Below are 288,358 nucleotides of genomic sequence, written 5' to 3' on the forward strand. Positions count from 1 at the left end.
AACAGGTTACGATTGATCGGATATTGAACAAGGAACCCTAGGACTCAAGTCTAGGAGCTAGGGTTGCCAAATTTCTTAAAGTAACCAATTCAGCCTGTGGTAATTGATTAAGGGATAATCTTAATCGATTAAGAGTTGTTCTTCGCGAAAGCATAGAATGGTACTGAATCGATCTGGCAAATCGATTCAGTATGACTTAAACGATTAGAGTAATTGCTTAAGGCCTTTTCTGTTCGAAACAGAAGTTGTGGTAAGCAATTAAGCAAAGAAGCTTAATTGCTTATGGTGTTTCTCGCGATCAAGCATAATGGAGTGGAATCGATCCGGCTAATCGATTCCGCCTCTCTTAAGAGATTGGGTTAATCGCTTAAGGATAAAAAATATAATCATTCTAAACAAGTTATTGACGTGGTAATTGCTTAAGAATGTCTTAAGCGATTAAGGTGCCCGAAGAGGCCTAAAAAGGGTTGACACGAGCACTGTTTCAAGTCTCTCTCGCTTACAGTTTCTCAACTACACACGACAAGTTCTTGGAGACTTAGAGTGAAGTGTTGATGTATTTCCAAGTTAATCAAGAGGTGGTTTCAAACAAGAAGAGAGCAAGCTAGGATTTTATTATTGTAATATTGTAAATTTTCATTTGTATTAGGTTCTCATCCTCTTCTTCTTGTATTTCTTCGTGTGTGAGATTGTACGAGGCTTCTATGCCTCCAGATTATTTCCGAGAATGAGCTCTTTCTTAATATATGTGTGAGAGAAAGTTGATACTTAGATTAGTCATCTCAAGGAGGTGGATACCAAATAAATCAAAACGTTAGCATTGAAGAGTTCTTCCCTTTGAGTATTCCGATGTAAATCATTCTCATCGAAATGAGTAAACTATTCACCCCTTCCCCCTCTTCTTTAGCTCCCCTTGGTCCCAACATGTGTGACAACGGTGACATGATGATGTGATGATGATAGCACTGGAAATCACAATGTTGGAATTGGGATGGTGGCTCTCGTGGATGATATTGACATGGCAGAAGAATTTGATGAGGACTAAAATTGGATTATGAAAGATTAGGATTTAGAGAGAGATAGAAATAAAAAAAAATATGGAAGAAGATAAGGTAAGATAAGGTACGCTTTGTGCCTGTTTTTCTCTTTTGGACTTTTATTTAAAAAAATCCATAATGTTAATTTATAATTAATTACTTTTTTTAATTTAATTTAATTTTATTTTTACTAAATGTTAGCTTTACATTTAAAAAACCATAAAACAATTATTTAAAAAAAAAACACTTAGGCCCGCCATAGGCGGGCCCTAGTACGTCAATCCCATCTTGACCCCTATAGGCTGACTCTGATCCCACGGTATAAATCATGAAGGGCATTCTGTTTAGCACAATATTCCTTTATATGAGGCAAGTCAAAAATGAAATATTTTATATCCCTTAAATATTAACCCTAACCTATATTGAAATTTGAAATAAATACCAATTCTTGATCATTCATTGTTCACTATTGCATTGCTATATTCCGATTAAATAAATTTACAAATAATAGGAAATTACAAGAATATGAAATAAAATTAATCTAATATAATAAAGGAACATTTACCAATTCTTGATCTTCGTTTGGAGTAAGTAAGCAAATTACATATCAGCCCTTCAGATTGATTTTTTTTTACTTCCGTTTGAAAGTTTCGATTTCGCTCCCCTTGTGCTCTATATGTCATTTTAAATTGGTTGATAGGAGTTCGTCCACTCGGTGATTAGTTATTATTGTTGCTATTTCGATTTTCCTTGTCACAATTTCATTCTTTTGTTTCATTTTAGATTCATTTGCTTGTATTATTTTTCTGGTTCAGAGGACATAGACGAAGCTGAGTTGACGATAGTCGACATAGGAAAAATTAAAAACTCTCCCTTTATGTAACCTAAAAAACCTTAAATAAGAGATGATTTGGAATTAAGATTATCTGGCCTCAGGATGTAGTATAGATGGTGGACGAATGACATCTCTAGTATAATGATTATGGGTAAATTTTAGAAACTGGCGAATTGATATTTACTCCACCATACGCCTAATAACTGCATACTTATATTTACCTCCTCCATATCTATGCAATGGATACTACTAACTATTAAGAACTTAAGATAGCATATCAATCTTTTTAAATTAAGATATATATATATATATATATGTGTGTGTGTGTGACTGTGCAGCATATAAGATTTATTATTATTATTTTTTTATAGATTTTGAATTAAAAAAAATCAACATTTCTTTATATAAATCCATAATACATAAATATATATCCTAAACATATTATAATACTCCATAAATACTTAAATTTATTTCATTTTAAATTTTTTTTTACTAAAAATTATAATCCAATTGGAAAGTCTGAATAAAATCTTTTTTAAAAAAAAACTTGAAAATTATAACCCAGGAAGCATCAACCCTAAAATAAAATCTTAAAAAAATATTTAAATAATTTTTTAATTCAAAATTTAAAAAAATAATAATAACAATAAAAAATATTTTAGATTTTGAATTTTAAAAATCAATATTTTCATATATAAATCCTTAATCCATGAATATATCCCTAAATACATTATAATACTCCGCAAATATTTAAATTTATTTTATTTTAAATTTTTTTTTTACTAAATACTATAATCTAATTGGGAAACCTACACCTAGAAATAAAACCTTTAAAAGAAAATAACTTACAAATTATAGCTAGGGAAGCATAAACTCTAAAAATAAAATCTTTAAAAAATATTTTAATTATTTTTTAATTTAAAATTTTAAAAAATAATTAAAAAGAAAAAAAATGCTTTTTCTTAGCACTAAAAATTGAAATGCCTATATTGCGTCAAGATCCTAGCTTTGCCCAGGCAAAGGAAATGATCAGCATAGCTCAATTGATACAGCAGAGGACTAAAAATCCTTTGGTCGCCCATTTAAATCTGGTTCCTGCATGTAAATAATTAGGGGTGTAATCGAGCTGAGCCGAGCCGAACTCTTGGATGTTTGAGTTTGGCTCGTTTATAATCGAGCCGAGCTCGAGCTTTATTTAACGAATATATTCATGGCTCACGAGCTTATTCGAGCTTTTATCGAGCCTAAACGAGCTTAATAAATATAAATTATAAATTATAAATTAAATATTCATTAAAAACTAAATTATATATTTTTAAAAAATTATAATATTCTTTTTAAAATTTATAATCTTATTCTAATAAATAAATTTAATATATTTGTCTATATTTTTCATAAGTATAGTGTAAAATCTATAAATTCAATATCAAAACTATTATTATTATTATTTAAAAGTTGATTCATGAGCTTAACGAACATGTTCACGAGCTAACGAGCCGAATATTGTGAAGCTTGAGCTTAGTTTGTTTATCTTAACGAGCCTCATTAAACGAGCTCAAACGAGCTTTTATCGAATCGAGCTTCGAATAGCTCACGAGCGGCTTGACTCATTTACACCTCTATAAATAATGTATTAGATAACGGATCCGGATACATTTTCATTAATAGCATAAAACAAACCGTTACTAATTTAGATCTATAGGCATATATTTTAAAGTATAAAGTGAGATTATAGTGCCATCTTTTTTCCTCTTTTTATCAAATTTTTTCGGAGAAAAGATTTTGAGGTTTAGATTTTTGTTTTTTTTTATTAAAAAAAACAGTGCAAATTCATCAATTATGATTTAACACTGTCTGAAATCAATATCCTATATCATGTCTCCTATCTTCTGGATAAGCTCGCAAAGAATTCAAAGGCACAGTCATACATGGATCTGGTCGTTCAACGACTCTGCCCATTCATTCCCCGGCAGAAGCGGCAGGCAACATAATTTCACGTTCCATTGCCAACATCACCCACTAATTAACAGACAAATTCAGCCACTAATTGGACTGCATGCTGTGGTTTGTGATCAAATAGCTAGCCCTAACTTCTCAAAATCTTATGCGACCTATGCGATCTGTGCGGGATCCACCGAATCCACCGCAAGCAAAATCTCGTTTTGCTTCTCCAAATCCAATCCCCAGCTAATTGCAAAAGACCAGAGCATGCAGACAAGGGGGGGCCGCCGTGACAGATGGCTCGATTGCTCACGTCAAACTGTGTGAATATATCGACCATGGGAGAAGACTGACGTGCAGGCAAAGGATATGGATGAATGGGATCGACAAAGGGGACAATAATGGCGAAAGGGAACACCATCTCACTTTTCCAGATTCCATTTCTATTTCCAATTCCACATAGTCATCCCCTCTCTATATATTCGCCAAATTAGCGAATTTAGGACTTAAGTGGCGATTAGGAGAGATCGAAGAGGAATTAAGTATGGGTGAAGATCTCAAGCAAAGAGTACAGCAGCATGATGATGATGAAGATGACGAAGAGCTCTTTGATTCTGACTCTCTTTTAAGCAACTCCGACGACGACGGAGATCATACGGAGATGAATCGAAATGAGCCATTGTATGGGTTATCAAGTACTCTCGTGGAGCAACTGCCCATCAAGTAAGTACGACGCATGCTTCTTAATTAGCAGGCTGATCAGAAATTAAGAACGAAAGCTGAACATGGATCGATTTGTGCTGCAGGAGAGGACTTTCGAAATACTATCAGGGGAAATCACAATCCTACACGTCCCTCTCTGTGGTCAGGACCTTGGAGGACCTGCCGAAGAAGGAGAGCCCTTTTAAGAGAAAGATGATGATGAAGACGTGCAAGAGCTATGGAGCCAGCCAGGCTTGTGGCTGCAGGGTGATGTCGAGGAAGGCTCCCAGGGCTGCTTCTTGTGCTGCTCTGGCGGCGCAAGGCGGCGGCGGCGAGAAGCCGCCTCTTGTTCATCCTCTGCGGAAAAATTCATGCAATTCGCATTGATTAAATATATATATGTAGTTTCTAATCGAGTTCAGAAAAATTTTGGTAGAGAAACACTTGGTATTAATTAGAGAGAGGTTGATCAGGTCTTTTCCGAGTTCTCTTACAGCAAATCGTCTTCTTCGCCATTAGAATGCACACTGTCTGGAGGAAGCTGCAGCTCGTATATATCGATGGCAATTTACCAAAATAAGTGTTTTTTTTTTGTAAATATGAAAAATGAGGAACTATCTTGTATCAATGGCAATTTACCAAAAATTTTAGATATATCAAAAGTCTAAAGAGTACAATAATCAAATACTAGAAATTATTCATATCTGACAAAGTGACAGATGAGAATATATTTGTAATGCCCTGTACATATGAATTTGTGTACATCTATAAATTTTCTTACCATCCGTCCCTAATCAAAAAGCTACTATTTCTAGCTTTCGATATAAAATGTATCAGAGAAACAAATTAAGCTATGTGATCAAATATGAGAAAGTGGATAATAATCATGTCAGGAATATGAGAAAGTGGAATTATCGGTGATGATATAATTGAAATGTTGATTAAATCACTGTGATGCCGATGGGGTATGTTGAGATGATTTTTATGTTAATTAAGTTGTCAGAAGTTTCCTAGTCAACATTACTTATAGCCAGTGATCGGATTGTTCCGGTCCCTAGTACCCCAATATTCGAGGCAGATCTAACGAATATATAATCACCTGAATAATAGTAGAATAATAAAATGAATGTAGAGTGAGTACGATAACATACCCTGCCCCAGGAGACGTCCTTTGGTGGATCGGTAAGATGGTCGGGACGCTGCTTGAGTTATCGTGACCCGGAAGAGTAGATGACTCTGAGCCGGATGAAGAGCTGGATCCGACGGCACCTAGTCGGGCATGACCTGGATCCGACTAGAAGACGACACGTAGGTCGGGATATGACAACGGCACACAAGCCGGGATACGACATACAAACTGAATCGACACATGGGTTAGAACACAATAGTGACACAGAGTCAGAACCGGGGCGAAGTCAGCGCGTGGACTGCCGACACATGGATTGTCGGCACGTGGAGGCTACCGGCAAGGGAGGTTGCGGCGCGTGGAGGTGCCGACGAACGAGGATGCGACGCGTGGTGGCGGTAGGCCCATTCGGCAGCGCTGAAAAGGGGGAGGAAGGCGATGCCAGGAGCAGCAGCGTGCATGAGGGAGAACCAGCGTGCGTCGTGGGGCGACGGAGGTAGCGTCAATGCCCTACTGTGGCATCAGAAAGCCTGTCCGGTAGTGGAGGCGGCTGCTAGTGTGAGGTGAGGCAACGAAGACAATGTCGGTGTCAGGAGGCAACATCGCATACTTGGCGGCATTCATCGGAGGGGCGTGAGGTCCTTGCGACGGCGACGTCATCTTGCAAGAGAGCGAAGCCAAGAGAGAGAAGAGGAGGGGGACAGAGGTGGCGTTGATTGGTGGGCTCAGGCGGAGGTGGCGTCCCCCAACATGAAGCGGCGGTGGCGGCGCGAGTCTGGTAGCATTGCCGTCTAAGCTAGTGGCAACGCCCCTGGCGGTGGAACCCAAGCACGAAGAAGAAGTCTCCCCCCTTTTGCCCCCATGCCTCCTCTCCCCTCTTAAGCCCTAAACAGTGTAATGATAAAATTACCCCTCCTTCCCCTCCTAATTCCTCCTCTGCCCTTAAGACATATTCACATCACAAGCCTCCCCTTCAAGTCTAGTCGAAGAAGGTGCAAGTCTGACTGACTAGACCAAGCCTAACGTAAAGAGAAATAGAGTAGAGTCAGATCACTAGGTTTATCGTATAACATCAAGCTCGTAGCTGTGACGATGTTGATCATGCAACGGGAGCGATCTCAAGCAAGCGCCACCGATGCAACGAGCGAGGCAAATACTGACCTAATGGCGAGCGCCTGGCAGAACAGTGAGAAAAACAAGCGTTGAGCAAATACCAAGCAGACGATCAAACGGACGCGGAGACGATGCAGAGCAAATGCATGGCTTGCTGCCAAGCGCATGCGGATCACACAAATCAAACGAGCACAGAGCCCGTGAGATCAAAGGAGAACAAAAGCGAAAGTCGTGAGCCAAGCGGGCGTAGTGTTGGTTGCTACTCAGAATATCATACTGGTTCTCCTGTACAAAAATTTTGTACAAGTCTCGAACCTTTCCTAACAACCTATTGTGTTCTTTAGAAATTAAATTTGGAATCGCAAACAGAACTTAACATTATTGATTCCAAATTCAACTTATCTGTTCTTAGAGGTTTAGACTTGGATCGCAAACGATGCTTAACATTATTGATCCAAATCCACCCATGTTACAAAGTTGATTAAATATTTATTTCAAAGATCAGTTTCTAGGTTAAACATGGTGAGGCACTAGGCCTTCTTGGGTATGAGATCATCCACCACTTCCTAGACAAAGCCTTTCAACGAAATTCAATATTTAATCTCCTTACAGTAACCCTAGGTTTAACCACCAAGAACAATCGAATCACAAAAGAAACATAAAATCGAAACATAAAAACTGATTGCCTAGAATTGTTAGGCTCTTGTGTTTGGTAATTCAAAATTCGTACAAAGAAAACTAGTATGATGCAGAATAAGACAACTAGTTATACCTTTCTTTGTTAACAAAAACCTCTTGATCTTCTATTGTATTCCTCTCCTTCTCTTGGACGTCGTGTGGGTGACGATCTACCAAGAAGAAATCCACCAAAGTCTTCTTCTCCTCCTCCAAGCTCCGGCCACCAAAGGGATCTAGACAAGAGGACCTCCTTTCTCTTCTTCTTCTCCACCTAGTAACCGGCCACCAAAGCTCCTAGTAGACTTGATGTCGCCGACCACAATGTGGAAAGCAAAAGGAGAAGAGAGAAAGGAAGAGGGTTGGCCACCAAAGGAAAAGAGAGAGGAACAATAAAATAGAAGTTGTTCCATGAAGACACCCTTTACCTCTCTTTTATAATCCTTGGTAAATCCAAAAAAGGAAAGTTTTATAACAAAAAATAAAACTTCCTTTTCTATTCATGACATGGCCAGCCACCTCTTACAAATAAACAAGGAAAGATTTAAAACAAAAATTAAAATTTCTCTTTTAAAATATCTCTTTTGTGGTTAGCTATAAAAGGAATGTTTTATAAATTAAAATATCTCTCTTTTAAATCTTTTTATGGATATCTATAAAAGATAAGATTAAAAATAAAACTCCTTTTATATCATGGTTACAGAAAGGAAAGTTTTCTTAAAAATTAAAATCTTTCTTTTAATAGTATAGATATCTACAAATAAGGAAAGATATCTAATATCTCTTTTAATCCTTTGTAGAAAATCTATAAAAGGAAATATTTTAAAATTAAAAACTCTCTTTTAAAACCATGTAGATAAAAACATAAAAGGAAAGATTTTATCAAAATTTTATTTCTAATAAAATTCCCTTTCCTTTCCTTACTTGGTCGGCCACTTGCTTGGGCACCAAGCAAGGCTTGGCTGACCCTAGCTTGAGCTCCAAGCTTGGCTTGGCCGACCCTTTGCTTAGGCTCCAAGCAAGCATAGACGTCGGCCCCTAGCATAGGCTAAGAGGCTAGGCTTTGGGTGGATATAAGACTATATATAAGAGGCTACAATAGGGACCGAGAGGAGGAATTGGTTTTGGTCTCCTGATGATTTTGAATTTCCCGTGTTCACCCCGAACACCCAACTGAAATTCATCAATAATAACTGATACCACTAAAGAGCTACTATTGAACTACCGCGCCAATCCCAAATTACATTATGGGCTCCTTATTATGAGTGTGTTAATCTCCCTGTGTTTAAGATATCGAATGCCCACTAATTAAATGAGTTACTGATAACTCACTTAACTACTAGCTCCAAGAGTAGTACCACTCAACCTTATTGTCATGTCGGAACTAAGTCCACCTACAGAGTTTACATGACAATCCTTATGAGCTCCTCAAGGGGACATTATCAACTTAGATTACTAGGACACAGTTTCATTTATAATCAACAACACACCATATAAATAATATCATTTTCTAACTTATCGGGTCTATTGATTTATCGAATTAAATCACACCCTTTGATAAATTAAAGAAATAAATATTAAGTATACGTGTTTGTTATTATATCATGATTAAGAGTACGTACTTCCATAATAACAGAGGTCTTGTTCTTTTTAAAGAGTCAGTATAAAAAGAAACTACCTCAATTGGTCCTGCTCAATACACTCATAGTGTACTAGTGTAATTTATTAGTCAAGATAAATTAATACCTAATTACACTACAACCACTCTAATGGTTTGTCTCATTCCATCTTGGTTGTGAGCAACTGTTTATAATTTATAAGAAACTAATAACATGAACTTATGTGTGTCTCCTCACACCATGTTATCTACAATATAAATTAAACGAACAACTACACTTAGCATAAATATAGACATTTGACCAATGTGATTCTTTTTTCAAAATAATTGTTTACAAAAAGCTAGTCTTTTAGTATACACTCTAACACGTAGACCCCGTGAGATACTTTGGTACGAGACCCATGGAGATACTCTTCTCCGAGACCCGTGGAGACAGCTCGACCCTGAACAGGGGAGATAGATAACTCAATAAACTGGTCCGAGACCAGTGGCGACTGCTCTACCCTGAACGGGGGAGATTAGAGATCTGATAAGCTGGTCCAAGACCAGTGAAGACCGCTCGACCCCAAACGGGAGAGATAATGAATCCGATAAACTGGTCCAAGACCAATGAAGACCGCTTGACCCTGAACGGGGAAAATAAGAGATCCTATAAGCTGGGCTGAGACCAGTGAAGACCGATTAACCCTAAACGAAGGATATAAGAGATCCGATAAGCTGGTTCAAGACCAGTGAAGACCGCTCGACTCCGAACGGGGGAGATAAGGAATCTGATAAGCTGGTCCAAGACCAATGAAGATCGCTTGACCTCGAACAGGGGAGATAAGGAATTTGATAAGTTGGTCCAAAGACCAGTGAAGACCGTTCGACCCGAACAGGGGAGATAAGAGATTCTATAAGCTGGGCCGAGACCAGTAAAGATCGATCGACCCCGAACGGAGGAGATAAGAGATCCGATAAACTAGTCCAAGACCAGTGAAGACCACTCGACCCCAAATAGGCGGCACGGGAGTCTCTAATGTTGAGCTCGTGGTTCAAATATAACTCAAACCCGGTCGAGCGGCTCAGGAGACTCTGATGCTGAGCTCGTGACTCAAATATATCTCAAACCTGGCCGAACGGCTCAGGAGTCTCTAACGCTAAGCCCGTGGCTCAAATATAACCTCAAACCTGGTCAAGCAGCTCGAGTCTCTAATGCTGAGCCCATGGCTCAAATATAACTCAACCCTGGTCGAGCGGCTCAGGAGTCTCTGACACTGAGTCTGTGGCTCAAATATAACTCAAACATGGCCGAGCAGCTCAGGAGTCTCTAACGCTGAGCCCGTGGCTCAAATATAACTCAAACCTGACCGAGCGGCTTAGAAGTCTCTGACGCTGAGCCCGTGACTCAAGTATAACTTAAACCTGGTCAAATGGCTCAGGAGTCTCTTACGCTAAGCCCGTGGCTCAAATATAACTCAAACCTAGCCGAGCGACTCAGGAGTCTCTGACTCAAGGATTTATAGTCATCGCTCGACTATTGATTGGCATAAACAAGCGTTTATAGTCATCGCTCTACTATTGATTGGCGTAGACAAAGGTTTATAGTCACCGCTCGATTGCTGATTAGCGTAGATAAGGATTTATAGTTGTCGCTCGACTGTTGTATAACTCAATCCCTCGACTCCCAAATGCCCGTGGAGTCGGAGAGATAAATAACATTGATCCCTTGACTCCCAAATGTCCGCGAAGTCAATGAAAAAATAAACTAAACCCCAACCGTCAAAGGGAGTGAAGCCCCTAGCAATACGAGGGATCAGAGCCCATAGCAATAGGAGGAAGCAAAACTCCCTGGGTGGAGGCCCTAGTCTCGGATCGGAGACTAAGGCCCCTAGCCCGTAATCAAAGATCGAGGCCCCTTAATCTAGATCAGGAAGCTGTACCATGAGTATCCGGTCGAGAAGATGTGTCCCTAGTATCTTATCAGGGAGTTGTACCCCTGGTGTTTAATTAGGGAGTTGTTGTAACGACCCACCTTCTACTACTAGGCTGTAAGGCGAATCGCTACAGTTATTGCTAAACTATGCTGTGCGGAAAGCTAGGCTAATTAAAAATTTTTTCTACTAAACTGATCAAAACTTAATGCTCTGGGTGTACCTAGGAGTTGTACACTTGCTAGGGGAGACAACCTATGCCTCCCGGATGACCTGCTAGCTGTAATCAGGCATTCAAATCGATCCACAGATCGATTGGGCTGTCGGATCGATCACGGGATCGATCCAGCTTGATACTGGCACGATAGGAGTCTCTGGATCGGTCGGCGGACCGATCCAAAAGCTTTCTCTTCTTCTTTCGCTTCTGTACGCACCTGGATCGGTCTGCCGACCGATCCAGGACCTCACTGATCGGTCGGACTAACCGATCAGTGAGCCTCCGTGCGTCTGCTGCGTTGGGCGTAGCTGGACCGGTCTACCGACCGATCCAGGAGCACCCTGATCGGTCGGTAGACCGATCAGTTCACCTCCCATGTCTCTGTTCGCCTCTGGATCGGTCGGCTGACCGATCCATGAGGATACAATAGCATATTGTATCTGTCTGGATCGGTCGGCTGACCGATCCAGTGACACAGCCAGGTCCTGATCGGTCTGGAGACCGATCAGAGTTCTGATTTCGAATCTGAACTCTGATTTCAGCCCCTGGGTTGTGCCAAAACTCCACCTATCAACTATCACATGCATAATAACTATTCTAACATCATGCAATAACAATTTTAGACTTAAGCTAGAGTAAGGTTCACTGTTCATGGCATTTTAAGTCACTAAACACATTTAACCATTGGAAGTGTATGAAAGTAAAAATTGCTAGAGTTCTAATTGGTTAAACTTGCTAAGTCCCCTAAGGACCTTTGATTCCGGTTCCTGCCACACACACCATCCTTGCATTGCCCTCCAGCTTCCTCTGTTAGTCCATCTTTCCTTTACCTTTATCTGCAGTATAAGGAAAAGTAGAATCTGTAAGCTTAAAGCTTAGTAAGAAACCATCTACCTCACAAAATCATGCATTCGATGCAATATGCTTTTAAATCATGCTATTTGAAAATGTGCACTGAACTAGCTAAGACATGGTATACTGAAATCGTAAGACATAACATATAAGCATGGCATAAGCACTGAATCATGGCAAAGCAACCAAATAAACACTGAACTGAATATAAGCTAAACTAACTAAAACTAAATCTGTAACTGGAAACAAACTCAACTAGCATAATTGATTTTGAGTTTTGAAAACTAATACATAATAGGTGAAAATACTAAACATGCTGTTGGGCCCGGCAACTGTACTTGCTGTACGCGCATCCCTACTAGACCCGGGGTTGCAAGTCCCGAATTTAGCAGGGTTGTCTAGGCTATCTGAACCTAGGGACGACTGTGGGAGTCCAACCCAATGGATATCTAATCCAGTACAGTGCCACTGAAAATAAAATACTGATATCTATAGCTAACTGATATAACATGCTGTTTCTAGGTTATCTGAACCTAGAGCTAGGTTATCTGAACCTAGAGGCGACTGTGGGAGCCCACCCATTGGACCGTAGTCCCATAAAACTGAACTAAACTAATGTGCTGGTTTAAATGCCTCTAGTGCATCTAACTGAGCTATTAAACATAACTGAGGTGGTATTTAGCTACACTAACATTTTACCGAACACTTGGTGTGCTCCAACTCTCTCCTCTAATAGGGAGATCACCTCTAGGCACCCGACAACGTCTAGAATCTCCAACTAAAGGGGAACAACGTGTCCGGCCTGTCTAGAGGTGCTCAACTAGATCCCTAAATCCTCGAGGAGGGTTAAAACACACCCTATGTGCCGAAAAACCTGCATATAGCTAAATCTAACAGTATGCAATCAAACGAAAGCTATTATACTGCAGGTGAGGGGTTTCTTACCTCTTGATCGTAATTTCTTACGATTCTATTCGCTAGAGTTCCGGTGGAGATGATCCTCTCGACGATCCGATCACGTCTTCGCGTTCCTCTCGCGGAGAAGAACCTCTTTCGTGTTGGAGTCGTCGCCGGAAGGTGAACCGATGGACCTTGGGCTTGGTGTGCCGTGCGTGAGGAAGAGGAGAAGAAGAGGGGCGCCGGCGTGAGGGTTTGAGAGGAGAAGGTGCCGAACCAAAATAATAATAACCCAACTCCAACTTAAGTTTATTATTTATATTAAGTGGTTTACTGAACCCAACTCTAATATAAATATATTTGGTTCTCCTTTCTTTCAGCACGGCCCTGCTGGGTTCACCGGTTACTAATCTTATCTGTAAACCATAGGTCTCGGGTTCGATTCCCGCCTAAGCTATTTTACGGTTCTAATTATTTTTGCTACTTCCGATACTCGGAAAATTCCGGAAAAATATCTAAAAATTTCAGAAAAACTTAGAATAACTCTAAAATAGTTTTGAGAATTTTCGGGCGTTACAATCCCCCATACCTTATAAAAAGTTCGTCCTCGAACTTAGAACAATTCTGGGTACTTCTGTCTCATGCTGGCCTCTGTCTCCCAAGTCGCCTCTGCTGCTGTGTGATTTTGCCAGCTGACTTTGACTAATGGTACTTCCTTGTTCCGTAATTTCCTTACTGCTCGGTCTATTATCTGAATAGGCCGACTGTCATAGCTGAGATCATCACGGACCTGTACCAACTGGGGCTCAATCACCTGGGTGGCGTCTGGGATATGCTTCTTCAGCATGGAGACATGAAATACGTTGTGGACGGCTGACATCTCCTGAGGTAGCTCTAACTCATATGCTACCTTGCCCACTCTTCGTGATAAGGTATGGTCCCACATATCCGGGAGCTAGCTTGCCCTTCTTCCCAAAACGCATGACTCCTTCATGGGAGCTACTCGAGGAAAAGTATCCCCAATCGAAAACTCTAGGGTGCGTGTGTATCAAGGCATAGCTTTTCGGCGGGTCGTCTCTATCCTCTGGCGGATCTGGTGGATGCTGTGGTATCTACCACTAGATCTGCTCAAGCTCTAGTTCCTTCATTCACCACTCTCTACCAACAGTTGGTGATCCGCACCTCCAAGAGTGCCTCATAAGGTGCCATGCCGATAGTGGCACGATAACTGTTGTTGTATGCAAATTCTGCTAAACTCGGATATTTGCACCAACTTCCTTGAAGTCTAGGGCACACGCCGAGCATATCTTGAGTACACGATTTACTCGCTCCGTCGACCATCCGTCTGCGAGGATGGAAGGCATCTTTGAATTTCAATTTGGTGCCCAATGTTGATGTACACTCCCGTAAGTGTGATGTGAATCTCTGTCTCTGTATGAAATGATGGTTCGTGGGACTCCATGTAGTCGGACGATCTCCGAGGTACAACTGAGCTAGCTTCTCCATGGAGTAGGATATCTTGATAGCTAAAAGTGGGCTGATTTGTCAACTGTCGACTATTACCCGGATGGCATCAAACCATTCGTGGTTCTGGGTAGCCCACTATGAAGTCCATCGAGATATCCTCCCACTTCCATTCTGGAATCAGTATAGGCTGCAGAACCTCGTCGCTGATGTTCTGCCTTGACCCTCTGACAGGTGAGGCAGATGCTAACATATCTGGCGATGTCTCGCTTCATCCCGCCACCAAAACGTTTCTTGGTCTTGATACATTTTGGTGGAGCCGGATGCATCGCATAGGGAGTCCTGTGAGCCTCATCTAAAATCTGTCTCCTAGCTCCTCCCGATCTGGAACACATAGTCTATCACCAAAATACAACCCCGCTATCGGACACTCGAATTCTCTACTTTCGATTCTCATAGCCCTTGCTTGATTTTCTGAATTTCAGGGTCCCGATCCCGAGCTGACAATATCACCAAGCAAGGTAGACTCTAAGGTCATAGTAGAGAGCTGTCCGACGATGAGTTCGAGGCCAAAATCCGCGATCTCCTTCTGTAGGGGTGGTGACATGGCTGCTAGAGAATAATAGCACTGGATTTTCTGCTAAGTGCATCCGCTACCCTATTGGCTTTCCCTGAGTGGTAGAGGATGTCTATGTCATAATCTTTGACTAGCTCTAGCCACTGTTGTCGCGTATTCAGATCCTTCCGAGGTGAAGAAGTACTTGACTACGATGATCCGATACACTCTGACCGAGCTCCATACAAGTAATGCCTCCAAATTTTGAGAGCACACTGCTGCAAGCTCAAGATCATGAGTAGGGTAGTTCTTCTCATAATCCTTGAGTTGTCCGGAGGCATAGGCGATCACCTTGCCATCTTGCATCAAGACCGCTCCTAATCCCAATTTAGAGGCGTCACTATATATATCGAAGCTGTTTTTTGGCAGTGTCGAATAGGTGCACTAGTCAATCTCCTCTTGAGTTCACTGAAGCTGTTATCCATTCGTACTTCTTATTCTTCCCGGTGAGAGCTGTCAGTGGGAGGCTATCCTAAGAAGTCCTCTACAAACTTTCTGTAATATCCTGCTAAAAGCTCCCGATCTCGCTAGCGTTCTTAGGTCTCTTCCACTTACTTACCTTCTATCTTGCTGGGATCTACCATAATACCATCCTTTGAGATGACGTGACCCGAAGGACATTTAGCCAAAACTCACATTTCGTGAACTTGGCGTATAGTTGATTCTGCGCCTGCAATACTAGTTTCAGGTGCTCACAGTGTTCTTCCTGAGTTCTGAGTAGATAAGAATGTCATCGATAAACACAATAACAAACTTATCTAAATACTCCCAGATACCGTTCATGAGATCCATGAATGTAGTGGAGCATTTGTCACGCCAAAGGCATGACTACGAACTCGTAATGTCCGTGTCTGGTCCTGAATGTTGTCTTGGTATATCACCCTCCTTGACTCGGACTTGGTGATATCCCGATCGAGGTCAATTTTGAGAACACTGCTCCCTTTAACCGGTCGAGCAGGTCATCTATTCGGGAAGAGGATACTGTTCTTGATCGTGACTCGATTGGCTCGTAGTCTATACATAGCCGCATGCTTCCATCCTTCTTCTTCACGAATAGCACGGAGCTCCCATGGTGAGTGACTAGGGCGTATGAAGCCCTTGTCAAGTAGCTCCTTCTTGCTCATGAAGTTCCTTCATTCTGCTGGAGCCATGCGGTAGGCGCTTTGGAAATAGGATTGGTGGGAAGAGTTCTATCTCAAATTCAATCTCCCTGTCTGGTGCTAGGCCGTAACTCTTCAGGGAAGACTGCTGGTAGTCACATACAACTCGGACCTCTGCTAGTTGTTGGTCCTTCCTGGCTGGTAGTGACTACATGTGCTAGGTACCCGTACATCCCGAATCCATCAACTTCGTGCCTTCATATGAGAGAAATTTTCGGTTTTCTCTTTGGTTCTCGATGTACTCGAGCCGCCTTGGGTTGAATACGACTTTACATTTGACTCTATGGAAGCACCGTATTTGATCGAAAGTCCATTTCAAGGATGACGTCAGAGTCGGTCATTTCAGCAGGATCGGATCACAAAGAGTTCCGATGCGCTATAATGACCTGCACCGCGATGCGTTGATGCCATGACCTCTCCTGAAGGTAGTGCCGCCGCTGAGTACTCGGGGTATTTCTAATTTCTCGGAGAACACCGGATATATATGAATGAGTTGCCCCAGTATCAAATAGAGCAGTATACTAATCTGACCTGTGACGACTGCCGAGGCATTTGCTACGTCCTCTCGGTGAGTGAGTAGATCCTCGCGTTCGCCATAGCCGGAGGGGCTTCTAATCGGCTGGCTGATGAGTGGACCTTCTAGAGCGGCCTGCATCGATGTAGCTGGCCTGCATACTGGATCTGCTGTGGCCGAGGAAGACCGGTCTTGTTCGGCACTGCTTGTCCATGTGCCCTTCTTGTCCACATTCAAGCATCCTCGTGTGCCCTTCGACAAACCCCAGGTGGAATCTCCAAGTGGCACACTTTGGATAATGGGTCGCTTGCTAGATGGTCCTCCTTTTGAGTCACTATCTGATTTGCGCTTGCTGTTGGAGTCCCCTTTAGAGCTGTGGCCTTGCTGTTTTGAGTGTGAGAGTTTCCTTGGCCTTGGACTCGAGGAGACTTGCTTCTGCTGCCTCATGCTTTGTGGTCAAGGCACTGCTCACCAATTCCTCTGTGGTTTGTGGCCTATGTATGCCACCAGCCACGTTTACTGCTATCTCTGGCCTCAGCATCTTGAGCATCAACCGGATCCGTTCCTTTTCTGTGCTGACTAGCTCTGGGCATAGACGAGCCAACCTGTTGAACTTCTTCATGGCTTCCTCAACTGAGAGGTTGCCCTGACGAAACTCAGTGAACTCGTCATAGTGGCGATTTGTAACCCGCATATGAAAGAACTCCTCAAAGAATTCTTTCTCAAAGTCAGCCCATGTCATCTGGTTCACTGGGCGCTTCGTTCTGATTCTTTCCCACCACATGCGTGCGTCTCCTGTCAGGCAGACACTTCACCTTCTCGTGTTCTGGCCAGTCCAGAAGCTCCATCGTGCTCTCCAGGGTTTTGAACCAGGCTTGTGCATCCCATGGTTCACTAGCGCCTGAGAAGTTCTCTGGCTTGACTCGCTGCCACTGGATCATATAGGCTTCCTTTCTTGGCTCAGCTGCTGGGGCTACTGGTGCTGGTGCTGGTGTTGTAGGCTGAGCTGGTGGAACCTCTAAGACTACCGGAGTCGTCAAATTCGGTTCCGGGGTGACTGTGGGGGTATTCTGCTGATTAGCCTTTAAGGTGGCTATTTCCTGCTGTAACTGAGCCACTAATGCTGTAAGGTCTGGAGGAGGCACTGAACTGCCTGCCTCTTGTTGGGGCTCAGTAGCTAGTGTCCTTCTAGCTGGGCGTCCTCGTGCCATTTCTAAAGACATAGAGAACATATGTATAACTAATACTATCACAGTTATATAATTACTGATATCATGTTCGAAGACTATCTCATGCTAACAGGAAGTAGACATATAAACATGAACTGTAATAATAAACAAGAAGCATAAATAAAGTAGAGGTGTTCTTACTTGGAAGCTGTAGGCACAATGCTGATGTGTGTGTAGGAAGTATGGAACACTGCTCTGATACCACTCTGTAACGACCCACCTTCTACTACTAGGCTGTAAGGCGAATCGCTACAGTTATTGCTAAACTATGCTGTGCGGAAAGCTAGGCTAATTAAAAAAATTTTCTACTAAACTGATCAAAACTTAATGCTCTGGGTGTACCTAGGAGTTGTACACTTGCTAGGGGAGACAACCTATGCCTCCCGGATGACCTGCTAGCTGTAATCAGGCATTCAAATCGATCCACAGATCGATTGGGCTATCGGATCGATCACGGGATCGATCCAGCTTGATACTGGCACGGTAGGAGTCTCTGGATCGGTCGGCGGACCGATCCAAAAGCTTTCTCTTCTTCTTTCGCTTCTGTACGCACCTGGATCGGTCTGCCGACCGATCCAGGACCTCACTGATCGGTCGGACTAACCGATCAGTGAGCCTCCGTGCGTCTGCTGCGTTGGGCGTAGCTGGACCGGTCTACCGACCGATCCAGGAGCACCCTGATCGGTCGGTAGACCGATCAGTTCACCTCCCATGTCTCTGTTCGCCTCTGGATCGGTCGGCTGACCGATCCATGAGGATACAGTAGCATACTGTATCTGTCTGGATCGGTCGGCGCCAGGTCCTGATCGGTCTGGAGACCGATCGGAGTTCTGATTTCGAATCTGAACTCTGATTTCAGCCCCTGGGTTGTGCCAAAACTCCACCTATCAACTATCACATGCATAATAACTATTCTAACATCATGCAATAACAATTTTAGACTTAAGCTAGAGTAAGGTTCACTGGTTCATGGCATTTTAAGTCACTAAACACATTTAACCATTGGAAGTGTATGAAAGTAAAATTGCTAGAGTTCTAATTGGTTAAACTTGCTAAGTCCCTAAGGACCTTTGATTCGGTTCCCACACACCATCCTTGCATTGCCCTCCGACTTCTCTGTTAGTCCATCTTTCCTTTACCTTTATCTGCAGATAAGGAAAAGTAGAATCTGTGCTTAAAGCTTAGTAAGAAACCATCTACCTCACAAAATCATGCATTTGATGCAATATGCTTTTAAATCATGCTATTTGAAAATGTGCAATGAACTAGCTAAGACATGGTATAAAATCGTAAGACATAACATATAAGCATGGCATAAGAATCATGAAAGCAACCAAATAAACACGAATAATATAAGCTAAACTAATCGAAACTAAATCATCGGAAACAAACTCAACTAGCATAATTGATTTTGAGTTTGAAAACTAATACATAATAGGTGAAAATACTAAACATGCTTTTTTGGGCGTGCTATGCGCAAATCCCTACTAGACCCGGGTTTGCAAGTCCGAATTTAGCAGGGTTGTCTAGGCTATCTGAACCTAGGGACGACTGTGGGAGTCCAACCCAATGGATATCTAATCCAGTACAGTGCCACTGAAAATAAAATACTGATATCTATAGCTAACTGATATAACATGCTGTTTCTAGGTTATCTGAACCTAGAGCTAGGTTATCTGAACCTAGAGGCGACTGTGGGAGCCCACCCATTGGACCGTAGTCCCATAAAACTGAACTAAACTAATGTGCTGGTTTAAATGCCTCTAGTGCATCTAACTGAGCTATTAAACATAACTGAGGTGGTATTTAGCTACACTAACATTTTACCGAACACTTGGTGTGCTCCAACTCTCTCCTCTAATAGGGAGATCACCTCTAGGCACCCGACAACGTCTAGAATCTCCAACTAAAGGGGAACAACGTGTCCGGCCCGTCTAGAGGTGCTCAACTAGATCCCTAAATCCTCGAGGAGGGTTAAAACACACCCTATGTGCCGAAAAACCTGCATATAGCTAAATCTAACAGTATGCAATCAAACGAAAGCTATTATACTGCAGGTGAGGGGTTTCTTACCTCTTGATCGTAATTTCTTACGATTCTATTCGCTAGAGTTCCGGTGGAGATGATCCTCTCGACGATCCGATCACGTCTTCGCGTTCCTCTCGCGGAGAAGAACCTCTTTCGTGTTGGAGTCGTCGCCGGAAGGTGAACCGATGGACCTTGGGCTTGGTGTGCCGTGCGTGAGGAAGAGGAGAAGAAGAGGGGCGCCGGCGTGAGGGTTTGAGAGGAGAAGGTGCCGAACCAAAATAATAATAACCCAACTCCAACTTAAGTTTATTATTTATATTAAGTGGTTTACTGAACCCAACTCTAATATAAATATATTTGGTTCTCCTTTCTTTCAGCACGGCCCTGCTGGGTTCACCGGTTACTAATCTTATCTGTAAACCATAGGTCTCGGGTTCGATTCCCGCCTAAGCTATTTTACGGTTCTAATTATTTTTGCTACTTCCGATACTCGAAAAATTCCGGGAAAATATCTAAAAATTCCAGAAAAACTTAGAATAACTCTAAAATAGTTTTGAGAATTTTCGGGCGTTACAGTTGTGCCCCTGATGCCTAATCAGGGGGATATGCCCCTGGTCTTTGATCATGGGGCTAGACTCTTACTCTCTGATCGAGGAGTTGTAGCGGATCCTACAGTTGAAAGTAGGGATGTAATCAAGCCGAGTCGAGTCGAACTCTTGAATGTTTGAGCTTGGCTCGTTTATAGTCAAATTGAGCTCGAGCTTTATTTAACGAATACATTCATGGTTCACGAGCTTATTCAAGCTTTTATCGAGGCTAAACGAGCTTAATAAATATAAATTATAGATTTGAATATTCATAAAAACTAAATTATATATTTAGATAAAAAATTATAATATTCTTATTAAAATTTATTATCTTAATTCTAATAAATAAATTTAATATATTTATCTATATTTTTCATGAGTAAAGTGTAAAAATCTATAAATTAAATATCAAAACAATTATTTTTTTATTTAAAAATTGATTCATGAGCTTAACAAACGTGTTCACGAGCTAACGAGCTGAGTATTGTGAAGCTTGAGCTTGGTTTGTTTATCTTAACGAGCCTCATTAAATGAGCTCAAACAAGCTTTTATCGAATTGAGCTTCGAATAGCTCACGAGTGGTTTGGTTCATTTACACACCTAGCCAAAAGAAAAGTATAATAATAAAAAAAACTGACCTGCTGACCGGCTGAGAATCTGACTCGGTTCCTCGACTCCCGAATATCCATGGAGTGAGAGAAGAATATAATATGCTCGTCGAAATCCACCATGATCATGATGATGGTAGAGTTTTCCGGCGTCGTCCCTCTTCACATTCCAGATCAGGCAGAGTTTCCACAGACGGTGCCAATATAATCATGTCGAGAATTTGAGAAGACAGAACTGTCGGTGATGATGTGGCTGAAATGCTAACCAAATTGCTATGGCCCGGATGGGGGTATGCTGAGATGACTTCTATGTTGAACAAGTCATCAAAATTCCCCTGGTCAACATTATCTATAGCCAGCTACTGGGTCATCCTGGTCTCTGGTACCCCGATGCTCTAGGCAGATCCAACAAATATATAAGCAGCTGAATAATAGTAGAATAATGAAATGAATGTAGAGTGGGTACGATAACGTACCCTGGCCTAAGGGGCGCCCTCTGGTGAATTGGTGAGCTGTTCGGGACGCTGCTCAAGTTGTTATGACCCGGAAGAGTAGATGACTCTGAGCCGGATGAAGAGCTGGATCTGATGGTACTTAATCGGGTGCGACCTAGATTCAGTTGGAAGATGACATGCAGATAGAGACCTAACAGTGACATGCAGGACGAGATATGACATCGGCACACAGGCTGGAATATGAAAATGACACGCAAGTCGGGATATGACAACGACACGCAGGATGGGATACGACACACAAACTGGATCGGTACAGGGGTCAAAACACAATACTGATATAGAGTTATTACCAGGGTGAAGTCGGCGCGTGGATTACTGACACATGGATTGTCGACACGTGGAGAATGTCGGCAAGGGAGGCTACAGCGCGTGGAGGTTGCCGGCAAAGGAGGTTGCGGCACATGGTGGTGGCAGGCCCCTGCGGCGGCGTTGAAAAGGGGGAGGAAGGCAATGTCGGGAGTAGCGACGTGCATGAGGGAGAACTGGCATGCGTCGTGGGGCGACGGAGGTAGGTCGGCGCCCTACGTCAGCCTCCGAAAGCCTGTCCAGCAGTGGAGGTGGTTGCTAGCGTGAGGTGAGGCGACGAAGGCGATGTCGACGTCAGGAGGAAGCATCACATGTTTGGCAACATTCATCGGAGGTGTGTGAGGTCCCTGCAACAGCAACGTCATCTTGCGAGAGAGCGAAGCCGAGAGAGAAAAGAGGAGGGGGACAGAGGTGGCGTCGGCTAGTGGGCTCAGGCGGAGGCGGCGTCCCCCAACGTGAAGCGGCGGTGGCGCCGCGAGTCTAGCATCATCCCGCCTCCCCCAAAAAAAAAGCACGAAGAAGAAGCCTCCCCCCTTTTGGCCCTGTGTCTCCTCTCCCCTCTTAAGACCTAAACAGTGTAATGATAAAATTACCCCTCCTCTCCATTCTAATTCTTCCTCTACCCTTAAGATATATCCACGTCACTATAGATACCTTACCTTGCGTCGGTAGGTAGATTTCTCCTATCTTTATATATAGTTAGTCTTTGATTCACCTACAATATGTGACCATTAAAAAATAAGTATTCTTACGTCTCTGGCTTCTGTTGACAAAAGATACGGTATTGATTTCTTCTATCTTCTGTGTAGTTAATCTTTGATTCACCTCTATAACAATATGTGGGCATTAAAAAAAAATATCCTTGTGTCTCCAGCTTCTGTCGACAAAAGATACAGTGTTAATTTTATAAATAGTCCAATCTATCTCTAACGTAGCTGAATATAGGATTTCACACGCTTCACACCCATAGCTTCTTAGGATTCAGATGTCTAAAGAAATTATAGATCCTAACCACTTCATCCGGCTCAAACTAACCCCTCATCTTATGCATAGCATTCGTCGGCATCCCCGTAACTGATACGATGAGATCTCGGATCTATAATAGCTACTTGATTAACATAGAATCCGCGTACACTTGATTTTAATCTTTTCTAACTATCGATTTGAAATTTATTTATTGGTTATCTTAGCTACGTATTGAACAAATTATATAATTTTAAAATTATTACATATATAATAATATACTAAAAAATTTGTTATTTATTGATAAAAATTATTGGAACTTGATAAAACTATTCGAAGTTAAATAATTAATTTGATATTATTATAATAATTTTATTTTAAAATTAATATGATATGTAACATTTTTATTTAAAAGTGCTATGTGGTAAAAAAATTATAAATAATTTTAATTAAATTGTTTTATATTGTATTTTTTAAAATAAAATTACTATGGATTAAAATTAATATAATAATATTTAAATAAAGATATATTTAGAAGAAAAATGAGATAATATACTATTTTAATTTTTTTTGGCGAAATATATAATAATGCCTCTTTTTGAATTATTTTTTTCCCCAAAATTAAAATTTAATTAATTTTACCTCTTCAATAATTTTCGTTTTGGGTCGGTGCCACTTGCAAGTGTTTGCTAGCATCTGTCGCTCTCCGAGAGCTGAGATCGTCGTCGTCGAGATCTGAGCGATCTGGAGAAGGGAGGTTTGGGAGGAATAGCACTCGCATAACGTGGATCGAAGATGAGCGTCATCGACATCCTCACGCGCGTCGACGCTATCTGCAAGAAGTACGAAAAGTACGACGTCGAGAGGCTCAACGGGGACAACGTCGCCGGTGATGACGCCTTTGCTCGCCTCTACGCCTCAGTCGACTTAGACGTAGAGTCCGCCCTCCAGGTCTGCTTTCCCTTTCTTTCTCTCTTTGATCGGGGTTCGATTGGTTGATTGATTCTCTGTCGTCGATCGGAGCGTAGAAAGCGGAGACGGCGTCCCAGGAGAAAAATCGGGCAGCGGTAGTGGCTCTGAATGCGGAGATTCGGCGGACCAAGGCTCGTTTGTTGGAGGAGGTCCCGAAGCTGCAGAGGTTGGCCCTCAAGAAGGTTTGGTCCTTTTGTTGTTAATGTTAGTATGTTGTGATAATCAAATTGAAGAATAGAAGAAAAATACTTTTTCTTTTTTCTTTTTTACATTCGCTCGAGAAGGGAACAAACAGTTTTGCTATCTTTTTCCCCGATTGATTGTATTTTGCTTCTTTCTGAAATGATAATGTTTCTGTCACATTTCAATTCGTGGCATTGCGATAATCAAATTGAAGTAAAGCACCTTTCTTTCCCATTCCTTCGAGAAGAGAAGGAATTTGTTTTGCTATTGATTAAATTTTACTCCTTTCGAAGACAATGTTATTAGTATAACATCGCATTTTGTGAAATATTTTTGTACCAGGTAAAAGGCCTCTCCAAAGAAGAACTTTCCACACGTAATGATTTGGTACTTGCACTGCCAGACAGAATTCAGTCTATTCCAGATGGCAGTACAAATGGAGCAAAAGCAACTGGTAGCTGGACAGCATCAGCTTCTCGCACAGAAATTAGATTTGATTCTACATCAGGTTATTGACTCTTTACTCATTTTGGTTGCACTGCTATTAGTTGTTTGTTGGCAATTCTTGTAGTTATCTTTGGGGCCTTATTCCTAGTTTGGTAAAGATCTTGGTTATTTCTAGTTTTCTCCCTAGGCGGATGCAGCATAGAAATCCAAACAACAGAAGGTAGTCTAGTTTAGGTTTTTTGGTTAAAAGTTCAAACCAGTATGCCATGGTCTATATACCACATTATTTTCAGTCATATTTTTTCTTATTGAATGTTTTTTTCTTGTATGATTCCTATTCACATAGCAAGATTTCTTCTAAAAGAATTTGATTTATTCCAGATGGAAGATTTGAGAGTGAGTATTTTCAGCAGACTGAAGAATCAAACCAATTTAGGCAAGAGTATGAGATGCGCAAAATGAAACAGGTACTTTCTAGTTCTTGTTTTTTCCCATAAGTTTCACCAATATCAGATATTGTCCCTTGTGTATAAGTTGCGCAAGAGTATGAAATGCACAAAATGCAGGTGGAGTTCATGGATAGGGACTATTGTTTCTTTCTATTTAAGTTGCCAATTATTCCATTATATTCTGTTTGGCTTGCAATTATCTTGTTCATGGCCTGAGTGTTTGTAACTCCAAGCAATTCTTATATGGACAAAGAATATCAATGTTAACATCATAATGGTCGTATGTGGAATATTTTTGCAGGATCAAGGCTTAGACATTATATCTGAAGGTCTGGATACACTGCAAAATATGGCTCATGATATGAATGAGGTTGGATATTGTTTTGCACTGGGAACTGTGGAAATGTAAATATGATAGAATAAAAGGTAATTTTCTTGCATCACGCAGGAACTTGACAGGCAAGTCCCTTTAATGGATGAAATTGACAGTAAGGTTGGATACGCTATTTCCTATATATTTTGTTCTATTATAAGAAGTGAAGAATAGAATTATATGAATTTACAATTAAAATGTGCGCAACAGGTGGACAAGGCTACTTCAGACCTGAAAAACACTAATGTTAGACTCAAGGAAACTGTTAATCAGGTATATTTTTAACTTTATATAAGATGTAGCATTGTTGATATTGGAGGAACATGTCACCATTCAGCTCTAATAAGTTATCTCGATATCTTTCTCAGCTACGATCCAGTCGCAACTTTTGCATTGACATCATTTTGTTATACATTATTCTTGGTATTGCAGCTTACCTGTACAAGTAAGTTTCACTCCCTGAATTAACTTTCACAATAACAAAATTTTCACATTGAAATTTCTTGATTGAAGAATGTTTTTTTTTTATGCTTAATTGTATAATTTGTCTTGGGAGTAGAAAGTAGTGAACCACAAAGTGTTGCAAATCACCTGCACTTGAAACTACTAAACAATCCTAGAAGTTAGTCGCACGATTATCTGTTGCTTATTGATTTTCTTTTAAACTTTTCCAGTGTGTTGAAGAAATGAAAGTGGCGCACCATCCATTTTCCAGTTTATATTGATGCAATATATCGTAAGTGCGCACGCTGTCTCTGCTTTATTCAGTTTTTATCGGTCTCATTGTACATGCAATATGGATAGAAACCTTGGTCGTTTATGTTCATATAAGATATCCTAGTCTGTACAGGCACTGCTTTATTGTGTTTCTTGTGATCTTATTGTACATGTGATATGAACAATGCGGTATGTGCTATGTTACTACACGGCCTGGAATCTTGTGTTCTACTGCATTTGTCAAAACAGAATTACCGATGTAAGTGTTTCTGAGTGAAAGGGGTGTTTGCTAGCATCATGCAAAGAACGATCTTACCAAAAGTTTTCGCCATAATTCTTATTGATCATGTATAAGATAGTCATTTGTCCTGATGACAATTGGTATACCTATAAAATAAAAGTAAAGATGCCATCACTTATTCAAGGATCATTGTAAAAGAGCCATACTGGTTGGACCTATCCACATCTATATGACGTTTTAGTTAGTAAGCTGTCAAGGTTTCCGAGGTTTCGGGTATTGTATCAGGAAGCTGTGCTTTTTTGTTTTTCTTTTTCAGTTTGGAGGTTCGGGCAACCCGTATCCCCAGGGATTCTTAATCGCCCAGTTCCATTGATCGCGGCACATCTCTTCGATGCCATACTTTGCCCTGCAAAAACCATAGTCTTATTAGAAGTAAAGAAAAAGGGAATTCATCGATGAGACAAAAAGAAGAGACTCTAATCTTGTGCATACTTCCACTTGAGTTCCTTCTCTGCTTTGGCAGTGCCGGCATAAAGTGTTTCAGCATCGCCGGGCCGTCTCGCGGTCAGGATCAGAGGAATTTTCTGAAATAATATTGTGTCAGAGACTAACAAGAAACCCAAATGAACAACTATTGTATTCGCAAGAAGTTTGTGAATTTCTCTCTCATCAAAATTCGCAGTATTGAATTTCGCTCTGTCAGCGATCGCAATGCAAACGAGTTGTCAAAAAACTGATCGACGTGTGAGATATTGTAGGACCTTGCCAGATGCCTTCTCGAAAGCCGTCACCATTTCGAACACTGATGTCCCCTTTCCAGTTCCTAAATTATAAGCTTCACAACCTGCAATTAGAACAACTTTGTCAGACCCAACAAAGCCAGATCTTTCCTGTATCAGATCTTCACAAGGAATGTCCCAATCTAAAATCGAACAACTACACACTAATAAAAATTTTGAACACACAGTCACATCCAATACATCGATGTGTGACGAGTAGTTCAGCACACTTGCTAACCAATTCTATCGTTAAGGACTGTTCCAGCCACGAGGTCATTATAAAATGACTAAGAAACTACATGTAAGAAAAATGCTACACTCAGACATTATAATGACTTTGTAACAGATTGTATTTATCAGAAGAATTCCTATTTCAGTAGTTATTCAAATCGATTCTTGAACTAGAATAACCATGCTTTACCAATTGACAATGTTAATCTGATAGCTCGAATCTGAATGTGAAAGTAAAAGTCAGTGCCAATTTGCAAACTATTCTTTCTAATATTGCTGGAACCTTTTTCTTTTCTCAATGAATAACAAAAAGAGAGCTCAAGTTCATGGATTGCATGTTGCATACATACAGATAAACAACAGCCTAGCTATCCATGAAGGTAAATCGATAATCAGTGATTAAGGATTCGATGAAACCAAATTGGCCAACAAATACGAGAAATCAAGCTATGGATTCCAATTGCAGAGCATTCTCACCGGTGGTAGGATCGTCAAAGAACTTTTTTAAGGCAGCAATATGGCCATCTGCTAGATCAACCACATGAATGTAATCCCTCACCTACAGTCGTGAAGGTAAACTTTTAGCCCTTTATACACCACGACATGCAAGCTGTGTAATTAAGGTGCTTAGCCTCTGATATGAGAGGCAAAGGAATAAGTTGTAAAAAATAATAGAAAGTAAAAGGTTAAACAATTGCGAAAAAATTGAAACAGCATGCGGGACAAACACATAGAAGCGTTAAAGAACTAAAAGATCTAAGCGTCGCTATCAGTTGACGATCATTACTCAAAGATCTAAATTGTTAGCAGAATTTAATAAATCCTATCGTAACCTGCACTATAAGTCACTAATCTGTTTTCATACTTTAATCTCATAGTGAAAGCACTTTCCCAAGAAAGCTTATAACCTAGTATATAAATGTCAAACACAATTAACATAACAGTTAGTGCTAAGTCAGCAGTGGTTTTACTTCTATCGGGGATGATTATGCTTACCTCAGACGCCCCTCACTACCCATCTCCAGGTTATGTGAAGGGAGATAAATCATGAGGTCAGCTTATGCCAACCGCCAAGTTGGCTAGGGGATGAGAGGGATTTTTTTCTCCAAGGGCATGTGCCCGTCGGGAATTGATTCCTTGCCCCATTGTAGCAAGTCTGTCACCCTCTAGCCAACTATGCATCCCGTGGGGACAAGTGGTTTTACTTCTATCAAGCTGATGACAAGAGGATCAAATGATAAATGTAGTTGCAAATACTTAAACAATATTAACCATATAGCAAGACTAATATATTATTTGAGATACAATACCCCTGTTCCATCTTTGGTTGAATAGTCCGTTCCAAATATTGTTAGTGAAGGTCTCCTACCAACAGCAACTTGCTGGATAAATGGCATGAGATTATTGGGAATTCCACGAGGATCTTCGCCAATATGTCCACTCGGGTGAGCTCCAACAGGATTGAAGTATCTTAGAAGCATTATCTTCCAATCATTGTCTGCATGATGGACATCACGACATATTTCTTCAATCATAAGCTGCAAGTTTATATAAAGACTATCAAATTAAACTGAATGAATGTAGTGAAACTGAGAAATCAGGACCAAGAAGAAAGAAGAAACCTTAGTTCGACCATAGGGGTTCATTGCATGCAAAGGGGATTCTTCAGTACATGGCAAATGCTTTGGCCATCCATATACAGTAGCTGATGATGAAAATACCAGCTGAAAAGTTTCAAAAAGCAATCACCCAAATGTGTTAAATGACGAAACAAATATACAAGATCACAAAACCACGAGGCAAGAGAAGATTTCATCAAGTGAGAAGATGAATACATATTTTTCAAAAAAGAAAAGAACCTAGTCTGTTGTATTTCTATGTGATAATGTAGCACAAGGTCTAAGTACACCAAGTTTTCAAGATCAATGGTCGTTGTGGCACTGAACGATTCTGCAGCAGTAAATAATCAGTAACCTAACTAATTCTGGGCTTTTCAAAAGAAGACATCTTTGAGTTAATATAGTTTTCCCACATTTCACATTCCACAAGCAATTACTGAAAAACACATTCTAAAATGCAGATAGTTTTGTTGGAGAAAGAGAATTACTGTGGATCATATGCAAATATTAATTTAGAATATAATAAATCAATTTCAACTTTGTATATTTGTTGTTAGTATTGTGTTGCTTTGTCCACAGTTTACAAAAGTTGTACAACTAAAAGACACTTGAAGTTCTAAAAGGTATGTACTCTAGTTACTCACTGGATAAAGCATATAATTATGTGAATGCATATATGAGTGAATATTTAGTTTATATATAATAAATACTCTGTATTAATCATAATCACAATAATGCATAGGTTGTGTATAACATGTATAAATGTACATTTACTCAATATTAAATCAACAACCTAAGCAACCCATGCAACGAAGTTGCATTACTTACTGTATTAAACTAATCAACCTAATCAATTTAGAATTCATACAAAAAAATTTATGAACCTAAGCGAATCACATAACATAAATAATCACAAATAGCAATGTATGTTTTTAAATATCAACCTATGCATACAATTTTATAAAATGGTTTGATTAATTTAGTAATGATTTGGGCTTGACTTGGACCTCAACCAGCCAATGATTTGGTTTATGTTGTATAATCCTAAGCAGCCCTTATAGTAGGTTGAGGCCTTTTGTGTCACCTAACTGCCTGATGAGCCAAAATGCGTACTCATTGCAATCCCTTGCATAAATTAATGTGGTTGCATGATGCACGAGTATCCTTAAAATGGTCTTTTCTTCAGCTATATGGAGTAAAATAAGAAAAGAGAAGAAAGACAATGTAACAACTGGAATATCCATATCAAAAACAAGGCTATAATCGCAAATGTCGACAAGAAATAAAAGAGAAATTTGATTGGTTTGTGAAGATCTCTAGAAGATACAAATTTGCCACAGATATATAATAAACATATCATCCTTTAAATCTGCAGTCTCTTATTAAAATCACATAGCAAAATTTAGTTACTTTGAGATACCAATGTGAAGTATTTGACCTATCAGTTATATATCTGAAACTGGAAAGGAATCCCATAATTGGACAGATAAATATGAACATACAGCCACCATCACCAAGGAGACAAGATTCAACATTACATAACACTGAAACTTTTTCATGTCTCAATTATATGAATTTCTTAGTCTTCTAAGCAAAATCTAGTAAAGAAATCTCATTGAAAAGCTACCTTCTTGCAGCCATGTGCAGCCATTACTTCCAAAAGAGTAATTGTGCCAATGATATTATTTTTGTAATAAAGCAAAGGTTTCTGAACACTTTCTCCCACAGCCTTTAGACCAGCAAAATGTATGACAGCGTCAAACCTGCAGATAGACACTAGAGCATCATTTTATGAAGTTGGTGTCCCTAATAGGAAATTCAAAAATCAGTAAGATATCTACTGGCATGTTAGATTCCATGATTATGACTCAAGGCATGGAAGAATACAGAGGTATAAAATGTTAGATCAGACTATAAATATTCACAAGACATGCAAAAACATTTAATGGCCATATTGGTAACTGGCTTACATGTGGTAGGGGTCTCCACTAGAGCAACTCATTATCACCCTTTATATTCGTACTGCTTACAAATTTTACTCCACTGCATCTTGGCTCATGGGCATTTGGCAGGGTGGACAAGTGGAATTGTCCAAAACTGTTATAAGTCTATTTTCCAGAATCTTACACCTAATCCTTTTTCAAAAGCAAATCTGACTTCCGTTCAGAATCTCCATATCCTTATTCTAGCATTTTCTGTATCCAGTGGATTAAGGATCAAGATGTAGACATCTTCCACCTCAAGCATTGGTCCTTCAACTAATATTAGGGAATCACTTGCCAGCATCTCTTACTGCCCCTACAAACCCTTATCTATAAATTATTTGGGCTTTCAGTTTGGATTGCATTGCTCAACCAAGAAATATTTGGATTAATTGCTCTCTGGGGTCTCCAGACGATTTGGTCCCTAGTATAAAACATTCTTATCAATGATGAAGCTCACCCTAGTATTAACAGTGTTCGTACCATGTTTTTCTACCCACTCCAGATATACCTCATTCCAAGCTGGGCAACCTACCAAATTGTTAGAAATCAAGGGACTTTCCTTTGGTTCGCCTGTGATCAGAACTATAGTAGATCAAAATATCTTGCTTCATGATGAATTGTTTCTATTCCCACTAAGTATGGAGGACTAGGCATTCTGGATATCAGGAAATCAATTGGCCATTCTTGGAGACTTGAGTTATTATCTTGAGAAACGGCGTTCATATTGCTAGTATAATTTGTGAGCATTACTGGGAGGAGAATGAGGTTGAATCCAGCCATCATCTATTTTTTAACTGCTAAATGGACAAAGTAGGATGGCAAGTTTCTGGGGCATGTTTTCTGCATCCATGGAGAGGAATTGCCATCTATTGATGGCTGGATGCAGTGGCTAGACAGTGTTCATCCTTATGTATTTGAGGTCATGAATACCTTTATTCATGCCTGGTTTTTTTTCTATCAGGACATCGAGGTGTGCCAGCATCTTTGATGGGCAGGTTACAAAATCACATGGTCTATTTGATAAGTGGTTAGATTTATCGGATACCTGCAAGCTCATATGAAATGGGAGGCATATGCTAGATTACATCCAACCTCTGCAAAAACTGAGGGAGCTAGTAATCTAGACAGCAAGTTGAACTCCAGAACTATCTGCAGTACGGGCTGTGAGTTGATCAGCTGAAGTCTGGTGTCTTGTGGTGAAAAATGCATCGATTTTTTGTGACTTTGCTGATCTTAGTTCGCACATGCTATGCATCAGATTTCTGAATCTGTTTACAGATATGCACTCTATTTACAAGGTTACTAATATTATCTGTGAGTTTCGTTCTGATCATTCAAAATCTTTTTTCAACAAAAGAAAGACTTTTGAAATTTTATTTACTTGACAGCAAGTCAAACTGCTGACAATCACAAAAAGCACATTCCCATTTTTACCCAGAAATTTAAGTATTTAAACAGTAAGATTAATTATACCAAGTCCACCACAAAAATTCTAATATCTTCTAGAGTGTGCAACATAAATCAGAGGAAGAAAATAAAATTAAGAGCAAGAATTCAGAAACTCAAAGGAGGAGAAAAAAGATCACAAAATTCAAAGAAAAACAGAAACTAGTAAACAAGGAGAGAAAAAAAAACAAAAAAACAAAAAACAAAAAAAAAACTGAGAATGTAGTAAACAAAAAAAAAAAATCAGAAAACACAGATAAAAAAACTGAAGCACCAGAGAAGGGGGGCAGTCCGTGAAGACTGAAGATTGAAGAGTGAAAAACAACTCTGAGGAACTAATCTGAAATTTGCAGAGAGGGATTTTTGAAGTTATTAGTGAAGAGATGCTCACCTTTGTAAGAGCCTGTATGCCCTTTTAGCAACATTGCTCTTTAAAAATTGGCATATTATTATGTCACTCCGAGAACAAGTAAACAAACAGCTATATGAAGGAAAAACAGATGGAAAATGAACATGCATATTCATCAGAAGGGAAAAGAACTTACTTTGTTGTGTGAAAAACTTTTTCCAATGCTTCTTTATCTTGAATATCAATCTGCATATCATCATATTTTATCAATCAACAATATGCAAACAGATCAAAACAATTTGCAGTCACTCTGAAACTTGATCAAGCAACCGCAAAAATAGGAATTTAAATAAACATTAGTTGACTACAGCAAACATACAGGAACAAGTAGAATGAATCAACAATTAAATCGGAGATAGTACTAGTTTTTCCATGGATAATTCCATCAATGATTATAAGCTCAATTGACGTTTGGATTCACTATTTGTTTTTCCCAAATAGTCTAGTTCTACTTAAGTTAGTCAGGAAATTCAACATCGAATTAACCAATTTGATTTGTTTATCAAAAAAGAGGCATGAGCAAGTTAAAAATGATGCTCCACTGCCTAATTTGCAAAGGGGCCAATAACCCTAGCTATACAATTTCTTAGTTGTGAATCTGCAATGCAAAAAATCCAAAATTTTAGACGAGAAACCCTTTCATATTAGAAAAGGCTAAAAGTAAATGCGAATCCCCTCACCAAAGTTCAATTTTCCGAAGACTTTTAGTAGCAAAAAAAGCGAAAACCCAATCCCCACCTCCAAAACTCACCTAAAAATCGAGTCTTTTCACCACATAATTGTCACTTCCTTTCTCAAAGCTCTAATCACATAGAAAAAAAAATAACAAAAAAGGAAAAAATCGAATATCCAATCAACCAACAATAAAGCAAGAGCTAATCACGCTTACGCGGTGAAACGCAAGGTTCTTGCCGAAACCTCCGGCAAGTTCCGCGACTCGCTGGACGGCAACCTCGGAGGAGTTGTCGAGGTTATCCACGACGACGACGTAGAACCCTTCGCGGAGGAGTTGCAGCACGGTGTGGCTCCCGATGTAGCCGGCACCTCCGGTGACCAACACGCGCCTCGCCATGGCCGAGCAAGGTCTCAAAGGGGAGGAAGAAACGTTGTGGGAGAGAGACCCGAGGTGGGGAGGAGAGCGGAGTCGACACGCTGGGTTTTATCGAAGAATTTGGCCGCCAACACGAGTAATTTATTATTCAGGGAAAAAAACAAAATAACCTGCCAGACGGAGGTGGACCCTTTACTCCTAGTCAATGAAAATCAGGGTAAACACACGAGTAGAAATGGACGGTCACGCGAAGCTATAGTTCTCAGGAAATGTGCCCGTTAATTAGGTTGACTCGTAATGCTTCTGTTAAGAGATTTAATGTTCCTGGTGAAACTTAAGATGAGACCCATTCTCATTACACCGTTTTTCTATTGGATACTGACAATGACGGCGAGCAAATCGCCTGTGGCAATTGGTGGCCATGGTAGGAAGCGTGAAGACTGGTAAGTTGACTTCATGGCAGGTGGGCCACCCCTGTGTTGACGAGCGGTAAGGAATGATATGATATGGATCAAATTTGTTTTTTTTTAATATAAAAAACTAAATATGATATTATATTTATTTTAAAAATAAGCGTGTTGGATTTGAAGATGCTCAAGCAAACGATGAGGACATGACTCAATCCTTATCCTTTTTTTTTAAAAAAAAAATCTTTTATTCATTTGATTATTTTTTTAAAACACTTTAATACAAAATAGTGTCGTGCAATTAAATGATCTGGATAAAAATGATATCTCTTGCAAAAAAAATTAACATTTAATTCCATTGAAGTCACATCACCTTTAAAACTCCTCTTTCCCTCCCTTAATGTTTCAGTCAATCCTCCCTAAGAAGCATCGTTTCACATCGCTGTCTCAGTGCTTGAGTTGAACCAATGCTTGCTTAAGTTCTCATAAATAAGACTCTCTGTTTCTTAAGCTCAAAAAAAAAATTGTATTTGGACTTAAGTACTGAGAAATTATTTAATATTTTATAAATCTTGATTTAAAGGTGTAAATTAAAATTTAAAATTAAATTTATATATTTTTTTTCTTCCTTTCTCTTATCTTTTTAACAATTGAATTGGCATAATTCTACTATCGCTGTAACTAAGCCCATTAATGGCCCATTGGCATGGCAACAAGAATTAGGGTTTTTTCTTTTTTTTTTTGTTTGTGTATAAAGCGCAGCGGCGGCAGGCGGCGGCGAGCTCGTATTTTTCGTTAGGGTTTTTGTAAGATCAACCCTCTCGCCTCTGCAAAAAATGGTAAGCCTTTTGATCTCTTCTACCTTCTTACAGTTCCTGGTTCCTCGATCCTTTCGGATTCTTCATGCATCTGCCTATCGTTTGTTTGTTATTTTGTCTGTCTCCGAGGTGCTTGTGAATTTAGTTTGTGTATGTAAGATTGGCAATCTCATTTGAAGTTTGTTTCTTGAGGGGTTTAAGACTTTTGATTTGTTATCATGAGATAACTGCGTTGGGTAAAATTTGATTTTGGAGTAGGATGGAGGTGATTGATTGAAAATGTAGTTTTGATGGTATTTGTTTGATAGTATTTGAGAAGTTTTCTTTGCTGCGGATCTCTTGATCTGTCTGCCTCGGCAGTGGTGGTGTTAAAATGCTCATGACAGTAGCAGTTCAAATTATATTGGTTGTTTTAACATGGATTAGAGAAAGCTGGTGTGGAGAAATGTATACAGTAAGAGAAAAGTTTTTTTATTGTTTATTCCGATTAAAATAAAATGAAAACTTGATCCAAATTTCACAAACCTCTGGTGAATGAAGATTCAGCAAAAAACTGAAATTGTCGCTAAGGTGGAAGATAGATACCTCCAATTGCTAGATGATCTCTAACATAAATTAAGCCTGAATAATGTGATATTAGATCGAATGCAATAAAATGAGTGGTGTTTTACCACATTTTTTGTTAGCTATCATCCATCCTTATGTGTTTTTCTACCTTACTCCTCCAGTGACTGTTTTCAACATTTCTAGTATGAATTTCTCCATTGTTTGAACGGGCTATATGTTGAGAGTTGGTTTAGCTCTTTCTCCTTGTAGTCATTTGGTAACTTCTTTTTTCAAATTGAATGTAGACTAAGCGAACGAAGAAGGCTGGAATTGTTGGCAAATATGGTACATTACACTTTGAATATCATCTTGTTTTTTTTCCTCTGCTAAAGCGACTGGTCATCTGTGCATGTCATCCTAATTCTCATTACGCTCTTTTTCAGGTACCAGATATGGTGCTAGTTTGCGTAAACAAATCAAGAAGATGGAGGTTTCACAGCATGCAAAGTATTTCTGTGAGTTCTGTGGAAAGGTACTATACATTGGTAAACATGTAGTCTGATACACAAATTAAATTGGAAATGATTGTATAGGTTATGATCTACTATTGTTTACACTTAATTATTTGTATACTTACTCTTATTTATATGCTTATTAAGAGCTTAGGTGGAAAGTCTCCAAAACAAACTACAATCAATATTTTTATTTAAAATATTTATTTATTATAATATTTAGTTTATTATTTTTTTTTCTTCTCAAAATATTATTAAAATAACTTTCCTCATTCCTTCTCTCCAAAAAAACAGTGGGAAAGAAAGTCTTACGTATTTCTTTCCCTGCAACATTACATGTTGGAATTGCTTGATCATTATTATTTTTTATAATAATTCATTGCTTTCCAGATTCTTTCAATCTCAGGAAACACGAGGTAAGTTATTGGACATTAGGTGGATCTCTTCTGTTATTTTGAGATGTTTGACACACTTTTTGGTTCCAAGATAGCTTGTTATTGCCCATTTGTTTCGTGTAATATATTGGGTACCTCATGTTTCTGTGATGGATAATTAAGGCAAAACTTCATTTCTCCCTCTGGAGTTTACCCTACTTCTCAAAATGCTATCCACAATTTTAAAATAGTCAAATACCCTTCAATATTTACCCTACTTCTGTGATGTGGATGGCAGAAACATGCCCCAACCACTACTAACAGTATTGATGATTAGAGGGTGAAGTACAGAGTTTGAAAAAAAAAAAAATCACTTATTGACAAAGTGAGTTAGAGACAACTCGATTAGCTTTTTGCATAATGTGGCTGGAGGCTCTATATATTGCGCATTTCATTGTATTGCATATCGGGCATTTCATTTTCTCTCTTCTATGCTTGATGCGCCGCCGCCTCGCACAGTTTGCTGTGAAAAGAAAAGCGGTTGGAATTTGGGGTTGCAAAGATTGTGGGAAGGTCAAGGCTGGTGGCGCTTATACTTTGAAGTAAGTATTAGCGAGGCTTTCCATGTTAAGCTTGTCGACTCATCCTCTTTTGCCTTTATGTAATTTTGAACTCCTGGTTATGTTTACAGCACGGCCAGTGCTGTGACTGTGAGGAGCACCATCCGCCGACTGAGGGAGCAAACTGAATCGTAATGCACGACATGTAGCTTCGACTTGTAAAAGCTATTGAGGCAGGTTTGCCTGTTGCTTAGCTATGAAATTTGAGTGTTAGATTTGAGAATGGATGCTTGAAATCTAAGGGTTTGTTTTTGTTTGATTATTGTAGGCTTATCTTTTATGGGAAAATTTAAATCTTTTCTGTTTATTGTCGCTTTTATCTGAACATATGAGAGTTTGTTATCCGTTGAGTCATTATATTTGCATGATCTAGAACAGGCAAATGAGCCCTCAGTTTAGTTTGAGCGTGGTTAGAGTTGCCTGAGCTTGGAATGAAAAACATCCTTCAAATTGAAGGAAATTTATATAATTGTACATGTGTGTGCCTGCCAAAGAATCAAAAATTAAATTGATTCATAAAAAAAGACTAGAAGAAGATGAGTTTTTGTTATTAGATTCAAAAAATAAATAAATATTTATCATTGAATATGTTTTTTTCTTTGAAAAATATAAAGCATTTGGAATTTAATTGATCTCTTTTAGGTGAAAATTTTAAAATATAAATATTTAACAAATGGATCAGATGGCAAATACATTTTATTGATATATATAGTATATATTTATGACCCAGTTGTTCAGGATTCATTTTAATAATTTTGGAGGTGGGCAGTACTTCTCTTATGCTATTATTTACTCTGGAGTGTTGATGAGGAAAGGAAAGGAATCAATGAGGAAAAGAATCATGATAGAAAGTTATCTTTGGAAGAAGAGAAAAGAAAGGATTAAAAAATTTTTTCCTTTATACATTAGTAATTTTATAAATAAAAAAGGATGCATGTAGTATTTTTTTTAATACATAGTATAATTTTGTGAATTAAAAAGACTACATATGTTATTTTTTTTTTTCATATATGATATGATTTTATGAATATAAAAAGAATATATACGTCATTTATTTTCTACATATATAGAGCATTAGCCTGTCTGTCGGATGCATCTGGAAATGTGAATGTTATTTTGCTGGCAATTAACCTCTGCAGTCTTTGTTGTCGATGTTCAACCGAGTACTCTGCTCGGTCCATCAAATTCGATGTCGGCTCATGCCCCTTCCTGTAATAACTTACCGCTGTGTCAGGTCGGAGGGAATATATATTGCTTATTATTATCTTATATTATATTTTTTTTAATTGAGGTATCCCGTCATTATTAATTAAAAAAATTGTCTAATTAAATTTAGAGGTGTTAATTGGGCATAAGAAGCACCGTTTGTTAGTCTTTGTTTGATGATCTAAAATGTGCACATCTATTCGGAAAAAAAATTCCTCTCATTTTCTAGTCAATTTGACAATCAATTATAACGCTTAGGATGAACAATTATTCGATAATCTAAACCTATTAATAATTATGTCTATCTTCTAATTCTTAATTAAAAAAAGATTGTCTTATTATATATTAGAGAGATTAATTAGACATGAGAAGAACGGCCTTTTGTTTGATGATCTAAACTTATTAATAATTATGTCTATCTTCTTAATTATTAATTAAAAAGAAGAGCAATCGGGTCTCATTCTCCGACTAACTCAGTAAATTGCCATTGGTTTAAATACAACAGTTAGGGGTTATATTTTTAAAGACTAAACTGATTTAAATTTTTAATGCATATTATGATTCGTCTATTATATTATTGATCCTGTCTGAATTATGAGTTGATGAAAGCTAGGGACGTGGTGCTCTTTGCTGGCTTCGTGTAGATGTCGGGATGAGGTTGACCTCCGGCGAACTTGCAACAAAGTGGGACCGGTAAGGGGTTTCTGGCGACGACCCTTCGACGCTCAAGTCAGGCGAGAAGAAAACTGGAGCGAGATAATGAGAAATGTAGCTATAGTGTGGATGATTTCATACCTCCGTCAAAATCTGGGGGTCCTTATATAGGCCCCCGGGGAGGCGCATGCACGCTCCTCGACGCGTGAGCGCTTCCCCAAACATACCTCAAAATGGATGTGTCAGAAAAGGACGTCTGACTCCATACCGCAACCGTCCGAGCATATCTCTGACATGACAGTGGAAACTTCCACCGTACGATTTTCTGTCTGGTCCAACCGCTGACCATGCTGCTATCAGTGGCACATATCTCGAGAAGGATATCTCTAGTCGTCCCCTTTGTACTCTTCTGCACCTTCTGTCTTTTATCGGGCCAAGCGGGAGAGACGCTCGGCCATACTGGTCGGGCGAGCGGGACCGCTCCTCGGCCATACTGGTCGTCCGGGGGGGACGCAGGTGGGGCCGAGCGAGTGGGCCGCTCGGTCATATGCTCGGATGAATAGCGCCTATGTTGGCCTACGGCCCAGCTGAGCGGCTGCTCGGCCCAATCAACTGTCGTATGTGGATTCCTGAGTGTCAGAAACTCGAACCTTAGCCAAATTATCTCCTTACCGACCTGGCCTTCTGCCGCGGTCGATCGGCAAGGTGGCCTCCCCCTCGGCTCACCTTTTACGTCGATCGTCTCGACCGTGACCTCCACGTGTCATTAACCTCTGTCCGTACGGGACCCCCTCCTCTGCTACCGGATCACGTGCCTCTCCCTCAAGTCTAGTCGAAGGAGGCTGCAAGTCCGACTGACTGGACTATCGGCCTAGCGACATGACGGTCGTTCTGTATCTGATGAGAATGCCGCTCGGCATGGAACCCACTGGCACTTGGAGAGTTCGACTTGCCGGTGGTTGTCATGCCGACCCAACGTCGGCCAACGCTGATGTCCTCCGAATTTCCTCGGGATTCGTGCAAATCCCCGCCATTAAGGCCGAGCACGCGCCCTCGCCTGCGTAATGGGGGTCATTAAATGCACCCAATGGGGTGATGCCACGTGGCCAAGCGACCGTCATCGCATGCTCGAGCTGTCAGGCTCGATGTGACCCCTAGCGCTTTGAATTCAACGGGCGGATGCGCTCCTCGGATCCCGTGCCCTGGATCGAGCGGTCCTTGCAGCTCGAGCCCAACCTTTATAAGGTCGCTTCTTCTCCTTCCGCCGCTTCTGCTATATCGCGCCCGTGCACTTGAAGGTTCTTGCTTCGTTCTCCAGCGAACCCATTCTCGACATTCCGGCCATTCGCTCTCTTCTCCAACCATCCTTTTTTCTATAAGAACTCTTTGCTCATTCATTTTTTGTTTTCTCCGCACTTTTTCTTCGCATTCCGGTGGTGTCTGTGCATCGCAGGCGCTGTTCCGTTCATCTCCTCCGTTGCCTTTTCTGTTTTCCCTTTGCTTCGCATCCCGACGGCAATGGCTAGTTCTTCTGCCCCCTCTCCCGGTCTTTGGTATCAAACCATGGCGAGTAGGTTTGATTCGGGAACTGCCTTCAAACTACTCAATACCTATGAAATCCCTGATGGCCATAAACTGATTATGGTCGAGTCATCCGACCGGCCCTGATCCTGTCGGGAAGATGAGAAGACGGACCTGCCGGTGTGACGTGTCTGGAAGGTTGACCGCATCCCCATGACCCGGATGGTGCTCTGTCAGCTATGTTGACTGAGTCGTCAGATGTCCTCCGGTCAACAGTGCCTGTATCCAGTGACCGGGTTGCCCCGATCTCTAGTACCTCGGTGCTCGAGGCGAATCCCACAAATACATGAGCAGCCAAATACAAATAACAAAATAGTGCAATAAATACAGGAAAGGTACGATGACATACCCTGGCCCAGGGGGGCGCCCTCGAATGGATGGATGAACTAGTCGGGCTACTGATCGAGTCGTCATGGCCCTGCCGGACGGAGGGACATGAGTCGGCAGAGGAGCCAGATCTAGGAGCAGCGACGTGGAATCCGATGTGCCATGTATCCGCAAGGCGGTATGTAAGTCACAATATATCCTCGGCTCGCAGGCCGGGCTACGACACACACTGACGGCTCATAGGCTGGCTGGTAAAATGTCTCACCATCATAGCAGTTATACAAATAGCAGAACATCACGGCTCGATGGACGGAAAACACAACGGATGTCCAGAAACACCGCGGAGGGCCGGATCTGCGCCAAAAGCAGTGGAAACAACAAATGTACAGCTGTCAAAGCGGACTGTCAGGACGCCGGAGCTAGCTGTAGGGCCGTCGGAAGGGGCGGCGGTGGCAGCTGGTGGCGACACCCGCTGGAGATGGTAGCTATCCTCCTCAGTGGCGTCAGCGCCGGCGAGCAACGAGCGCAGCCGGCGGCGGAGGCGACGCAAGCAGCGTCCTCTATTGGACGTGCTCAAGGCGGAGAGAATAATGAGGGGAGGAGATGGTGTCGAGGACAAATAAAGAAGAAGGACGACCATCGACATCGGTGAGGAGCAGTGTGCGAAGGAGCTTCCTTCGTCGAGTATTCTGGGGGTGGACCAAGATCATCGAAACCCCCTTTCCCCCACTGTTCCTAGTGGCGACTCCCGACCAAGCACCCTCCTCCCAGTGGTGGCGCTAAGAGGAAGTATAAGAGAGGAGGAGGAAAGGAATGGCCAGCCTGATTTTTGCGCTGGCCTGTAGCGTGAGAGGAAGAAATCCCCTTCCTGACGGCGGGCTCAAGCCCGAAACCCTCAACCCCCCCCCCCCCCCTATTCTCAAAGGTGAACCGTGCCACCTTTAAAGTCAAAACCTATTGATGTAAAATGTCCAAAATGCCCTATTCTCTTTACTGCATCAAACCCCATGACCCGTCGACCGACACTGTTACCTTCTTCCGCGACCAGTTCGTAGGCGGCCTTAGGTTTTCGATCCACCCATTTATCTTAGAAGTTTGCAACTATTTTCATATTCCGCTCGGCCAGCTCGTTCCAAATTCCTTTAGGCTGCTGTGCGGCGTAGTTGTGCCATTCCGAGTGCATAATATTCCCCTTAAGCCCCAAATCTTCCATTATTTTTACTACTCCAAGCAGTCCGAGCTGGGCACCTTCTTGTTTCAAGCTCGGATCAGTCTAGTTTTCTTTGATAAAATGCCTACCTCCAATAAGCATTGGAAAGAGCATTTTTTCTTCCTGCGTTTTCCCGAGCCACCATCCTTCCGGACTAGATGGCAAACTTCGTTGCCGACTCCTCCTGACCTGAAAAGGTACCGGACTGAGCCCGCTTTTCTACATGCGACGAACTTGCTGGCCGGGCTGAAGCTAGACATACACAAGCTGCTGCCCGAAGGGATGATGTACCTATTCGGATTAAGCCCGATCCGAATGCGGCTTCCGAACGGCCTGAGTAAGGAATAACCTTCTCTCCTTTTCTTGGCGTCTAACTGATTTCTTTTCTTTTTCTTGCAGCCGAGACTATGATGAAATCGGTGGTGTTCGGCATGCTGAAGCGCAAGGCCACCGAGATAGAGGTGGCTGCCGCGCAGGAGGCGGAGAAATTGGGCCTCGCCTCGATCGACTCTCACGAAGGTGAGAGTGAAGAGGTACGGACGGGGGGCGAGGCGTCTGCCGCGCGGACGGTCACCACCGATGCGGCTGGGGAGAACGCTCCACCGAGTGCGCCACCGACCACTCGGCCCGAGGAAGCCGGCTCTGATGATGATGAAGTTCCGTTGGTTAGGCGTAAATGCCGCCGAACGGGCACCCCCACCCGCTCAGCAACCACTGCCATTCACGTGTCCGAACAGACGGACGATCCCCCAGCTCCTTCATCTGTGGAAGCGCTGTCGTCCGACCGGACCCTATCTTAAGGAGACTGGCCTTCCGACCCAATGGCGGCTCAGCCCCTTACCTCGCTTCCCCCAGCCCATCGTATAATCAAGCGGTCTCTTATTCGCTCTGAGCCGACCGGACAATCTTCTGCCCCATCCGCGTCAGCTCAGTCTACTCCGGGTCGGCACAGGACGATCAAGGCTTTGATCCACCTACCAACAGAATAAAACTTACAGAAGGCTGACTAGCCGTCGAGCCTCGAACACTTGATAACAATCCGGGGGCCTCTCGCGAAGGTCTGGGAAGACGCCCGAGCGCGAGTGGGCGTGATGTCACCCGGGCTGCTCGGCAACAGTTATCTGCAACAAACTACCGGGGTAACTCTTAGAAGCCTTTTCTTCTTATCCCTCGCTCGGTATTGATTATCCTTTACATTTTTAACCGAATCGCAACATTTTTAACCGATCTGTCACCGATTAGCTTTCCTCGAGGAGGAATTCAAGAAGCTCAAGGTCTCTGCCATCCAAGGCCCTTCTTACACCGAGCTGAAGGCCGATCTGGAGAAGGCCAACAAATTGCTAGAGGCCGAGCGGCACAAATCCTCGGGCTTGCAGACCATGGTGGATCAGCTTGAGACCCAAGTCAAAACATATGATAAGAAGATCACATTGGCCACCAACAGGAAGAATCAGGTCATCACCGACCTGGAGGCAAAGAATGCTGAAGCCCGGGCGCTGGAGGTGAAAGTCAACGAGTTGTCCAACCTGCTGACCACTGAGAAGGACAGACTCTCGACGGAGGTGGCCACTCTTCAGAGTGATCTGAAGGTCCTTCAGGACGCACTGGAGGCCTCCTGAGCTGCCTTTAAAGAATATCAGGATGTCGAGTCGAGTCGAGTTGCTATCATGCAGCAGAATTACATCCGCTCGGAGAAGTTTGTAGAGAAGGCCCGCGCTCGGCTCGTCCACGCGTTCAAGCTAGCTATCATCGCAACAGCTGACTATCTGAAGAAAAAGGGTGGCTACCTGAATTACTATTCCGGTCCGCGACCATGCCGACCTTCTGACCACGATTTCGGATGAGATTTTTAATTATTTAGAGTGAAATCTTGGATGTATGTTGACCGTCCGACCTATATAACCCTTTTGTAATCGTTGTTCGGCTAGATTTGTTGAATGAATCTTTCTATGCCCCTGTTGGCTTGTCTAATCATTGTGCGCATTTGGACCGCGCGGCTCGTGAGCCCGTGCCTCTCGATATTCACGTTACCGTTCAGCAGCCAACTATCATATCACCTCCGTAAGTTTCCTTGGGTTTTTGTGTTGCCAAGGCTGGATCCTCCTATTGCCGTTTGGCAATTTATAAGTTATGTTTTCAATCGCCGCTCCACGGATTTTGGACCGTGGGCTTGCAGTCGCCGGCCCAACTTTGGGACTTAACGTCGCCGCTCGACGATCTTTCGAGCGGGATATTTATGGTCGCCACTTCGATCCTAGAGTTTAACGTCGCCGCTCGATGGTCTTCAGGCTGGGAGGTTTATAGTCGCCGGTCCGACTCTAGAATTTAACTTCGCCGCTCGATGGTCTTCAGGCTAGGAGGTTTATAGTCGCCGGTCCGACTGTAGAATTTAACTTCGCCGCTCGATGGTCTTCAGGCCGGGGGGTTTATAGTCGCCGGTCCGACTCTAGAGTTTAACGTCGTCGCTCGACGGTTTTCAGGTCGGGGGGTTTATAGTCGCAGATAACCGTGGGCTTGCAATCGCCGGTCCAACTTTGGGACTTAACGTCGCCGCTCGACGATCTTCCGTGCGAGATATTTATGGTCGCCGCTTCGACCCTAGAGTTTAACGTCGCCGTTCGACGGTCTTCAGGCCGGGGGGTTTATAGTCACCGATGCGACTCTAGAGTTTAATGTCGCCGCTTGACGGTCTTCAGGCCGGGGTTTATAGTCGCCGGTCCGACTCTAGAGTTTAACGTCGCCGCTCGACGGTCTTCGTAGTCATCGTTCGGTGCACATGGCTCATACCCTTTGCCTTTTTTCTAATCTTTACTCCAGCAGCTAAAGGATACAGACGAACGGAACATACATGAAATGCATTACACTGACGTACCTTTCACCCAACTCAGTACGGCTGAAATGATTTGCGCTCCATGGTCGCTCTAGCCGCCGTCCGTCCCCATCTTTCAGGTAGTAGGCGCCCGATCGGAGCTTCCCGATGACTTTGAAAGGCCCTGCCCAGGGAGCCTCCAGCTTGCTTACATCGCCGACCGGTTTCACCTTTTTCCACACCAGGTCGTCGACCTGGAATGCTCTGGGAATTACTCGCATGTTGTAGTTCTGCTTCATCCTCTGTCGATACGTCATTAGCCGGATGACTGCTTTGGCTCGCGCCTCATCCACCAGATCTAATTCGAGTAATCTCCCTCGGCATTATCTCCATCGTAGTTCTGGACCCGATCGGACTCTACTCCCACCACGACCAGGACGACCGCCTCTCCTCCGTATACCAAGTGGAACGGAGTAACACCCGTTCCTTCCTTTGGGGTCGTTTGTATCGCCCAGAGTACGCCCGGCAGCTCGTCTACCCAACTTCCCCCGATGTGATCGAGCCGAACACGAAAAATTTGAAGGATTTCCCGGTTGGCCATTTCGGCTTGTCCGTTGCTCTGGGGATATGCCACGGAAGTGAAATGCTGCTCGATGTCATACCCCGCACACCACTCTCTGAGCTGCTGACCGACGAACTGTCGCCCGTTATCAGACACGAGCCTACGAGGGACGCCGAACTGACATATTATATGTTGTCAGATGAACTTCTTGACCATCTGCTCAGTTATCTTTGCCAGCGGCTCGACCTAGACCCACTTGGAGAAATAGTCGACCGCCACTAGTAGGAACATCCGCTGCCCGGTCGCCATGGGGAAAGGTTCCACGATGTCCATGCCCCACTGATCGAACGGGCAGGACACTGTAGATGTCTTCATTTCCTGCGCTGGCCGATGGGAGAAGTTGTGGTACTTTTGACAGGACAAACAAGCAGCGATGGTCCGCCCGGCATCCTTGTGTAGGGTAGGCCAAAAGTACCCGGCTAGCAGAATATTCCTCGCCAATGATCGACCGCCCAGGTGTCCTCCACAAGTCCCCTGGTGTACCTCATTCAGTATATATTCTGCGTCTTCCGAGCTGACGCACTTCAGCAACGGTCGAGAAAAAGCTTTTTTGTAGAGCTGATCCCCGATAATGGTGAACCGACCGGCTCTTCTTCTTAATAACTGGGCCTCACCCCGATCGGCTGGAGTGGTTCCCGATCGCAGGAATTCGACTATGGCCATTCTCCAGTCACCTGGGAATGTGAGGTCCTCCATCCTGTCGATATGGGCTACCAAGGATATTTGCTCGATCGGCTGCTGGATCACCACCGGTGTTATCGAGCTTGCAAGTTTAGCTAATTCGTCCGCCGCTTGATTCTCCGTTCGGGGTATCTTCTGTATGACTACCTCTCTGAATGTTGGTTTAAGCTTTTCGAAGGCCTCCGCAAAGAGCCTGAGCCTCACATTATTTATCTCGAAAGTGCCTGAGAGCTGCTGGGCGGCAAGCTGAGAATCGAGTAAAGGACTACTCGGTCGGCCCCCACGTGTCGGGCGGCCTGCAAGCCAGCTATGAGGGCTTCATACTCTGATTCATTATTTGTTGCTAAATAGCCCAACCGGACAAACAAATGCATCCACTCTTCCTGAGGAGAAAGTAACAGGACACCAATTCCGCTTCCGAGCCGAGTGGATGATCCGTCTACAAATACTTTCCATAAAGCTTCGGGCTTAGGATTCTGTGCCTCCATTACGAAATCCGCCAAGGACTACGCCTTAATCGCCGAACGGGGTTGATATTGGATGTCAAATTCACTGAGCTCCGTTGTCCACTTGATGAGCCACCCGGATGCTTCTGGATTTAGGAGCACTCTCCCCAGCGAGCTGTTCGTCATGACGATGATCGTATGTGCTAAGAAATATGGGCGGAGCCTCCGTGCGACCAATACCAGCGTGAAAGCGAGCTTCTCGAGACCGGTATAGCGGGACTCAACGTCTTTTAAAATGTGGCTCAGGAAATACACGGGATGCTCCTCCCCGTCCTCTTTCACCAGTGCCGAGCCAACAGCATGCTCGGTTGATGACAAGTATATACGGAGCGGCTCGCCTATGTTCGGATTAGCCAGTACATGTAACGAATTCAGATAGGCTTTCAAGTCTTCAAACTCCCGATCACACTCCCCGTCCCACTGAAACTTGGTAGCTTTACGCAAGATCTTGAAGAAAGGTAGGCTCCGGTCGGTCGTTCTGGAGATGAATCGCGATAACGCCGTTATCCTACCGGTAAGACGCTGCACTTCCCTCAGGTTTCTGGGAGGCAACATATCCTGTAGCGCTTTCACCTTGCTAGGGTTCGCCTCTATACCCCGCTCGGTTACGATGTAACCGAGGAAGCGTCCGCCTTTTGCCCTGAACAAACACTTTTGGGGGTTCAGCTTGACTCCATACTTCCTCAGCGTTCGGCTGATTTCCTCTATATCTGCACAAAGATCTGTCGCCCGGAAAGATTTAATAAGTATATCATCCACGTATACCTCCAGGTTGCGCCCGATCCGACCGGTAAGACGCTGTACTTCCCTCAAGTTTCTGGGAGGCGGCGACATATCCTTTAGCGCTTTCACCTTGCTAGGGTTCGCCTCTATACCCCGCTCGGTTACGATGTAACTGAGGAAGCGTCCGTCTTTTGCCCCGAACAAACACTTTTGGGGGTTCGGTTTGACTCCATACTTTCTCAGCGTTCGGCTGATTTCCTCTATATCTGCACAAAGATCTGCCGCCTGGAAAGATTTAATAAGTATATCATCCACGTATACCTCCAGGTTACGCCCGATCTGCTCCCGGAATACTTTGTTCATTAGCCTTTGGTATGTAGCCCCGGCGTTCTTCAGCCCGATCGACATTACGTTGTAGCAATAAATTCCGTCCGTTGTAACGAAGCTCACTTTTTCCTGATCTTCCCGAGCGAGCGGCACTTGGTGGTAACCCTGATATGCATCCAGCATGCATATCAGCTCGCACCAAGCGGTGGAGTCTACCAGTTGGTCGATTCGGGGAAGAGGGTAAAAATCCTTTAGGCACGCTTTATTCAGGTCACGGAAGTCGATGCAGACCCTCCATTTGTTGCCTGGCTTGGAGACTAGCACCACATTTGCGAGTCAGCTTGGGAATTGCACCTCCTGTATATGGCCGGCCTGTAGGAGCTTCTCGATTTCAGCTCGGATATGACATTCTGTTCGACGCTGAAGTCCCTCTTCCTCTGCTTCACCGCCCGAGCATCCGGCCGAACATGAAGCTTGTGCTGCGTTATGCTCGGCGAGACTCCCGGCAACTCGTGAGTCGACCAAGCGAAGACGTCGCAGTTCTGTTGGAGGCATTTGACCAACCTCTTCTTCTGGCTCGCCTCCAGGTCGGATGCTATGAACGTAGTGGAGTCCGGTCGGGCAGGGTGGATCTGTACCTCTTCCTTTTCTTCATAAACCAAGGAAGGTGGCTTTTCAGTTATAGCGTTTACCTCGATCCGTAGAACTTTCTGAGCGGCCTTTGCCTCAACTCGGATCATTTCCACATAACATCGCCGTGCTGCCAGCTGGTCTCCTCGGACTTCCCCCACTTGATCTTCGACGGGGAATTTTATCTTTTGACAAAATGTTGAGACTACCGCTCAGAACTCGTTGAGAGCCGGCCACCCCAGGATCACATTGTATGCGGAAGGGGCGTCGACCACGATGAAGTTAGTGGTTCGCGTTCTCCTGAGCAGCTCCTCCCCTAGCGAGATAGCCAGTCTGGTCTGGCCGATCGGGAGGACCTCATTGCCCGTGAACCCGTATAACGGGGTCGTCATTGGCAGTAGCTCGGCTCGGTCAATTTGAAGTTGATCGAACGCCTTCTTGAAAATGATGTTAACCGAGTTGCCTGTATCAATAAATATGCGGTGAATAGTGTAATTAGCTATTACCGCTCGGATGATGAGGGCGTCATCGTGGGGGACTTCGACTCCCTCGAGGTCCCGGGGCCCGAAGCTGATCTCGGGCCCACTCACCTGCTCCTGGCTGTAGTCGACCGCGTGGATCTTGAGCTACCGAGCGTGTGACTTTCTGGCCCGGTTCGAATCTCCTCCTGTGGGGGCCACCAGCGATGATGTGATTTTGCCTCAAGCTGCGTTGCTTCTATTCTCTTCCTCCCAAGCGGAAGGTCTTGCTCGCTCTTGCGAAGCTTGGTGATTGACCCTCGGTTGCTGATGCAGCTCGGGTGATTCCCTAGCCCCGCACTGTCCGGTATCCTGGTGTCGGTGTCTCCGATCGGGTGAAGGGGATCAACGACGATAGCTTCGAGGAGTGGGGTGAGCGATCGACGGAAGGCTCCGACAATCTCGGGTGTTGTGGGTGGCTGACTGGTGAAGTGAACAGAACATGGGAGTCCATACCTTTCCCTTCGGTTTAGGTCGATCGATCGCTACATACTGGACTGCGTGCAGCCGGGGTTCGTGATGTGGCCTTGCTCCCTCGGCCCGAGGTCCCCTCGGTGGTTGGTGGCTGGCTGGAGGCTTCCGCTCAGCAGTTGTCGGCGGTTCGGACGACACTTCTTTTCTCCTCGTCGCCTGGGCTTCCTCCACGTTAATGTATTCATTGGTCTTGTTCAGCATGTGGTCGTAGTTGCGGGGTGGCTTTCGGATGAGCGATCGGAAGAAGTCGTCGTCCACGAGCCCTTGCGTGAACGCGTTCATCATGGTCTCCGAGGTGACCGTCGGGATGTCTATGACCACCTGGTTGAAGTGCTGGATGTAAGTTCAGAGCGACTCCCTCGAGCCTTGTTTGATGGCGAACAGACTAACACTGGTCTTCTAGTATCGCCTGTTGCTCGCGAAATGATGGAGGAAAGTCGTTCAGAACTCCTTAAAAATGGTGATCGATCCATCCGGCAGCCTCCGGAACCACTGTTGCGCCGATCCCGAAAGGGTGGTAAGGAACACTCGACACTTTACACCATCTGTATATTGATGTAGTGTGACAGTGTTGTCAAACTTATCCAGATGGTCATCCGGGTCGTTGGTCCCGTTGTATTCTCCGATCGCCGGAGGCGTGTAGTGCCTTGGTAGTGGATCCTGAAGAATGGCCTCGGAAAACTGTCAATTGATCCGCTCGGGGGATGGCTCAGCTCGAGGCGCCTTCCCCTTTATAGCATTCCGTACGGGTGCTTCATCTGATGACCCTTGATTGGCCTGTGCTAGCTCGGATGGAGTTTGGAATAACGCCCGTTGAAACGGAATAGGGGCGGGCGGCGCGTTCCCTGGAGTGCCGGTCTGACCTTTATTCTGCGCCCATGTGGAATATTGCTCCGACCGGTCCTCCTCCACCGCTCGGCCACCTGACGCCGAAGCTTCCTATTGCGCTAACCGCTCGGCTAGTGCCCTCTGTTGCTGCTGCTCCACGATTTTTGCCGCTCTTGCCTCAATAAGGGCGTCGAGCTCCTCCTGAGAGAGTGTCACGGTGTGTGGTCGTCCAGCTCCTTCCATCTTCTCTGCTCGGATTCAGGTGCGTTCCCACAGACGGCGCCAATTTGATCCTGTCCGAACTATGAGTTGATGAAAGCTAGGTACGTGGCGCTCTCTGCTGGCTTCGTGTAGACATCGGGATGAGGTGGACCTCCGGTGAACCTGCAACAAAGTCGGGCTGGGAAGGGATTCCCGGCGACGACCCTCCGACGCTCAAGTCAGGCAAGAAGAAAACTGGAGCGAGATAATGAGAACTATAGCTACAGTGTGGATGATTGCATACCTCCGTCGAAGTCTGGGGGTCCTTATATAGGCCCCCGGGGAGGCGCATGCACGCTCCTCGACGCGTGAGTGCTTCCCCAAACATACCTCAAAATGGATGTGTCAGAAAAGGAAGTCTGACTCCATACCGCAACCGTCCGAGCATATCTCTGACATGACAGTGGAAACTTTCACCGTACGATTTTCTGTCTGGTCCAACCGCTGATCATGCTGCTATCGGCGGCACATATCTCGAGAAGGATATCTCTGGTCGTCCCCTTTGTATTCTTCTGCACCTTCTGTTTTTTATCGGGCCGAGCGGGAGAGACGCTCGGCCATACTGGTCGGGCCGAGCGGGACCGCTCCTCGGCCATACTGGTCGTCCGGGGGGGGACGCAGGCGAGGCCGAGCGAGTGGGCCGCTCGGTCATATGCTAAGATGAATAGCGCCTATGTTGGCCTACGGCCCAGCTGAGCGGCTGCTCGGCCCAATCAACTGTCGTATGTGGATTTCTGAGCGTCGGAAACTCGAACCTTAGCCGAATTATCTCCTTGCCGACCTGGCCTTTTGCCGCGGCCGATCGGCAAGGTGGCCTCCCGCTCGGCTCACCTTTTACGTCGATCGTCTCGACCGTGACCTCCACGTGTCATTAACCTCTGTCCGTACGGGACCCCCTCCTCTGCTACCGGATCAATTATAATCATGATTTTTTTTAATTTAAATTTAGTGATTCTTAAAATTGATTATTTGGAATTGATCTTGAAATGGTAATAGCTATTTACTTGGGAAAGATGACTTATAATTGTGTAGCGGAACCACGTGAAATGTCAAATGATCCATTCACTTCATCCCCGAGCAATAATATAGCGGTAGGACGTTTTCAGTATTTTAAGCATATGATGATCGAGCCCCGCTTCAATGAATTAATGAAGTAATGGATGATCATCTTCAAAATTAATTGTCATAAGTTAGATTCCTAATGTCTTACCCATTTCACATATTCAACATTTATAATTTAAAAAACACGTAACACATTTTTTTTATACCTTTCTTAATTCAGTAGGACGAATTAATGGACGTTCAAATTTACTCTATTTATTCAAAAATTCTCTACTCTTAATTTACATTTTCGATTACAGAAATAAGGGTAATGAATACGTTAAAGAGGCTTAGATGATTATATTGATTATTAATGTACTTCTGAAAGCTTTCGTCCTCATACCCAAATTCAACAATATAAATTTAGAATAGTAAATTAAACTTACATGATAAAATTTATCACAAGTACATAATGCTATTCACTAATCAACACCATCAATGAAATTTTAAAATTCTCCTAATCCAAACTTTTAAATGATATGGATCCATCAACTAGTTTGATCCGAAAATGATTGATGTACTTAAGATATTCTCAATTATTTCAAATCAAAATTAATTTACTTTTGCAAGTCTTTTTAATCTAACTAAGTCTCCTCAGTATATCTCCTAAATCAATTTGATAAAGTAAATTGAGATTAGTAAAATTTTAAAACGGGTTAAGAAAAATTTAAATGTAAAAAGCTGACAAGTGATACGTATTTTTCAAATTATGAAAATTAGATGTTACTATACTTCCCTACATGATAATTTTTTTTTTAAATAGTCATCTTGAGAATAAGTTCTACATGTAATTTTTTTAAAAATCAATTAGTATAATTACTATAAATATTTTAGTACAAATTAATTGATTACATATTTGGATTTTTGTAGGGTGTTAATCTCAGAATGTCTTCCTAAAACTTAACTTTTTAAAAAATGTTTTAAAAAATCTTATTAGTGTACAATACCATATAACATTTCCAATTTTAATATTAAAATATTTCAATCTTATAAATGGATATTTTTATAGCAAAATAAAAAAAAAAATTAGAGGGAAAGTTTCTTTTTCAATAATATCTTAAGATATTTACAAAATTCTATTAAATACTAAAATTATTTTCGTAGTTTACATAAAAAAATTCATAATGTTTCATTGGTGTGGAAGAAAAGTAAGTATTGTTAATCTTAGATTTTATAATATCAGCATCAATCAATAATAAAAAAAAAAATCATAGATTCTTGGTCCTAAAGAAGACACATTAAGCCCTAGTCCATGAATTTCACAGCGTGACCCCCAGGACGTAGCGCAAACGGTGGGCGCATGATATCTTTGACGTAATGGCCAGGGGTCGATTCTCAGGAACTGACGACCTAGGGTTTACCCCGCCATGCACTTATGGCCTGTGTATCTGCATGAACCTCCCTCTATATCCGTGGGACCGGTACTAGGGGGCCGCTAAGGTAGCGGATCTACCTTTGAATTCCACAGCGTGTAAATAACAAACAACAACTACACAAGGAGACTAATTGAATGTAAACTCGAAGAAAAATCAACCAGAAAGAAAAATTAAACAGTGATGAAATAAAGAAATGCAATGCTAAAAAAATTCTCATCTCCTTAGAATGACTCATTGCTTTGCAAACTAAAACCATAAACCTGAGATGATGCAGATGCTGCGTTTTTTTCACAAAATGAGAGCCAAGCCTAAAATATTTACCAAGCTGTTTGAACGACAATAAAACTAGCATCCAGCAGTATTTACATAAATTATTTACTTGTCGGACAAGTTAGAACATCAATGCATAGAGTTGATACTGTCTAATTTATCTACAGGACGAGGTTTAAACTACATGATGCCTTATGGCAAAATTATTTAGCAGCTCAATGTTAACCTGAAGCCGAGTTCATAACCTTAGTGTAGTGTTTGCTCTTTTGCTCATCCCATCTTCGACCTTCTGGGCCAGAAATTCATCACAATCAGCTCCTTTAACAGTGAATTCCATAAGGAGGTCCTCAAATAGTTTCTTCAGGGATGCCTTGAATGTAGCTGAGCAACTCTTATCACCCTCATCAACATCCTGCACGCCTTCACCGACAACACATCCAACTTGAGCACCATCCATGTAAGCTTTGCATGAGACTAGGATGGTTCGACCCCGGTTACGGAAATGTCCAGCCACAAAGTCACCAAAATGCTGTAAACAAAATGTTAATGGTCAAGTGTGAAAGAACAACATGAGCATCCCCACAAATATACAAATAAATGTTAAGCTTTCAAAATCACCATGAATAAACAATCGCAATGATTATTATAGATCATCATCATTAAGCCAGTCAACCTCACCTAGTGGGATAAGGCTTGGTTGTTGTTGTATCATCATTAAGCCATGTTTGCTTCAACTATTTGAGATGGGTTGATCATTAAGCACAGGCATTTAGAAATAGCAACAACTTTCTGCCATTTTCATCCAGGTTTGGCACCAATGTTGATAGTTTTATGGAAAATAAAAGTAATCAAGTAAAAGCAACGAAAACAACATGAAACTTACCATTGGTGGCTTCCGTAGCGAGTATAGCATTGTCGTGCAGGAAAAGAGAAAAGTATCTTCATTATAAGTGAGGGACTTCTGCTCCCCATACTGTGTATTAGCTGTTGGTGCATATCCTGGCTCATTAAAGTATGGCTTTGCATTTAGAACTAGAGCCTGAATAGAAACCAACACCTGCAGCATTGTTGAATTTGATGGATTCCACCTTTCACATCCTGTGCCAGACCAGGTATTCAGAAGGCTAAGACAAACCTTCCCACAATCATATAAGTTTGGGTTGAGTCTGAGCCCACCAGAGTGATAATGAACAATCTAAATAAGGAGAATTCTAGTTAATTTGGGTAACCTTGTGAGAGAAACATTGTTTCATAGAAATAGAGTGAGAAATGTTTCATACAGGAGGTACTTGTGGATATTGTGGAGGAAAGTATACGTCAAAGAAGAATAGACCATCGTGATAAGGAGTTCCTGCTGCTCCAATAATAACAGACCTCAGAATGTCCATCCTATCTTCATATACTCGAACATATATTGTTTCTGCTCAGGATATGAAAAGAAAGAAAGAAGAAAGACAATGTCAGATCCAAGAAGCATGGAAAAAAGAAACGACATGATGAACCTAACTACCAATTATTCTAGTTTAATTCTCTGGAAATCAAATAAGACCAGCTTACAAGTCAACATCTAAAGGCATTTGATAATATTGATACAACCAGGATACGATATTGAACTTGAAATATCTGAGTAACATGGAATAAATAATGCAAGAATTTGATAGCCACAATTTTGTAGTTTGTTTTCACAAGATAAAGCACATCGCAATCTGTCACCTAATAGAAAAGTAATATTTTGGGTATCTGAATCGAGATATGCAGAATTCTGCCAAATGCAGATGTAGATCTACTAACTGTAGTTACATATGAAATTTAAAAGTCATTTGGGTTCATAGAAGTCAATACAATTGCATAGACGATTAGATATTTCAACTTATTTATCTTTTTTTTCACTAGATCAGAAAATTAAGGAAACTTTATTTATATCTAAAATTCTAGTGTTTCCAACCTATTTGATTATAAACTGTTAATGAAGCCTAATAACTAAATAAAAGCATTTTGAAAGGAAAAAAACGAACTCTTCATCTGCAGTAGGCTTATAAAAGCATTTGATACAATCAGAAAATTTAGTGTTAAACAATTGTAATAAACAAAAGAGTATATAATGTCGGAATTCAACATATAAATACCTAAAATAGAATTAGAAACTCAGTATGATTAGAACATGGGATGATCTTACCAGGTAAATCTTTCTCTAGAACCTTCCACTCATGCTGAATCCTCTTTGCCCAATCTTTTGAAGGCTGTTAATAAAAAGTGATTAGGAAATGTATTTATAATTTATACAACCAAAAATTGAATCTCATAACAAGTGAGAAAGTGAGAATATATAGGGATCCGGATAGAGATGGGGTAAGGCGGGATTGAATCTCATTCCCAGTCCATGTCACATGTGGGACACAAGTGAACAGGGTGCAATGGTTACACAGTAAAATCTTGCTTCTCATCCTTACTTGCTTTTTTGTGCAAGCTAGGACTGAGGTAAAGATGGGGAAACACATGCATGCAGATACATAAATCCACATTGTATCACACCTACATTACGAGGTGGGCCTACAACCCCGACCATGATGGATTAGATGTGATCCCTCAAATGATTAAATATATAAATCCACCTGATTCAACTAGAGTAAAACAATGCATAGTGGGGCATCATTCATGGCCACATCCCCGCCCTACTTCCAGGTTATACTTCCATATCTAATCTACATCATGTATTGGGTCATATAACCCTGACCATTGTGGGTAGATGCGGGTTACCATATCAATGGTAATTATCATCCCTAAGAGTGATGGTACTTACATTAATTTTCATAACAGTCGGAACAGTTTTGAGAAGCTCAGGTCTGCTGAAATAATGATCTGAGTGTTCTCTAACAGTATCAAATTGCTTAAATGATTTATAGTTCACATCAATCTCATCTTCAACAATGATCTTCTTGTTCTTTTTTGGCTCTTCAGCTGCAGGATTCTTAAACCAAGGTTCAGGTGCTTCAACTCCAGTTGGCAGGTCTATACCATCAAACTTAGCAGCCAAAACCAAATTGGAATCCTTCTCGCTCATGTCAGCACCATAATCATAATAATAATCACAGTCATCTTCTTCATAATCATATTCATAATCATCAAGATAATAAAGATCCCCCTCAAAGCTTTGGCTGGAACCAATATTTGCACTTGAAATGACAGGGTTAGCAGATAGTGGATCCTAGATTCAGATTAAAATAATAAGAAATGCTTTCATATTCCCATTAGGACATGATAGAAAAAGAAAATCCATTCATTGAGCATTAGTACCTTTATTTGCTTTTGCCAGCTGTTATCATATCCAACAGGTTGTTTGTCCTTGTAGTCGGAAGTGCTTTCACCAATAATCATAACACCATCAGTGTCATCCTCTCCATCAAGCTCAATTACCTCATGAGGAATAACCTTAAATGAAGAAAGGATAGCACATCAAATTTGGAATGTAGTTTGTGTAGCACATCAAATGAATGAATATGAGTTTGACAATATTCCACTGACAGAGAAGAATGATAAATAATAAGAATATATATATATATAGAGAGAGAGAGAGAGAGAGAGAGATCAGTGACGAAAACTTAAATAGAAATCAACTTTATGCCGCTATTAATTGTCTGAATAATACATTACATTCACTATCCTGGAAAACAGGTACAACAAAATCTTGCCATGCAATATGCATGCCTCAAATGTTTCTTGTGTGACTGTTGGTCAAACTGAAAGGCCCCTCTTAAGCAATCAAAGGGACCTAAATGGCAAGAAAATCAGACATTCATACCACAACACACAACCAAAAAGTCATAATGATGAAGAATATCGAGGTATTATACAATGCACACTAACAGAGTTTTCTCCCTGGAAATAGAAAGCAACAAATACATCTGTGGCACAAATATAATATCAGGCCTCTTTTAGCCAAGCAAGTGAGTGTAACAGACACTAAAAACTACATAGTTTCATAGCAACAGCATGAAGCCCATTATCAGAGCTACATAAGGCATAATCACATGCAAAGGGATAGTTCCCTAGCGTCTAAATAATGTAAAAAAGCAATTGATAAAATTATCTCAGAAACCAAGTTCCATTCCCGAGATGAATAAAATTATTTGAGAACTTTAAGAAAAGTCCGGAATGGACCTAAAAACTGAGCAATATGGATCTTTTCACTCGTGAAATACCACATATCATTCAAAACCACTGGCATACCTCCAAAGCGCACAATAGTATCGGAATCCTGCTTCATCGATAGATGAATCTAAGTCATACTTATAGTTACAGGATCAATTCAACCACGAAAAACTATAGTTACAAGATCAATTCAACCACGAAAAACACTAGGAATCACGCACATATAAGAAGAAATTTTCATCCAAAACCACGACCACTAGGGTTTTAGTTTAGCGAAGCAGAGCCAAACGCTACACCGTGATAAGAAGATATAGATATCTACAAAGAAAGGCATCAAATCGACTATCAGCGCATCAAGATCGGATTGTTCCACAACCCGTGAAAACTCGCTGAAGCGACAGTTCAAAACTACGCGAAATTAAACAAGATCAACACATTAAACTTCGGCTCCAAAAGGAGAAGAGCGAGTAGGAAAATCCCGCACCAGATTCCGCTCCCGCTTCGATTGGCCGGCGGTCCAGGCCGCCGACTGCGAGAGTTCAACGATATCCGGGTCCTGGTTCGCTGAGCTGCCTGCGAGGAGGCCAAGCCTATAACGAAATCAACAAATCGTGAACAGACAGGAAAAAGAGGGCGATCAAAAGGGGGGAGCAACGAGGAAGGAAGGCTCACTCGGGATCGATGCAGACAGGAGGGTGCGACGGCCGCGGCTGTTCCATGGAGTCCAATGCCGATGGCGACGATGAGGAGCGATCCAACAAGTGCTCCCGCGATCGGCGAAGCGGAGGAGGAGATCGAAGCGACAAAAGGGATCGGAGATCGAAGCGACGACAATTCACAGGGTTTAATGGGTCGAGGAAACATGACTACGTAGTTGAGGAGCCGCGGGGAGGCAAATTGGCGGAGTTGAGGATCTTATCCAAGTACCGTAATCGATGCAATTTAGTCGGACAGGATTTGCTATTTTGCTTCGATTGTAGAGTGGCATGTGCCAGCTGCGTTCGATGGGGAATTTGAATAATGACGATAAAATTATCGGTGTAGAGGATCCTTCACGAGGCAGAACACCTTTTTCCTTCCGCGTTTCGGCGAACTCTTTGCGCGGTTAACAACAATCTTAGTGCTATGCTTCTGCTATTTCCCCGTCTATTTTTGTTCTTAAAACGTTCCCTTGCTTACTTCGAAGGGGAAAAACAATATCTAGCCTAGTAAACACACGTCGACAATCTCTCGGAATCTCTCGGAGTTATATGGGAATAATTTAACTTTAAAATTAAAATTATATATCATCATGTCCGTAAGTCGAGACGATGGATGCTAGGATGTGGTGCTCCTGTTGATCGTGTGTAGACTCCAATCGAAGGGACTTACAACCACAACTACGTCAGTGCCGAGCCAGGTAAGAGATCCCGGTGTTGGTCCTCCGACACTCAAGTCAGTTGTCGGCGGTATGGAAGCAATGGAGCAAAGGAACGGTGTAGCAACAGTAATGTGCGCGTACCTTCGGCGAAGCTTGGACCATCTTTATATATAGCCCTATAACGCGCGTGCACACCTCCCAAGATGTGCACGATTCTCGAAGTTTTCCCTGAAAAAATATATCAGTAAAGTGTCTCTGGCACAATACCTTAACGAGTCGAGCATATCTCTGAAGTGATAGTGGAAGATTCTGCCATACGATCTTCTGTCAGCACCAGTCGTCGACCATGCCACCTATCAGCGACGCATACTCCCAAAAAGATAATATTCAACTAGTAATGTCTTTTACTGGGGCAAACGGGATAGTCACTCGCCTCGGGTTCTCACTCTCTGCTCGGATGAGTGTACCATCTGGCCGAGCGGGAAGACCGCTTGACCAACGCTCCCACTGTCCTGTTCCATGAGCCACTTATTTAGACGAGCGAGAAAGTCGCTCGGCCACCCTTCTATTTCTGTGTAGCTCGGTCGTAAATCCGCTTCATTCTTATAGCTCTATATAAGGCCGAGCGAGGAAGACGCTCGACGTGCCCTTGTAGATACCTAGTCCTTCTGAGCGTCGGAAGCTCGGAATCCCGCCGAGCTGTTATGATGTCGGATCAGGTCTTCATTATCCCAATCGGGCAAGCGAGCTGCCCGAGCGGCCAGTGATATAGGGACGTTTAACCACCTTGACTCTGAACTCTACCATGGCACCGACCTTCCGAGGGGTGGGTCCCTCCTTATCATAGCATCACACATGTCTCTCCCTCAAGTCTAGTCAAAAGAAGCTGCAAGTCCAACTGACTGAATAAAAAATTATCTCTGGAGATTGCCCGCCAAATCGGCCTCAATATTGGTTGGGCTCCGATCGACCTTCTGGAGAATGTCGATCGGCCTTGGGGCTGATCCCTGAGGTCGTCCGGGGCTAGGAGTGTTTGTATCTGGATTTTTCCTTCGGTGTCCTTAAGCGAGTACAGTCAACGTTGACGTCACCCGGATTTCTCGGAATTTGTGCAAATCCCCTCCATTAAGGTCGAGCCTGCTCCCATGCCTGTTAATGGCGTCCATTAAATGTTGACCTGTGGGAATGCGCCACGTGTCGTCACACGCTCGAAGCGACAGACGCTGATGTGACGCCTGACGGTTTAAATTCTACGGTCGGATTTGCTCTTGATTTCCACACCCTAGATCGGACGGTCCCGATCAGCCAAGCTCAAAGTTTATAAACTTCGCAGCGCCGACTTCCTCTCTACGATTGGGTCTTCCTTGAGAGTTGTCGTCGACTTGTATCTGTGTGATCCTCCGGTGACCTCCATCGCTCCTTTTCCGACAACTTCCTTCTCCTTCCCCATAAGTTTTCCTCCTTATCTTACTCATCCTTGATTCTCGGCCTTTTTCTTCGTTCCTGGTGACCCTCCCGTGGTCTTTTTGTACTTTTCAATCGCATTTCTTCCGCTATTTCCGCATTCTTTTGCAATGGCCAGCTCTTCTCAGCCGTCGGACCCCTCTCCTGGACTCTAGTACACCACCATGGAGACCAGGTTCGATGCGGACGACGCTGAGAGCCTCAAGAACGTTTTTGAGATTCCCCCTGACCATGAGATCATTTTAGCTTCCTCATCCGATCGGCCAAATGAACCACCGACCAGCACCATCTGTCCGTTTAGGGACCAATTTGTGGTCGGTCTACGCTTCCCTATCCATCCCTTCATTGTTGAAGTCTGTAATTATTTCCGTGTTCCCATTCCGCAACTTGTGCCGAATTCCTTTCGCCTTCTATGCGGCGTTATTGTGTTGTTTCGGTTGCACGACATCCCTCTGACTTCTCGAGCTTTCCACTACTTCTATTACCCCAAACAGTCCGAACTGGGGACCTTTCTGTTTCAGTCTCGGATCGGGGCTGGTGTTTTTTTCACAAAATGTAGACTTCCAATAAACATTGGAAGAAATACTTTTTTTTTATACGCCTCCCTGAACGACCGAGCTTCCGGACCCACTAGCAGGTCGGCCTACCACCTCAACCCGATCTGAAGAAATACAAGAGTCGCTCGGACTACCTCCACGCAGCTTCTATGCTAGCTGATCAGGAATATCATATTCACAAGTTGCTGCTGGAGGGTGTATTATATATCTTTGGCCTGAGTCCGATCCGAGCCAGGCTCCCGACCAACCTAGGTAATAGAGCTACTTTACTTGCTTTCTTTGATTCTAACTAATTTTTCTTACTTTGTTGCAGCCGAAGCCATGTTGTGAACCCATCTACCCGGCCAGACAAAGCTCAAGGACACCGCAATCAATGCGGCAGCTGCAGCAGAACTGGCGAGCCGCGGCCTCCAGCCGGTCGGCTCTCGAGAAGACCCGCAAGGCGGGGATGGGGCAACCCCCGTCGTGGCGAGCGAGGGAGCAGCCAGCCGAACCACCCGCGTGGAAGAGGTTGGCCGACCACTTGCTCCACCTAAGTCACACCACCTCGCTCAAACTGAGGGCTCCGGTTCATCAGGCGAACCCCTCATTAGGCACAAAGAGGCACCGAGCAGACACTCCATCCTGCTCCATTACCTCTGCCGTGGGGGGCGTCGAGCGGGTTGAGACTTCTACCCCAGCACCAATTCTAGAAATTGAGACAGCGTCATCCGATCGGACGCCCTCCCTCGTCGAGCCGTCGTAGGGCGCTATCGCCGCATCGCCTGTGGCCTTCTTGCCACCTCCCACACAACCACCAAGGGTTATAAGGTCTGGCATTCGTCCAGCGACCACATCCCGTGCCTCCGGTCGGGCGTCATTGGCTCACTCTGCCCCGAGCGGTAGGCGGTCAATTACCGCGATCCTCCATCTGCCAACGAAGGACTATAGCGAGCCGAGCACCCAGTCCAGGACCCCTAAACATCATATCCTTATCAGGGGTCTGCTCGTCGACATTTGGGAAGAGGCAAGAGCCCGCGCGGTGGTGATGCCTCCGGGCGCACTTGCCAATAGTCACACTCAAATGGCCACCGGGTAAGTATTTTAATCGTAAATTCGTGGGTTACCTCCATTCGGCTCTAACCTTTTTTCGCTTGTCCACGGTTCTGGGGGGAGAGCCTGGCCATGTGCCACAGGCTCACATTTCTAGAGGATGAGTTCAAGAAACTCCAAGTCTCGAGCGACCCATCCTCCTCCCAAGGGTCATCAGCCGCCGAGGTCGATAAGTTGAAGGTCGACCTAGAGAAGACCACCAAGCTCCTTGAAGCCGAGCGGGCGAAAATCGCTGATCAGGAGGTGATGCTGAGCCGACTCAATAAACAAGTCAGCACCTTCGATAAGAAAATCGAGTCGGCCACAACGAGGAAGAACTGGGCCATTGCCAACTTAGAATAGAAGAACCAGGAGACCCGGGACCTTGCCCAGAAACTAAAGGAGGCTAAAGATTTTCTTGTGATCGAGCGAAGCAGTCGATCGACTGAAGAAGCCTCACTTCGGGGAAAGCTAAAGGTTGTCGAGGATGAGCTGGAGGCCTCCCGAGCGGCTCTGACGACCTACTAAGAGGCTGAACCGAGAATGTTTGAAGTCAGGAAGCAAGCCTACCTCCGCTCAGACGCTTTTAATGATAAGGTCACCAATCGGATCCTTTGGCTCTTCGAACTAGGGATCGATGGGACACTTAGCCAACTCTGGGAGGGCGGTCACATTTCTGCCGCTCTGACGGACAACGTCATCAGTCGTGACAAGTTGAACGACTCGCTGCCTGATGACGTTTTAGATTATCTCAAGTGAGATTGATCACTCATCTTGTAATTCTCCTTTGTGAGCCTGCCCCTTTTTTTGAAGTATCAATGGATACTCGCTCGTTCGGCGAATGTTTTATTCTCAATCTATATGTTTGTCAGTTCGACGAAGCTTTTCCTATATGATTTATCTTTTTCCTGATGAGTGTCTCGCGACTTTCCCGCTCGACTTCACCGTGTATGCTTGTTCGCTCAATCTTGTTTAGGTTTCAATTTTTTTGCTTTCAACGAAGTATTTCGATACCACCTCCCGATCGGGTTGTATACCTCTAGGGTTTAACATCGCTGCTCGATGGTGCATAAAGTATTCCGCTACCTTGTCCGAGTTAAAGGTTGTCGCTCGACCGTTGTGGAGACACGCGTTGAACGTCGTCGCTCGACGGTTTGCTGTCACTCAAGGTTTAAGGTCACCACTCGACCGCTGATGACGGCTGGGGTTTAAGGTCGCCGCTCGATCGCTGATGACGACTGGGGTTTAAGGTTGCCACTCGACCATTGATGGAGACACGCATTTAACGTCGCCGCTTGACGATTTGGTGAAGACTGGGGTTTAACGTCGTCGCTCGACAATTTAGTGAAGACTCGGGTTTAAGGTCGCCGCTCGACCGTTGGTAGAGACACGCGTTTAATGTCGTCGCCCGACGATTTGGTGAAGATTGGGATTTAACGTCGCCGCTCGACAATTTGGTGAAGACTCGGGTTTAAGATCGTCGCTCGACCGTTGGTGGAGACACGCGTTTAACGTCGCCGTTGATGATTTGATGTATCGTTCGGCATATAGCTTAGAAATCTTTTATTTTGACCCTGCATTAAGAGAGGGCGTACAAAAATATATAAATACACTTCTACACTAGCGCACCTCTCATCCGACCCGATAGGGTTGGAGATGGTTTGCGCTCCATGGTTGTTCGAGCCGCCTTCCGGTCTCGTCCTCTAGATAATAAGCACCCGAGCGGAGCTTTTCCACGACCTTGAAGGGTCTGGCCCACGGTACTTCAAGTTTGGAAACGTCGTCGACATGCTTTACTTTTTTCCAAACGAAATCGTCGACCTGGAAGGACCTTGGGATCACCCTACGATTGTAGTTTTGCTTCATCTTTTGACGGTATGTTGTCAGCCGAACGATTGCTTTTTCCCATGCTTCATCCACCAGGTCGAGTTCCGTAAGCCTCCACTTGGTGTTCCCTTCGTCGTAGTGTTGCACCCGATCGGACTCTACTCCTACTTCCACAGGCACTACCGCCTCCCCTCCGTATACCAAGTGGAACGGTGTTAGGCTAGTTCCCTCCTTTAGGGTCATGTGGATTGCCCATAATACACTCGGAGCTCGTCGACACAACTGCCTCTGACGTGGTCGAGCCGAGCGCGAAGGATTGGAAGGATCTCACGGTTTGCAACCTCCGCTTGCTCATTGCACTGAGGGTAGGCTACTAAAGTGAAGGCTTGCTGAATGTCGTATCCCTCGCATCATTCTTTGAGCCTTTGACCCGCGAACTATCTCCTATTGTCGGATACGAGTCGTCATGGTATGTCGAACCAGCATATGATTTGTTGTCAAATGAACCTTATGACCATCTCTTCGGTTATCCTTACAAGCGGCTCGGCCTTCACCTACTTTGAGAAGTAATCTACGACCACGAGCAGAAACTTCCGTTGGTCGGTCACCATAGGGAAGGACCCAACAATGTCCATGCCCCATTGGTCGAACGGACAAGAGACTATGGATGCCTTCATCTCCTCGGTGGATCGGTGCGAGATGTTATGATACTTTTGACAGGACAGGCATGTGGCCACCGTTTGAGCGGCGTCCTACTGGAGGGTTGGCCAAAAATATTCAGCTAGTAGTATCTTTCTTGCCAATGATCGACCGCCCGAATGTCCTCCGTAAGATCCCTGATGTACTTCTTGCAATATGTAATCGGTGTTTTCTGATTCGACGCATTTGAGCAAAGGTCGGGAGGTGGCTTTCTTGTATAGCTGGTCCCCGATAAGAGTGAATCGCTCGGACTTTTTTCTCAATAACCAAGCCTCCTCTTGATCGGACGGTGTCATTCCTGACCGCAAGAATTCTATTAGCGCTGTCCTCCAGTCGTTCGGTAAAGTGAGTCCTTCCATTCGATCGATGTGTGCCACCAAAGAGACTTGCTCGATCGGCTGCTCTATGATAATCGGCGACAGTGAACTAGCTAACTTGGCTAATTCATCGGCAACTTGATTTTCCGATCGGGGGATCTTTTGTATGCCGACCTCTTGAAAGTGGGACTTCAACTTTTCAAAGGCCTCTGCATAGAGCTTGAGTCAGGTGTTGCTTATCTCGAATGCACCGGAAAGCTGCTGAGCGGCCAATTGAGAATCCGAATGGATCAGGACCTTGACGACTCCGACGTGCCGAGCGACATGTAAGTCGGCTATCAACGCCTCATATTCAGCTTCGTTGTTGGTAGCCCTGTAGTCCAGCCATACGGATAGCTGCATCCACTCTTCTTGAGAGGAGATGAGTAATATGTCGATGTCGCTTCCTTGCCGGTTGGACAAGTCATCGACGTATATCTTCCAAATGGCTCCTGGCTTAGGGTTCTGTACCTCAGTGGCGAAATCTGCCAGGGACTGCACTTTGATGCCCGTTCGGGGTTGGTACTGGATGTCGAATACGCTGAGCTCCGTCGTCTATTTGATCAGCCAACATTGTAGCAATATGTCCCGTCAACCGTAATAAAGCTGACATTTTCTTGATCTTGATGGGCTAGTGACACTTGATGATAACCCTGGTAGGCATCGATCATATAGATCAACTCGCATCCCACATTGGAGTCCACCATCTGATCGATCCGAGGTAGCGGATAGAAGTCTTTTGGACATGCCTTGTTTAGGTCACGAAAGTCGATGCAGACCCGCCATTTGTTGCCTGGTTTGGAGACCAATACGACGTTGGCGAGCCAACTCAGGAATTGAACCTCCCATATATGGCCAACCTCTAGTAGCTTTTCTATTTCTGCTAAGATGATCAAGTTCTGTTCAATGCTAAAGTCTCTCTTTCTTTGCTTCATCGGCCGAGCATCCGGTCGAACATGAAGATTGTGTTGCGCGATGCTTGGTGAGACCCCGGGAAGTTCATGTGTTGACCACGCGAACAAATCATGGTTTGGTTGGAGACAGGCAATCAACTCCGCCTTCTGCTCGGCTCCCAGATCCACAGCTATGAAAGTAGTTGCCTCCGCTCAACAAGGATGGATTTGGACTTCCTCTTTCTCTTCATAGACTAGGGGAGGAGGTTTTTCAGTAACAGTATTTACCTCTAGCCATGGAGTCTTCCGGGCAGACCTAGCTTCGATTTTGACCATCTCGACGTAGCAGCGCCAAGCGGCCAGTTGATCGTCCTTGACCTCCCCTATCCGGTCGTCCACTGGCAACTTGATCTTTTGGCAGTAGGTAGAGACTACTGTATGCCCGGAACTCATTGAGGGTCGGTCGCCCCAGAATGACGTTGTAGGCTAAGGGGACGTCTGCCACGATGAAGTTCGTGGTTCTGGTCCTGCTAAGCGTCTCCTCTCCGAGCGATATGACCAACTTGGTCTGGTCAATTGGCAAAACCTTGTTGCCAGTGAACCCATACAGTAGGGTCGTCATAAGTAGCAGCTCGCCCTGGTCGATCTGCAGTTGATCGAATGCCTCCTTGAAAATTATGTCACTGAGCTTCCTGTATCAACAAAGATACGGCGAATGATATAATTAGCGATCACCGCTCGGATGATCAAGGCGTCGTCGTGAGGGATATCGACTCCCTCCAAGTCCCGGGGTCCGAAGTTGATCTCGGGCCCGTTCGCCTTCTCCCGGCTGCATCCTACTACATGGATCTTCAGTCGTCAGGCGTACGACTTCCAGGATCAATTAGAGTCGCCGCTAGTCGGCCCGCCAGCGATGATGTTTATTTCTCCCCGGGCGGCATTGCTTCGATTCCCTTCCTCTCGAGCGGAGGGCCTGCTCCGGTTGTCGAGACCCCGGGCGGGCTCAGCGTGCTCTCTTCGTTGGTGTTGTCGCTCGGGCGATCTTGTCGCATCTCGATGCCCAGCGAATTGATGTCTGTGTCGTCGGTCGGGAGAGGGGGATCGATGGCGGTAGCTTTGCTGAGCTAGTCGACTGACGATAGGCGTCAATCCTTGACAGTCGCGTGTGTTATACGACACAGACTGGTGGAAAGAGCAAAACATAGGTGTCCATACATTGCCCTTCGACGCTTTCGGTCAGTCGAAAGCGACATGCTACACGACATGTGTCCTTGTCTCCTGATGTGGCCACCCTCCTTCGGCTCTTAGCCCCCTGGGCGGCTGGTCGTTGCTCATTGGTTGACGTTCAGTCGGCGCCGAGCTCAGCTAGTGTCTCCTTCCTTCTAGCCGCTTGGGTTTCTTCCACGTTAATGTACTCATTAGCCTTTTTAAGCATGTGATCATAATCCCTGGGTGACTTCCTTATGAGCGATCGGAAGAAGTCTCCCTCGACGAGCCCTTGAGCGAATGCATTCATTATGGTCTCAGATGAGACCAAAGGGATATCCATGGTCACCTGATTGAAATGCTGAATATAAGCTCGTAGAGCCTCTCTCGGTCCTTGCTTTAAAGAAAATAGTTTGTTTTTTGGTAGCCTCTGCTGCTCGCGAAATGGTGTACGAAGGCCGTTCGGAAGTCCTTGAAGCTTCGTATTGATCCATTCGGCAACCTTCTGAACCAGCGTTGCGCCGATCCGGAGAGTGTGGTAAGGAAGACTCGGTATTTTACTCCATCCGTGTACTGGTGGAGTGTGACTTCATTATTGAACCTATCCAGATGATCATCTGGATCGGTCGACCCGTTGTAGGACCCGATCGCCAATGAGGTGTAGTGCTTAGGGAGAGGATCTCTCAATATGTCTTCGGAGAACTGGCGGTTGATCCGCTCGGGAGATGTGTTGCCCCGAGGCGCCTTGCCCTTCCGTGCGTCCCTAACGGGCGCTTCATCTGAAGAAGATCCCTGCTCTTGGTTGGCTTGGGCTATCTCCGAGGGTGTTTGGAATAGTGCTTGATGAAAAGGTATGGGCGCAGGTGGTGCCTCTCCCTACGTGCCGGTTGGCAACCTATTCTGCCCCAGATAGAGAGTTGCTCCGAGCTATCCTCCTGTGCTGTTCGACCTCCTGCTGCAGGCGTTGCTTGCTGCGCTTGCCGATCGGCTAGCGCATTCTGTTGTTGCTGCTCGACTATTTTCTGCCCTCGGGCTTGCATGAGCAGGTCGACCTCTTCTTGGGTGAGCGTCACTGTGTGAAGTCGTCCAACGTCTTCCATCTTCTTTGCTCGGATACAGGTTGTGTTATCACAGACGACACCAAATTTTATCCTATCCGTAAGTCAAGGCGATGGATGCTGGGGATGTGGCGCTCCTATTGACCGTGTGTAGACTCCGATCGAAGGGACCTGCAACCACAACTACATTAGTGCCGAGCTAGGAAAGGGATCCCCGGCGTTGGTCCTCCGACGCTTAAGTCAGTTGCCGACAGTATGGAAGCAATGGAGTAAAGGAACAGTGTAGCAACAGTAATGTGCGCATACCTCCGGTGAAGCTTGGACCTCCTTTATGTAGAGCCCCTATAGCGTGCGTGAACACCTCCCAAGATGTGCACGCTTCTCGATGTTTTCCCTGAAAAGATGTATCAGTAAAGTGTCTCTGACACAATACCTTAACGATCCGAGCATATATCTGAAGTGACAGTGAAAGCTTTTGCCGTACGATCTTCTATCTGCACCAGCCGCCAACCATGCCGCCCGTTAGCGGTGCATGCTCCCAAAAAGTTAATATTCAGCTAGCAGTGTCTTTTACTGGGCCGAGCGGGATAACCACTCGGCTCAGGTTCTCACTCTCTGCTCGGATGAGTGTACCATCTGGCCGAGCGGGAAGGTCGCTCGACCAGCGCTCCCACCGTCCTGGTCCACGAGTCACTTATCTAGACGAGCGGGAAAGCCACTCCGCCACCCTTCTGTTTCTGTGTAGCTTGGTGGTAAATCCGCTCCATTCTTATAGCTCTATATAAGGCAGAGCGGGGAAGACGCTTGACGTGCCCTTGCAGATACCTAGTCCTTCTGAGCGTCAGAAACTCAGAAACCCCCCCCCCCCCCGAACTGTTATGATGTCGGATCAAGTCTTCATTATCCCAATCAAGCGAGCGGGTTGCCTGAGCGACCAGTGATATAAGAGTTTTTGACCACCTTGACTCTGAACTTCACCGTGATACTGACCTTCTGAGGATTGACCCCTCCTTATCATCGCATCAATATATATATATATATATATATATATATATATATATATATATATATATATATATATATATATATATACTCAAACAACTTAGTTAAGCTTAAACAATCAACTCACAATATCTAGATCAACGTCAGGCCCAGTTTCAAAAGGGGCCCAGATATTAGTAATTGGTTATATAATTTAATATTTATATTTATATTTATATTTTAATGAAACTTGCATCTTGATTCCTTGCCTAATTTCTCCATCGCAACTTGTGAAGTACGTGAGAGTCTCTGTCGGTCACATAATCCTCGCCCTAAATTCGCCGTCGGCCCGTCACGAAGTGTCGTTGTGCTGATCGCCTGATCCTCACCCTAATTTCTTCATTGCGAAGTGCCACTGTGCCGATCCTCGCCCTAATTTCACCGTCGCGAAGTGTCAATCCTTGTCGACTTGCCCTAATTTCACCGTGAGCTCTCCTCTTCAAGGGTGGTTGTTTCTACTTTCTAGTTTTCTACATGGTCGACGATAGCAGCCTGCTAGCCTCTTCGATTAATCTTCCATTTTGGTAAGTTTCTATTTGATGTGTGCAGTTTTTATTTTCAATCAACTTCCCTGTTCTTGCTTGCGACATAACAACATTAGTTCTCTACTTCTCTTGCTTTTGAATTGTTGTGTATTTTGTGTCGTTACAAAAGCAAGGAAAAAGGTGAGAGGGAGACAAAGGCAAAATTGATTTTTCTTGTTCTCTACTTCTCTTCTACCGCTTTGCTCCAGAGCTTCTTAATTCCTATTAACTCCATCCAATTTAATTCAATTAGTTTCTATCATTCAAGTAAGAGCTATTCTTATTAATTTTTCTATCTTTTATTTTATGTCTTTTAGGCTAAGTGGAGTTAGGGAGGAAGCAGGGTGAACAGCCCTATCATTTTTTTTGCTCATATCTCCTGTAGTTCTTGTCTCAATTGAATATGAGAAAAAAGGAAAAAAAGGAAAATGCCATTTTTCCACTGAAAAATTCTGTCAACTTGTTTATAATAGTTACTTGATAATTGTAAATTATCTTTGGCTTTGCTTTCTGCATGTTGGCTAGGAGTTGGATAGAAGTTCTTGGTTGGATTGTGGATAGCCTCTATAGTTACATGGTTAACTGCCTTATATTTAAGTCAGGTTCAGGCATCCAATTACGTTGAACCATGGGATTTGGATTAAGTTTGAGTTTGTTTCAAGTTGTGAACTCTTTTGGTCGCATTTGTGTATTTGTTACATTAAGTTGGGTATCTATTGTAAATTTTGTGGCTCGACTTTCTTCGTACTTGCTTGGAGTTGGATAATTCTGCAAGTGGCTTCTATACTAAAAACAAAAAAAAAAGCAAGAGATATGCTAAGATGATTTTTTTAGATGTAAGTTGTTGTTTTCTTTCTATTCATCTGTTTGAGCGTAGCTTTTTGGCTCGAATCTACCATTTTGATTTTATTTTATGCTCATTTGTTATTGTAAAGGAGGACCTAATTGATTTAACCTCCCTGGCAAAAAACAAGCAATGAACAGGATCCCTGTTACGTTCCGCAAGTGTACGGAAATGTCGCAAGTAATATAAAAGATTATCGTATCCACAGGGACTGTTGATTAAGCACTAGTGAACTTCACACGACGAATTATCTAAACAATCTAAAGTTGTTAACAAACTCTAAAGAGAAATAGAAAAGTAAAGAGAGAGAGAATGAGTGTAGTGAATGGAGGAATGAGAGATTGTAAGATTTCGGTTTCCTTGTAATGCTAAGCAATGTAAATGATCTACCAAATCTTATTCCTCAATTGTCTATCATTTGTAGAAGGTTGTCGGTTCTCTCTTGCAATAGACAACCGACCTAGGACTGAAATCTATACCTAAATGTGATCAAATAAGTATGAATCTACGTTGTCCTTACACAGGATTGCACCTATTACTATGCTTCCCTCGGAAAATCAACATAGGAATTCATAACTTCTCAACCCATTAAGATACAAAGATTAAACAAACAATCTATCCTACCCTCTATATAATCCCTTTCCCCTTTCAAGATTATCCTTCAAACGTCCTTACACGGGCATGTACCTGTCACGTGGATCCCTCGGAAAATCGAATGAGAAACAATCTCTACAAGATCTATGGACATTCAATCAAGTATGGTCATTAAGCCAAATCACAACATTCCACACAAGATCAAATGGATACAAACAAGATAATTTCATAGAAATAAGAAATTGGCAAATCTACAAGAGTTTTACATCATCATCACATCACAAATACTCCCTACATCCTAGATCTAGAGATCTACTCCATTGCAAGAGAATTACAATCAAGAGACAAGAAATTAAGCAATCTACAACTCAAAATGTAAAGAGAAGAGAAGAGAAAGTTTATCCATGTAGCACCGGTCTTCTTGGATGCAATCTTTGCTCCGGAGGTGGACGGATCGGCGAAGGATCGAAGATCTAGGGTTCCCCCAAGGGGAAGAACCCTTCCCCAAGCAATGGGGAAGAGCCCCAAGCCAAAGACCAACCCCAGATGTGAGAAAAGGGGAAGAAAACACCTTTTATAGGCTTGGCACGGGCGCCACACGACCCCATGGCACGACCGTGTGAGATCCGCATGGCCTGACTCACTCCCTTCTCTGCCACCCTCACACGGCCGTGTGCGGAGCACAGCCATGTGAGGTTCTGCTTCTGTTTCCTTTGCACGGCCGTGTAGATTTACACGTCCATGTAAGGTTTCAGCACTGGATGTCATACATGGCCGTGTGCAGCTCACACCCCCTTGCATGACCCTTGCACACCCCCTTGCATGACCCTTGCACACCCTTTATAAGTCTTAGCTCTGAATAGTTATGTTTTATTTAAACGTCTTTTAGGCCACCAAGATGGGGTTTTCTCCAGTTGAAGTCTTTATCAAAGTTGTAGATCTTGAAGTTATCTATAAGTCGGTATAAAGAACAACCCAAATCTCCAACCGAGCACAAAGTTATGGTCATTTTAGTTTCAGTCTGCAGTACAGAAAATCTCACACGGCCTTCACACAGCCGTGTGAGGTTCACACGGCCCCAACATGACCCCTACACGGCCTTAACACGCCCATGTGAGTTCTACACGACCAGAACATGAAGAAAACATAGTTTTACATGTCCATGTCACTCTGGAAGCTCTAGACTTCATTTAAACTCTGTTTTTGATCCAAATCATGCTCTGTCAATCAAAATAAGCAAAGAGTAGATTTCCGAACAGAATATAATGAAAGTATGACATTCTAATGAAATAGGGTGCAATAAACATAGATTATGCCAATGAAATACAAGTAGATGTGCGTCAAAGTATGCATAAAAGAGTATATAATCTACGCACATCAATCCCTTGTGCTGCACTTGAATTGTAGCAGCATAAAATCTTAATGACTAGTTATGAGTGCAACTAGAGTCGTTTGTTGGTCTTTGAATTCATGGTTAGTTTCGAGAGCAACAAGAATAGGCCATTGTAGTAAGTGTTTCTTTATATCTAATTAGGGTTTCCTTTTGTTCCCTCATGGATTGAATGGATGTTAATGAGTGTTTCTTTACTTCTAATTAGATATACTTTTGCTAGATATCCCTCACAAAGTTGTGTCTATCTCACACTTCAAATTGCACTTTTTTTTATTTGGATGTGTTCTTTTCCAAATGCTTACTGTCCTTATATTGTCGGGAACTTACAGTGGAAGTGAAGTGGACCAATCTGGCATAGCCGAGATCGCAACATTCTTCCCAAACTACACACGACGACGAAAGCCCTCAAGTAATTTTTTTCCTTATCTTTCTTTAGCTCTCTTTTCTTTTTCTTTTTATTCTTTAAACTTTTTCTCTTTTCCCTTCTTATTATTTATTTATTTTCTTACACATTGATTTTTAATATTGTTTAGGTATAATATATAATCATGCCTCCAAAATATTTATCTGGATCTCAAAAAAGAAAAAGAAAACAAAGAGAAGAGGCACTTATTCAAAGTCAGACAGGAGATATTAATAAATACTTTAATATCAATATCAAAATAACTGTGGAATAGAAGATTGAAAACATGTTGGATGTTGAACAAGAAATTGTGAATGACTTGGATGAAGAAGATAATGATAATATTTCTATTATTCAGCCTGAAACTATAGATCAAGATATTATTTCACATTTGAATATTGATGATCCTGGAAAATGGGAAAAATTGATCAAAAATTAATAGATTTTTTAGTGGAAAAGGGTCCAACAAGAATTGATGGCATCTTGTTTCTTAAAGATAAAGCTGGTAGACATTTTGATGCATTGCATTATAACCGAATACTACAAAATGGAGAAAAAAGGATAGAAAATTGCTAGTTTATTCATCTTCCTTGGATAGAATATTTTGTTTTTGTTGTAAGTTGTTCATAAATCACAACAACAAGAATACAATTAGTCAATTAGCTACTGAAGGCTACTAGGATTGGCATAATTTGACTCGATGTCTTACAATGCATGAAGGAAGCAAGGAACATATTGGTTGTATGACAACATGGAATGATTTGGAGAAAAGACTGAAAAAAAAAACAAGACAATTGATGAAAGCATTCAGATAGAAATTAATAAAGAAAAAGAGCATTGGAGATTAGTATTAAAGCGATTAATTGTTGTTGCCTATAGACTTGCAAAAAATAATCTAGCATATCGAGGAAATTGTGAAAAGCTTTATGTTGAGAATAATGATAATTTTTTGCAAATGATTGAAATGATTGCTAAGTTCGATCCAATAATGCAAGAGAATTCAAAATGAGACACATTATACATATCTTGGTCCAAAAATTCAAAATGAACTGATTCAGATGTTGGCAAATGAAGTAAAAGCTACAATTCTTAGAAAAATCAAAGAAGCAAAATATTATTCAATTATACTAGATTGCACTCCAGACATAAGTTACGAGGAACAAATGTCTCTTGTAATACGTTGTGTGGATAATTAAACAAGCTCTGTTATGGTTGAAGAATACTGGGTATCTTTTTTGAAAGTAGATGACACTTCTGGATTTGGACTTTTTACTGAACTAAAAAATGTGTTAAATGATCTCGAGCTTAATATTAATGATATAAGAGGGCAGGGGTATGAAAATGGATCCAATATGAAAGGAAAATATAATGGGGAGCAAAAAAGATTACTTGAAATAAATCATAGAGCCTTTGTTGGTTAGTCCTAGAAAAATCATACCGGTTCCACTGTACAAAATTTTTTGTACAAGTGTCGAACCTTTCCTTAAATGACCTATTGTGTTCTTTAGAAGTTAAATTAGGAATCACAGACGGAACTTAACATCATTGATTCCAAATTTAACTTATCTGTTCTTAATGGTTTAGATTTGAATCGCAAGCGGAACTTAACACTATTGATTCAAATCTACCTAAGTTATTAATTCCATAAATATTAATTTCCAAAATTAGCTTCCAGGACTGCATGGCGATTGGCGAGGCACATGACCTTCTTGGATATGAGAGCAACCACCACCGCCTAGGCAAAGCCTTTTAAGGAAAGCTAATATTTATTTCCTTAAATAACTCTAGATTAACCAAAAAGAACAATCGAATCACAAATTCGAAAAAGAAGAAAACACAAACTCAAAAAAACTATTTCAAAAATTCTAGAATCATATGCCTCTTATGTTTGGTATTTCCATAAATAACTATACAAAGAAAACTAGTATGATGCGGAAAATAATTACTAGTTATACCTTTCTTTGTAAGCAAAATAACCTCTTGATCTTCTACCGTATTCCTCTTCTAACCTTGGACGTTGTGTGGGCAACGATCTTCCGAGATGAGAACCACCAAGCACCTTCTTCTTCCTTCTAGGTTTCGGCCACCAAAAGCTCCTCCAAAGATGAAGAGGTTCGACCACCACCAAGCTCCAAGGGATGCTAGAAATATCGCCTCCTTTTCTCTCCTTCTTCTCCAAGCAAGATTCGGTCACCACAAGGACTCCAAGGATGAGATGAGGTTCTACCACAAGATGGAGAAGAGAGAAAGAGGAGGGGCCGGCCACACCCAAGGAGAAAAAGAGAGGAGAAAAATAATAGAGTCGTTCGCCATGAAGGCACCTCTACCCCCTCTTTTATAATCTTTGGTCTTGGAAAATAAGGAAATTTAATTAAAAACTTCCTTAATTCTTTTGCCATGAAAAGTAAAAATTTATTTAATTAAAAACAATTTTCCTTTTCATTATTATATGGCCGACCACTTATTTCCCCAAAACAAGGAGAGTTTTAATTAAAACAAAAATTAAAACTTCCTAATTTGTTTCCAGAAATTTATAAAAAATTTCTCCAATAATTTTTCCCTTCATGGTGGATTATAAAAAGGAAATTTTATAAATTAAAATATTTCTTTTAAACATGTGGATGATTTCCAAAAAGGAAAGTTATCTCTAAAAATTAAAATCTCCTTTCAATCTACAAATAAGGAAAGATATCAAATCTTTTCTTAATCTTTTGTAGAAACTAATAAAAGAGAATATTTAATTTTTAAAATTCTCTTTTAAATTATGATCAGGGTTAAAAAGAAAAGTTTTCTCAAAATTAAAATCTCCTTTCAGTCTACAAAAAAGGAAAGATTTCAAATCTTTTATTAATTTTTTGTAGAAAGCTATAAAAGGAAAGACTTAAATTTTAAACTCTCTTTTAAAAACATGATACACATAAGAAATAATTTTAATAAAAATCCTTTTTAATATTCTAGTGGCCAGCCACCTAAGCTTGGGACCCAAGCTTTGGCCGGCCACCTATAATTGGCTCCACCAATAGCTTTGGTCGGCCCTAGCTTGGCCGGCCACCTTAAGGTGGGTAGAAAGGTGGGTATAAATTTCTATATACAAGAGACTACGATAGGGACTGAGAGGAGGAATTGGTTTTGGTCTCCCGATGAAATTAAGCATCCCGTGTTCGCCCCGAACACATAAATTAATTTCATCAATAATAATTCATTCCACTAAAGAACTATTATTGAACTACCGTACCAATCCCAAATTATATTTTGGGCTCCTTCTTATTATGAGTGTGATAGTCTCCCTGTGTTTAAGATAATAAATGCCCACTAATTAAATGAGTTATTGACAACTCACTTAATTAATATTTTAGTCCAAGAGTAGTATCACTCAACCTTATCGTCATGTCGGACTAAGTCCACCTGCAAGGTTTAACATGACAATCCTTATGAGCTCCTCTTGGGGTCATTCTCAACCTAGATTACTAAGACACAGTTTCCTTCTATAATCAACAACACACACTATAAGTAATATCATTTCCCAACTTATCGGGCTTATTGATTTATCGAACTAAATCTCACCCATTGATAAATTAAAGAAATAAATATCAAATATATGTGTTTGTTATTATATTAGGATTAAGAGCACACACTTCCATAATAACTGAGGTCTTTGTTCCTTTATAAAGTCAGTATAAAAAGAAACGACCTTTAATGTGTTGGTTGCTACTCGGAAAACCTAATGGTTCCACTGTACAAAAATTTTGTACAAAGGTCTGAACCTTTTCCTAGCTACCATGTGTTCTTTTAAATTAAACTTGGATCGCCTGCGGAACTTAACACGTTTGATCCTAAGTTTAATTTATTTGTTCTTTTAGGTTTAGACTTGGATCTCCTGTGGAACTTAACACGTTCGATCAAAATCACCTAGGTTATTAATCCATTAAATATTAATTTCCAAAATTGGCTTCCAGGACTGCATGTCGAGGCACATGGCCTTCTTGGATATGGGACAACCACCACCGCCTAGACAAAGCCTTTTAAGGAAAGCTAATATTTAATTTCCTTAAATAACTTTAGGTCAACCGAAAAGAACAATCAAATCACAAGGAAAAGAAAAACAAAAGAACACAACATCGAAAACAAATTCGAAATACTAGAATCGCATGTCTCTTGTATTTGGTATTTTTACATGGAGATAAAACTAACATGATGCGGAAAACTATATTAGTTATACATTCCTTTGTGAACTTTTAATGACCTTTTGATCTTCTACCGTATTCCTCTTCTAATCTCGGACGTTGTGTGGGCAACGATCTTCCGAAACAAGAACCACCAAGCACCTTCTTCTTCCTTGCAAGTTTCGGTCATCAAAACTTCTCCTAGGATGAAGAGGTTCGGCCACCACCACCATGCTCCAAGGGATGCTAGAAACAAAGCTTTGTTTCTCTCCTTCTTCTTCTTCTCTAAACTTGATCCGGCCACCATATGAATCTCCACAAGAAGGATGAGGTTCGGCCATCAAAGCGAAGAGAGGAGGAGAGGATGGCCGGCCACACCACGGAAGAAAAAGAGGGAGAAAAATAGAATAGAGTTCTTGTCCTCAAGGCACCTCTACCCCCTCTTTTATAATCCTTGGTCTTGGCAAATAAGGAAATTTTAATAAAAAACATCCTTAATTCCTTTGCCATGAAAAATAAATTTAATTGATATAAAATCAATTTCTCTTTTATTAATAAACATGGCCGGCCACAATAATCTAAGCAAAGGAAATTTAATTCAATCAAGAATTAAAACCTTCCTAATTTGTTTCCGGAAAAATAAAATTTCTCTAATAACTTTTATCCCTTCATGATTGGTTTATAAAAAGGAAATTTAATAAATTAAAATCTTTCTTTTAAACATGTGGATAAAAAGAAAGTTATCTCTAAAAATTAAAATCTCTTTTAATCTACAAATAAGGAAATATATCAAATCTTTTCTTAATCTCTTGTAAAACCTTATAAAAGAAAATATTTAATTTTTAAACTCTCTTTTAAATCATGAACATGGTTAAAAAGGAAAGTTTTCTTAAAATTTAAAATCCACATTTTAATCAACAAATAAGGAAAGATTTCAAATTTTAAACTCTCTTTTAAACATGTAGATGATTTACAAATAAGGAAAGTTTTTACCAAAAATTAAAACCATCCTTTTAATCTACAAATAAGGAAAGAGATTAATCTCTTCTCTTAATCTTTTGTAGAAAGCTATAAAAGGAAATTTTTTATTTTTTAAACTCTCTTTTAAAACCATGATATCCACATAAAAAATAATTTTAATAAAATATCTTTTTTAATATTCTAGTGGTCGGCCACCTAAGCTTGGGACCCAAGCTTTGGCCGGCCACCAACTTGGCTCATCCACTTGGTCTTGGTCGGCCCTAGCTTGGGTTTCAAGCTAGCTCTGCCGACCCCATTGGATGGGTAAGAAGGTGGGTATATGGTGGGTATAAATCTCTATATACAAGAGGCTACGATAGGGACCGAGAGGAGGAATTGGTTTTGGTCTCCCGATAAAATTAAGCATCCCGTGTTCGCCCCAAACACACAACTTAATTTTATCAATAATAATTCATTCCACTAGAGAACTATTATTGAACTACCGCATCAATCCCAAATTACATTTTGGGCTCTTTCTTATTATGAGTGTGTTAGTCTCCCTGTGTTTAAAATAACAAATGCCCACTAATTAAATAAGTTACTGACAACTCATTTAATTAATATCTAGCTCCAAGAGTAGTACCACTCAACTTCATCGTCATGTCGGACTAAGTCCACCTGCAGGGTTTAACATGACAATCCTTATGAGCTCCTCTTGGGGACATTTTCAACCTAGATTACTAGGACACAGTTTCCTTCTATAATCAACAACACACACTATAAGTGATATCATTTCCCAACTTATCGGGCTTATTGATTTATCGAACTAAATCTCACCCATTGATAAATTAAAGAAATAAATATCAAATATATGTGCTTATTATTATATTAGGATTAAGAGCACACACTTCCATAATAACTGAGGTCTTTGTCCCTTTATAAAGTCAGTATAAAAGAAACGACCTCTAATGGTCCTACTCAATACACTCTAAGTGTACTAGTGTAATTATATAGTTAAGATAAACTAATACCTAATTACACTATGACCTTCCAATGGTTTGTTCCTTTCCATCTTGGTCGTGAGCTTCTGTTTATAATTTATAAGGTACTGATAACATGATCCTCTGTGTGTGACACCACACACCATGTTATCTACAATATAAATTAATTGAACAACTTCATTTATCATAAATGTAGACATTTGACCAATGTGATTCTTATTTCTAGATAAATGTTTATACCAAAAGCTAGGCTTTTAGTATACATCCTAAAAATCTCCCACTTATACTAAAAGACTAAGCTGCCATATCTGCTGTCATACATTTGATTCCCAACCCTTCAACATGCCCATCAAAAGCTCTTGCCTTAAGGGCCTTAGTGAAAAGATCTTCTAGGTTATCACTTTATGCAATCTAGGCAACAACAACTTCTCCTCGTTTATACGATTTCTCGTATTGGGTGGTACTTGCGCTCTATTGTGTTTACTTGCCTTATAAACTTATGGTTTCTTCGAGTTTGCTACTGCACCACTATTATTACAATAAATTGTAATAATTTTTGGGCAAAACAGAAATCATATCTAAATCTATCTTGAGGTTATTAAGTCATTCAGCTTTTATTACTACCTCAGAGGCTTGCCATATACTCAGCTTCTATGGTGGAGTCCAGAAAAACACCTATGCTTATCACTCTTCCATAGTTATGACTTTTCCACCTAAAGTAAACACAAAACCCCGAGGTTAACTTACTATTGTCCCTATCCGATTGGAAGTCAAAATCCGTGCAATCCACAGGGACCAAATTAACTGCCTTGTAAGCTAGCATATAATCTCTAGTGCCTCTAAGGTACTTCAATATATGCTTTACTGCAGTACAACATCCTTGTCCAGGATTACTTTGATATCTGCTAACTATGCCCTTGGCAAAACAGATTTCTGATCTCGTGCATAGCATACATTAGGCTTTCAACAGCCGAAGCATAAAGAACTGCCTTCATTTCCTCTATCTCCTTTGATGTCTACGGAGACATTTCTTTAGATAAAGTTACTCCATGCTAAAAAGGTAAGAACCTTTCTTGGAGTTTTGCATGCTAAAAATGAGTAAGGATTTTTTTTCGATATATGAAGCTTGAGATAAGTAAAATATTCTTTTCTTGCGATCCCTTATTACTTTGATCCCAAGAATATATATATTCTCCCTAGTCCTTCATATTGAATTGCTTAGACAATCATACCCTTACTTCTGACAACATTTTGATATTGTTTCCAACTACCAAAAATGTTATCTACGTATAGTACAAGAAATATCACCACGTTTTCATCACACTTTTTGTATACACAAGACTTATCCGGTTACTAAATAAATCCATAGGTCTGGATTATTTTGATAAACCAGATGTTCCAAGACCTTGAAGCTTTGCTTCAGTCCATAGACTGATTCAGCTTGCACACAAGATGCTCTTTGCCCTTTGCAATGAACTATTCTGGTTACTTTATATGGATGCCTTCTTCAAGACTTCCATTAAGGAATACTGTCTTGACATCCACTTGCCAAATAGATAAAAGAATCCAGATAGACTTAAGCATGGCTACCAGTGAAAAAGTTTCCTTTTTCATCAAGCCTTGCTTTGAAAGTTTCCACCTTCCTGTCTATCCATCTTTTCCTATTGTAGACCTATTTTAACCCAATGGCTTTTACACCATCTGGTGATTCTACAAGCTTCCAGATTTTATTGGAATACATACATTCTAATTCTGTATTCATTGCTCTTTGCCAAGATGTTGCACCTTTATCTTGGAGTGCTTCATCATATGTCCGAGATCATACTCATGTTCATTTGGGATCAAGTCTGAAAACTCTCCCAAAACATGAATTTTTTTAGGTTTGCTTGACAACCCTCCCACTACGATGAGCCACTGTCTGTGTATCATTTATGATACGTGTTGCAATTTCTTGTGATATTTCATCTTGTACAGTTGGTACTAGATTAGACATGTCCTTTATAATTTCTTTAAGAACAAATTTACTTATGGGCTTGTGGTTTATTAAATAGTCTTTTTCTAAAAATCGGTCATTGATGCTAACAATGACCTTCTGATTTTTAAGACTATAAACCTACTTTTGTTTCTCTAGGATAACCCACAAACAAGTGAATTTCTGTCCAACTTTATCAGTGTCTCTCATGTGCTAGACCTCCCAAATCCGAATATGCTTCAGACTAGACTTACGCCCAATCTGCAATTCTATAGGAGTAGAGAGTTCTGACTATGTTCACTTCCGTTTCCAGTGTATATTCTTAAAACAAATTTGGTAATTTTCTGAATAACTCATCATCGATTTAATTATTCCATAAGAGCCTATACCTTCTTTCTACTACACCATTCAGTTAGGGTGTACCAGGTGCAGTTAGTTGGGATTGAATCCCTACTTCTGATAAGTGACTCCTAAATTCTCCCAAGAGGTACTTGCCACTACGATCTTACCATAGTGTCTTGATACTTTTACTTTGATGTTTCTCCACATCAGCCTCGTACTCTTTGAACTAATCAAAGCACTTAGACTTGCGGCTGTTGGTTGCTACTCGAAAAACCTAATGGTTCCACTGTACAAAAATTTTGTACAAAGGTCTGAACCTTTTCCTAGCTACCATGTGTTCTTTTAAATTAAACTTGGATCGCCTGCGGAACTTAACACGTTTGATCCAAAGCTTAATCTATTTGTTCTTTTAGGTTTAGACTTGGATCTCCTGCGGAACTTAACACGTTCGATCCAAATCACCTAGGTTATTAATTTCATTAAATATTAATTTCCAAAATTGGCTTCCAGTACTGATGTGGCGAGGCACATGACCTTCTTGGATATGGGAACAACCACCACCGACTAGACAAAGCCTTTTAAGGAAAGTTAATATTTAATTTCCTTAAATAACTTTAGGTCAACCGAAAAGAACAATCAAATCACAAGGAAAAGAAAAAAAACAAAAGAACACAACATCGAAAACAAATTCGAAATACTAGAATCGCATGCCTCTTGTATTTGGTATTATTTCCAAAAATAACTAGTATGATGCGGAAAGGAAAAATACTAGTTATACCTTTTAGAAAGACCTCTTGATCTTCTACCGTATTCCTCTTCTAACCTCGGACGTTGTGTGGGCAACGATCTTCCGAGATGAGAAACCACCAAAGCACCTTCTTCTCCTTTCTTCAAGTTTCGGCCAAGCACAATGCCTCCAAAAGATGAAGATCTTTTTCCACCAACCAAGCTCCAAGGGATTCATGAAACAAGACTCCTTTCTCTCCTTTTCTCCAAGCTAGATCCGGCCACTTCTATGCCTCCAAGAGATGATGAAGTCTCGGCCACAAGAAGGAGAAGAGAGAAGGAGAAAGGGAACCTCTAGGGGCCGTCCACACCAAGGAAGAAAAAGAATAGAGCCGTTCACCATGAAGTCTCCTCTACCCCCTCTTTTATAATCCTTGGTCTTGGCAAATAAGGAAATTTAAATAAAAACTTCCTTAATTCTTTTGCCAGGAAAAGGAAAATTTATTTAATTAAAAATAATTTTCTCTTCTCCAATTTATTTGGCCGGCCACCTCTTTCCCCAAAACAAGGAGAGTTTTAATTAAAACAAAAATTAAAACTTCTTAATTTGTTTCTAGAAATTTATAAAAATTTCTCCAATAATTTTAATCCCTTCATGATTGGTTAATAAAAAGAAATTTTATAAATTAAAATCTTTATTTTAAACATGTGGATAATTTCCAAAAAGGAAAGTTATCTCTAAAAATTAAAATCTCCTTTCAATCTACAAATAAGGAAAGATATTAAATCTTTTCTTAATCTTTTGTAGAAACTAATAAAAGAGAATTTTTAATTTTTAAACTTTCTTTTAAATCATGAACACAATTAAAAGGAAAGTTTTTACCAAAATTAAAATCAACCTTTTAATCTACAAATAAGGAAAGAGATTTAGCTCTTCTCTTAATCTTTTGTAGAATCTTATAAAAGGAAAGATTTAAAATTTTAAACTCTCTTTTAAATCATGTTATCCACATAAGAAAAATTTTAAAAAATAAAAATCCTTTTATTTTAATTTGGGTCGGCCACACCAAGCTTGAACCCAAGCTAGGGCCGGCCACCTTGAAGCACCCATGAACCAAACTTTGGCCGGCCCTAGCTTGGTCTCCAAGCTAGCTTGGCCGGCCCCTATGGGATGGGTAAGAAGGTGGGTATAGGTGGGTATAGTACTCTATAATTAAGAGGCTACGATAGGGACCGAGAGGAGGAATTGGTTTTGGTCTCCCGATAAAATTAAGCATCCCGTGTTCGCCCCGAACACACAACTTAATTTTATCAATAATAATTCATTCCACTAAAGAACTATTATTGAACTACCGCACCAATCCCAAATTACATTTTGGGCTCCTTCTTATTATGAGTGTGTTAGTCTCCCTGTGTTTAAGATGTCGAATGTCTACTAATTAAGTGAGTTACTGACAACTCATTTAATTAATATCTTAGTCCAAGAGTAGTACCACTCAACCTCATCGTCATGTCGGACTAAGTCCACCTGCAGGGTTTAATATGACAATCCTTATGAGCTCCTCTTGGGGACATTCTCAACCTAGATTACTAGGACACAGTTTCCTTCTATAATCAACAACACACACTATAAGTGATATCATTTCCCAACTTATCGGGCTTATTGATTTATCGAACTAAATCTCACCCATTGATAAATTAAAGAAATAAATATCAAATACATATGCTTGTTATTATATTAGGATTAAGAGCACACACTTCCATAATAACTGAGGGCTTTGTTCCTTTATAAAGTCAGTATAAAATAAACGACCTCTAATGGTCCTACTCAATACACTCTAAGTGTACTAGTGTAATTATATAGTTAAGATAAACTAATACCTAATTACACTACGACCTTCCAATGGTTTGTTCTTTTCCATCTTGGTCGTGAGCTACTGTTTATAATTTATAAGGTACTGATAACATGATCCTCTGTGTGTGACACCACACACCATGTTATCTACAATATAAATTAATTGAACAACTACATTTATCATAAATGTAGACATTTGACCTGTTGGAGTGTATACTGAAAGCCTAAGCTTTGTAAACATTCATTATGAATAAAGAATCACATTTGGTCAAATTGTCTACATTTGTTTGTAGTTGTTCATTTAATTTATATTGTAGATAACATAGTATGTGGTGTCACATACAGAAGATGATGTTATCAGTACCTTATAAATTATAAACAGTAGCTCACGACTAAAATGGAAAGGAACAAACCATTAGAAGGTCGTAGTGTAATTAGGTATTAGTTTATCTTGACTATATAATTACACTAGTACACTCAGAGTGTATTGAGTAGGACCATTAGAGGTCGTTTCTTTTATACTGACTTTATAAAGGAACAAAGACCTCAGTTATTATGGAAGTGTGTGCTCTTGATCCTTATATAATAACAAGCACATATGTTTGATATTTATTTCTTTAATTTATCAATGGGTGAGATTTAGTTCGATAAATCAATAAACTCGATAAGTTGGGAAATGGTATCACTTATAGTGTGTGTTGTTGATTATAGAAGGAAACTGTGTCCTAGAGATACTAGGTTGATAATATCCTCAAGAGGAGCTCATAAAGATTGTCATGTTAAACTCTGCAGGTGGACTTAGTCCGACATGATAATAAGGTTGAGTGGTACTACTCTTGGACTTAGATATTAATTAAATGAGTTGTCGAAACTCACTTAATTAGTGGACATTCGATATCTTAAACACAGGAGACTAACACACCATAATAAGAAGGAGCCCAAAATGTAATTTGGGATTGGTGAGTTCAATGATAGTTCTCTAGTGGAATGAATTATCATTGATAAAATTAAGTTGTGTGTTCGGCGAACACGGGATGCTTAATTTTGAGACAAAAACCAATTCCTCCTCTCGGTCCCTATCGTAGCCTCTTATTTATAGAGTTCTATACCCACCTATACCCACCTTCTATACCCACCCAATAGGGGCCGGCCAAGCTAGCTTGGGAACAAGCTAGGGTCGGCCTAGGTATAAAATTGGGTGGCCGGCCCTAGCTTGAACCCAAGCTAGTAGGGCCGGCCAAATTAAATTTAAAAAGAAATTTAATTTTAATTTTTATTATTATGTGGAAGATATAATTTAAAGAGAATTAAAATTAAAATATCTCTCTTATAAAAGATCTACAAAAGATTAAAGAAAGAGATTAGATCTCTTTCCTTATTTGTAGATTGGAGAGATGTTTTATTTTCTCTTTAAAAATTATTCACATGTTGATAAAATTAAAATTATAGAAATTTCCTTTTATCAACCATGAAGAGATTTTAAAGAGAAATTTTTTTTTTTTAAATTTCCGGAAACAAATTAGGAAGTTTTAATTGTTAATTAAAACTTGTCCAATTTGTTCTCCAATGATGTGGCCGGCCATGTGATTGTAATTGGGGAAATTTTATTTTATTTTTCTCAATTAAATCATATCAAGGAAATTGAGGAAATTTTATTGTAATTAAATTTCCTAATTTGCCTAGGCCAAGGAATATAAAAGAAGGGGTGAGGGTGCCTTCATGAGACACAACATCTATTATTTCTCTCCCTCTTTTGTTCCTTGGTGTGGCCGGCCATCCTCTCCCTCTCTTCCTCTTGAGGTGGCCGAACCCTTCTCTTCCATTGGAGCTCTTGTGGTGGCGGGATACTACTCGGAGAAGAAGAAGAAGAAGGAGAGAAAGCTAGCATCTCTTGGAGCTTGGTTAGTGTTTTGATTTTCTTCCTTGGTGAAGCTTTCTCTTTGTTGGCCGAACCTAGCTAGGAGGAGAAGAAGGTGATTGGTGGTTTCTCGTCTTGGAAGATCGTTGCTGTAACGACCCGGCCCTCTTGGCCCATTTGGCGACCCTCGGGTCGTCGACCGTCGGCCCTTATGTCGTCGGCCCATTTGGCGACCTCTTATGTCGTCGACCGACGACCCTTGCCCGTGTCGTTACTCACTAGGACTTTCCACCCCTGGCAGTGGATTTTTGCCTCCCCCAGGATTCGAACTCTAAACCTCCAGGCTTAAGTATTAGAGTTTATGAATCCTGGTAACCAAGTGAGATCATCTCACTTGGTTACCAGGATTCATAAACTCTAATACTTAAGCCTGGAGGTTTAGAGTTCGAATCCTGGGGGAGGCAAAAATCCACTGACCAAGGGTGGAAAGTCCTAGTGAGTAACGGCACGGCCAAAGGTCGTCGGTCGACGACATGAGAGGTCGCCAAATGGGCCGACGACATAAGGGCCGACGGTCGACGACCCGAGGGTCGCCAAATGGGCCACCAAATGGGCCAAGAGGGCCGGGTCGTTACAGTTGCCCACACAACGTCCGAGGTTATAAGAGGAATACGGTAGAAGATCAAGAGGTTTTTCTACAAGGTATAACTAGTAATTTTTCTTTCCGCATCATGCTAGTTATTTATGGAAATAATACCAAATACAAGAGGCTTACGTTCTAGAATTTCGAATATGTTTTTCGAAGTTGTGTTCTTTTGTTTTTTCTTTTCCTTGTGATTTGATTGTTCTCTTTGGTTAACCTAAAGTTATTTTAGGAAATTAAATATTATCTTTCTATAAAAGGTTTTGTCTAGTCGGTGGTGGTTGCTCCCATATCCAAGAAGGCCATGTGCCTCGCCACGTCAGTACTGGGAACCAATTATGGAAATTAATATTTAATGGAATTAATAACTTAAGGAGACTTGGGTCGAACGTGTTAAGTTCCGCAGGAGATCCAAGTCAAAACCTAAAAGAACAAATAGATTAAGTTTTGGATCAAACGTGTTAAGTTCCGCAGGCGATCCAAAATTTAATTTAAAAGAACACATGGTAGCTAGGAAAAGGTTCAGACCTTTGTACAAAATTTTTGTACAATGGAACCTATAGGTTTTCCGAGTAGCAACCAACATGACCAATGTGATTCTTATTTCTAGATAAATGTTTATACCAAAAGCTAGGCTTTTAATATACATCCTAACAATCTCCCACTTATACTAAAAGACTAAGCTGTCATATCTGCTGCCATACATCTGAATCCCAACCCTTCAACATGCACATCAAAAGCTCTTGCCTTAAGGGTCTTAGTGAAAAGATCTATAGTTCATCATCTGATGCAATCTAGGCAGTAACAACTTCTCCTCATTTATACGATTTCTCGTATTGGGTGGTACTTGCGCTCTATTGTGTTTACCTGCCTTATAGACTTATGGTTTCTTCGAGTTTGTTACTGCACCAATATCATTACAATGAATTGTAATAATCTTTGGACAAAGCAGAAATCATATCTAAGTCCATCTTGAGGTTATTGAGTCATTTAGCTTTTATGGCTACCTCAGAGGCTTGCCATATACTCATCTTCTATAGTGGAGTCCAGAAAAATACCTATGCTTATCACTCTTGCATAGTTATGACTTTACCTCCTAAAGTAAACACAAAACCCCGAGGTTGACTTACTATTGTCCCTTTCCGATTGGATGTTAAAATCCGTGCAACCCACAGGGACCAAATTAACTACCTTGTAAGCTAGCATATAATCTCTAGTGCTTCTAAGGTACTTCAATATATACTTTACTGCAGTCCAATGTCCTTGTCCAGGGTTACTTTGATAACTGCTAACTATGCCCTTGGCAAAACAGATTTCTGATCTCGTGCATAGCATACATTAGGCTTCCGACAGTCGAAGCATAAAGAACTGCCTTCATTTCCTCTATCTCCTTTGATGTCTTCGGAGACATCTCTTTAGATAAAACTACTCCAAGCCCAAAAGGTAAGAAACCTTTCTTGGAGTTCTGCATGCTTAAAACAAGCAAGGATTTTTTCGATATATGAAGCTTGGGATAAGTAAAAAATTCTTTTCTTGCGATCCCTTATTACTTTGATCCAAAGAATATATACATTCTCCCAAGTCCTTCATATCGAATTGTTTGGACAACCATACCCTTACTTCTGACAACATTTTGATATTATTTCCAACTACCAAAAATGTTATCTATGTATAGTACGAGAAATATCACCACGTTTCCATCACACCTTTTGTATACACAAGACTTATCCGGTTACTAAATAAATCCATAGGTCTGGATTCCTTTGATAAACCGGATGTTACGTTCCAAGACCTTGAAGCTTTGCCTCAGTTCATAGACTGATTGAGCTTGCACACAAGATGCTCTTTGCCCTTTGCAATGAACCCTTCTGGTTGCTTTGTATGGATGCTTTCTTCAAGACTTCCATTAAGGAATGCTGTCTTGACATCCTCTTGCCAAATAGATAAAAGAATCCGAATAGACTTAAGCATGACTACCAGTGAAAAAGTTTCCTTTTTCATCAAGCATTGCTTTGAAAGTTTCCACCTTCCTGTCTATCCATCTTTTCCTATTGTAGACATATTTTCACCCAATGACTTTTACACCATCTGGTGGTTCTATAAGCTTCCAGATTTGATACATAATTCTAATTCTGTATTCATTGCTCTTTGCCAAGATGCTGCATCTTTATCTTGGAGTGCTTCATCATATTTCCGGGATCAAACTTATGTTCATTTGGGATCAAGTCCAAAAACTCTCCCAAAACATGAATCCTTTTGGTTGTTTGACAACCCTCCCACTATGATGATGCACTGTCTATAATTGTGTATCAATTGTGATACGTGTTGCAGTTTCTTGTGATATTTCATCTTGTACAGTTGGTACTAGATTAGACATGTCCTTTATAATTTCTTTAAGAACAAATTTACTTATTGGCTTGTGGTTTATTACATAGTCATTTTCTAAAAAAAGGTCATTGATGCTAATAATAACCTTCTAATTTTTAAGACTATAAACCTACTTTCATTTCTCTAGGATAACTTGCAAATAAGTGAATTCCTGTCCAACTTATCATTGTCTCTCTTCAGCATATGTGATGGACTACCTGAATCCGAATATGCTTTAAAATAGGCTTATGCATATTTAGCAATTCTATATGAGTAGAGAGTTCTGACTTTGGAAGGTACTATGTTCACTTCTGTTTCCAGAGTATATCCTTAAAATGAATTTGGTAATTTTCAAAATAATTCATCATCAATCTACTTATTTCCATAAGAGTCTTATACCTTCCTTTTTCTACACCATTCTGTAGGGGTGCACCAGGTGCAGTTAGTTGGGATTGAATCCCTACTTCTGATAAGTGACTCCTAAATTCTCCCAAGAGGTACTTACCACTACGATCTCACCGTATTGTCTTGATACTTTTACTTTGACGTTTCTCCGCATCAGCCTTGTACTCTTTGAACTAATCAAAGTACTTAGTCTGGCGGCACATTAAGTAAATGTATTTGTATCTTGAATAGTTATCTATAAAATAGATGAAATATTCGATACTACCTCTTGCCTGGATAGTCATAGGATCACACAAATCAGAATGAACCAATTCCAACATATCTTTGGCTCCATACCCCTTAGACTTAAAAGTTTCTTGGTTATTTTTCCTTCCAAGTAAGACTCGCAGGTTGGAAAGATTTTTACTACTAATGAACCCAAAAGTTCATCAGCTACCAATGAATCCTACTTAAGTTAATACAACCTAGCTTTAGATGCCAAAGATATAATTGGTTTATTTCCGAAGGTTGCTTCCTCTTAAAGTTAGAAGATGTGTTATAATTTCCATTTATTGCATCGTGGGAGTTATTGGATTATAAATTTTCAACCAACATACCAGAATAGATAACTTCTCTATTTTTCTTGATAACAGCTTTGTTATCAAAATAGACACAATATCTATTCTATAATAGTTTCGAAACTGAAATCAGGTTCTTTCTAAACTTAGTACGTAAAGATAATTTCTAATAATCCATATTTTATTCCTATTAAAGGATAAACATCTCCCACTTTTACAGCAGCGCCCATGTGGACGATGTTTTTATTTTCATTTAGTTGTAGGGTTTCCTGGAACCCTGCAATAAATTGCGGTCATGATTAATGGCATCTGTATCTACACTCCAGGTTCTGGTAGATAACACCACTAAACATGTTTCCACTAATGAATTAAATACACCTATATTGTTCTTTAGTTTTAAAAGGACAGACTACCTTAATGTCAAAGTCCTATTTCCAATTATTACAATAAGGACTACTAAGTCTTTTCTATAGTATAACAACTAGGGAATTGACAAACATTTTAAATCCTAAGAATCACAAAAATATTTGGTCAAGATCAATTCCTTAAAATCCCCATGAATTTTGTATGCCACGATAGTGTGGACGTATACAAAATCAAAGAAGAGATTTTATCCATTAATTTTATTATCTCGTCAACTTTACTTTATGACGAATAAAATTAATAGTTGATCTTTCTTTGATCAAATATTTGGTCAAAACTTTTGAATTTAAAATAACATTGATTCCTCAAACAATATTATTTAAATTCACCAACACCTCAAACACCATAAATTTTACATGCCACGATTGTGTGGACGTATACAAAATTAAACATTTGTAAGAGGAGGGGTTTACCCATTAATTATCTTGTCAATAAATCTTTATGACAAATAAAATTACCTCAAACACCGTGAATTTTGTATGCCACGATAGTGTGGACGTATACAAAATCAAACATTTATAAGAGGGGTTTTTAATTTTATTATCTTGTCAACTTATTTATTTGACAAATCAATAGTTGGTTTTCTTCGGTCACACAAATAATAGCAGTGACTCCGATGGGGAGGATACTATTAGACGTGCCTAAGTGTATACCATTACTTGATACTAAGTCCATTAATAAGATTATGCCCCTTCCGATGGGGAAGATCACACGCTCTTAATTAACTTCCTATAGTCATCCAAAATGGAAGTTTAATCTAGTGATCCGCAAACAAGCTCATCCGATATGGAGGAAGGCACTCAGAGCCAACGCGCAAGCTTGTTGCATCACTTATAAACCAGTAATGGAGACCGTGGAATTTATTTAAAAATAAATCCCTCTCCCACTTAGTTATTTAAAGTGAGGAATTTTGACTATGCTAGCCTACTTAGCATGCATACTAACAAACACACACAACACAGCATAAAAAGCAATAAACAGAAAAACTAATTTTCAACTATTATGGCTTTTATCCATTGATGTCCTCCGTGTGTCGCCAACCCTAGCTGCTGCCATCTTTGGCCACCGCCACCGGGTCTAGTTGTCGCATCCATCTTGCTCTTTGTTCCGCTGCGCCTCTGATCCTCAAAAGGTTCCACGCCTTGCAAGATTCGATCCGTGACATAAATAGAATTTTATATTTTTCGATCCTATATTCCTCGAAGGAATGTACATGTAAACTTGATCGAACATAAAATAAAATTTACATCCATCGATCCTATATTCCATAAAAGGAATGTACATGTAACTAGATCAAAAAATAAAATCCTAATAAAACTAAATACAGCTCCTGCTGTATTTTATAATACAATCATGCACACACAATAAAATGCCCTTGACATGTCCAAGGGTCCAATCACACACATAATAACTATAAGCAATAATAGTTGGATCCTGCATCCACAAAGTTAGCACATCCTACTATTAACCTGCCTAAATTATGTATGACATGTGCATAATTAAACTAATACCAAATACACAGAGGCAAAACCCTAGCTCTGATACCAATTGTTGGTTGCTACTCCTTAAACCTAATGGTTCCACTGTACAAAAATTTTGTACAAAGGTCTGAACCTTTTCCTAACTATCATGTGTTCTTTTAAATTAAACTTGGATCGCCTGCGGAACTTAACACGTTTGATCCAAAGCTTAATCTATTTGTTCTTTTAGGTTTAGACTTGGATCTCCTGCGGAACTTAACACGTTCGATCCAAATCACCTAGGTTATTAATTTCATTAAATATTAATTTCCAAAATTGGCTTCCAGTACTGACGTGGCAAGGCACATGACCTTCTTGGATATGGGAACAACCACCACCGACTAGACAAAGCCTTTTAAGGAAAGTTAATATTTAATTTCCTTAAATAACTTTAGGTCAACCGAAAAGAACAATCAAATCACAAGGAAAAGAAAAAAAAACAAAAGAACACAACATCGAAAACAAATTCGAAATACTAGAACGCATGCCTCTTGTATTTGGTATTATTTCCAAAAATAACTAGTATGATGCGGAAAGGAAAAATACTAGTTATACCTTTTAGAAAGACCTCTTGATCTTCTACCGTATTCCTCTTCTAACCTCGGACGTTGTGTGGGCAACGATCTTCCGAGATGAGAAACCACCAAAGCACCTTCTTCTCCTTTCTTCAAGTTTCGGCCAAGCACAATGCCTCCAAAAGATGAAAATCTTTTTCCACCAACCAAGCTCCAAGGGATGCATGAAACAAGACTCCTTTCTCTCCTTTTCTCCAAGCTAGATCCGGCCACTTCTATGCCTCCAAGAGATGATGAAGTCTTGGCCACAAGAAGAAGAAGAGAGAAGGAGAAGGGGAACCTCTAGGGGTCGGCCACACCAAGGAAGAAAAGAGAGGAAGAAAAAGAATAGAGTCGTTCACCATGAAGCCTCCTCTACCCTCTCTTTTATAATCCTTGGTCTTGGCAAATAAGGAAATTTAAATAAAAACTTCCTTAATTCTTTTGCCAGGAAAAGGAAAATTTATTTAATTAAAAATAATTTTCTCTTCTCCAATTTATTTGGTCGGCCACCTCTTTCCCCAAAACAAGGAGAGTTTTAATTAAAACAAAAATTAAAACTTCCTAATTTGTTTCTAGAAATTTATAAAAATTTCTCCAATAATTTTAATCCCTTCATGATTGATTAATAAAAAGAAATTTTATAAATTAAAATCTTTCTTTTAAACATGTGGATAATTTCCAAAAAAGAAAGTTATCTCTAAAAATTAAAATCTCCTTTCAATCTACAAATAAGGAAAGATATTAAATCTTTTCTTAATCTTTTGTAAAACTAATAAAAGAGAATTTTTAATTTTTAAACTTTCTTTTAAATCATGAACACAATTAAAAGGAAAGTTTTTACCAAAATTAAAATCAACCTTTTAATCTACAAATAAGGAAAGAGATTTAGCTCTTCTCTTAATCTTTTGTAGAATCTTATAAAAGGAAATATTTAAATTTTTAAACTCTCTTTTAAATCATGTTATCCACATAAGAAAAATTTTAAAAAATAAAAATCCTTTTATTTTAATTTGGGCCGGCCACACCAAGCTTGAACCCAAGCTAGGGTCGGCCACCTTGAAGCACCCATGAACCAAACTTTGGCCGGCCCTAGCTTGGTCTCCAAGCTAGCTTGGCCGGCCCCTATGGGATGGGTAAGAAGGTGGGTATAGGTGGGTATAGTACTCTACAATTAAGAGGCTACGATAGGGACCGAGAGGAGGAATTGGTTTTGGTCTCCCGATAAAATTAAGCATCCCGTGTTCGCCCCGAACATACAACTTAATTTTATCAATAATAATTCATTCCACTAGAGAAATATTATTGAACTACCGCACCAATCCCAAATTACATTTTGGGCTCCTTCTTATTATGAGTGTGTTAGTCTCCCTGTGTTTAAGATGTCGAATGTCCATTAATTAAGTGAGTTACTGACAACTCATTTAATTAATATCTTAGTCCAAGTGTAGTACCACTCAACCTCATAGTCATGTCGGACTAAGTCCACCTGCAGGGTTTAACATGACAATCCTTATGAGCTCCTCTTGGGGGCATTCTCAACCTAGATTACTAAGACACAGTTTCCTTCTATAATCAACAACACACACTATAAGTGATATCATTTCCCAACTTATCGGGCTTATTGATTTATCGAACTAAATCTCACCCATTGATAAATTAAAGAAATAAATATCAAATATATGTGCTTGTTATTATATTAGGATTAAGAGCACACACTTCCATAATAACTGAGGTCTTTGTCCCTTTATAAAGTCAGTATAAAAGAAACGACCTCTAATGGTCCTACTCAATACACTCTAAGTGTACTAGTGTAATTATATAGTTAAGATAAACTAATACCTAATTACACTATGACCTTCCAATGGTTTGTTCCTTTCCATCTTGGTCGTGAGCTACTGTTTATAATTTATAAGGTACTGATAACATGATCCTCTGTGTGTGACACCACACACCATGTTATCTACAATATAAATTAATTGAACAACTACATTTATCATAAATGTAGACATTTGACCAATGTGATTCTTATTTCTAGATAAATGTTTATACCAAAAGCTAGGCTTTTAGTATACATACTAACAGCGGCACATCAAGTAAATGTATCCGTATCGCAAATAGTTGTCTATAAAATAGACGAAATATTTGAAACAACCTCTTGCCTGGATAGTCAAAGGTCTTCACAAATCAGAATGAACATATTCCTATATCTTTGGCTGCAAACCCCTTTAAAAGCTTCTTGGTTATTTTTCCTTCCAAGTAAGACTCGCAGGTTGGAAAATTTTCCTCTACCAATGAACCCAAGAGTTCATCAATTATTATCCTTTGAATCCTACTCAAGTTAATATAATCTAGCCTTAGATGCCAAAGATATGTTTGGATCATTTTGAAGGTTCTTTCTCTTATAGTTAGAAGATGTGTTACTAATTTCCATTTGTTGCATCGTGGGAGTTATTGGATTTATAAATTGCCAACCAACGTACCAGAACAGATAACTTCCCTCTTTTTCTTGATAACAACTTTGTTATTAAAAGAAGTAGAATATCAAGTTCTTTGAATAGTTTAGAAACTGAAAACTAGTTCTTTCTAAACTTGGTACGTAAAGACAATTACTCAAAAATCCATGTTTTATTCTTATCAAAAGATAAACATCTCCCACTGCAATAGTGGCCATATGGACGGTGTTTTTATTTTCATTTAGTTGTCAGGTTTCCTGGAACCCTGCAATGAATTGCGGACATGATTAATGGCATCTGTATCCACACTCCAGGTTCTGGTAGATAACACCACTAAACATGTTTCAACTAATGAATTAAATACACCTATATTGTTCTTAGTTCTAAGAAGACAGTCAACCTTAATGTCCAAATCCTATTTCCAATCATTACAATTGGGACTATTAAGTCTTTTCTATAGTATAACAACTAGGGGATTGACAAACATTTTAAATCCTAAGAATCACAAAAATATTTGGTCAAGATCAATTCTTTAAAATCCCCATGAATTTTGTATGCCACGATAGTGTGGACGTATACAAAATCAAAGAAGAGATTTTATCCATTAATTTTATTATCTCGTCAACTTTACTTTATGACGAATAAAATTAATAGTTGATCTGTCTTTGATCAAATATTTGGTCAAAACTTTTTGAATTTAAAATAACATTGATTCCTCAAACAATATTATTTAAATTCACCAACACCTCAAACACCGTAAATTTTGCATGTCACGAAAGTGTGGACGTATACAAAATTTAAACATTTGTAAGAGGAGGGTTTTACCCATTAATTATCTTGTCAATAAATCTTTATGACAAAATAAAATTACCTCAAACATCGTTGAATTTTGTATGCCACGATAGTGTGGACGTATACAAAATCAAACATTTGTAAGAGGAGTTTTTAATTTTATTATCTTGTCAACCTATTTATTTGACAAATTAATAGTTGGTTTTCTTTGACCACACAAATAATAGCAGTGACTCCGATGGGGAGGATACTATTAGACGTGCCTAAGTGTATACCATTACTTGACACTAAGTCCATTAATAAGATTATGCCTCTTCCGATGGAGAAGATCACACGCTCTTAATTAACTTCCTATAGTCATCCAAAATGGAAGTTTAAGCTAGTGATTCGCAAACAAGCTCATCCGATATAGAGGAAGGCACTCAAAGCCAACGCGCAAGCTTGTTGCATCACTTATAAACTAGTAATGGAGACCGTGGAATTTATTTAAAAAATAAATCCCTCTCCCACTTAGTTATTTAAAGTGAGGAATTTTGACTATGCTAGCCTACTTAGCATGCATGCTAACAAGCACACACAACACAGCATAAAAAGCAATAAATAGAAAAACTAATTTTCAACTATTATGGCTTTTATCTATTGTTGTCTTCCGTGTGTCGCCAACCCTAGCTGCTGCCATCTTTGGCCACCGCCACCGGGTCTAGTTGTTGCATCCATCTTACTCCTTGTTCCGCTGCACCTCTGGTCCTCAAAAGGTTCCACGCCTTGCAAGATTCGATCCGCGACATAAATAGAATTTTACATTTTTCGATCCTATATTCCTCGAAGGAATGTACATGTATCTAGATCAAAAAATAAAATCCTAATAAAATTAAATACAGCTCCTGCTGTATTTTATAATACAATCATGCACACACAATAAAATGTCCTTGACATGTCCAAGGGTCCAATCACACACACAATATCTATAAGTCATAATAGTTGGATCCTGCATCCACAAAGTTAGCACATCCTACTATTATCCTGCCTAAATTATGTATGACATGTGCATAATTAAACTAATACCAAATACACAGAGGCAAAACCCTAACTCTGATACCAATTGTTGGTTACTACTCGGAAAACCTAATGGTTCCACTGTACAAAAATTTTGTACAAAGGTCTGAACCTTTTCCTAGCTACCATGTGTTCTTTTAAATTAAACTTGGATCGCCTGCGGAACTTAACACGTTTGATCCTAAGTTTAATTTATTTGTTCTTTTAGGTTTAGACTTGGATCTCCTGTAGAAGTTAACACGTTCGATCCAAATCACCTAGGTTATTAATTCCATTAAATATTAATTTCTAAAATTGGCTTCCAGGACTGCATGTCGAGGCACATGGCCTTCTTGGATATGGGAACAACCACCACCGCCTAGACAAAGCCTTTTAAGGAAAGCTAATATTTAATTTCCTTAAATAACTTTAGGTCAACCGAAAATAACAATCAAATCACAAAGAAAAGAAAAATAAAAGAACACAACATCGAAAATAAATTCGAAATACTAGAATCGCATGCCTCTTGTATTTGGTATTTTTACATGGAGATAAAACTAACATGATGCGGAAAACTATATTAGTTATACATTCCTTTGTGAACTTTTAATGACCTCTTGATCTTCTACCGTATTCCTCTTCTAATCTCGGACGTTGTGTGGGCAACGATCTTCCGAAACGAGAACCACCAAGCACCTTCTTCTTCCTTGCAAGTTTCGGCCATCAAAACTTCTCCTAGGATGAAGAGGTTCGGCCACCACCACCATGCTCCAAGGGATGCTAGAAACAAAGCTTTCTTTCTCTCCTTCTTCTTCTTCTTCTCTAAACTTGATCCGGCCACCATATGAATCTCCACAAGAAGGATGAGGTTCGACCATCAAAGAGAAGAGAGGAGGAGAGGATGGTCGGCCACACCAAGGAAGAAAAAGAGGGAGAAAAATAGAATAGAGTTCTTGTCCTCAAGGCACCTCTACCCCCTCTTTTATAATCCTTGGTCTTGGCAAATAAGAAAATTTTAATAAAAACTTCCTTAATTCCTTTGCCATGAAAAATAAATTTAATTGATATAAAATCAATTTCTCTTTTATTAATCAACATGGCCGACCACAATAATCTAAGCAAGGGAAATTTAATTCAATCAAGAATTAAAACCATCCTAATTTATTTCCGGAAAAATAAAATTTCTCTAATAACTTTTATCCCTTCATGATTGGTTTATAAAAAGGAAATTTAATAAATTAAAATCTTTCTTTTAAACATGTGGATAAAAAGAAAGTTATCTCTAAAAATTAAAATCTCTTTTAATCTACAAATAAGGAAAGATATCAAATCTTTTCTTAATAAACATGTAGATGATTTACAAATAAGGAAAGTTTTTACCAAAAATTAAAACCATCCTTTTAATCTACAAATAAAGAAAGAGATTAATCTCTTCTCTTAATCTTTTGTAGAAAGCTATAAAAGGACATTTTTAATTTTTTAAACTCTCTTTTAAAACCATGATATCTACATAAGAAATAATTTTAATAAAAAATCCTTTTTAATATTCTAGTGGCCAGCCACCTAAGCTTGGGACCCAAGCTTTGGCCGGCCACCAACTTGGCTCATCCACTTGGTCTTGGCCGGCCCTAGCTTGGGTTTCAAGCTAGCTTGACCGGCCCCATTGGATGGGTAAGAAGGTGGGTATATGGTGGGTATAAATCTCTATATACAAGAGGCTATGATAGGGACCGAGAGGAGGAATTGATTTTGGTCTCCCGATAAAATTAAGCATCCCGTGTTCACCCAAACACACAACTTAATTTTATCAATAATAATTCATTCCACTAGAGAACTATTATTGAACTACCGCATCAATCCCAAATTACATTTTGGGCTCCTTCTTATTATGAGTGTGTTAGTCTCCCTATGTTTAAGATAAACAAATGCCCACTAATTAAGTAAGTTACTGACAACTCATTTAATTAATATCTAGCTCCAAGAGTAGTACCACTCAACTTCATCGTCATGTCGGACTAAGTCCACCTGCAGGGTTTAACATGACAATCCTTATGAGCTCCTCTTGGGGACATTTTCAACCTAGATTACTATGACACAGTTTCCTTCTATAATCAACAACACACACTATAAGTGATATCATTTCCCAACTTATCGGGCTTATTGATTTATCGAACTAAATCTCACCCATTGATAAATTAAAGAAATAAATATCAAATATATGTGCTTGTTATTATATTAGGATTAAGAGCACACACTTCCTTAATAACTGAGGTCTTTGTCCCTTTATAAAGTCAGTATAAAAGAGACAACCTCTAATGGTCCTACTCAATACACTCTAAGTGTACTAGTGTAATTATATAGTTAAGATAGACTAATACCTAATTACACTACGACCTTCCAATGGTTTGTTCCTTTCCATCTTGGTCATGATCGCTTCTGTTTATAATTTATAAGGTACTGATAACATGATCCTCTGTGTGTGACACCACACACCATGTTATCTACAATATAAATTAATTGAACAACTTCATTTATCATAAATGTAGACATTTGACCAATGTGATTCTTATTTCTAGATAAATATTTATACAAAAGCTAGGCTTTTAGTATACATCCTAACATAATGGTCCTACTCAATACACTCTAAGTGTACTAATGTAATTATATAGTTAAGATAAACTAATACCTAATTACACTATGACCTTCCAATGGTTTGTTACTTTCCATCTTGGTCGTGAGCTACTGTTTATAATTTATAAGGTACTGATAACATGATCCTCTGTGTGTGACTCCACACACCATGTTATCTACAATATAAATTAATTGAACAACTACATTTATCATAAATTTAGACATTTGACCAATGTGATTCTTATTTCTAGATAAATGTTTATATCAAAAGCTAGGCTTTTAGTATACATCCTAACAGCCTTTTATACACCTTGTGGATGCCATAGTTTGAATTTAGCATTATGTGATATGGCTAATTGTTGTTCTAAAGCTATGTCTATATTTGGAGTGATACAACGTATTTATACATTGTTTTCCTCTTCTACAAAGCGTTGGAAAGTTTTTAAAAATCACGTAGAAGGCTTGACAGTTAAGTCATTGTCACAAACTCGTTGGGAAAGTCATGTTGAAAGCGTGAAAGCTATAAAAGAACAAACATAAAAAATTAGAGATACTTTACTTGATTTGGCACAAACGAGTAAAGATCCAAAAACAAAGAGTGAAGCTGAATCATTGGCAATATATGAACTTGAAAATTTTGAATTCTTGCTTGGCATGGTAATTTGGTACAAGTTGTTGCATGCGATCAATATTGTGAGTAAATTTCTTCAAGATGAAAATATGGATATTGGTATTGCAATTAAACAATTAAAAGGACTTATTCTTACTTTTGAGGAGTATCGAGAGTTTGGATTTGATAGGCCATGATAGAAGCAAAGCAAATGGCAGAAGAAATGGAGATTGAAGCTACATTTAAAGAAAAACGCATTATCCGAAGAAAGAAACAATTTGATGAAAGTAGTAGTGAAGATGTGATGCAATCAGCTGAAGAATCTTTTAGAGTTAATTATTTTATTTTCTTAATGGATCAAGCTATTTTTTCACTAAAAACTCGATTTGAACAATTTCAAAAGTACGAAGAAACATTTGGGTTTTTGTTCAATCCAGAAATATTAAAGTTTGCTAATGATGATAATCTAATGAAATCTTGTAAAAATCTCGAAGAAACATTGAGATATAATGGCAAGTCAAATATTGATGGAGATGAACTGTATATGGAGTTATCGATCTTGAAACAATCTTTACTAGTGGAAGCAAAAAGAGCAATAGATGTTTTGAATTATCTGAAAAATATGGATGATTATTATCCAAATACTCATGTTGCATACAGAATTTTATTGACCATATCAGTTACAGTAGCATCTACAGAAAGGAGCTTTTCCAAGTTGAAGTTAATTAAAACATATCTTCGATCAAAAATGTCACAAGAAAGATTAAATGGATTGGCGATGTTGTCTATTGGAAAAAAAAATAGTTGAACATCTTGACTATACAAGCTTAATTGATATTTTTGCAGCTAAAACAACAAGACGTATTCAAATGATTATTGGTAATATTTATTTTTTATTATATTTTGAAATATTCATGTTATTCAACTCTTTATTTTATTGTAAATTTTGTAGCTTCGCTAAAAAATTTTGATCGCACATGTAAAGGAGGATTATATTTTGAAGTGTAAATGATTTTTTAAGTTAATATAGTAGTAAAACGGTATAAGAGGGCCATTTTTATTGAAATTCGACTCAGGCCATCAAAATCTCAGGTACGGCACTGGACAGCATCGAAGCTGTCCAAGCTCTACAGGAAAGCCGAGCGGAGTTCCCAAGTGGCCTGAACGCGAGTGTGATTCGTTCTCGAGCGGCCCAATTGCCCGAGAGAGTGGTTGGCACAAGTCCGAGTGGAAAAAATTGTCACTTGAGCGCCAAGTGCCCGAACACCCCCAGCGAGTCAATAGCCAAAGTGAGTTGATGCCCGACTGAACCAATGTCCGAGTGAGCCGATGCCCTAGTGATGAGGCTGAGTGTCGAGTCAAGAGACAGAGTGGGAGGTCAATGTCGAGTGAGTCACTGCTGCCTTAGTGCTGAGTCGAGAAGTTTAGTAGCCGACTGGCCAAGCTGCTGCCCGGTGGTTTGGGAAGTTGAGTAGCTGACTGACCAAGCCACTGCCCAGGGGTTTGACCTACCGAGTGGCCTAAACTTCCGAGTGGGAATTGCTGGCCAAATGCCAAGTGGTCAAGCGCTAAGAGGTCCGAACAGCCCGAGTCTGATCTCGAAAGTCACAGGAGTTGTCCAACAACCAACTGGAAAGAGAGATGTCAAGGCTGGTGTTTGACATCGTTTTCATGAAATAGATTTATCGCCTTTGGCGGTGTTTCGAAATTATGTTAAATGTTATTCACATAATACAATCATGAAATCACAATCACAGCCAAACACTATTTTCGTGGCAAAATTAAACTTGTGCCCAAATGCTATCACATAAGAATTGCAGAGCGGAATACACAGCAGGGAACAAAGGAGCAAGTGGAGGCGATAAAGGATGGAGCTTTTTCTCTCTTCTGTCTTTCAGATGGAGGTAGTAGCTTCCTTATAAAGTAGCTTCAACCCGGAAGAATTGCCAAGCAGACTACATGGCAGGGAGCAAAGGAGCTTCGACCCTCGGCTGCATTAAATAACCAAATAAAGGCTATTTACAGCCTTTGTCTACCCGGCTTAAAACACTAATCCATCTGTCCGGGCAATTATGGCTTTACCATTAACGTCTGAACATTTCAAATCTGACACATTAATGTGCCTATTACACGATTTGGGCAATAAAAAAATGAACCGAGTAACAAAACATTGGCTTAACCGTTGAGCAATGTTTGCTCTGATCGGTCAGATTTGATGCATGCAAATTGCACTCGCACACGAGTCTCTGGGCTCAGGATTTATACTTCCCTTTCACGACATCCACATTTCATTCTAAATCAGCCTTAGTGTTGGAAATAACAAATAACAACTGCACTGGGCGACTAATTGAATGTAGACTAAGGGGGGAAAATCAACCTGGCTAGAACAAAGATGAAGCAATCGAGAACGAACACAAACATTGAACCAAAGAAATGCAATGCAAATAAACTTCTCCTTTCCTTAGAATAATTCATTGCTTTGAAAACTAAACCCATAAACCTGAGATGTTGCAGTCGCAGTGTTCTTCACAAAATGAGAGCCAAGCCAAAAATATTTACCAACTTGTTTGAACGATGATAAAACTAACATCCAGCAGTATTTACATAAATTATATACATGTCAGACAAGTTAGAACATCAATGCATAGAGTTGATACTGTCTAATTTATCTACAGGTCGAGATTTAAACTAGATGACGCCTTGTGGCAAAATTATTTAACAGCTCAATGTTTACCTGAAGCTGAGTTCATAACCTTAGTGTAGTGTCTGCCCTTTTGCCCATTCCGTCTTTGACCTTCTGGGCCAGGAATTCATCACAATCAGCTCCTTTAACGGTGAATTCCATAAGAAGGTCCTCAAATAGTTTCTTCAGAGATGCCTTGAATGTAGCTGAGCAACTCTTATCACCCTCATCAACATCCTGCACGCCTTCACCAACAACACATCCAACTTGAGCACCATCCATGTAAGCTTTGCATGAGACTAGGATGGTTCGACCCCGGTTACGGAAATGTCCAGCCACAAAGTCACTAAAATGCTGTAAACAAAATGTTGTTGGTCAAGTGTGAAAGAACAACATGAGCATCCCCACCAATATACAAATATGTGTTAAACTTTCAAAATCATCATGAATAAATAATCTCAATGATTATTCTAGATCATCATCATTAAGCCATGTTTGCTTCGACTATTTGAGATGGGCTGATAAGTTTAGATAAATTTTTGCACTGGCATCTAGAAATAGCAACAACCTTCTGCCTTTTTCATCAAGGTTTAGCACCAATATTGATAGTTTTAAGGGGAAAAAAGTAATCAAGTAAAAGCTATGAAAACAGCATGAAACATACCATTGGCGGCTTCCGTAGTGAGTATAGCATTGTCGTGCAAGATAAGAGAAAGGTATCTTCATTATAAGTGAGGGACTTCTGCTCCCCATACTCTGTATTAGCTGTCGGTGCATATCCTGGCTCATTAAAGTATGGCTTTGCATTTAGAACTAGAGCTTGAATAGAAACCAACACCTGCAGCATTGTTGAATTTGATGGATTCCACCTTTCACATCCTGTGCCAGACCAGGTATTCAGTAGGCTAAGACAAACCTTCCCACATTTATACAAGTTTGGATTGAGTCTGAGTCCACCAGAGTGATAATGAACAATCTAAATCAGGAGAATTCTAGTTAATTTGGGTAACCTTGTGAGAGAAAGTTTCATAGAAATAGAGTGAGAAATGTTTCATACAGGAGGTACTTGTGGATATTGTGGAGGGAAGTATACATCAAAGAAGAATAGACCATCATGATATGGAGTTCCTGCTGGTCCTATAATGACAGCCCTCAGAATGTCGATCCTATCTTCATATACTCGAACATATATTGTTTCTGCTCAGGATATGAAAAAGAAAAATAAGAAAGACAATGTCAAATCCAAAAATCATGGAAAAAAGAAAAGACATGATGAACCTGATTACCAAATATTCTAGTTTAATTCTGGAAATCAAATAATACCAGCTTACAAGTCAACATCTAAAGGCACGAATTCTCTCACAGAGGTATTTCATAATATTGATACAGACAACCAGGATACAATATTGAACTTGAAATATCAGAGTAACTTGGATTTCCATTCAATCTGCCAAAGAAACAGTACCTAACTGCCCCTAGCGGAATTGTCCAAAAGATTTTGATGTGTATCATCAAAAATAAAAGTACTTAACAAACACAATTTTTGTACTTTGTTTTCACAAGATAAAGCAATCACAATCTGTCACCTAATAGAAAAGTAATATTTTGGATATATGATTCCTCTAGATATGAAGAATTTTGCCAAGTGCAGATGCTGATCTACTAAATTGTATTTACATATGAAATTCTAACTAAATAAAAGCATTTTGAAAAGAAAAAAAAAAAGAACTCTTCATACACAGTAGACTTATAAAATCATTTGATACAATCAGAGAATTTATAGTGTAAAACAATTGTAATAAACAAAAGAGTATAAAGTCAGAATTCAACATATATAAATTAAATACCTAAAATAGAATTAGCAACTCAGTATGATCAGTACATGAGATGATCTTACCAGGTAAATCTTTCTCTAGAACCTTCCACTCATGCTGAATCCTTTTCGTCCAATCTTTCGAAGGCTGTTAATAAAAAGAGATTAGGGAATGTAGTCACAATTTATACAACCAGAAATTGAATCTCATCACAAGTGAGAAAGTGAGAATATATAGGGATCATGATAGAAATGGGGTAGGGCAGCCATTGAATCTTATTCCCAGCCCATGTCACATGTGGGGCACAACAGAACAGGGTGCAACGGAGTAAAATCTCACTCCCCATCCTTACCTGCTATTTTGTGCAAGTTAGGACTGAGGCAAAGATGGGGAAACACTCATATGCAGATACATAAATCCATATTGTGTCACGCCTACATTATGGGGTGGGCCTACAACCTTGACCATGCTGGGTTAGGTGTGGTCCCTCAAATGATTAAATATATAAATCCACCTGATTCAACTAGAGTAAAACAATGAATAGTGGGACATCATTTGTTGCCACAGCCCTGCCCTACTTCCAAGTTATACTTATGTATCTCATCTACATTATGTATTGGCTGGTGAGTAAATGCAGGTAACCATATCAATGGAAATTATCATCACTAAGAGTGATGGTACTTACATTAATTTTCTTAACAGTCGGAACAGTTTTGAGAAGCTCTGGCCTGCTGAAATAATGATCTGAGTGTTCTCTAACAGTATCAAATTGCTTAAATGATTTATAGTTTACATCAACCTCATCTTCAACAATGATCTTCTTGTTCCTTTTTGACTCTTCAGCTGCAGGATTCTTCAACCAAGGTACAGGTGCTTCAACACCAGTTGGCAGGTCTATATCATCAAACTTAGCAGCCAAAACCAAATTGAAATCCTTCTCGCTCATGTCAGCACCATAATCATAATCATAATCATCACAATCATCATCTTCGTAATCATACTCATCATCATCATCAAGATAATTAAGATCAGCCTCAAAGCTTTGGCTGGAACCATTATTTGCACTTGAAATGACAGGGTTAGCAGATAGTGGATCCTGGATTCAGATTAAAAAATAAGAAATGCTTTCATATTCCCATTAGGACATGGTACAAAAAGAAAATCCATTCATTGAGAATTAATACCTTTACTTGCTTGTGCCAGCTGTTATCATATCCAACAGGTTGTTTGTTCTTGTAGTCCGAAGTGCTTTCACCAATTATCATAACGCCATCAGTGTCATCCTCTCCATCAAGTTCAATTACCTCATGAGGAATAACCTTAAATGAAGAAAGGATAGCACATCAAATTTGGAATGTAGTTTGTATAGCACATCAAATGAATGAATATGAGTGACAATATTCCACTGACAAAGAAAAGTAAGAATGATAAATAATAAGAATCTCAAAAAAAAAAGATCAGTGACAAGAACTTAAACAGAAATCAACTTTATGCCGCTATTAATTGTTTGAATAATACATTACATTCACTATCCTGGAACCTTGCCATGCTATATGCATGGCTCAAATGTTTCTCGTGTGACTGTTGGTCAAACTTAAAGGCCCCTCCTAAGCAATCAAGGCACAAGGGGCCTAAATGGCAAGAAAATAATACAACAGAAACACAACCAGAAAATCATAATGATCAAGGATGTTGAGGTATTATACAATGCACACCAACATAATTTTCTCCCTGGAAATAGAAAGCCACAAATTCATCTATGACACAAATATAATATCAGGCCTCTTCTAGCCAAGCAAGTGAGCGTATCAGACTCAAAAAACTATACAACTTCATAGCAACAGCATGAAGTTCATTATCATAGCTAAATAAGTCATAATCACATGCAAAGGTATAGTTCCCAACTTCCCTAGCGTCCAAATAATTTTAAAAAGCCATGATAAAACTATCTCAGAAACTAAGTACCATTCCCGAGATGAATAAAATTATTTGAGAAATTTAAGAACGGAATTGACTTAAGAGCTAAGCAATATGGTTTTTTTCACTCGTGAAATACCACATATCTTTCAGTACCCACTAGCATACCTCCAAAGCGCACAATAACATCAAAAGCCTGCTTCATCGAAACATGAATCTAAGTCATACATATAATTACATGATCAATTCAACCACAACAAACACTAGGAATCGCACACATGAAAAAGGGCACGATCGACAAAGTAAGAATCTTTCATCCGAAACCACGATTACCGAACTTCACCCTAAGACCACTAGGGTTTTAGTTTAGCGAAGCAGAACCAAACGCTACACCGTAATAAGCAGATATAAATATCTACAAAGAAAGACATCAAATCGACTATCAGCACATCAAGATCGGATTTTTCCACAACCCGTGAAAACTCGCGGAAGCGACAGTTCAAACCTAAGCGAAATTAAACAAGATCAACACATTAAATTTCGGCCCCAAAATAAGAAGATCGAGTAGGAAAATCCCGCACCGGATTCCGCTTCCGCTTCGATTGGCCGGCGGTCCAGATCGCTGAAGACGAGAGCTCAACGATATCCGGGTCCCGATTCGATGAACTACCTGCGAGGAGGCCAAGCCTAAAACGAAATCGACAAATCGTGAGCAAACAGGAAAAATAGTCGATCAATAGGGAGGCGGCGAGGAAGGAGGGCTCACTTGGGGCCCATGAAGACAGGAGGGTGCGACCTCGGCGGCTGTTCCATGGTACCCAATGCCGATGGCGACGATCGGCGGCGATCTAACTAGGGCGGCGATCTAACTAGGGCTGCGATCGGCGAAGCGGAGGAGGAGATCGAAGCGACAAGAGGGATCGGAGGCGATGCGACGACAATTCGCAGGATTTAATGGGCCGAGGAAACACGACTATGGAATTGGGGAGGGAAATTGACGGAGTCGTAGATCCTATCCAAGTACCGTAATCGCTTCGATGGTAGAGGGGCACGTGCCAGCTGATGGACTGTTCGATGGGGAATTACAATAATAATGATAAAATTATCGATGTAGAGGATCCATCATGGGGCAGGAAAGCCTTTTTCGCTTTTGCAGGTTTCGGCGCTGTTAACAATTTCCCACCTTCTGATATTTCCGCCCTCTGTTTTTGTTCTTAACCATTATAGGGTACAAATCAAAAGGTCCCCGAGTACCATTATTTTATTTCCATAATACCATTTAATCCATTATTAGGGCATTTACAACGCGTCCATTAATATGATATTATAGTGATACTGTACATTAATTTGACGATGTGGAGCGATATTATAATATCCTTTCGTTTGAACGTGTACAAGTATGCGTGGGGTGGGTCACGGCTAGCCCACCTCATGTGTATATATATTTTTTAATTTTATTTATTAAAAAAATTAAAAATTTTAAAATTAAAAATTAAATAAAACTGTTAGTTTTCTTTCCAACTCACTACTCTTTTAATTATACTCTCTAAATATTCTCCTCATCTATTTTTTTTAAGTTCTTATCATCTTATTTTATATCCGAAATGGATGAAAATAATATAGTATTTTTTACAAATCTCTTGAATTATACAAACAACTCGCAAGAATATTCATCTTCCCAAAATCCACAAATTCCATCAAATTATCAATACCCACATCCATTTCCAAATATGTCATTTCCTCCACAAAATCTTCAAAAATTTTAAGGTTTTGGAAATTCTATGAATCATCTGAATTATGCCCCTCGAGGTACATATCAACCGCTTCCAGTCGAATATTGACAAAATATGAGTCATCCGTATTTCACGTCGTCGGTTGTTCATTGATATGGTATCTCACACACAACTGGTATGTCTTTCACTCCTTCGATGTCGAATGAACCTGTAACTCCGACTTATGTGGGTGAAAGAAGGTGATGGATATGGGATCCATAAATAATGAGTGTTAATGTTAAAAGGAATGTGGATGAAAGAAGAATGTTGTTATAATGAGTATGTGGCAGTGAGTCCCATGTTTTTTGATGAGGTGATGGGTGTTATAACAATGTAGCGTTGTGGATACCCTTACTGTAACAATAATTGGTAGCTACTAAAATATAATATGTATAATCCTTGGGCTATCGTACATAAAAGGATGTTAAATTATTACTAAAATATTCATGGTTTGATGGTTTGATTTACAGTTACGATGTATATAAATTTTTTTTTTTCCGAATGAAATGTACAACTACGGAATGTTAGGATTCTGAGTCGTCCACCTCGAGTACTCTTATGGGGTTGGCTGATCATCTCAGATTTAGTATTACCTAATTCATATTTTTTTTAAATATAACATGTAAAGATTATTGAATAGCTACTCTAATATATAGAAAGTATTAAATAACTACTGTAATATATATTTAGAGTGAATTTAGGATTTATAATTTATACTTATAAAATTATTCAATAGTTGTTATAATGGATAGAAAATAGCAATAGTTAATGTAATATGTTTAAGATTTAGAGTTTCAAAATATTATTTATATTTTAAAAAGTTATTTTGTAATATGTTTTTTTTACACTAGCTATTACCCTAAACTAAGCCTAAATATGTTATAACAACTACTGGAACTATTGGGTAGTTTTACCTATTATAGATAATTTCTACAACAAGGATTAAAAAATATTTTCAAGATAAAATCACTTGACGCCAATTAAATTAAATTTGTTTAAAAGGTGCGCTCATTTAATATTTCTCTTAATTTGGGATGCTTTTGAATTTTTTTTTTTTTTTGGTCCAGCATTACACGGCCTTGCTTTGAAAGAAAAAAAATTGTTATACTCTACTAAACATATTCAATATTCTTTTTTGTACTTTCCATAATTATTTATGTATTTAGTGTTTTATGGTTAACTTGTTAAATATTAATCACGATTTTTCTGAAAATTCGATCATCATATAAGACGTTTTTTCTTAGCTAGTGAGGATGCATTAGGGATTGTCCCTTAATTAAAAGAAATGCAAACTATGGAAACAACCATCCTACTCTTTCAAAAGTGAAACAAATTCTTTAGCACCCTTAAACCTTTTTCATTTTGATATTTGGAGACCTTCAGCACTTCCGTCTATGAGAGGTACTTGGTAGTAAATTATCTATATTGATAAAAGATATATCGAATGAATTCTCTCATCTTCTTCATTTACAATAATCTTTTGGGGTGAAATTATTAGCACTTTCATTCTCGAGTTCTCAATCATTGTTCTCCTTTTAAACATCTCCATCACATTCTTGAATTATAGATTACCAAGAAACTTTCGCACAAGTCACTTGCATGACATCTATTTAGGCTCTTCTAGCAATTGCTACATGTCAAAAGCTTCAGTGGCTAGATATGAAGTCTTCTTTCTTCGCGGGTGGAGATATGAAAGAAGAATTATCTTATTATCCAAATTGAGTATGTTGGAAATTACATACTTAGGTATAGAAATTACAATCAAACAAGATCAGTTTCCAAGTAAGAATTCAGACTTGGCAGCGGCCTCTCCTCCAGAGCAGACGGTGATCCACCTTTTCGCGTTTGACGCCCAACATCTTCCCTCTCCGGTAGGCAGTGATACCATACCACATGCCTGGAGGCACAGCCTAAGAGGAACAGCAACCAGCACCATTCCAGAAGCCTTGAACAGGCCACAGGAAGCTGTCAATGAGAATGGAATCTGGAAATGGAAGTTGTTACAAAACTTATTACCAAACTCAACTTACTCAGCAACGGCTTAGGTGAAGGGAGCAGTTTTGGAGAAAGGAGAAGATGCACTAGTCAGCTCAAGACAGGGAATGGAGTGTACAACACTAGCTCAGCCTATACATTTCTAAAGATGAAGATGTAGAACCATAGAACACTGATGAGCCAAAGGCATGAAATCACATGTGAACATGCCCAACTACAACTATGGGATTATGGTTGCTTGACTATAATTATGACATGATAGCTTCTCCGCTATTGACTTTGAGCCCAAATTAGTTGTTGGCATGGTAGAGGCATACATAACAGTTAATGTTGGAATTAAGGGCCTACTTATCCACTCATATAGAGGTTAAGGAGATTAGTCATCCTCAAGAGAATTTATATTGACAATTAAAATTAAAGCAGTCAAAGTTATAATTTTTATGCATATAAATTATATAATTTTCAAGGTAGCAGTCCTACATTGAGAAGTTTGTAACTCTCAAATTAGAAATGATACATCAATTGAAATAACAGAACTCTGTTGTAGACTTGTAGTACCTCAAATACTTCTCTGCAATTTTCTCTTGTGTGATATTTTCTACAAAGAACATCCTTCTCCTACAGTTTAACACTTATCTTCCTCTGGGTTTGGATAACTAACTGCACACTATGTGCTTTGTGGAGGTTTCTTCATGTGCTACTTTCCTTCCCTTTCTCCTCTTCCCTCAGATCTTTCCATCCAAGTAAATCTATCCTAATACATACTCTGCATGTTTCGAGGTTCCAAGTTAAAAACATGGCATGCATTATCTACCGTTACTAAATACTCTACAGCTTGACTTTCAGGGTTCCTTTCTTTATTTCCATTGGTATGGTTCTGGCATGCCATTCGCAGCTCGTTTTGTCATTGAACTTGTTGCATCTGCTTTCCACTAACCGAGAAATGCTCTTTCTAGATGGCTTCCCTTTGAAGGTAAGACCCGCCTGCATATTCTCTCAACCTACCTGGGGGATCAAAACGGGCATTCAACACCCAGGAGTTAATGCACACATAACTTATGTCCCATTATATTACGCGTAGCCAATGTTCTCGAGGCATCAGGACCATCCCTTTTTGTGTTGGACTGGAGGACTTTGCCAAATCTCCCCATTAAAGATGATACTGTTTCTTCTCCAAATGCAAGATATCTCTGAGACAAAACCAGTTGAGTTTTGTAAAAATTACAGTATTTGAAAGTATGATCTGCAGACTCAACTGTAGGAGCTAACAACACAATTTACACCATAAATCTGAATCCTAAATTTCTGCCTTATCTGGCTCTGCAGCCGATTCCATCTTTCATGAGCAACTAACTGACTACTTGAATCACTTTACTTTTAAGAGCAAAAGAAGAGCAAAGGACTGGAAGCTCAGAGGAGGTAGTGGCTGCTCCAGAATAAGACCTACAAGCTGATTTAACTGAAAAACATCTATTTGAACTCCACCTCCAAACTGATGTTTTAGTTTAGCAACAATCAAGGTCTTCAGCAACCTCTCCTTCGCTCAAACTATTTTGTCAGTGATCATGAATGCATGAAAAATTCTAAAACTCTGCACCTTTTCAGTTGTACTCTAGCAATTGAATCACAATTTTGACTTCCATTTTTCTTAAAAAGTAACTTTCAGTTATTAATACCATAAAAGATGAACTTGCAATGTGATAAGACTTTGTTCATTCTAGAAATATTAGTTGATCTTATCTGAAAGCGGGAAAGATGGCAAGATGGGATGTGGCTAGAAGGTTGACAGGGTGACAACTCCACGCAATCCTGTGCAAAGAACGTTAGTGTCGAGTCGGGAAGGGATTCCAGCGTTGGCCCTCCAACACTCAAGTCAGGGATCCACGTAAATGAAGAGTAGCAAAAAACTGTAGTTAAAGCGTGTGAAATAACGAAGTTGTGCATACCTCCACTTATAGATGGGAACCCCTTTTATAGTGTTACTTAGTGTTTGTGCACACATCTCAAGGCATATGCATATTTTCCAAAGTATCCTAGGAAAAGATAAGTCAAAAGTGTCCTTGACACCCTTTCTTAACTGGACATGCAAATCCCTGATGCAACAGGATAGAAGCTTTTAAAGTACACTTTGCATGTTGGACATGCTCTGTTGCCGACGGCACAAGTTTCCAAAAGAGTACGGGGAGATATGTAAGTGGGCCCCACTACTGGCCGACCGGACCTCGCTCAGACTGGCTATCCCTATTCAATCGTACTGCTTGGATTTGCTGCTCGGATCTGCTGGCTTGTCCCCTTCTCCGCTTCCCGACTATCCGTGATTACCTTCGTCAACCGGCCTTGTCGCTGCTCAATCGACGAGGACTGACTTGTCGTGGATTGCCGCATACCTCCCAACTCCAGTTGCCGCCATCGGAGGATGGCTCATCCGGTCCAGACGGCTGACCAAGGCCTTTGACCATTCTTGACCTTGACCTCCATGTTAGCAGACCTTTTTCCCCTTTTACCCTTCTTTGATGGAGCCCCTCTTTATCACCGCATCGTTAGTGATGTTTTATCAAGGTTAGTAGTGATGTTTAATCAAAATTTTGGTTGAAAGATAAGAATGAACCTAAAAGATAGAATATCTAAAATGGAGGAGGGAATAATTAATATGCCTACTGCAATAAAAATGATATATTTTGTATATATATGTTTATTTTTTCACTTCTCCAATGTTTATTTTTCATTACATAATTAAATAAATCCTCACTTGATAATAATATTTGATTGAGCTAAAATATCATTTTGAAAGTTTATGAGGGATTTTTGTTTATGCTTAGCAAACAAAATCATGGTTTATCACCAATTTTCATTGTAAACTTGATTAGTATGAGGACAAACTAATATAATATTTTTTTTAGGGGATAAGCATTAGAGGATAACTATTTTTTTTAAAATATATATAAATTTAAATTGTATAACATTAAATAAAAAATAATTTAAGGAGGCGGTTAGGCAAAACCATCCCTTAGAAAAAACCCTTAAACTCGAAAAAACCTTATAAATATTTCCCTTTAAAAGCACCATATCGATTTAATATTCATTATATACTTAGAACTAATATATTGTTAGTTAACAAAACTTATGAAATATAATACTTTAGTAAGTTTAGTAAGTTAAATTGATGGGGAGTTGAGAGTACGAGTGGATAAGTGCATCCTAGAATTTGAGTGACATAAAGTTCACAAGTCATTTAAAATTGATGGAAATTGACTAGATGGGGCCAAGGACTTTTCTTTAAAGCATAGTAGCTAGCTTATTTTCTTCTGTTCTTATGGAAAACGATGAGTGATGGATGCAACAGGAACAGATGTAGCAATTAAATCTTTAAATTTTATTTTATTTTATCTTTCAAGCTTCACTTTCTGTAAAGTGCTCATGCAGATGCCAAAATCTTATCATATCCACTGTCAGCCCTAGTTAAAGTTTCAAACTGCATGCCATATGCATTTTTTGTGTGAAATTTTTTATAGGTTTCTGTATATATAGAAAAATACAAAACCAATCATAGAACAAAATCAAGCCCATATAATAAATTAGTTATTACAAACAATTCAGAGTAAAAAATATGAAAAATAATTACAAAAATAAAACTTAGACACCATTTTGGTCACAAATGTAATTAATTTGATTGATTTAGAAACATAACTATTTTGCTCCTAGCAATATTTTCTTATATAAAATTATATAATATACTAAAAGACAATGAACATAGACAATCCACTCAATATCCTTGTCAATATCATGACTTTTTTCCTAACAATATTTTTCATATACAATAGTACATATATAATATATATAGGAGAGAAAATGAACATAGTCAGCCAACTGCCAACTTCAGTTTCATCTTCTACATGATAATTAGAAGAAGACAATCTAGAGATCTCTCCATCAGTCTCATCCCTTGTATCTCTATGCCTAAACTCTAAATCTATCTTTATTCAATTATATGTATAAATCATGAATTTATGATGAGATATATAAGAAAAATGATAGTATGTTAATGTCTATATAATAAGAAAATGAGTTAAAGATAAAATGCTCTACATTCACTAATCTCACACACAGTGATTCATTAGGTAAATTGGCTTGGGATAAGTGATTTATTGATCAATTTTGACAAAAACGGCATAAGAAAAACCATGATGAGTGCATATATGACCAAATATCCCTTTGCATATATTCTTCATAGGATAGGACATCTTATAAAGATGAAACTGTACTGTGCACCATCATCACATTCATTCATCCTCCTCATAGGTACTCCCCAATTATCAACTTGTGCACTATCACTCACACAAAAAAAGAGCTATCTCAAACATTTTGATATCTGATCCATAAGAATTGGATTACCATGCAAATGACTGAATGAGCAATTAGGTGATCTTGTTAACAAAACGAAGAAGGTCAATTCACATGGTTAAGGCTAATTAGTTACCTCTCTCAATCATTGGTGCCATATTGAGGCCCCACTCTGCACAATAAAATGTGTGGGGAAGTGAGTCAGCCTTACTATGAAATCATGTGTGCACTGAGAGCCAATCAAACAAACACAGACTTCCACCCACATCAACCAACTTTATCTCCCTTTCCCTCACCTCCTTTGTCTCTCTCATACCAAAAGATGAGAAAAGGACATGATAATGGCATCAACTCTTACACTAAAAGCTGACCCCCATTCCATTCCACACCAAACAAAAAAAAAAGTTTTATCTTTTGAGAAAATTAATTTTATCTGTAAACAAACAAACTCCTATTATGTTTTCAAAATAATCTATTTTCATATAACATTTTGAAGCATTGCCACTCTATAGTTCTTACCACCCACCCCTTTAAATTGGCCTCTTCCTCTCTTATTTGCAAACATATCAAGTCAATAAGTAAACAAAGGCTTCTTCTCCCTTCTCTTCCCCTCCATTTCATTCCACTCCACCGCAATTTTTGTTTTAAAAAAAGGAGTGAAAATAAATTAAATAGAATTTTAGAAAAAAGGGGGGAAATGAAGAACGGAATCAGGTGTTTCTTATCTTGTTTCCTGCCATGCGGCACCCTCGACGTCGTCCGCGTCGTCCACCCCAGCGGCCGCGTCGACGAGATCGCCGCCCCGGTCACCGCCGCCGACGTCATGCTCACGCACCCGAACCACGCCGTCCTCCACCACCCGCCCGCCGCGCTGCTCCCGCCCCACGCCCGCCTGCACCGAGGCCGGATCTACTTCCTCGTCCCCGTCGGCTCCCACAAGGCCGCGCCGCTGCCTCGCGCCCACGCGCCGGCGAAGAGCAAGAGCGCGAACGGCTGGGGCGGGGAGAAGGACGGCGGAGGGAAGAGCGCGCCGGAGCAGTTGAGCAGGGATCACCGGAGCCGGCGAGGCGGTAGGGTCGGGGCGTGGCGGCCGCATTTGGAGAGCATCGTCGAGATCTCAACGATCGAATTTAATTAGGGCTTTTTTCGCGAGGCGTTTTCCGTTTCCTTAAATAGGGATGCCGCCTCTAATCATTCTCCGGCCGCTTAAGATTTTGTACAAATTAAGCATTTCTATTTCTCACCTAGTTGATAAATTTATTAAGGGTTTTTCTCCTTCTTTAATCTTCTTCCCTTCGATCCGAGAAAATTTCACTTCAACTCTCTCTCTGGAAATTTAATTTCAAAATTTTAATTTTTTCTCTCTCAAAGTTTGAAATTGAAATTCAAATAATTTCACTTCTCTCATGCATCACAATGGATATTAATCTACATAGTTAATATTTGTATAAATAATTATTCCACTAAATTTAGAGTTAATTCTTAATTGGTATAAAATATTACACTAATTATTTGATTTACGTCATTCAAAGAATTGTTATATTAAGATAAATATCCCCGTTGATACTAGGGTAAACATGAGCCCCACCAAAAGTTAATCAAAGCATTAAAGATCCGTTGACGTGGAGGTCAAAGTTAAATGGTCAAAAACCCATGACTACAGATCAGGCAAGTTTGGCCGAACTCGTCCTCAATGCCGGTTGGACGTGACCGTCCAAATGGGCGCCCTCTGTAAATTTGCCGCTGGAGTTAAGAGACAAATAGTAAGCTCCCCAGTCCATCATTCCTGCCGAGCAGACCTTATGTCTGGTCGACGATAAGTAGCCCTCTGACAATCAGAAAGCCAAGTGAAGGGCAAGTTAGTAGCCTTACTCTGATCCGGGGGGGCACCCCCCACTTTTGTTGGCAGTGGAACCCCTAGTATTATGGGGTTCCACAAGTGGAGATGGAAGATACCAATCCTTGTTCCGTGAAAAAAATCGTCCCTCCATACTTGAATTCCTGGAGCCGCCACTCGTGATGTCCCAGCTGAGCAAACTCCGGTAGGCCTATAACGGGACCCACATGTATAATTGTATATCTCACCATACCCTTTTAGAAGTTATGTCGTCAACAACAGAGCATGTCCAGCATGCATATCGTACTTTAGAAGTTTCTAACTTATCGCATCAAAGATTTGTGCGCTTATTTTAAAAAATGTGTTAGAGACACTTTTTTACTTGTCTTTTCCTATGATGCTTTTGAAAGATATGCATATGTTTTGAGATGCGTGCACAGACGCTACAGTGACACTATAAAAAGGGGTTTCTATCCATAGACGAAGGTACGTGATATCTTGTTATTCTACACGCTCTAGTTACTGTTCATTACTAATGTTCTTCTCCACTTAGCATAGAACTGACTTAAGTATCGGAGGGTCAACGCCGGGAACTCCTTCCCAGTCCGGCACTAACACTCCCGATTTTACAGGACAACAAGGAGTCTTCTTCTGGTCAGCATAAGAGCCATCGTAAAGTCTTCTTCCAGTCAACATCAGAATCTACCATCTTCTCCACCTTCGAATAGGATCATCTATGATTTACATTTTTTAAGAAAGTGTGGACAATCCTGTAGAGTCACTATTATACTTTTGCTGCAACAATATGTACGAATCTAAACTCATACTTGTAAGGGCTAGAGAAATTAATTTTAAAATTTCTAGGGTTAAAATGAAAAATAGATTGAAATTTTGAGAAAAGGGTGAAATCTAATTTTCTCGAGGATTAAAATAAAGAATCATATATAAATGATGATAAAATTAGTGTAATATTATTTTTTATCAAAATTATTATCAACGATGAATATTAACAAGGAAATGGACAATAATATTTACCTCTCTCCGTATTAATGGAACCGACTAAGGGTCGTTGATGTGATGGTTCCATATTAAGAAAATAGACAATAATATCAAAAGTAATTCTTTCATTTATATTTTGACCAAGTTCTCCTTTTCTACGAAGAAAATCTCCCTGATGGGTGTTCTCCTCTTTTGTACTTTATGATCTAAATTGTTATTTGTTAGGATGGCGCAGTCACACTCATCACTTGTCACCGGGACTAAATCTTAGTTTAATTTCTCCATCACTCATCTTGATATAAATTTTAGTTTAATTTCTCCATCATTTGATATTTATGCAGGACTTATTCTAATATTGACCTAAAATAATATTACCAGGAATAGTTTCTACATAAAAATTAGTTGGGCTAGAGCTCAATGTAATCCTAAAATAATATTGTGAGGGAAGATTATTATATGAATATTGGCTAGGTTGCACTAGCCATAATTTATTATTTTTTTCTTTTATTAGTTGACTTGTTATAGTGATATAAATTATACTTTTTGAGTTGACTTTTAAATCCACCACATTAGTAAACCAACAATGAACCCCGGGCTATGGTGGAGCGCTGAGTTATCTTCTAAATACTCAAGGTTCGATTCTCAGTTAGGATATATGAACATATCCCGAATCTGAGTCAGATGGACCGCGGGGTGAAGTGGATGGAATGTTGACTGAATCGCGACGTCCCGGAGGGGGGTATGCTGAGATGTCTTCTATGTTGACCAAGTCGTCAGAAGTCCTCTGGTCAACGCTACTTACAGCCAGCGACCGATTCGCGTCAATCTCTGGTACCCCAATGCTCGAGGCAGATCCAACGAATATGTAAGTAGCAGAGTAAGATGTATAATAATGAAGTGTGTATAGAACATGAATGGATAACGTACCCTGGCTCAAGGAGCGCCCTCAGGTGGATCGGTGAGCTGGTCGGGATGCTACTCGAGTTGTCACGGCCCGAAAGAGTAAATGACCGTGAGCAGGATGCAGTGCTGGATCAGACGACACCAGTCGATCAGGACCTGAATTCGGAAGACGACATGTAGGACAAGTCCTAGCAGTGAGACACAGGTCGTGATATGACATCGGCACGTAGATCGGGATATGACTTCGACACGTAAGCCGAGATAGGACATTGGCACACATATCGGGATAGGGCATCGGTGCGCATACTAGAATAAGATCTTGGCACGTAGACCGGGAAATAACAACAACAAGAAGGCTAGACACAAAGCACACAGTCCGAAATACAACTGCTGCTCGAAGCTCGGAACACAACAATGGCTTGATGGCTGGAACACAACAGCGGTCCGAAGGCTAAATCAGTGCCAAAAACATACGTCAATGTGGATTAGATATCGGATCGGTGTCAAAAATGTATGACGGTGCGGATCAGAGGTCGTCTACGATAATGGTGGACGACAGCGGCTCGGTGTGCGACTGCGATGATGGGAATCAAATGTAGCCTGAGGCTGATCTTACATTGGCGTGATCGGTCTTACCAACGACGAATAGAGAAACGCAAGCGGTGTCCAGCTAAGGTGGCAGCATGACAACGGTGGCGTGAGGAGTCGAAAGAGGCGTCGGCATGCATGGGCGCTATACCTGGCGACTGCCGGTGAGTGAGGCTGTGGCGCATGGACAGGGAGAAGATGAGGCTGCTCGATGGTAGCCTCCTCGGCTGAGGAGGCGGCGAGGCGACAGAGGTGTGCGTCGGTGTGGGTCAGACGACGACGATGTTTCTGTGCGGTGTTGACGTGGAGAAGGTCGGAGGCACCAAGGGAGACGGCGTGAAGACACCAGTGTGGAGAGGAAGAAAGAAAGGGGCTGCTTGCGAAGGCATCGACGTGAAGAAGGGGAGACGACCGTGCGTGCTTGGTAGCGATGGAGGCGTGAGTCCAACATCATTGGCATGGGGAAGGAAGGAGGTGGCTCGGAGGTGGTTGTCACCGGTGGCCGTCACTCGAGGGTGGCGGCGAGGGAGGGAGAAGAAACCCCTCTCCTGGTTCATGGCGGCGGCGAAAAAGCCAACCCATGAAGCCCCCCTTGCCCCAGTGCCTCTTCCTCCTCTTAATGCCCTAATAGTAGAATGATCCAAATGCCCCTCACTTTTCTTCTAATTCCCCCTAAGTCTCTAAGCTATATTCATATCACAAGTCTCCCCTTCAAGTCTAGTCGAATTAAGCGCAAGTCCGACTGACTAGACCAAGCCTAACATAAAATCGAATCGCTCCTTCATGCAGAGCCAGATCGTTGGGCCGAGCATATGCCGAGCAAGCGATCGATTGAATATCGTTCAGGAGACCAAGCGATATTGAGCAGACAGTTAGATGATGCTGATCAGAGCGGTTGGGCGATTAAGTAAATGCCAAGCAAGAAGCAAAATGAGTGTCGACCGAGCAGTGAATGCGAGGCAGAGTGACGAGTGAGATGCGAGTGACGAGCTCCGGGCAGAGCGGCGAATGATACGTGAGCGATGAACGAGACGCGAACGATGAGCGTCGGACATAGCGATGAATTAGGTGTGAGCGATGAATAAGGTGAATATCAATCAGGTGACAAGCGTTGAATAGAGCGACAAGTGAGACCAGCACCTGATCAGGGAGAGAACCCGATCAACTAATCATTGTGCCCGACCGAGAGGTCGTTGGCCACGAGAGCCATACTTGCTTATAACACGCTCTCAGGTGAGAGTCTGGAAAGTTGACGAGCGCTCGAGAGAATGTCGAGCGGGAGGAAAGATGATGGGTGAGCGGTGTCCAGTGCGCGACCAAGGAAGTGTCCACCGAGCAATCGGGAGAACACCGAGCGGGTGGTAAGACGATGGGCAAGCGGTGTTGAGTGTGCGACCAAGAAAATATCGACTGAGCGACAGTAAACCGCGACCGAGAAAATGTCAATCGAACAATCGGGAGAACACCGAGCGAGTGGAAAGATGACGAGAGAGCGGTCCAAAGTGCGCAACCGAGAAAATGTCGATCGAGCAATAATAAACCGCGATCGAGAAAATGTCAACCGAGCAATCGGGAGAACACCGAGCCGGTGGAAAGATGATGGGAGAGTAGTCCGAAGCGCGCGCCCGAGAAAATGCCGACCAGGTAATCGAAAAAATGTCGAACAGGCGACCGAGATAATGTCGAGCAGGTAGACGGAGGATGGATAAGTAGAGCCGAGCACGCGACTGAGAAAGTGACGACCGAGCAACAGAGACAATGTCGAGCGGAACCTAGAGGTCGATGGCGAATGAGAGCGAAACCATGAGCTTTGCGGGAGCGAATCCTGTGAATGGAGCGGGCGTGGAGCGCGTGAGATCGAAGGCAAACAGGAGCAGAGCCCTTCAATCGATAAAGCGTGGAGTTGGTGAGCCGAGGGGGAGCGGATTCCAAGAGATTGAAAAGCACAACGTCGATGCACCAAGCGAGCGTGAAGCCCATCGAAGGCGAATGCAAGAGGGGGCAAAGCCAGAGATCCGAGCGAGTGCGAAGATCATGAGATAAGTGGGCATGAAGCCCGTGAGCCTAGAGGTGAGTGGAACGAGTGCAGACTGAGCGACAAGTGTTCGACAGAGCAGTGAGTGAGACGCAAACGGTGAGTGTCGGGCAGAGCAGCGAGTGAGCCACAAACGATGAATGCCAGACAAAGCGACGAGTGAGGCGAGAATAGTGAGTGTTGGGTAGAGTGGTGAGTGAGACGTGAGCAATAAGAGTCGGGCAGAGTGACGTGTAAGGTGAGAGCAGTAAGTGTCGGGCAGAGCGGCGAGTAAGGTGAGAGTAATGAGTAACGGGCAGAGCGGAGAGTAAAGTGAGTCCCTGACTAGGGAGTAACTCGTCCGACTAGTAATTGATCGTGAGAGCCTGACCGGGAGGTCGTTGGTCGTGAGAGCATGCTCACTTATAACTCACCCTAGGACGAGAGTCTGGAATTCCGGCTGAGAGGTCGTTAGGCGTGAGAGCATGCTCATTTATAACTCATCCAGGGTGAGAGTCTGAAATCCCGACTGAGAGGTCATTGGGCATGAGAGCATGCTCACTTATAACTAGCACTGGGGCAAGAGTCTAGAGGCATGAGAGCATGCTCACTTATAACTCGCGCTAGGACGAGAGTCTGGAGCTCGACTGGGAGGTCGTTGGTCGCGAGAGCATGCTCGTTTATAACTCGCGCAGGGGTGAGAGTTTGGAGATGTGAGAGCATGCCCTGATGATGCCCACTTATAACTCGCGCTAGGACGAGAGTCTGGAATCCCGACCGAGAGGTTGTTGGGCGTGAGAGCATGCTCATTTATAACTCGCGTTGGGGCGAGAGTTTGGAGGCGTGAGAGCATGCTCATTTATAACTCGCGCTAGGGTGAGAGTCTGGAGCCTAACCGGGAGGTCGTTGGTCACGAGAGCATGCTCGCTTATAACTCGCGCTGGGGCGAGAGTCTGAAACCAAACCAAGAGGTCATTGGTCGCGAGAGCATGCTCGTTTATAACTCGCGTTGGGGGCGAGAGTCTAGAGCCAAACCGAGAGGTCGTTGGTTATGAGAGCATGTTCACTTATAACTCACGCTGGTGTGAGAGAGTTTGGAGGCATGAGAGCTTGCTCACTTATAACTCTCACTGGGGCGAGAGTCTGAGATCTGACCTAGAGGTCATTAGCGATACTTAGATCCGAGACCGGTGGCGATACACTAGTGAGAGACCAGTGGCGATAGTCCTGTCCGAGATCGGTGGTGATAGCTCAACCCCGAACGGGGGATGTGAAGCCCTAAAGTTAATAGAAGCGGAACCCATAGTAATATGAGGGAGCAGAGCCTTTATCATACCTTATCGCGAAGTGGTGGCGCCCCGCTGAAGGTCCGACTTGATCCCTCGACTCTAAAATGTTTGCGGAGTTAGGGAGAGAATAATCTGAGCCCTGACTAGATAGGGAGAGAATAATCTCAGCCCTGACTGTCAAAGGGAATGAAATTCATAGCAATATAAGAGAGTAGAGTCCGTAGCAATAGAAGGAAGCAGAGCACCGTGGGCGAAGGGAGAAGAGCCTGTAAACGTAAGAGGATGCAAAACAGGTGGAGGATGTAGAGCATATAGTAGTAATAGAGTGCAACGCCTATAGCAGTAAGAGGATGCAGATCCCCATGGTGAAGGGTGCAAAACATATAACAATAAGAGGATGCAGAGCCCCATGGTGAAGGGTGCAGAGCCTATAACACATCTGATCGAGGAGCTAGGCCCCAAGTCCATGATCGGAGAGTAAGGCCCCTAGCCTTAATCAAAAAGCAAAGCCCCTATATCCTAATCGGGAAGTTGTACTGTAAGTCTCTGATCGGGGAGTTGTGCCCTAATGTTTGGTCGGGGACCTGTGCCCCTAATGTCTGATCGGGGAGTTGTGCCCCTAGTGTCCGATCAAAGATCTAAGGCCCTAGTCTTTGATCAAGGAACTAGGATCTTACTCTCTTATCAGGGAGCTATAGCAGATCCTGTGACCGTAAAAAGGGAGCAGAGCCCGTAACGTACTTGATTAAGAAGTCGTGTCAATCGGCTGAGGATCTATCTTGATCCCTCGACTTCCGAATACCCGTGGAGTCGGGGAAAAAATATAATAGAAAGACTATCCTGTCGGCCAACTAAAGCTCCAAGTCAAACCCTTGACTCCCGAATGACTTTGGAGCGAGGGGAGAAGATAATATGTTCGTCAAGATCCTCCGGGACTGTGATAATGGCAGAGAACCTTCCGACGTCGTCCATCTTCACATTCCAGAACAGGTGGAGAAGATTTCCACAAAGGACGCCAAATTGATCCTGTCCGGAATCTGAGTAAGACGAAGGTCGGCTGAGATGTCACTGGTGTTGACGGAAAGACGACTTGGATATCCCAGCGTATGTGCCTGGGAACCAGACCCCCCCCCCCCAATGGGATTGACGGGCGGCGATAACTAAGCCGATGGTACTTAGGCTCTGCTCACACTTAGACAAGCACACAAAATGTTAGAGACCAGAAACCAGGAAAAAAATCCTCGGCGCAGGCCCTTCGACGCTCAAGTCAGGTACTTTTCCCCAGAAGAACAGTGTACAAAGGAAAAAGAACTGTAGAAGACAAGTGCGAATGTCCGAGAGAGCGTACCTTCTTAAGTGAGAGGACCTCCCATTTTATATGACCGTACGTACCTCTGGAGCCTGACCGATGCCAGAGAATGTCGGGTGTCAGGGGCTGTCGAGTGATGGAGGACGCGTGGTACCCTTCTATGGAGTAAAAGAAGGTTTCATTCGCGGATAGCAGTAGACCCTTGGAATATTTCCTAACATATGGCAGCAATTCTCTGACAGGCGGTTACGATTCTCTGACATTGTTGTCGCCTAGTGACCTCTGTATCGTTCTCGGGCTTAGCTGTGGACAAATCGGGATGACTGTTACGAGATAGCACCTGGCCCGAGTCTTGATAAGGGAGACAAGCTGTGAATCGGGTTCCCTCCTTCACTCTTGGAGCACTGGAAGGTCGACCGGGAGTTGTCTTACTGAAAGTACCAGGCCTATCTATGCAGATCGGGTTGAGGGAACCAGACCGATCGAGGAAGGTCAGACCTTACTTCAGGCTATGCCTCCCGTCTCTGACCTAGGATCCTGACATGTCAATACCCAACCGGGAATTATGCGGCTGATGACGTCAAGCAGTCTACCTCCTTCTCTTCCCTAACTGTTGACCGCTACGCTCCCTTGACTTCTAACTGTCACGTTCCCTTGATTTCTGATTGTCACGTCCCTTTGACTTTTAGCTGCCGCGCCCCCTTGACTTTTGACTACCACGTTCCCTTGACTTCTGACTGTCTGGTCTTATCAGACCCCATCTTTATGTACCGTATCAATATATTTGTAGAGCTTTTTCCTCCAACTAGGGCTTGCAATTAAGGGATGTTGGGCTTTTGAGCCGCCCGTCGTTAGTTCTTCCTGATTTACCTTGGTGACTGATGGAAACTTTTGTGAAATCGAGCCGATCACCCAAGCTTGACGTTACCCAACTTAATTAATTATTTTTTTAACAATAGATATAATATTATTCTAGGGTCATGTGTCATGATCAGATCCTCTAATAATAGACTAGATATCTAATATTTGAAACTCGGCTATGACCATTGTAAGGAATTTTTTACTCGAGAATGCTGACTATTTCTCAATTTAATTGGATGGTGGATGCTCCCTCTAGAATTAATGAATATCTTTAAAAAAAAATTTTAAAAAAAATGGACATAATGTTAATAGGAGTTAGAATGGGAATTAAAGTCTATAGATTTAAAAGTATATATAAAGTTGTGATGGATATATCGATAAACCTTAGCTGAAATCTAAAAAAAAATATAAGTGATCCATTTGAGATCGAGCAATGGTAATGGGCGGAGAGTTGAGATTAGGATGATGAATCAATACTAGAGGTGGATTGTCAGATTGAGGTTAGGATGGCCTCTGAAAAATTGATAATCTGCGCTCACAAGGAGAAGATTAGAAAGGAGCAGGAGCTGAAGTGCCTCACAAGCATAGTTAAATTGGTACTCAGGTCACGAGCATAGTTAAATTAGTACTCCGCGATAATAGAGTATCACAAAGGAGTAAGGATCAAATCTCAGGGGACATAATTGTTTAGAGAATAAAATTTCTCTCATCTAAAAAAATATCGCTTGATCACTGCAATTTATTTCTCTTTCAAATGCCTTGGGGATTTTTTCTCAAAAACCATAGAGAAGAGAATAACATATAATTAAGATAGCATAGAATAATCCTCCTTTAGTTGTTGGCTTAATTACGGAGAGAAGAGTGGCAACAAGCTATTCCGCTTCTTCTCAAAAGGCGAACCTCTTTCAAAGGGTCCAGAGGACCCGGTCCCGCAATCCACTCGGGTTCGAACTTGGCAAGCAACTGCTTGGCTCAATCTTTTTTAAGTGACTCGACATAGTGACTTGCCTGCTTCGAGATGAACCACGTAAATCATCCTGCTGACCTTCAAAGAAACCACTCTTTCTTCTACTTCATACCAATTTTCTATTTTCATTAGTTGGAGACTGAGTTACTGCTTCAGTTAGTTAGCAGGTTGCAATACTTAGAGAAGGATGGGATATCTATTGCTCACATGCAATGTCTCTCACCTTCACATGCTTTGTCTGCCATGTCCATTGCACCTTTCATACGGAATCATGTTCTTCTTCGAATGAACTATGAAGAATTTTTAAGGCTCCTGAGGAAAAATCTCGTGAGAAAAGGATAGATTGGTATGCATTGATAAGCGGATGCCATGCAGGAGAAGAGAAGAAAAATCAAATTTTGATGATCTGTTCCATCTACTTCCTCTTCGACATGAAGGACATCAGCCACCTACTCTCGTTCGTTGGCTCTCGCGGATCTCCCGTCACCGTCGCTCCTCCCTCTCGCCCACGGCAACGTAGCATCTTCGTCGTCGTCACGAGGTCGCCCTCAACCCGTTCGACTGAATGTCCATGAGATTCGACATTTGATCCGTTCATTTACTGGTCCTTGCAGACTGTTTCTGCAGTTCCAAGTTATGGAGCATGAATTTACATGAACTCCATATCACTTGTTCTCAAGCACAAAGGTATGTATTGGTTTTGTTCTTATGTAATTCTGCATAATACTTGGTGAAATCAGTTTGTTGGGACCAAGGATAAATGTATGGTAGCTGGTATCATTCATGGCCTATTCATTTGATTATACGATTTTTTTTTTTTTTTAAAAAAATTATATTCTGTTAGATGAAGATAATTGTGAGAGAGTTTCACAGTGAGCGTGCACTGGTCTTATGATAGAGCTGAAAAGAAAGCAGAGCTGCCTGCCTGCAATGGCCCATCCTTCATGGCCAAATGCTGTCAAACTGGCTCAGCTTTGGAAGATAAAGCAAAGAGGCAGAGCTAAGTAACCTGCAAAAAGGAGGCAACCATCCAACGACTTCAAAACAAGGACCAAAAAGAGACATAGGGACGGGTGCCCACTTTGAGCTGCTCCTCGTCATCTCCAATGCTCTAAACGCCACTTGGTTTACTGTCATAAACAAAGCTTCCCTGTTCCTTAATCCATGGCTTACTTCTCACCTTCTTTCTGCTGAAGAGAAGTCTTGTCTTAAGGCTCATGCTCTATAGAGGTGATAATCAAAGCTTTCTGTTTGCTTCTTTGAGAAATCTGGTGTCTGCTATTCAATTACCTTTTTTTTTTTAAAAAAAAAAAAGATTCATGGTCGAAGTGTTTGATTTTATGTCAGTGTGTATGAATGCATAGTTCTTCGCTTGAAAGAGTTCCCATATATAGTTGTCTCCAGCTTATGCATGACTTATTAACTAGGACAATTCCATCATCTTCATCTCTGACATCCACATGCAATTTCCAAACTCTTCAATCCTAATTCCAGATGCAAATTTCCACTGTTTGACTTTGCCTTGCCATGGATCCACCACTGTGGTAGCCAAAAACTTACTAATTTTATGTTTGCTGTTACAGTGCTGTGCAGTGTTCGTTTTCAACGCCAAATCTTCTACCGTGAGGTTTGGAAGTTGAAGTAGATCTTTGGAACGTGTGCATGTGAGGGGAAGGCGAAGCCTTGCAGAAGGAGCTTGAGCATTCAAAAGCAGAGCAGTGCAATGTCAAGGTCGAGGTAAGGACTTTCGTCGAATAGTTTGTTTGCTTGCGCTCTGTTTCTTCTGTAATGGATACCGAGTGAGTAGCGCGGCGTTTTGTTGGGAAGCAGAGGGTCGGACGAGCGGCCTCAGCGGTCATTGCCGCGCGCGCCGCTGCACCTGCGGAGCATCGGTTTTGCCGAGGCGAACACCGTGAGTCACCACCTTGATGACGCCGCGGCCGTCGCCGATCGCAGTTACAAGGTGTCCTCTCGCATCGTCTCGCATGAGGTAATTGAGATGGGCGAATGATGTTCTTCGTTTTCAGTTCTGTGGTTGATGTGTTCTATTCGACAGAGGAAGTGGGGCACGAGCGTGGTGGAACTTGAGACGAAGCTGAGCAAGGCCCAGGCGGAGCTCAAGAAGCTAAAAGATCGCCTGGCCTCGGCGGAGGCCGCCGAGGTCGAAACGGAGAAAGCTCTCGCGAAGGCCAAGAAGCGGCTCCCAGCAGCTTCCGTAGACGCGAAAGGGGCAGGGGTGACGCCTCCTCTGGCTAGGGATTCTCGCTCGGGAGATGCTCGACAAAATGACAAGGGGCACAGCGTCACTTCTCCGGCGACGATGGATGTCTTCGAAGTCGTAGTGCCGGTAGGGCCCCTCCCCGTGGTGGATGAAGTCGACGGCGAGGAGAGGAAAGAAGAAAAGGAGGTGATGGAGGGGGAAGGGGAGGAGACAAAGGGAATGATTGAGAAAACTGAGAGGGAAGAGGCTTCTTCTTCTGTTGCAGAAAAAGACGAAGAGGAGAAGGAAGTACGTATTCTAAAATCCAAACTTTTGGCGAAGGAGAAGGAATTAGCAATTCGACTGGAAGAAAACATGATCTTTAAGATTAAAGCAGAGGAACAAGCTAAGAAGCTTGCAGAATCTGCTCAAACAACGCAAGAGCAGCTCATGGCTCAACTGAATTCAATGGAGGAAGAACTGAAACAGAGTAAGACCAAAGAGCAGCAACTGAACTCGCAATTGGAGGCGGCAGAAGGCGAAAATACATCACTGGAGATGGAACTGAAGCGAACGAAGGTGCAAATGGATCAATGGCGGAAGGCCGCAGAGGCAGCGGCTGAGGTATTAGCCACCGGAAACGAGGCAAGTGCGGAGACGGGTGACAAAAGGTTAGTTGAGCGTTGCATGTCGATGGACAAACACCTCGGGGTGATCGCCGGAGCCATGGAAGAGAATGACAACGGCGGAGGAGTAACGAGGAAGAGCGCCGGTGCGCGGCTCTTCGGGAACCTTCTTTGGAAGAAAAACCAGCAAAATTGAGGTCATAGACGTTCACCATCTCCCTACTCTGTTTCTCTGTCGTGTTGTTTTGTTACTCTTTAGATCTTGCACTGTCATGTCGTTTGTATTGAGAGAGACGGGATCTTGATATTGTGTTTACTATAGCATAATTATGAAGAAATTTCATGGGATTTTGATATTGTTTTGCCGTTGAATTTATGAGAACCACAGTGACTTGTGGCCAACGTGTGGTGTTGGGTTCCTTCCTCCTTTTGTGGCTGGCGTAGCTTAACTAATGCTCCAGAAACATGTAGGAGCTCTCAGTGAGCACATCCATGGCCTGCAAACTCCCTCCTCCCTCCTCCTCTCTCTCCCCTCCTCCTCCATGGATTCAAGCTCTAGACCAGAGACTCCCCATCAAGAACCATAGCGTCGTCGTCATGTCCACAGGCTCGGAGAAACACGCCTCTCCTCGCAGAGCTTCGCGATCAGAAAGCGTCACGGAGGAAACCAGTAATGAGTAATCTTCTTATTTCTTGTTTGTGTTTATTTGTGATGGAGCTGAAACTTGATTCTGTGCTCGATTTCATGAGAGGCTCATCGGCGAGAAATCAACTGGATCTCCTGCAGCAGCTGGCATCTCCCACTTCAGAAGGTTACGAAGGGGTCGATGGAGGTCTGAGGCGGACCGTCCGTGAGCAGCTGAGTGAAGCAGTAGGAGGCAGAGGCGGCGAGTTCACGCTCCCGCTGGGGAAGAAGCTGAAAGCGAGCCTCAGTTCTTTGACGGTGTCGCAGAGGAGAAACATCAAGCGGCAGGCGTATCTAAATGAAGTGGGGCAGAGGAACGACTCGGCGTTCTTCGCGACAGTCGGCGCGTTTGTTCTTCTTCCGCCGTTGGCCATCCTCGCCGCAGCCGTGGCAACTGGATACGTGCAGCTCTTCCCTTGATGTACTTGTTACAGATCAAAAGTAGAAGAACAAGTTCCGATATGTCATAAGGAAAAAGTAAAGGAGATATTTGTTAATTTGCACCTTAAATAAAAATAAAAAAAATAACTGCCCTTGGTTTTTACTACCTGTTAAAAGAACAAATTTTTCTTTTTACAAAATTGAAAGAATGTCCTTAAACAAATAAAAAATAAAAAAAATTTACGAAGTCGTCCATGGCCAGGGGCGGATCCAACCCCGGGCCGGCATCGGTCGTCCCTTTTTACTGAATGTGAAACTCTTATGCTATGTTTATTCTAGAGAGAATGTGGATGAGAAAAGAAAATGAATCAATAATAGAAAATTATCTTTGGAGGAAGAGAAAAAAAAGGGTGAAAAAATCTTTTTCTTTGTACACTTGTTTACCTTGATAGAGGAAGGTGAATACTTATGATGTAATTTTGTAAATAAAAAAGGGTGCATGCGTCATTTTTTTAGTACATAGTGTAATTTTGTGAGTTAAAAAGGTTACATGCGTCATTTTTTTTGGTATATGATGTAATTTTGTGAATGCAAAAGGGGTGCATGCGTCATTTTTTTTCCATCCGCTGCTTTCCGTCCGATTTTGAGGTGATCGATTTTGGTTCCAAAATTATCCGCTGATGGATTGCGTTACTTTTCCTTCGAAAAATTTTAATGAAGTAAACGATGGAAACTTTTTTACCGTGAAAACTTTTCCTTAATTTTACTTTCCACTCTCCCAAGAAAACAGAGCCTTAGTATTATGAAATTTTTTATCTCTTATTTTATATAATAATTATCACTCCATGCTTAAATTTCTCATTCCTTGTTCATCAAATATTTCATTTCTAAAATATCATTTATCTAATCTTGTTATAGCAAGTATTATCTCCTCAGGGCCGTTCAATGGAACATATGAGATATTATTATTATATTTATATAAGATTCGAATTAGATAAAATTAAGATAAATATTTTCATTATGGATTACCACCTGCTTATAGTAATTATCAGTAGTTATTATAATATTATTTGCTACTTTTATATATGGTAATAGGTAAAGCGCTCGGTCCAGTACTCCTACTAATTCCCACTAGGAATAATGCGTTTTTCTCCCTTCACTTCCGAGATTCGGCTCTGTTCATCACTTTCAATCTTTCATACTTATTTATTATAATAGCTAGTCATATAGAAATTACTAAATAATCATTACAATTGTTTTAAAATAATTTTGATAAATTTTAAATAATTTTGATAAGTTGGTAAAAAATAATTTGATATCATAATTTTTAGTATTCGGAGTTTAAATTTAGAGTTCAAATTTTTAAAATTTAAGATTTAATGACAATGTATAGAAGTTAATTGGCAGGTGCTATAGTGTATATAACTATTACAATATGAAAAATCAAGTAAGAGTTTAGGATTTATAGTTCAAGATTTTAAGATCTAGGATTTATTGGTAATGTATAAAAGTTACTCGATAATTGATACTGTATGTAAAATCTATTTGATAGTTGTTACAATATGAAAAATCAACTGATGCGACGATGGAAGAAAGTCTATTTGACATGAAGTCAACTGCTGGGTAGAGGTCAAAGTAAAGACGATTAACGTCTTTATGTCAAAAGGCTGAACGGAGAATAATTACGATGGTCGGTTGGGTCGGTCAAGCCCTAACTCAAGCTCGGAAGGATACGTAAGACAGCCGACGCTCGATGCTCGACGCACGATGCGGAGTGGTAAGATGTTGTACGGGACCTGGCTAGGGGCGTAGCAAAGTCCCGGCTGAGGGACTCCCTGCTCGACCAAGCAACGGGACTTGGCCAGGGGCGCAACGAAGTCCCCGCCGAGCGGTTATCTCGCTCGGCCAAGCAACGGGACCATTGTAGTATCTCTAGACATCTTTTTGGGAGATAGTACCGCTGACACGAGGCATGGTCGGCAGACGGATCGTACGACCGAAGCTTCTACTGTCGCGTTAGGGATATATATGTCCTATTAAAGTATGGTGTCAGAGTTACTTTCCTGATAAAGCTCTTTCATGGAACGTTTGGGAGAACGTGTCCATGCCTCGAGAAGCTTGCACGGTGCCCACTAGGACTCTATATAAAAAGGAAGTCCTTCACATGCGGAAGTACGTGTTACAATTGAATTCCACTATTGCTCTGCTTCTCTATATTTTTCGATAACTGACTTGAGCGTCGGAGGTCAACACTGGAGATTCCTTCCCTAGCCCCGCACTGACACCGTTTATTTTGCAAAGCTGAGTGAAGTTCGAGTTCGATCAACGAAATCATCACTTCCCAACTTTTCAATTTAACGATTTCGGACATGATCATCGACTATTTATTAAAATCTTAAATCCTAAATTATACAACTATTACATCAAAATACTTCATTAACTTAGTCAAAATTATTTAAATACTTTATTAATTTAGTTAAAATTATTTTAAATAGTTTAAAATCATTTCAAAACAGTCCGAACAGCTTACATAGTAATTATTATAATATATAAAAATTATTAAATAACTACTATAATTACACTAGATTATATTAAATATTACACATTGTAATAATTATCCAATGGTTATTATTAGTTATAATTGTCATAATAAAGTTGAAAGTAAGAGTATTTTCAGAATACAAAATCCAATAGGGTGCCTTTTTTTAACAAAAGTGCCCATGATTTATTTAGTTTGGAGCGGCCTTTTTTATGTTTTATCCATTTTCCCTTAAAGTATATTTTTTTATTTACTTTATTTTATTAAAAAATTACTATTTTATTAAGAATATATACGAATATATATATTGACTAACTAAATTTTGATGAAATTTAAAATTAAATTATATTATATTATTTTTTTGACACAAAAATAATTTTAAAATTTATTAATAATTTTCACATATGTATCAATTAGGAACCTGACTCAATTATGATATATTATTAAATTTTTCTTCATTAATTAATAATGATCTAGAGTTCAAGACTCGACGTATTACTGAGAATTTTTTTCATTAATCAATTAAAGATTTAGAATTCGAGACTTAGCAGTAAAGAAGAGAGTCTCTCCTTGCATTACTAATATAATAAATTAGATTAATTTTAATCAATATTAAAATAATTTAAAAGTGATTTTAACTATTTTTTTAATCAAAATTGTTCATTATTATAATGTATTTAGCCATAGTATTAAAATAATTTTGATCAAATTAAATTAAATCATGGGAGCAATTCAAATAATATTAGAATAATTTGAAATATTATTAGAAATTAAATTTCTATTTTTAAATTCTATTATAGTTGTCTTATTAATTATATTGCAAAAGTTATTTTTAAGGTAAAGGTTTTATTAATATTAAATATGTTTAAATATTTTTATTACACTTTTAACTAATTTATTCTTGTTAATAATTGAGCAATTCATATTAAGAGAATATTTAAGTAGTAAAATGGACATTTAAAGAGTAATTCAAAAGTATTAAGAATTTTGTGGGTAGTTTTGCATATTTCCATCCTTTTCGATATTTAATTTGCAGACCAGGCGCTTGCCGGAGCCTAAACCACGCCCTTCCCAGTCGCATCTCCAATTCCAAAGGTCGGAGAACCCTAGCGGTGGAGGCGACGACCAATTCGCTGCCATTTCTTCCCCTGGTACAGCTTTGCATCTGATCTCCGTCAGTATCCGCATGAGGAACACTATGTGCTTGTAGTGCTGCTGCGGTCGGCGTCGGACGCGGTGGAGCAATGGCATACAGAGCGGACGACGAATACGACTACCTCTTCAAGGTTGTTCTGATCGGGGACTCTGGCGTCGGGAAATCTAACCTCCTCTCCCGGTTCACCAGGAATGAGTTCAGTCTCGAGTCCAAGTCCACTATTGGGGTCGAGTTCGCTACCCGAAGCATTCGGGTCGATGATAAGGTCATCAAAGCTCAGATTTGGGACACCGCTGGTCAGGAAAGGTTCGTATGGCCCTTCCTCTTCTCTCGATTTATGAGGATTTTGATTTGGGCCTAATCTGCCCTTATGATGCATCGATTTATTTGACTGCTTGAATCTTTTGTTCGGCATTGGCTACTTTGGTTTCAGATCTGTAGTTTCATTTGTCAGATCTGAGACCCTGGTTCTTGTTCTCGATGAAATCTCAGTTTTGTGAGTGAGATCTTGTTCAAAATTGTCCATTTCGCTCGAGATGAATAATGATACATTAATAACTTTTCTAGTTTTTGAATGATGAATTTTGAGTTGTTCTCAACGACCCAGATCAAAATTCACCAGATCTAGCGAGCCATGTGTGGCACCTGTTAATATTTGAAGGCTCCTAAATTTAGTTATTTTATCCTTACTCTTCTCTCGATGCATCTAAATAACTGACGCTTACATAGATGGTAGAAGCAGATAAATCCGTATAATTTCCGATATTTAGGTGCACATTAAGATAGTTCAACTTATACTATTCCATTATTAACCTGAAAATTCGACTGTCTACTCCTACCTCTGAAATTCACTTTTTTTCTTAGCAATACTAAATATTCCGCAAGGCATTTTACGTTTTACATGTAATTTATATGAAAAAGTCTATTTCTATGAGTTCTTATATTGTTATTTAGTAACCTAGCAAATATTTGATTGGGAAATCAATGTCTAGAAAGTGGCTGAAGCAATGCCAGTAGTTAAGTTCATTATAATGCACGAATTGTATTTCAAAATATGAGCATCTTTGTTCAACTTTAATGGGTCCATTGGCCTAGTAAATTGGTTAAATACACCCTATAAAGTGCATGATAAACATAATCTTGGTTGGGGGTGTAATTGAACTGAGCCGAACAATAAGAGACTTGAACTCGAGATCGGTTCATTTTACCTAAGCTCAAGCTCGGCTTGTAATGAAATTAAATAGTTCGCAAACGGCTTGAGCTCAGTTCGAAAAATGGCTCATTTAAAAGTTAAATGAGCTTGGTTCGAACTCGGCTGATTAATATATAAGATATATATATATATATATATATATATATATATATATATATATATATATATATATATATATATAAATGAGTTTCTTAACGAACATGTTCGCGAATCTCTAAATGAACATGTTCACGAGCCCACGAATCAAATGCTGTTAAGCTCGAGCTCGGCTCATTAACTTAATCAAACGAACTCGAATGAATTTTTTTTTTGAACCGAGACTTGAATAGCTCATGAGCGACTTTGCTCATTTACACCCCTAGTGGTCAGTTTCAAAGAGTCCATTATGTGTTATGATGGTATATAAATCTACAGGGGTTTATTCTTAAGCATCACATAGCTCATGTGGTTTTTAGGGTTTTAAACCTTGTTTTGCCGAGTTACTTCTGATGTGCCTATCACTTTGAGTTCATACGCTTTGATTATAACAATATAACATGATAACGTATCCCAATAAGCTTACCAATTCATGTTTAAGAGTAAGAGTTACACCTTTTAGTTAAATTGACCTGTCTCAAATATGTCACTACAATTCTTACTTGACAAATCAATTTCTATTTATTGGTGCTGTGATTATCTCTCCAAGGATGATTATTTATCTCATTTTACTTATGTGTTTAATGTCCAGTAAAATTGCATTTTTATGGTATATATCTCTATATTTTAGGCAACTGCTTTTTTTTTTTTTTTGGGGGGGGGGGGGGGGGGGAGACTAAGTTAAGAATTTAATTTTATCAAAAGTTGTCTAAGTCGTTAATTGTTATAATTAGTTGGAACTTTTAAAAAACTTGTTTAGTTTTTTTAGAAATGTTTGATAGGTTTTATAGGTCATGTCCTCAAACTATAAAAAGGAGTTACGATCCCATGTAATAGATACGTTTTTGAGTTAATACAATTTGTAATTTCATTTTCTTTGGATGAGAATCGGCAACGTTTCTCTAGGTGAGGATTGCATCATTATCCTTCCGCTGTGCTATGTCAAATGATATTAGAGCTTTCCTCTGAGTGAGGATTGTATCTTTGTTCACTCTGCCATGTTGCATCAGAGACATTTCAGTTTAATTATGATCTATAAGTAGAAAATGATGGTTTCCATATCTAAAATGTTGTTTTCTTCCAATTATATTGTGCGAGTCTTTTGCAATATTTAGTTTTGGAAAATATTGCTATCTGCATGTAGAACAAAATGATTCACTTTTGTAGACATTATCTTGCTGTCGATGGTATACTTGTTTGTGTAAACAATGCTTATAGACTGTAGCATTTCTGTTTACCTAGATACCGAGCAATCACAAGTGCATATTACCGGGGAGCAGTGGGTGCATTGATTGTATATGACATCACTCGTCATGTAACTTTTGAAAATCTTGAAAGATGGTTGAAGGAGCTTAGGGATCATACTGATTCCAACATTGTGATCATGCTTGTGGGAAACAAGGCAGATTTACGCCACCTTAGAGCCGTCAGCACTGAGGACGCAAAGGATTTTGCAGAAAGGGAGCGTGCATTCTTCATGGAGACATCTGCACTGGAATCAGTGAATGTGGAAGAAGCCTTCACTGAGGTGCTGAGTCAGATCTATAACATCGCGAGCAGGAAGGCGCTGGAAGCTGCTGATGACTCGGCAACTTTGCCAAAGGGACAAACAATCAACGTTGGCAAAGATGATGTTTCAGCCGTTAAGAAAGTCGGTTGTTGTTCAACTTAACCCGAATGACAACTATTCAAAAAATTATCAAAGCATTTACTGGCATCTTGCTATGTTTAGTTTGTCTTGTGGCATTGATGGAAGTGGTTCCCCTTGGAAGGTTACTGGTATGTTATTGTAAGTTTAATGAGATGATTTAAAAGTAGGATCTTAAAACTGCATTCTTGTCTCAAGACTTCTGTTTAGGCATATTGAAACTAAGATTTGCCTTCATGTGTCGATTGTTTCCCTGCAAAACATTGTACCTTTCTTAATTCGGCTTATACTTTTCTCAACGAGTACTCCCCCACTTTAATGCATGTCTCTTTATAGTGATTTCGCTGCTTGAAATGTATCGACAATTGCTCTATTAAGGATGATACAATAAACTTAATCTCTAAAGTTCGAATTCCAATTGTAGCTCACTAAATTCGATTTTTCACCGATGGAAAGATAAATCTAAAAATGCTGGCTACTTGAATGAGCCTTTGTGAGTATTTTTTTATTAGAATCTTTGTGAGTATTTTTCGATTTATTCTAATAGTCGATGAAAATTGTTTAAGATGGATATTTAGATTATTAAAAAAAATAATAATAATAAACTTATTCTCTTGTGCTTGATTTAGGAGAATGTTATATATATATAACTTTTCCTGCACTACCGTACACGACTGTGACTGTGCCAATCTCAATCAGTGTTTTTTTTTCCCATCATGTTTTTAATAATTTTTTCAGCTTCTCCTATTTTTATTTTCTTTTGGTCTCTCGATGTTGTCATCGCCATCCTTCGGCGCTGCCTGCTGGTTGAGACCCGGTGTCAGACGCCAACCCTCGTCGTGACTGGAACTACTACAGCCGCTAGATGCCTCTCATCGTTAGTCCTTCATCGCTGTCTACCGAGTGAGATCCGACGTCAGACGTCGACCCTTGTCACGACTGGGACTACCACAGCCGCTAAACACCTCTCACCGCCGGTCCTTCATCGCTGCACGTCGGGTGAGACTCGACGCCAGACATCGACCCTCGTCGTAACTAGGACTACCCAGTCGCTAAACACCCCTACGTCACGAACTAGGTTTCCCTCTCAATGCTATCCTTCATCATTGCTGTCGCTGTCCTTTATCAGGAGCAACCAACATACTAGGTTTTTCCTTAGGACGCCGTCCAACTCTCCGTCCCTATGAGATCTTGCAAATTAAGGTACGAGGAAAAACTTACTCATGGAAATTGAAATGAACACTTTATTTTAACCTATGTATATGCACACTTTATTTTAATCTAACAAAAAAGCATGCTCATGGAAATCTACCCCGGAGACATGATTCGGTGGAAGTACTTGAGAATTGAGATAAAGCCATAGAGGTCGGGGATCAAATCTCCGCATAGAGTTTCACCACTTTTGTAGACCCCTGCCAATACACTTTCCACTTGGACTTCCCCACTTTATCTCCCTCCTCCCAATGATAGTGGGTAGCCTAAAGGGCCACTAATGTGACGGATCACTTGACCTAGCCAAAGTCTGCTCATGTGAATTGAATATGGCATCCTTGATCATCTCCGCATCCTTAACTTGATCATCTCCGACCTAATGATCCGACCTAATGATCATGGGTCATGATCCTCTGAATAAGGTTATTTAGGTGTTCGAGTGGCAGAGAAATCAAAGGATCCTGTTCTATGTTGTGGACTGTTTTTTTTTTCCTGGAGAAAACATAAACAAAGAAATATGATAAATGCAGCTCCATAGTCAATAAAATCAAGGAAAGACCACCAAATTCAGAACTGGTTTTAACAAAATAAGTATAATGTTAAAAAAAAAACATAAGACATCACTTCATACAAAGTATTATACCCACCAATAGCAGGAATCAAACGACCTTGAACACAAACCAGACTTCATGACGCTAAAACATTTGAAATCACTTACCAAGAAGCAACAACCAAGTCATGTTCTTGATCTACCTTGACACTCCGTAAGAGATTCATAGACCCATGTAAGTTGTGACTTGGCACCTATCATTCGAGTGCACTGGCCGTCAAGTAATCGGATACATTCAGAAATCAGGAATAAACAGAAGCTATTGTCGAGAAAATTTACATAGAATAAGTAGGTGACATGTCAATAGTCAAGTTTCCAAAGACAAGAAGGCTGCTCAGCTTTAACATGTCTAACAGCCTCATTACGGCCTTTACCAAAAACCGAGTCAGGAAAATGCAACATTTCAGTTGCATAAGCAGCAAGAGGCTGTATGTAGTCGCTTGAGGCAAAACAAATCCATACTAGTAACAAGATTAATTTAGTAGCTCAAAGGGTTGGTAATATTCCCTTATGTTCCATAACCGTCATTTAAGCTTTCAGTAGTATAAGCATATTGGAGATTAGGCCCATAAGAAGTGTTCTCGTCCAGAGAAACCATCTGGTTGGGAGCATGCATGGTGCTTGGAGCATTTTCCTTTTGATCGATAACTACTGATGGTTTATATAAATTTTCAGGCATATCTTTCTGATTTGCTTTCGTCCTACTCTTAGAATTCTTCTTATGATCCACAATGTTATCTGCTTTGAGTCTTCCCATCTGTTGCTGCAGATCCACAAGTGAGTTACCAGTCAACTTTGCTTTGGAGCCTTTCTTTGGATCAACAAGTTTGAATTCTAGTCTGTACAATGCAAAGGCCTCACAATCATTGATCTCATACTCATACATGTGCCACTCATAGTGAGTGAGTGGCTGTGGATCCATATAGTAGGACCTTTTTAAACCCCCAAACTCTTTCATGATTTGCTTTCTAGATTCATGCCAACCACGGCCATTGTAATCTGGTAAAGACCTTTGCTTTCTGTTTCCACTCTCAAATGCCCTTCTTGGCTTGTCAAAGAAAAGCCATTCTCTAAGTGATTCACCTTCAAGGACACACAGATCGAATAGCTCTGTATGATAAAATAAAAAACAGGTTATGGACTGGATTACAGGATAGCTAAAAGTTGTGATTGAATGAGCAGAAAATAATGCTTCTGACGATGCCATACCTGGAGCATTCCATGGAGACTTTGCAGTTGCAGCACCTTCACAAACTGGAATCCCAACATTTTTGCCGAGTATCTTAGCACTTAGAGCTGACAAAAGTGGGCCATCTTTTAAATCAATGCCACCAGGGCGTAGCACTGGTGTCATACCAGGTGGACCTTCATTAATTGCTAGAGTTGCATGGAAGCTACTACAGTAATCTTGGCACCATTCAGAACCCTGAGCGGGTCTTGGACAATCCCAAAGGGCACACTTTGGCCTCAAAAATGCAGATGGTGGGAGGCATATAGTTGGCAGCACATCTGACATATGGGGAAATACATCTGGACCATTTTGCTCAGTAGAATTCATGTTAACATAAAGCTCATGGGGAATTTCCTGATGCAAATTGTATTGCTGATAATCAAAGTGATTAGTCTCTTGCAGGCAAGTGACAGCAGCATCCTGTTGACCAGTAGGGAGGTTGCCTTCATAATGACCAGCATAAAGGTAGTCCTCCTGCCCAGCTACTTCCTGATGCACGTAGTACTCCTGCAAGAAGACAAGAAAAATGTAAATTTTCAAGATACAGATTGGAATAAAGAGGACCAGCAGGTCATAAAACTGTCCACTGAAACCAAATGCATAGAACAGGATTATATTCCTAGGAAGATGTTAACAGTAGAATATAATGACTAGACCATGATAAAGAGGTACACATGCAAAAAGAAAAGGCATCCAATTTGAAATTCTAAGTGAAATTTCAGAAATGAAAATCTCCAACAGTAGCAACAATTCACGTTTATAATAACCAAGGGGCATAGAATGCAAAACACAACCAGATATTCTGCACCAACACTAAAATTGCATCCTGATATAATAGAAAATTTGAGATAGTAAAGTGAGATTTAAGATTATAAGAAAGATCATTATCTTAGTATAGAAATTTAAGCCAAAAGCAGAATGACACATGTTAAAAATAGCAGCAAATTTGCAGTTTAGAATAAACCAAGAGACAGAATGCAAACATGACCAGAAATTCTGCACCAACTCTAAAATTGCCTCCTGATATAAATAGGATAATGTGAGATAGCAAAGTGAGATTTAAGATTATAAAAAAGATCATTATTTTGGTAGAAATTTATGTCAAAATTATGTCACATGTTTGAATAAGAATATTGAAAAAACAATTATGAAGAAAAAAGAGATGAATGAGACTGAACTCAAAAGAAAAACCTAGAACATGAGGCAAATTTCTTCCCTCAAAATTCAAACCAGCCCATAATCTAGAGTGGTAAACCTTATCTGATTTTTTCTAACTGTTAAAGAGTTAGGAAACAAAGAAACTTGAAAACATTTCCAAAGAACTTGAATACACAAAATGACATAAGGGAAAGGTCATAAGGATGCAGGTTTTAGCATGATTGCCTGTCATGTCAATGGATGGGGTGTCCAAAAAGTATATCAAAGTTTTGGTGAATTGCTCTTTCATTCATGTTTGTGGAGTGCATTGATACATCAATGCCTCTTTTGTGAAATTCGGTGAGAAGATATATATATTTCTTGACAATTTTGTTGAAAAAAATTAGAGAAAAGTTTCATATGTGTGATGATTGACAACGGGAGCAATTGTGTCAGTGGACATGCATTCAATTATTGTTAGTAACTTCTATCATTTGCTACTTGTTTTATTTACTTATGTAGTTTGTAAAATGTGAGACCTCATTTGCATTGGACTTCATACACAACATATTGTATAGGTCTACGTTGGGCATTAGCAAGAATTTCTGAATGAGCATTAGAAGAATTCCATTACCTGCTTAATTTCAATGTTGAATTGACAAAAAAATTGGAGTTTTGAATATGATGAGAGGAAACAGATGTTATATTCCACTTTTATTAGGGGATTAATTAGCAGCAGTGATTTAAAAATTGTGATTATTTAGGGTCTAGTAGATGGGTTTGAGATTAAATCATTGGATTTAGAGCTAAATGGTTATATTTATGGGCTATTTTGTTGTACTATAGCTGATTAGGGTTCTATTTATGGTTGTTTGACTTTGCATTACTATTCCTCCTCTTCTCATCCGTGAATAGCCCCAACTTCTTTCCTTCATGATTTAGAAAACGTAAGCAATTTTCTACCATAAGAGTTCCCTTGTTTCCTGTCTTTTACTCACCAAGCTGCCAAATCTTTTTCTTCAGCCAGTGGATGACTCGCTCCATGTCAGTATCTCTCATTCTTTGGGTTGTAAGATCAAAGATATCTGATTAAAGATCAGTAGTCTTTCTCTTCATGTGAGTACATGATTCTCTTTTGGTGAGTGTTTAAGGTTGTGCTTTGTGTTTCCTACCTTGACGAGGCCATTCTTTGACTCATCCTAATAAGGAAAAAAACCATTCACAAGATAAATTTATAATTAATGCAGAGAGCTAAAGTGATAATCAAAAGGCAACACAGGGAGATCTTGAGCCAAAGATGCAGTATCACCATGTAAATGCAATTGGAGTGCATTTGAAATGAACGTGTAAGTAATGGGTTACCATACTAAAGTTTCAGATGCTATGAGAAAAAAAAATGTAGACTATTTCAAACTTCTCTCTTCTTTCAAGTCTTGGAAACTGGGGACCAAAAAGAAGATGCTATGAGAAGAGACGAGGAAAATTTGGGACAATATGACAACTACATCAATGTTCAAGGAAGGAGTTAACAAGTCCTCTCAGGGCGGTGCGGTGGTTGAGGCATAGGATATTGCCACATGAGGTCTTGGGGTCGAAACTCGACGCATCCAGCATGCCCTCCCCCATGTCTTGGCCACTTGCACTAATGGCTAATAATCACCTGTGATTTACCTCCTTCGTGTTGACCTAGGAACAGGTTGGCGAGGGCGCTGGGGGCGAGCGATGACTTTTGCCGTAAGGAAGGAGTTAACAAAAAAAAGGAAGAAATTAACAAGCTTTGTGTCCATTGGTCCCACACTCACCTTTGACTGAGTGATTGGAGAAGTTGGTCACAAGTTCAAATACAATACTAATGTATGACAAGTGTGCTAGTCAATATTAATTAAAAAAAAGGGTAGCCCGGTGGACGAAGCTCCCGCCATGCGGAGTCCCGAGGAAGGATCCATTGTACGCAGCCTTACCCTGCTTTTTGCAAAAGACTATTTTCAGGATTCAAACCTGTGACCTTTAGGTCACAAAGCAACAACTTTACCGTTGCACAAGGCTCCCCTTCCTAGTCAATATTGATTGTTGTGAGAAAATTAATTTCAAAGTAATATCAATTATATTTGTTCAACAACCTAGTTAAAATAGAGTTATTGATTGAAGAAAACATAATGGTTGAAATGAAGGAGGGTGTTAGCCATATTTTGTGATTTTAAGGTACCTCTAAAGCTTGCAGGGAGGTTTTACAAAACAATGGTTAAACTTGCTATGTTATATAAAACTGAATATTAGGTTATAAATTGAGCGCGCTAATGGAAGATGAGAATCATAGATATGAAGATGTTAAGTAGATAAGAGGGCATATGAGGATAGAGGATGGACTAGATAAGAAATGAAACTATTAGAGAGAAAGTTAGGATTACACCTATTTAGGAAAAACTCCGATAGACGTGTTTAAGATGGTACAAACATATACTTAGGTGACCAATAAATGACCCAATTAAGCGATGCGAGATTATGACAAATACATACATTAATCAAGGAAGAGGAAGACCAAAAAATACTTGATTAGCAACAATACAACAAAGTAAAATTCATTTAAATATAGATAATGATATAGTAAGGGATCGAGGCCAATAGCGTAGAAGGATCCATATAACCAACCCCATTAAATTTGATAAAGGCTTAGTTGATATTATTGTTGCTTGAAGAAAACATGTAAAAAAAGACAAGTCTTGAAAACATAGAATTCTGTAGGCTCATCATAAATTTTGCATCTTTATATGTGTCTCAAACAAGAACAACTAGTATTAGAGAAAATCTAAGATAATTGAGAATAGCCACCATAAAATGTGATGAACAAGCAACAAAAGCTACTTTTAAAAAATTGCATGCCTTAATGGATCTTGTAACTATTGGACATTTGAAATTTGTTCTATCTTAAACAGATGTTTCTTTATAGGACATGTCAATGGGCAATGTATCATGTAGAAAATTATACCAAATTGTTCCTTTAGTTTACGAACATGAGCTAAATGCTTCTTCACCTCTTTTTTTCTATGCTGTGACAGTGTGCTACATTAGTTGCATGTTTCTGACCATACAACATACCTGTGCCATTGGAACCAACTGAAGATTTCTCTTAAACTGATGGCACTGCCACTCTAGAGTTTGTACAAACTTTATTCCCACTCTCCTGAATAAATTTCATCTCCTTTATTAATAGCTATAAAAGGTATAAATTTGAGATTTAAAAAATAATACTTCTAGTCTGATTAGTTTTCTTTCTGGAAATAACAGCAGCTGCATGTCCAGACTATTTAGGGTCGGCGTGCAGGAAGATAACACAAATATCACAAACACAAAGTCCACTCTAAAAGCAGCGGACAGAGACAATCATGGGTGCTCTAAGAAAGGAAACAACACGCACAAAAACACTGAAAACAACAAAAAATCCTCTAAGATAATATTTACCTCTTGAAAGAAAGTAGCAGGTTGTCCATCACCTTGCACGACTACACCATCAGTTTGCTGCAGCTCCACCTGTTCCGGCTTGGGCGCGTTCACGAACGCCAACTCGGCTAGCTTGCTCGTCGCATCGTCCTCCTCCTCCCTCAGCTGCAACAGCCGCAGGGTCTCGGAGAACAGATCCGAAGTGTCCGGGGTATGCCCCTGGCCAAGTGGAATCAACCAGAATTTCAACTCGCCAAAGCCAAGAGCAAAAAAACCGGAAAGCGAATAGTGCTAGGTTGGATTAAAATTACTTGGAGGGAAGTGGCGGGCGAAGCCTGATTGAGCTCAGCCTTCCACTCGCGGAGCATCTGGTGGACCTGTTCCTCGAGAACGGCGACATCGGCGGCGCGGCTCTCCTTGAGGGCCGATTGGAGGTCGGTGAACTTCTCCTGGAGGTCATCCACCCGGTTGCGGGCCTTGTCCTTGAACAGCTGGTGCGACGCCGACTTGCAACCCTTCCCCATGGCGGAGATTCGATCGATCGGGCTGGGATCGGAACCCTAGAACTTGGAATTGAGGGGGGATCGAGGACGACGAGGGGAAACGTACACCGGAATCGGGAGAAGAAAGAAGGGGAACAACAAAAAAAAAAAGAAGAGAGGATTTAGTGAATTAATTAACTGACCCCCGTAACGCCGTAGGCGATGGAGAAAAGTAAAAGCGAAAAGGGTTTTATAGGCAGCCGGATAAGCTATGAGCTTTCTGACCAGGTGAAACTTGAAACTTTAAATTATGTTTTCTTAAACTGAAATTATAAATTCCCTTTAAATATTTATTTACTTAAAAAAAAAAATACTATATAATATCCGGAAATAAATTAGAGAGAATTAAATTCCGGTACCTAGAGTTTAGAGAAAATACACCCGATCTTCAGATTTTCAGAAGTTAAACGTAACAACCCAGTCCCTACCATCATTCACCATCAATTTAATTTTTGACGTCTTAACAAAATTTTTTAATTGACAAGACTACCATCATGGTACATTAGACATGTTTTGTTGTTCTTATGATATGTTATTTTTGGTTGGATTTATCCAAACTTTTCAAAATCTCAGTTCCTGCATCTCAAAAGAAGCACAGAGCATCAAGTAAAGAATTACATTGTGGAGTGTACGTATTTGATTGTAGCAGTTTGCATATTAACAAGGTTTCAATCGGATGGAGATTTTCACCCTGGTGGAAATGTAATACTTATGTTTCAATCAGATTTACGGAAAAAAAAAAAGGATTCGAGTTTGTTAAAATGATGACACCATTTTATTATTGTAGGGTACATCGATGGAGTCTTCCTGTAATAGCGTCACAATCGATAACTTATGATTTGAAAACTTCTCTTGTGTTTATGGTAGAAAGGCAACTATTTTGGTATCAAAATCTCAAAAAAATCCAATCAGGTTGTATTATTATTGTAGCACTCATGGATGGTTGAAGTGGGTTGTCACAGATGTGGTAGACAACAACAATTGCTACGCAAATGGTAAGAGGAAATGGAGGACTGAGCATGGTTATTCGTCAACGAACATGAAAACAGAGAGGAACGAGGAATGCAACTCCTCATCAATGAACTTCAATTTGAGCACTATATTGTTGTGTAGTTTGGTGTTGGTAAATCTGGTTTTGTTGGCTATCTATATGCTTGTTTGGTAGTGCAATTGTTTAGGAGATGAATTGGAACATTATGATTTTATCAGTTTGTTTGGAATGATTGGAACATTATGACTATGTATATGCTTAGGTTGATCATGATTTTCAAATTTGTGAGGAATGCTCTGGGTATATCATATTACTGCTAGTTTCAAATTGGATAGAAATGATGTAGGAATTAGATTGCTCCTAGTTTTCAAGTGGGTCAGGGATAGATATTTCAGGTTAGAGTTTTGTATTTGTAGTATAAATGTATGATATTGTATTGAATTTTAAGCCCTTGAGCATTTTGTGTCTAATATATGAATTTTGTCTGGGCAAATGTTGAAATTGTCAAATTGATTATTAATTTTAGTAACTTTTGCTTGTGTGAGATAGGGTAATTAGTTGAAATTTCTTAACTGATGTTTTATGCATGCATTGGTACTCTTAACTGCTTTTATGAATGCTTTGTAATCTTAATTGCTTGCTCCCATTATATAAGGGGAGGGAGCTAGTTTATGACAAGGAACTTTTTCGAGTAAAGCTCTTATGTGTATAATTTCTTATTTTTTTGAAAGAACTTTCACTACAAGAAAATTAGTCTATCATGATACACATAAATGTTCTTATTGCATATTTATGGTGATACTAATATTTTGGTGACATCTATCAAAAACGCCCTATAAAGTGATATCGTCTTAGACCCTCCTCAATTTCCTGACATTTTATAATGTCGTTATACAATATCAATGCTAATATCAAAAGTGTCCTAATTTAAAGATATAACGACACTCTAAAATGTCAAGAAAAATCTTTTTTTAAGGACATTTATATATGTCGTATTATCATCATAACAGTGACAATGCTAAATATTACCAAAACTCATTTATTATGCTATTTATATTTTTTATAAAGACAATAAAAAGTGCCAGTAAAAATAATTTATAAAATCATTTTAAATGTCACCTTAACTAATCTATTATGACATTAGCAAATGTCATTATAATAATTTATAAATATATTTAAAATAATCATTAATATTTATATAGAATATATAATATGAATTCAATATTTGCACATCATCACAATCCATCCACTATTTAGAATAGAAAAAAAATTATAAAATACAATTTAAAGTGCAAATAGATAATCTAAATTCATCCAACAAATATTTGAGTCAAAGTTATGTTAGGATGTATACTAAAAGTCTAGCTTTTTGTATGAACATTTATATTTTGAAATGAGAATCACTCTGGTCAAATGTTGCATGTTAATGCAGTTGTCCATTTAATTTATATTGTAGATAACATGGTGTGTGATGTCATACAGAAGATCATGTTATCAGTTTCTTATAAATTATAAATAATAGTTCACAACCAAGATGGATTGGGACAAATCATTGGAATGGTTGTAGTGTAATTTGGTATTAGTTTATCTTTGTTGGTTGCTACTCGGAAAACCTATAGGTTCCACTGTACAAAATTTTTGTACAAAGGTCTGAACCTTTTCCTAGCTACCATGTGTTCTTTTAAATTAAATTTTGGATCGCCTGCGGAACTTTACACGTTTGATCCAAAACTTAATCTATTTGTTCTTTTAGGTTTTGACTTGGATCTCCTGCGGAACTTAACACGTTTGACCCAAGTCTCCTTAAGTTATTAATTCCATTAAATATTAATTTCCATAAAAGGTTCCCAGTACTGACGTGGCGAGGCACATGGCCTTCTTGGATATGGGAGCAACCACCACCGACTAGACAAAACCTTTAATAGAAAGCTAATATTTAATTTCCTAAAATAACTTTAGGTTAACCAAAGAGAACAATCAAATCACAAGGAAAAGAAAGAAACTAAAGAACACAACTTCGAAAATCCATATTCGAAACACTAGAACGTAAGCCTATTGTATTTAGTATTATTTCCAAAAATAACTAGTATGATGCGGAAAGAAAAATTACTAGTTATACCTTTTAGAAAAACCTCTTGATCTTCTACCGTATTCCTCTTCTTATCCCGGACGTCGTGTGGGCGACGATCTTCCGAGACGAGAACCACCACGCACCTTCTTCTTCTCCAAGCAAGGTTCGGCCACAAGAAGAACCACCTCCAAGGAAGAAGAACTTGATCACCACCAATACTCCAAGGGATCTTCAAGATGAGGCTTCCTCCTCTTCTTCTTCTCCTTCCTAGGTCCGGCCACCAACAAGAGCTCCAAGAGATGTATGGTTCGGCCACCAAAAGAGAAGAAAGGAGAAAGGCTAGGGCCGGCCACAAGAAGAAGAAAAGAGGGAGAAAATAGAATAGATTCATTAGCAATGAAGCCTCCTCTACCCCTCTTTTATAATCCTTGATCTTGGCAAATAAGGAAATTTTAATAAAAACTTCCTTAATTCTTTTGCCATTGAAAAGGAAAATTTATTTAATTAAAATAATTTCCTTTCTCAATTTTATAATGGTGACCACAAGAAAAAAACTCCAAGCAAATAAAATTTTAAACACCAATTAAAACTTCCTTATTTGCTTCCGAATTTTATAAAATTTCTCAATAATTTTATCCCTTCATGATTGGTTTATAAAAGGAAATTTAATAAATTAAAATCTTTCTTTTAAACATGTGAATAAAAAGAAAGTTATCTCTAAAATTAAAATCTCTTTTAATCTACAAATAAGGAAAGATATCAAATCTTTTCTTAATCTCTTATAGAAACTTATAAAAGAGAATATTTAATTTTAAACTTTCTTTAAATCATGAATATGTTTAAAAGGAAAGTTTTCTTAAAATTTAAAATCCTCCTTTAATCAACAAATAAGGAAAGATTTCAAATTTTAAACTCTCTTTAAACATATAGATGATTTACAAATAAGGAAAGTTTTTACCAAAATTAAAACCATCCTTTTAAACTACAAATAAGGAAAGAGATTAATCTCTTCTCTTAATCTTTGTAGAAAGCTATAAAAGGAAAATTTTAATTTTAAACTCTCTTTAAAAACATGATATCCACATGAGAAATAATTTTAATAAAATCCTTTTAATATTCTAGTGGTCGCCACCTAAGCTTGGGACCCAAGCTTTGGCCACCAACTTAACTCATCCACTTGGTCTTGGCCGGCCCTAGCTTGAGTTCCAAGCTAGCTTGGCCGGCCCCATTGGATGGGTAAGAAGGTGGGTATGCGGTGGGTATAAATCTCTATATACTAGAGGATACGATAGGGACCGAGAGGAGGAATTGGTTTTGATCTCCCGATAAAATTAAGCATCCCGTGTTCGCCCCGAACACACAACTTAATTTTATCAATAATAATTCATTCCACTAGAGAACTATTATTGAACTACCGCACCAATCCCAAATTACATTTTGGGCTCCTTCTTATTATGAGTGTGTTAGTCTCCCTGTGTTTAAGATAACAAATGTCCACTAATTAAGTAAGTTACTGACAACTCACTTAATTAATATCTAGCTCCAAGAGTAGTACCACTCAACTTCATCGTCATGTCGGACTAAGTCCACCTGCAGGGTTTAACATGACAATCCTTATGAGCTCCTCTTGGGGACATTCTCAACCTAGATTACTAGGACACAGTTTCCTTCTATAATCAACAACACACACTATAAGTGATATCATTTCCCAACTTATCGGGCTTATTGATTCATCGAACTAAATCTCACCCATTGATAAATTAAAGAAATAAATATCAAATATATGTGCTTGTTATTATATTAGGATTAAGAGCACACACTTCCATAATAACTGAGGTCTTTGTTCCTTTATAAAGTCAGTATAAAAGGAACGACCTCAAATGGTCCTACTCAATACACTCTAAGTGTACTAGTGTAATTATATAGTTAAGATATACTAATACCTAATTACACTACGACCTTCCAATGGTTTGTTCCTTTCCATCTTGGTCGTGAGCTACTGTTTATAATTTATAAGGAACCAATAACATGATCTTCTATGTGTGACACCACACACCATGTTATCTACAATATAAATTAATTGAGCAACTACATTTATCATAAATGTAGACTTTTGACCAATGTGATTCTTATTTCTAGATAAATATTTATACCAAAAGCTAGGCTTTTAGTATACACTCTAACAATCTCCCACTTATACTAAAAGACTAAGCTGTCATATCTGCTGCCATACATCTGATTCCCATGCCTTTCAAAAAGCTCTTGCCTTAAGGACCTTAGGTTATCATCTGATGCAATCTAGGCGGCAACAACTTCTCCTCGTTTATACGATTTCTCGTATTGGGTGGTACTTGCGCTCTATTGTGTTTACTTGCCTTATAGACTTATGGTTTCTTCGAGTTTGTTACTGCACCAACATTATTACAACAAATTGTAATAATCTTTGGACAAACCAGAAATCATATCTAAATCTATCTTGAGGTTATTGAGTCATTCAGCTTTTATGGCTACCTTAGAGGCTTGCCATATACTAAGCTTCTATGGTGGAGTCCAGATAAACACCTATGCTTATCACTCTTCCATAGTTATGACTTTACCTCCTAAAGTAAACACAAAACCCCGAGGTTGACTTAATATTGTCCCTGTCCGATTGGAAGTCAAAATCCATGCAACCCATAGGGACCAAAATAACTGCCTTGTAAACTAGCATATAATCTCTAGTGCCTCTAAGGTACTTATATGCTTTATTGCAGTCCAATGTCCTTGTCTAGGGTTACTTTGATATCTACTAACTATGCCCTTGGCAAAATAGATTTCTGATCTCGTGCATAGCATACATTAGGTTGTCTAACTGCCGAAGCATAAAGAACTGCCTACATGTCCTCAATCTCCTTTGATGTCATCGAAGACATCCCTTTAGATAAAGACACTCCATGCTTAAAAGGTAAGAAACCTTTCTAGGAGTCTTGCATGCTAAAAACGAGCAAGGATTTTTTCGATGTATTAAACTTGGGATATATCTATATATATATTTTTCTTGCGATCCCTTATTACTTTGATCACAAAAATATATATATTCTCCCAAGTCCTTTATATTGAATTATTTGGACAACCATACCCTTACTTCTGACAACATTTTGATATTGTTTCCAACTACCAAAATTGTTATCTACGTATAGTACAAGAATCACCACCACGTTTCCATCACACCATTTGTATACACAAGACTTATCCGTTTACTCAATAAATCCAAAGGTCTGGATTACTTTGATAAACTGGATGTTCCAAGACCTTGAAGCTTTGCCTCAGTCCATAGACTGATTGAGCTTTCACACAAGATGCTCTTAGCCCTTTGTAATGAACCCTTCTGGTTTGCTTTATGTGGATGCTATCTTCAAGACTTCCATTAAGGAATGCTGTCTTGACATCCACTTGCCAAATAGATAAAAGAATCTGGATAGACTTAAACATGGCTACCAGTGAAAAGTTTCCTTTTTCATCAAGCCTTGCTTTTGAAAGTTTCCACCTTCCTGTCTATTCCTCTTTTCCTATTATAGACCTTTTTACACCCAAAGGCTTTTACACCATTTGGTGTTTCTACAAGCTTCCAGATTTTATTAGAATACATATATTCTAATTCTGTTATTCATTACTCTTTGCCAAGATGTTGCATTTTTATCTTGGAGTGCTTCGTCATATGTCCGGAGATCAGGTTCATGTCCTCCAGGGATCAAGTCAAAAAACTCTCCCAAAACATGAATCCTTTTAGGTTGCTTATCAACCCTCCCACTACGACAAGGCACTTTCTGCAATTGTGTATCATTTGTGATACGTGTTGCAGTTTCCTTGTGGTATCTCATCTTGTACAGTTGGTACTAGATTAGACATGTCTTCTATTATTTCCTTAAGAACAAATTTTCTTATGGGCACATAGTCATTTTCTAAAAATCGGTCATTGATAATGACCTTCTGATTTTTAAGACTATAAACCTACTTTTGTTTCTCTAGGATAACTCACAAACAAGTGAACTCCTGCCCAACTTATCAGTGTCTCTCATATGCTAGACCACCCAAATCCGAATATACTAGGCTTATGCCCATTCTGCAATTCTATGGGAGTAGAGAGTTCTGACTTTAGAAAGTATTATGTTCACTTATTTGTGTATATCCTTAAAACAAATTTGGTAATAACTCATCATCGATCTAATTATTCCATAAGAGCCTTATACCTTCCTTTTCTACACCATTCGTAGGGTGTACCGGTGTAGTTAGTTGGGATTGAATCCCTACTTTTGATAAGTGACTCCTAAATTCTCCCAAGTGGTACTTGCCACTACGATCTCACCGTAGTGTCTTAATACTTTTACTTTGACGTTTCTCCGCATCAGCCTTGTACACTTTGAACTAATCAAAGTACTTAGTCTTGCGGCACATTAAGTAAATGTATTTGTATCTTGAATAGTTATCTATAAAATAGATGAAATATTCGATACTACCTCTTGCCTGGATAGTCATAGGATCACATAAATCAGAATGAACCAATTCCAACATATCTTTGGCTCCATACCCCTTAGACTTAAAAGCTTCTTGGTTATTTTTCCTTCCAAGTAAGACTCGCAGGTTGGAAAGATTTCCACTACTAATGAACCCAAAAGTTCATCAGCTACCAATGAATCCTACTCAAGTTAATATAACCTAGCCTTAGATGCCAAAGATATAATTGGTTCATCTCCGAAGGTTGCTTCCTCTTAAAGTTAGAAGATGTGTTATAATTTCCATTTATTACATCGTGGGATTTATTGGATTATAAATTGTCAACCAACATACCAGAATCGATAACTTGTCTATTTTTCTTGATAACAGCTTTGTTATCAAAATAGACACAATATCTATTCTATAATAGTTTGGAAACTGAAATCAGGTTCTTCCTAAACTTAGTACGTAAAGACAATTACTAATAATCCAAATTTTATTCTCATTAGAGAATAAACCTCTCCCACTGCAATAGCTGCTAGCAGTGCCCATGTGGACGGTGTTTTTTATTTTCATTTAGTTGTCGGGTTTCCTGGAATCCTGCAATGAATCAGTGGCTCACATATCTACACACCAGGTACCGGTAGATAACTCCACTAAACATGTTTCAACTAATGAATAAAATACACCTATATTGTTCTTAGTTCTAAAAGGACAGTCTACCTTAATGTCCAAATCCTATTTCCAATCAATTATAATTGGGACCACTAAGTATATCAGCTAGGGATTGACCATTATCCTAAGAATCACAAAAATATTTGGTTAAGACCAACACCTTAAAAATTCCCATGAATTTTGTATGCCACGTTAGTGTGGACGTATACAAATTCAAAGAGGAAATTTTATCATTTAATTTTATTATCTCGTCATCCTTACTTTATGACGAATAAAATAGTTGGTCTATCTTTAATCAAATATTTGGGCAAGACTCTAAATTTAAAATAATATTGATTCCTCTAACAATACTATTTAAATTTACCAACACCTCAAAACACCGTGCATTTTGCATGCCACGTTAGTGTGGACGTATACAAAATCAACATTTGTAAGAGGAGGGTTTTCACCCAATAACTATCTTGTCAACGTAACTTTATGACAAATAAAATTATCTCAAACACCGTTAATTTTGTATGCCACGTTAGTGTGGACGTATACAAAATCAATCATTTGTAAGAGGGGTTTTAACCCTTTAATTTTATTATCTTGTCAACCTAGTTTTATGACAAATTAATAGTTGGTTTTATTTGGTCACACAAATAATAGCAGTGACTCCGATGGGGAGGATACTATTAGATATGTCTAAGTGTATACCATTACTTGACACTAAGTCCATTAATAAGATTATGCCCCTTCCGTTGGGGAAGATCACACGCTCTTAATTAACTTCCTATAGTCATCCAAAAATGGAAGTCTGTTCTAGTGATCTGCAAACTAGCTCATCCGTTATGGAGGAAGGCACTCAGAGCCAACGCGCAAGCTTGTTTGCATCACTTACAAACCAGTAATGGAGACCACGGGATTTACTTAAAAATCCCTCTCCCACTTAGTTATTTATAAATGAGGAATTTTAACTATGCTAGCCTACTAAACTTGTAAACTAACATGCACACACAGTATAAAAAGCAATAAATAGAAAATCTAATTTTCAACTATTATGGCTTTAATCTTTAGTTGTCCTCTGTGTGTTGTCATCCCAAGCTACTGCCATATTTGGCCACTGCCTCTGGGTCTAGCTGTCGCATCCATCTTGCTCCTAGTTCTGCTGCGCCTCTGGTCCATAGAAGGTTCCACGCTTTGCAAGATTCGATCCACGACATAAATAGAATTTTACATTTTTGATCCTATATTCCATAAAAGGAATGTACATGTATCTAGATCAAAAATAAAATCCTAATAAAACTAAATACAGCTCCTGCTGTATTTTATAATACAATCATGCACACACAATAAAATGCCCTTGACATGTCCAAGGGTCCAATCACACACATAATAACTATAAGCCATAATAGTTGGATCCTGCATCCATAAAGTTAGCACATCCTACTATTATCCTGCCTAAATTATGTATGACATGTGCATAATTAGACTAAATACCAAATACACAGAGGCAAAACCCTAGCTCTGATACCAATTGTTGGTTGCTACTCGGAAAACCTATAGGTTCCACTGTACAAAAATTTTTGTACAAAGGTCTGAACCTTTTCCTAGCTACCATGTGTTCTTTTAAATTAAATTTTGGATCGCCTGCGGAACTTTACACGTTTGATCCAAAACTTAATCTATTTGTTCTTTTAGGTTTTGACTTGGATCTCCTGCGGAACTTAACACGTTTGACCCAAGTCTCCTTAAGTTATTAATTCCATTAAATATTAATTTCCATAAAAGGTTCCCAGTACTGACGTGGCGAGGCACATGGCCTTCTTGGATATGGGAGCAACCACCACCGACTAGACAAAACCTTTAATAGAAAGCTAATATTTAATTTCCTAAAATAACTTTAGGTTAACCAAAGAGAACAATCAAATCACAAGGAAAAGAAAGAAACAAAAGAACACAACTTCGAAAAACCATATTCGAAACACTAGAACGTAAGCCTCTTGTATTTAGTATTATTTCCAAAAATAACTAGTATGATGCGGAAAGAAAAATTACTAGTTATACCTTTTAGAAAAACCTCTTGATCTTCTACCGTATTCCTCTTCTTATCCCGGACGTCGTGTGGGCGACGATCTTCCGAGACGAGAACCACCACGCACCTTCTTCTTCTCCAAGCAAGGTTCGGCCACAAGAAGAACCACCTCCAAGGAAGAAGAACTTGATCACCACCAATACTCCAAGGGATCTTCAAGATGAGGCTTCCTCCTCTTCTTCTTCTCCTTCCTAGGTCCGGCCACCAACAAGAGCTCCAAGAGATGTATGGTTCGGCCACCAAAAGAGAAGAAAGGAGAAAGGCTAGGGCCGGCCACAAGAAGAAGAAAAGAGGGAGAGAAAAATAGAATAGATTCATTAGCAATGAAGCCTCCTCTACCCCCTCTTTTATAATCCTTGATCTTGGCAAATAAGGAAATTTTAATAAAAACTTCCTTAATTCTTTTGCCATTGAAAAGGAAAATTTATTTAATTAAAAATAATTTCCTTTCTCAATTTTATAATGGCCGGCCACAAGAAAAAAACTCCAAGCAAATAAAATTTTAAACACCAATTAAAACTTCCTTATTTGCTTCCGGAATTTTATAAAAATTTCTCAATAATTTTTATCCCTTCATGATTGGTTTATAAAAAGGAAATTTAATAAATTAAAATCTTTCTTTTAAACATGTGGATAAAAAGAAAGTTATCTCTAAAAATTAAAATCTCTTTTAATCTACAAATAAGGAAAGATATCAAATCTTTTCTTAATCTCTTGTAGAAACTTATAAAAGAGAATATTTAATTTTAAACTTTCTTTAAATCATGAATATGTTTAAAAAGGAAAGTTTTCTTAAAATTTAAAATCCTCCTTTAATCAACAAATAAGGAAAGATTTCAAATTTTAAACTCTCTTTTAAACATATAGATGATTTACAAATAAGGAAAGTTTTACCAAAATTAAAACCATCCTTTTAAACTACAAATAAGGAAAGAGATTAATCTCTTCTCTTAATCTTTTGTAGAAAGCTATAAAGGAAAATTTTAATTTTAAACTCTCTTTAAAAACATGATATCCACATGAGAAATAATTTTAATAAAATCCTTTTAATATTCTAGTGGCGCCACCTAAGCTTGGGACCCAAGCTTTGGCCGCCACCAACTTAACTCATCCACTTGGTCTTGGTCCTTGGCCGGCCACCCATTGATGGGTAAGAAGGTGGGTACGGTGGGTATAAATCTCTATATACTAGAGGATACGATAGGGACCGAGGAGGAATTGGTTTTGATCTCCGATAAAATTAAGCATCCGGTGAAATTAATTTTATCAATAATAATCATTCCACTAGAGAACTATTATTGAACTACATCAATCCCAAATTACATTTGGGCTCCTTCTTATTTCTCCCTGTGTTTAAGATAACAAATGTCCACTAATTAAGTATTCTGACAACTCACTTAATTAATATCTAGCTCAAGAGTAGTACCACTCAACTTCATCGTCATGTCGGACTGTCCACTGCAGGGTTTAACATGACAATCCTTATGAGCTCCTCTTGGGGACATTCTCAACCTAGATTACTAGGACACTCCTTCTATAATCAACAACACACACATAAGTGATATCATTTCCCAACTTATCGGGCTTATTGATTCATCGAACTAAATCTCACCCATTGATAAATTAGAAATAAATATCAAATATATGTGCTTGTTATTATATTAGGATTAAGAGCACACACTTCCATAATAACTGAGGTCTTTGTTCCTTTATAAAGTCAGTATAAAAGGAACGACCTCAAATGGTCCTACTCAATACACTCTAAGTGTACTAGTGTAATTATATAGTTAAGATATACTAATACCTAATTACACTACGACCTTCCAATGGTTTGTTCCTTTCCATCTTGGTCGTGAGCTACTGTTTATAATTTATAAGGAACCAATAACATGATCTTCTGTGTGTGACACCACACACCATGTTATCTACAATATAAATTAATTGAGCAACTACATTTATCATAAATGTAGACTTTTGACCAATGTGATTCTTATTTCTAGATAAATATTTATACCAAAAGCTAGGCTTTTAGTATACACTCTAACAATCTTGACTATAAAATTACACTAATACACTATGTATGTATTGAGCAGGACCATTTGAGGTTGTTTCTTTTTATACTGACTGCATAAAAGAACAAAAGCTCTATTATTATGGATGTGCGTACCCTTAATCCTGATATAATAACAAACACATATACTTAGTATTTATTTCTTTAATTTATCAAAGGGTGAGATTTATTCAGTTAAATCAATAGGCCCGATAAGTTAGGAAATAATATTATTTATATGATGTGTTATTGATTATAAAAGGAAATTATGTCCTAGTAATCTAGGTTGATGTGTTGGAGTGTATACTGAGAGCCTAAGCTTTGTAAACATTCATTATGAATAAAGAATCACATTTGGTCTAATTATATACATTTGTTTGTAGTTGTTCATTTAATTTATATTGTAGATAACATAGTATGTGGTGTCACATACAGAAGATGATGTTATCGGTACCTTATAAATTATAAACAGTAGCTCACGACCAGAATGGAAAGGAACAAACCATTAGAAAGTCGTAGTGTAATTAGGTATTAGTTTATCTTGACTATATAATTACACTAGTACACTCAGAGTGTATTGAGTAGGACCATTTGAGGTCGTTCCTTTTATACTGACTTTATAAAGGAACAAAGACCTTAGTTATTATGGAAGTGTGTGCTCTTAATCCTAATATAATAACAAGCACATATGTTTGATATTTATTTCTTTAATTTATCAATGGGTGAGATTTAGTTCGATGAATCAATAAACCCGATAAATTGGGAAATGGTATCACTCATAGTGTGTGTTGTTGATTATAGAAGGAAACTGTGTCCTAGTGATACTAGGTTGATAATGTCCTCAAGAGGAGCTCATAAAGATTGTCATGTTAAACCCTGCAGGTGGACTTAGTCCGACATGATAATAAGGTTGAGTGGTACTACTCTTGGACTTAGATATTAATTAAATGAGTTGTCAGTAACTCACTTAATTAGTGGACATTCGATATCTTAAACACAGGAGACTAACACACTCATAATAAGAAGGAGCCCAAAATGTAATTTGGGATTGGTGCGGTAGTTCAATGATAGTTCTCTGTGGAATGAATTATCATTGATAAAATTAAGTTGTGTGTTCGCGAACACGGATGCTTAATTTTATCGGGAGACCAAAACCAATTCCTCCTCTCGGTCCCTATCGTAGCCTCTTATTTATAGAGTACTATACCCACCTATACCCACCTTCTACACCCACCCAAAGGGGGCCGACCAAGCTAGCTTGGGAATCAAGCTAGGGCCGGCCTAGGTATGATTTTGGGTGGCCGGCCCTAGCTTGAACCCAAGCTAGTAGGGCCGGCCAAATAAAATTAAAAAAGAAATTTAATTTTAATTTTTATTATTATGTGGAAGATATATTTTAAAGAGAATTAAAATTAAAATATCTCTCTTATAAAAAATCTACAAAAGATTAAAGAAAGAGATTAGATCTCTTTCCTTATTTGTAGATTGGAGAGATGTTTTATTTTCTCTTTAAAATTATTCACATGTTAATAAAATTAAAATTATAGATATTTCCTTTTATTAACCATGAAGAGATTTTAAAGAGAAATTTTATTTTTTAAAATTTCCGGAAACAAATTAGGAAGTTTTAATTGTTGATTGAAACTTGTCCTATTTGCCTTCCAATGATGTGGCCGGCCATCACAAATTAATTGGGAAATTTTATTTTATTTCTCTCAATTAAATCATGTCAAGGAAATTAAGGAAAATTTATTTCCTAATTTGCCTAGGCCAAGGAATATAAAGAAGGGGTGAGGGTGCCTTCACAAGACACAACCTCTATTGTTTTCTCTCTCCTTTCCTTGGTGTTGTGGCCGGCCATTACCCTCTCCCTCTCTTCCTCTTGTGGTGGCCGAACCTCTCCCTCTCCCTTGGAGTTCTTGTGGTGGCGGATACTACTCGGAGAAGAAGAAGAAGAAGGAGAAAGCTAGCATCTCTTGGAGCTTGGTTAGTATTTTGTTTTCCTCCTTGGTGAAGTTTCCTTTGTGGCCGAACCTTGCTTGGAGGAGAAGAAGGTGGTTGGTGGTTTCTCATCTTGGAAGATCGTTGCCCACACAAAGTCCGAGGTTAGAAGAGGAATACGGTAGAAGATCAAGAGGTTTTTCTACAAGGTATAACTAGTAATTTCTATTTCCGCATCATGCTAGTTATTTATGGAAATAATACCAAATACAAGAGGCTTACGGTCTAGTATTTCGAATATGGTTTTCAAAGTTGTGTTCTTTTGTTTTTTGTCTTTTCCTTGTGATTTGATTGTTCTCGTTTGTTAACCTAAAGTTATTTTAGGAAATGAAATATTAGCTTTCTATTAAAGGTTTTGTCTAGTCGGTGGTGGTTGCTCCCATATCCAAGAAGGCCATGTGCCTCGCCACGTCGATCTGGGAACCTTTTATGGAAATTGATATTTAATGGAATTAATAACTTAAGGAGACTTGGGTCGAACGTGTTAAGTTCCGCAGGAGATCCAAGTCAAAACCTAAAAGAACAAATAGATTAAGTTTTGGATCAAACGTGTTAAGTTCCGCAGAGATCCAAAATTTAATTTAAAAGAACACATGGTAGCTAGGAAAAGGTTCGACCTTTGTACAAAATTTTTATACAGTGGAACCTATAGGCTTTCCGAGCAACCAACAATTGGTATCAGAGCTAGGGTTTTGCCTCTGTGTATTTAGTATTTAGTTTAATTATGCACATGTCATACATAATTTAGGCAGGATAATAGTAGGATGTGCTAACTTTGTGGATGCAGGATCCAACTATTATGGCTTTTAGTTAATTATGTGTGTGATTGGACCCTTGGACATGTCAAGGGCAATTTATATGTGTGTGCATGATTGTATTAAAATACAGCAGGAGCTGTATTTAGTTTTATTAGGATTTTATTTTTGATCTAGATACATGTACATTCCTTTTATGGAATATAGGATCAAAATGTAAAATTCTATTTATGTCGCGGATCGAATCTTGCAAAGCGTGGAACCTTCTAAGGACCAGAGGCGCAGCGGAACTCGGAGCAAGATGGATGCGACAGATAGACCCGGTGGCGGTGGCCAAATATGGCAGCAGCTTCGGATGACAACACACGGAGGACAATTAAAGATAAAAGCCATAATAGTTGAAAATTAGATTTTCTATTTATTGCTTTTATATTGTGTTGTGTGTGCATGTTAGTTTATGTAACACCCCAAATTTCATGATTTGGAGTCCCAAAAGACCTTATTAAAATCTAGAAATGCTATAGAAAAATTCTAGAGATTTTTAGAAATTTTTAGAGTATTTTTATGCAATTTTTGGAGGTCGTTTGGTATTTTTACTAAACGAAGGAAGTTTCGACAAAAAAATGTCCAAGCCGAGAATTGAACCCACGACCTTTGACTCGGTCAAAACCCAGCTGACCAAGTGGGCAAACAGATTTTTATGTTTAGAAAAGGTAGCGAATTTATTTAAGATAGTTAACAGAATATTATAAAAGGGAAAAGATGATCTTGGATTTGTTTGTTTAGAAAAGGTAGCGAATTTATTTAAGATAGTTAACAGAATATTATAAAAGGGATAAGTTGATGTTGGATTTGTTTGTTTAGAAAAAGTAGCGAATTTATTTAAAATAATTAACAGAATATTGGATTATAAAAGGGATAAGTTGATGTTGGATTTGTTTGTTTAGAAAAAGTAGCGAATTTATTTAAAATAATTAACAGAATATTGGATTATAAAAGGGATAAGTTGATGTTGGATTTGTCTGTTAAGAAAAGATAGCGAATTTATTTAAGGAGTTAACAGAAATATTAAGTTATAAAAAGGGATAAGTTGATGCTCTGTTTTCCCATAACTTAAACCATTCTCTCCTTCTCTTCTGCGTACGATGGCGGAGCTCGGGCAGAAAACGAAAGGGAGTTAGGGCATCATCTACGGCGGACGGCTAAGGTCCTAGAAGCCCTTTTTGTTCGGTTGTGAGTCCAAGAAGCAAGGTAAGACGCTTACTCACCGGCGGTAAGAGTAGCTCTCGGATTTCTTGTTTTCCATGATTTCGTAGCATGTTGTAAGGATAGTTTGTTTTGTGTTGCTGCCGTAAGTCTCAAGGGAAGAAAGGGGAAGAACGGTAGAGGTTAAGTATGTGGAAAGATTCCTTTCAAGCTTTGAAATTGGCATTTGTAGCTTTTGATTTGGATTTTTCTGTGTGACCGTGATAAGCATGCTTGGTTAATTTTCCCTTGCTGCCATGAGTTTGATAAAGAAGAGGAGAAGAGATCCATTAAGTTCTTGTACTAGTATACCATGAAACAAAACAAGCTTTACATAGGTTTGAAGAGAAGATCCCAGCAGGTTTTAGCTTGAGTTGGAACTTGCTGTGCAGTTTCAGATTTTCTTTTAGCATTTAGTTTAAGTTCTGTTAAATGTATTTCAGTTGTGGTATGAGGTTTATGTCTCTAGTTCTAGTTTGTTTTTCCTTAGAAGTTTCGAAGCTTATCCATGCTTAACTCAACTTAGAAAACTAGTAAATACTAGATGCATAAGAGTATGTTTGATTTCTGTTTTAAGAGTTAATTATCATGAGGTTTTAAGTGTTGTACTATGTTATTTTTAGGCACTTCAATTTAGTATGACATGCAGATTTTATTAAGTTATAATGCAGAATTTTATTAAGCAGTTTTATTGAGCTAGTATGCAGATTTCTATTAAGAATTAGTGCAGATTTTTGATAACTATTGTATGTGCAGATTTTTTTTTGTATTCTATGCATGATTATGTGTTACATAGTTAGTTTCATTCATAGATGCATATGAAAGATACCCCTAACAGTATTTTGGATTTAAGAAAAGTATAAGAAAGATAAAGATAAGTATAAGAAAGATAAAGAAAAGAAAGAAAAGGCCGAGGCCTTAAGTAGATCCCAAAGTCGAGACTTTAGGGATTTTTGGCACACAAGGTGTCTATTAAAATGCCAAGGCATTTAAAGAAGAAGTAAATAAGCTAATAAGTATTTTACTTTTAAGAAGAGGCTAGTACCCAACATCCAAGAGCTTGTCGTTAAACAAATCCAGGTGTCCAATTCCGAGGTCTTGGCCCTGGTAGACCGAGGTCTGCTCTTTTAGGATTGGTGGCTCGCTACCCCAACCTATCAGGGAACGCGCATAAGATGGTACTATGCCTGGGCCCAAGAAGAAAGTTGATTATTATTTTGAAGTATTATAAGTATAAGTTTTGAACAAGTAAAACGAGTTTTACATAAGTATAAAGTATTAAAGAATAAGTCTTTAAACAAGTTGAATAAGATTCAGAAGGTGTTTAGAATTCAGTAAGTTTAGTTCTTTATTCTACCATGTTTGTCTAGTGGATGAGTAGTTTTCATGTTTACCTATTAGATGAGTAGCATGATTAGCGAGTAGAATTACATGAGTAGATTTCTTAGCTTTTCTTTGCTATTAGTTTGACATGAGCAGTTATGTTTATGCTTTATTTCTTTTTAGAGCATATAGTTTCTAGTTCTTTTCGTATACATGCGCATTCGTGATTTTGTGAGTTAGATAGCGCTTACTAAGCAAATTTTGCTTATAGACTACACTTCCTCTTACTGCAGATAAAGGAAAAGAAAAGATTTAGCAAGGAAGGCGACAAGGTGGCGCGGATGGTGTGTGATGCCAGGACTATGGAAGCCTTGGGACTTAGTTTAAGAATTTATTAAGATTGTCATTTATTAAGAATGTATTAGATGAGTCATTTAGTCTTCCGCTGTTAGTTAATTGTATGTTTTCATTTTGTTTCCGCTATTCATTACTTGCATGATTTGATTTCATTAAACTGCGTGGTGATGTTATTCCTTTTGTGTGTTTGATATGTGTTCCAGCCGCCTGTGGCTGTGTATATTATGTTATGTATTAATGATTATGGTCACCGGTACAAGGGAGACTCTGCCGGAATTTTTCGGTAGGGTTTCCATGTGATTCTTAATCATACCGGTTAAGTAGAGTTAGTAGTTAAGTAACGGTCATCCTTAGAGAGTAGTAGTAGTAGTAAGAAGGGTGGTCGTTACAGTTGGTATCAGAGCAGTTCCCATTCTCCAGCATCACACATCAGCACCAGCCTTGCCGTCTTCAAGTAAGAAAGTATTTAAGTTTCCTTTTATACTTTCTTTATTATTTGCAGTATGGAATAATTGCTTATATGTGCTTTAGTAAGATAGAAATTTTGTTCTCTTATATTCATATATATAAGTATGTTTAGAAAGGATAGAGAAGATATCAAGTCTTCCAAAGACCACTAATGGGTACGATGCGAGATGAATACTAGAGGACTGAGAAGTTAAGAGATTAAGACACAAAAAGGTACCACTAGTAAAGGATAGTATAAGATAGAAATATCCAGAATTAGTCTAAGTTCGAGGACGAACTTTTTATAAGGTAGGGAGGATTGTAACACCCCAAATTTCATGATTTGGAGTCCCAAAAGACCTTATTAAAATCTAGAAATGCTATAGAAAAATTCTAGAGATTTTTAGAAATTTTTAGAGTATTTTTATGCAATTTTTGGAGGTCGTTTGGTATTTTTACTAAACGAAGGAAGTTTCGACAAAAAAATGTCCAAGCCGAGAATTGAACCCACGACCTTTGACTCGGTCAAAACCCAGCTGACCAAGTGGGCAAACAGATTTTTATGTTTAGAAAAGGTAGCGAATTTATTTAAGATAGTTAACAGAATATTATAAAAGGGAAAAGATGATCTTGGATTTGTTTGTTTAGAAAAGGTAGCGAATTTATTTAAGATAGTTAACAGAATATTATAAAAGGGATAAGTTGATGTTGGATTTGTTTGTTTAGAAAAAGTAGCGAATTTATTTAAAATAATTAACAGAATATTGGATTATAAAAGGGATAAGTTGATGTTGGATTTGTTTGTTTAGAAAAAGTAGCGAATTTATTTAAAATAATTAACAGAATATTGGATTATAAAAGGGATAAGTTGATGTTGGATTTATCTGTTAAGAAAAGATAGCGAATTTATTTAAGGAGTTAACAGAAATATTAAGTTATAAAAAGGGATAAGTTGATGCTCTGTTTTCCCATAACTTAAACCATTCTCTCCTTCTCTTCTGCGTACGATGGCGGAGCTCGGGCAGAAAATGAAAGAGAGTTAGGGCATCATCTGCGGCGGACGGCTAAGGTCCTAGAAGCCCTTTTTGTTCGGTTGTGAGTCCAAGAAGCAAGGTAAGACGCTTACTCACCTGCGGTAAGAGTAGCTCTCGGATTTCTTGTTTTCCATGATTTCGTAGCATGTTGTAAGGATAGTTTGTTTTGTGTTGCTGCCGTAAGTCTCAAGGGAAGAAAGGGGAAGAACGGTAGAGGTTAAGTATGTGGAAAGATTCCTTTCAAGCTTTGAAATTGGCATTTGTAGCTTTTGATTTGGATTTTTCTGTGTGACCGTGATAAGCATGCTTGGTTAATTTTCCCTTGCTGCCATGAGTTTGATAAAGAAGAGGAGAAGAGATCCATTAAGTTCTTGTACTAGTATACCATGAAACAAAACAAGCTTTACATAGGTTTGAAGAGAAGATCCCAGCAGGTTTTAGCTTGAGTTGGAACTTGCTGTGCAGTTTCAGATTTTCTTTTAGCATTTAGTTTAAGTTCTGTTAAATGTATTTCAGTTGTGGTATGAGGTTTATGTCTCTAGTTCTAGTTTGTTTTTCCTTAGAAGTTTCGAAGCTTATCCATGCTTAACTCAACTTAGAAAACTAGTAAATACTAGATGCATAAGAGTATGTTTGATTTCTGTTTTAAGAGTTAATTATCATGAGGTTTTAAGTGTTGTACTATGTTATTTTTAGGCACTTCAATTTAGTATGACATGCAGATTTTATTAAGTTATAATGCAGAATTTTATTAAGCAGTTTTATTGAGCTAGTATGCAGATTTCTATTAAGAATTAGTGCAGATTTTTGATAACTATTGTATGTGCAGATTTTTTTTTGTATTCTATGCATGATTATGTGTTACATAGTTAGTTTCATTCATAGATGCATATGAAAGATACCCCTAACAGTATTTTGGATTTAAGAAAAGTATAAGAAAGATAAAGATAAGTATAAGAAAGATAAAGAAAAGAAAGAAAAGGCCGAGGCCTTAAGTAGATCCCAAAGTCGAGACTTTAGGGATTTTTGGCACACAAGGTGTCTATTAAAATGCCAAGGCATTTAAAGAAGAAGTAAATAAGCTAATAAGTATTTTACTTTTAAGAAGAGGCTAGTACCCGACTTCCGAGGTTGTCGTTAAACAAATCCAGGTGTCCAATTCCGAGGTCTTGGCCCTGGTAGACCGAGGTCTGCTCTTTTAGGATTGGTGGCTCGCTACCCCAACCTATCAGGGAACGCGCATAAGATGGTACTATGTCTGGGCCCAAGAAGAAAGTTGATTATTATTTTGAAGTATTATAAGTATAAGTTTTGAACAAGTAAAACGAGTTTTACATAAGTATAAAGTATTAAAGAATAAGTCTTTAAACAAGTTGAATAAGATTCAGAAGGTGTTTAGAATTCAGTAAGTTTAGTTCTTTATTCTACCATGTTTGTCTAGTGGATGAGTAGTTTTCATGTTTACCTATTAGATGAGCAGCATGATTAGCGAGTAGAATTACATGAGTAGATTTCTTAGCTTTTCTTTGCTATTAGTTTGACATGAGCAGTTATGTTTATGCTTTATTTCTTTTTAGAGCATATAGTTTCTAGTTCTTTTCGTATACATGCACATTCGTGATTTTGTGAGTTAGATAGCGCTTACTAAGCAAATTTTGCTTATAGACTACACTTCCTCTTACTGCAGATAAAGGAAAAGAAAAGATTTAGCAAGGAAGGCGACAAGGTGGCGCGGATGGTGTGTGATGCCAGGACTATGGAAGCCTTGGGACTTAGTTTAAGAATTTATTAAGATTGTCATTTATTAAGAATGTATTAGATGAGTCATTTAGTCTTCCGCTGTTAGTTAATTGTATGTTTTCATTTTGTTTCCGCTATTCATTACTTGCATGATTTGATTTCATTAAACTGCGTGGTGATGTTATTCCTTTTGTGTGTTTGATATGTGTTCCAGCCGCCTGTGGCTGTGTATATTATGTTATGTATTAATGATTATGGTCACCGGTACAAGGGAGACTCTGCCGGAATTTTTCGGTAGGGTTTCCATGTGATTCTTAATCATACCGGTTAAGTAGAGTTAGTAGTTAAGTAACGGTCATCCTTAGAGAGTAGTAGTAGTAGTAAGAAGGGTGGTCGTTACAGTTTACAAGTTTAGTAGGCTAGCATAGTTAAAATTCCTCATTTATAAATAACTAAGTGGGAGAGGGATTTTTAAGTAAATCCCATGGTCTCCATTACTGGTTTGTAAGTGATGCAAACAAGCTCGCGCGTTGGCTCTGAGTGCCTTCCTCCATAACGGATGAGCTTGTTTGCGGATCACTAGAACAGACTTCCATTTTTGGATGACTATAGGAAGTTAATTAAGAGCGTGTGATCTTCCCCAACGGAAGGGGCATAATCTTATTAATGGACTTAGTGTCAAGTAATGGTGTACACTTAGACACATCTAATAGTATCCTCCCCAACGGAGTCACTGCTATTATTTGTGTGACCAAATAATACCAACTATTAATTTTATTTGTCAAAAAGTTAGGTTGACAAGATAATAAAATTAATGGGTTAAAACCCTCCTTTTACGAATGTTGAATTTGTATACGTCCACACTAACGTGGCATACAAAATTCACGGTGTTTTAAGGTGTTGGTTAATTTAAAATAGTATTGTTTGAGGAATCAATATTATTCTAAATTTAGAGTTCTGACCAAAAGTTATTTGTGATTCTTAGGATGACTTTCAACCCACTGTCCATCATACTTCAACAAAATAGACTTATTGGACCAAATTACATAGATTGGAAAAGAAACACGGACATTGTTCTTACTGCAGCTATAAATTTGTATTGATGAGAATTGCCCTGATGCACCCATTGGTGAATCTACCCAAGAGGAGATTGAATATCATAGGAAATGGGTAAAGCAGATGAGATGGCGCGGTGTTACATTTTGGCTTCAATGTCAAATGTATTGCAACATCAACATAAATATTTACCAACAACTTATGATATTATGAACAATCTCAAGGAACTCTTTGGTCATCGGGATAGGGCTTCTAGACAAGAAGCTATGAGAAAGATAATGACCACCATGCAAGAGGGTACTCTGTAGGATCATATCCTAAACATGATGGCTTATCCGAACGAAATCTGAGATCCTTGGAGGAGAAATTGATGGGAAACCCGGATCGATATGATCCTCCAAACCCTACTTAGAAGTTTTGAGCATCTGAACTATAATATGAATAAAAGGATTTATTCATTAGGGAACTACTGACAGAACAGCAGAAGGTTATTTCGTCACAATGCTCAAATTCACTATGTTGAAAATGGTTCTACTTCTAAACCGAAAGGTAAGAAGAAGAAGAAACAAAATGGTTCAGCAAAGAAAGTGAATAAATCTCAGAGTACGGGATTTAAAGTTGGAATGAAAGAAGGGCAAGTGCTTCATCTGCAAGCAGGCAGGACATTGGAAGGCGGACTGTCCTCGTAAGAACCAAAACAAAGGTATATCTCATACTCTAGTTGTTGAAACATGTTTAGCGGTGTTATCTACCAGCACCTGGTGTAGATACAGAGCCACTGATCATGTCTGCAATTCCTTGGGGGTTCCAGGAAACCCGACGACTATCTGAAGGAGAGATTACCGTCTACATGGGCAATGCTACTAAGGTGGCAGCTGTTGCAGTGGGAGACGTCTACTTATCTTTTAGTAGAAATAGAAATTTGGTTTTAAGAAATTGTCTTTATGTACCCAGTTTTAGAAAGAATTTAATTTCAGTTTCTAAACTATTTTTAGATGGATATTCAGTTTCTTTCAGTAACGATGTAGTTATTAAAAGAAATAAAGTGATTATCTGTTCTGGTGCATTAGTTGGCAATTTGTATATTTTAAATCCAAATTCTTCCACAAAGCAAAACATGGAAATTTATAATTCATCTTCTAATTCTAATAAGAGAAAAGAACCTTCAGAAATGAATCAAGCATATCTTTGGCATCTAAGGCTTGGTCATATTAACTTAAGTAGGATTCAGAGGCTTATAGCCGATGGACTTTTAAGTTCATTAGAGTTGGAAAATTTTCCAACTTGTGAATCTTGCTTAGAAGGTAAAATGACCAAGAGGCCGTTCAAGGCCAAGGGTATAGAGCCAAAGAAGTGTTAGAGTTGGTTCACTCGATTTATGTGGTCTATGTCCGTCCGTGCAAGAGGAGGTTTTGAATATTTTGTCTCTTTCATGAGCGATTATTCAAGATATGGATACATTTACCTAATGCGCAAGTCCGAGTGCTTTGATAAGTTCAAAGAATACAAGGTGATGTGGAGAAACGACTAGGTAAAGTATCAAGACACTACGATCCGATCGTGGTGGCGAATACCTCTTAGGAGAGTTTAGGAATTACTTATCGAAGGCGGATTCAATCCCAATTATCACACTGGAACACCCCAACAGCAGAGCGAAGGAATAGGACTCTTATGGAGATGGTTAGATCAATGATGAGTTATTGAATTACCAAATTCTTTTGGGGATATGCTCTGAAACAGCAATATTCGTTCTGAACTTAGTACCTTCTAAATCGGTTTCTTCTACTCCCATAGAATTGTGGAATGGCGAAAACCCAGTTTAAGACATATTCGGATATGGGGTAGTCCAAGACATGTCTGAAACCAGATCTTGATAAGTTAGAATCTCGTATGAAGTTCGCGTGTTTGTAGGATATCCCAAAGGAACGAAGGTGGTTTATTTTATAGTCCTAAAGACCGAAGGTCATTGTTAGCACCAATGCCCGTTTTTAGAAGAGGACTATATAATGGATCACAAGCCCAATAGTAAAATTGTTTTAGAAGAACTTAGAGAGGACATGTCTACTTCAGTACCAACGATACAAGATGAAGTACCACAAGAGACTGCAACACGTGTCACATGATACACAACCACAGAACGGTGCCTCGTCGTAGTGGGAAGGTTGTAATGCACTGAAAGATTCATGTTTTGGGAGAGTCTTGGACTTGATCCGGGTAAACATGAACCCGATCCCATATATTGAAGCACTCCAAGATATAGATGCGACATCTTGGCAAAAGGCAATGAATTAAATAGAGTCCATGTACTCTAATAAGGTCCGGGAGCTTGTAGAACCATCGATGGTGTAAAAGCCGTTGGATGCAAGTGGATCTACAAAAGGAAAAGAGGACAGACGGAAGGTAGAAACCTTCAAAGCTAGGCTTGTTGCGAAGGGTACACTCGGAAGAGGGAATCGATTATGAGGAAACCTTTTCACCGGTAGCCATGCTTAAGTCTATCCGGATACTCTTATCCATTGCTGCTCATATGGATTATGAGATTTGGCAAATGGATGTCAAGACAGCTTTCCTTAATGGAAGTCTTGAAGAGAACATCCATATGAAGCAACCAGAAGGATTTATTGAAAAAGGCAAAGAGCATCTAGTATGCAAGCTCAATCGGTCCATTTATGGACTAAAGCAAGCTTCAAGGTCTTGGAACATCCGGTTTAATGAAGTAATCCAGTCATATGGATTTATTCAAAGTCCGGATGAGTCTTGTGTATATAAGAAGTGTAACGGAAACGTGGTGGTATTTCTTGTACTATACGTAGATGATATTTTGTTAGTTGGCAACAATGTCAAGGTATTATCAGACGTAAGGGTATGGTTGTCCAAACAATTTGATATGAAGGACTTAGGAGAATGTGCACACATTCTTGGGATCAAAGTTATAAGGGATCGCAAGAAAAGAATGTTGTGTCTATCCCAAGCTTCATATATAGATACAATCCTTGCTCGTTTTAGCATGCAAGACTCGAAAGGTTTCTTACCTTTTAGACATGGAGTAGCTCTATCTAAAGAGATGTCTCCAAAGACATCAAAGAGATAGAGGACATGAAAGCGGTTCCTTATGCTTCGGTGTAGGAAGCCTAATGTATGCAATGCTATACACGAGACCGATATCTGTTTTGCAGTGGGCATGGTTAGCAGATTAACCTGGACAAGGACATTGGACTGCGGTAAAGCATATATTAAAGTACCGAGAAGGACTAGGGATTATATGCTAGTTTACCAAGCGGATGATTTGCTCACATGGGTTACAGTTGATTTCCAATCGATAGGGATAACATGAAGTCTACATCGGGCTATGTGTTTACTTTAGGAGGTGGAGCCATTTCATGGAGGAGTGTTAGCAGAAATGCGTTTCGGACTCAACCATGGAAGTGAGTATGTAGCGACCTCGAGGCGGCTAAAGAAGCGATGGCTCGGGAACTTAATGGACTTAGATGTGATTCTGGTTTGCCCAAGATCATCACAATTTATTGTGATAATAGCGGTGATTGTAAACTCGAAGGAACCACGAGCTCATAAGGCGAGTAAACATATAGAGCGCAAGTACCACCTCATACGAGATATCGTGAGCGAGGAGAAGTTGTCATCGCCAAGATTGCATCGGATAACTGGCGGATCCTTTCACTAAGGCCCTTCCGAAAGCTTCCGATCGGCATGTGGAGGAATGGGAATCGGATGTATGGTAGAAGATATGGCGACTTAGTCATTAGTATAAGTGGGAGATTCTTGGGTGTATACTGAGAGCCTAAGCTTTGTAAACATTCATTATGAATAAAGAATCACATTTGGTCTAATTATATACATTTGTTTGTAGTTGTTCATTTAATTTATATTGTAGATAACATAGTATGTGGTGTCACATACAGAAGATGATGTTATCAGTACCTTATAAATTATAAACAGAAGCTCACGACCAGAATGGAAAGGAACAAACCATTAGAAAGTCGTAGTGTAATTAGGTATTAGTTTATCTTGACTATATAATTACACTAGTACACTCAGAGTGTATTGAGTAGGACCATTTGAGGTCGTTCCTTTTTATCTTGACTGTATAAAGGAACAAAGACCTTAGTTATTATGGAAGTGTGTGCTCTTAATCCTAATATAATAACAAGCACATATGTTTGATATTTATTTCTTTAATTTATCAATGGGTGAGATTTAGTTCGATGAATCAATAAACCCGATAAATTGGGAAATGGTATCACTCATAGTGTGTGTTGTTGATTATAGAAGGAAACTGTGTCCTAGTGATACTAGGTTGATAATGTCCTCAAGAGGAGCTCATAAAGATTGTCATGTTAAACCTGCAGTGGACTTAGTCCGACATGATAATAAGGTTGAGTGGTACTACTCTTGGACTTAGATATTAATTAAATGAGTTGTCGTTAACTCACTTAATTAGTGGACATTCGATATCTTAAACACAGGGAGACTAACACTCATAATAAGAAGGAGCCCAAAATGTAATTTGGGATTGGTGCGGTAGTTCAATGATAGTTCTCTAGTGGAATGAATTATCATTGATAAAATTAAGTTGTGTGTTAGGGCGAACACGGATGCTTAATTTTATCGGGAGACCAAAACCAATTCCTCCTCTCGGTCCCTATCGTAGCCTCTTATTTATAGAGTACTATACCCACCTATACCCACCTTCACACCCACGGCCGGCCAAGCTAGCTTGGGAATCAAGCTAGGGTCGGCCTAGGTATGATTTTGGGTGGCCGGCCCTAGCTTGAACCCAAGCTAGTAGGGCCGGCCAAATAAAATTAAAAAAGAAATTTAATTTTAATTTTTATTATTATGTGGAAGATATATTTTAAAGAGAATTAAAATTAAAATATCTCTCTTATAAAAGATCTACAAAAAATTAAAGAAAGAGATTAGATCTCTTTCCTTATTTGTAGATTGGAGAGATGTTTTATTTTCTCTTTAAAATTATTCACATGTTAATAAAATTAAAATTATAGATATTTCCTTTTATTAACCATGAAGAGATTTTAAAGAGAAATTTTATTTTTTAAAATTTCCGGAAACAAATTAGGAAGTTTTAATTGTTGATTGAAACTTGTCCTATTTGCCTTCCAATGATGTGGCCGGCCATCACAAATTAATTGGGGAAATTTTATTTTATTTCTCTCAATTAAATCATGTCAAGGAAATTAAGGAAAATTTATTTCCTAATTTGCCTAGGCCAAGGAATATAAAAGAAGGGGTGAGGGTGCCTTCACAAGACACAACCTCTATTGTTTTCTCTCCCTTTTTCCTTGGTGTTGTGGCCGGCCATTACCCTCTCCCTCTCTTCCTCTTGTGGTGGCCGAACTCCCTCTCCCTTGGAGTTCTTGTGGTGGCCGGATACTACTCGGAGAAGAAGAAGAAGAAGGAGAGAAAGCTAGCATCTCTTGGAGCTTGGTTAGTATTTTGTTTTTCCTCCTTGGTGAAGTTTCCCTTTGTGGCCGAACCTTGCTTGGAGGAGAAGAAGGTGGTTGGTGGTTTCTCATCTTGGAAGATCGTTGCCCACACAACGTCCGAGGTTAGAAGAGGAATACGGTAGAAGATCAAGAGGTTTTTCTACAAGGTATAACTAGTAATTTCTATTTCCGCATCATGCTAGTTATTTATGGAAATAATACCAAATACAAGAGGCTTACGTTCTAGTATTTCGAAGTTGTGTTCTTTTGTTTCTTTCTTTTCCTTGTGATTTGATTGTTCTCTTTGGTTAACCTAAAGTTATTTTAGGAAATTAAATATTAGCTTTCTATTAAAGGTTTTGTCTAGTCGGTGGTGGTTGCTCCCATATCCAAGAAGGCCATGTGCCTCGCCACGTCAGTACTGGGAACCTTTTATGGAAATTGATATTTAATGGAATTAATAACTTAAGGAGACTTGGGTCGAACGTGTTAAGTTCCGCAGGAGATCCAAGTCAAAACCTAAAAGAACAAATAGATTAAGTTTTGGATCAAACGTGTTAAGTTCCGCAGGAGATCCAAAATTTAATTTAAAAGAACACATGGTAGCTAGGAAAAGGTTCAGACCTTTGTACAAAATTTTTGTACAGTGGAACCTATAGGCTTTCCGAGTAGCAACCAACATGATGATGGTCCCTTGAGGAGCTCATAAGGATTATCATGTAAACCTTGTAGGTGGACTTAGTCCGACATGATAATAAGGTCGAGTGGTACTACTTTTGGAGCTAGATGTTAATTAAGTGAGTTATCAGTAACTCATTTAATTAACGGACATACGATATCTTAAACACAGGGAGATTAACACACTCATGATAAGAAGGAGTCCATATTGTAATACGAGATTAGTGCGGTAGTTCAATAATAACTCTTTAGTGGTATAAGTTATTATTGATGAACTTGAGTTGGATGTTCGGGTCGAACACAAGAAGCTCAAGTTCATCAGGAGGCCAAAACCAATTCCTCCTCTCGGTCCCTGTTGTAGCCTCTATAAAGCCTCGCATTCACCCATTTTATTTTTGCTTTCTACCCAAGAAAGGGGCCGACCACATCCTTGCTTGGTGCCCAAGCAAGGGGCCGACCAAGCCTTGCTTCCTACCCAAGAAAGGGGTCGGCCAAGCCTTGCTTGGTGCCCAAGCAAGGGGCCGACCAAACCAAAAGAAAAGAAAAGAAAAAAAAAGGGAGATTTTTTCTCAACAGAATTAGAGATTTTTCTAAAAAGAATTACGTTCATTCTTTCTTAGAAATTTTCTAAAAAGAATTATATTAATTTTTTCCTAAGAAATTTTTCTAAAAAGAATTATGTTAATTCTTTCCTAGAGATTTTTCTAAAAAGAATTGTTGATTCTTTCTTAGAAATTTTTTAAAAAGAATTATACTAATTCTTTCTTAAGAAATTTTTCTAAAAAGAATTATGTTAATTTTTTTCTAGAAATTTTTTCTAAACAAAAATCTATTACTTTTTCTCCTTTTTTTATCTGAGGCAAAGGGTTATAAAAGGAGAGGAGGTTATGCTACAAAAATCAAGAATTCAATTAAGAATTGATAAGTTGTTCTCCATAACTAAAACCCCTCTCCTTTCCCTTAGGCTCTGTTTACTTGGGAGAGTGGAAAGCAAAATTAAGGAAAAGTTTCCATGATGGAAAAGTTTCCGTCATTTACTTCATTAAAATTTTCCGAAGGAAAAGTAACGCAATCCATCAGCGGATAATTTTGGAGCCAAAATCGATCACCTCAAAATCGGACGGAAAGCAGCGGATGGGAAAAAAAATGACGCATGTACTCCTTTTGCATTCACAAAATTACATCATATACAAAAAAAAAATGACGCAAGTAGCATTTTTAACTCACAAAATTATACTATGTAATAAAAAAATGATGCATGCACCCTTTTTTATTTACAAAATTACATCATAAGTATTCACCTTCCTCTATCAAGGTAAACAAGTGTGCAAAGGAAAAGATTTCTTTATCCTTTCTTTTCTCTTCCTCCAAAGATAACTTTCTATCGTTGATTCCTTTCCTTTCCTCATCCACACTCTAGAGTAAACATAGCATTAAGGTCGGCACTCCATCCTTTTCTTCTTCCCTTTCTTCCCTCTAGGGCTGGCGCCCCACTTCCTTTTCTTCTTCCCTTTCTTCCCTCTAGGGCCGGCGCCCCATCTTCTCTTGGTGGTCGGAGCTTGGAGGAAAAGAAAACGAAGAGACGAAGCACCTTGGTGGCCGGCGGTTTGGAGGAGGAGAAGAAGAAGGAGGCGCCCCTTTTCTTTGCATCTTTTGGTGGTAGGCGGCTTGGAAACAAAAAGGGTTCGAGTGTTTTTGTCTTGGTAGATCGTCACCCACACGACGTCCGAGAAGAGGAGAGGAATACGGCAGAAGATCAAGAGGTCTTTGTCTACGAAGAAAGGTACAACTAGTTATTTATTCTGTAACACAACTAGTTTTGTTTTCTTTGTATGGATCTTGAAATACCAACACAAGAGGCTAGCGATTTTGTGTTTTCATTTTTGTGCTTCAATTTTGTGTTTCTATCTTGTACTTTGATTGAGGTCTCTATAGTTAAACCTAAGGTTACTGTGAGAAGTTTATGTTAGAGTGTATACTAAAAGCCTAGCTTTTGTATAAACATTTATTTAGAAATAAAAGAATCACATTGGTCAATATTTACATTTATTTGTTAAATGTAATTATTCAATTAATTTATATAGTAGATAACATGGTGTGTGGTGTCACACACAGAAGATCATGTTGTCGGTTCTTTATGAATTATAAACAGTTGCTCACGACTAAGATGGAAATGAACAAACCATTGAAATAGTCGTAGTGTAATTAGGTATTAGTTTATCTTGACTAATAAATTATACTAGTACACTCTAAGTGTATTGAGTAGGACTATTTAAGGTAAATTCTTTATATACTGACTTGATAAAAGAACTAGACTTTAGTTATTATGGAAGTGTGTGCTCTTAATCCTAATATAATAACAAGCACATATATTTAGTATTTATTTCTTTGACTTATCAAAGGGTGAGATTTAGCTCAATAAATCAATAGGCTCGATAAGTTAGGAAATGATATTACTTATAGTGTGTGTTATTGATTATAGAGGGAAACTGTGTCCTAGTTATCTAGGTTGAGACTGTCCCCAAGAGGAGCTCATAAGGATTGTCATGTTAAACCCTGCAGGTGGACTTAGTCCGACATGACGATAAGATTGAGTGATACTACTCTCGGACTAAGATATTAATTAAGTGAGTTGTCAGTAACTCATTTAATTAGTGGACATTCGACATCTTAAACACAGGGAGACTAACACACTCATAATAAGAAGTAGCTCAAAACGTAATTTGAGATTGGTGCGGTAGTTCAATAATAATTCTTTAGTGGAATGAATTATTATTGATGAAATTAAGTTGTGTGTTCGGGGTGAACACGGGAATTAGCTTAATTTCATCGGGAGACAAAAACTAATTTCTCCTCTCGGTCCCTATCATAGCCTCTTGTATATAGAGATTTATACCCACCACATACCCACCTTCTTACCTACTTTTTGGTGGCCGACCAAGCTAGCTTGGAACCCAAGCTAGGGCCGGCCAAGACCCAAAGGTTGAGCCAAGTTGGTGGCCGACCAATGCTTGGAGTCCAAGCATGATGTGGCCGGCCACATCATATTAAAAGAATTCTATTTATAAATTTTTTTCTTATGTGGATTCCATGGTTTTAAAAGAGAGTTTAAAATTTAAATCTTTCCTTTTATAGCTTTCTACAAAGGATTAAGAAAAGATTTGAAATCTTTCCTTATTTGTAGATTAAAAGGTGGATTTTAATTTTAAGAAAACTTTCCTTTTTTAACCATGTTCATGATTTAAAAGAGAGTTTAAAAATTAAATATTTTTTTTATAAAGTTTCTACAAAAGATTAAGAAAAGATTTGATATCTTTCCTTATTTGTAGATTGAAAGATATTTAATTTTTAGAGATAACTTTCTTTTTATCCACATGTTTAAAAGAAAGATTTTAATTTATAAAAATTCCTTTTTATAAACCACCATGAAGGAAAAAATTATTGGAGAAATTTTTTATAAATTTCCGGAAGCAAATTAGGAAGTTTTAATTCTTGTGTGAATTAAAATTTCCTTGATTGGGAGAAAAGGTGGTCGGCCATTATTATTGAGAAAAGGAAATTGTTTTAAATTAAAATAATTTTTATTTTTCATGGCAAATGAATTAAGGAATTTTTTTATTTAAATTTCCTTATTTGCCAAGACCAAGGATTATAAAAGAGGGGGTAGAGGTGCCTTCATGGTTAATAACTCTATTCTATTTCTTCCTCTCCTTTTCTTCCTTGGTGTGGCCGGCCCTAGGGCTTCTTCTCCTTCTCTTTTCTTCCTCCTTTGTGGCCGGCGACATCAACATAAGAGAAGTCCATGGTAGCCGGTTCTAGCTAGGAGAAGAAGGAGAGAAAGGAGGCTTCGTTTTTAGCATCCCTTGGAGCTTGGTGGTGGTGGTCGAACCTCACATCTCTTGGAGTTTATGTGGTGGCCAAAACTTGCTTGGAGAAGAAGGGTTTGGGTGGTTCTCATCTCGGTAGATCGTTGCCCATACAACATCCGGGATAAGAAGAGGAATACGATAGAAGATCAAGAGGTCGTTGCATACACAGGAAGGTATAATTAGTAATTAATTCCGCATCATACTAGTTGTTTTCCTTTTGTATGAATTCCAGACACAATAGGCATTAGATCTAGTTTTTGAATTTGTATTTTTTTTACTTTGTCGAATTTGTGATTCGATTGTTCTTTTTGGTTAACCTAGAGTTATTTAAGGAAATTAAATATTAGCTTTCTTTAAAAGGCTTTGTCTAAGCGGTGGTGGTTGCTCCCATATCCAAGAAGGGCATGTGCCTCGCCATGCAGTCCTGGAAGCCAATTTTGAAAATTAATATTTAATGAAATTAATAACATAGGTGGATTTGGATCAATAGTGTTAAGTTCTGCTGCGATCCAAATCTAAACCATCAAGAACAGATAAGTTAAATTTGGAATCAATGATGTTAAGTTCCGTCTGCAATTCCTAATTTAACTTCTAAAGAACACAATAGGTTGTTTAGGAAAGGTTCGACACGTGTACAAAATTTTTGTATAGTGGAACCGGTACGATCTTCCTAGGACCAACCTGTTGGTGTAACCTTAGGTCAAGGTTGACCTGGTTGACCCGACTCGAGTTGACCTGACTCGAGTTGTATTTTGATGTTTGACGAAAACAGAAGAGTTGTATTTTGATGGGAAATTGTTGGTGCAACCTTAGGTCAAGGTTGACCTGACTCAAGTTGTATCTTGATGTTTGACAAGAACAGAAACTTGGGAGGTTGTGGGTGCAACCCTGGGTCAAAGGTTGACCTGGTTGACCCGAGGTGAGTTGACCTGACTCGGAGAAGTCCAAGCAGGGAGCTTGGCACGGGAAAAGTCCAAGCAGGGAGTTTGGCATGGGAAAAGTCCAAGCAGGGAGTTTGGCATGGTGAAAAGTCCAAGCAGGGAGCTTGGCACGGGAAAAGTCCAAGCAGGGAGCTTGGCACGGGAAAAGTCCAAGTATGGAGACTTGGCACGGAGAAGTCCAAGTATGGAAGCTTGGCACATGGGAAGTCGGAGAGGGCTCGATAGCTCGTTCTCCGGACTAGGTCAGAGAGGGCTCGGTAGCTCGTTCTCTGGACCGGATGGAGTCGGAGAGGGCTCGATAGCTCGTTCTCCGGACGAAGTCGGAGAGAGCTCGGTAGCTCGGTAGCTCGTAGCTCGACAGCTCGCTCTCCGGACTAGGTCAGAGAGGGCTCGGTAGCTCGTTCTCTGGACCGGATGGAGTCGGAGAGGGCTCGGTAGCTCGTTCTCCGAACGAAGTCGGAGAGAGCTCGGTAGCTCGGTAGCTCGGTAGCTCGCTCTCCGGACTAGGTCAGAGAGGGCTCGGTAGCTCGTTCTCTGGACCGGATGTGGAAAGTCCTGGTGAGTGAAGCCAGGCAGACGGATAAGTCCTGGTGAGTGAAGCCAGACAGTGGGAAAGTCCTGGTGAGTGGAGCCAGGCAATTGGGAAAGTCCTGGTGAGTGAAGCCAGGCAGTTGTGAAAACCCTAGTGAGTGAAGCTAGGTGAAAGTCCTGGTGAGTGAAGCCGGGCAAGGGAAAATCCAGATGGATCAAGGGTGATCGGACATCTGGTGTTGAGAAGGTCAAGTAGGTCAAGGGAGTGACCGGATACTTGACACGAAGAGAAAAGTCCAAGTGGGTCAAAGGGATTGACCGGACACTTGGTGGGGAGTCTTAGCAGGTCAAGGGAGTGACCGGATGCTAAGCATGATGTACCAACAGGTCAAGGTTGACCGGATGTTGGTTTGGAAGGTTTGGGACTTGGTTTGGGCAAAAACCAAGCTCTGGATCGATCAGTGGATCGATCCAGTGATACACTGGGTATCTGGATCGGTCTGGTGACCGATCAGTAACCAAACAGTAGCCTACTGAGTGTTATCTGATCGGTCTGCAGACCGATCAGGAAACAATGATCAGAAGGCAAGAAGTTCGGGAGAAAAGCATACTGATCGGTCCCTGGACCGATCAGAGGAAGCTCTGATCGGTCCCCAGGACCGATCAGGGTCCTCCTGGACCGATCAGGAGATGTTCTGATCGGTCCAGCCCTAGCCGTTGGCTCACAACGGATAGTCTTCTGTCTTCTCTTCTTCGCAGGTGGATGCAGGTATAAAAGAGGGCTGAGGGCTTCTACAGTGTAACTTCACTGAAGCTTCTGCTTCTTCTTGATCTTCTTCTTGCTTCTGCAAGTGCTGTGCTAGAGCCTTGTTAAGCTCGCTTCCGAAGCTTCGCGTGAGCTTCCTCGACTTCTTCGACTGGTTTCAGCTGCTGCTGTGATTCTGTGAAGTTGGTGCTTCATCTACAGATTTCAGTCGACGACAAGAAGGCAAGCAAGAGTTGTTACATTCATCTTTATATTTGTATCTTGCTGTGCTTCTTGTACTTGTACTCTGATCTTGCTGTTGCAAGAGTTTGTGGCGAGGTTTCTCCACCCACAAGGAGTATTTATTAGCCGGTTCTCCGGGGACTCATCCACCGACGGATTGATAGGGCTCGTCCACCTTACGGACACGCCGAGGAGTAGGAGTATCATCTCCGAACCTCGTTACATCTTCGTGTTGAGGTTTGCTTCTCCTTTTTCGTTTCTATTCGTTTTATTTCCGCTGCGCTAACCCTAATTGTAGAAAGAAATAAAGAATTTGGGGCGGCTATTCACACCCCCCCTCTCTAGCCGCGATCATCGATCCTAACACAACCAACAGTTTAAATATTCAATTTCTTTGAAAGGCTTTGTCTAGGAAGTGGTGGATGATCCCATAACCAAGAAGGTCTAGTGCCTCGCCAACGACCTGGAAGCCAATCCTTGAAATAAATATTTAATCAACTTCTGTAATATGGTTTAACTTCAGAAGAACACAAGGGTTGAACTTGGAGTAAAAATGTTAAGTTTCGTTTCCAATCCAGGTTTAACTTTGAAGAACGAACTTGGAGTAAAAATGTTAAGTTTCGTTTCCAATCCAAGTTTAACTTCTGAAGAGCACATGGGTAGCTAGGAAAAGTTTTGTGCTTGTACAAATTTTTTTACAGGGGAAATAGAACGATATTTCGAGTAGCACCCAACAAGTTACAAATGCAAACTAACGACAAGTTATTTACATCCAAAACTAACAACACACTACATTCAAAATAGTAAGTTTGAGAACAAAGTCTTATAAAATAAAAACTAACTAGGCAGACCATCTTTAGCCGTCATATTGCTTCACAAAAATCCAATTACCTATCACCTACAAATACAATGAATAAATTTGTATTAGTGAAATAAAATAATGAAGACAAAAAGTTAATAGAAATAATGATAAAGATTAAATATCATTCCAAACGAGAAAATGTAAAATATCATTTCATATTCACCTAATATAATCTTCGTTTGTTGTTAACTGCAAATGCATTTCATATTTATTTAAAATTATAATTACATGATAAATATAAAAAATTAATAATATTTCAATGAAAAGTAAAAAATATACCAGATGATAAGGCTAAGATATCACTCCTCCAAGTGTATCCTCAAACTTCTGTAAAAGATCATAAGGTCTACTTAAACTCTCTTTTGGTTCTAGGACAACTTATATTCTTACTTCACACCAATTTGGTCCTAGTGCTTGTCTCCCTACTATAGTATTTGGATCCATGCTATGGAGCACTCCTTTTGTCACAATTTTCGTTGAATCAAATAAACTTTTGATCAAAATAGAACATCCAATCTAAAAAAGAAAAATAGAGTTGAAAATTTGAAGAGTTTAAAGATGTGTGAAACGCATAATAAAAATGAAATTAATTAAGCCTTACTCGTAAAGATGGATGATGAGGAACAGACATTTGTGGATTACTACTTGGTGATGTGTGTTGATTACTATTGCAATTTGAAAAATGACTCTGGTTTGATTGATCAGAAATTTTAGCTTCTAACATTGCAATATGTTGGCCTTGCTTTTTAATTTGCTCATCCATTTTTTGTAATTTTGTTTGTTGTTCCATCACTAGTCGATTGCATGTGCCACAACTAGGAACTTCTCCCCATAAATCAGACGGACTAACACCATCACCAAGCATACGTACTCGATCAAGTCTATCTGGTCCCATGATTTGAGCAAATATATCATTCTGATTCACTGGATCATTAGAATCTTCAGGAAGTTGATTTGTTAATTCATTCATTGCAACCTTTATCAAAACATAACATGTTGATACTTATTAAATATATAATGATAATTAAAATAAATCATTTTTACTACAACATAGTTGAAGAGTATAAAATAGCTTACCAATCTTTCTGCTACAATATTACTTGAAGGACTTCCATTGGCATGAGTAAACAAGCCTAGAATAATTCAACTCGTGATGGAGGGTACCCCTTTTTTTTCCTACAAATATTCAAGTTCATCCCAATCTAATAAGCATGTTTTCCACCTTCAGTTACTTCAATAAAACTAATCAACAGAAGCTAATAAAGCTAATCAACAGAAGCATGTTTTCTAAAGAGCATCAAACTTAAAGAAAAAATATTATATTAAAGTAATCGGTGTTTGAGGCTTATAAGATCCATTGAGTTTGGGGAACTTGTTTATAACTAAAGTTTACTCTTCTGTATCATGTTTGAATGTGGCTTGAATAAACTACTGCTTGCTTTATTTCTTTCGATAATGGATAGCAAATATGTAGATTCTCTTTAGTCGTGAACCCATTCAGTATGTGTTTCTAGTGCATGACCTCACATGAGAAATAGATTTTTCAACAGCCTTTCTCAGTGTTTGTAATTGTAAGATCTAGGTGTACATCGATTACTAAGCCTTTCTCAATGTTTCCAAAGAGTAACTTAAGGCTGCAGAGTATGTTTTCCATTATCTGCCTCTTATTAAAAAAATCCTTTGGTTGCTTTTTGCTACCCTCTGCCCCATTTTTGCCTTTTTTGCCACATTTTTACTACACTGTAAAAATCCAGTACCTCCTGATCTCATCACTGCATCAGGAGAAGCCTCTTCATGGATCCCAATAGTAAATTTTCTAAAGCATTTTAAGATCCATCATACCTAACTCATTTGCTGTAATTCATGTACTACATAATATATCGCTGCAACAATAAACTCTACTCAATCAATAAAATTCAAAATTTTCTTGAGGTTAATGTGCAAAAGGCAAACTCTACCATTTAGAAAGTTTGGGGATACTAAAACACATATAGAATTATAATATGAATAAGAAGAATTATCAATTTGTGTTGCACTTGAGCAAAAGATGTCATTCTAGTGGTTTGATGCATTATCTTGTGCTTTCTGGCAGCTTTATTTTTTTTCGCACATTTCCTAATATATTGAAATGCACACATGTTACTCAAAATAAAAAACTACATACGATTAGAATCAAATTATATTCTACATTAAAAAATATTGTCTACCTTTGATTTTTCTTTGTTCCAAAAAGTAATTAGTCTCATATACTGTTCGACATGAGCTCTTTCATCTCTCTGTTCTAAAAGGACTTGAATTGATAATTCAGGATTATAGTACTTTTTAAGTTCTGACTTCCAGTTTCTCCATTTTTTTGCTATTGAGCGTAGTGTCCAATTTTCTATCCCCGGAGGAAGATCATATTTTTCCTACCAAAAATATTTGGATAAATTATCATTGCATAAATTAAAAGTCTTAAATACTAAAATAATGAAAAAGTGTTTTAGTTACATTTATAACATTTAACATGTCTTTCTTTTTGTCCGTTGACATTTTATGCCAATTTTCCACATTAATTGGACAATACTTACCATTTCTTGCCAAAGATCCAAAGAAATCAGTAAATTTATTTTGTTTTGTTCCTATAGGACACCCCATATCATCACATGTAATCTCAATGCGTGGTAATGTGCTAGGTCGACCGTAAATTTCTTTCATAAACGTAGGACCTCTTTTTTTTTTTTTTTTTTTTTCTATTTCTATTATGAAGTACATCAGCACTATCTATGCACATATAAAAAAGATATTTAAGATAGAATATAAATAATAAAATAAATTATTATAATTTTCTTGAATGTTACCTTCATTAGATTTTTCGTTCATATCTGGAACTAAAGAATTATTTTCAACATGTGGGACATGATCTTGTACATCAACATGGAATTGATTTGAAGCTGCATCTCTTTGGTTATTCAAGGTATCTTGCATATTTTCACCATATATAAAAAAGTATTGATTCTAGTAAAAAAATGCAAATAAGAATTTTATATGCATAATTTTAGATAATACCTTGTTTAATTGAATATCGATTTGTATGATTTGTACACATAGCTGATGGTTGCATATCAATCTCAGTTTGAAGTTTAAAGTGAGATTTCCTATTAGTTCGACGCTTAGGAGTCATTCCTACTACAAATAATAGTTAGTTACTAATCCTGTCCGAGCTCTGAGTCGACGGATGCTGGGAACGTGGCGCTCTCCGCTGTCCTTTGGTGTCGAGGTGGACCTCCGGCGAACCTACAAAGAAGCCGAGCCGAGAGGGGTTTCCCGATGACGACCCTCCGACGCTCAAGTCAGGCAATGAAGAAGCAGAGTAACTTTACTGTGGCTACAGTGATCAAGATTGCATACCTCCGTCGAAGTCTGGGGGTCCTTATATAGGACCCCGGGGAAGCGCGAGCACGCTTCTCGATGCGTGCACGCTTCCCTAAACATACCTCAATATGGTTGTGTCAGAAAAGTACGCCTGACGCCATTCCGCAATCGTCCGAGCATATCCCGGATGTGATGGTGGAAGCTTCCACCATACGATATTCTGTTTGCTCCGGCCGCCGACCATGCTGTTTGTCGGCAGTAGGTGTCTTGAGGATGAAGCTACCAGTTGTCCTTTCTGTCTTCTATCGTTCCTATCTGTTCCCGGGCCGAGCGGACCAGCCGCTCGACACTCATGGCCTCCGGGAAGCCCTGTTTACGTGCTCGGCTAGGATTGGCACCTTATTGTCCTGCGTCTCGGCCGAGCGGCCTGTCCGCCCGGCCCATATACCTCTTTACCTTGAGCATCGGAAACCCGACCCCTGGTCGGGCTATCTTTCGTCCAGTCCGGGAGACCCTTGGCCAGATGTCCGGTCGGCCGGATGCTTGGTCGGCCCCGTCACTCCGCTCGACACTACCTCTGGCTTGACCCTCTTGACCATTGACCTCCACATGTCGTTGACCTCCCGCCTGTTAGGATGTATACTAAAAGCCTAGCTTTTGGTATAAACATTTATCTAGAAATAAGAATCACATTGGTCAAATGTCTACATTTATGATAAATGTAGTTGCTCAATTAATTTATATTGAAGATACCATGGTGTGTGGTGTCATACACAGAAGATCATGTTATCGGTTCCTTATAAATTATAAACAGTAGCTCACGACCAAGATGGAAAGGAACAAACCATTGGAAGGTCGTAGTGTAATTAGGTATTAGTTTATCTTAACTATATAATTACACTAGTACACTTAGAGTGTATTGAGTAGGACCATTTGAGTTCATTCCTTTTATACTGACTTTATAAAGGAACAAAGACCTCAGTTATTATGGAAGTGTGTGCTCTTAATCCTAATATAATAACAAGCACATATATTTGATATTTATTTCTTTAATTTTTCAATGAGTGAGATTTAGTTCAATGAATCAATAAGCCCGATAAGTTGGGAAATGATATCACTTATAGTGTGTGTTGTTGATTATAGAAGGAAACTGTGTCCTAGAGATACTAGGTTGAGATTGTCCCCAAGAGGAGCTCAAAAAGATTGTCATGTTAAACCCTGCAGGTGGACTTAGTCCGACATGACGATGAAGTTGAGTGGTACTACTCTTGGAGCTAGATATTAATTAAGTGAGTTGTCAGTAACTTACTTAATTAGTGGACATTTGTTATCTTAAACACAGGGAGACTAACACACTCATAATAAGAAGGAGCCCAAAAATGTAATTTGGGATTGGTGCGGTAGTTTAATAATAATTCTCTAGTGGAATGAATTATTATTGATAAAATTAAGTTGTGTGTTCGGGGCGAACACGGGATGCTTAATTTTATCAGGAGACCAAAACCAATTCCTCCTCTCGGTTCCTATCGTAGCCTCTTAATTATAGAGTACTATACCCACCTATACCCACCTTCTTACCCATCCTATAAGGGGCCGGCCAAGCTAGCTTGGAGACCAAGCTAGGGCCGGCCATGTTTTGGTTCATGGGTGAATTCATGTGGCCGACCCTAGCTTGAACTCAAGCTTAGGTGGTCGGCCCTATTAAAATAAAAAGGAATTTTATTTTTAAAATTTTTCTTATGTGGATAACATGATTTAAAATAGAGTTTAAAAATTTAAATCTTTCCTTTTATAAGATTCTACAAAAGATTAAGAGAAGAGTTAAATCTCTTTCCTTATTTGTAGATTAAAAGGTTGATTTTAATTTTGGTAAAAACTTTCCTTTTAATCATGTTCATGATTTAAAAGAGAGTTTAAAAATTAAATATCTCTTTTATAAAGCTTCTACAAAGATTAAGAAAAGATTAGATATCTTTCCTTATTTGTAGATTGGAAGAGATTTTAATTTTTTAAAGATAACTTTCTTTTTATCCACATGTTTAAAAGAAATATTTTAATTTATAAAATTTCCTTTTTATTGACCATCATGAAGGGAAAAATTATTAGAGAAATTTTTTATAAAATTTCCGGAAACAAATTAGGAAAGTTTTAATTCTTGATTGAATTAAATTTCCTTTGCTTGGTTAAAGTGGCCGGCCACATTGTTGATGAGAAAAAAATTATTTTTAATTAAATAAATTTTCCTTATCAATGGCAAAAGAATTAAGGAAATTTTTATTTCCTTATTTGCCAAGGCCAAGGATTATAAAAGAGAGGGTAGAGGTGCCTTCATGGCTAACAACTCTATTATTTTTCCTCTCTCTTTTTCTTCCTTGGTGTGGCCGGCCATCCTCTCCTCCTTTCTTCTCTTTGATGGCCGAACCTCATCCTTCTTGTGGAGACTCATATGGTGGTCGGATCAAGTTTAGAGAAGAAGAAGAAGAAGGAGAGAAAGAAAGCTTTGTTTCTAGCAAGCATCCCTTGGAGCATGGTGGTGGTGGCCGAACCTCTTCATCCTAGAAGAAGTTTTGATGGCCGAAACTTGCAAGGAAGAAGAAGGTGCTTGGTGGTTCCCATCTCGGAAGATCGTTGCCCACACAACGTCCGAGGTTAGAAGAGGAATATGATAGAAGATCAAGAGGTCTTTTTAAAAGGTATAACTAGTATTTTTCCTTTCCGCATCATACTAGTTATTTTTGGGAATAATACCAAATGTTGGTGCGGGAAGCATCCGACGATCGAACCTTAGTTTTGATAATGGCAAAGGATTCAAAGTTAAGTTAGTGTGTGATCTAACATGTTTGAATAAGTGTTTCAGGAAAGTCCTAGCTGCGGTTAGGCAAAGGGAAAATCCTAAGGGGTGGTAACCTTAGGTCCTAGGGGACGGTAACCCTAGGTGGAGGAAAACCCTAAGGGGTGGTAACCTTAGGTCCTAGGGGGCGGTAACCCTAGGTGGAGGAAAACCCTAAGGGGCGGTAACCTTAGGTCCTAGGTGTTAGGATCGTTCGTACTCGGCTAGAGAGGGGGGGTGTGAATAGCCGACCCCAATTGCTCGCGTTTCTTTCTACAAACTAGGGTTAGCGCAGCGGAAACTAAATGCAGAAAGAAAACAGGAAAAGAAATCAAACCTCTACGCAAGGATGTAACGAGGTTCGGAGATGAAACTCCTACTCCTCGGCGTGTCCGTAAGGTGGACGAAGCCTATCAATCCGTCGGTGGATGAGTCCCCGGAAAACCGGCTAAATCAAACTCCTTGTGGGTGGAGAAACATCGCCACAATCACTTGCAACAGTAAGCTAAGAGTACAAGAGAATAGCAAGAACAAAATACAACAGGAATGTAAACACAGTAGCTTGCCTTCTCGTCGACTGGGGTCCCGGATGAAGTAGCAACTTCACGGACAGATGCAAGCAGCTGATCCAGTCATGGAATGAAGCTCACGCGAAGCTTCGACAAGGAGGAGCTCAACAAAGCTCAAGCACAATAGCACTTCACAACAGGAAGGAAGAAGAAGAAGTTATCTCGCAGCAGCAGCCCTCGACCCCTTTATACCTGCGAAGAAGACACAGCAGAAACTAGCCGTTGCTACGCAACGGCTAGAACCTGGACTGATCAGGGCCTTGCCTGATCGGTCGCGGGGACCGATCAGGCTGATCGGTCCCCAGACCGATCGAAGCCTTCTTGCCCACCAGAATGATCTGATCGGTCCCGGACCGATCCCACGCTTCTGATCGGTCTCGGGACCGATCGGATTAGTCTTGATCGGTCCCGGACCGATCAAAAGCCTGACCTTACATTGTTTGTTATCCGATCGGTTACGGACCGATCGATACCTAACGTATCCTGATCGATGCGATCGATCCGAGCTTGGTTGCCCAAACCAAGTCCCAAACCTTCCAACCAATATCCGGTCAACCTTGACCTATTGGTATCTCATGCTTAGCATCGGTCACTCTCTTGACCTACTAAGACTCCCTACCAAGTGTCGGTCAATCCTTTGACCCACTTGGACTTTTCTCTTCGTGTCAAGTATCCGGTCCTCCCTTGACCTACTTGACCTTCTCAACACCGGATGTCCGATCACCCTTGATCCATCTGGATTTTCTTGCCCGGCTTCACTCACTGGACTTTCACCTAGCTTCACTCACTAGGGTTTTACCTTCACTCACGATTTCCAATCTGCACTCACGGGACTTTCCAACACTCATCGGGACTTTCTAACCGCTTCACTCATCGGGACTTTCTAACTGTCAGCTTCACTCACCGGGACTTTCCCACAGCCTCACTCACCAGACTTCCACTTTCACCTAGCTTCACTCACTAGGATTTTCACAGCCTCACTCACCAGGACTTTCCACACCGCCTAACATCCAGTTAGGACTTTCCCATTCGGCTTCACTCACGGGACTTTCCACACCGCCTAACATCCAGTTAGGACTTTCCCACCGCCGCTTCACTCACGGGACTTTCCACACCGCCTAACATCCAGTTAGGACTTTCCCACTGCCAAGCTCCTGCTTGGACTTTTCCGTGCTAAGCTCCTTCTTGGACTTTTCCGATGCCAAGTCTCCATACTTGGACTTTTCGCGTGCCAACTCCCTGCTTGGACTTTTCCGTCCAAGCTCCTGCTTGACTTTTCCATGCAAGTCTCCATACTTGGACTTTTTGCGTGCCAAGCTCCCTGCTTGGACTTTCCCAGTGCCAAGTCTCCATACTTGGACTTTTCAGGTCAACCAGGTCAATCCTTGACCTAGGGTTGGACCAATAAACTCCCAACCATCTATTCTTGTCTCACATCAAGAATAGAACTCTCTCACGAGTGTCAAACATCAACATGCAACTCAAGTAGGTCAACCTTGACCTAAGGTTGCACCGACAATCTTCCAAAGTCAAACATCAAAATACAACTCGAGTCAAGTCGCCTCGAGTCGGGTCAACCAGGTCAACCTTGACCTAAGGTTGCACCAACACTAGGGGGCGGTAACCCTAGGTGGAGAAAAACCCTAGGGGGCGGTAACCCTAGGTCCTAGGGGGTGGTAACCCTAGGCGGAAAAGTCCAGTCGGTCTGGAGGACCGGACTGGCATCAGGTAATCTCTCCTGAGGGGAGTAGGTGAGGACGAGTTCCCCGTAGAGGGAACAGTAGGTGTCGGGTCGACCTAGGGTTTCCAGTTGGGAATCCGAAGTCAGACTCGGACAGTCCGAAGACTGTCAGTTATTCCTTACTACGTTTTATCAGATTCTAACACTGTCTTGCAGGGGATTTTGCTCGGACTAACCTTGTTTTGCAGGTGAGAAACCTGCTGGAAAAAGGTGGTCCGGGCGCCCGGGATGGATCCGGGCGCCCGGAACAGGTCCAGTCGCCCGGGACCAAACTTTATCCCTGCCGCGACTTCGCCACGTGGAGCATCCTGGTTGGTTGGCCATGTCACACTCTAGGCGCCCAGAAGGGATCCAGGCGCCCGGAATCGCATATAAAAGGAGGGTTGAGGTGCAGCTTCAAAGAACAACAAATTCCAAGCTTTCTTTTGTGAAGTGCTGCCAACGAGATGACCTTGAAGTGCTACTACTCGACGTCGACAACCCGAAGCTCAGACTCTTCAATCTTTTGTTGTCGGTATTAGTTTACTTATTGCATTAATTGTAATTCTAATTGTAATCTTTCCGATATATAGTTGTTGCCCACCGAAAGCGGTCAAGGACCGCGGGCCTTCGAGTAGGAGTCGCCAAAGGCTCCGAACGAAGTAAAACACCTGCGTCTCTGTGTGTTTGATTTTACTTTTCACTGCGTTATTATTCTGTGTTTAAAATCGTTAAAATAGCCACGAGCGCTATTCACCCCCCCTCTAGCGCTTTCGATCCATCACCAAATACAAGAGGCATACGATTTTAGTGTTTCGAATTTATTTTCGATATAGTGTTCTTTTGTTTTTCTTTTCCTTGTGATTTGATTGTTCTTTTCGGTTGACATAAAGTTATTTTAGGAAATTAAATATTAGCTTTCCATAAAAGGTTTTGTCTAGTCGGTGGTGGTTGCTCCCATATCCAAGAAGGCCATGTGCCTCGCCACGTCAGTACTGGGAACCAATTATGGAAATTAATATTTAATGGAATTAATAACTTAAGGTGATTTGGATCGAACGTGTTAAGTTCCGCAGGAGATCCAAGTCTAAACCTAAAAGAACAAATAGATTAAGTTTTGGATCAAACATGTTAAGTGCAGGCGATCCAAAATTTAATTTAAAAGAACACATGGTAGCTAGGAAAAGGTTCAGACCTTTGTACAAAATTTTGTACAGTGGAACCTCTAGGTTTTCCGAGTAGCAACCAACACCGCCAACGAGTGATCCCCCGTCCTTACCACCGGATCAGTTACAAATTATAGATTATACAGAATCATAAACCTTCTAATATCAAATATAAATGTAGGACCTCTTTTTTCCTATTAGTATTACAAAGTACATCATCACTATCTGTGCACATATAAAAAAAGATATTTAAGACAGAATATAAATAATAAAATAAATTATTAGAATTTTCATATATGTTACCTTCATTAGATTTTTTGTTTATATCATCATTTTGATCTGGAACTAAAGAATTATTTTCAACATGTGGGATATGATCTTGTACATCAACATGAAATTGATTTGAAGCTGCATCTCTTTGGTTATTCAAGGTACCTTGCATATTTTCACTATATATAAATGTAACGACCCGCCTTCTACTGGCTAGGCTGTAAGGTCGGGGTTACATTATGCTAAGCTATTCTATGCGGAAAACTGAAATAATTTAAATGTTTTGCTAAGCTAATGTAAATTCTTCTGTGAATCTCTATAACAATCTAAAATTCATGTCTAAACTACATCTTGAATTGTAGTAGCTATGCTAGGGGAGGTGTTCTGGGCTTCAGCTATCACCAAGAGTTGAACTGAGGTGTTTACAGCTGATATCAGACCTCTGATTGATCCACGGATCGACTCAGCTCGTTACTGTACTCGGGTAAAATTCTGGATCGATCGGCTGATCGATCCAAGCTAACCAATCGATCCAAGGATCGATTCGGGAGCTCTCTGTTCACGGGAGCTAATCCCCTGATCGATCCATTGATCGATCCAGCATGCTTATGTGCACGGTAGAAACGTCTGGATCGATCGGCTGATCGATCCAGGCTTGCCAATCGATCCAGGGATCGATTCCAAGGCTTACTGTTCGCGAAATCAACTCTCGATCGATCAACCGATCGATTGAGGTCCCTCCAATCGATCGGTCGATCGATTGGAGTTTCTGATTTCGCTGCAGAACTCTGATTTCAGAGTCCGATCATACACAACTCAACATATCAAATCTAAGAGGCCTAGAGAATATGGTAATAGGTCTTCACCAACATTATGCATGATTTACTACTCATCAATAAGCTGACTAGTGTTCTAGGCATGGCATAAGCATGGTTTCACAATTCAGAATTCTTAAACATTCTAAAGATGCATAAACATTAAAAAGAACAAACGGTTCTAGTTCTTTCAAATTTGCTAGTTCCCAAGAGTCTTTATTCCAAGTTCCTGCCCACACACATCCTTGTAGCATTGTCCTCCAGCCTCCGCTAATCCATCTTTCCTTTACCTTTATCTGCAGTATAAGGAAAAGAAGTATCTGTAAGCTTTCGCTTAGTAAGAAACCATCTACCTCACAAAACATGCAACGATGCATTTTATGATTTTAAAACATGCTATTTGAAAAATATGCTGAACCTGGCTAAACATGGATTCTAAACATGGCATAATCTCATACGATACATGGCAATCATAGCTAAGCATAAAACTATCATGTGGATCCATAGGGCTAAACTGAAATAAAAGCTGAACTACACTACTGCTAACTGATACTAAGCTGCTCTGTATTTCCATAAACTATTTTGTGAAGTTTTGAAAAATATTTATCATAAATAGGTGAAAATACATAATCATGCTGCTGATGGGCCCGACAACTGTACTTGCTGTGCGCGCATTCCTAACTAAACCCGGGGTTGCAAATTCCGAATCTAGTAGGGTCTACTAGGTTATCTAAACCTAGGGACGACTATGGGAGCCCAACCCAATGGACATATAGTCCAGTACAGTGCCACTGCTGAAAATAAAATACTGGTTATAGCTGAATCTTTCTTATCTTGCTATTTCTAGGTTATCTGAACCTAGAGGCGACTGTGGGAGCCCACCCATTGGACTGTAGTCCCATATAAGCTGTAGCAAGACTAAATATGCTATTCTAAATGCTTCTACTGCATTTACTGAGCTATTAAAATGCCTACTGTAGCATTTTATTGAGCTAAACCTTACATCAAGCACTTGGTGTGCACTAGAACACACCCTACGTACTGAAAATCTGCATACTACTAAACTAATGCATAAAACACACGAATAGCTACTTATACTGCAGGTGAGAGGTTTCTTACCTCCTGCTCAAAGTTTCTTACAAATCTAAACGCTAGGCTTCCGATGGAGATGTTGGTTGCTACTCGAAAAATCTAATGATTCCACTGTACAAAAATTTTGTACAAAGGTCTGAACCTTTTCTTAGCTACCATGTGTTCTTTTAAATTAAACTTGGATCGCCTGCGGAACTTAACACGTTTGATCCAAAGTTTAATCTATTTGTTCTTTTAAGTTTAGACTCGGATCTCCTGCGGAACTTAACACGTTCGATCCAAATCACCCAGGTTATTAATTTCATTAAACATTAATTTCCAAAATTGGCTTCCAGTACTGACGTGGCGAGGCACATGACCTTCTTGGATATGGGAACAACCACCACCGACTAGACAAAGCCTTTTAAGGAAAGTTAATATTTAATTTCCTTAAATAACTTTAGGTCAACCGAAAAGAACAATCAAATCATAAGGAAAAGAAAAAATAAAAAAACACAACATCGAAAACAAATTCGAAATACTAGAATCGCATGCCTCTTGTATTTGGTATTATTTCCAAAAATAACTAGTATGATGCGGAAAAGAAAATACTAGTTATACCTTTTAGAAAGACCTCTTGATCTTCTACCGTATTCCTCTTCTAATCCCGGACGTTGTGTGGGCAACGATCTTCTGAGACGAGAACCACCAAGGCACCTTCTTCTTCTTTACAAGGTTCGGCCACCACATGACTCCAAGAAAGGATGAGGTTCGGCCACCACCACCAAGCTCCAAGGGATGCAAGAGCGAAGTCTCCTTTCTCTCCTTTTCTCCAAGCTAGATCCGGCCACCACAAGGACTCCAAGAGAACAAGATCGTTCGGCCACAAGAAGGAGAAGAGAGAAGAAGAAGAGGCCGACCACCAAGGAAGAGAGGGAGGAAAAGAATAATAGAGTTGTCTTACATAAAGCCTCCTCTACCCCCTCTTTTATAATCCTTGATCTTGGCAAATAAGGAAATTTAAATAAAAACTTCCTTAATTCTTTTGCCATGAAAAGGAAAAATTTATTTAATTAAAAATAATTTTTCTTTTCATTATAACATGGCCGGCCACTTATTTCCCCAAATCAAGGAGAGTTTTAATTAAACAAGAATTAAAACTTCCTAATTTGTTTTTAGAAATTTATAAAAATTTCTCTAATAATTTTATCCCTTCATGATTGGTTTATAAAAAGGAAATTTAATAAATTAAAATCTTTCTTTTAAACATGTGGATAAAAAGAAAGTTATCTCTAAAAATTAAAATCTCTTTTAATCTACAAATAAGGAAAGATATCAAATCTTTTCTTAATTTCTTGTAGAAACTTATAAAAGAGAATATTTAATTTTTAAACTTTCTTTCAAATCATGAACATGGTTAAAAAGGAAAGTTTTCTTAAAATTTAAAATCCACCTTTTAATCAACAAATAAGGAAAGATTTCAAATTTTAAACTCTCTTTTAAACATGTAGATGATTTACAAATAAGGATAGTTTTTACCAAAAATTAAAATCATCCTTTTAATCTACAAATAAGGAAAGAGATTAATCTCTTCTCTTAATCTTTTGTAGAAAGCTATAAAAGGAAATTTTTAATTTTTAAACTCTCTTTTAAAATCATGATATCCGCATAAGAAATAATTTTAATAAAAATCCTTTTTAATATTCTAGTGGCCGGCCACCTAAGCTTGGGACCCAAGCTTTGGCCGGCCACCAACTTGGCTCATCCACTTGGTCTTGGCCGGCCCTAGCTTGGGTTCCAAGCTAGCTTGGCCGGCCCCATTGGATGGGTAAGAAGGTGGGTATGTGGTGGGTATAAATCTCTATATACAAGAGGCTACGGTAGAGACTTAGAGGAGGAATTGGTTTTGGTCTCCCGATAAAATTAAGCATCCCGTGTTCGCCCCGAACACACAATTTTAATTTTATCAATAATAATTCATTCCACTAGAGAACTATTATTGAACTACCGCACCAATCCCAAATTACATTTTGGGCTCCTTCTTATTATGAGTGTGTTAGTCTCCCTGTGTTTAAGATGTCGAATGTCCACTAATTAAGTGAGTTACTGACAACTCATTTAATTAATATCTTAGTCCAAAAGTAGTACCACTCAACCTTATCGTCATGTCCGACTAAGTCCACCTGCAGGGTTTAACATGACAATCATTATGAGCTCCTCTTGGGGACATTCTCAACCTAGATTACTAGGACACAGTTTCCTTCTATAATCAACAACACACACTATGAGTGATATCATTTCCCAACTTATCGGGCTTATTGATTTATCGAACTAAATCTCACCCATTGATAAATTAAAGAAATAAATATCAAATACATGTGCTTGTTATTATATTAGGATTAAGAGCACACACTTCCATAATAACTGAGGTCTTTGTTCCTTTATAAAGTCAATATAAAAGAAACGACCTCTAATGGTCCTACTCAATACACTCTAAGTGTACTAGTGTAATTATATAGTTAAGATAAACTAATACCTAATTACACTACGACCTTCCAATGGTTTGTTCCTTTCCATTTTGGTCGTGAGCTACTGTTTATAATTTATAAGGTACTGATAACATGATCCTCTGTGTGTGACACCACACACCATGTTATCTACAATATCAATTAATTGAACAACTACATTTATCATAAATGTATACATTTGACCAATGTGATTCTTATTTCTAGATAAATGTTTATACCAAAAGCTAGACTTTTAGTATACATTCTAACAATCTCCCACTTATACTAAAAGACTAAGCTGCTATATCTGCTGCCATACATCTGATTCCCAACCCTTTAACATGCCCATCAAAAGCTCTTGCCTTAAGGGCCTTAGTGAAAAGATCTATAGGTCATCATCTGATGCAATCTAGGCAGCAACAACTTTTCCTCGTTTATACGATTTCTCGTATTGGGTGGTACTTGCGCTCTATTGTGTTTACTTGCCTTATAGACTCATGGTTTCTTCGAGTTTGCTACTGCACCACTATTATTACAATAAATTGTAATAATCTTTGGACAAATCAGAAATCATATCTAAGTCTATCTTGAGGTTATTGAGTCATTCAGCTTTTATGACTACCTCAGAGGTTTGCCATATACTCAGGTGGAGTCCAGAAAAACACCTATGCTTATCACTCTTCCATAGTTATGACTTTACCTCCTAAAGTAAACACAAAACCCCGAGGTTGACTTACTATTGTCCCTTTCCGATTGGATGTTAAAATCCATGCAACCCACAGGAAACAAATTATCTGCCTTATAAGCTAGCATGTAATCTCTAGTGCCTCTAAGGTACTTCAATATATGCTTTACCGCAGATCAATGTCCTTGTCCAGAGTTGCTTTGATATCTTATAACTATGCCCACGGTAAAATAGATATCCAGTCTCGTATACAGCATTGCATACATTAGGCTTCCCACAGTTGAAGCATAAAGAACTGCCTTCATGTCCTTTATCTCCTTTGATGTCTACGGAGACATTTCTTTAGATAAAGTTACTCCATGCTAAAAAGGTAAGAAACCTTTCTTGGAGTTTTGCATGCTTAAAATGAGCAAGGATTTTTTTTTTTCGATATATGAAGCTTGGGATAATTAAAATATTCTTTTCTTACGATCCCTTATTACTTTGATCCCAAGAATATATTCATTCTCCCAAGTCCTTCATATCGAATTATTTGGACAACCATACCCTTACTTCTGACAACATTTTGATATTGTTTCCAACTACCAAAAATGTTATCTACGTATAGTACAAGAAATATTACCACGTTTCCATCACACCTTTTGTATACACAAGACTTATCCGGTTACTAAATAAATCCATAGGTCTGGATTATTTTGATAAACTGGATGTTCCAAGATCTTGAAGCTTTACCTTAGTCCATAGACTGATTGAGCTTGCACACAAGATGTTCTTTGCCCTTTGCAATGAACTCTTCTGGTTACTTTATATGGATGCTTTTTTCAAGACTTCCATTAAGGAATGCTGTTTGACATCCACTTGCCAAATAGATAAAATAATCCAGATGAACTTAAGCATGGCCACCAGTGAAAAAGTTTCCTTTTTCATCAAGCCTTGCTTTGAAAGTTTCCACCTTCCTGTCTATCCATCTTTTCCTATTGTAGACCTATTTTTACCCAATGGCTTTTACACCATTTGGTGGTTCCACAAGTTTTCAGATTTTATTAGAATACATATATTCTAATTCTGTATTCATTGCTCTTTGCCAAGATGCTATATCTTTATCTTGGAGTGCTTCATCATATGTCCGGGATCAGACTCATGTTCATTTGGGATCAAGTCCAAAAACTCTCCCAAAACATGAATCTTTTAGGTTTGCTTGACAACCCTCCCACTACGATGATGTACTGTCTATAATTGTATATCAATTGTGATACGTGTTGCAGTTTCTTGTGATATTTCATCTTGTACAGTTGGTACTAGATTAGACATGTCCTTTATAATTTCTTTAAGAACAAATTTACTTATGAGTTTGTGGTTTATTACATAGTCCTTTTCTAAAAATCGATCATTGATGCCAACAATGACCTTCTGATTTTTAAGACTATAAACCTACTTTCATTTCTCTAGGATAACTTACAAACAAGTGAATTCCTATCCAACTTATCATTGTCTCTCTTCAGCATATGTGTTGGACTACCCTAATCCAAATATACTTCAAAATAGGCTTATGCCTATTTAGCAATTCTATATGAGTAGAGAGTTCTGAGTTTGGAAGGTACTATGTTCACTTCTGTTTCCTTAAAATGAATTTGGTAATTTTCCAAATAACTCATCATCAATCTACTTATTTCCATAAGAGTCCTATACCTTCCTTTTTCTACACCATTCTGTAGGGGTGTACCAGGTGCAGTTAGTTTGGATTGAATCCCTACTTTTGATAAGTGACTCCTAAATTCTCCCAAGAGGTACTTGCCACTACGATCTCACCGTAGTGTCTTGATACTTTTACTTTGACGTTTCTCCGCATCAGCCTTGTACTCTTTGAACTAATCAAAGTACTTAGTCTTGCGGCACATTAAGTAAATGTATTTGTATCTTGAATAGTTATCTATAAAATAGATGAAATATTCGATACTACCTCTTGCCTGGATAGTCATAGGATCACACAAATCAGAATGAACCAATTCCAACATATCTTTGGCTCCATACCCCTTAGACTTAAAAGTTTCTTGGTTATTTTTCCTTCCAAGTAAGACTCGCAGGTTGGAAAGATTTCCACTACTAATGAACTCAAAAGTTCATCAGCTACCAATGAATCCTACTTAAGTTAATATAACCTAGCTTTAGATGCCAAAGATATAATTGGTTCATTTCCGAAGGTTGCTTTCTCTTAAAGTTAGAAGATGTGTTACTAATTTTCATTTGTTGCATCGTGGGAGTTATTGGATTATAAATTGTCAACCAACATACCAGAATAGATAACTTCCCTATTTTTCTTGATAACAACTTTGTTATCAAAATAGACACAATATCTATTCTATAATAGTTTAGAAACTGAAATCAGGTTCTTTCTAAACTTAGTATGTAAAGACAATTTCTAATAATCCATATTTTATTCCTATTAGAGAATAAACCTCTCCCACTGCAACAGCTGCTACTTTTGCAGTGTGGATGGTGTTTTTATTTTCATTTAGTTGTCGGGTTTCCTGGAACCCAGCAATGAATTGCAGACATGATTAATGACATCTGTATCTACACTCCAGGTTCTGGTAGATAACACCACTAGACATGTTTCAACTAATGAATTAAATACACCTAAATTGTTCTTAGTTCTAAAAAGACAGTCTACCTTAATGTCCAAGTCCTATTTCCAATCATTACAATTGAGACTACTAAATCTTTTCTATAGTATAACAACTAGGGGATTGACAAACATTTTAAATCCTAAGAACCACAAAAATATTTGGTCAAGATCAATTCTTTTAAAATCCCTATGAATTTTGTATGCCACGATAGTGTGGACGTATACAAAATCAAAAAAGAGATTTTATCCATTAATTTTATTATCTCGTCAACTTTACTTTATGACGAATAAAATTAATAGTTGATCTGTCTTTGATCAAATATTTGGTCAAAACTTTTTGAATTTAAAATAACATTGATTCCTCAAACAATATTATTTAAATTCACTAACACCTCAAACACCGTGAATTTTGCATGCCACGATAGTGTGGACGTATACAAAATTTAAACATTTGTAAGAGGAGGGTTTTACCCATTAATTATCTTGTCAATAAATCTTTATGACAAAATAAAATTACCTCAAACACCGTGAATTTTGTATGCCACGATAGTGTGGACGTATACAAAATCAAACATTTGTAAGAGGAGTTTTTAATTTTATTATCTTGTCAACTTATTTATTTGACAAATTAATAGTTGGTTTTCTTCGGTCACACAAACAATAGCAGTGACTCCGATGGGGAGGATACTATTAGACGTGCCTAAGTGTATATCATTACTTGACACTAAGTCCATTAATAAGATTGTGCCCCTTCCGATGGGGAAGATCACACGCTCTTAATTAACTTCCTATAGTCATCCAAAATGGAAGTTTAAGCTAGTGATCTGCAAACAAGCTCATCCGATATAGAGGAAGGCACTCAGAGCCAACGTGCAAGCTTGTTGCATCACTTATAAACCAGTAATGGAGACCGTGGAATTTATTTAAAAAATAAATCCCTCTCCCACTTAGTTATTTAAAGTGAGGAATTTGGACTATGCTAGCCTACTTAGCATGCATACTAACAAGCACACACAACATAGCATAAAAAGCAATAAATAGAAAAACTAATTTTCAACTATTATGGCTTTTATCTATTACTGTCTTCCGTGTGTCGCCAACCCTAGCTACTGCAATCTTTGGCCACCTCCACCGGGTCTAGTTGTCGCATCCATCTTGCTCCTTGTTCCGCTGCGTCTCTGGTCCTCAAAAGGTTCCACGCCTTGCAAGATTCGATCCGCGACATAAATAGAATTTTACATTCTCGATCCTATATTCCTCGAAGGAATGTACATGTAAACTAGATCGAACATAAAATAAAATTTACATCCATCGATCCTATATTCCATAAAAGGAATGTACATGTAACTAGATCAAAAATAAAATCCTAATAAAACTAAATACAGCTCCTGCTGTATTTTATAATACAATCATGCACACAGAATAAAATGCCCTTGACATGTCCAAGGGTCCAATCACACACATAATAACTATAAGCCATAATGGTTGGATCCTGCATCCACAAAGTTAGCACATCCTACTATTAACTGCTTATTATGACATGTGCATAATTAAACTAATACCAAATACACAGAAGCAAAACCCTAGCTCTGATACCAATTGTTGGTTGCTACTCGAAAAACCTAATGGTTCCACTGTACAAAAATTTTGTACAAAGGTCTGAACCTTTTCTTAGCTACCATGTGTTCTTTTAAATTAAACTTGGATCGCCTGCGGAACTTAACACGTTTGATCGAAAGTTTAATCTATTTGTTCTTTTAGGTTTAGACTCGGATCTCCTGCGGAACTTAACACGTTCGATCCAAATCACCTAGGTTATTAATTTCATTAAACATTAATTTCCAAAATTGGCTTCCAGTACTGACGTGGCGAGGCACATGACCTTCTTGGATATGGAAACAACCACCACTGACTAGACAAAGCCTTTTAAGGAAAGTTAATATTTAATTTCCTTAAATAACTTTAGGTCAACCGAAAAGAACAATCAAATCACAAGGAAAAGAAAAAACAAAAAAACACAACATCGAAAACAAATTCGAAATACTAGAATCGCATGCCTCTTGTATTTGGTATTATTTCCAAAAATAACTAGTATGATGCGGAAAAGAAAATACTAGTTATACCTTTTAGAAAGACCTCTTGATCTTCTACCGTATTCCTCTTCTAATCCCGGACGTTGTGTGGGCAACGATCTTCCGAGATGAGAACCACCAAGGCACCTTCTTCTTTTTTACAAGGTTCGGCCACCACATGACTCCAAGAAAGGATGAGGTTCGGCCACCACCACCAAGCTCCAAGGGATGCAAGAGCGAAGTCTCCTTTCTCTCCTTTTCTCCAAGCTAGATTCGGCCACCACAAGTGTTGGTTGCTACTCGGAAAACCTATAGGTTCCACTGTACAAAAATTTTGTACAAAGGTCTGAACCTTTTCCTAGCTACCATGTGTTCTTTTAAATTAAATTTTGGATCGCCTGCGGAACTTAACACGTTTGATCCAAAACTTAATCTATTTGTTCTTTTAGGTTTTGACTTGGATCTCCTGCGGAACTTAACACGTTCGACCCAAGTCTCCTTAAGTTATTAATTCCATTAAATATTAATTTCCATAAAAGGTTCCCAGTACTGACGTGGCGAGGCACATGGCCTTCTTGGATATGGGAGCAACCACCACCGACTAGACAAAACCTTTAATAGAAAGCTAATATTTAATTTCCTAAAATAACTTTAGGTTAACCAAAGAGAACAATCAAATCACAAGGAAAAGAAAGAAACAAAAGAACACAACTTCGAAAAAACATATTCGAAATTCTAGAACGTAAGCCTCTTGTATTTGGTATTATTTCCATAAATAACTAGCATGATGCGGAAATAAAATTTACTAGTTATACCTTGTAGAAAAACCTCTTGATCTTCTACCGTATTCCTCTTCTAACCTCGGACGTTGTGTGGGCAACGATCTTCCGAGACGAGAAACCACCAATCACCTTCTTCTCCTCCTAGCTAGGTTCGGCCAACAAAGAGGAAGCTTCACCAAGGAAGAAAAACAAAATACTAACCAAGCTCCAAGAGATGCTAGCTTTCTCTCCTTCTTCTTCTTCTTCTCCGAGTAGTATCCGGCCACCACAAGAGCTCCAATAGAAGGGTAGGGTTCGGCCACCACAAGAGGAAGAGAGGGAGAGGTTGGCCGACCACACCAAGGAACAAAAGAGGGAGAGGAATAATAGATGTTGTGTCTTGTGAAGGCACCCTCACCCCTTCTTTTATATTCCTTGGCCTAGGCAAATTAGGAAATTTAATTACAATAAAATTTCCTTAATTTCCTTGACATGATTTAATTGAGAAAAATTAAATAAAATTTCCCAATTTAATCTCTAATGGCCGGCCACTTCTAGAGGAAATAAATTAGACAAGTTTTAATCAACAAATTAAAACTTCCTAATTTGTTTCCGGAAATTTTAAAAATAAAATTTCTCTTTAAAAATCTCTTCATGGTTGATAAAGGAAATTTCTATAATTTTAATTTTATCAACATGTGGATAATTTTTTAAAGAAAAAATAAAATAACTCATCAATCTACAAATAAGGAAAGAGATCTAATCTCTTTCTTTAATCTTTTGTAGATCTTTTACAAGAGAGATATTTTAATTTTAATTCTCTTTAAAAAATTATTTCTTCCACATAATAAAAACTAAAATTAAAATCCCTTTTTAATTTAATTTGGCCGGCCCCACTAGCTTGGGTTCAAGCTAGGCCGGCCAATATACCTAGGCCGGCCCTAGCTTGGTTCCCAAGCTAGCTTGGCCGGCCCCTTATTAGTGGGTATAGAAGGTGGGTATGGGTGAGTATAAAACTTCTACAAATAAGAGGCTACGATAGGGACCGAGTGGAGGAATTGGTTTTGGTCTCGATAAAATTACGTGTTCGCCCTGAACACACAACTTAATTTTATCAATGATAATTCATTCCACTAGAGAATTATCATTGAACTACCGCACCAATCCCAAATTACATTTTGGGCTCCTTCTTATTATGAGTGTGTTAGTCTCCTTGTGTTTAAGATATCAAACGTCCACTAACTAAGTGAGTTACTGACAACTCATTTAATTAATATCTAAGTCCAAGAGTAGTACCACTCAACCTTATTATCATGTCGGACTAAGTCCACTGCAGGGTTTAACATGACAATCTTTATGAGCTCCTCTTGAGGACATTATCAACCTAGTATCTCTAGGACACAGTTTCCTTCTATAATCAACAACACACACTATAAGTGATACCATTTCCCAACTTATCGGGTTTATTGATTCAACGAACTAAATCTCACCCATTGATAAATTAAAGAAATAAATATCAAATATATGTGCTTGTTATTACATTAGGATTAAGAGCACACACTTCCATAATAACCGAGGTCTTTGTTTCTTTATAAAGTCAGTATAAAAGAAACGACCTCAAATGGTCCTACTCAATACACTCTGAGTGTACTAGTGTAATTATATAGTCAAGATAAACTAATACCTAATTACACTACGACCTTCCAATGGTTTGTTCCTTTCCATCATGGTCGTGAGCTACTGTTTATAATTTATAAGCTACTGATAACATGATCTTCTGTGTGTGACACCACACACCATGTCATCTACAATATAAATTAATTGAACAACTACATTTATCATAAATGTAGACATTCGACCAATGTGATTCTTATTTCTAGATAAATGTTTATACCAAAAGCTAGGCTTTTAGTATACACTCCAACAAGGACTCCAAGAGAACAAGATCGTTCGGCCACAAGAAGGAGAAGAGAGAAGAGGAAGAGGGCGGCCACCAAGGAAGAGAGGGAGGAAAAGAATAATAGAGTTGTCTTACATAAAGCCTCCTCTACCCCCTCTTTTATAATCCTTGATCTTGGCAAATAAGGAAATTTAAATAAAAACTTCCTTAATTCTTTTGCCATGAAAAGGAAAAATTTATTTAATTAAAAATATTTTTTCTTTTCATTATAACATGGCCGACCACTTATTTCCCCAAATCAAGGAGAGTTTTAATTAAACAAGAATTAAAACTTCCTAATTTGTTTTTAGAAATTTATAAAAATTTCTCTAATAATTTTATCCCTTCATGATTGGTTTATAAAAAGGAAATTTAATAAATTAAAATATTTCTTTTAAACATGTGGATAAAAAGAAAGTTATCTCTAAAAATTAAAATCTCTTTTAATCTACAAATAAGGAAAGATATCAAATCTTTTCTTAATTTCTTGTAGAAACTTATAAAAGAGAATATTTAATTTTTAAACTTTCTTTTAAATCATGAACATGGTTAAAAAGGAAAGTTTTCTTAAAATTTAAAATCCACCTTTTAATCAACAAATAAGGAAAGATTTCAAATTTTAAACTCTCTTTTAAACATGTAGATGATTTACAAATAAGGAAAGTTTTTACCAAAAATTAAAATCATCCTTTTAATCTACAAATAAGGAAAGAGATTAATCTCTTCTCTTAATCTTTTGTAGAAATCTATAAAAGGAAATTTTTAATTTTTAAACTCTCTTTTAAAATCATGATATCCGTATAAGAAATAATTTTAATAAAAATCCTTTTTAATATTCTAGTGGCCGACCACCTAAGCTTGGGACCCAAGTTTTGGCCGGCCACCAACTTGGCTCATCCACTTGGTCTTGGCCGGCCCTAGCTTGGGTTCCAAGCTAGCTTGGCCGGCCCCATTGGATGGGTAAGAAGGTGGGTTTGTTGTGGGTATAAATCTCTATATACAAGAGGCTACGGTAGGGACCGAGAGGAGGAATTGGTTTTGGTCTCCTGATAAAATTAAGCATCCCGTGTTCGCCCCGAACACAACTTTAATTTTATCAATAATAATTCATTCCACTAGAGAACTATTATTGAACTACCGCACCAATCCCAAATTACATTTTGGGCTCCTTCTTATTATGAGTGTGTTAGTCTCCCTGTGTTTAAGATGTCAAATGTCCACTAATTAAGTGAGTTACTGACAACTCATTTAATTAATATCTTAGTCCAAAAGTAGTACCACTCAACCTTATCATCATGTCGGACTAAGTCCACCTGCAGGGTTTAACATGACAATCCTTATGAGCTCCTCTTGGGGACATTCTCAACCTAGATTACTAGGACACAGTTTCCTTCTATAATCAACAACACACACTATGAGTGATATCATTTCCCAACTTATCGGGCTTATTGATTTATCGAACTAAATCTCACCCATTGATAAATTAAAGAAATAAATATCAAATACATGTGCTTGTTATTATATTAGGATTAAGAGCACACACTTCCATAATAACTGAGGTCTTTGTTCCTTTATAAAGTCAGTATAAAAGAAACGACCTCTAATGGTCCTACTCAATACACTCTAAGTGTACTAGTGTAATTATATAGTTAAGATAAACTAATACCTAATTACACTACGACCTTCCAATGGTTTGTTCCTTTCCATTTTGGTCGTGAGCTACTGTTTATAATTTATAAGGTACTGATAACATGATCCTCTGTGTGTGACACCACATACCATGTTATCTACAATATCAATTAATTGAACAACTACATTTATCATAAATGTAGACATTTGACCAATGTGATTCTTATTTCTAGATAAATGTTTATACCAAAAGCTAGACTTTTAGTATACATCCTAACAGGAGAAGATCCCTTCGGCAATCTCCTTGCGTCTACGTGTTCCTCTCGCGGAGAGAAGCGTCCTCGTGCCGGAGTCGTCGCCGGAAAGAGCCCTTATGACCCTAGGGATGGAACCCTAGGCTTGCTTGTGGTTGGCGCCGAGAGATGAGGGAGAAGAGAGGGGCGGCGTGACTAGGGTGAGGGTGAAGAAAAGTCACGACCAAAATAACTCTTCGCTAAATTATTTTCCCTATTTATATTAAGTGGTTAATTCGCCCAACTTAAGTATAAATATAATTGATTCCCTTTTCTTTCAGCACAGCCCTGCTGGGTTCACTTGGTTACTAGAGTTCACCATAAGGCGTAGGACCCAATATGTCTCGGGTTCAATTCCCGCATAGGCTATTTTACGATTCTATTTATTTTTGCAACTTTCGCTACTCTCTAAATTTTGTAAAAATATCCTAAAATTTCAGAAAAATACTAGGATATTTCTAATAATTATTTTGAGAATTTCGGGCATTACAATAATAGTATTGATTCAAGTAAAAAAATGCAAATAAGAATTTTATATGCATAATTTTAGATAATACCTTGTTCAATTGAATGTCGATCTGTGTGATTTGTACACATAGCTGATGGTTGCATATCAATCTCAGTTTGAAGTTTAAAGCGAGATTTCCTATTAGTTTGAAGCTTAGGAGTCATTCCTACTACAAATAACAGTTAGTTCCAAATTATAAATAATACAGAATCATAAACCTTCTAATATCAAATATAAATGCAGGACCTCTTTTTTCCTATTAGTATTACGAAGTACATCATCATTATCTGTGCACAAAAGTTAAACATGAAAAAAGAAGTGCATAACACCATATATCATTCAATCATCATATAAAAATCCATATTATACTGTATTACAATGATAATTAAATAAACATAAATTCATGAACCAGATAAATTTTCATCACAAATCGGTATCAATTTTCACTCCTGCAACATCATCACGAATCCAAACCACTTCTTCATGTTCATTGTAGTCTTCAGAATTACGAATATTACTTTGAAGATATGTATTAACATCTACCATAGGTTGCATTTTATGCTTTGCTCGTGCATCAGTGGTGATAATGGCATGCCAATCACAATTAATTGGATCTTTCACATAAAATACTTGCATAGCCTGAGATGCTAAAATATAAGGCTTGTTATGCCGCCTAATATTTTTAAAATTTGCTAACACAAAACCATCCTCATCCAATTTTATCCGTTTGCCTTTGGAGACCCACTCACACTCAAATAACACAACTTTTCGACCTCCTCCATAATTTAACTCAATCACATTTTGTAAAATCTCATAGTAATCAAGTTCACTTAATACTGGATTATGATCTCTTATACTTGAATAACTTGAAGTAGTTGCCCTAACAGTTACACCACAATTTTAAGTTTTTCTCTTATGTTCCACTTCCTTTGTATGAAATCTAAATCCATTTGAAATGAATTTTTCATATCGTATGCCAATGGCATCCGGGCCTCTGACAATTAATCTCAAATCATTTGACACTGGATCATCTGCTGGAAGATTTGTATCTTCAATCTATCATACAATAAGTAATTAATCAATCATATTTGAAAATAATTATAACATATAGTTTTAATAACTATTACAACACAACTTACATGACTGGCAAACCATGAGGAAAACGTTTCACTATGTAAATGCTCAATTTGGTGTGGTGGAATATGAGAATGACTTTGATTCAGAATTCTTCGATGTTCACTACAAAAAAGAATAATAAATTTATAAATAAAGATTCTTAAATAGTTATATATTTAAACACATGATTTATATAATAAAAACATACTCTATATAAGATTGGGTGTGATGACAATTGAATAATACATATTGATGTGCCTTCTTTCATATCTCAATGTAACGACCCAAATTTTCTCATTCCAAGTCCTAATAGCATTTAAAAATATTTAGAAATGCTTTAGAAATATTCTAGAGATTTTTAAAAATTTTTAGAGTATTTTTATGCAATTTTTGGAGTTCATTTGATATTTTTACTAAACGAAAGAAGTTTCGACAAAAATAATATCCAAGCCGAGATTAGAACAGGAGACCTCCAACCAAGCCAACTCTTAAACGAATCCGGCTGACCAAGTGCCCAAGCGGGCATTGCTGATTAAAAAGAGAACAAAATTTATTTAAGCAGTAGTTAGGAAATAGAAAATAAATGGGAATAAAAGGTTCGGATGAGGAATCGAACCCGCGACCTCTGACCCGGTCAGAGGGTTCGGCGAAACGCGGCTAGCCAAGTGTTCAAGCGAGCGTTGCTGATTAAAGGAGGAGTGAAAATTATTTAAGTGGTAGTTAATAAACAGAAAATAAATTGGAATAAAATGGTTGCGGCCGAGATTCGAACCCGCGACCTCCGACCCGAACCGAACCTTAAGCGATTCCGGCTGACCAAGTGCCCAAGCGGGCGGTTCTATTTAGAAAAGGTAGCAAATTTTATTTAAAAAGTTAACAAAATATTGGAGATTATAAAAGGGATAAGTTAGGAGAGGGTTTTATTTCCCGTGACCTAGAAACCTTCCTCCTCTCCTTTCTTCTGCGCGGCGACGGCGATTTCTCAGGCGGAAACAAGCCGGAGCTAGGCTTCTCTCCGACGGCCGACGAAGGGCAAATTCCGAGAGTTCTTCACCTCCTTAAGATCCTCTCGTCGAAGAGAAGCCGTGGGCACGAAGAAGAGCCAAAATCTCAAGCTCTCCGAAAACCCTAGAAGCCTAATTCGGATTGTAAGACCAAGAAACCAAGGTAAGTGCTTCCTCACCTGCAGTAGAGTAGTTTCGGATTCATGTGTTCTTGATTTCCGACGCATGCCGCAAAGATTGATGATTTTGAAGATTTCCTGCCGTGAGTTTCATAAAGAAGATGAGAAGAGGTTTTAATTAATTTGAATATGTGGTTTAGTTTATTCCTTATTGTTTGATTGGTGCTGCTGCCATGAAACTAAATTTAGTTCATTTAAATTTGGAAAGGAGTAAATTGTTTTGTTATGCAGTGAGCATGAGACAGATATTATATTGATTAATTTATGGGAAGAGAATGCATAAATTTAAGGGAATATTAGATTCAGAAAAGATGATGATTAAATGTTGATGACGTAAATTAAGGATGGAAACTTTACTTTCAGATTTTTGATGGTTTAGCATTGGAAGATCCAATTAGATCTCTAGTAGCTTAATTAGATTTGCAGATTTTAATTAAGCTTATAGTGCAGATTTTAATTAAGTTTATAATGCAGATTTTTGGTGGAATTTATAGTGCAGATTTTAATTAAGCTTATAGTGCAGATTTTTATGTAAGCTTATAGTGCAGATTTTAATTAAGCTTATAGTACAGATTTTTGGTGAAACTTGTAGTGCAGATTTTTGGTGGAATTTATAGTGCAGATTTTTGGTGGAACTTGTAGTGTAGATTTTTGGTGGAACTTATAGTGCAGTTTTTTAAAAAAAGATTATAGTGCAGTTTGGTTAAGTATTATAGTGCAGAATTTATGTTTGCATAGTATGCAGAAATAGTATAGCATAGAATGCAGAATCTTGATTAGTATAGTATGCAGAATTTTGATTAACATAGTATGCAGATTTTTTTTATGCATTTCAAAGTTAGAATTTGTTTAAACATTTCAATTTTTAAAGAAGCATTCTTTTATTAGAGGTATTAACAAGTATAAGAAAGATAAAGAAAAGAAAGAAAAAAGGCCAAGATCTTAAGTAGATCCCAAAGTCAAGACTTTAGGGATTTTGGCATACAAGGTGCTCGTTAAAATGCCAAGGCATTTAAAGAAGAAGTAATTAAGATAAATCAGCTTATGAATCAGTATTTTACTTTTATCAATGGCACTGTGCTGGACTCTTAGTTGTCCTTGGGTTGGACTCCCATAGTCGTCCCTAGGTTTAGATAACCTAGTAAACCCTACTAGATTCAGGACTAGCTACCTCGGGTCTAGTTAGGGATGCACGCATAGCAAGTACAGTTGCCGGGCTCATCAGCAGCATGATTATTATTTTTATCTATTATGAAAATAGTTTTCAAAACTTCACAAATCAGTTACGTGAATACAGTTCAGATTCGGCATTAGCCTAGCATCAGTTTAGCTTAGCTTATGTATCAGTTCAGTTAAACTTATTATTCTGAAGTATAAAAGTATAAGTTTTGAACAAGTGAAATAAACTTTACATGTTTAGCATTTCAGCATGTCTTGTTTCTTTTGCTATTAGAGGAGCATGTGTAGTATTTCCTTTAAAACATTCAGTTTTAGATTTATTTTATTCACATGCATATTCGAGTTTTGTGAGTTAGATAGCGCTTACTAAGTAATTTTGCTTATAGATGCATTTTCCTCTTACTGCAGATAAAGGAAAGGAAAAGCTATAGCAAAGGAAGGCGACAAGGAGGTGCGGATGGATGTGTGATGCCTGGACTATAGAAGCATTGGGATTTAACATAAGAATTTATTAAGATTGCCATGTATTTAGAATCCTTTCTTTTTATTGTTATGCACATTAGACCTATTATCTGAGTTGTATAATGGTTGCATGCATGTTCAGATTAATGCATATATTTCAGCATGATTAGATTGATATGTAGTTTTAGATGTGAACATATACTTGAGTAGTATGTGTAGAATAGTCATTTAGTTTTCCGCTGCTAGTTAATTGCATGTTTAGAGAGTTTATGTATTGATCTTTACATGTGAACAACTCTAATTAAGTAAAGTTAGTAGTCCAGTAACGCTCTGCCCTCACAGACTAGTAGTGAGGAGGGTGGGTCGTTATACTCAATGTCAAACTTAGTTGCAATGGCCTTTCCAAGTGCATAGCCTGAGTAGTTGAACACATCTAATGCAAATGTAGAGTCAATATTTATATCATCATTTCTTGATGATTGATTAAATCTTGTCTCTACATAATCTGCTAAATATAAAGAGCGGAATGTCAAACATTCCTTAGCTAAATACCCTTCAGCAATAGATCCTTCTGGTCTACTTCTATTTCGAACATAAGACTTTAATGTTCCCAAGTACCTTGTGTCAAAACACAACAATTTGTATTATTTATCTAACAAACTATTTTTTAAAAAATATCAATAAGATTTGTATAATACCTTTCAATTGGATACATCCAACGATAGTGAACTGGCCCAGCAAGTTGTACTTCAGTTGCCAAATGAATAGTTAGATAAACCATTATGTCAAAAAATGATGGAGGAAAAATCTTTTCCAATTCACATAGGATCACTGCAATATCTCTCTTTAAACGAACCAAATTTGTAAGAGAAATTACTTTACAACATAACTCTTGAAAATATCTACTTAATCTAATCAAAGGAATCCTAACAGATTTAGATAAAGTTTTGTGTAGTGCTACGACAATAATTGCTGCATCAAGATGTGATTGTCATGACTTGTTAGACCACTTAATTTTGCCGGTTTCATTTAAACACATCGTGATATATTGGATGCATAGCCATCTAGAACTTTGATTTTTTTTAAGACCTTGCAAAATATATACTTCTCTTTTCCCCATTGAAAAAGATGCGGAAGGTAAATAAACTTTATTTGATCCTTTCTCAATAGGATGAAGTGATGATCTTATCCCCATTTCTTGCAAATCAAGTCATGATTTGAGATTATCTTTCGATTTTCCTTCTATATTCAGCAATGTCCCACAAATAGATTCACATACATTCTTTTTAATATGCATAAGGTCAAGATTGTGACGTATTACATTATCTTTCCAATATGGTAAATCAAAAAATATACTCATTTTTTTTCAATTGAATGGTAGAGCTGAATTATCATTAACTGTTTTTCCAAAAATAAATTTCAAAATTTTCAACTCATTTATCACCATGTCTCCTGATAGTGTAGGTGGTGGTCTTCCATGCTCTTCCGTGCCATCAAAAAATTGAGCATTTTTTTTAAATACATGATCACTATTTAAAAACTTCCGATGACCCATATAACAATATTTTCCACCATGTTTTAACCATTGTGAATGTGTAAATTGATGACACATTGGGCATGCAAGTTTTCCTTTAGTACTCCATCTGGATAAGTTTGGATATCTGGGGAAATCACTTATTATTCATAGTAATGCAGCATGCAATTGAAAATTTTGTTTAGTTGATGCATCATATGTTTGAACTTCTATCTTCCATAAATCCTTCAAATCTGCAATAAGAGGTTGCAAGTAGATGTCGATGTTATTCCCTAGAGCGGATGAGCCGGGTATCAATAGTGACAACATAAAGTACGGTTGCTTCATACACATTCATGGTGGAAGATTATATGACATTAAAATAACTGGCCACGTACTATGTGTCACACTCATATTTTTGAATGGATTAAATCCATCTGATGCTAAACCAAGCCTTATGTTCCTAGGATCCTTTGCAAATTTTGGGTGCTTATGGTTAAATGTTTGCTAAGATGGAGAGTCGGCCGGATGCCGCATGTAACCATCCTTTGTACAAGATTCAGAATGTCATCTCATATGGGATGCTGTTTTGGATGACATGAACAAACGTTGTAATCTAGGCTTTATTGGAAAATACCATAAAACCTTACGTGCGATTTTTCTCTTCTCACAAGTAGGATCATTTTCAGTTGTTTCCCATCTAAGCTCACTACATATTTTGCATTGAATTTTGTCTTTATCCAACCTCCAAAACAAAGTGCAATTATTAGGACAAGCATCAAACTTTTCGTAACCAAGACCTAATTGCTTCATCAATTTTTTTACTTCATAGTACGACTTAGGCAAATCATCCATTGCATTTGAAAATGCTTCTCTCAATAAATTTAAAAGCATATCAAAAATCTTGTTGTTCATTTTCCCTAGACACTTCAAGTGAAGCAAACGAATAATAAATGCAAGTTTTGAGAATTTCTTACAACCTGGATATAATTCTTTTTGTGAATCATCAATTAATTTATAGAATTTCTCTGGCTCTCTAGTTGGAATCTCCTTATCATTTTCAAATGTTGATGTGCTGATAATATATCATTATGCTCTGGATTCCCAAATGCCTCATAAACTAATCCTTGCATATTATCTGCATCCTTTCGAGATTGGACAAAATCAGAGTTTGTAGATGCACTATATGCTATTTCTCCATGAGCTACCTAGCGAGTATAACCTTTGATAAATCCATCAACCGTCAAATGATCATAAGCAACCTCTTTTGAAACAAATATACCAATCTTACACCACACGCAAGGGCATAAAATCATTCGATTTATGTTAGCATTAGAAAATGCAAATTGTAAGAAACACTCAACTCCATTTCTATACTCCTCAATTTGTCTCGGTAAAACCATCCAACTCTTATCCATAATGATTCTAAAAAAAAATTATTCAAATAAGTTTAACATTATATATAAATTGAAAATTTTTTATCATGATAGAGGTAATGCAAGTGAAATGCATGTCTAGATAGTATAATCTTTATTTCAAAATGTGCTCTGGGAATATTTTATAAAACAAGGTATATTATTAGGGAATCGTATATCCTATGATGCTCAATAGGAAGAATTCAAGGTGAAGTAAAATTGAAGAACCATAAATTTTAAAAAAATATATTACATTTCCTAATATAATTACCACAACCAAACGAATCAAAATTAAAACATTGTAATTAAGCTAATTTGATCACTGATATTACTCAAGCACATTATTAAAGTGATATTTTGCTAGTTAATGGTATATGCAAAATAAAACAAAAAAAAAATAGATATAGAAAACCTAAAACTCTATCAAAGAATTCTTATCCTAATTGTTAGAATGAGAGGGAGAAACAAGAGAGGATTAGCAATAAATCAATTAATGATTTTATCAAAGGATCCATATAATTTGTCCTTGATATCCATAATGCTCAATAGCCAAGAACAAGAGAACAGAATAATGATCTAAATATAGCAAATGGATTCAAACAAAAAACACAAATTTGACTTCCGATTGGATAACAAAGATATCCGAAACACAACAAAAGAAATTATTGTCATAGACACAGGAAGATACCATTCATAGAGATAGTAGGCAAAAGGTCAAAACCAATACAAATCAGTGCATTAGAGAAAAACAAAATACAACTAAATCAAGATGTTTACATACACGAATGCAGGTTAGTTGGAACCAAATTCAGAAGATAATAACATTATGGTGGTGGATTTAGAATTCTCCTAAAACAAATGAAAATTAGGAGGGAAATATTGAACATGTTTAGCAGAACATATTACTGTACTTACACATAAATGTAACATTAAGCAAAACAAAACAAAAAAATCTACAAAACCTAGAAACAAGAGAGGATTAGCACATACACAAACCTAAGAAGATGAAGGGTGGATTCGGCGCGTTCCTGAAAAATGCAGCAGAGGTTTGTGTGAGCGGCGGCTTGCGACATGAGGAAGAAATGTGGTTTCCTACAAAAAATAGAAATCTTGTCCGTCGTGACCGAGAGGTGTGGTGTAGGGAAAAGAGGAAATCTAAGGACAATGAGGTAGTGTGCGAAAAGCAAAACCTGACCGTGTGCGGTGTGAAGAAGAAGTTCGACGTAGGAGAAAGAGGTCTGTGACTTGCGGCGTGCGACGTAGGGAAAAGAGGAGATCGATTGAAGGAAAATGAGCTCGATCGACTTGACCTGGTCGTGTGCGTAACAGAGGTTTTGTGCGAAAAGAAACCTAGCGGAGTGAGAAAAAAGATCGACACAGGAAAACGATGGAGAAGTTAAGGTTTTTAATTAAGTTACGTTAACACAACATATACTTATAAATTAAACTAATTGTTCCTATATCAATAATGACATTTATTAAAACTGTCATAAGAAAGGGTCTAATTTGTTATTTAATATATTTTTTTTGGTTTTTGATAAATGTCACTATAAGGTTATTTATTATGATACTTATAAATAAATGTCATTAAGATAATGTCACAATAGACTAATTTTCTTGTAGTGTTCTGAACTTCTCGAGTTTGTCTTATGGCATTCAATACAAGGAAACTTATCACCCTTGTGGTGTGACATTTTCCTTTCTTTGTAGTCTTGGTTCGTTCCAGTGTTTGGTTATGGGTCAAGGCTTAAATTCTGTCTTCCGGTTCTTAGATTTCTATCTATCGTTTGTTCCTGGGTTTCATTAGGATTGTTGGTGGGGTCCATGTCATCTTGTATAACAGCTTCGATTTCAAAGGCAAATGCTAAATCTATCTTTACTTACTACTCTTAAAAAAATTACCAAAAGAAATTTGTGAAAAAAATTCTACAAAGAAAAAACAATGAAAAGAAGAAGTTGCTTGTTCAAGTCGAAGTTTCATCAAAGTAAAATTCATTTTTTATTTTCTCTTATTCTCAATCTTCCACTCTTTCATTTTCTCTTAAATTTCTGCCATCAAAGTTTCGGTTGGTTTCTTTAGAATTGTTACATGATATTTCAATTTGTTCTAGAGTTTGATTAAGAACTAAAGATATATCATTAAGTAAGAGCCTTACCATGAGTCAACATGAGTGTGAGTGCCCTACTCTTGAGAGAAAAAAAGTGAGGAAGTGCTTGTGAGGTTTCAATTTTCTTTACAGAATGTCCAATATCTAGGAAGATAGTGTAGCTGAGGAGGGTAGACCCTTCTAAACCTTCAATTGCAAGTATGATGGGAGAGATGCTACGAATGATGAGGGCTGGATTAGAATCTATCCATGAGAGGATAGATCTAGTGGAAGAGAGTACATTGGGAAGACATCTGCAAGACCATCCTATTATGCCACAACAAAGGCATGCTCAGAGGGTTTATGTAGAAGAAGAAGAAGAAGAAGAAGAAGTGGTGGAAGATTTTTGTGAGTGAACTTACAACCAGGGTTGGATTGGATAAGAGAAGAAAGGAATGAGCATAGAGAAGATAGAATTGGTGGAAATCGAAGGGATAATGACTTGAGAGGTGTAAAGCTGAAGATTCCATCCTTCCAAGGAAAAAAATGATCTTGAAATTTATTTGGAGTAGGAAACTAAGATGGAAATGATGTTTGATTATCATGATTTTTCAGAACTTAAAAAGGTTAAGCTAGTTGTCATTGAATTCACTGATTATGCTATTATTTGGTGGGATCAAGTGGTGATAAATTAGAGAAGGAATAGAGAGCAACCTGTATCCACTTGGGAGGAAATAAAGATGCTCATGAGAAGGAGGTTTGTACTCAACTATTATTATAGAAGCTTATATTAACGGTTGTAGAGGTTGTCTCAAGGTTCCAAAAGTGTGGATGAGTATTTCAAGGAGATGGAGTAGTCCATGATATGGGCAAATGTGGATGAAAATCGGGAAGCCACCATGGCTAGGTTCTTGCATGGTTTAAACCTAAAAATTGTTGATATTGTTGAATCGCAATATTATGTTGAGTTGTCAGATATGGTCCACCAAGCACAAAAAGTGGAGGAACAATTCAAGAGGAAAAGATTAGTTAGGAGGGGACAACCAATGACTACCATTAATACATGGCGAACAACTCCAATAAGAGAGAAACAACTACAAAATAAGTCAAAGTTTGAAATCTTCAAGAACCTCAAACTAACAACATCCGCTACTCAAGGTAATAGCAAATCCATTTCTTTTAAATCCCATGATATCAAGTGCTTTAAATGTCAAGGGTGTAGTCACATAATCAGCCAATATGTGAATAAAAGGATGATGGTGATAAATATCCAAGGTGAACTTGAATTAGAAGATGATGATGAAGTAGATGAAGAAGTGCCCCAAAAGGAGGATAGTGATGATGAGCAACATGGTATTGTTGGAGATTTATTGGTGGCCCGACAAGTTCTTAATTTGCAAGCTATGGAGGAAGAAGATAATCAAAGAGAGAACTTATTTCATACTCATTGCTTTATGAGTAACAAGGTTTACAATGTTATTGTTAACAGAGGAAGAAAATAACTAATTTGGTAAGTACTGGTTTGGTAGAGAAATTGTCACTACTAACTCAGAAACATCCGTATCCTTATCAACTTCAATAGTTGAATGATTGTGGTGAAGTCAATGTGACAAAACAAGTCTTGGTAGCAATTTTCATCGGCAAATATAAAGATAAGTTGTTGTGTGATGTAGTTCCTATGCACGTATGTCATCTTTTGTTGGGGAGACCTTGGCAATTTGATTGGAATGTAACACATGATGAACTCACAAATAGGTATTCCTTTACTCGAGAGGGACAACCTATTATTCTTGTACCCTTGACTCCAAGACAAGTTAGGGAGGATCGGCTGAAAGTATAAAAAGCGAATAAAAAAAGAGAGAAAAAGAAATTGAGAGAAAAGAGTCAAAGAAAGAAAGAAAAATTGAGAAAACCATGAATGAAGAGAAAAAAAAAAAGAGAAAAAGGAAAATAACTTCTATGCAAAAAAAAAAAAAAGATCAGAAGAACTTTATGTAGGATCGTTGCGTGCTAAGGGGGGGGGGGGTAAATAACACTCATGGCTAATTCGGTTTATTTAAAACAATCGAGTAAAAACGCAGTGGAATAATGAAAAGATAGAGACAAGAAAAATCACACTAAGATTTACTTGGTTCAGAACCTGTGACGACTCCTACTCCAAGGTTCGCACGTGAGAGTGCTTTCGATGAGTAATAATTAATTAATTGAAGGTTACAACAAAATTTATAATTGAAGTACAAGAAACTTTGAAATACAACAATACCGACAACTTAGAGAGTTGAATCCTTAGCACAATCATCGTCGGGGCAGCTTTCAAGCATTGAGAAGGCATTTTCTGAGCAGCTCGAAGAAGCGGAACTTGTTCGGAATGTTGTTGTTAAGCTCATGGTCGAAGGTTGCTTTTATAGGCTGTTCCGGGCACTTGGAACCACTCCGGGCGCCTGGACCACGTGGTTCGGCTAACTGACGCACGCCACATCAGCTTGCAGATAATTTTTGGGTTCCGGGCGCCCAGACCAACTTTTTTTAGCCCCTTATTTTCTGCAAAATAAAGTTAGTCCAGGTAAAAAAATAATATATATAATATAAAATTTGACAACCTCTGACTGTTCGTTCTGACTTTGAGTTTCGTCGAAACTCTATGTCGAACTGACGCCTACTGTTCCCTTTTCGGGGAATGCGTCCTCACATACTCCTCTCAGGAGAAGTTACCTGTTGCCAGACCGGTCCTCCAGACCGATTGGACTTTTACTCAGTGCCCGAGACTTCTGGTCTTCATGCTGGACGTACGCTCCACGACCCGTCCAAACTTTCACCTGGTATGCGACCACCAGGATTTCAATTTAGAGTCCCCGACTCTAGGATTTTGCTCGAAGCGCTCGACCCGCTAAGACTTTCCGCCTAGAGTTACCACTCTCTATGACCTAAGGTTACCGCCCCCTAGGGTTTTCCACCTGCTTAACCGCACCTAGGACTTTTCATCACTTAGGGTTACCACCCCCTAGAATTTTCCACCTGCCTATAATTCACTAGGATTTTTACCTAAGACAACTTAGCACTTTCCTGCAAACTCAATCAACCTTATTAGACAGCAAGACATCTTAACTTTTGAATCTTTTGTCATTATCAAAATACAGATTTGATCGTCTGGTGCTTCCTACACCAACACTTTATTTTCAAACCAGCTATCTCTTATACTTTTGTATAAGAAGGCACTATTGAGTACTAACAATTTTAATGATTATTCGTCAAATGCTATTATCTCTCTCTTACATGAATTCGAGGATGCTTTTTCATAAGATGTTCCATATGGTTTGCCTCCTAGTCGAGGAATTAAACATTAAGTTAACTTTATACCCGGTGCTTTCATCCCAAATCGACTTGCCTATAAAAACAATTTAGAGAAAACAAAGGAACTTCAAAAATAAGTTAATGAATTGCTAGAGAAGACTTAGAAAACATGAGCTCTTATGCAATTCCTGTGTTACTAGTTCCTAAGAAGGATGGAACGTGAAGGATGTGTGTGGATTGCCGAGTCATCAACAACATAACGGTAAAGTAACATCACCCAATTCCTAAGCTTGATGACATGCTTGATGAGCTACAAGGTTCTTGTGTGTTCACAAAGATTGATCTTAGGAGTGGATATCATCAGATTATGATGAAAGAAGGTAATAAATGTAAGACTGGTTTTAAGACCAAACATGACTTATATGAATGGTTAGTAATTCCGTTTGATTTAACTAATGCTCTAATCACTTTTATGCTTTTGATGAATCATATTTTGCGTGTTTTCTTAGGGAGATTTGTAGTTGTATATTTCAATGATATTTTAATTTATAACAGAAACTTAGAAAAACATGTCACACATTTAAGATCAATTTTGAGTGTGTCGAAAGAAGAGAAGTTTTTTGCTAATCTCAATAAATGCTCCTTTTGTATTGAAAAAGTTGTATTTTTTTATTTTGTTATTAATGCTAAAGGCGATGAGATGGATGAGGAAAATGTTAAGACAATATAAGAGTGGCCAACATCGACAACAATCTGTTAGCCAAGTGAGGAGTTTTCATGGTTTAGTTAACTTCTATAGACGGTTTGTTCATAATTTTAACAATATTACAACTCCTCTTACTAAAGTCATCAAGAAAAATAAGGCATTCAAGTGGGGAGCAAATGAGGGAATTCAACATTTTGAAAGAAAAATTAAGTTCTACTCCTTTACTAATCCTAGTAGATTTTTCTAAAACTTTTTAAATCGAATGTGATGCCTCTGGTGTTGGTATAGGTGTTGTGCTTATATAGGAGATGAGACTCATTGCTTACTTCAGTGAGAAGTTGAGTGGAACCACTCTCAACTATCTCATATATAACAAGAAGATGCACACATGGGTGAGGGCATTGAAGACATGACAACAATACTTATTACCGAAAGAATTCATGATTTACACAGATCATCAATCTCTAAAGAATTTGAAAAACCAACATAAGTTGAACCGACATCATGATAAATAGATAAAATTCATTGAGATATTTCTTTATATGATCAAATACAAGTAAGGTAAAGAGAACGTGATTGTTGATGCATTATCTTGAATATATGCTTTACTTTTCGCTTTTGATACGAATTACTTGGATTTGAATTTATCAAGGATTTATATGATAACGATGTTGATTTTTCTGATGTGTTCAAAGTATGTGATAAGGTTGCATTTAATAAGATTTATAGGCATGATGAATTTTTATTTCGTGAAAATAAATTGTATGTGTCTATGTGTTCGTTGTTTGAATTGTTTACTAGGAAAGCCTATAGCGATGACTTGATAGGATATTTTGACATTACTAGGACTCTATGGGTTGTATAAGATCACTTCTTTTGGTCTCATGAAACACGACCTGGAGAAAATATGTGAGAGGTGTATTATTTACAAATATACTGCTTTGCTTAGACCTAGGGAATGTTGAACTGATAATTCAATGGATTTTATTTTGGGATTACATCTTACTAAGAGCGGAAGAGACTTAGTCTTTGGTGTGGTAGATAGGTTTTCCAAGATGACAGATGAGGGTGTTGATGGGGGCATCGACGACGCCGGTGGAGACGTCGGGCGTTGGCGGCGGAGGGGTGGTGATGTTGAGGGTGAAAACACCAGATTCGGCGGAGGCCTGGGTGGGGAGAGGGTTGCTGGCGGTCTGGAAGGTGGCCAAGGAGTAGTAGCGGGGGAGGAAATGGAAGAGGATCAGATGGACCTGCTGCTGCTCCGACAGGGAACTAAGCGTGCCGGACGGGAGGGCGGCGAACGGCGAAGGCATCGTCGGAGGCCGCGGATGAAGGACATGGACCGACCGCCCTTCGTTCTGTTGGGCTTGTGCTGGGCTAGACATCGGTTCATTCGGGTTGGGCATTGTTTTTTACGGGGCTGACTCCTTCCATGAATCCGCGTTTTTTCCGCGTCGCCTATCAGATTCACTTTACGCTCCAAGTTGACTGGTCCTCGGAAGAAGATTCAAGTGGGAACCGGGAGACGAAGGAAGGAAGGAAGGCACCGAGTCGCTCCCTCACCACCGTTGATCTACTCTCCCTTTCGCACACTCTCTCTGTATAAACACCATCGGACGATCTAATTGGCATTCCAAAAATCAAGACGCACCACGAATTGCTACAGCTTTGATCGTTTCTTCTCAATCCGATTACATCGATCGCGAGATGGCCAAGCAGAAGTTGGTGCTGAAGGTGTCCATGGGAGACGCCAAGAAGCGCTCCAGAGCTCTCAAGATCGCCGTCGGGTTGTCCGGCGTGGTGTCCGCGGCGCTGGACAACGACCGCCTCACCGTGGTCGGCGACGGGGTCGACTCCGTGGAACTGGCCACCGTCCTCAGGAGGAAGATGGGCGGCGCCGAGCTCGTCAGCGTCGGCTCAGCCGAAGAAAATAAGAAAGAGGAGAAGAAGTCGCCGGCGGTGGAAGAGTCCAATAAGAGCGCTTGGCAGCCGGCCCCGGCGATCTCCTGGACTACGTATCCTGCAGCCCCGCCGCCGTATAACAATTACCGGTACCCTTACGAAATCGGAGAGGCGGATCGGGAGGACAATTGTAGCATCATGTAGAGAGATCTGGAGTAGTACCATGATCGATAATCCGTGAAGAATTGATTTTATTCAAGGCTGGTGAAACAGTGTGTGGTGCTGCCATCCACCTTTCTTGCTTTCTCCTTCGATCTTTCTGAGAAATAATGTCACATATTTTCCTTTGGAGCAAGCTAAAAGTAGACATGGATGTATACTATAAGAATAAACACACTTTCCATTATCAGAGCAAGCTATTAGAACACAGTGAGCAGAGGTTGGATTAAAAATTACTTGGAGGGAAGTGGCAGGCGAAGCCTGATTGAGCTCAGCCTTCCACTCGCGGAGCATCTGGTGGATCTGCTCCTCGAGAACGGCGACATTGGCGGCGCGGCTCTCCTAGAGGACCGATTGGAGGTCGTCCACCCGGTTGTGAGCTTTGTTCTTGAACAGATGGTGCGACGTCGACTTGCAACCCTTCCCCATGGCGGAGATTCGATCGATCGGGCCGGGATCGGAATCCTATACCTTGGAATTGAGGGGGGATCGAGGACGACGAGGGGAACCGGAATCGGGAGAAGAAAGAAGGGAAAAAAAAAGGATTTAGTGAATTAATTAACTGACCATCGTCACACCATATTTTTCCTTAAAACGTAGGGCTGCAAACTAGTATTCAACTTTGTTTGTTTGATAATATAAAGACTAAAATGAAGTTGAGTTTGATTTAAATTTGGTGTGAAGTTGGTTTGTTTAGATTTTATTGACGTCTCAATTTAAATCATAAATTTTTATATTTTAAACTTATTTAATTGATTATTGAGATTAATAATATAATTTTTTATTTATTTTAAAATTTCATATTTAATGTGTTAATAAAAATCTAATTAATAAACATAATTTATAAATAATAAATATAGTTGATAAATATTATTTATAAATATTATTCAGGAATATTAACGAATTGATCCTTTAAATTTATTAGATTAATTTAATGAATTATTAAAATTTATTTATTTAATTAATTTTGTATCGAACAAATATAAATAAGTTTTTATTAAATTGAACGTTAAATTTAGTCGAGAAAGTTGGATTCAACCCTAATAATGAGAGGAAGGCTTTTTAATAGGCAGCCGAAATAAGGTTTGAGATTTATGTCTGAAATTTTAAGTTATGCATGTTTTTTTAAACTGCAAATAAAAATTCCCTTTAAATATTTATTATTATTATTTAGATATGAAATAACAATATTAGATATTAATATGAGGAAAAAGATTAAGAGTGATCTGGATTATATTAAAAAAAAATTATCAATATGCCATGAAACAAATTAATTAGAATATATACAAATCATTGGTCTAAAAATGATGCATCTAATGAACAAGAGCGCTATTAATTTTTCTTATAAAGAATATAATTCATATTATTAAAAAAAATAATAAAAATATCCTATGATATCGGTGACCGATAGTGGTGGTAGGTGACGGTCATCACCGACATTGGCGACAACGTCGGTGATTGACGGTGGTGGTAGCGACGTCAGTCGATGATCGACGACCGTGACAGGCAGCGACCGGCGGGTGACAGGCGACAGATGGTGATAGGTGGGGGCCACAACCGATGGTCGACGACCGGTGAGCGACGGCGGCGACAAAAGCAACATCGATGACCGATTGATACCGAAAATGAACTAGGAATATATTTGATATTTAAAGTTTAGTTAAACAGTGACCTCGTAATGTAATCGGATTACATGATGTTGGTCTTGTAATCCAGATTACAAAATTTTATTACCTTTGATAATCCATATTACATTACATTACAACTTTAAAACTGTACCATATAAAATTTTCAATATTATAATATAATCTTGATTGCATGATAAGGCAGATTACCTCATACCAAACATAGTCAAGAAGCATTGCCCTTGGGCGCGGCGGCTCCGAAAGGTACAACGGTGGATGTCGTGGGGATGGTCTCTGAGGGATGCAGCCCAAAGAAGGCGTAGGGGAGGAGAACCCTGTTGACGGAGTAGATTGCTCTAATGGGGTGTTGATGAGTGATATCGACGATACTGGCAGAGACGAACAGTTCATAATTTTTAATCATAAATATTAATGAGCTAAATTTAGTTTAACTAATTTGATGTGGTGACGATAGTCAGACATCACGTGACATAGTCAAGTCAAAAGTCAAATTAAATTGGCAACCAAGTCAAATTGAGCTTGAGTTAAGTCTGATCAAGCTCAAGCAAGGTTTGATCAAGCTCAAGTCAAATTGGCCTTCCAACCATACCTCAAGTCAAGTCCCTCCGAGTCAAATTCGAGTTAGGTTCACCCTAATTTGAAATTATATTTTGACACGGCGATTATTGAAGTCTGTTGAAAATACAATCCGTCAGAGATATTTGGGACTTTGTTGAATTTAAATTACACGGAATTAAATTCAATTTATATGTAGAGATGACCTGAGCAGATAATCTCAGGCTGCCAGTAGGGATTGGTTTATGCTAATTGTCGAGTGCAGTCCAAGCAGCAAAGTTCGAGCTGACTGAAGGGTCGGACGGGCAAGCAGTAGACTGGCCGATCGAGCAGACAGGTTGAGTGGACAGTTAGCCTTACAGTGGAAGGCAAGGCGAGTGAGCGACTGGATGAGCAAGTCGCAAACCAAGTGACCGACCTGTCAGCGAGTAAGTGTGCAGCCGGACGGAAGAGCCGACCGAGCAAGCGACCGACTGGGTGAGCAAGAGGGCTGAGGCCGATGGGGCGTGCGGCTGGACATGCTTGCGGTTGAGCGTACAAAGCGACCGACCGGGTGGTTAGAGAAGCCGACCGAGCAGTGCGACCGGGTGAGCATACCGAGGTCTGCGCTGGATGTAGTTTCCTTGAAATAGATTCACCCCACCTCCGGCTGTGCTTCGAGGTTTACTCAGATCGTTTGTTTCCCAGGATACAACGGTTAACAGTGATTTCCATCAAGCATTGGTGGTCACGACGAATTGAGTGGTACCCAACTGCTATCACGGGCACTCAGCTGAGCAAAAGTTGCATGACAGAGGAGGAGGGGAACGAAGGTAGAGAGCTTCTGCTTGTGTGTCGATCATTATTTGCCGAGCAATGAAATGCTCACGTTTCGCTTGGCCTTTTACATCATGCATTAATCCTCAATGTAATGAATCCGTTACATACTTAAATAAGTAGCGAAAGATATATGTGGTAAAATATTGGTTGTTCCACTTAGGCAAATTTTACCTTGACCGGTCCGACATTCTGCGCAAGTTGTGTGTGAAAGAGAGAGCCTCTCCCCATGCATTTGTTTACATCATCAATGCATGTGAATCAATATAAACCAACCAACATGCTATTAAACTCTCAATATGGGACTAAAGTCTCATTCACAATGGAGCTTCTATCCTCTTCCATCTCTTCTCTATTCACACATATCTAACAATGCCCCATATGAATGGAGATAGAGTATATAATAACATTCAACAGTTGAGTCCATTATAGAATAAGTAGGTTTTACCCTTTGAACCTTCCCTTGTGAAAATCTATTTGCTTACTGCTGATAGTAGATACGATATCGTTGAACTATTCTGTCGTATGTGAAAGCATTGACATATTTCACCCAAGACTCTTTCTGATACAACTCAATTCTCATTAGTGTATTCATTCTCAGCCATTAACACACCTGGTTCTGTGAGAAGCTCTAAGAATTGTGCCTTCAATTCTCTTCGAAGCGGCCAACTTCTTTCTCACATAGGTGATCCCTCGAGAGTAGTCATCTACTCTTCTTGATCATTAAAAGTCCATCGGCTTACCCTGGTCCAGTCACTATTTTATTGGGTTATCCCCACAGTGTGTCTAGTTAGTGCAAATTAGTTCTCCCTTTGAACCTAATTTTTGGGGATCTCCAGCCAGCATAGGTTGGGTGTCCTTTGCACTGATCGCTGACAACGACATCAAGCTTATTCCTCATGATGAGTTTGCAACTAACTTTCTGTTTAACCCTTTGGTTAGCAGATCCGCTAGGTTATCCTTTGACTTCACATAGTCAATAGTGACAACTCCTGTTGAGAGTAGTTGTCTAATGATATTATGTCTATGATGTATATGCCTAGATTTATCATTATACAGATGGTTCTGTGCTTGACCAATTACTGATTGACTATCACAATATATGTAAATAGCCGGTACATGTTTCGGTCATCTCAGAATATCTTCTAAGAATTATCATAGTCATTTAGCCTTTTCGCCACATTTGTCAAGAGCCACAAACTCAGATTCCATCGTGGATCTGGTTATTACCGTTCGCTTAGAAGATTTTCAGGAAATGGATGCACCTCCCAAAATGAATACAAATCCACTCATAGACTTAAAGTCTTTTATGTCAGATATCCAACTAGTATTGTTGTATCCTTCGATCACAACAGGATATCTCATATAGTGCAGTCCATATTCACGAGTGTGCCTCAAGTACCTCAGTACTTTTGTTATCCCTTTCCAATGCTCAACATCGGGATTACTCGTGTATCTACTTAGTTTACTTACTGTGTAGTGTGTAGGCCAAGTCTGGTCGTGTACAACTCATCAGGTACATCAGACTTCTAATCACTCGAGAGTACTCTGTCTGAGAGATACTTTCACCTTGATTTTTTGATAGATGTTGACTCGTATCTATCAACGTTCATGCCAACGTAGTATCACCCTTGGTGAATGTCTCAAGAATCTTGTCCACATAATGAGACTGACTAAAAACATGTCCTTCTGTTGTTCTAAGAATTTTTATTCCTAGAATCACATCAGTTAGACTCATGTCTTTCATGTCAAATCTTGAGTTCAACATGTCCTTAGTGGATTTGATTATCTTATCATTACTCTCAATAATAAATATGTCATCTACATATAGACACAAGATGATGTAGTCAATCTCTGTGACTTTCATGTAGACATATTTATCACATTCATTAATCTTGAATTCACATTTATTCATAACATTATCAAATTTTTCATGTCACTATTTTGGTGTTTGTTTCAAGTCATATAATGACTTAACCAATCTACAAATCTTATTTTTTTGTCCTAGCACAGAAAATCCTTTTGATTACTCTATGTAGATTCTCTTCTAAATCTCCATTTAGAAAAGTTGTCTTTACATCCATCTGATATATTTTGAGATTCCATATAGCGGCAATATCCAACAATACTCTAATGCAAGTTATTCTCGACACTGGAGAATACGTATCAAAATAATCGAGACCTTCTTATTGTCGGTATCCTTTGATTACTAATCTGATCTTATACTTATCAATTGTACCATCTAACTTCAGTTTTTCTTTGAAGATCCACTTGCAACCTAGTGTTTTACTTTCAGGAGAAAGATCCACAAGTTTCCAAGTGTGATTTTGCAAGATATAGTCTATCTCAGATGCAATTGCTTTGAATAACTTCGGGCCTCACTTTTCAACATGAAAGTGATAACATCTGATCCATAGAATTTTTCTACTCGAGCTCTTTTGTTTCGTCTAAGCTCAACCTCCACTGGTTCCTTAACATCATCTTCACCTTGTGTTTCATATGCCCGCTTTGAGGAGCTAGCATACTCTCGGGTCTTATATGGAAACACATACTTGAATAACGAGGCATTTCTCTATTCTATTATCGAGTTCTTGTGTATCTCCTGTATTTGTAACTCATACACAAAAAATAGATATGCACTGTTGTTCTGTACATATTCAATAAATATGCAATCAATAGTGTTTGGTCCTATGTTAATCCTTTTCGGATCAGGCACCAAAACTTTGGCAAGACATCCCCATATTTGTAAATATTTGTAGGACGATTGTTTTCCATTCTACAATTCATAAGGGCTCTTATCTATCTTCTTCTAGGACACCTTATTTAAAAGGTAATTAGCTATTAATATAACTTCCTCCCACATGAATTTTGACAGTCCGGAGCTCAATAGAAGAGCATTCAACATCTCATTTAGAGTTCAGTTCTTTCGCTTAGCAACTCTATTTTTTCGAGGAGTATAAGGAGCTGTTGTTTTGTGTTTGATCTCATATTCAACACGCAACTCAGTGAACGGTGATATATATAACAGTATTTTATGTTATCATCTACAAAAGCGATGAAGTATTAATTCTCATCACGTGTTGGTGTACCTTTGAGGTCGCACATGTCGGTGTGAATTAGCCCGAGTGGTTCGTTGCTTCTTTCAATATGTTGAAATGATGACCTTGTCATTTCTGTGGGTTTGAACCTACCAGGTTCAACTCAAAGACCCTTGTTCAGGTTGGTCTCCTGGGTCCCATCGTGGAAGACTTAGGGTTCTTCTATTTCGAGCTTTGACCGTACTCAACCATGTTGGCTTTCGTAGCATGATAGAATAACTTTTTCTCTAAACTCTTGTTGTCTTCTTCGATACGAAGTCTAACAATGAGTTCCTCCATTGTTGATGGTCTGCGCATTAGCATTCGGCATTCGACGTGAGCAAGTTGTGCCCCACGCTTGAGAGAGAGTCTCTCCCCATGCATTTGTTCATATCATCAATGCATGTGAATCAATATAAAGCAACCAACATACCATGAAACTCTCAATATGGGACCAAAATCTCATTCATAATTAAACTTCTATCCTGTTCACCTCTTCTCGATTTACACATATCTAACACTATTATCATTTACACATATCTAACACTATTATCATGAGGTGTGTCCTCTTAGCCTAGAAGAAAGAAGTGTATTATTTAAGAATGAAAGTAATATTTTCACTTTAAATAGTATTTAAAGGTAATTAGTTGTAGTATCAAGGAAAACAAATTCCATTATCTCTCTACTCTTTATGTTCATTATCGCTCTCCATTTTCTTTATTTTTCTCTGAGGTATGACTTAAGCGATTGAGGAACCATAAGATGCCTTGACTCAGCCGTACTCTTAACTCTTTGTCTAAGTCCTTCCTTAATTACAAGAGACAGATCTTGATTCGGTTCTCCACCTCCATCCGATCAACAATAGACTTCCTGAAAAGTTATCCTGATGAAGGCCGATCTCTAGAGAAGTCATCATAATGAAAGACGACCTCATTGAAGTCCAACTTAAAGAAAGTCGACCTCTCAACCTGTCGAGCAGAGTCAACCTCTCAATTTGCGGATCAAAGCTGACCTCCCAACCTGCTGAGCAGAGTCGACCTTCCGACTTGTCTAAAGTCGACCCGATCTATATCCAACGAACCAAAAGTACTTAATTATGATTCTTTGCTAAATCTTCTCAACTTTGATCTTAAATCGGATTAAAATTGTTCAAATTTACTCATTGAATTAATTATATATATATTGAACGAATATAAATAAAATTGTATCAAACTGAATTTTTAACCTATGGTCGTTGAATTCATTTACAACGTTTAAACTATCGTAATCATTTGCAAGCTCTCAATTAGGACGGTAAATGATTTAAATTTTTGTAATATATATATATATATATATATATATATATATATATATATATATATATATATATATATATATATAAAATGTATTAAATTAAATGATTAAATTTGTTATGTTCCTTAATATTTATAGATAGAGATTATAAATTACTCATCAATAATGTTAAAGAATAATTTAATAAATTATATTTATCAATAAAAAATTTATGATAGATGAACACATAAACTCTAAAACTTAAGTTCATTATCAACTAAATAAATTTGAAAATATAAAATTTTAAATAATTAAATAAACTTGAATTGATCAGATTCTTTACCTCTAAAGTGAATCAAATTTAAATCAAGCTGCAGCTTATAAAAGGGAAACTTAGGCAAATTTAAATTACAACTAGGGCTGTAAATAAGTCAAGCCGAGCTGAGTTTTGGGATGTTCAAGCTTGTTTGATAAGGTAACCAAGCTGAGCCGAGCCGAGCCGAGCTTAAAATGAATCAAGCTTTTGAAATGAGTGTTCAAACTTGGCTTGGTTTATTTTTTATGACTTTGAACTTATTTGAAGCTTAGCTTGAGCTTGGTTCGTTTAAATATTATCAAACTCTCAATTTAAGCTTGGCTTGAGCTTGGTAGATGTTATCACGCTCTTAATTCAAGATTGTTTGATTGTTTGAAACTTTTAGTTGTTTGATTGGTTATTGAGCTTGATAATTTAAATTTATTTATTTATTTTATTATTTATTTAGCATATTGAAAAAAGTTTTATTAATGAATATGGTTCCTGAACGTTGTTCATGAACATTGTTCACGAACGTTAACGAACTGAACACATGTGTTCAAGCTTGTTTGTTTAGCTTAACGAGTTATTCAAGCTTGTTTGTTTAGTTAATCTTATGTATATTGAACGAACATAAATAAGTTCTTATCAAGTCGAATACTAAATTTGTTCATGAACGCTTGATTCATTTACCATCCTAATTACAAGTGTTTCAATAATTTAACTTATTTTAAATATGATTTAACTAAATTAAATTATTTTATCAAGTAAATTTAAGTAATATAAATTTTAAATTAGTTTGGTTTGGCTACTTGACTGGTCCTCCTCTGTGGACGGAAATGTGAACCTTCCACAGTTTCATGCTTCTGGAGGAAGGAACCGTGTCGATCTGAGTTTTGACCCAGTTCCCTCACTCTCTCACTCACACTCACTCTCACACACTCACTCACACTCTCTCTCTCTCTCTCTCTCAACACCATCGGACGATCTAATTATCATTCCACAAATTAAGACGCGGCACGAGTTCCTACCACTTTGATCGTTTCTTCTCAATTCAATTACATCGATCGCGAGATGGCCCAGCAGAAGGTGGTGCTGAACGTAAAAGAGATAAAATGAAATTATCAAAATTGATCGGATGTATCAAATTAAATCATATTAATATTTAAATTATTCTAATAATTTTATTATAATTATTCTCAAAATTATTCTTATGTTATTTAATAATTAGTTAATTGATGAAATACTTTTTGAACATTATATATTGTATTGTACTTAGGACAAATATTAATGAACAATAGATTTTATTTCTTTCATATTATTTCTTGCTCTCTCCCTATTCTTCTTCTTACATGGTACAGAGTCATCTCTTTTTTATTTTCCCTCAATTTTTTGAGACGGAGATCGTATAAACGACGAATTTTAAATTTTTCCCTCAAGCCTTTTTTTTTCTCCTACGTGTTTTAATTTTTTTATTCTTTTCTATTTTTCAGAACAAACGAAAAAATACTTATTTTCTTTCACAGCCAACTCCTTTGCTTTTCTTTTCTCTTCCTTAATCTCTATTTTTTTTCCCGTCTCTGTGGTTTTTTCTCCACTACCACCGCACAAGTTATTTTTTTTTTTACTTTAGATGTCAAATACTCGACGACATCAAAGAGGCCAAAAACAAAGTTCAGATCGATTTCAGATTTGTCACATCGTTGGTCATACTGGAAATATATTGTTGGAATGTATACTAACAATCTATCTTTTTTAAACATTTATTTTGAAATAAAGAATCACATTGATCAAAAATATCTACATGTTAAGTGTAGTTGTTCAATTAATTTATATTGTAGATAACATGGTGTGTGGTGCCACACACAGAAGATCATGCTATCGGTTCTTTATAAATTATAAACAGTAGCTCACGGCTAAGATGGAAAGGAACAAACCATTGGAATAATTGTAATGCAATTAGGTATTACTTTATCTTGATTAATAAATTACACTAGTACACTCTGAGTGTATTGAGCAGGACCATTTGAGATAGTTTCTTTTTTATACTGACTAAATAAAAGAACAATACCTCTGTTATTATGGAAGTATGTGCTCTTAATCTTAATATAATAATAAACACATATATTTAATATTTATTTTTTTGATTTATCAATGGATGCGATTTAGTTCGATAAATCAATAGACCTGATAAGTTGAGAAATGATATTACTTATAGTGTGTTGTTGATTATAGAAGAAAATTATGTCGTAGTAATCTAGGGTGATGATGTCCCCAAGAGGGCTCATAAGGTTTGTCATGTAAATCCTGCAGGTGGACTTAGTCCGACATGACAATAAGGATGAGTGGTACTACTCTTGGAACTAGATATTAATTAAGTGAGTTGTCAGTAAGTCATTTAATTAATGGACATTCGATATCTTAAACACAGGGAGTCTAATGCACTCATAGTAAGAAGGAGCCAATAATGTAATTTGGGATTGATGCGGTAGTTCAATATTAATAACTCTTTAGTGGTATGAGTTATTATTGATGAACTCGAGTTGGGTGTTCGGGACGAATACGAGAAGCTCAAGTTCATTAGGAGACCAAAACTAATTTCTCCTCTTGGTCTTGTTGTAGCCTCAAGAAAATTTTGTATCCACCTAAGTCTATTTTCTAATCCGTACGTTGACGTTGCTATCCAAGGTACGTTGGTTCTCAATTTCGATGTGTCAACGTTTGAGAGCTTTGAAAAGTAAAGTTTTGAAAAAACGTTGAAGAAGTTTTGAGGAGCTTTGAAAAGCAAAGCTTAAAAAAATAAAAATAAAAAAAATAAAATAAAAACGTTGAAGCTTTGAGAAGTTTTTACCAACTTCTCACGTTGAAGCTTTGAGATGTTTTTTTTTTTCAACGTTGATGTGTCAACGTGGAGGAGCTTCTCATGTTGAAGCTTTGAGATATGTTTTTTACCAACATTGATGTGTCAACGTGGAGGAGCTTCTCACGTTGAAGATTTGAAAAGCTCTCGCTTGCCAAATTTGATGTGTGCTTGTAAGAAGCTATGCCGGCCACATAGATGTTTTAATTTTAAAAAAAAAAATTAAAAAGAGATTTTAAATTTTAAAATTTTCTTCTTTTATAATCGATCTCATGATTTTAAAAGATAATATTTTAATTAATTTTTTCTTTTTTTAGTTATCTATATGGTTAAAAGAGAGAGATTAATTTTAAAAAATTTTCCTTTTATTGTCATAGACAATAAGAAATTTAAAATAGAGAAATTTTAATTGTTATTAAAATTTTCTTTTTTGCCAAGACCAAGGATTATAAAAGAAAGGGAGAGGGTGCCTCATGAGAGAACCTTAGGCTTTCTCCTCTCTTTCTTGGTGTGGTCGGCCCTCCTTATGCTTCTCTCTTTTCCTTGGTGGTCGGTCATGGCTTCTTTCCCTTCTCTTTGTTTTCTTCTCTTAGGCCGGCGGCACCTTTCCTCTTGTCTCCTTTTCTTTTGCTTCCTTAGGGTCGGCGGCATCAAGGCTTTGAAAACCTTGTGGCCGGTTGCTTAGAGAGGAAGAAGAAAAAGAAGAGCACATGGTGGCCGGTTGTTTGGAGAAGAAGAAGAGAAGGAAATTTCTTAGTTTGGCATCGCTTGGTGGCTAGAGATTCTTGGAGACGAAGAAGTGGCTCAGGTGATTTCATCTTGGAAGATCGTCGCTCACACGACATCCAAGAGAAGGAGAGGAATACAACAGAAGATCAAGAGGTCATTAGAGCATACAAAAAGGTATAACTAATTAATTGTTTCTGCATCATGATTAATTAGTTCATGTTTATTTTTTGTATGAGTTTTGAAATACCAAACACAAGAGACATATGATTCTAGAGTTTTCGGATTTATTTCGAATTTGTGTTTCTTTTGTTTTATTTTTTGAATTTGTGATTTGATTGTTCTTTTTGGTTAAACCTAGAGTTATATAAGGAAATTAAATATTAACTTTCCTTAAAAGCCTTTGTCTAGGAAGTGGTGGTTGCTCTCATATCTAAGAAGGCCTAGTGCCTCGCCATGTTTAACCTGAAAGCCAATTTTGAAAATTAATATTTAATTGAATTTATAACATAGGTGGATTTGGATCAATAGTGTTAAGTTCCGCTTGCGATACAAGTCTAAACCATTAAGAACAGATAAGTTAAATTTGGAATCAATAATGTTAAGTTCCGTTTGTGATTCCTAATTTAACTTTTAAAGAACACAATAGGTTATTTAAGGAAAGGTTCGACACTTGTATGAATATTTTATACAGTGGAACCGGTACGATTTTCCTATGACTAACCAACAATTGGTATCAGAGCTAGGGTTTGCCTCTGTGTGTTTGGTTTTCAAATAGATTATGCACATGTCATACAATTTAGGCAGGATAATAGTAGGATGTGCTAACTTTGTGGTTGCAGGCTCCAACTATTATGACATATAGATATTGTGTGTGACATGTCAATGGCATTTTATTTTATGTGTGCATGATTGTATGTATTAAATACAGCAGGAGCTGTATTAGTTTTAGAATTTTACTTTTTTGTTCGATCTAGAATACATGTACATTCCTTTATGGAATATAGGATCGATATATGTAAAATTCTATATTTGTCGCGGATCGCATCTTTGCGAGGCGTGGTGCTATTGGAGGACTAGAGGCGCAGCGGAATAAGAAGCAAGATAGATGCGACAACTCAACCCGATGGCAGTGGCTAAAGATGGCAGCAGCTAGGGTTGGAGCACACGGAGGACAATGATGGAAGAAGCCATAATAGTTGGAAAATTAATTTCCATATTTATTGATTATATTTACTATGATGTGTGTGCATGTGATGTATGTTTACATAGTTAAAATTCCTCACCTTAAATAACTAAGTGGGAGAGGGATTAGTATATAAATCCCACGGTCTCCATTACTGGTTTGTAAATGATGCAAAAAGCTTGCGTGTTGGCTCTGAGTGCCTCCTTCCACAACGGATGAGTTTGTTGCGGATCACTAGATCAAACTTTTTTTATGGATGGTTATAGGAAATTATTTAGGAGCGTGTGATCTTCTCCAACTGAAGAGGCATAATCCTATTTAATGGACTAAGTATCAAGTAATGGTATACACTTAGATGCATTCAATATTATCCTCCCCAACGGAGTCACTACTATTATTTTGTGGGACCAAAGGAAAACCAACTATTAATTTGTCAAAAAACTAGTTGACAAGATAATAAAATTAATGGGTTAAAACCCCTCTTACAAATGATTGATTTTGTATGTGTCCACACTAACGTGGCATACAAAACTAACGTTGACAAGATAGTTAATGGGTAAAACCCTCCTCTTACATGTTGATTTTGTATACGTCCACACTAACGTGGCATGCAAAATTCACGGTGTTTTGAGGTGTTGGTAAATTTAAATAGTATTGTTAAATGAATCAATATTATTTTAAATTTAGAGTCTTGACCAAATATTTGATTAAAGACAGACCAACTATTAATTTCATTTGTCATAAGTTGACAAGATAATAAAATTAATGGATAAAATCTCATTTTAGAATTTGTATACATCCACACTATCGTGGCATACAAAATTCACGGGGATTTTGAGATGTTGGTCTTGACCAAATATTTTTGTGATTCTTAAGATTTCAAATGTTAATCAATTCCCTAGTTGTTATACTATAGAATAGACTTAGTAGTCCCAATTGTAATGATTGAAAATAAGACTTGGACATTAAGGTGGTCTGTCTTCTTAGAACTAAGAACAATAAAGGTGCATTTTATTCATTAGTTGTTACATGTTTAGTGGAGTTATCTACCGGTACCTGACGTGTAGATACGGGAACCACTGATCATGTCTGTAATTCATTGCAGGGGTTCCAGGAAACCCAACAACTATATGAAGGGGAAATCACCATCTACATGGGCACTACTGCAAAAGTAGCAGCTGTTGCAGTGGGAGATGTTTATCCTCTGACAGGAATAAAAAGTAGATTTTGAGAAAATTGTCTTTACATACCAAGTTTAGAAAGAACTTGATTTCGGTTTCTAAACTATCAAAGAATAGATATTCTGTCTATTTTAATAATAAATTTGTTATCAAGAAAAATAGGAAAGTTATTTGTTCTGGTATGTTGGTTGATAATTTATAATCCAATAACTCTCACGATATAATAAATGGAAATTAATAACACATCTTCTAACTTTAAGAGAAACCAACCTTCGGAAATGAACCAATCATATTTTTGGTATCTAAGGCTAGGTTATATTAACTTAAGTAGGATTCAAAGGATAATAACCAATGAACTCTTGGGTTCATTGGTAGTGGAAATTTTTTTCCAACCTGCGAATCTTACTTGGAAGAAAAAATAACCAAGAAGCTTTTAAGTCTAAGGGGTATAGAGCCAAAGATGTGTTGGAATTGGTTCATTCTTATTTGTGTGGATCTATAACTATCTAGGCAAGAGGTGGATCGTAGTAGCGAGTACCTCTTGGGAGAGTTTAGGAGTCACTTATCAGAAGTCAGGATACAATCCCAACTAACTACACCTGGTACACCCCAACAGAATGATGTAGTAGAAAGAAGGTATAGGACTCTTATGGAAATGATTAGATCGATGATGAGTTATTCAGAATTATCAAATTCGTTTTGAGTATATACTCTGGAAACGGAAGTGAACATAGTACCTTCTAAAGTCATAACCCACTACTCCCATAGAATTATAGAATGGGCGTAAGCCTAGTCTGAAGTATATTCGGATTTGACGTAGTCCAACACATGTGCTGAAGGGAGACGCTGATAAGTTGGACAGGAGTTCACTTGTTTGTGGATTATCCTAGAGAAATGAAAGGAGATTTATAGTCCTAAAAATCAGAAGTCATTGTAAGCACCAATGTCCGATTTTTAAAAGAGGACTATGTAATGAACCACAAGCCCATAAGAAAATTTGTTCTTAAGGAAATAATAAATGACACGTCTAATCTAGTACCAATTGTACAAGATGAAATATCACAAGAAACTGCAACACGTATCACAAATGATACATAATTGCACAAAGTGCCTCGTCGTAGTGGGAGGGTTGTTAGGCAACCTGAAAGATTCATGTTTTGGGAGAGTTTTTGGACTTGATCCCCGGTGAACATGAACCTGATCCTCAGACATATGATGAAGCACTCTAAGATAAAAGATGCAGCATCTTGGCAAAGAGTAATGAATACTGAAATAGAATCTATGTATTCTAATAAATTCTGGGAGCTTATAGAACCACCAAATGGTGTAAAAGCCATTGAGTGAAAATAGGTCTACAATAGAAAAAGAAGGACAGACAGGAAAGTGGAAACTTTCAAAACAAAGCTTGTTAAAAAAAAGGAAACCTTTTACCGGTAGTCATGCTTAAGTCTATCCGGATTCTTTTATTTATTGCTACTCATATGGAATATGAAATTTGGCAAGTGGATGTCAAGACAGTTTTCCTTAATGGAAGTCTTGAAGAAAGCATCCATATAAAGCAACCAGAAGGGTTCATTGCAAAGGGCAAAGAGCATCTAATATGTAAGCTCAATCGGTCTATTTATGGACTGAAACAAAGCTTCAAGGTCTTGGAACATCCGGTTTAATGAAGTAATCCAGACCTATGGATTTATTCAATAACCGTATAAGTCTTGCGTATACAAGAAGTGTGATGGAAACGTGGTGGTATTTCTTGTACTATACGTAGATGACATTTTTGGTAGTTGGAAACAATATCAAAGTATTGTCGGAAGTAAGGATATGGTTGTCAAGCAATTCAATATGAAGAACTTGGGAGAATGCGCATATATTCTTGAGATCAAAGGGATCACAAAGAAAAGAATGTTGTGCTTATCCCGAGTTTCATACTATCCTAAGCTCGTTTTAGCATGCAAGACTCCAAGAAAGGTTTTATACCTTTTAGACATAGAGTAGCTTTATCTAAAGAGATGTCTCCGAAGACATCAAAGGAGATAGAGGACATGAAGGTAACTCCTTATGCTTCGACTATCGGAAGCCTAATGTATGTTATGCACGAGACCTGATATCTGCTTTGCCATGGACATGGTTAGCAGATATCAAAGTAACCCAGGACAGGAACACTGGACTGCCGTAAAACATATATTAAAGTACCTTAGAGGGACTAGAGATTATATGCTAGCTTACAAGGCAGATGATTTATTCCCTGTGGATTACACGGATTAGAACTTTCAATCAGATATGAACAATAGTAAGTCGACCTCGGGGTTTTGTGTTTACTTTAGGAGGTGAAGCCATAACAATGGAGGAGAGTTAAACATAGGTGTTTTTTCGGACTCCATTATGGAAGCTAAGTATATAACAGCCTCTGAGGCAGCCATAGAAGCTGAATGACTTAGTAACTTCATGATGGACTTAGACATGATTTCTGATTTGTCCAAAAATTATTACAATTTTTGTAATAATAGTGGTGTAGTAGCAAACTCGAAGAAACCATAAGTCCATAAGGCAAGTAAACACAATAGAGCGCAAGTACCACCCAATACGAGATATCGTATAACGAGGAAAAGTTGTTGTCGTCTAAATTACATCAGATGATAACCTGGATCTTTTCACTAAGGCCCTTAAGGCAAGAGCTTTTGATGGACATGTTGAAGGGTTGGGATCAGATGTATGGCAGGATAAATGGCAGCATAGTCTTTTAGTATAAGTGGGAGATTGTTGGAATGTATACTAAAAGCCTATCTTTTGTAAACATTTATTTTGAAATAAAGAATCACATTGGTCAAAAATATCTACATGTTAAGTGTAGTTGTTCAATTTATTTATATTGTAGATAACATGATGTGTGGTGCCACACACAGAAGATCATATTATCGGTTCTTTATAAATTATAAACAGTAGCTCACGACTAAGATGGAAAGGAACAAATCATTGGAATAGTTGTAGTGTAATTAGGTATTAGTTTATCTTGATTAATAAATTACACTAGTGCACTCTAAGTGTATTGAGCAGGACCATTTGAGATAGTTTCTTTTTATACTAACTAAATAAAAGAATAATACCTCTGTTATTATGGAAGTATATGCTCTTAATCCTAATATAATAACAAGCACATATACTTAATATTTATTTCTTTGATTTATCAATGGGTGCGATTTAGTTCGATAAATCAATAGACCTGATAAGTTGGGAAATGATATTACTTATAGTGTGTTGTTAATTATAGAAGGAAACTGTGTTGTAGTAATCTAGGGTGATGATGTCCCCAAGAGGAGCTCATAAGGTTTGTCATGTAAATCCTGCAGGTGGACTTAGTCCGGCATGACAATAAGGATGAGTGGTACTACTCTTAGAACTAGATATTAATTAAGTGAGTTGTCAGTAACTCATTTAATTAATGGACATTCGATATCTTAAACTCAGGGAGTCTAATGCACTCATAGTAAGAAGGAGCCAATAATGTAATTTGGGATTTGTGCGGTAGTTCAATAATAACTCTTTAGTGGTATGAGTTATTATTGATGAACTCGAGTTGGATGTTCGGGACGAATATAGAAAGTTCAAGTTTATCAGGAGATCAAAATCAATTTCTTCTCTCGATCCTGGTTATAGTCCCAATAAAACTTTGTATCCACCTAAGTCTATTTTCTAGTCCGTACGTTGACGTTGCTATCCAAGGTGGGTTCTCAATTCTGATGTGTCAACGTTTGAGAGCTTTGAAAAGCAAAGTTTTGAAAAAACGTTGAAGAAGTTTTGAGGAGCTTTGAAAAGCAAAGCTTTAAAAAAAATTTTTAAAAAAAAAAACGTTGAAGCTTTGAGAAGTTTTTACCAACTTCTCACGTTGAAGCTTTGAGATGTTTTTTTTTTTTCAACGTTGATGTGTCAACGTGGAGGAGCTTCTCTCATGTTGAAGCTTTGAGATATTTTTTTTTACCAACATTGATGTGTCAACGTGGAGGAGCTTCTCACGTTGAAGATTTGAAAAGCTCGCTTGCCAAATTTGATGTGTGCTTGTAAGAAGCTATGCCGGCCACATATTCACATTAAATAAATGGATGTTTTAATTTTAAAAAAAAATTTAAAGAGAAATTTTAAAATTTTTCTCTTTTATAATAGATCTCATGATTTTAAAAGAGAATGTTTTAATTAATCTTTTCTTTTTTTAATTATTTACATGGTTAGAAGAGAGAGATTAATTTTAAAAAATTTTCCTTTTATTGTCATAGACAATATAAAATTTAAAAGAGAGAGATTTTAATTGTTATTAAATTTTTTTTTTTTTGTCAAGACTAAGGATTATAAAAGAGAGGGAGAGGGTGCCTCATGAGAGAACCTTAGGCTTTCTCCTCTCTTCCTTGGTGTGGCCGGCCCTCCTTATGCTTCTCTCTTTTCCTTGGTGGCCGGCCATGGCTTCTTTCCCTTCTCTTTGTTTTCTTCTCTTAGGCCGGCGACACCTTTCCTCTTGTCTCCTTTTCTTTTGCTTCCTTAGAGCCGGCGGCATCAAGGCTTTGAAAACCTTATGGCCGGTTGCTTAGAGAGGAAGAAGAAAAAGAAGAGCACATGGTGGCCGGTTGTTTGGAGAAGAAGAGAAGAAAATTTTCTAGTTTGGCATCGCTTGGTGGCTACAGATTCTTGGAGAAGAAGAAGTGGCTCAGGTGGTTTCATCTTGGAAGATCGTCGCCCACACGACGTCCAAGAGAAGGAAAGGAATACAACAGAAGATCAAGAGGTCATTAGAGCATACAAAAAGGTATAACTAATTAATTGTTTCCGCATCATGATTAATTAGTTCATGTTTATTTTTTGTATGAGTTTTGAAATACCAAACACAAGAGGCATATGATTCTAGAGTTTTCGGATTTGTTTCGAATTTGTGTTTCTTTTGTTTTATTTTTTGAATTTGTGATTCGATTGTTCTTTTTGGTTAAACCTAAAGTTATATAAGGAAATTAAATATTAGCTTTCCTTAAAAGGCTTTGTCTAGGAAGTGGTGGTTGCTCTCATATCCAAGAAGGCCTGATGCCTCGCCATGTTTAACCTGGAAGCCAATTTTAGAAATTAATATTTAATTAAATTTATAGTATAGGTGGATTTGGATCAATAGTGTTAAGTTCCGCTTGTGATCCAAGTCTAAACCATTAAGAACAGATAAGTTAAATTTGGAATCAATAATGTTAAGTTCTGTTTGTGATTCCTAATTTAACTTCTAAAGAACACAATAGGTTATTTAAGAAAGGGTTCGACACTTGTACAAAATTTTTATACAGTGGAACCGGTACGATTTTCCTAGGACTAACCAACATATATGTCATAAAAGACTTGATTGATTTAGGGTAAAATGTCAAATTTGTCTTGGAATTGAACATTTTGATATTCAATGTCCTAGTCCATTTGATTCAAATTTCATTGGTGGTCCTATAATCTCAAGACATCCATCTATTTCACAAGTATATCCTAAAGTTCTTTCGTCTGTGCCTACTTATGGTAAAACTCCAGAGTTTTCATCTACTGATTGGTATATTGACATTGAAGCAACTCATCATGTCACATCATATTATAATATTCTTACAGACGTAATGTCATATTATGGCTTAGATACGGTGCAAGTAGGCAATGGTTCAGGTTTGCAAATTGCTAATCTTGGAAACATATATGTTCATTTATCTAATCAAACTTTTCACATGCGCAATGTCTTTCATGTTCCATCTATCACTAAAAATTTACTTTCTACACGTCAGTTTTGTCTTGATAACAATGTCATTTTTGAGTTTCATCATAATCATTATCTTATAAAGGATAGAGGAACAAATGCTATTATGTTTTATGGGAAAATAAAAAATGTTCTCTATTGTCTTCAGAGTTCTTCAATCAAAGCTTTTATTGGTGAACACACAAATAAACTAGCTTGGCATGCTCGACTTGGTCATCCTTCCCTTCGTATTGTTCAGTCAATCATCAATAGGTATGGTTTACTTACTTCTATTACCTCCTCTCCATCTCATTCATGTAGTGCCTACATAGTCTCATTCATGTAGTGCCTACATAGAATCTAAAAGTCATAAGCTACCTTTCTCTTCATCTGATCATGTTTCTAATTTTTCACTTGAAGTTTGGGGCCTTACACCTATTTTGTCTAATCAAGGTTTCTAATATTATGTTACATTCATTGATCATTTTAGTAAATATACTTGGCTCTATCCTATGAGAAGGAAATCTGATTTATTTGATATATTCTGTAATTTTTAAATTCAAGTTGAACGATCTTTTAATCGTAAAATACTCTCTTTTCATTCTGATTGAGGAGGCGAATATCAAGCTCTCCATCGTCATCTTATCTCTTGTGGAATTGTTCATCGAGTTTCTTGTCCTCACACTCCAGAACAAAATGACTCTGCTGAGAGAAAACATAGACATATAGTTGAAACTGCCTTAGCTCTTCTTCATCATGCATCGGTTCCGCGTAAATTTTGGGATGAAGCTGTTAGCACTGCAGTATATCTCATAAATCGACTTCCTACTCCATTGCTCAATCATAGATGTCCTTTTGAAAAACTTTATAATCAAACCCTTGATTACACTTTCCTTCGAATTTTTGGTTGCGCATGTTATCCATGGTTACGCCCCTATTCTAAACATAAACTTGACTCTCGTTCACTACAATGTATTTTTCTTGGTTATAGCAATTTGCATCATGGTTATCGTTGCTTGCATATACCAATAGGACGAATTTATATTTCACGACATGTTACTTTTGATGAGTCTCTATTCCCTTTTTCGGTAGCTTCTTCAATCTCTCCTCCAGATATAAGTGACACTTTCTTAATGTCACCTAATATTATCAGAAGTGATGGCATCCTAGGTCTTGCTCCAGAGCTCTCTAATAATTCTCCTATACCATTAGAATCACCTCAGGTTGCTGCTCCAATCTTAGAAGCCTCGCCGATCGAAGATAATATGCTCTCTGGTTCCTCGGATAATGCAAGTCCGTCATCTACATCACCATGTCAGCCTACTTCCCCGTCGTCATCAACAAGTGATTCAGATGATAATGATCCTCGTCGCATGCTTCCCATTAGTGATATTTATGAGCATTGCCCACCAAATGCAACTCGATATCCCCTTCCACGAGCTCTAGTGGTCTCTTCAAAATCTATTGAACCAACCTGTTTTACACAAGCAAACAAGGATCCAAACTGGCGTAGTGCAATGACTACAGAATTTGATGTACTTCTTCGTAATGGAACATGGACTCTAGTTCCGCGCACTCCCTCAATGAATGTTGTGGGTTCTAAATGGGTATTCCGTCTTAAACATCGAGCTGATGGTTCTCTTGAAAGATACAAAGCTCGACTTGTAGCTAAAGGATTTAGTCAACAACCAGGTATTGACTTTAATGACACTTTTATGCCAGTCATCCAAATTACATCTATCAGACTATTATTATCAATAGCTGTTAGTTCTAATTGACTTGTACGACAATTGGATATTTCAAATGCATTTCTCCATGGTCATCTTGAGGAAACTGTATTTATGGAGCAATCACCTGGGTTCATTCATCCACAATTTCCATCTCATGTTTGCGAACTCAAGAAATCCTTATATGATCTTCGACAAGCTCCTCGTGCATGGTTTCATCGACTATCTAATTGATTACAAGCTCAAAGATTTTATGGATCAAAGACTGACTCGTCTCTATTTCACAAATATAATGATGGAAATATGATATTTTTTCTTATTTATGTGGATGACATTCTGATAACCGGCAATGATCACAAAGGTATCACAACTTTATTAAGTCTAGCATACAACTTCCTGGCTCGGTTGGAGTCTCCGCTGGTCGGTCCACCAGCTATTATGTTGATTTCACCTCGAGTGACGTTGCTCCAGTTTTCTTACTCTCGAGCTGAATGCTCGACTGGCCTGCGTGAGGCCGGGGTGCGGTCGTCACTCCTTGCTTGATGATGATGCCGCCGCTCGGATGACCGCCTGATCTCCTCTCGCTGTTCGGTACTCTTCCGCCGATATCGCAGTTCGGGGGAAGGCGATCGACGGCTATAACTCCTGGGAGTCGGCTGGGCGACCGCAGGAACTCCGCGGCAGTCTTGGGTGTTGTGGATGGCGAATTGATGGAAGGCACAGAACACAGGAGTTTATACCTTTCCCTTGGGCCTTGGCTGTTTGGCCGATACGTGCTGGATGGCGTGTGGACTTGCTTCCGGATGTGGTCGTGCCATATTGGCTCGGGGCCCTCTTGGAGGCTGATAGTTGGTCGGCGGCCTCCGTTCAGCGTGCACAGTAGATTCCGATGGCGCTTCTTTCCTTCGGGCCTCCTAAGCTTCTTCCATGTTGATGTACTCATTGGCCTTCTTTAGTATATGATCATAGTCACGGGACGACTTCCTGATGAGCGAGCGGAAGAAGTCCCCATCAACGAGCCCTTGGGTGAAGACATGCATCATTGTTTCGGATGAGACTGTGGGGATGTCCATGGCCGCCTGGTTGAAGCGTTGAATGTAGGTCCGCAAAGTCTCTCTCAGCCCTTGCTTCATAGCTAGAGAACAGACTAACGCTGGTCTTCTGATAGCGCTTGCTGCTCGCGAAGTGATGGAGGAAGGCCGTCCTGAAGTCCTTGAAGCTTCGAATCGACCCGTCCGGCAACATTCGAAACCAACGTTGTGTCGAGCCGGACAAAGTGGTGAGGAAGACTCGGCACTTGACTCTATCCGTGTACTGATGAAGGGTTGCAGCGTTGTCGAACTTGCCGAGGTGGTCATTGGGGTCAGTCGACCCGTTGTACTCGCCGATCACCAAGGGTGCGTAGTGCCTTGGCAGAGGATCATATAGAATTGCTTCAGAGATTTGGCGATTGATTGGCTTGGGTGATGAGTCAGCTCGGGGCGCTTTGCCCTTTCTTGCATCCCGAGCGGGAGCTTCGTCTGAGGAAGACCGGTCTCGATTCGCTTGTGCGATCTCAGAGGGCGTCTAGAACAAGGCCCAATGGGATGGGATCGCGGCGGGCGGCGCCTCTGCTTGTGTGCCGGTCGGACCTTTGTTCTGACCTCATATAGAGAGCTGCTCCAGCCGGTCCTCGTGCGCCGCTCGGCCTCTAGATCCTGAAGTTGCTTGCTACGCCAGCCGCTCGGTTAGCGCCTTTTGTTGCTGCTCTATCATCTTTGCTGCCCGTGCCTGTACGAGCGCGTCAAGCTCCTCTTGAAAGAGCGTCACGATGTCCAGGCGTCCAGCTTCTTCCATCTCCTTGACTCGGATTCAGGTGCGTTCCCACAGACGGTGCCAATTTAATCCTGTCCGAGTGCTGAGTCGATGGACGCTGGAGATGTAGCGCTCCTGTTGACTAGTCGAAGACTCCAGAGACGCAGATCCTTTGTCGCCGTGAACATGCAAATACAGTGCCGAGTTGGGGAGGGGTTCCCCGGCGATAACCCTCTAACGCTCAAGTCAAATCTCCGACAGAAAAAGGTAGAGCAGAGAAGCGAGAACTGTAGCTACAGTGATGAAAATGAGCATACCTCCGTCGAAGTCTGGAGGCCCTTATATAGGCCTTCCCAGAGGCGTGTGCACGCTTCTCGAGGCATGCACGCTCCTCAAACATACTTGGAATTGGTGTGTTAGAAAAGCACGCCCGACACCCTACCTTAATAGCACGAGCATATCTCTGACGTGACAGTGGAAGTTTCCATCGTACGATTCTCGGTCTGACCAGGCCGCTGGCCATGCATCTTGTCGGCGACACTGGTTCCCAGGAAGATTTCGCCACCTGCTCACTCTGTCTTATGTAAAAATACGGTACCCAAATATTATTTAAATAATAAGATAATTTGAGGAATAATTTTAACGAAATTTTTAGAAATTTTCTGGGATTTAATCGGAGCTCGTAGGACGTATTTAGAGAGGATGCACTTATGGGCTCGAGAAAAGCCTGTTTGGAATACCCGAAGGTGGGAATTGATTGAGGAATGAATCTAGGGTTTAATTTACGAATCCCTAAGTTATAAATTCGAATTTGCCCCGTGCCCTAGCTTCTTGCAACGCCGATCCTCTTCCCTTCCCTTCCCTTCCCCTCTCGTGATCTCCCGCAACCTAGCCGCCGGCCCTCATCACGCGAACGCCAAGATGCCGTCGGCCCTCCTCCTCCCGTGAGCATTCGGATGTCGATGGCCTCTCTTCTCTCCCGAGCCACAGCCGAGTCTTCTTCCCTCCCTCTCGCGAGCTCCCAGATGCTGCTGGCCTTTCCTCCTCATGCCAGCACCCGAGACGCCACAACACCGCCGATCACGACGAGCCCCAGCCGCTGATCTCTTCTCCTCACGCAAGCACCCCCAGTTGCTGAATCTTCTCTCCAAGCCGAGCCCTAATTGATCCAGCAGGTATGAATCCTTCTGTAGGTATGGATGGGTACTTCCTTCGGTAGTTTCGCATGGGGATTCAGATGCTATTCTTAGTTCCCCTCGAGAGTTTGCTTGATTTTCTATTTTGTTGTGAGAGATGGTATCGGGTTTCGGTGATTGCATTGCCTTCATGTAGTGGTTTTGGATTTACTGGAATGGATTTGGGGGTTGGATAGCCTGTTTTAGTTCTTGCACTGCCTTTTGAATGTGTTTCCAATGATAAGAAGTTTTGGATGGAGGGATTTGGGTGCAATGGAGCTTTGTTTTATTTTCTGACCGGGATGTGATGTAGGGAACAGATTTAATAGGTTGTAGTGAGGTTCAAATTGTTTCTGTTCTTGTGATAGTTTCAGATTTGGACAGATTTGAAGTTGTATTTTAATTTTTGTTTCATGTCCTTGCTCTTGTGATAGTATTGGATCCGGACAGATTTAAAGTGGTTTGTTTTAATGGATTTTCATTGTGTTTTTTTTCTTTGGAGATTATGAGGTGCTGATTGGATTTCAGTGTTTTAAACAGAACCGGTATTTTTGGCTTGGTTGTTTGGTGCGTCTATTTCGTGATAGGCTGAGGGTTGTTTTAGGAATGGATTGTTTTTAATTTGATGTAAGGTTAGGTTGATTAGGTCTAGATTCTAATCTAATCGATTGGTGGAACGATTAAGGTTTAACAAAGTTAACCCTAGTTAATCCATGGATTGGATTTTAGTCGGAGATTTGTTTTAGCTAATTAACTTAAGTAATTAGTTAAATCTGTATATTATGCATTACAGGACTTTGATTCGAGACGGGCGTCTCGACGAAGGATTTCTGGATTGGATCTTCTATTGAGGCGGGTACTTCTTACTTTGATTCTGTAGTTCTTTGAATTTAGTGCATGAATTATTTTTGGATAAGGACTGTTTACCTTGACTCCACTCTTACTTTCCTACGCTTGATACTTCCACTCAAAATCTTTGAGTTACTCGTTTTTATATCCATACAGTCTCTTGTTGTTGTCCATGATCAGTAGCAGATACTAGCTACCTTGTTTTTATGCTTGGACTGTTATTTATTTATATATTATGTTGAGCATGCTGGCTTCATGTAGCATACCTGTTTCTGCTTATATATATATTATGACTGTTGCATTGTTTGCATCATGTCATTGCATGCATGCCGCATCCTCGGCCACTTGTGAGAGTGGTAGCTAGAGTTGATGCCGCTTGTCCTGTCGTGCCGCACTCGGCCACTTGTGTGAGTGGTAGCTGGAGTACGAGCAGCAGGGACCCCATCGCAGACGTAGCTAGTTAGCTACTATGCAACTGTCCCCTCGGCCACTCGTGTGAGTGGTAGCTGGAGTGATGTACAGTCTGTCACTGACCCGGCCTCTCGACCATACAGGGGTCATGGTACGGAGAGGTGGGCGGGAGTAACCATCCGTGCATACGCTGTTGTTATTATATTTGCTTGGGCTGCTGTTGTTTATATATGCTGTTATTGCTTATTTACTGCTGTTGTGTACATACGCTGTTATTGCTTGTATATACCTTGCTTGTTGTCTCTGTAGTTATGAGTAGTACTGTAGCAGATTAGTACCAGTTCTGTCCTACTATACCTAGCCTAGGATATGGTTTCAGGTATGAGTGATTAATTTGGTTCTATTGTAGTATCTGTTATTTCTTTTATGAGACTGTATACTCTTGGCTCACTTTCTAGTTGTATTTTATGTTCATGCACTATCTTTCCTTACCTGCTGAGTTTTAATACTCACCACCTCGCAATTTGGTTTTCTTTCGCAAGGTAACAAATAGATGAGTCATGGATGCTTGGAGAGATGCCGACTGCCAGTCCTGGGTCCTACGTCACACTCGAGGATTTATTTTTGGTTTTATTCCTCCTTACTTGCATTTCGTATTCGATGAATTTGGTATTGTGAGAATTATGTTTGGATACTTGTTTGTGGACTTGGTATTTGTGATGTTTTGGTAACTTTTTATTTGTGGGTTTTCTCTTCGTTTTCTTTCCGCTGTGCTTTGTTTATTTCATTTTTGTCCAGCCGGGTAGGCTGAGTATATTAAACTGCGTGTCATGTTGTTTATATTTTGTATATATATATATATTCCAGCCGAGTGTAGCTGAGGTATATTTTGTATGTAGTAATGTTTCAGATTGTCACCCGTACAGGGGTGATGCTGTCGAAATTTCTTCGGACAGAGACTCCTCTGGGGCGTGACAATTTAGTGGTATCAGAGCAGGTTTACGATGTCTGTTGTTTTTCATGTTTTGTATTTTCGACTTAATCTGATACCAATTTAGTGGTATCAGAGCAGGTTTACGATGTCTGTTGTTTTTCGTGTTTTGTATTTTCGAGTTAATCTGATACCAATTTAGTGGTATCAGAGCTTAGGTTGCGAAGCCTATTTATGTGTTTCAGATTGTACGATTTGATTTTTTTTTTCGTGTTCGATATTTTCGAGTTAATCTGATACCAATTTAGTGGTATCAGAGCCGTTTCGATCTTGTTTCGATTTATGATTTTCGGTGTTCCGATTATTTTGTTTTCCCTTTGTAAGTTGATTCCTCAATATGACTCTCGAGTTGTGGGACCAAGCAGTGACAAGAATCTCCAAGCTATAGGAGGTATGTGGTATACCGTTATCATACACTTTTGTTAGTACTTGTTAAGTTGTTTATATTTTGTGTTTATGCCATGTATGATTTGTGGTGTCAGTCATTGGTTAGATCAGATATGGTGATATGTTGTCCTTTGATGATCTATTAGTGGACATTAGACTTGATGGTCTATTATTTAATGTTTGATGTTGATAGTAACTTAAAGAGTATGACGCCATGATATTTATGGAGTTAGTGATTTTAGTTGAAGATTAGATTACAGAATGTATACCAGTGATCTTATTTTTGGGTATGTTTGTTATACAGACACGAGGAGTCCTTGATATTGCTATTTAGGTTTACAGTGCCCTAGATATTTTTATGGACTCGAACTTGATATAGAAGATATAAATTCTTCTATTGCATCACACGTTAATAGGGTTTAGTAACTCTCCCTTTTTTTTAATATATATTTAAGTGTGAGACCTTAGTAGCACATAGGTTCAATAGAAACACCTGCTTGATCTTAGTGGACTCTGGTTTGCCTATCAACAAGTATCAAAATGGTTTGCTGATCAACAATGTCTTGGTCGAGGTGGAGGTAGGTTGAATTAAAGTTGCAAGCGTGACTCTATTCCATAGGTATCCTTTCACAAACAGCTTGTTCTCTTATAAGTTATTTGTGCTACTTGTTCAACGTCATACTTGTCATATCCTAATGTATCTTTCACTTCCTTTTAAGATGCAGTAATGTTGGACTGATCATATTCAAGGTTAACCTCATTGAGTTCCATGTTCTTTTGTCTAGTATAATCTCAAAGTGTAGCCCAATATCCATTCCAATATAGTTATAACGCTTCACTTTGTTGAACGATTCCTGCAAAGCTGGCCCAAATAGTTATAGATCTTTAGTGTGGTTGTTGAACAACTTTTTGCATGTTAGTTGGGGATAGACTAGTTATGTGTTGTGTGGAACACATTAATTTGCCATTGCCCCAGCACATGATCTGGGGATGGAAGCTATTCCACATCCTGTAGAGATCAGATTTAGATCCAAAGTTGTGGTTCAAGGCAATTGGTTATATAGAATTATCAACCCTATGTAGTGGTATTAGACACTTGTGGTTCTTTATGGTTGGAAATTTGATCTGATACTAGGATGTATGTTGCTTGGTTGTTATCATTGGATGAGAATCCTTGGGTTGAGCAGGAAATTTGGGGACCAAATTTTTATTTGTGGGGGAGAATGTAAAAATACGGTACCCAAATATTATTTAAATAATAAGATTATTTGAGGAATAATTTTAACAAAATTTTTAGAAATTTTCTGGGATTTAATCGGAGCTCGTAGGACGTATTTAGAGAGGATGCACTTATGGGCTCGAAAAAAGCCTGTTTGGAATACCCGAAGGTGGGAATTGATTGAGGAATGAATCTAGGGTTTAATTTACGAATCCCTAAGTTATAAATTCGAATTTGCCCCGTGCCCTAGCTTCTTGCAACGCCGATCCTCTTCCCTTCCCTTCCCCTCTCGCGATCTCCCGCAACCTAGCCGCCGGCCCTCATCACGCGAACGCCAAGATGCCGTCGGCCCTCCTCCTCCCGTGAGCATTCGGATGTCGATGGCCTCTCTTCTCTCCCGAGCCACAGCCGAGTCTTCTTCCCTCCCTCTCGCGAGCTCCCAGACGCTGCTGGCCTTTCCTCCTCATGCCAGCACCTGAGACGCCACAACACCGCCGATCACGACGAGCCCCAGCCGCTGATCTCTTCTCCTCACGCAAGCACCCCCAGTTGCTGAATCTTCTCTCCAAGCCGAGCCCTAATTGATCCAGCAGGTATGAATCCTTCTGTAGGTATGGATGGGTACTTCCTTCGGTAGTTTCGCATGGGGATTCAGATGCTATTCTTAGTTCCCCTCGAGAGTTTGCTTGATTTTCTATTTTGTTGTGAGAGATGGTATCGGGTTTCGGTGATTGCATTGCCTTCATGTAGTGGTTTTGGATTTACTGGAATGGATTTGGGGGTTGGATAGCCTGTTTTAGTTCTTGCACTGCCTTTTGAATGTGTTTCCAATGATAAGAAGTTTTGGATGGAGGGATTTGGGTGCAATGGAGCTTTGTTTTATTTTCTGACCGGGATGTGATGTAGGGAACCGATTTAATAGGTTGTAGTGAGGTTCAAATTGTTTCTGTTCTTGTGATAGTTTCAGATTTGGACAAATTTGAAGTTGTATTTTGATTTTCGTTTCATGTCCTTGCTCTTGTGATAGTATTGGATCCGGACAGATTTAAAGTGGTTTGTTTTAATGGATTTTCATTGTGTTTTTTTTCTTTGGAGATTATGAGATGTTGATTGGATTTCAGTGTTTTAAACAGAACCGGTATTTTTGGCTTGGTTGTTTGGTGCGTCTATTTCGTGATAGGCTGAGGGTTGTTTTAGGAATGGATTGTTTTTAATTTGATTTAAGGTTAGGTTGATTAGGTCTAGATTCTAATCTAATCGATTGGTGGAACGATTAAGGTTTAACAAAGTTAACCCTAGTTAATCCATGGATTGGATTTTAGTCGGAGATTTGTTTTAGCTAATTAACTTAAGTAATTAGTTAAATCTGTATATTATGCATTACAGGACTTTGATTCGAGACGGGCGTCTCGACGAAGGATTTCTGGATTGGATCTTCTATTGAGGCGGGTACTTCTTACTTTGATTCTGTAGTTCTTTGAATTTAGTGCATGAATTATTTTTGGATAAGGACTGTTTACCTTGACTCCACTCTTACTTTCCTATGCTTGATACTTCCACTCAAAATCTTTGAGTTACTCGTTTTTATATCCATACAGTCTCTTGTTGTTGTCCATGAACAGTAGCAGATACTAGCTACCTTGTTTGTATGCTTGGACTGTTATTTATTTATATATTATGTTGAGCATGTTGGCTTCATGTAGCATACCTGTTTCTGCTTATATATATATTATGACTGTTGCATTGTTTGCATCATGTCATTGCATGCATGCCGCATCCTCGGCCACTTGTGAGAGTGGTAGCTGGAGTTGATGCCGCTTGTCCTGTCGTGCCGCACTCGGCCACTTGTGTGAGTGGTAGCTGGAGTACGAGCAGCAGGGACCCCATCGCAGACGTAGCTAGTTAGCTACTATGCAACTGTCCCCTCGGCCACTCGTGTGAGTGGTAGCTGGAGTGATGTACAGTCTGTCACTGACCCGGCCTCTCGACCATACAGGGGTCATGGTGCGGAGAGGTGGGCGGGAGTGACCATCCGTGCATACGCTGTTGTTATTATATTTGCTTGGGCTGCTGTTGTTTATATATGCTGTTATTGCTTATTTACTGCTGTTGTGTACATACGCTGTTATTGCTTGTATATACCTTGCTTGTTGTCTCTGTAGTTATGAGTAGTACTGTAGCAGATTAGTACCAGTTCTGTCCTACTATACCTAGCCTAGGATATGGTTTCAGGTATGAGTGATTAATTTGGTTCTATTGTAGTATCTGTTATTTCTTTTATGAGACTGTATACTCTTGGCTCACTTTCTAGTTGTATTTTATGTTCATGCACTATCTTTCCTTACCTGCTGAGTTTTAATACTCACCACCTCGCAATTTGGTTTTCTTTCGCAAGGTAACAAATAGATGAGTCATGGATGCTTGGAGAGATGCCGGCTGCCAGTCCTGGGTCACACGTCACGCTCGAGGATTTATTTTTGGTTTTATTCCTCCTTACTTGCATTTCGTATTCGATGAATTTGGTATTGTGAGAATTATGTTTGGATACTTGTTTGTGGACTTGGTATTTGTGATGTTTTGGTAACTTTTTATTTGTGGGTTTTCTCTTCGTTTTCTTTCCGCTGTGCTTTGTTTATTTCATTTTTGTCCAGTCGGGTAGGCTGAGTATATTAAACTGCGTGTCATGTTGTTTATATTTTGTATATATATATATTCCAGCCGAGTGTGGCTGAGGTATATTTTGTATGTAGTAATGTTTCAGATTGTCACCCGTACAGGGGAGATGCTGTCGAAATTTCTTCGGACAGAGACTCCTCTTGGGCGTGACAGTCTTTTACCAGGTCGAGCGGAGGAACCGCTCGGCTAGAACCTTTCCCGAGCCGAGCGGAGGAACTGCTCGGCTAGTACCTTTCCCGGGCCGAGCGGAGGTCCGTCGGCTGACAACCTTCAGGCGAATGCCCGTCGAATGTCGGGTCTACTGTCAGCCGAGCAGGATGATCGCTCGGCTTCCGTTTCTTTCCGCTTTGCTTTATGAGCATCGGAAACTCGGTTGTCAGGCTGACCTGTCGAGATGCCGGGTCAGCTAATCTTCCTGCTGATCAGAAAGGTAGCCCGCCCGGTCGAATGTCTGCTGGGTATTGATCACTTTGACCTTCCGCCGAACGAACCCCCTCTTCTTACCACCGAATCATTTCCCATCTTTGATCTTAAATCGAATTAAAGTTATTCAAATTTATTTATTTAATTAATTTTATATATATTGAACGAATATAAATAAATTTTTATCGAACTGAATTTTTAACTTACGGTTGTTTAATTCATTTACAACTTTTAAATTATCGTAATCGTTTGCAAACTCTCAGTTAGGATGGTAAATGACTTAAATTTTTGTAATCAAATTTAATAAGAGTTTATATATATATATATATATATATATAAAGATTAAATAAATAAATATAAATAATTTATTAAATTAAATGAATAAATTTGTTATGTTCCTTAATTAATATTTATCGATAGAGATTATAAATTATTCATCAATAATGTTTCAGAATAATTTAATAAATTATATTTTATTGATAGATGACAACAAAAATTTTAAGAATGTGTTTGGTTCGGGATTATTCTTGATAATTTTAGTTATCCATCTAAGGTTATCAACAAAAATCCTGTTTGATTTAGGTAATCAATGATTCTTGAGTAATGTTCCATGTCTGACACGTCAACAAAAGGGACATGCAACCAGGAATCGAAAAAATTCGAAAAATTGAAATTTTTCTTGAAATGTAAAAAAATTTAAAATAATAATAAAAAAATTGTAAAAAACTTTAAAAAATAAAAAAACATTAAAAATAGAAGAAAAAAATTTAAAAATGAGAAAAAAATAAAAAAAAGTGTAAAAAAATTTAAAAAAGAGTAAAAAATAATAAAAACGTTAAAAACATTAAAAAATAGAAAATAGAAAAAATCATAAAAGTTTTAAAAAAACAAAAAATAAAAAAATAAAAAAAACTTTAAAAATTAAAAAAGTAAAATAAAATTAAAAATGAAAAAAATAAAAAACAAACAAAATATAAAAATATATAAAAATAAAGAAAAACGTAAAAAAGAAAAAGTAAAAAAAAACATATTATTATTATTATTATTATTATTATTATTATTATTAGTTTGTGATCCGGCGGTAAGAATCTGGAACCCCATAAGGAGGGGTCAACGCCACGGGGAGGTCAAAGGGTCCAGTGGCTCGCCGGAAAGGGACGAGCCGACCGGACTCGGAAGAAAGGGAAATCTGATAGTAAAATGCACCCTGGTAGGGACCAGGGTTCCGACGCTCAAGTGAAGCAGTACATAATGACCGAGCGGAAGGACGTGCCTCCCGGTCGGCTCAAGGAATTAAGGCCGTCCGGACGACGTTCTTCGCCCGCCCGGCCGGTCGGACGTTCCGGTCAGGCAGTGGGTAAAAGATGGGAACATCTTCTGACAGCCGTCAAGTCGTATGGCTACGCCATACTCCTAGTCTGACAACGGGGGGTCCTGTTGTCCCATCGAAGAACATGCTCGGAATGTAGCAGTATGGTGTCAGGTAAGCTCTCTGATAGGTGCATACCGGAGTATGGGTTGCTGACACGTATGCACCTCGGTGGACGTGCATTAGTTCCTTCTTCGTCCTATATAAAGAGCCTATTACTCCGCCAAAGGTACGCATGATACATGCTTGGCAGCTACTTTTTCCACCACTTATCTGACTTGAGCGTCGGAGGGTCGCCGTCGGGAATCCCTTCCCGGCTCAACTTTGGTGCAGGATCGCCGGAGCTTCGTTTGACCAGCTGGAGATCCACTCCATCGACTAGGAGCGCGCCACGTGCCCAGCGTCCTTTGGTTCAGCGGTTCGGACAGGATCAATTTGGCGCCGTCTGTGGGAACGTACCTGCATCCGAACGGGAACGATGGACGAGGCTGGACGACAACACACGGTGGCGCTTTCGACGGAAGAACTCGAAGCTCTGGTCGAGATAAGGGCCGCCAAACTTGTGGAGCAAAAACAGAAAGCAGCCGCCGAGCGGCCGGAGCAACAAGCAAAATCTGCGTCGGGTGGCCGAGCAGAAACACCTCAAGCCACCGTTGCATTCCATCGGGCCTTATTTCGCACCCCTCAAGCCGTACCAGCTCGAAGAGATAGAGGATCTTCTTCAGAAGAAATGCCAAGGCGAGATGATAGAAAAGGGAAAGCCCCCGGGCGGACTCATCTCCCGAGCGGATCAATCGCCAATTCTCGGAGGCTATTCTACAAGACCCTCTACCCAAGCACTACGTGCCTCCGACGATCGGCGAGTACAACGGAACAACGGACCCGGATGATCATCTGGGTAAGTTTGATAACACAGCTACGCTCCATCAATATACAGATGGCGTAAAGTGCCGAGTCTTTCTTACCACTCTTTCTGGATCGGCTCAACGGTGGTTTCGGAGGCTGCCGGACGGATCCATCACTAGCTTCAAGGACTTCCGAACGGCCTTCCTCCACCATTTCGCCAGCAGTCGGCGTTATCAGAAGACAAGTGTCAGCTTGTTCGTCATCAAGCAAGAGCCGAGAGAATCGCTTCGAGCTTACATCCAGCGATTCAATCAAGTGGCGATGGATATTCCAACGGCCACATCGGAGACGATGATGAATGCCTTCACGCAAGGCCTTGTGGATGGGGACTTCTTCCGGGCGCTCATCCGAAAGCCGCCCCGAGATTATGATCACATGCTACATCGAGCCAACGAATACATAAACGTGGAAGAAGCGCAAGTCGCCCGGAAAAAGGAAACTCCAACCGAGCGGGCACCTATTCATGCCGAACGGAAACAGCACGTCGCTCATCAACCGCCGAGAGGACCAAGGGCCGAAGCAATCCGCTCCCCTTGGGTGAGGTCCCAAGTACAAGAGGTAGCTGCCGCTCGGCCCAAGCCAAAGAAGAGGTGGACCCCTATGTTCTGCTCCTTCCACCGGACGGATACGCACAACACGAGGGATTGTCGAAGTCTTCCTTTCGTGGCTAATCCCGTTCCCAAGAATGCCGAACGACGGTCTCCTCCCAGCGACAGGAGACAAAGGACCCATGAAGCCGACCGGAACCACACCGAGAGGCGACATCAACAGACGCCCGATCGGCACCGATCTCCGAGACAGGAGAATCGCCGGGCGTCCAGAGAACGGTCCCAACCGTCCACTCGGGAAGAGGAAAACAGGAGCAATACTTCCCGGGGCGAGATCAACGTTATTGCTGGTGGGCCGACCGGCGGAGACTCCAACCGAGCCAGAAAGGCGGGTGTCCGGCAGCTCCAGATCCACGCAGTCGGTTGCAGCCAAGAGCGGGCAAGTGGACCAGAAATCACTTTCGGGCCTGGGGACTTAGAAGGCGTTGAAGTGCCCCACGACGACGCTCTGCTCGTTAAAGCGGTAATAGCAAATTACACTATTCACCGCATATTTGTTGACACAGGGAGCTCGGTCAACATTATATTCAAGAAGGCGTTCGATCAGCTGCAAATTGATCGAGCCGAGCTGCTGCCCATGACAACGCCGCTCTACGGGTTTACGGGTAACGAAGTGCAGCCGGTCGGACAGATCCGACTGGCTACCTCGCTGGGAGAAGAGCCGCTCAGGAGGACTAGGACGATAAACTTCGTGGTGGTCGACTCTCCTTCGTCCTACAACGTCATTTTGGGACGATCGGCGCTCAGCGAATTCCGAGTAGTCGTCTCAACCTTTCATCAGAAGATCAAGTTCCCCGTGGAGGACAAAGTGGGAGAAGTACGGGGAGATCAGCTAGCAGCTCGGCGATGCTATATAGAGATGATCCGAGCAGAAGCCTGTTCCGCTCGGAAGGCGCCCCGGATCGAGGTACACGCCATAACCGAGAAACCTCCTGCTTTAATTTATGATGAAAAGGAGGAGGTTCAGATCCATCCAACCCGATCGGAGGCCACGACTTTTATCGCCTCTGATCTGGAGGAGGAGCAGAAGGCAGAGCTGATCCAATGCCTCCAACGAAATCATGATGTCTTCGTCTGGTCGACACATGAATTGCCCAGAATCTCGCCGAGCATAGCGCAGCATGAGTTGCATGTCCGATCGGACGCTCGGCCGATAAAGCAGAGAAAAAGAGATTTCAGTGCCAAGAAGAATGCCATCATCCGGGCGGAAGTAGAGAAACTTCTGGAGGCCGGCCACATACGCGAGGTGCAGTTCCCGAGCTGGCTGGCTAACGTAGTATTAGTCTCCAAGCCGGGCGGCAAGTGGAGAGTCTGCATCGACTTTCGGGACTTAAACAAAGCATGCCCCAAAGATTTTTATCCCCTGCCCCGGATAGATCAGCTGGTGGACTCTACGGCCGGCTGCGAATTAATTTGTATGCTCGACGCCTACCAAGGATATCATCAAGTGCCGCTCGCCCGGGAAGATCAAGAAAAAGTAAGCTTTGTAACGGCCGACGGCACATATTGCTATAATGTGATGCCGTTCGGATTGAAGAACGCCGGGGCCACCTATCAGCGCTTGATGAACAAAGTGTTCAGGGAGCAGATCGGGCGGAATCTGGAAGGACGACATTCTTATCAAATCCGTCCGAGCGGCCGATCTCTTCAAGGACATGGAAGAAACCTTCCGAACGCTACGCAAATATGGAGTCAAGCTAAATCCCCAGAAGTGCCTGTTCGGAGCAAAAGGAGGGCGTTTCTTGGGGTACATAGTGACCGAGCGGGGAATCAAAGCAAATCCCAGTAAGGTGAAAGCTCTACAAGACGAGGGAAGTGCAGCGGTTGACCGGTCGGATAACCGCATTGTCCAGATTCATCTCCAAAACGGCCGACCGGAGCCTCCCTTTCTTCAAAATTTTGCGCAAGGCCACTAAATTTCACTGGGACGAGGAATGCGACCGAGCATTCGAAGAATTGAAGACATATCTTAATTCCCTGCCTGTACTAGCCAAGCCGATCGGGGGTGAGTCACTTTATATTTATCTGTCTTCAACTGAGCATGCTGTAGGCTCAGCACTTGTGAGGGCGAGCGGCGAAGAGCAGCAGGTGTATTTTCTAAGCCACATTTTAAAAGATGCTGAATCTCGTTACACCGGGCTCGAGAAGTTGGCCTTTACTTTGGTTCTAGCCGCTCGGCGCCTTCGACCGTATTTCTTGGCTCACACCATCATTGTCCGGACGAACAGTCCACTAGGAAGAGTACTGTTGAATCCAGAAGTGTCCGGACGGCTCATCAAGTGGACGACAGAATTAAGTGAATTTGACATCCAATACCAGCCCCGCTCGGCGATCAAAGCGCAATCCTTGGCTGATTTTGTGACCGAAGTGCAAAGGCCAGAGCCGAAAGCTATGTGGAGAATATATGTGGATGAGTCCTCCACTCGGCTCGGAAGTGGGATTGGAATATTGCTGCTCTCACCTCAAGAAGAAAAGATGCACCTATCCGTCCGGTTGGATTACAAAGCTACCAACAATGAAGCAGAGTATGAGGCCCTCATAGCCGGATTGCAGGCAGCACGGCATGTGGGTGTCGGTCGGGTGACTCTCTATTCGGATTCACAGTTGGCCGCTCAGCAACTTTCTGGCACCTTTGAGATCAACAGCGTTCGGCTTAAACTCTACGTTGAGGCCTTTGAAAAACTCAAAGCTACTTTCCGAGAGGTTCTTATTCAGAAGATCCCCCGAACGGAGAACCAGGCAGCCGACGAGTTAGCCAAACTCGCAAGCTCAATAACGCCGATTGCCATTCAGCAACCAATTGAAAAAGTACTGCTGGTGGCGCACGTCGACCGGATGGAAGGCCTCACGTTTCCAAGCGACTGGAGGACACCCATCATAGAGTTCCTCCGCTCGGGAGCCACATCGGTCGATCGGGATGAAGCTCAGTTGCTCAGGAGGAGGGCCGGTCGGTTCACACTCATTGACGATCAGCTCTATAAGAAGGCTTTCTCTCGCCCGCTGTTGAAATGCGTGAGCTCGGAGGACTCAGCTTACATCCTCCAAGAGGTACATCAAGGATCGTGTGGAGGACGTCCGGGCGGACGATCACTAGCTAAGAAGATCCTGCTAGCTGGATATTTCTGGCCGACCTTACAAATAGACGCCGCTCGGACAGTATCTACATGTCTTTCATGCCAGAAGTATCACAACTTCTCCCACCGACCGGCAGAGGAGATGAAAGTATCAACCGTTTCATGTCCGTTCGATCAATGGGGAATGGATATTGTGGGTCCATTTCCGATGGCGACCGGGCAGAGGAAATTTTTGCTGGTGGCGGTCGATTATTTTTCCAAGTGGGTGGAGGCCGAACCACTAGCCAGCATCACCGAGCAGATGGTCAAAAAATTCATCTGGCAACACATCATCTGTAGGTTCGGTATCCCTCGCCGATTGGTTTCCGACAATGGGCGGCAATTCACAGGGAAGGTGCTAGAAGATTGGTGCAAAAGCTACGGCATCGAGCAACACTTCACGTCCGTGGCTTACCCCCAAAGCAACGGTCAAGCCGAAGTAGCCAATCGGGAAATTCTCCGTATTCTGCGCGCTCGGCTCGACCACGTGGGAGGAAGTTGGCCGGATGAAGTGCCGGGCGTTTTATGGGCCATCCGAACGACTCCTAAGGAAGGAACGGGCGTCACACCTTTTCATCTGGTGTACGGCGGCGAAGCGGTCATTCCGGTTGAAGTCGGCGTCGAGTCCGTCCGGGTCCAATGTTACGATGAAGGCAACGCCGAGCGAAGGAACATGGAGCTGGATTTGGTTGACGAGGAGCGAGCCAAGGCATCCGTTCGGCTGATGGCATACCGTCAACGGATGAAGCAAAACTACAACCGACGCGTCATTCCCAGATCATTCCAGGTCGGCGACCTGGTCTGGAAGAAAGTCAAGCCGGTCGGCGACGTCGGCAAACTTGAAGCTCCGTGGGCAGGTCCCTTCAAAATCATCGAAAAGCTCCGCGTATTATTTGGAGGATGAGGACAGTCGGCAGTTAGATAGACCGTGGAGCGCGAACCACCTCCAGCCTTACCGGGCGGGGTGAAAGGTGTATCAATGTAAATCATCCTGTGTACTTTTTTCGACTGAATACTTAAAATGCAGAAATGAAGAACCAAGAGAACAAATATAAGGCATCATCAACAAGAATTGAAGGCCCCGTACCGTTCGGACGGAGGTAAATTATCCGAGCCGAAATGCTCGACGAAGCAGACCCTGAGCCGTTCAGCCAGGAGTACTTTCTCCAAGCTAGGAGAAAGGTGCGCTAAATATAAATTTATATACTTTTTGGTCGCCTATATACTTGTGATGCAGGGAGCAAAAAGATGAAAACACATTGAGCATTCTCCGCTGAACGGCGTACCGTTCGGCAGGGGCATATGGAGTATTCGAGCCAAGCGTTCGAATAGCGAAGGCCCCCGAGCCGATCGGCCAGGAGGAGTATGCATTTAAATTCGTAAGCAAATGACCCGTGCCGTTCGGATGGGCATAAAAACTGTTCAAGCACGGGATAAGTTATGAAGGCCAAGGTCGCTCGACATGGTAAGGAGTTAGCCTTGAAGGCCGTCTAGCCCAGACGTTAAACCGTAGAGCCGCGCCGACCGCTATAAATATCCACGCCGTCGAGCTCCGACGTTAAAGATCGAGAGACGAGCCGGCGTCTATAAACGTCCGAGCGAAAGGCCGACGAGCCCCGTCGTTAAAGATCGAGAGCCGCGCCGACCGGCTATAAATATCCGCGCCGTCGAGCTCCGACGTTAAAGATCGAGAGACGAGCCGGCGTCTATAAACGTCCGAGCGAAAGGCCGACAAGCCCCATCGTTAAAGATCGAGAGCCGCGCCGACCGGCTATAAATATCCGCGCCGTCGAGCTCCGACGTTAAAGATCGAGAGACGAGCCGGCGTCTATAAACGTCCGAGCGGAAGGCCGACGAGCCCCGTCGTTAAAGATCGAGAGCCGCGCCGACCGGCTATAAATATCCGCGCCGAGCTCCGACGTTAAAGATCGAGAGACGAGCCGGCGTCTATAAACGTCCGAGCGGAAGGCCGACGAGCCCCGTCGTTAAAGATCGAGAGCCGCGCCGACCGGCTATAAATATCCGCGCCGTCGAGCTCCGACGTTAAAGATCGAGAGACGAGCCGGCGTCTATAAACGTCCGAGCGGAAGGCCGACGAGCCTCGTCGTTAAAGATCGAGAGCCGCGCCGACCGGCTATAAATATCCGCGCCGTCGAGCTCCGACGTTAAAGTGCGACGGCGGCGTCTATAAACGTCCGAGCGGAAGGCCGACGAGCCCCGTCGTTAAAGATCGAGAGCCGCGCCGACCGGCTATAAATATCCGCGCCGTCGAGCTCCGACGTTAAAGATTGAGAGACGAGCCGGCGTCTATAAACGTCCGAGCGAAAGGCCGACGAGCCCCGTCGTTAAAGATCGAGAGCCGCGCCGACCGGCTATAAATATCCGCGCCGTCGAGCTCCGACGTTAAAGATCGAGAGACGAGCCGGCGTCTATAAACGTCCGAGCGGAAGGCCTTGCGAAAATCCAGCAAAAACCCCTTTGAGGCGAGGCGCGAAGCAAAAGATGGTTAATCGGAATTAAAAATACGAGCAAGTGAACGAGCGCCGTCCGTGCGCCGAGCGGCTGCTTAGTCGCATGATGAAAGACATTAAAGACAATTCGCTTATCTGGCATAGCGTGGTGCCGAGCGGAAGAGTTTTAAAAAAAAAAAAAAAACACTTAAAGTTGGGACGAGAGAAAAATTTCTTGCCAAAATAGAAAGTGAAAGAAACAGAAGATTATCTAATATGCAAGCCAAAAAAGTCATTACAAAGATAAGCGGGGCCGACCGGCGGGAATTCAAAAAAGTTTACAGAAACGCTCCTCACACATCAAAATCAAAAAGAGCGTCGGGGATGGTGTCCATCACGCTCGCTAGATCCTCGGGGGGATGGTCAGCTCTGCAGACAGGTGGCTTTTGGTCTTCAGATAGCCCACCGCCGCCTTGATCGCCTCCTCGAAAGTGAGGGATATCTTCTCGGTAAACTTCTCTCCGAAGTTTTCCGAACGAAGGAACGCTTTCCTCACTTCATCCGAGCGGGCCGACTCCCCCTCTTGGTATTCCTTGAGCGCGGAGTGGGCGGCATCACTGGCAGCTTGAAGCTCCTTCAAGTCCCCATCGAATCTCTGGAGATCAGCCGAGCGGCTCTCCTTCTCGGTGGTCAGCAGGGCGTCCAAGTCTTTGATGCGTTGCTCCAGCCCCCGGATCTCCACCTTCATGTGGTCCATATCATTGATGGCTTGTTGCTTCCGAGTGGTCGCCGTCTTGATCTCCTTGTCTCGTTGTTTAATCATTGTTTCAAGCCGAACGACCTTGCTCGCCAGATCGGACACCCTTTTCCGCTCGGCATCCAGCAGTTTTTGGGACTTCTCCAGAGCGGCCGTCGACTGCCTGGCCTCCCCCGCTGCTTTCTGTTTCTTCAGTTCATCCTCCAGTTCGGCCAACCGATCGCTAATGGCGATCTGCTCCACCCAGTTCTGCTAGCAAACGTGGGCAGGTTAAAAACTTAATTCAAATATACAAAAAAAAAAAAAGAGGGGGGAGAGCATACCCCTGTGGCTGACTGAAGGTTGCTGTCGCCGAGCTGCCCGGGAGTTAGCGCGGCTATTCGTCGCCGAGCATCCAACCAAGCTTGGGCGAGAGGGCCCGTCAGGGTGATCATCTGCTCAGGAAACACTGGCCGATCAGCAGCAGCCATGTACTCCTCCGAAGGAAGGCGCAGAACAGTTTTAAGTAAATTCTGGCCGCTCGGCTCGCTCTGAGACGGCCCACCAGCAGACGAGGAGGGTAGCTCGCCTAAACGCCTGATACGGCGCAAAGTTCTTGGAGGGATGGAAGACGGCACCTCCGAACTGGCCCTCGGAGAACACTGAGGGGTCGGGGTACTCTCGAGGGAAACCGTCCCAGACTGCATCGGTGCATCCGCGCCCCGCTCGGGTTGTGACTCATCAAGTGTAGAGGCAGGGGCGGATTCCGGTCGTCGGCGTTTCCTAGTGCGTAGCGGCACATCATCTGCCGAGCGGCCCTCCACCTCAGTTTCGGTGGGAGGTTCTATGTCGCCCGCGGCCTCATCATGAGGAGTTGGGGCGTCTGAGGCTTCGGGGACAGTTGGCATCCCCTCACCTTCTTCGCCTGCCGGATCAGCAGAAGCAAGGCCCCGTTCGGCGGCCTCCTTGTTCGTCACCGCCTCAATCTGAGCGGCCTTCAGTTTGAGCTTCTCGGTAGCTTTGGCGCGCCACATGACTTCAGCTGCAGGAGCAAAAAATAAATCAGTTAGAACAAAACAAATGGGAAGATAAGGAAACTTACTCATGCTGCAGAGCAGATCGGCTGTGGTAGAGGACAAGCCGAATATGTGCATTACTCCCGGGAGGAGTAGTTTGTCAATATGATAGCGCTGGCCAACTAGCCGTTCGGCTGCATGAAGGTAGGCCGCGTCACCTCTAAATTTGCCGAGCTCCGGTTGTGATGACATCGCCGTCTGCCACTTGGTGCGAAAAGTTGGCCGTTCGGGAAAACGTACATAAAAAAAATGCTCATTCCAATGTTTGTTGGAGCTCGCCATATTATCGAAAAGGACGAAGCCTATCCTAGACTGGAAAACAAAAGTGCCCCACTCGGCTTGCTTGGGATAGTAGAAGTAGTGGAAGATTTTTGGGGTTAAGGGAACGTCGTTCAGTTTGAACAAAACTATCACTCCGCTCAGCAACCTAATAGAGTTAGGAACTACCTGGCCGAGCGGAATGCGGAAATAATTGCAAACTTCTAAGAAAAACTTGTGGGGTGGAAAACGTAGGCCGGCCAGAAATTGGTCCCGGAAGAAAACAACAGTGCCGGGCGGCGAATTGTGAGGCCGATCGGAAGGTGTGGCTAACACTATTTGGTGGTCGATCGGTAGGTCATGTGCTCGAGTGAGGCGCAAGACGTCTTCCTCGTCGAACCGGCTTTCCATGTTCGAGTACCAAAGACCCGGAGTACCGCCGGTCGACTGCGAGGTACTGGTCATGATCGAAAGGCCAGAATGCGGGATAGAAGAGGAGGGTTCAAGCAATGGAGGAAAACCGACTGAAAAAGATGATTAACAGAAAGAAGAAAGCGTCGAGGGCGAGAAAAAGGTCTTACAAGCGAGGAAGATGATCGAAAGAAGCCGTATGGTCGTCGGAAAGCCTGAGCACAAGGTCGCCGGCGAAAGGAGGAACGACAGGGGTCTGGAAACGAAGAGGGCGAAATGCGGCGGAAATGGAGTCAAGGACTTTATATCGCCGCCCGGGAGCGATCTCCACCGTCCGATCCAGGTCGTTGATATCGAGGTTGTCATCTAGCCGACCATTTCAAACGGCGGCTGTCCCATCGGAAGTGACGCAACCGCCATACGCTGACAAATGCACGATCGCCACGTGTCAGCCGGTTACTAGTCACATTTAATGAGCTCCCCTTACCGTGCGCAGAGCACGTGATGAGTAGCAATGGGCGTGGATTTCAAGAAAACATAAGGCATGGACAAAATATCGCCGAACGGACAGATACCGCCGTACGGATAAGCATCCTTAGGCCTGGCCGAGCGGCCTAATGCGATGATCATGGCTCAGGCAGATCGGCAGTCCAGTCAGTCGGACTTTGCCTCCTTCGACTAGACTCGAGAGGAAGGCAAGTGATCCGGCGGTAAGAATCCGGAACCCCATAAGGAGGGGTCAACGCCACGGGGAGGTCAAAGGGTCCAGTGGCTCGCCGGAAAGGGACGAGCCGACCGGACTCGGAAGAAAGGGAAATCTGATAGTAAAAGGCACCCTGGTAGGGACCAGGGTTCCGACGCTTAAATGAAGCAGTACATAATGACCGAGCGGAAGGATGTGCCTCCCGGTCGGCTCAAGGAATTAAGGTCGTCCGGACGACGTTCTTCGCCCGCCCGGCCGGTCGGACGTTCCGGTCAGGCAGTGGGTAAAAGATGGGAACATCTTCTGACAGCCGTCAAGTCGTATGGCTACGCCATACTCCTAGTCTGACAACGGGGGGTCCTGTTGTCCCATCGAAGAACATGCTAGGAATGTAGCAGTATGGTGTCAGGTAAGCTCTCTGACAGATGTATACCGGGGTATGGGTTGCTGACACGTATACACCTCGGTGGACGTGCATTAGTTCCTTCTTCGTCCTATATAAAGAGTCTATTACTCCGCCAAAGGTACGCATGATACAAGCTTGGCAGCCACTTTTTCCACCACTTACCTGACTTGAGCGTCGGAGGGTCGCCGCCGGGAATCCCTTCCCGGTTCGACTTTGGTGCAGGATCGCCGGAGCTTCGTTTGACCAGCCGGAGATCCACTCCATCGACTAGGAGCGCGCCACGTGCCCAGCGTCCTTTGGTTCAGCGGTTCGGACAGGATCAGTTTGTTTTATAACTAAGGATAATATAGTAAAATATTAAAGTAAGTTATTCATTAAAATTTTCAAACAAATAAATTTTTATTACATTATTTAGATTGAATCAAACAACATTTGGTTATGTTTTATTGCTCATAATTTTAGTCATGTGATTATCAAGTAATCACATAACCAAGATTATACATGATAACTTGAACTAAACGCACCATAAAACTTAACTTCATTATCAACTAAATAAATTTGAAAATATAAAATTTTAAATAATTAAATAAACTTGAATTGATCAGATTCTTTACCTCGAAAGTGAACCAAATTTAAATCAAGCTGCAGCTTGTAAAAGGGAAACTTAGGCAAATTTAAATTACAACCGTTTCAATAATTAATTTATTTTAAATATGATTTAACTAAATTAGATTATTTTATCAAGTAAATTTAAGTAATATAAATTTTAAGTTTGGTTTGGCTACTTGACTGGTCCTCCTCTGTGGACGGAAATGTGAACCTTCCCACAGTTTCATGCTTCTGGAGAAGGAAGGAACCGCGTCGATCTGAGTTTTGACCCAGTTCCCTCTCTCTCTCTCTATATGAACACCATCCGGCGATCTAATTGGCATTCCAAAAATCAAGACGCGGCACGAATTCCTACAGCTTTGATCGTTTCTTCTCAATTCAATTACATCGATCGCGAGATGGCCAAGCAGAAGGTGGTGCTGAAGGTGTCCATGGGAGACGCCAAGAAGCGCTCCAGAGCTCTCAAGATCGCCGTCGGGTTGTCCGGCGTGGTGTCCGCGGCGCTGGACAACGACCGCCTCACCGTGGTCGGCGACGGGGTCGACTCCGTGGAACTGGCCACCGTCCTCAGGAGGAAGATGGGCGGCGCCGAGCTCGTCAGCGTCGGCTCAGCCGAAGAAAATAAGAAAGAGGAGAAGAAATCGCCGGCGGTGGAAGCGTCCGATAAGAGCGCTTGGCAGCCGGCGCCGGTGATCTCCTGGACTACGTATCCTGCAGCCCCGCCGCCGTATAACAATTACCGGTACCCTTACGAAATCGGAGAGGCAGATCGGGAAGACAATTGTAGAATCATGTAGACATTTGATGTAGGAGCTAGATCGGAGCTTCAAGAGATCTACAATTGGTTATTGAATGTAACCCGTAAAGGCTCAGTCTTGGGCTAAAAAATTTTATTCGGTTACTTCTCTAAAATTTCTCTGTAAAAATCAAACCTTTAGCATAATCGTTATTTTGTTCGGCATTAGATCTCAAGCAATAGCATGATAGATAATTAATCCGTTAAGAATTGATTTTATTCAACAGTTTGTTCTGCTGCCATGCACCTTTCTTGCATCCTTATTCAATCTTTCTGAAAAACATTGTCATCGTCTTTCCTTTGGAGCAAGCTAGAAGTAGACATGGATGGAATAAACATACTTTCCATTATCATTAGCAAGCTTTACATCATGGCTAGAGGTATTAATGTTTTCCTTTCTTTCTTTCTTTCTTGTCTATCTTTCTCCTCTTTGCTCTGGTGTGAGTCCACCTTTGCCACAGCTTGGACAGCTCCTTAGACCAAATCCTTGGCAGTCATAGCACCTAAAACCATACAAACACTCGATCAGCAGTTCAAGTAGAAGATTACAAATCTGTTCAGCACATTTGCTTAAATACACTTCAATCCATTTAAGGGTCTAAACTCACTTCCATCTCTCAAAGATGTTCCCATTTTTCTTATTCTTCCCTGTTCCCTGCAGTTATATGTACCTAGTCAATAAGATTTCAAAGATGTTCTTGATATCGAAGACAATTAAAGTTCCTCAAGGAAAATACCTTACAGCCAGGGCATTCGATTGCTCCTTTTCCACTGCATGTTCTGCAGTTTTTGGAACCCTGGGAATTTGAGACAAGAAATCACTTGAGTGGAATAGTTAAGGATGTAGATGATGAGAAAGTTGCAGGCACACACATACAAGTTTGAAGGACACAGTGTGGGACTTGAAAGGAGAGATCGCACCCTTTTGTCTTGCTCTTATTTGATGAAGTCTCTGTGGACAACTTGTCGAGGAAGAGAACGAGGAAGCTATCTCCATGATCATCCTAGATGAAAGCTTCTATAATTGATATGGGTATATGGGGATACAAAGGGAGAAGATCTTATCGATAAGCATGGAGTGAGAGCCACAGGTTTGGCTCTGCTTCAACATTATCCATGAGGAGTAGGCATGTGGTGCAAATTCTAGTTTGCTCCAGACGAACCCAAAGCTTAAGTTGGTTCGAGCATATGGATCGAATTGAAGCTTAGATCTAATTAACTGAACCGATCAAATAGTATAAATCATCGTTTAAATCAAAACAAAACAAATCATTTTTTAACCTAACCAAACCCGACTGAATTATCAAATAAAAATCGGATAAATTGAACTAATAAAACATCGATTAATTATATCAAAAATCAAAATAATTTACTTTTTTTTTAGTATTTTTAAAATTTACAGTCAATTGATGATATATAATTGTTAATCACATTATTATTTTTGTTTAAAATTAATTAAATTTAGATTTTTAAAATCGAGACTTCAACATCTGCAAGCCAGGGCTGACCCAATCGCTCGGCCATGGAAGATGATTGTTAAAAATCATGAAATCCTGTTTCTTTTGCTTCTTGTTTTTTTTCGAGTTCTATGCGATGAATGATGGGGACAGGGCAAGCTCGTCGGAATTGATATCTGGATTTTTTTGGGGAAGGAATAAAAAAATCTAGCTAAAGATTCAAGCTTTGAGATAAATATCTGGCCTTCCTGCAAACATTCGAACAGAAATTGGAGATCGAGAACGACCTCGAGGGGAAATCATCATCTCAGAACAAACATCACAATCAAGCACAATGAACTCCAGCAAATATCGAAACAGAAGATAGTTAGGGCATTGAATTTCATAATCACTACACATTTCGAGCGATGGGCCGATCACGGCGAGGCGTGTGGCGGCGTCGCTGGCGGAGAGGAGAAGAAACGACGGGAGAACAGCGACCCGACCCAAAGCCATCTGAGGGCGAGTCGGAGGGGGGCAATGGGCGGGGATTTGGGATCCGAGCTAAAAATCGAAACTTGGGATCAGATGTGGCAGCCGCAGAAGAGGTAGAAGAAGCATAGGCCGGCGACGAGGACGACGGCCTCGAGGCAGTAGAGGATGCGGAAGGCGAGGTCGTCGAGGAGGGAGAAGTGGAGCTTGGGGCGCTTCCACCGCCAGAGCCAGGAGGTAGAGAAGCTGAGCTTCCACGGCCAGTGTCGGCGGCTGCTCTCCTTGTTCAGCTTCCTGAACCAACCGAGCTTGCGCATCCTGGCTGCCGGAGACCGGAGGCGTGGCCGCGTGGGTGGCGGTGGCGGAAGAGGGGGGCTGGGATTTAAAGGGGAAGGGCGTCGTGCAGTGTTTGTTCTTCGGAAGGTACGCCAGCGGAGGACGCGCTTTGATTGGCTTTTGACTGGGCATTTTGCATTTTAGTCCAAGGGAAAACCGATTCCTTATTTCACAAGCAAGTCCACGCAATGTGGACAGACCTTTTTTTTTTAACTAAAAACAAAAATATGGCTTCATTTTTGAATTTATTCCTTTCAGTCTTTCAGACCTTTTTTTACAGCAAAGATTTATTTATTTATTTACTTTTAACGAAGAAAAATACTAATTTATTCAAAGGCAATATGGCAATATAAATGGGATAAATTATCCTAAATTCTCTATATACAAACTTAATTTTATGGTATCAGAAAAAATTTATGCGTATTTTATGCATGCAATTTTTTTTTAAATTCTCTATCAACTCTCTAATCTATATAGATTATCTAATTATTCATAATTTTTTATAAAAAAATTAAAAATGAAATATAATTCTTTCAAAATATAACATATTTAAACTAAAATTTAATACATTTTCTATTAAATTGAACATAATTTTTTTCTATTTAATCAATCGAATCATATGTTGGGACCAAATATGTAGGTAGGAGGGGAGAGGGGTGAATAGCTCGGCGCGATCTCGTGCTCGTCGTTGCTTGTTTCTTCAAAGATATGCAGCGGAAATATAAGGAAAATAAACACTCAACGCTAACACTAGGATTTACTTGGTATCCACCTCAAGAAGAGGTGACTAATCCAAGGATCCACACACTCATGCACCCTCCATTATGAAAACACTCCTTTTCGGTAACTACCGAAGGCGGAGAAGCCCTACAAGCTCTCAGTATAAGAAGAAAGGGAAGGGAAATACAATACAAGCAAAAGCTTACAAGATATGCACAAGAAACTCTAACCGTAGCTTCTTCCTAGCCTCTTGACTTGGACGTGCACAAGCACAAGCCTCCAAGAACCTTTAAGATCTGGCGTGAGAGCTGTGGAGAACTGCTGTGAAGATTTGTGTCGACAAAAGAATCGGAGCCGCAGAAGTTCTGCCGAGAGAAACACTCGTCAACAGCTATATCCTGCGCCAACGGTCAAATCCCAATCGATTGGATTGCTCCTAATCGATTGGGAAGGCTTTGGATCGATCGGCCGATCGATCCAGAACTTATTGCGCAAAATCACAGTTCCCAATCGATCAGTCGATCGATTGGAGGCTCCCAATCGATCGACCGATCGATTGGGAGGCTTTCTGTGAGATCGACGATTCTCCCAATGGATCCACTGATTGATTGGGAGGAGGCTTGTCGCAGGGACTCGCCCAATCGATCAGCTGATCAATTGGCCATGAGCCAATCGATCCAGCTCATGATTTCGCCCAAAATCAAGTCCAAAAACCCCTTAAACCAACATCCGGTCAACCATGACCTGTTGGTACATCATGCCTAGCATCTGGTCACCTTTGACCTACTAGAACTCCCTCACCAAGTGTACGGTCAATCCCTTTAACCCACTTGGACTTTTCTCCTTGTGCCAAGTGCCCGGTCATCCTTGACCCACTTGGACTTATCTCCACCAGGTGTCTGATCAACCTTGATCCACCTGGATTTTTCGTGCCAAGTATCCGGTCAATCCCTTTGACCTACTTGGACTTTCTAACACCAGATGTCTGATCAAACTTGATCCATCTGGATTTCCTGTGCCTGGCTTCACTCGCCAGGACTTTCACCTAGCTTATTCTCACTAGGATTTTCCTTCTGCCTAACTTCACTCACTAGGACTTCTCACTAGTTTCACTCACCAGGACTTTCCTTTCTGCCTAGCTTCACTCACTAGATCTTTCACCTGACTTCACTCACCAGGATTTCCCATACTGCCTAGCTTCACTCACTAGGTCTTTCACCTGACTTCACTCACCAGGATCTTCTTCTGCCTAGCTTCACTCACTAGGACTTCTCATCTGCCTGGCTTCACTCACCAGGACTTTCATATGGCTTCACTCACCAGGATTTTCTTATGCCTAGCTTCACTCACTAGGACTTTCCACCTGGCTTCACTCACCAGGGTTTTCCCAGTCAAGTATCCAGTCAACCTTGACCTACTTGGCTCTTCTTCACAATCTCCCACATGAACAATCGCACCTGCAATCTCCATGTGTTGTCTACATGTATTGTCAAACATCGAAACCCAAACATCAAGACTCGAGTTTGACCCAATTCAATCTCAGTCAACCAAGTCAACCTTGACCTAGGGAATATTACGCCAACAATTTCCCCCTTTTTGATGTTTGATAATACCTTTAAGTTAGACTAATCTCATAACCTCAACTCTCCTTCATGCCAATGTAAGAATGATGGTTTCCTTCATTCTTCTCCTTTTCTAGAAGACAAACTCCCTCTTAGGTAATGAATGCCTAACTTAACCACACATTCTCCCTCTATTGGCACACATCAAGAACTCTCCCCCTGAAAAGTTACCCAACGTTGTTTACAACTTCACTCATTGTTCACAACACAATAACGAAGGTCCCATACCCTTCATTATTCTTAACTCTCATCCTTGAGCATATACCACTTGGTATATTCACACACGATTCAAATGAAGGTCTCATACCCTTCATTGCCATCAAATGCTCATCCATGAGCATACGTCACTTGAATAATGAAGATATCCACTCTCAATTATATTCAAATGTCCAACCTTGAACATTTTCGCTAAAGAAGGTTAATCATATTCCAAGGTGTATGAAAAATATATTTTCATGTCCTTAAAGAGTAACTCCCCCTAAAGACATGCACGTAACTTCTGTTATTGCACCAACAATGACTTGGAATCCCTAAACCTTTAGGAAACCCAAATTTAGAAGTTTTGAGGTTCAAAAATTCAATATTGAAATCAAACCTCAACCTAAACCTCTAGTTAGTCTTCCTTGACCAATCCATCCTTGTTTTCATCATGAAAACTCCCCCTAAATGTATACAAATATGTTTTGAGGGGTAAGGAATAGTTACCTAGACTAAAGGCGGTTCAAAGTACTGAAATCAGGCTTGCTCGGTCAAAATCAGCATCCCCAATCGATTGGAATTGGGTCCCAATCGATTGAACCCTTCTGAATCGATCCACTGATCGATTCAGGCTGCGTGGATTGATCCAGTGAGCTTCTGTTCACGAGAAGCTCACTCTCAATCGATCGCCTAATCGATTGAGACCCTTTAATCGATCGGGTGATCGATTGAAGGTCTGAAGTTGCTGAAATTTCATTTCAGTCAACTTTAGAAACCCCTAGAAAATTCTACAAAATTCCAAAAATCATGAAAATCATTGTAGACATTATTTAGGGTATATATTATCATGTAAAAATATTTTTCTAAGAAAATACTTCATATTTTCTAAGATTGACACAAACCTGAAAACTTATAAAAACTTTAGCGTTTTTTTCTAGTTTGTGTCTAACTTTTCAACAATGATCACTATCAAAAGATAGTCTTCACCAAGGTCTTCCAAAATCATTTTAAAAGTTATTTTCAAAACCAATATCCAACCATGTTATTTGGGCTCAATGCACATGACTTGTACACTAGCTTTCCCAATGATTGGAAAACACATAACTATGTGTTTTGATGAATTTAAAACTCACAAGAATGCACTAAATCAACATCTTGAGTTTTGTTCATCATCCTAACATCTCACTTGTATTTAATGTGTATGAAACCACATATAAGTCACCTTATAGTTCTTTGTGAGATGTAAAATTTTGGTTTTGCCCTAATCTAGGGATCATGCATATTTATCTAGGTATTTTGAGATCATGAACATCCACCAAGGATGTTACTTGTTAATAAATGTCATTTGTCCTTAGTTTGCAAGGAATTAAAAACAATGCATGATGTGTTATGGCATACATCAAGAGTAAATAATTTTTAAAAGAAAAATTTCCTATAACTACATGATGTATGTATAACATGACATGGTATTTTTATATTTTTCATAATAAGACATGAGTGCAATAATAAATATGATGTCATGACATATGATGGGCAAACAATACATGAAACATTAACATAAATAAAATATACCTAGATTATCTATCTAAGTATCCTAAAGCCTTAGCTAACTTAACTTAAGTCCAAGATTGCCCATGACTTCCCAAGAAAAATGCACACACCAAAATTTGACATTTCTTTTGCTTTTATAAATTTTTATGCCAATTTAAATTATGCATAATCCTCAAATTTTGACACATATTACTCTTTTAAAGAGTAACAAATTAAGTTAAGGCTTAAGTTGCCTTTAATTTCCTAAGAACATACCACAATCCCAACTTGGTAGTTCTTATGATTTTCCCAAATGTGCCAATTTAATTTTAAAATCAAACTTCTCACATTTTGGCACATCTTACTCTTTCCAAGAGTAAGCCAATAATCATTATCATTTTCAAAGGTTAACAATAACCTTGAAAATGCTCTTAGAGTGTCAACTTCATCATGATTGGGTTAACTACCCTTTCAATTAGAGTTGACACTCTCTAACCCATCTAAAGGGTAGAGAAAATGCTCCTAGGAACCCAAAACCTATTGGTGCTCCTTGGATGCTCTAAGTACTCACTAGGGATAACCTCCCTAGATACCTTCCTAGTGACCTTGTTAGGCTTCTTAGAAGCCTTGGTCACTTTTTCTAAATCAACTCTAGGGATTTCTTCCTTTGTGACCTTCTTTGTAACTTTCTTGGACTTCTTAGAAGTCTTAGTCACTTTTATTGCAAAAATACTCTTACGAATAACCTTCCTAGTATTTTTGACTTGACCATTTGACCTAGGATTGGTTCCATAATTATATGGAACCCTATGGTAAGAAATTACATCCTTCTTAGCCTTAGGTTTGTATCCCAAACCTTTACGACCATAGGATGACCCTTGTTGTCCTAAACCTAGGTTTTGCTCATTTTGCCCTTTTAGGATATTTTCCATCTTTTTTAGGGTCTTTTATAATTTATCAAGTCTTGACCTCAAGACTTGATTTTCTATCATTAAATCCTTAGTTTTTGGTTTTTCATTTAATCCTTGAGCAATTTTATTTTTAGGGTTGTAACTAAAATCCTTAGAATTCTTACACAAATTTTTATCTACCTTTCTAGACCTAGGTGTGGTCGTTTTAGCATGAAGAGCTACATGTTTTTCCTTAATTCTATCATGCTCCCTATTTTTATGGTAAATAGTATTAAAATGATATAAATTGGAATTAGCATGCTTTTTACCATTATTTAAGGGGGTAGGCTCAATAAATGATACCTTTCGTTTTACTTTTGAAGCTCTCCCTTGAGCTGTGCTCCCTCCTTGAGGCTTGACCGCTTTCTTCCCCTTGGGACATTGACTCCGATAGTGTCCCTTTTGATTGCAAGAGAAGCACACAATGTGCTCATTGCTCTTCTTTGTAGCGGGGGTGGTCTCTTTGGGCTTCTCCTTGCCCTTAGGTGCTACTTGGCCCTTCTTCTTGGCCAATTTAGGGCACTTACTTTTGTAGTGCTCATGCTCCCTACATTCAAAACATATAATATGATTTTTAATTTTAATTAAACTATTTATACCTTCATGTGTAGGGATGGCATCCTCTCCATTTGATTTCGATGTAGAGGCTTCCTCTTGATCCGAAAATGGTTTCCCTCCCATTGATTTGACTTGACTTGTGGAGGTGGAAACTTCTTCATCCTTTTCTCCTCTTGCCCCGGATGTGGAGACTTCTTTTTCTTCTTGATCCGGTGTCAAAGAAGATCACTCCCCCTCAATCCTAGAGATGGAGGCTTCATCATCTTCATTTTGTACATGGAACAAAGAGTATGCTCCCTCTTTGCCCTTTGCATTGCATTCCTTTGAAGATGAGGCTTCTTGAACTTCTTCTTCTTTGGAAGTTGAGCATCTCTCAACTTCGGAATTCTCCTCCTCTTGGTCTTGCTTCATTGAGTCGCCCTCTTTGGATTTTTCTTGGTTTGGTATATGTTGGGACTGAAAAGTAGCTAGAGGGGGGGGGGGGTGAATAGCTTCGCGTGTGCTCGTCGTGCTTCATTGCTTGTTTCTTCAAAGTGATGCGCAGCGGAATACAAAGAAACAAACTACAACAATGCTAACAATAGGATTTTACTTGGTATCCACCTCACAAGAGGTAACTAGTCCAAGGATCCACGCACACACACACACCTCCACTAATAAACACTCCTTTTCGGTAACTACCGAAGGCGGAGAAGCCCTACAAGACTCTCAATACAAGTAGAAGAAAGGGTAGTAAAGAATAAGCAAAAGCTTACAAGAGATGCAGTAAAAACCCTAGCTTCTTCTTCTTCTTGTTGCAACTCGCCTCTTGACTTGGATGAACCTCCAAGAACCTTCAAGAACTGGCGGTGAGGAGCTTAGAGAGTGCTGGGGAGGAGCTGTGATGAATCTGTAATGAATCGGTGAAGTTCTACTAAAGGAATCGCACGCTAACAGCTATAAACGACGCCAACGGTCGAATCCCAATCGATTGGATTACACCCAATCGATTGGGGAGGCTTTGGATCGATCCACGGATCGATCCAGAGCGCCTCTGTGCTCTGAAAAAATGTCTGGATCGATCCACGGATCGATCCAGAGCGCCTCTGTGCTCTGAAAAAATGTCTGGATCGATCCACGGATCGATCCAGCGCTTATCATGCCAAGCAGCAGCGTCCCAATTGATCCACTGATCGATTGAGACCTCTGGATCAATCCACTGATCGATCCGGAGGCTTTCTGTTCGCTGGGAAAAGCCTGGATCGATCCACTGATCGATCCGGAGGCCTGGATCGATCCACTGATCGATCCAGAGGCTTTCTGTTCGCTGGGAAAAGCCTGGATCGATCCACTGATCAATCCACTGATTGATTCAGCTCTTGGTTTTTACCCAAAACCAAGTCCCAAGCCTCCCAAACCAACATCCGGTCAACCATGACTTGTTGGTACATAAAACCTAGCATCCGGTCACCCTTGACCATCTAGGACTCTCTCACAAAGTGTCCGGTCAATCCCTTTGACCCACTTGGACTTTTCTCCTCTTGCCAAGCATCCAGTCAATCCCTTTGACCTACTTGGACTTTTCTTCCTCGTGCCAAGTATCCGGTCAATCCCTTTGACCTACTTGGAGTTTCACCAGATGTCTGGTCAACCTTGACCCATCTGGATTTCCCCGTGCCTGGCTTCACTCACCAGGACTTCCCTTCTGCCTAGCTTCACTCACTAGGACTTCTCTTCTGCCTGGCTTTACTCACCAAGTCTTTCACCTAGCTTCACTCACTAGGATTTCCTCACTGCCTAGCTTCACTCACTAGGTCTTTCACCTGGCTTTACTCACCAGGATTTTCCTTCTGCCTAACATCCTAGTTAGGACTTCTCAGTCAAGTATCCGGTCATCCTTGACCTACTTGACTCTTCTTCAATCAACCTTGTATTGTCAAACATCAAAACCCAAACCAAGACTCAGGCTTGGTTAACCAGGTCAACCTTGACCTAGGGAATATTGCACCAACAATCTCCCCCTTTTTGATGTTTGACAATACCTCTTGTTAAGTTAGGAAATTAGGCTACTCCCATAGCCTCAACTCCCTTCATGTCAATATATGAATCCATAAGTTAAGCCCTTCATTCTCCCCCTAAGAGGGCAAACTCCCTCTAGGTAATAAAGTCCTAACTTACTCCCTTTCATTCTCCCCCTATTGGCACACATCAAACCATGCCTCATTTTTAGGCACACATCAACAAATTCACTTGTTGAAAACTCTCCCCCTGAAGAGTTGCTCATCATTGTTCACAACTTCACTCGTTGTAATCAACACGATAATGAAGATCTCATACCCTTCATTATCCTTAACCCTACATTCTCCCCCAATGTAGGCAAATGCCTATCCTTGAGCATTATCCACTGGAAACCACTTGAACAATGAGGATATCCACTCCCCATTAAGGTTCAAACGCTCAACCTTGAGCATGTTCTTAACGGAAGGTTAACCACCTTCCAAGGTTTATGAAAAATAATTTTCATGTCTTTAAAGAGTCCCTCCCCCTAAAGACATGGTGGTAACTTCTGTCATTGCACCAACAATGACTTGGAATCCCTAAAACTTTAGGAAACCCAATTTTAGAAGTTTTGAGGTTCAAATATTCAAAATTTGAAACAAACCTCAACCTAAACTTCAACTTAGCCTTTCTTAACCAATCCATCCTTGTTTTCCACACGAAAACACCCTTTTTATGTATACAAATGTATTTTGAGGGGTTAGAAATGGTTACCTAGACTAAAATAGGTTCAAAATGCTGAAAATAAGCTTTCCCAGCCAAAATCAGCATCTTCAATCGATTGGAGTTGGGTTCCAATCGATTGAACCCTGCTGAATCGATCCACTGATCGATTCAGTCTTCTTGGATCGATCGGCTGATCGATCCAGCGAGCTTCTGCTCACAAGAAATGTCTTCTCAATCGATCGGCTGATCGATTGAGGCACTCCAATCGATCCACTGATCGATTGGAGGCCTGAAATTGCTGAAATTCCATTTCAGCCAATTTCAGAAACCCCTAGAAAATTCTACAAAATTCCAAAAATCGTAAAAATTTGTGTAGACATTATTTAGGGTATACTTTATCATGGAAAAATAGTTTTCTAAGAAAATACTTCATATTTTCAAAGATTGACACAAACTTGAAAACTTGCAAAAACTTTAGTGTTTTCTTCAAGTTTGTGTCTAACTATTCAATGATGATTACTATCAAAAGATAGCCTTCACCAAGGTTTTCCAAAAGCATTTTAAAAATATTTTCAAAACCAATATCCCACCATGTTCCTTGGGCTTAATGCACATGACTTGTACATTAGCTTTCCCAATGATGGGAAAACACATAACTATGTGTTTTGATGAACTTAAAACTCAAGGAAATGCACTAACTCAGCATGTTGAGTTTTGTTCGTCTTCCTAACATCTCACTTGTATCTATTGTGCATAAAACACATACAAGTCATCTTATAGGTCTTTGTGAGATGTTAATTTTGGTTTTGCCCTAACCTAGGGTTCATGCATATTTATCTATGCATCTTGTGGATATTGACTATCCACCTAGGATGTCATTTGGTATACCACTTGATGATAACTGCCATTTGTCCTTAATTTTAAGGAAATAACATAATGCATGATAATGTTATGACATACATCAAAAAGAAATAATTTTCAGAAGAAAATTTCCTATAACTACATGATGTATGTATGTCATGACATGATATTTTTGAGTTTTTCATAATAAGTCATGAATGCACAAATAAAACATGATGTCATGGCATATAATGGGCAACCAAACATTGCAAGATTTAGCATAATTAAAATATACCTAGATTATCTATCTAAGTATCCTTAACCCTTATCTAATCCTGAAACATAAACCTTAGATTGCTTAATTTCCTTAAGAAAATGCCAAAACCCAACTTGTCATTTCTTTAATCTCTTGAATTAATTATGCCAATTAAAAATTTAGCATATCCTCAAATGTTGGCATATTCCATTTTTCATCAAGAGTAAACACTTTAAGTTAAGGCTTAGATTTGCCTTAAATTCCTAAGACAATACCAAAGTCCCAATTTGGTATTTCTTAACACTTGATTTCTTGTGCCATTTAAAGTCATTTCAAATTTCTTCCTTTATAGCACATTTTACTCTTTCCAAGAGTAACAATAAATCCATTTCATTTTCAAAGGTTAACAAAAACCTTGAAAATGCTCCTTGAGTGTCAATTTCTTCAAAGTTGGGTTAACTACCCTTCTTCTCAGAGTTGACACTCTCTAACCCATCTATGGAATAGAGAAAATACTCCTAGGAACCCAAAACCTATTGGTGCTCCTTGGATGCTCTAGGTATTCACTAGGGATAACTTCCCTAGATACCTTCCTAGTGACCTTGTTTGGCTTCTTAGAAGTCTTGGTCACTTTTTCTAGGTCAACTCTAGGGATTGCTTCCCTTGTAACCTTCTTTGTGACTTTCTTAGACTTCTTAGAAGTCTTAGTCACATTTGTTGCAAAAATACTCTTAGGGATAACTTCCCTTGTATTTTTGGCTTGACCACTAGACCTAGGGTTGGTTCCATAACTATATGGAACCCTATGGTAAGAGATTACATCCTTCTTAGCCTTTGGTTTGTATCCCAAACCCCTATGGCCATTAGATGACCTTTGTGCTCCTAGACCTAGGCTATGCTCATTTTGCCCTTTTAGAATATTTTCCATCCTTTTTAGGGTCTTTTCCATTTTATCAAGCCTTGACCTCAAGACTTGATTTTCTATCACTAAGTCCTTAGTTTTTGGTTTTCCATTAAATTTATGAGCATTTTTATTTCTAGGCTTGTAGCTAAGGTCCTTAGTGTGATTGCCTAGATCTTTATCTACCTTCCTAATCCTAGGTGTGGTAGTTTTAGCATGGTAAGCTACATTATTTTCCTTAATTTTACCATGCTCTCTATTTTTATGGTAAATAGCATTAAAATGATATAAGTTAGAACTAGCATGCTTTTTACCATAATGTAAAGGGGTAGGCTCAATAAAAGCTACCTTCCTTTTTACCTTAGAGGCTCCCCCTTGACTTGAGCTTCCTCCTTGAGCCTTGACCATCTTCTTCCCCTTAGGGCATTGACTCCGGTAATGCCCCTTTTGATTGCAAGAGAAGCACACAATGTGCTCCTTGCTCTTCTTTGTTCCGGGGATGGTCTCCTTTGGCTTCTCCTTGCCCTTAGGTGCCACTTGGCCCTTCTTCTTGGCCAATCTAGGGCACTTGCTTTTGTAGTGCCCATGTTCCCTACATTCAAAACATATAATATGATTCTTATTATTAATTGAACTATTCATACCTTCTTGTGTAGGGGTGGCACTTGCTCCTCCATTTGATATGAATGTAGAGGCTTCCTCTTGATCCGAAATCGATTTCCCTCCAATTGATTTATCTTGACTTGTGGAGGTGGAAGCTTCTTCATCCTCTTCTTCTCCATCCTCTTGTACATGAAACAAGGAATATGCTCCTTCCTTGCTCTTTTGATTACACTCCCTTGAGAATGAAGCTTCTTGGATTTCCTCTTCTTCGGAAGTTGAGCATCTCTCAACTTCGGAGTCCTCCTCTTGATCTTGCTCCAATGAGTCACCCTCTTTGGATTCTTCTTGGTTAGGTACAGTGGAGGGGATCTCATGAGTCTTTTCCAATTTGCTCCATAGCTCTTTGGCATCTTCAACTTCTCCAATTTTCTCCAAGATGTTGCTCGGCAATAGATTGACCAAAAGCTTGGTCACTTTGTCATTGGCCTCACATCTTTGGATTTGTTCTTGGCTCCATTTACTCCTTTTGAGAACTTTGCCCTTTGAATTCCTTGGAGCCTTAAAACCTTCCATTAGAGCAAACCATTGCTCTATCTCCATCATAAGAAAATTTTCGATTCTTCATTTCCAAGAATCGAAGTTTGTGGATGTGTACGGTGGAGCCACCCTTGTGTCAAATCCAAGTCCATCTTGGAATTGCATCTTGAAGTTGAGCTTCTTGAATTCTTTGACTTTTGATGAATTTGCTTCAACTTCTTCACCCTCTAGCTCTTCTTGTTATCCTTGACCCTTCCGACGATGATTCCGGTGAAGAGCGGCCTCGCTCTGATACCACTTGTTGGGACCGAAAAGTAGCTAGAGGGGGGGGGGGTGAATAGCTTCGCGTGTGCTCGTCGTGTTTCGTTGCTTGTTTCTTCAAAGTGATGCGCAGCGGAATACAAAGAAACAAAATACAACAATGCTAACAATAGGATTTTACTTGGTATCCACCTCACAAGAGGTAACTAGTCCAAGGATCCACGCACACACACACACCTCCACTAATAAACACTCCTTTTCGGTAACTACCGAAGGCGGAGAAGCCCTACAAGACTCTCAATACAAGTAGAAGAAAGGGTAGTAAAGAATAAGCAAAAGCTTACAAAAGATGCAGTAAAAACCCTAGCTTCTTCTTCTTCTTGTTGCAACTCGCCTCTTGACTTGGATGAACCTCCAAGAACCTTCAAGAACTGGCGGTGAGGAGCTTAGAGAGTGCTGGGGAGGAGCTGTGATGAATCTGGAATGAATCGGTGAAGTTCTACTGAAGGAATCGCATGCCAACAGCTATAAACGACGCCAACGGTCGAATCCCAATCGATTGGATTACACCCAATCGATTGGGGAGGCTTTGGATCGATCCACGGATCGATCCAGAGCGCCTCTATGCTATGAAAAAATGTCTGGATCGATCCACGGATCGATCCAGCGCTTATCGTGCGAAGCAGCAGCGTCCCAATCGATCCACTGATCGATTGAGACCTTTGGATCGATCCACTGATCGATCCGGAGGCTTTCTGTTCGCTGGGAAAAGCCTGGATCGATCCACTGATCGATCCGGAGGCCTGGATCGATCCACTGATCGATCCACAGGCTTTCTGTTCGCTGGGAAAAGCCTGGATCGATCCACTGATCGATCCACTGATCAATCCACTGATTGATTCAGCTCTTGGTTTTTACCCAAAACTCCCAAGCCTCCCAAACCAACATCCGGTCAACCATGACTTGTTGGTACATAAAACCTAGCATCCGGTCACCCTTGACCATCTAGGACTCTCTCACAAAGTGTTCGGTCAATCCCTTTGACCCACTTGGACTTTTCTCCTCTTGCCAAGCATCCGGTCAATCCCTTTGACCTACTTGGACTTTTCTTCCTCGTGCCAAGTATCCGGTCAATCCCTTTGACCTACTTGGACTTTTCTTCCTCGTGCCAAGTATCCGGTCAATCCCTTTGACCTACTTGGAGTTTCACCAGATGTCTGGTCAACCTTGACCCATCTGGATTTCCCCGTGCCTGGCTTCACTCACCAGGACTTCCCTTCTGCCTAGCTTCACTCACTAGGACTTCTCTTCTGCCTGGCTTCACTCACCAGGTCTTGCACCTAGCTTCACTCACTAGGATTTCCTCACTGCCTAGCTTCGCTCACTAGGTCTTTCACCTGGCTTCACTCACCAGGATTTTCCTTCTGCCTAACATCCTAGTTAGGACTTCTCAGTCAAGTATCCGGTCATCCTTGACCTACTTGACTCTTCTTCAATCAACCTTGTATTGTCAAACATCGAAACCCAAACCAAGACTCAGGCTTGGTTAACCAGGTCAACCTTGACCTAGGGAATATTACACCAACAGTATAGTGGAGGGGACTTCATGAATCTTCGTCAATTTGCTCCAAAGCTCCTTGGCATCGTTGAATTCTCCGATTTGAGCCAAAATATTGTTTGACAATAAATTGACCAATAGCTTGGTCACTTTATCATTTGCCTTGCTCCTTTGAATTTGCTCTTGGCTCCATTTTCTCCTCTTGAGAATTTTGCCCTTAGAATTTGTTGGAGCTTCGAAACCCTCCATTAGAACAAACCATTCCTCTATCTCCATCATCAAGAAATTTTCGATTCTTAATCTCTAAGAATCGAAGCTTGTCATTGTGAATGGTGGAGGCACCCTTGTATCGAATCCAAGTCCATCTTGGAATTCCATCTTGAAGTTGAGCCTTTTGATGAAGTCTTCGACTTGTAGAATTTTGCTCCAACTTCTTCACCCTCCAGCTTTTTGCCCCTTCCGGCGATGATTTCGGTGAAGAGCGACGTTGCTCTGATACCACTTATTGGGACCAAATATGTAGCTAGAGGGGGGGTGAATAGCTCGACGCGATCTCGTGCTCGTCGTTGCTTGTTTTTTCAAAGATATGCAGCGGAAATACAAGGAAAACAAACACACAACGCTAACACTAGGATTTACTTGGTATCCACCTCAAGAAGAGGTGACTAATCCAAGGATTCACACACTCACGTACCCTCCACTATGAAACACTACTTTTCGGTAACTACCGAAGGCGGAGAAGCCCTACAAGCTCTCAGTACAAGAAAAAAGGGAAGGGAAATACAATACAAGTAAAATCTTACAAGATATGCACAAGAAACCCTAACCCTAGCTTCTTCCTTGCCTCTTGACTTGGACGTGCATAAGCACAAGCCTCTAAGAACCTTCAAGATCTGGCGTGAGGCTGTGGAGAATTGCTGTGAAGATCTGTGTCGAGAAAAGAATCGGAGCCGCGGAAGTTCTGCCGAGAGAAACGCTCGCCAACAGCTATATCTTGCGCCAACGGTCAAATCCCAATTGATTGGATTGCTCCCAATCGATTGGGGAGGCTTTGGATCGATTGGCAGATCGATCCAGAGCGCCTCTGTGCTCTCGGGAATAGCCTGGATCAATCGATCGATCGATCCAGAGTTTATCGCGCAAAATCGCAGCTCTCAATCGATCAACCGATCGATTGGAGGCTCCCAATTGATCGACCGATCGATTGGGAGGCTTTCTGTGCGATCGACGATTCTCCCAATCGATCCACTGTCGATTGGGAGGAGGCTTGTCGCAGGGACTCGCCCAATCGATCAGCTGATCGATTGGGTATGAGTCAATCGATCGGCTGATCGATCCAGCTCATGATTTCGCCCAAAATCAAGTCCAAAAACCCCTTAAACCAACATCCGGTCAACCATGACCTATTGGTATATCATGCCTAGCATCTGGTCACCCTTGACCTACTAGAACTCCCTCACCAAGTGTCCGGTCAATCCCTTTGACCCACTTGGACTTTCTTCCTCGTGCCAAGTGCCCGGTCATCCTTGACCCACTTGGACTTATCTCCACCAGGTGTCTGATCAACCTTGATCCACCTGGATTTCCCGTGCCAAGTATCCGGTCAATCCCTTTGACCTACTTGGACTTTCTAACACCAGATGTCTGATCAAACTTGTTCCATCTGGATTCCCTGTGTCTGGCTTCACTCACCAGGACTTTCACCTAGCTTCTTCTCACTAGGATTTTTCTTCTGCCTAGCTTCACTCACTAGGACTTCTCATTTACCTGGCTTCACTCACCAGGACTTTCCTTTCTGCCTAGCTTCACTCACTAGGTCTTTCACCTGACTTCACTCACCAGGATTTCCCATACTACCTAGCTTCACTCACTAGGTCTTTCACCTGGCTTCACTCACCAGGATCTTCTTCTGCCTAGCTTCACTCACTAGGAATTCTCCTATGTCTGGCTTCACTCACCAGGACTTTCATCTGGCTTCACTCACCAGGATTTTCTTATGCCTAGCTTCACTCACTAGGACTTTCCACCTGGCTTCACTCACCAGGATTTTCCCAGTCAAGTATCCAGTCAACCTTGACATACTTGACTTTTCATGAACAATCGTACCTGCAATCTCCATGTGTTGTCTATATGTATTGTCAAACATCGAAACTCAAACATCAAGACTCGAGCTTAACCCAATTCAAGCTCAGTCAACCAGGTCAACATTGACCTAAGAAATATTGTACCAACATCATATAGTTAATTCTAATTAAATAGTATTGAATTTGGTAAGAATTATATTATTATTTTACCTAAATTTAGTACCATTTAATTATAATTGGGTATATCAATTTATTGATTAGACGGATATGGTACTAATTTTTAATTTAAATGTATTAAATTTAGAAAAATTATATTTCATTTTAAATTTTCTTTTACTTAAAAAAATGAAAACAATTAGGGACTAAACACACAGTGAGTTTGCTACTTGAAATTTTAATATGATTTACTGAAATCAGTGAGGCACCCGCATTTATTGAATCATTAAATGAGCACTTTTTAATCTTTTGTAAAAAGATCAAATAGATACTCCATAATATATTTTGTTTTGATGACATCTTATTTTTAGATCGATTTCACGTAACAATGAAGTAATTATGGACCTCTATTCATCTTTGATATAATGATTAGCACATAAGAGAAAAAGATATTTATTTTGATTTTATCGAGATTCGAATCTCAAATTTCATAATAATAACACTCATGTACTAATCATTAGACATCTCAAAATAATTGAACACATAGGTAACATGGATGGATTTATGATAAACGACTATATCCGATGATTTAATCATTTCCGGACAATAATTACTCAAACTTAATAAATATAACCTTTAATTCTAATTAAAATTCTTAAACATATCAAAATATTATTTACTAATTTAGTCAAATTACTTCAACTCTAATATATAAATAATTTTAATCAAATTTAAATAATTTTGACTAAATTAATTTTAAAAATTGATTTAATAATGTCGTGTGGTAATTTTGATTAGAGTACTGACTACCAAAAGTAAACTTATTCTTAGGATAAAATATATAGTAGATCGTTCATTTAACTTTTTTTTTTTAAAAAAAATGTTCCAATTATTATAAAGTGTTTATGTGATTAATTATATAGTTAATTTAAAGAATAAAAAATAAAAAAGTGCTCTATATGTTTATTATCATATGTTTTATTTTAAAAATCTAAAAATGTTATATATCCAAAAAATACTTTTATATTATGGTTATTATAATAGTTTTAGTTAAAGTTATCTAATATATTTAAAATTATTAAATAATCACAATTAAATTTTTTTAATATTTATTTAAATTAATTTAATATTGATTAAAATTATTTTAATTTAGTTATTATTAGCTTAATTTGATAGTCAAGTATGATTAGAACAGTTTTAATAAAATTAGTGGAGTAATTTACTAATTTTGGAGCAATTTTAATCAAAACTATTTAAACACTAAAATTGTTGAGAGTACTTTTGATAATTCTCATTATATATTTTAATATTCGTTAATTATAAAGTATATTTTTTTTGATAAATTGGCCAACAACAATATACAATAGATAGACCTGTCGTGTTCAGAAATTCAAAGTCAATCTTCGATGATTGACTTTGACTTATTAATCGGTGAAGTAAGCGTAGAAGATCTATTGGACAAGTCAACAAGCGGTTTATTTTATAATCGTCTACCTAATTCATCAAATTAGTCAGATCGACTTTGCCCGAGTGAAACGGACCACGTTGGCTCTTTCGTTCGTTACTTTGAAACAATACAAGCAATTTTGACAAAGTCAACGAATAATCTAATTAAACGAGCTGGTAAATCAAGATCAAATCCAATTGATCAAGACATAATCTATCAGTTAATACGAATGGCTCCAAGATCAAATCCAATTATCAGTACCGATAAAAGACAAAATTGATCAATAAACTATCTTAATTAGAATTAACAATATTAGACACAGCCATAATGACACGATATAACCCAAATATACAAAGGCGTTGACTTAATAGAAAAGAACCCACCAGCCCTTTTGACCGGGCCTAAGACAGCCCAGTGGGCTGGAAAAGGATTGAGAAATAAATAAATATAAAACATTTTATTATTTTTAAGAATTCATATTAGTATATGATATAGAAGTTAAACAAAAAATATATATAAATAACGAAAAATATTTTATTGTTTTTTTTTTGGATGAAAATAAGAAAGAATTTTTGATAATTTCTCTTATTTACTTGAAAAGAATGGAAGAAAGAGAGGATAATTTAATTCTAATGATGTAAGGGAAAAGAAAGGAAATGAAGTATATAATTGACTCGCTCGATCATTCAATTTAAATTATCCTTCGGGCTTACCTAACTTGACTAATCTACTAGCCCTGCTCTCTTGGCTTGGCTTGGCTTGGTCATGCCAACTAACTCGGCTACCCAATGGCCAAAGTTTACAAGTTGAATGTGTTAATTTACAATGTGAGCAGAAATTGATTTTAGGGGTGGACAATTAAATCGATTATGATTTAGAATCCATGGTTCAACCATTCTAAATATATCTATCCTAATTTTAATTATGTAAGATGATTACGAGTCACGATTCAAAATCGCTTATTACAATTCAAAATTATTATTATTTTATTTAAAAATTATAAACTTATAAAAATATAAAATATAAAAAAAGCACGTGCACTTATTTAAATTATTTATATATCCTCTTAAGATATAAGACAATCAAAGTTCATGTAATTTGCTTACAAGTTTACCCTTATTATCTTAGAAAGTGATGTTATTACTCCCTTTGTATCCTATAGTGTTAATTCCTTTCGTATTAAAGTCTTCTACCTTGTCATTTGAAAGTTGTATTTCTTATATTTTTTTCGTATCTTTCATCTAATCATTAAATAATGCTTGTGCATTAAAGAGTCAAGAGACAAACTAGATTGTCGGTCATCCAATATATTATCTGTGAAATAGTAAAACCAAATGTATGTTCTACAACAATGATTGACACTAGACAAACTAGAATTTCTTTCACTATAATAAAGAGAATGGGAACATTTTAAGTCCTATGTGACTCCTAGAGGATCGTTGTGCGTCGATAAAGGAGAGAGATGAATATCAATCGTTCTTTTTTATATATTTTCGTTTGCTCTATCAAAGTCGTGAGTATGCACCGGAATAATAATAATAATAATAAACAAACAATAAGAAAGACATACGAGATTTACTTAGTTTCAAACCCTCAAGGGTCAGTACGTCCAAGTCCTACACACTCAAGCACGAGTCCACTAGTGGCCTCTTTTCTGAAAATTTTTTGGGAGCAGAGAAACCCGTCTTACAGTTTATCAATCACAAACATAAAAGAATGATAAAATAATTATAGCTTGTAATAATAAAAGTACAAACAAGCAAACACTTTGCCGAGACGATCCAGAAGTCCTGAGCACAGCGCACCCTTCCTAGAGTTTTTCCGGTCATAGAGTTTCACATCGTAGCTTTCCTTTTGAGCACACAGAGTATAAGTAGTAGTTGAATGGATACCTTGAATGTAAAGCCTTCGTCTCCTTTTATAGAATTGGATTAGATCTTTTTCTGGATCAACTCTTATCTGTATGAAGCCTTATTTGGATGAAACCTTATTTGGATGAAGCCTTATCTCTATCCACATCATCTAGCTTATCCTTATCTTCATCCAAATTATAAAGATGAATCAGATCTTTTATCACATTATCTTCCATATCAACATTTCATAACTCAGCAATTTAGACCAAACCCAATCGGTCTTGTTGGTTGCTACTCGGAAAACCTAGAGGTTCCACTGTACAAAAATTTTGTACAAAAGTCTAAACCTTTTCCTAGCTACCATGTGTTCTTTTAAATTAAATTTTGGATCGCCTGCGGAACTTAACACGTTTGATCCAAAACTTAATCTATTTGTTCTTTTAGGTTTTGACTTGGATCTCCTGCGGAACTTAACACGTTCGACCCAAGTCACCTTAAGTTATTAATTCCATTAAATATTAATTTCCATAATTGGTTCCCAGTACTGACATGACGAGGCACATGACCTTCTTGGATATGGGAGCAACCACCACCGACTAGACAAAACCTTTTATGGAAAGCTAATATTTAATTTCCTAAAATAACTTTAGGTTAACCGAAAAGAACAATCAAATCACAAGGAAAAGAAAAACAAAAACAAAAGAATACTATATCGAAAACAAATTCGAAACTCTAGAATCGTATGCCTCTTGTATTTAGTATTATTTCCAAAAATAACTAGTATGATGCGGAAAGAAAAAATACTAGTTATACCTTTTAGAAAAACCTCTTGATCTTCTACCGTATTCCTCTTCTAACCTCGGACGTTGTGTGGGCAACGATCTTCCGAGATGAGAACCACCTTTCCACCTTCCTTCTTTCTTCTTGATTTCGGCCACAATAAACTCCTCCAAGGATGAAGAATTTCGGCCACCACCAATGCTCCAAGGGATGCTAGAGACGAGGCTTGCTTTCTCTCCTTCTTCTCCTTCCTTGATCCGGCCACAAACAAAAGCTCCACCAAGAGATGAGTTTCGGCCAACAAGAGGAGAGGAGAAAAATAGGGCCGGCCACCAAAACCAAAGAGGAGAGGAAAGAAAAAGAATAGAAGTTCACCTCTTGAAGGCTCCTTTACCTCCTCTTTTATAATCCTTGGTTTTGGCAAATAAGGAAATTTTAATAAAAACTTCCTTAATTCTTTTGCCATGAAAAGGAAAATTTTATTTAATTAAAAATAATTTTTCTTCTCACAATTATAATGGCCGGCCACACCTATTCTTCAAGCAAATAAAAATTTTAAACACAAATTAAAACTTCCTTATTTGCTTCCGGAAAATTTATAAAAAATTTCTCTAATAATTTTAATCCCTTCATGATTGGTAAAAAGGAAATTTTATAAATTAAATCTTTCTTTAAACATGTGGATAATTTCCGGAAAGTTATATCTAAAAATTAAAATCTCTTTTCAATCTACAAATAAGGAAAGATATCAAATCTTTTCTTAATCTTTTGTAGAAACTAATAAAAGAGAATTATTAATTTTTAAACTTTCTTTTAAATCATGAACATGGTTAAAAAGGAAAGTTTTTACCAAAATTAAAATCAACCTTTTAATCTACAAATAAGGAAAGAGATTTAGCTCTTCTCTTAATCTTTTGTAGAATCTTATAAAAGGAAAGATTTAAATTTTTAAACTCTCTTTTAAATCATGTTATCCACATAAGAAAATTTTTAAAAATAAAAACCTTTTATTTTAATTTGGGCCGACCACACCAAGCTTGAACCCAAGCTAGGGCCGGCCACCTTGAAACACCCATGAACCAAACTTTGGCCGGCCCTAGCTTGGTCTCCAAGCTAGCTTGGCCGGCCCCTATGGGATTGGTAAGAAGGTGGGTATATGTGGGTATAGTACTCTATAATTAAGAGGCTACGATAGGGACCGAGAGGAGGAATTGGTTTTGGTCTCCCGATGAAATTAAGTATCCCGTGTTCGCCCCGAACACACAACTTAATTTCATCAATAATAATTCATTCCACTAAAGAACTATTATTGAACTACCGCACCAATCCCAAATTACATTTTGGGCTCCTTATTATGAGTGTGTCAGTCTCCCTGTGTTTAAGATAACAAATGTCCACTAATTAAGTAAGTTACTGACAACTCACTTAATTAATATCTAGCTCCAAGAGTAGTACCACTCAACTTCATCGTCATGTCGGACTAAGTCCACCTGCAGGGTTTAACATGACAATCCTTATGAGCTCCTCTTGGGGACATTCTCAACCTAGATTACTAGGACACAGTTTCCTTCTATAATCAACAACACACACTATAAGTGATATCATTTCCCAACTTATCGGGCTTATTGATTCATCGAACTAAATCTCACCCATTGATAAATTAAAGAAATAAATATCAAATATATGTGCTTGTTATTATATTAGGATTAAGAGCACACACTTCCATAACAACTGAGATCTTTGTTCCTTTATAAAGTCAGTATAAAAGAAACGACCTCTAATGGTCCTACTCAATACACTCTTAGTGTACTAGTGTAATTATATAGTTAAGATAAACTAACACCTAATTACACTACGACCTTTCAATGGTTTGTTCCTTTCCATCATGGTCGTGAGCTACTGTTTATAATTTATAAGGTACTGATAACATGATCCTCTGTGTGTGACGCCACACACCATATTATCTACAATATAAATTAATTGAACAACTACATTTATCATAAATGTAGTCATTTAACCAATGTGATTCTTATTTCTAGATAAATGTTTATACCAAAAGCTAGGCTTTTAGTATACATCCTAACAATCTCCCACTTATACTAAAAGACTAAGCTGCTATATCTGTTGCCATACATCTGATTCCCAACCCTTCAACATGCCCATCAAAAGCTCTTGCCTTAAGGACCTTAGGTTATCATCTGATGCAATCTAGGCGGCAACAACTTCTCCTCGTTATACAATTTCTCGTATTGGGTAGTACTTGCGCTCTATTGTGTTTACTTGCCTTATAGACTCATGGTTTCTTCAAGTTTGTTACTGCACCATTATTATTACAATAAATTGTAATAATCTTTGGACAAACTAGAAATCATATCTAAGTCTATCTTGAGGTAATTAAGTCATTCAGCTTTTATGGCTACCTCAGAGGCTTGCCATATACTCAGCTTCTATGGTGGAGTCCAGAAAAACACCTATGCTTATCACTCTTCCATAGTTATGACTTTTCCTCCTAAAGTAAACACAAAACCCCGAGGTCGACTTATTATTGTCCCTATCCGATTGGAAGTCAAAATCCGTGTAACCCACAGGGACCAAATTAACTGCCTTGTAAGCTAGCATATAATCTCTAGCGCCTCTAAGGTACTTTAATATATGCTTTACTGCAGTCCAATGTCCTTGTCTAGGGTTACTTTGATATCTGCTAACTATGCCCAAAACAGATTTCTGATCTCGTGCATAGCATACATTAGGTTGTCTAACTGTCGAAGCTTAAAGAACTGCCTACATGTCCTCAATCTCCTTTGATGTCATCGGAGACATCTCTTTAGATAAAGACACTCCATGCTTAAAAAGGTAAGAAACCTTTCGAGGAGTTTTGCATGCTTAAAACGAGCAAGGATTTTCCGATGTATCAAGCTTGAGATAAGTAAAATATATTTTTTCTTTCGATCCCTTATTACTTTGATCTCAAAAATATATACATTCTCCCAAGTCCTTTATATCGAATTATTTGGACAACCATACCCTTACTTCTG

The 288,358-nt window shown here is 39.5% G+C and overlaps 14 protein-coding genes across 19 annotated transcripts; 9 read left to right on the forward strand and 5 right to left on the reverse strand.

The window, feature by feature from the left end:
* Positions 1–4,144: 4,144 nt before the first annotated feature.
* On the forward strand, positions 4,145–5,300 carry LOC121987664. Its single transcript, XM_042541397.1, has 2 exons — positions 4,145–4,536; positions 4,620–5,300. Exons 1-2 carry the CDS (start codon positions 4,358–4,360, stop codon positions 4,900–4,902), a joined length of 462 nt encoding a protein of 153 aa, XP_042397331.1. The 5' UTR covers positions 4,145–4,357; the 3' UTR covers positions 4,903–5,300.
* An 18,280-nt stretch (positions 5,301–23,580) lies between these two features.
* Positions 23,581–26,288, forward strand: LOC121985111 (syntaxin-71-like). The gene is made up of 9 exons (XM_042538390.1): positions 23,581–23,867; positions 23,945–24,070; positions 24,414–24,579; positions 24,900–24,985; positions 25,269–25,337; positions 25,416–25,460; positions 25,551–25,613; positions 25,709–25,785; positions 26,015–26,288. The coding sequence occupies exons 1-9, from the start codon at positions 23,712–23,714 to the stop codon at positions 26,028–26,030; spliced, it is 804 nt and encodes a 267-aa protein (XP_042394324.1). The 5' UTR covers positions 23,581–23,711; the 3' UTR covers positions 26,031–26,288.
* Positions 26,289–26,369: 81 nt separating this feature from the next.
* On the reverse strand, positions 26,370–33,925 carry LOC121985110 (UDP-glucose 4-epimerase GEPI48-like). The gene is made up of 9 exons (XM_042538389.1): positions 33,657–33,925; positions 32,904–32,953; positions 30,555–30,690; positions 28,931–29,032; positions 28,619–28,846; positions 27,786–27,867; positions 27,060–27,142; positions 26,791–26,882; positions 26,370–26,704 (listed from the first exon to the last, which is right to left on the reverse strand). The coding sequence occupies exons 1-9, from the start codon at positions 33,837–33,839 to the stop codon at positions 26,611–26,613; spliced, it is 1,050 nt and encodes a 349-aa protein (XP_042394323.1). The 5' UTR covers positions 33,840–33,925; the 3' UTR covers positions 26,370–26,610.
* Positions 33,926–34,929: 1,004 nt separating this feature from the next.
* LOC121985113 (60S ribosomal protein L37a-1) lies at positions 34,930–37,402 on the forward strand. The gene is made up of 5 exons (XM_042538391.1): positions 34,930–35,064; positions 35,895–35,934; positions 36,033–36,121; positions 36,995–37,077; positions 37,167–37,402. Exons 1-5 carry the CDS (start codon positions 35,062–35,064, stop codon positions 37,228–37,230), a joined length of 279 nt encoding a protein of 92 aa, XP_042394325.1. The 5' UTR covers positions 34,930–35,061; the 3' UTR covers positions 37,231–37,402.
* A 15,841-nt stretch (positions 37,403–53,243) lies between these two features.
* LOC121985115 (putative ubiquitin-conjugating enzyme E2 38) lies at positions 53,244–58,218 on the reverse strand. Its single transcript, XM_042538393.1, has 8 exons — positions 58,021–58,218; positions 57,833–57,938; positions 56,494–56,628; positions 56,000–56,404; positions 55,376–55,439; positions 54,480–54,619; positions 54,083–54,394; positions 53,244–53,728 (listed from the first exon to the last, which is right to left on the reverse strand). Exons 1-8 carry the CDS (start codon positions 58,065–58,067, stop codon positions 53,438–53,440), a joined length of 1,500 nt encoding a protein of 499 aa, XP_042394327.1. The 5' UTR covers positions 58,068–58,218; the 3' UTR covers positions 53,244–53,437.
* A 43,826-nt stretch (positions 58,219–102,044) lies between these two features.
* On the reverse strand, positions 102,045–106,910 carry LOC121985114 (putative ubiquitin-conjugating enzyme E2 38). Its single transcript, XM_042538392.1, has 8 exons — positions 106,689–106,910; positions 106,504–106,609; positions 105,190–105,324; positions 104,691–105,101; positions 104,089–104,152; positions 103,249–103,388; positions 102,856–103,167; positions 102,045–102,545 (listed from the first exon to the last, which is right to left on the reverse strand). Exons 1-8 carry the CDS (start codon positions 106,733–106,735, stop codon positions 102,255–102,257), a joined length of 1,506 nt encoding a protein of 501 aa, XP_042394326.1. The 5' UTR covers positions 106,736–106,910; the 3' UTR covers positions 102,045–102,254.
* Positions 106,911–114,571: 7,661 nt separating this feature from the next.
* On the forward strand, positions 114,572–115,314 carry LOC121985116. Its single transcript, XM_042538395.1, has one exon. The coding sequence runs from the start codon at positions 114,728–114,730 to the stop codon at positions 115,166–115,168; it is 441 nt and encodes a 146-aa protein (XP_042394329.1). The 5' UTR covers positions 114,572–114,727; the 3' UTR covers positions 115,169–115,314.
* Positions 115,315–124,910: 9,596 nt separating this feature from the next.
* On the forward strand, positions 124,911–127,979 carry LOC121985117 (interactor of constitutive active ROPs 4-like). 5 transcript variants are annotated; one of them, XM_042538397.1, is made up of 6 exons: positions 124,911–125,338; positions 125,412–125,484; positions 125,642–126,027; positions 126,381–126,534; positions 126,628–126,787; positions 126,854–127,979. In XM_042538397.1, exons 4-6 carry the CDS (start codon positions 126,521–126,523, stop codon positions 127,817–127,819), a joined length of 1,140 nt encoding a protein of 379 aa, XP_042394331.1. In that variant the 5' UTR covers positions 124,911–125,338; positions 125,412–125,484; positions 125,642–126,027; positions 126,381–126,520; the 3' UTR covers positions 127,820–127,979. The 5 variants fall into 5 exon arrangements, with proteins under 5 accessions (XP_042394331.1, XP_042394330.1, XP_042394332.1 ...); XM_042538399.1 differs by having other exon boundaries at positions 124,918–125,338; positions 125,671–126,027; XM_042538400.1 differs by having other exon boundaries at positions 124,918–125,338; positions 125,696–126,027.
* Positions 127,980–127,993: 14 nt separating this feature from the next.
* Positions 127,994–129,040, forward strand: LOC121985118. The gene is made up of 2 exons (XM_042538401.1): positions 127,994–128,293; positions 128,376–129,040. Exons 1-2 carry the CDS (start codon positions 128,116–128,118, stop codon positions 128,726–128,728), a joined length of 531 nt encoding a protein of 176 aa, XP_042394335.1. The 5' UTR covers positions 127,994–128,115; the 3' UTR covers positions 128,729–129,040.
* A 3,233-nt stretch (positions 129,041–132,273) lies between these two features.
* LOC121985119 (ras-related protein RABA1f) lies at positions 132,274–135,617 on the forward strand. The gene is made up of 2 exons (XM_042538402.1): positions 132,274–132,690; positions 134,975–135,617. Exons 1-2 carry the CDS (start codon positions 132,473–132,475, stop codon positions 135,402–135,404), a joined length of 648 nt encoding a protein of 215 aa, XP_042394336.1. The 5' UTR covers positions 132,274–132,472; the 3' UTR covers positions 135,405–135,617.
* A 1,834-nt stretch (positions 135,618–137,451) lies between these two features.
* Positions 137,452–219,613, reverse strand: LOC121985120 (transcription factor VOZ1-like). 2 transcript variants are annotated; one of them, XM_042538404.1, is made up of 4 exons: positions 219,302–219,613; positions 143,030–143,227; positions 138,412–138,940; positions 137,452–138,312 (listed from the first exon to the last, which is right to left on the reverse strand). In XM_042538404.1, the coding sequence occupies exons 1-4, from the start codon at positions 219,356–219,358 to the stop codon at positions 137,711–137,713; spliced, it is 1,386 nt and encodes a 461-aa protein (XP_042394338.1). In that variant the 5' UTR covers positions 219,359–219,613; the 3' UTR covers positions 137,452–137,710. The 2 variants fall into 2 exon arrangements, with proteins under 2 accessions (XP_042394338.1, XP_042394337.1); XM_042538403.1 differs by lacking the exon at positions 219,302–219,613 and adding an exon at positions 143,320–143,691.
* On the forward strand, positions 218,551–219,254 carry LOC121985121 (disease resistance protein Pik-1-like). Its single transcript, XM_042538405.1, has one exon. The coding sequence runs from the start codon at positions 218,651–218,653 to the stop codon at positions 219,047–219,049; it is 399 nt and encodes a 132-aa protein (XP_042394339.1). The 5' UTR covers positions 218,551–218,650; the 3' UTR covers positions 219,050–219,254.
* Positions 219,614–263,012: 43,399 nt separating the features above from the next.
* LOC121985122 (heavy metal-associated isoprenylated plant protein 41-like) lies at positions 263,013–263,726 on the forward strand. Its single transcript, XM_042538406.1, has one exon. The coding sequence runs from the start codon at positions 263,105–263,107 to the stop codon at positions 263,501–263,503; it is 399 nt and encodes a 132-aa protein (XP_042394340.1). The 5' UTR covers positions 263,013–263,104; the 3' UTR covers positions 263,504–263,726.
* Positions 263,727–263,829: 103 nt separating this feature from the next.
* Positions 263,830–264,591, reverse strand: LOC121985123 (protein PHOTOSYSTEM I ASSEMBLY 2, chloroplastic-like). The gene is made up of 4 exons (XM_042538407.1): positions 264,380–264,591; positions 264,240–264,299; positions 264,111–264,157; positions 263,830–264,005 (listed from the first exon to the last, which is right to left on the reverse strand). The coding sequence occupies exons 1-4, from the start codon at positions 264,503–264,505 to the stop codon at positions 263,918–263,920; spliced, it is 321 nt and encodes a 106-aa protein (XP_042394341.1). The 5' UTR covers positions 264,506–264,591; the 3' UTR covers positions 263,830–263,917.
* Positions 264,592–288,358: the final 23,767 nt, after the last annotated feature.

The sequence above is a fragment of the Zingiber officinale genome, chromosome 5B (assembly GCF_018446385.1).
Source record: "Zingiber officinale cultivar Zhangliang chromosome 5B, Zo_v1.1, whole genome shotgun sequence".
Taxonomy (NCBI): Eukaryota; Viridiplantae; Streptophyta; class Magnoliopsida; order Zingiberales; family Zingiberaceae; genus Zingiber; species Zingiber officinale.

What these genes read in the sequence shown, in the direction of transcription:
- LOC121987664 (XM_042541397.1), top strand. Translation starts at nt 4,358, where the DNA reads ATGGGTGAAGATCTCAAGCAAAGAGTACAGCAGCATGATGATGATGAA. An exon ending in GTGGAGCAACTGCCCATCAA is followed by an intron (nt 4,537 to 4,619) that starts GTAAGTACGACG and finishes TTTGTGCTGCAG; the next exon opens with GAGAGGACTTTCGAAATACT.
- LOC121985111 (XM_042538390.1), top strand. Translation starts at nt 23,712, where the DNA reads ATGAGCGTCATCGACATCCTCACGCGCGTCGACGCTATCTGCAAGAAG. An exon ending in ACGTAGAGTCCGCCCTCCAG is followed by an intron (nt 23,868 to 23,944) that starts GTCTGCTTTCCC and finishes ATCGGAGCGTAG; the next exon opens with AAAGCGGAGACGGCGTCCCA. An exon ending in AGAGGTTGGCCCTCAAGAAG is followed by an intron (nt 24,071 to 24,413) that starts GTTTGGTCCTTT and finishes TTTTTGTACCAG; the next exon opens with GTAAAAGGCCTCTCCAAAGA.
- LOC121985110 (XM_042538389.1), bottom strand. Translation starts at nt 33,839, where the DNA reads ATGGCGAGGCGCGTGTTGGTCACCGGAGGTGCCGGCTACATCGGGAGC. An exon ending in CTTTGACGATCCTACCACCG is followed by an intron (nt 27,143 to 27,785) that starts GTGAGAATGCTC and finishes TTCTAATTGCAG; the next exon opens with GTTGTGAAGCTTATAATTTA. An exon ending in TCGAGAAGGCATCTGGCAAG is followed by an intron (nt 26,883 to 27,059) that starts GTCCTACAATAT and finishes ATATTATTTCAG; the next exon opens with AAAATTCCTCTGATCCTGAC.
- LOC121985113 (XM_042538391.1), top strand. An exon ending in TCTGTGAGTTCTGTGGAAAG is followed by an intron (nt 36,122 to 36,994) that starts GTACTATACATT and finishes CGCCTCGCACAG; the next exon opens with TTTGCTGTGAAAAGAAAAGC. An exon ending in GGTGGCGCTTATACTTTGAA is followed by an intron (nt 37,078 to 37,166) that starts GTAAGTATTAGC and finishes TTATGTTTACAG; the next exon opens with CACGGCCAGTGCTGTGACTG.
- LOC121985115 (XM_042538393.1), bottom strand. Translation starts at nt 58,067, where the DNA reads ATGGAACAGCCGCGGCCGTCGCACCCTCCTGTCTGCATCGATCCCGA. An exon ending in GCTGGCAAAAGCAAATAAAG is followed by an intron (nt 56,405 to 56,493) that starts GTACTAATGCTC and finishes ATCTGAATCTAG; the next exon opens with GATCCACTATCTGCTAACCC. An exon ending in TCTAGAGAAAGATTTACCTG is followed by an intron (nt 54,620 to 55,375) that starts GTAAGATCATCC and finishes TATCCTGAGCAG; the next exon opens with AAACAATATATGTTCGAGTA.
- LOC121985114 (XM_042538392.1), bottom strand. Translation starts at nt 106,735, where the DNA reads ATGGAACAGCCGCCGAGGTCGCACCCTCCTGTCTTCATGGGCCCCAA. An exon ending in CCTGTCTTCATGGGCCCCAA is followed by an intron (nt 106,610 to 106,688) that starts GTGAGCCCTCCT and finishes ATTTCGTTTTAG; the next exon opens with GCTTGGCCTCCTCGCAGGTA. An exon ending in CGAAGCGGAAGCGGAATCCG is followed by an intron (nt 105,325 to 106,503) that starts GTGCGGGATTTT and finishes TCTTCATTTAAG; the next exon opens with GTTATTCCTCATGAGGTAAT.
- LOC121985116 (XM_042538395.1), top strand. Translation starts at nt 114,728, where the DNA reads ATGAAGAACGGAATCAGGTGTTTCTTATCTTGTTTCCTGCCATGCGGC.
- LOC121985117 (XM_042538396.1), top strand. An exon ending in CTCGCATCGTCTCGCATGAG is followed by an intron (nt 126,788 to 126,853) that starts GTAATTGAGATG and finishes TCTATTCGACAG; the next exon opens with AGGAAGTGGGGCACGAGCGT.
- LOC121985118 (XM_042538401.1), top strand. Translation starts at nt 128,116, where the DNA reads ATGGCCTGCAAACTCCCTCCTCCCTCCTCCTCTCTCTCCCCTCCTCCT. An exon ending in AAGCGTCACGGAGGAAACCA is followed by an intron (nt 128,294 to 128,375) that starts GTAATGAGTAAT and finishes ATTTCATGAGAG; the next exon opens with GCTCATCGGCGAGAAATCAA.
- LOC121985119 (XM_042538402.1), top strand. Translation starts at nt 132,473, where the DNA reads ATGGCATACAGAGCGGACGACGAATACGACTACCTCTTCAAGGTTGTT. An exon ending in GACACCGCTGGTCAGGAAAG is followed by an intron (nt 132,691 to 134,974) that starts GTTCGTATGGCC and finishes CTGTTTACCTAG; the next exon opens with ATACCGAGCAATCACAAGTG.
- LOC121985120 (XM_042538403.1), bottom strand. Translation starts at nt 143,532, where the DNA reads ATGGGGAAGGGTTGCAAGTCGGCGTCGCACCAGCTGTTCAAGGACAAG. An exon ending in CGCCCGCCACTTCCCTCCAA is followed by an intron (nt 143,228 to 143,319) that starts GTAATTTTAATC and finishes CCACTTGGCCAG; the next exon opens with GGGCATACCCCGGACACTTC. An exon ending in CTGCTACTTTCTTTCAAGAG is followed by an intron (nt 138,941 to 143,029) that starts GTAAATATTATC and finishes GTCTTCTTGCAG; the next exon opens with GAGTACTACGTGCATCAGGA.
- LOC121985121 (XM_042538405.1), top strand. Translation starts at nt 218,651, where the DNA reads ATGGCCAAGCAGAAGTTGGTGCTGAAGGTGTCCATGGGAGACGCCAAG.
- LOC121985122 (XM_042538406.1), top strand. Translation starts at nt 263,105, where the DNA reads ATGGCCAAGCAGAAGGTGGTGCTGAAGGTGTCCATGGGAGACGCCAAG.
- LOC121985123 (XM_042538407.1), bottom strand. Translation starts at nt 264,505, where the DNA reads ATGATCATGGAGATAGCTTCCTCGTTCTCTTCCTCGACAAGTTGTCCA. An exon ending in ACACTGTGTCCTTCAAACTT is followed by an intron (nt 264,300 to 264,379) that starts GTATGTGTGTGC and finishes TCAAATTCCCAG; the next exon opens with GGTTCCAAAAACTGCAGAAC. An exon ending in AACATCTTTGAGAGATGGAA is followed by an intron (nt 264,006 to 264,110) that starts GTGAGTTTAGAC and finishes GTATGGTTTTAG; the next exon opens with GTGCTATGACTGCCAAGGAT.